Source organism: Chlamydotis macqueenii, chromosome 3 (assembly GCF_036417535.1).
Source record: "Chlamydotis macqueenii isolate bChlMac1 chromosome 3, bChlMac1.mat, whole genome shotgun sequence".
NCBI classification, from domain to species: domain Eukaryota; kingdom Metazoa; phylum Chordata; class Aves; order Otidiformes; family Otididae; genus Chlamydotis; species Chlamydotis macqueenii.
Window position 1 is genome coordinate 44,536,056 of NC_141558.1, and position 288,358 is coordinate 44,824,413.

At 42.3% G+C, this 288,358-nt stretch overlaps 7 protein-coding genes and 1 long non-coding RNA gene across 14 annotated transcripts; 2 read left to right on the forward strand and 6 right to left on the reverse strand.

The window, feature by feature from the left end:
* Nucleotides 1-33,569: 33,569 nt before the first annotated feature.
* Nucleotides 33,570-56,295, reverse strand: FAXC (failed axon connections homolog, metaxin like GST domain containing). The gene is made up of 6 exons (XM_086745639.1): nucleotides 56,021-56,295; nucleotides 55,423-55,558; nucleotides 50,219-50,415; nucleotides 43,742-43,959; nucleotides 39,084-39,200; nucleotides 33,570-37,473 (listed from the first exon to the last, which is right to left on the reverse strand). The coding sequence occupies exons 1-6, from the start codon at nucleotides 56,293-56,295 to the stop codon at nucleotides 37,190-37,192; spliced, it is 1,227 nt and encodes a 408-aa protein (XP_086601765.1). The 3' UTR covers nucleotides 33,570-37,189.
* A 5,366-nt stretch (nucleotides 56,296-61,661) lies between these two features.
* Nucleotides 61,662-65,856, reverse strand: LOC147601230 (uncharacterized). The gene is made up of 3 exons (XR_015258184.1): nucleotides 65,711-65,856; nucleotides 64,890-65,025; nucleotides 61,662-61,993 (listed from the first exon to the last, which is right to left on the reverse strand). It is a non-coding gene; the product is annotated as an uncharacterized LOC147601230 (long non-coding RNA).
* A 2,784-nt stretch (nucleotides 65,857-68,640) lies between these two features.
* Nucleotides 68,641-76,529, reverse strand: COQ3 (coenzyme Q3, methyltransferase). Its single transcript, XM_086745286.1, has 7 exons — nucleotides 76,420-76,529; nucleotides 75,065-75,188; nucleotides 74,527-74,679; nucleotides 74,268-74,367; nucleotides 72,478-72,720; nucleotides 71,132-71,291; nucleotides 68,641-69,704 (listed from the first exon to the last, which is right to left on the reverse strand). The coding sequence occupies exons 1-7, from the start codon at nucleotides 76,505-76,507 to the stop codon at nucleotides 69,508-69,510; spliced, it is 1,065 nt and encodes a 354-aa protein (XP_086601412.1). The 5' UTR covers nucleotides 76,508-76,529; the 3' UTR covers nucleotides 68,641-69,507.
* Nucleotides 76,530-79,245: 2,716 nt separating this feature from the next.
* PNISR (PNN interacting serine and arginine rich protein) lies at nucleotides 79,246-110,542 on the reverse strand. Of its 3 annotated transcripts, none has more exons than XM_086743309.1 (12): nucleotides 110,376-110,542; nucleotides 96,211-96,329; nucleotides 94,925-95,110; nucleotides 91,661-91,884; nucleotides 89,793-89,979; nucleotides 89,329-89,519; nucleotides 88,601-88,732; nucleotides 87,460-87,559; nucleotides 86,669-86,722; nucleotides 85,198-85,368; nucleotides 81,471-82,569; nucleotides 79,246-81,219 (listed from the first exon to the last, which is right to left on the reverse strand). In XM_086743309.1, the coding sequence occupies exons 2-12, from the start codon at nucleotides 96,296-96,298 to the stop codon at nucleotides 81,189-81,191; spliced, it is 2,463 nt and encodes an 820-aa protein (XP_086599435.1). In that variant the 5' UTR covers nucleotides 96,299-96,329; nucleotides 110,376-110,542; the 3' UTR covers nucleotides 79,246-81,188. The 3 variants fall into 3 exon arrangements, with proteins under 3 accessions (XP_086599435.1, XP_086599434.1, XP_086599436.1); XM_086743308.1 differs by having other exon boundaries at nucleotides 81,471-82,572; nucleotides 110,376-110,540; XM_086743310.1 differs by lacking the exon at nucleotides 96,211-96,329 and having other exon boundaries at nucleotides 81,471-82,572; nucleotides 110,376-110,539.
* Nucleotides 110,543-116,282: 5,740 nt separating this feature from the next.
* On the reverse strand, nucleotides 116,283-172,695 carry USP45 (ubiquitin specific peptidase 45). 2 transcript variants are annotated; one of them, XM_086744398.1, is made up of 18 exons: nucleotides 172,632-172,695; nucleotides 163,027-163,136; nucleotides 160,854-161,023; nucleotides 159,154-159,257; nucleotides 158,541-158,641; nucleotides 149,559-149,704; nucleotides 148,198-148,293; nucleotides 145,839-145,969; nucleotides 135,214-135,301; nucleotides 131,587-131,668; nucleotides 130,517-130,608; nucleotides 128,421-128,477; nucleotides 124,173-124,316; nucleotides 120,429-121,098; nucleotides 118,641-118,738; nucleotides 118,159-118,245; nucleotides 117,548-117,701; nucleotides 116,283-117,379 (listed from the first exon to the last, which is right to left on the reverse strand). In XM_086744398.1, exons 2-18 carry the CDS (start codon nucleotides 163,124-163,126, stop codon nucleotides 117,246-117,248), a joined length of 2,454 nt encoding a protein of 817 aa, XP_086600524.1. In that variant the 5' UTR covers nucleotides 163,127-163,136; nucleotides 172,632-172,695; the 3' UTR covers nucleotides 116,283-117,245. The 2 variants fall into 2 exon arrangements, with proteins under 2 accessions (XP_086600524.1, XP_086600525.1); XM_086744399.1 differs by lacking the exons at nucleotides 130,517-130,608; nucleotides 131,587-131,668.
* Nucleotides 172,696-175,442: 2,747 nt separating this feature from the next.
* On the forward strand, nucleotides 175,443-180,441 carry TSTD1 (thiosulfate sulfurtransferase like domain containing 1). 3 transcript variants are annotated; one of them, XM_086743880.1, is made up of 5 exons: nucleotides 175,453-175,542; nucleotides 175,677-175,847; nucleotides 176,069-176,228; nucleotides 177,509-177,618; nucleotides 178,670-180,441. In XM_086743880.1, the coding sequence occupies exons 1-4, from the start codon at nucleotides 175,455-175,457 to the stop codon at nucleotides 177,570-177,572; spliced, it is 483 nt and encodes a 160-aa protein (XP_086600006.1). In that variant the 5' UTR covers nucleotides 175,453-175,454; the 3' UTR covers nucleotides 177,573-177,618; nucleotides 178,670-180,441. The 3 variants fall into 3 exon arrangements, with proteins under 3 accessions (XP_086600008.1, XP_086600006.1, XP_086600007.1); XM_086743881.1 differs by having other exon boundaries at nucleotides 177,509-177,614; XM_086743882.1 differs by lacking the exon at nucleotides 178,670-180,441 and having other exon boundaries at nucleotides 175,443-175,542; nucleotides 177,509-177,938.
* A 448-nt stretch (nucleotides 180,442-180,889) lies between these two features.
* Nucleotides 180,890-198,881, reverse strand: CCNC (cyclin C). 2 transcript variants are annotated; one of them, XM_086743878.1, is made up of 12 exons: nucleotides 198,777-198,881; nucleotides 198,322-198,428; nucleotides 194,506-194,590; nucleotides 194,195-194,264; nucleotides 192,637-192,688; nucleotides 189,458-189,513; nucleotides 188,197-188,232; nucleotides 186,461-186,552; nucleotides 185,774-185,841; nucleotides 185,414-185,493; nucleotides 183,347-183,465; nucleotides 180,890-182,653 (listed from the first exon to the last, which is right to left on the reverse strand). In XM_086743878.1, the coding sequence occupies exons 1-12, from the start codon at nucleotides 198,806-198,808 to the stop codon at nucleotides 182,599-182,601; spliced, it is 852 nt and encodes a 283-aa protein (XP_086600004.1). In that variant the 5' UTR covers nucleotides 198,809-198,881; the 3' UTR covers nucleotides 180,890-182,598. The 2 variants fall into 2 exon arrangements, with proteins under 2 accessions (XP_086600004.1, XP_086600005.1); XM_086743879.1 differs by lacking the exon at nucleotides 194,506-194,590 and having other exon boundaries at nucleotides 198,777-198,800.
* Nucleotides 198,882-214,662: 15,781 nt separating this feature from the next.
* Nucleotides 214,663-220,891, forward strand: PRDM13 (PR/SET domain 13). The gene is made up of 4 exons (XM_086745830.1): nucleotides 214,663-214,803; nucleotides 216,257-216,388; nucleotides 216,486-216,606; nucleotides 219,414-220,891. The coding sequence occupies exons 1-4, from the start codon at nucleotides 214,663-214,665 to the stop codon at nucleotides 220,889-220,891; spliced, it is 1,872 nt and encodes a 623-aa protein (XP_086601956.1).
* Nucleotides 220,892-288,358: the final 67,467 nt, after the last annotated feature.

The window sequence follows — 288,358 nt, forward strand, 5'->3', positions numbered from 1 at the left end:
CTTGCTGATGGAGAGGTAAGAAAGTGTGGGAAACCTTTGGCTGCAACGTAAGGAGCTTGTGAGCCCCCATGGTTCAACTAACTAAGCAAGGTGGCAAGTCCATTGCAATCTTTGTGTACATACATGAGCTGATATCTATGCCTATCTACCTACATATATAGTAGGACAATAGTATATATACATATGTGTGGCACTTACACTCATAAAATCCCACTAATGGGATGCCATGATAAATATTAAACAATAAGTTTTGCAAATGGCTATCAAAAATACCCTGCACCAGCAGTGAGATCACGAGAAGAAAAAGGCAAAACAAGTCATGATCTGCTACAAAATGTCTCTCTTCCTCAGTCTGAAGTCATCTTAAAATGCATCAAGACAACTCTATGCAGAGCTACTGCTGTCTCTACATTCAGTGAGCCAACCCTCAAGTCCTCCACAAGCCACTGGCTACAACACGAAACGCTCTCCTGGGTTGTGATAGCCAGCTGGCTCCATCCCAAGGCTAAGTCCCTCTCCTGCAATGGGACTTACCTCATTCAGAAGGCCTCATGCTCAGGATCTCTGTTGCTATCCTTCCATTCCCTCCCACAGCCTCCTGCCACTGGTGCCCAAAGACAAGAAAGTCGGAAAGCTAAGCAGTGCCATCGTAGAGAGCTGAGGTGTGACCATGAGGAGACACAGGTCAGTGCAGGTGGTATTAATTTTACAACTGTGCATTGGAAAGGCAGATTTTGGAGCTGTCTGATGTGTGAAGATATTTTTCTGTCTCCTGGCACACTGCTGTATGCTAGCAGGAGATTTTCATAGGTATCTGGAGGGAAAGACTTGTGAATTTTTGCTGTCTTCCTTGGTAGGACTGGAGGCTTTATGCTCCTCGCGAGCAGGTAATACTTCCACCTCCCTCCACTGCAACTGGCACCGCAGTGCTTGATAGACTTGTAAAACTACAGGTGACTCAAGTTAATATCATCCTTAGGGTATATGAGACTTGTTTGTAACAGGTGTTATTTAGCTTCTGGTCCAGAAGTCAAGGGAAAGAGAAGAAATTTGAACAAAATATGTTCAAATACCTCTGGGATGGAGGGAAGGGAAAGATACTGAAACCAGGGTCATGGAGAAGCACTTAAATTTCAGCATTTGAAGCTTCAGTTTAGCTAGTTATGGTCAAATTTTTCAGTCTTAGAAGCTAAATAATATGCTTTAAATATGGACTTAATGCAATTAACACATTTCTTTGGAAGCCAAAAACATAGTTGTTAGACATCTCCTGAAACCAGGTGAATGTGTGCACCCAGTACTTACAGACTTTAGTAGGCTCCTGTACTTGTAAGAGAGACACAGTACCTCCTGCTTAACCATTCATTTTTTAAATCCGTTTGCAAAGATGCCTCAGAAGAAAATAAGCAGGAACCAGATCTGAATTTTAAAGGTACATACACAATCTGGTACGTACACAACCAGTAGACCACAAATCTATGGATGAATGAGGGAAGACCCATTTTGAAGAAGAAATTGTTGTAAGCACATAAGGAGAAACAGATGGGCATTATAGTTGCCTCGAGTAACTGGGAGCAAATGGAAATTGCAAAATATGCCTTCATTCTTTGATGAAGAGCCTTCTTGGCAGAGACCAGATATGTGCTGTCCCATAGCAAAGGATTGCCCAGCCCACATGTTTCCCAAAGCCCATCCATGAGGATGAACCCTCAGTCAGCTTGCTGATCCATGTCCCAGTATGCACCAGGCACTGAGAACATGCCTTGTCTGGGTGGGACAGAAAGGGCCTTGCACGATGGCACTAAACATCTCACCATGCCCCTGTGAGACAGAGCAGGATTTTGTGATGATCCCAAGAAGACAGACTCCATTTAGGCAAGGTACAAAAGACTTCAAAGACAAATCCCCCCTGGATTCCTGTCCTCCACTTAGACTTGAGTAGGCCAACCAGATAAACTCATTAAGCTTCTGGCCTATATTTATCTGCAATCAAATGGAAGGATGACAATAAAAATAACGGAAGCTTTTTAATAACCAATGCTGCCATTTAAAATTTTCTATTGAAAGTCTACACTAAGCTTCTGGATGACTCTTATTTTTCCTAATGAAACTTCTAATTCTTGTGTTCAGGACGGTGCAGGAACATAAGTGCCTGGAGCATGCTGGTACGCACAGATTCTCTCATAACTTCTCCTACAGCTCCCTTCCTTAGCAAGTGTGAAAAAAGTTTCTTCAACTTTTTCAGCATTTCTGTTACAGCACCTGGCCAAGGCAGCCCGATCACAGAGAAAGAAAGTAACGGTGTTCACTGCCTCATCTCCTTTCCTCTCTCCGCATGGTATAACCAGCCCGGATAACACTGGAAGCCACCAGTCTGGTGTGCATCAGTCTGATATGAACCTTCACAGATCGTGTTTATCCAGCACCTACTCAGTTTGATCTGCATACTGAGCCACATGAAAGCTGTGAGGCAGAAAGTGCATTTCAAAAATGTGATTTTCCTTTCAGATAAATGCGTTTTACTCAGAGCAAGCTGAATTCTAACTTCTCTCCCAGATTTTGCATTTAAAAATTGCTCTTGAAAGTTGAGCAGCTAAGCGTCCAAATCTATCGGGAAAGTTCCAGCATCAGTCTGTAAGGCAAGAACTCTCCATACTCTGTGCTTTCTGCTTCAGCTTTTGGCTAGTCTTGAATATGTTTATTTTTTATTATTTTAGTCGGGACAGTTTTGGATGCCTTCAAATGCCCAGAGGGCTGCTGATCAATTAACATAACCGTAGATCCATCCCTAAAATTACCAGAAATAAGAAAGTTCTTCATTTTCACTGAAGTTACTTGTTGTTACTTAGGTAGACCTCTTTAACAGATGTTAGTCATATCAAAATTGAAACTAGTGACTGGGAGATGCCCACCTAGCTGTCACTGCCCAAAGGTGCTGCTATGGCTTACTCACCTGAAATGACTGCTGCCTTTGGATGAATTTCCTGTATGTAGGACATCATGCTGCATGGGACTACACAGGGGCTTCCTTCAATATTGTAACTGGCGTCTACGGCAAGGTGAGACTTGTTTTTCTTGTGCTCTCTGTGATGTCCCTATGTAATTCTTCAAGGGCAAAGGAGAAAAAGCTGTGTCTATTAAAAAACACACAGCAAGTGAATGGTGTCAGGGAATCAAAGAGGGACCAAGAGGTAGGGAGGAAAATAAAGCTACAGCAAGAGCCACACCGCGGAGTGCCAAGATCAAGACACAAAAACAAGCTGAAACAAAAGCTGAGACAAACACAGTAAGGAGCTGGGGATCAGAAACAAGCAGAGTGGTGAGGAGAGATTCACAAGAAAAGGTGTGTCCAGAGTAACTGTGCATTACATTCTAAGTATATGCTTAAATATAAAAAGCTTCACCATCACCACCTTCACTGGAGAGCCATGAAAACAAAACAAGTTTTCTGAAGCACCGTGAAACACAGTGGTGGACAATATAGCAAAACCCCAAGAAAATTAACAACTTCTGCCTGCAGAGCAGAGTTTGAATAGCATGCAGAGACCACACACAGAATAAGTAAAAAACAAAGTGCTGAATAGTTGCCCCTTCCATGTACAGAATAAGGGCACAGCCCCGTGGGAAAAATATTGTGCAACGCCATGACTAAAGCTTGTTATGCAGGGGGTAAATTAAGGGCTGCATAGAAAACTTGAACACTATTGATATATCTCTTCTGAGTGCTTGTTCATGTAATAATTTCCTTTGAAAGCATCTTTTAGTGTAATAGATATAACAGAGGGAAACAAACTTATTCAGAGCCACGTGAAGGTCCAGAGAAAAATGAAATACTTGTTTTGTGCTCTTGGGTGGACTCTCACATGAGTGCCCTTTGCATGGATTTCTCTGATTTCAGACCCTTTCTGTGAACTTTCCTAAAGAAAAAAAAAATCCATACATTTCTAGAAGCTAAAACAAACAATTGGTTTGCTAAGTTCAAGTTTCTTCCATTTTCTTTTTCATGCATCCCCACAACCAACGGTAAGTAGATGTCTTTTTCTGATAGTCTATGCATAAAAGGTAAATACCACTGTGGGGGCTTTTTTTTGATTCACCAAATTCATTTCTGAAGAGTTTGCTTCAGAATTTCTATCCAAATTCAGCTTTATAATTATATGATCTCAGATCCTGAGACATCCCAGCAAAACTTCCCAGAAGAGAAAGCCCAAAATGTTTAGGAACTGTGTCTGTATCTCTGTATCCATGAATCTCTCTGTATCTCTATATAAAACATTTATGTATGTACTATATATATACTTGCATTTATATTTCTATTTAGATGTATTCATATGCATATATATATATATGAATATAGCCAGTGACACATCAAAGAGCCGGGGAACAAAATATTGGTTCCCCAGTGCAATACAGACCCAGCATTATCATCTCCGGGAAGCAGCAGTGAAGGGAAATCCCTTGTACGCTGATGTGGCCGCAGCCTCATCCCATCCCACCGCCTGTGGAGTGTGCCTTGGCCACCACTGATGATCCTGGGGGAGCCTGTGGGGCTGGTGCTGGTGGGAGCAGCAGGATGGGACTGGGACCAGGACTGGGATGGGGACAGAGCAGGCTGTGCCTCGTGCCCCGCCGGTGGGGTCCCCAGCAATGCTGCAGGTATCCCCTGCTGCAACTCAACCTTCCTGGGGAAGGAGGGGCTGGGGGAGAGGAGAGGCTTGGCTCCCCGATTAAATTTTATACATCCCTCCACTGTTTCTCAGGTTGCTTTCAGAATCAGAAAATCCAAGAAATATATTCACAGATGTTCCCTTGTTTATTTGTTGACTCTGTGTAATTTGTTTGCCCTAATTTGTTTTTGTCTATCATGGGACTTCCCTTTTTAATTTCCCTTTCTCTGTTTACCACTCTTTGTGGAGCAGCGGTCTGTTAAGCTGTGAGAGGCACATGCCAAATTAAAAAAAAAAAAAAAAAAAAGAGGAGGGAAAAAAAAAAAAGGCACTGCAGATTGTTTTAAGCATTGGCTGCCCCTTTGGGCCTGAAGGCCTTGCTCGCAGCCTGCACCTGCTCCTCCTCTTGAGACACAGGGCTCCTGATCTTTATCCCCTGCCTTTAAGCTGCCTGATTCCTATTATCCAAAGTCAAACAGCGTTCTCTACATTCACGCCTCCAGCACTTGGCATGAAATTAATAAGCCTGGCTGATATATTTCCCTGGAAGCCTGCCACTCTTTAACAGTGGTGTTAGATTAAAAATTTTGGCATGGTTAATGAACAGGGAAAAGCTGAAGCCAAAAGTTTCATGCAGCAATGCAAAGATTTGGGGGTTATGAAAAGAATACCAACTTTGTTCGCATTTTCTGAATGCTGTCCTAATTACAGGGTTAGATAACAGACACAACAAAATAGTCATGGCTAGAAGAAAGGACGTGTTCTCATCCTTCCCCCGCATTTGATTTTATCTGTAGCCTTTTCAATCGCATCCCATCCTGCTGCATTGTGTAATCTGAAACACAGCGGCGCTCAGTTAGGTTCAAAAATCTGACTGAGGTTCACAGAATTAGCAACGAAAAAGGGGGCCCAAACCCAGATACTGCCCCGTCTCCCCTTCTCCAAGGCCAGGGAGCCGTGCAGTCCCCCTTCCACCTCTTTTGGAGACAGAAAGCAAAGTCTGCTCCAGAAAGCAAAGCCCAGTGCTGACTGCAGGCAGCAGCCACGTTCCCAAGTCACTCCAGCATTTGAGCATTGTGGATCTTCATCCATCTCTGGTGTTAACAGATTTCCCTTATAGGATACTGCCAGCATGGTTAGGTTTTTTCCTTAGAAATAATAAACCTAAAAAGAAAATCCATGTGCTTAAGCATGTACACATGTGTGATTCATAAATGCATATACCTACAAAAATTTGGTCATGTGCATGTGTACATGTGCAATGTAAGAAACACTATCTGAGTATTTCAGATGCAAACCTTTTACCCAAATTTTTGTGACACACAGCATGCCTTCATTGGCTTTCTGTTCTCACACTTTAAAAATATTTCCTTAAGGAATTATCTTAAATTTTCCATGTAACGCTCACTTTCTGCTTCCTGGTTACTACGTCATGATTATGCTGTTACTACCGCACCGAAACATACAGTCTGACAAACTGAAAGAGATGGAGAAGAAGCTGGTGCTAAAGCATCCTTAGCATGTCACCCATGGGTCTGGTTTAGTGTTAGGAAGAACACGAGACCCATCTCTATCCCCAACTGCCATAGCTGCAAAGTCATGATGTCTTACTGGCAGCAGAAATATTCCCACATCCCGTCCCCTGTATCCTCTGGGCTGTGCTCCTGAAAATCCCCAAAAGTATCTTACCAAGCAGCTGAACTCTATAAAAATGGCCATCCTCTACTGCAAAGAAGCCCACTCCAGGGAGATCTCCAGCAGTCATTTTGCTCCTGAGAAGCTGTGCAACAGTGCTAATGACAACAGAAAATAACTTCTCCAGCGTAGTGCTCAGGGGAAACTCGGAGGGAAAGAGCCTTATGTTGCCTTTTCCATCTCTTTCAGTTTGGTAGATGTTTTTTTTCCTCTGTTACAAACACAGATTTGTTCCCCCACCTTGACCAAAGACATTTAGCATCTCCTGGCTCTTCTGCATCTCCGGACTTCCTTCTCTCATTACCTCCTGCCTCTTGGGATGCGTTCTCTTTGTCTGTCAAGGTACACTTGCGCACCTTCTGTACTCCAAGGTACACTTCTGTACCAGGAGTCGTGTTTTCCTGGTTAGTCCATGTAGATTCCCTCCATCAAAATTTCCATAGTCTGTAATGACTTCCAGCTGAGTCAAAGGGAGTTCTTTTCCACATTAAAATGTCTTGGTCATTCTACTACCATCAAGGCAGCCAAACTCCTTTCCCTTGGAGAAATGGCCTGTCCTCAGTACTATTTTTCTAAAGTGAAACGTGTCCCTCCCTTCAATTATCAACATGAGGCACACTTGTTGGGCTGGCTGTTAGCTCTTCACCCACCACGTTGCCTGGTTTTGCTCAAAAAGTGCCCATATCACACAGCAGCTAATGCATTAATGGCTAGCTTATACTACCGTGTCAACTGTGGCGTCAGCTGATATTGTAGAAAAGTGTGAAATGATAAGGAAATTGCTAATCTGAGTGATAGGGCATGGCTCTGCGTGCAACTCCTACCTTTCACAGCTGCTCTTTACACATGCGTGCCCTTGGACAGCTTCCCAGGCTGTCTCATTCCAAGGGTCTCCCGTAACACTCCTCCTCTCCACCTAGGGTCAAGTCATCTTCTCATATGCAAGCACCAACAGCTGGAGGCCAATGACATATGAAGTGCATGCCGAACATAATAAGAGTTTACAATGCTAATAACATAAGCAGGCAGCATTTGACCGAGGCGTAAGTGTGACATGGCAAAAAAAAAAAAGTTATGTGGAAGTTTAGATAGCACAACTTGTCAGACTTTGCATCCTACATCCAGATGAAAGAGGGCATCTGCAAAACATGACCTTTCTGAAGCTGTCCTGCTTGACCTACTGTGGAGCTGTTCCAGGAGTCAGGAGGGGCAGGCACATGGGGAGCTGCTTAGACAGTGGGAGCTTTTGCTTCAGAATTTTGAAATTTTGCTGAAAAATCTAGAAACCATTTATTTTCAACCGTCTGCCAAAAGAAAAGCAGTTCATAGTTTTTATTTTACAAGAAACAATTTCAAGAAAAATTACTTTTTTTCCATCAAATTACAAATTTCTCGTTCAAAGAAAACAGGTTGCAAGGAAAGTTTTTGACCAGTTCCTTCCACCAACTGCCAGTTTCTTCACTCTGCAACCCTAATTTGAGTCCTTCACACACCACCAAGCTCAACTCCTCCAGCCTACCCAGCAGCATCAGGCACAGTGAGTTTCTCTGTACAGTACATTTCTATGCAGAAATGGTACGCACCTCCATCAGACTGTAAGGCAAGCTAGCCCCTGCTGTACGCTCCAATTATTGGCAAAGGTGTGATGTTTTGGATGTCCAGCATGCCTCTAATTTTTAGTGACAAGTTATGAGTTTATGATCAGTTAAAGAGAATGAAAATCAATTGATTATGAGCTCACTATCTATTAATCAGCATCTGTTACTAATAGCAATAGCAATTAGTCTATATTATTACTGTGTGAAAAGCAGAGGACTTGCTTAAATATGTGTTAAGTCACCATTTGGTATTATGTAGCTCCTGCCGTTCTGGTCTCTCTATTCCATATAAGAATGGCAAGACGTAGAGCACAATGGTATTGCATCAGCTCCTGCTGGTAGAAACAGTAATAATACCAAAATTATTTGTTTATGTAACATTTTGGAAAGAATGTGACAAAAATGCTAAATATGTCTCTACATAATCTCACTACATACGCTGTTTCTAGCGTCTGAGTCAGCCACACTACGTGATACTGCAAACTCTTCAGATTACATGAAGTTTGAGAAGTGCAGATAAACACAAATGTTATAATTGCCAAAATAGAAGAGTGTTAAAGCAGGGAGAATCCAGCTTAAAGCCTGGATCCAGCTTAAGACTGGATCCACTTTCTTTCTGAAATAGCTTCAGCTGAGCACATTTAGAAATCTGGCTGTGAATCTTCATCTGCAGCCGTGTTTATTTCTTCTGTCCCCAGTAGGCAGCCTGATGCCTTCATACTTTGGAATCTCCTCTTCATATTAATCCCCCCTCCCTTTATATTTTAGCTGACTAGAAACTTTTTTTTCCTTAATTTTTATTATTGTTTATAATATAATATATATATATGTTTATATGTTTATATATAAAATATAACCATGGAAATTAATGGTCATAAGAGAAAAAGACATCTGTATTTAGACTGAGTTGCAGGAACAGTTGGCATAACGAAAAGCGGCTGGGACCTGGTTTGCAGTATTTTCCCAGTAGATGCTCTGAAGAGGGGTATGGACTAGAAATAGCTGCAGCTTAGCCGTCTGCAAAGACCTGTGATGTTAGTCCCTGCTTCATACCTGTTCTGTCACATTTGTTTGTCTGTTCTCACTGTTCACTCTGTCTTCACACCTCTTCGAATAGTCAGAGGTCAGCTGTAAAGCAGCAAAGATCACAAACCCATGACCACGCAGGGTTTTGAGAAAATGGCCTGTTCTTTCACCACCTTCCCATCTCCTTGTCTTCTGTGTTCAAAAGGGGTTCGTTTGGCTGCCACTGCTGATATTTCTCCAGAAATTCCCCAGCTCTTAATTTTGCCCCCATGTCTCCCCAGACTGTGAATTTATTGTACTAATTTCAAGATTTTCTTAGGTTATTTTTCCTAGCAGAGGGAGTACCAGATATTTCCCAGGAGACCTATTCAGCTGGTGTCCCCTTACTCCCACTTTGCTGCAGCACCTTCGAGGTGGTGGCACGGGTGCTGCACCATCACCTCTCCTGGTCTCCGGTCTGCGTGATGCCCCTCACTGCCAGTCGCGCACATGGGTGTTGGGGAGATGCAGCACCAGCGCGGGGCGTGAGAAGTGTATCACCTGCAGGGTCCTGCTCCCCTGGCCTGTGACCTGGCATATTTAGGGACACAGCTCTTGTGTGATCCAATGCACTTGACTGTGCATTGGATCTGTGGACTGTGCGTTATTCAGTATGCCAGATTTCCACCCCAACATGTGACCTAAGAAGTGCCACACTACATTCCACACTTACTTAGTTCTGAGTTACATTTTAGTAGTTTATGTTTCCTGTCTTTCTGTGGGTTTTCTTCTCTTATTTTTTTTTAAGGCAGTGGATGGTTGTCAAACATGTTCTCTGCGCAGATCAGTCCCAGTCTAAGCTGGAACACACCACTGGAGTTTTTCCCTGGGGTTGTCTGGGAACTGTGCACACTGCTCTGTGGCTAGCTCTCCCTTGCCTTACAACCAGAAAAAAAAAATTCTTAAACTATCCCACATGCCAGTTGCATCCTGCCAGATGATCAGGGATTTTTCTCTTTCGGTTTCAGACTGGCCCAGCAAAGATGTCATGCTCCCACCAACTCTACGTGACCCACCAGAAAACTATGTCCATACACTCAGGCAGCTTTGAATGGCTGTTCTCCCATAAATGTGTTACTGTCACTTTTTTGAGAGATTTGGGAAGGGAGGATCAATCTTCATTAATTTGTGGAACAGAGACATTGCCATTATTAAATTATTTTTTTTCCTCAGCATCTTGGAGCGTGCTCCTGCTTCCAGCCCTGGAAAACTCCAATTTCAGGCACCAGAGCCACCTGGTGCAAAATTCGGTGCCACGGACTCACATCTTGTCACACATTTGCTGGAAAGCCAAAGGCCAGACACACTGAAGATGCCACCCGTTATCCTGTGAGCTCTGCTGACACCCTGCCAGAGTCAGGCTGGCAGGAGCTGCCGAGGCAGATGCTTGCCCACTTCTCCCAAAAGAAGCACAGCTGAGTGGTGGCTGTCCAGGAGAGAGGAAGAGGTACGAAAAAGATCCTCAAATTAAGAGCATGGTATGCTCATGAAGTCTGATTCACTTGTAATTATTTCACTTAGCACTCTTAATGTTGCCAATTATACAAGACAGTGCAATTATTCATGCTATAGGAATTGTGACATGAGAGCAGGTCAGCGGACTTTTTACTATTAGATGAAGTTCATCTTCCCAGAAATATTCTCATGGGCCAGTCTGTGGCAGCCAAATGAACTCTCACAGGAGTGATGAACCATTGCTAATTCTCCACTGCATTCTCCATATGCAGAGCACGTTTCACCATCCTCCTCATCTTTAATACTATCAGCAAGGTACCTCTTAAAATATCCAGAAGACTCCACAACAGATGCCTCCACAGTCCTCTGCCCTGGGAAGAATACAAAATTTAATTGCAAAAGAAATTGAAATAGACACTGCTTAATGTAGCACAGGAGAAACTTAGTATAGACACACTGAAGTTAGTGTGATTGTGACGGAATAGAGTGGAGAACAGGACAGCAGAACACAGCAGAAGTTACTTCTTTGTCCAAATGAATGAACCTATATTATAGTAATTAGGAGTACTTAAAATTGATGATGCAGTCAGCTACCTCTTTGAATCCTTTTTATTTACAGCCATCTACGCTATGCCCTGTTCCCAGAGCAGGGCAGGAATCAAGAAGAAACTTTCCTCAGTCCCAGCTCTACACCATTTCCAGGCCACACTCTGCCCAGAAAGTGAATTCTCTTCCCCTTTTTTGCAGCATCATGTTTCTTGTCCTTTTCTTTCTGTCCCTTGGATTTTCTTGGCTGTGTAATTGGTCAAACTCTTCCTCTCCCTCCCCTAAATAAGTTAGTTTCTGACCAAGCTTACAAACAACCCACATTTTGTGGAACGGTTGCATTTATTTTGGTCTTGAATGATGTCCAGTTGTCGCTTTCATCAGTTTTGATCAGATTTCCCCTGATATCCATCACAGAAATAGAATAGCCAAACCAAAGTTTGGTAATGTCAAGTGACAGATATTGTGAAGAGAGATATCATACAGATAACTAAGGAGAAACCTGCTCTGGAGGAAGTGTCTGTTTAACCCCTGTCTCTTGAATGGCTTCTGTATTCACTCAGGCAAAAAGGTTTATATTCCTTTTTGAATTTTTCATCCTATCTAATGTGACTGTACACTTCTTAGTTAACTGTAATTTCCTTAATAGTAAATGTCTAATCTGCTCTTAATCCTGCTAACCCCTTGGAGCTCTCTGGTATGTAGCCACCACAAGTTTCACAAGTTTATTTTGCATTGCGCTAAAAAAGCATTTAGAATTTCTTTGGCTTTTAAGTAGTAATAGTGCTTTTTAGTTTAGATATTCATTTCATCTGGTACTACCAGAAAGAATATGCAATCTATTTATTTTCTCTGTTTTCAGTATTTTATATTCTAGCAATATACTTCCACTTCCTTATCTTCTTTCTGAACTAAGCAGCTTAGTCATTTCAACCGTAACTCATATGGAAGCACCTTCTATTTTTACAACCACCTCTGCTACTGAGATGGCAGCTTCTGCTTTACACTTCTTTTCAAGACAAAGGAAGCAGAACTTAGACTAGGATTCTGGATGATGTCATATTTTATTATTTGCATCTTCATTACATGTCAGATGTGACTGTAACATGTGTGATATTCTGCCTCGTTCTTTGCACAGCCAAGCTTCCAATCCTTTCACCTATAGCTCCATATCAATCAGCCACTTTCTCTGAGTTCTTGGGCTACCCCAATTATTTTCTTAGTTATGCTGAACTGAGATCCCAAAATATTTATGAATAGCTTAAATTATTCCTTACAATGAACTGTATTAGAAGGAATAATGTAAGCTATCTTGTATTCACTAACAATAGAAACCTTCACTTGCCACATTACAATCCATTAAGTAGTTTATTTTCTTCTTTAAATCTTTTCAAAACCTGACTGTTAACACTCTAGTTTTTGGCGTAAGTCCTTCTTTCAGGTCATTGAACTTTTTTCCCACTGGTGTGAGTTTTTCAGCAGCCCTTCTGTACTTCCTACCTGAGCTCTGCTCTGTGCCCAAGCTGACAAGCCCACCCTCCTCCATTGGTTCTTGGCATGAAATAGAGCAACTGATTTCTCTTCCTGTGTATCATGAAAATTTACATTCAAACAAGGACAAGTTTACACCCTGGGTCAGTAACTTCTGGTTACATATACTTCCTGGTACTTGGGCCTTGGGCTGTTGAGGAGCTATTTTTGCCATCCTTCTCCCAGTACGACATAATTTAAAATAGTGGTTCATTATGTCACTCATTTTGTTTTCTGTAAACGCAAGGTCCAAAAATACATTTTAAGTATAGTTTCTTTTGCTTTAAGGCTAAAGTAAAGTGATAGAGAATAAATTCTAAAATTCCCACTGAAGAAGAAAGGGAGAAGTATGACCTGCTGATGTGAGTAGGACTGAATACGGCAAATCCTTTGCAATAGGTGGAAAAATTTCTCGTTTTGGTTTTATAACCATAGACACCACAGTCAATGTATTAAGCTATTCATAATGGCAGGCCTAAAGCCTGGCTCTTCCAGAGTGTAAATTGATTAAAACTACAGACATACAAGAGAAAAACATGGAATTATGCTTGGTCCCAAAGATCTTAACTATAAAATAATATCACTGCCCCATCTCCATGACAGAAGTGCAGCCTGGACAATGTCAGAAGACAGGATACAGTTATGTAACAAGGAAAAACCAAGATTTTGAAAGAGGGAATAAAATGTGGGAACCGGGCACTCTGATTAAAAGATCCACCTGCCCTAACTTTCAGGGCTGAAAAGATGGCAAAGCCTGATCTTGTTGATTTATGGGTTTTTTAATTATCAATGGAAGGAAACAGAAGTCTCCAGAGATGATCATTGCCACCTGTTGCAGGTGTTTGTCAGAGGATGTTATGAAATGCTCTCTGGAGATACATCATGCTCTCTGTCCTCTACATCAGTCTCCAAAGGGGACCTTAATGATCTCCTTCCAGTGTAGACATCCAAGAACCACAGGGGAACTAGCTTTGATTTAGACATCTGACTTTAAGACAGTCGAATTAGGTCAGATGTACTTCATCCAGGCTTCCTTTTGTTTGATGTCTTTTCCGGAAGACAGAGAAGGAAAAGATTGTGACCTCAGCACATAGTGACCCTGGATAGACAGTGCACAATGGACCCAAAGAGATGCTGAGCACAGCAGGAGCCTGCAGCATCTGGCGTTGCAGTGGCCCAAACCTCAGCAGTAGCTTCTCCAGAGCTGAGCTTGGCTACCTGCCTTTTTAGCTAGGAAGATTCCAGCATACACATGGTTCTGCCTTCTGCTGTAAACCACTTGAAGACTCAGGCTAACAGCTTATGTACCTGCATTCACTGCAAAGAATCAAAACTGCATGCAGACAGAAAAAAAAAAAAAAATTCGCAATTTAAGATTTTCTCCATTATCCCACTGAAGAAGAGAAAGGGAAACATGAGCAGCCATGAGAGGCACACTTACATGACTGACTGCAGACGGATGTAATCTCACTCCAGTATGAAAAACAGAGCTGTATTACTGCATGGATGTGCTTGAGCTAAAAACCCACCCTTATCTCTCCTCAGATCCCAGTTTCCTTGCAGGAACACTAGTGGGAATGGCAGTTGTGAACACCTGCTTGACAGAAACGAGTGTGAAATGCAATACTGCCTGTTCAGCTCTTTGACTACGTTAAGTGCCACTAAAATACTGCAAATACTACATATATTATTCAATTTTTAAAGGTATAACGGGAACTGGCAATCATTATTGGCTTGGCCAGAGTCTCTGTCAGATTTGTTCTGGCTGCAAGTAAAAAGCATAGCTATCACAATTTGAGTAGAAAAACTTGATCATTAGCTCATATAATTGCCTCATAATATATAAGGACTGGTTTATCTCTCTGTGATTGGACTACGGAAATAAGCTCATAATTCTCATAGCCAGTGCCACCAGCTTTACTACTGGCCATACACAGGCTGAAAAATCCATCTCAAATTCTGCTCTAGTAGAAACTCTATATAGACCTAGCACAGGCAAAAGAGTTGGGTGGGACGTGAACTCTTACAGTAATAACAGAATGGAATGTGAACTCTTACAGTAATAACAGGAAATGAGAAAAAAGCAGAGAACAAAATAAAGAAAGAAATCCACTCCTACCTTCCAAATACAACAACACAACTCCATCAATTTGTTGCTGTTGGATTTCTCTTGCAGTCAGACTTCATCAGCCAGACCAAGGCTTTGTACCTGCAGCTGCCTTCCTCCTGCACCGGCCCAGTGGGTCCACTGGCACAGCTGGGTGGGCAGGAAGTATTTAGTCCAGAAGGTCCTACAGAACATCTGCTCCAGCGTCACCACACTGCCTAGCCCAGAAAACACTTTCTAAAACATGATCGTGACAGAAGCCAAAGGCCATTGCCCCAGTGCCGTAAAAAGAGAGCGGGAGACACCCGCCAGCATCTAAGCATCTAAGACCATGCCTTTTATATAATTACTGTATTAGTAAATGAGAAAGTAATAGAAGTGTTCAGAAGTTAAGAAATGACAAAATGAATGTGACCCTGAAGCTGTCTTGTGTGTAAGTTTTACAATACAGTCCTTAATTACATTACCACTGTTTTTTCTTTCTCTCAGTCCCCAAGACATTGTTTAGTGGAATTGCTGTTTTCTCCTTATAATTTAGTATTGTACACCCAAGCTTTTCTGTCAACCCCTTACATCAATGTAGCTACACACTCTCCAATGACTATCCCATACTCATATGCTGCTTCCCAGAGCATGAGGTTGACTGTAGATACACAAGGTACCCCATCAGCTGCTTTGACAGCTGAATTTAATGCACTCACACACAATCAAATAGTCCACAGAATACTTTTTCTGAGCCCACTCCATAAATGTGATACTTAGGTTATGGGAGCTGGGAGTGTCTGCGTGCGCAGTGTCATGTCTTCAGCAGGGTATTGCCCTCGGAGGAAACCTTTTCCCTCTCTGATTGTATAGCAGCAATCTCATTCCTAACTTAATTAGGAATATTAGCTGTTTATAGTTAGGTAAGGCAAATAAACACCCGTGATGCCTGTTTGTTGGATAGCCAGCATTATTGAAGTATTCATTCTGTTTGGGGTCAATCTCCATGTATCCCACTTGTTGCTGTGTGCTTTGCCGCTCTGAGAACCAGGGGCTGAGTGACTCAGGCTGGACAGCCTTAAGAAGGGCTTAGAGGAGGGCCATGAAGGTGATCAGAGGGCTGGAGCACCTCTCCTATGAGGACAGTTGAGTTGGGGCTGCTCAGCCTGGAGAAGAGAAGGCTCTGGGGAAACCTTATAGTGGCCTTCCAGTACATAAAGGGGGGCTACAGGAAAGATGGGGAGAAACTCTTTAGCAGGGCCTGTTGTGATAGGACAAGGGGTAGTGGTTTTAAAATAGAGGGAGGTAAATTCAGACTGGACATAACAAAAAAGTTTTTTACAATGAGGGTATGGGAACACTGAACAGGTTGCCCAGAGAAGTGGTGGATGCCCCATCTCTGGAAACACTCAAGGCCAGGTTGGATGAGGCTCTGAGCAACCTGATCTAGCTGGAGATGTCCCTGTCCTTGCAGAGGAGTTGGACTAGATGACCTTTAAAGGTCCCTTCCAACCCAAACTACTATGATTCTATGATTCTGTGATTCTAAGAAGGGACTACACAGGTGTACTTGTGTACTTGTGAACACAAGATCATTTAAATTACTTGTTCAGTATCATCTAAAAACTCTGGTGTGGGATCCAGTTCTCCAGGATGGTATTAGCCAGCTAAATCATGGTGCTGTCCTTTTTCTTACTGCAGTTTTCTGTTTTGTTCACTAATCATTTCCCAGTTTCTGCAAAAGACACGCTGTAGAGCCCCGGCAGGCAATAGTCTCTTCCACCACCCAGTCCTGCCATGTCTCCTGCACACCGTTCCAGATGTGCTCCGGGCTCCTGGCAGCTCTCCCGGCCCTGACAACCCCATGGTTTGAGGAAGGGCTAATTGAACCAATGCGTTTACAAACATCCTAGAGAACTTTGCTTCCCTGCACTGGAAAAAAAAGTTGAAAAAATGTTCACTGAATTCTATTAGAGTGAAAACAATGGTGAGCAGGCTCATAAAGATCGCCAGACAAAAACTTAAAGTGCTCTTAAACTACACTTAGAGAGGTCTTTGTCTCCTTTCCTAGAATTACATGTGTCACATGCCCATCTTCCTAAGGAGTAGAGAACATTCTAGGAAGGGTGCAGTTTGGTAAGAAAAGAAAAAAAATATATAAAGGTGAGGAAGCTTTTTCAGGCTGGGCAGTACAAACATGGAGCTCACCATGGTTTAAAAGAACCAAAATTACAGGATGCAGCAAAGCAGCCCCAGGACTGACTACACAGTAAGAAATGAATCTGACAGAGCAGGATCAGAGGGTCTACAGGATGAGGATGTTTTTCAATTTAGAATCAAAGGGAATGTTACAAAGGGGAGGAAAAAATCAGGTAATGAGGTGAGCTTTTAGATACTACATCAGAGCAAACAGCCCAGAGGAACTTGAGACTGTCCAAATTATTAAATGAAAATTCACGAGAGCCCTCAGCACCAGAAATGAAGAAATTTGCCTGGAGCTCTGACCTGTCTCCAGCAAACAATGATGCTTAAGTACTGGGAAGCATAAACAAAACTATTTAAAAACAAGAAGGTTACATGCAATCTTCACTTGAAATGGGCTTGGTGATGAATATCAGTTCAAGATAAGAGAAAACCTTATCCCTTCTATTCTTCCTTTGCAACTTTCACCTGTAATATTATCATCAGGCTCTTGAGAGGCATTTGTGACTGTGCAGGAAGTCACAACAGTCAGCAGAGCCTCTTTCTGCACAAGGGTAGTCCTCAGGGCCCTCTTCAAACACAAAGACAAAGAGACTGCTAAGCACAGGTGTTTCACTGGCCTTATAAATCTGATCCATTAAAATTGGGCTTATGTAGAGCAATCAAGTTTGGGAACACCTCGAAAAAACTTTTGAAGACCCACTGGAAACCAACTAGCACCACTTTTGTTGTAGGTAGAACAGACACTGGCATAAGAGGTAAAAATCATGAATAAATTTGGTCAAACATGTAAGAATTCCACTGACATGCAGCAGCAATGGACTTGATCTACTGTTTTGACACTATAATTATATGTTATCTGATTTATCCTCTAACCTTTATAAGATATGACAGTGTTCACTGATCAAACACAGCTTTTCTCAATCGAAAGAGGTCAAAATCTTTTGTTTTGTGTGCTAGTACGTGGCTAACCACATCTCTTTGCATTAGTATTCTGACAGTGGCCCAGCAGCGGAGTAGCATGGAGGGGAGCAGTTGTTTTGGTTTGAGTCCACTTTGTGTTTTTTAGCCTCAAGCACTGCCTCCAGCCACTTGCACTTCCTTAAGAGGATTATTTGCTAGTGATATTTTCTTGAAAAAACATCAACACAGTGTGATGCTGTTGCCTTTGCTTAGGAAAATAGGAGAAGGTAATGACCAGGCATATGTTCAGGAGGGATTACTGATGTCATTAATATTTCTTCTTTGCTTAGCAGCTTAAAAATAATAACACCAACAAAAACCGGATGTATTTCAAAACTTTTTTTAGTGCAGACTGTCTGATCTTGGTAACTCCACATCCCTCTCTCCACCTCCACCACCCACTTCTACTGTATATCCTGGGAGAAGCATTTAGTTTTCAGCTCTACAGGCAACAGAAACAGCTCTCAGAGCTAAAAATGTACCTTCAGGTTGACCCAGATAAACATTTTTTCAGCATTTCTGGTGAATTTAGGCTGTGCTTGGGGTCATTTTTGGTAAAGACTAGATCAGTGGGGGGAAGTAATTGTCAAAAAATATCTTCCATTATGAGAAGTCCTGACGGGAACAACTTTGTGCCCTGGTGTTGAGGGCACTGATGGGGGTAGGAAGGTGTTGATATGGGGATAGTCATACTCCTATAACACCAGAGAGCTGAACTGAAGCCCTCTACTGCTCACAGCAGTGCCCTAAATCACCAGTGGTCCTTCTTGACCCTCATTTCCTCTCAGAGAGTGACAGCAGGGGATGCTATTTTGGGAGGGCAGATGAGTCTGGAACCTGCAATCCATTTTCTTTGCCCGCCTGCTGAACCTACAGCTGTTGTGTTGGGGACTGTGGAGAGCACATCCCTGCCTCAAACATGTCTATGGACCTACAGAGGACTTATGCAAGGCAGAACATCTTCAGAAGAAGAAACTGAGAACACGCCCCTACAGATCACACAGCAGTTCAGTTGGATCAGGTTTGAATTAAAGGAGGAATTTGAAGATTTGAAGTATTGTCTCCCACAATCCAAGTGACTGTCCTAACTCAGCTGAGAAGATTTGGTCTGTAGCTGAATGATTTACAGGTAATACTCATACAGAAAAAGGCTAAAAGTCATTGTGGATTGGGACTCCAAGTCAAAATTAACATCCTACTCTGGAAAAAAACTATCGTTTCCATGTACTGCTTCCTTCTGCCTTCACTTGACACAGGCCTACCAGCCATAGGCAATAATTCACTTTTCATGCAGCAAAAACTGTTTATTATGGGAGAAACATTAGCGCTCCTTCGGTGGAAATTCTTTAGGTATGTTCCAGGTGGGATCTTTACATGCAGGTTTCCAGCCTCCTACACAGCACCATTTCTCTATGTCCTTACATGTTGCTCCCAAGACAACAGCACTCAATATGAATACTTAAAAAATATTTACCGTAGGCATTCATATGTCCCTCTTAATCTCAGGACACAGGAAACTCACAGTTTCCAGTCGGCTTTTCCTCAGAAGAGGAAATAATGAGGGAGTATTGTTCCTACTTTATAAATGGGGAAATTGGAGGCCAAGCAGGCTGCCAAGACCTCACAGCAAGGAGCTGAGTTTTCAGAACTGGTTGTTGATATGCTGGGGGAAGCTTCAGATATTAAAAGAATTTAAAAAAAAAATTAAAAGAGGAAATGCCTACTTATTGGTAGGTAGGTCACAAGGAACCACCTGACAGTATGCAATACTCAATATTTGAAACAGTTGAAATGGTCACCACCCACGTGCTGCATTCACTGCTCGGAGAAGGTAACACAAACAAGCATCTTTGCAGATAAGGTTTCTCAATTCCTTCCTATTTTGTTACGAAAGTCATTTAGAACCTACTTTATCAGGAGGTGTTTCTGTCAACAAACTTACTGTCCTGAATATTGAGGAAACCAGCAGAAACATGAATGAGAATCTATTAACAGAAATGCTCTCCCTGCCTCGCCCAAAAATCAGTTACTGGTGGGCTGTACATGGCTTTGCACACACACCCCACCATCAGGGTGTGAGCCTGGAGGCTCAGTTTGATGTAGGTCAATAGTGAAAACAAAGCAAGCATGGAGAAATCCTGCTTCCTGAAGTTTACATGCAATTTTTTGTACCAAAATCCAAGCCTTCAGCTGAAATAAATGTTTTGCAACCTAAGGCCAGTGACAGATCTGAGAGGCCATGATCCCATGCGAAGTAAGCCAGATTTGTAAATCTGTGTAAAACCACTGAGAGATAAATCACATATGTACCTACACAGCGAGTCCAATCCATTCACAGTGGGCATGTGGAGCCTGACCCAGCAAGCATCAGGCTGGCCAAGTAGAGATTTTCATCACTCACCCTGTGGTTTCTCATCTGCCCTTCACGGTTAAGGGTCAGGCTCCTTTTGCTTTTCCAGTGCCATCTGAGTGTCCTCTCCTGTCAGCATGGGCACGCTGAACCTTGCGTCGGGAGCTGGTGACCAGCCAACCTGGCAGCTGAGATGATGGGTTGATAACCTACCAGGATGCATCTGGCCAGTATACCTATACGCTGTCTGTTACATAGACTCAAATCTACTTTGGCACACGTTGCAGAGCTCCTGTCTTGTCAGCTACTAGGGGATGTTCTTCTACAATCAGCTGATGGAGCTTATACTTGAGGAAATTTGAGTTTTGCCTCTGCTGTGACCTTCTTTTTTTGCAGTGCGTCAACACAAAAAGTGGCTATTCTACTGCAAATACCAAAAAGCTCCAAAATGCTTGAGGGCTGGTACTACTCAAATACAAATAGACACCCTCTTCCTATCATCAAAAAGTTACAAAATCAGCTCCTTGACAGCCGTTCGCAGGTGCTTTTGTTGTCACTTTGCGATAGGGAAACTGAGGCATGGCAAGCATGGGTGGCTAGCACAAGGTCATACATGCCAGTGGGAGTTCTGGGAATAAAGCCCAGAAGCTTCTGGCGTATTGAGACACAGGCATATATTTCATGCCGCCTTGGCAGGCTGTGGATACTCTCCTCTCCTCCTCTCACTCAATGTGCCACAGAAAACAGCCTTTGTTCTCCCTAACTTGCTTCCAAATGTTTCAAACACCACTTCTACTGTAAACTGCAAAACTCCTATTTGGTCTCTATGGAGCGCTTGTCCAGCCGGCCTGGGGCTGTTTCTGCTTACTGGTAGGCTGGACTTCCTCTGATCCTGAGTGTTTGCCAACCTCTGTACCTCTGGTCGGGGTACGAGGTCAGTCTGGAGAGCTTGTCCTGACATTTTTAGTTGTCTTTTCTCCATCATAGAGACCCTCTGGCCACAAACACTGATCATGAGGAGACCTGTTTTCGTTTGGTGTTACCAAAAACGTACAATTCTGGTTATAATTACAACATTTACCCTTTGCTAGCTTACACAGGATTTGGATGGACATTATAGTGGCAAAAAGACACACACCAGCCCATGAGTAAATCTTTAAGCCACGGGAGGGTCTAGAGCTACAGCTTTGTTATTAAACTGCTTGTCGGCCGAAACCTGGGCTGAACACGGGTCGGTTCCTTCAATGAAGAAGGGAGAATTCAGCATGCACCTAGGACAACTTAGCACCACAGATAGCCAGCCGTTAATTTGTTTGTGGGCTCTCTCTTATTTTTTTTCTTGGAAGGAAGTCTTGACCTTGAAAGTTGTGTAAACACGGGAGTTGTACAAACATGTTCCTGCCGGCTCCCCTCGTGCCCTGTGCGCAGCACCAGGGATGGTATCACGCGTTATCCACACACCGATGATAAGCTGAACTAACAAGAATACGAAGAAAATGTGCCAAACCCTCAGAGGGAAATGAAAATCAAATCCCCTTTCTCGCATCAGCGTCAAATTTTTATTTCTTGACAAGATAGGAGCTCGGTGGAAGGGAAACGAAACGATTAAAAAACAGATAAAAACTAGAAGGAAACTGCATATCCAAGTCATCCAGTGCCCTCCCGTGGCTGTGTGGAAAGCTCCTCCAAAGCACTCAGCAGCAGAGGAGGGCCTCCTCTTCAAGTCCCTTCAAATACATTTGCCAAATTTGTAGATTGTCTTTATGTTGCCTTTCCCCAGCACTTAATGCTTGGCTGTTGGCTGAGAGATCATTTTTAACTTAAATAGTGGTAGAATATTAATTAGAAAAAAAAAACAGACGGTATGTTACGTGTACAATTTAAAAAGTATAATGTATTAATACTTCTCCATGATTTTCAGAAAAATATAATAGTGCAATCTTGTGACGAATTCAATAAAAGCTCTTGCTAGAATAGCATTATCCTCTGAGATTAACACTATACTTGTCCTTAATACAATGCAAGAGTCCCAGAAAAATTCCTGGACTGGGTACAGGTAGGATTACAAAGTCTTACTCCCCATGCCGTTGCCAAAGGGGCAGGATCGGGACTCTCGAGCGCATTGGAAACATTATTTTGCAGCTTCTGATCCAGCAGCTTTTTGGCGTGTGGGGTATTTGTTGTCAACACGTATACGATTGAGGTGTGAGAGAGATGTTCAACAATCCTAATCAAAAACTATGTTTTTCAGAATTTTTGCTGTTGGCATGAGCTGCTTCCCACTTTTGCCAATCAGTAATCTACAAATTGCTAAATTACTGCCACGCTGCCGACACAGCACAGGTGCATCTGGTTTCTATGAAAATAATGGGAAGATGTGCTGTCACCACCCACAGGAGTGCTGAAGGTCAGATGAAGGACAGGTTGCCAGCAGAGGCGGTGTCAGCACAGACATGATAATTAAAGGACAGCTTCTCTGCTGCAGGTGTCCCCATGATGGCAGCAGGGCAAGCAGCTGTCCCACACAGTGGCAGGAGAACCCAGTGAAGGAGTGTCCCATGCTACTGAAACCCACCACGGCCACCCTCCCTGCCACCCCGCACACAGCCTGGTCAAGTCAAGGAAGATTCTGCTGCGAAAGTTGTTGTGAGGAAACCCCTAAGCAAGGAGATGAAGGGGGAATTTTGAAAGATGTACAACTACAGAATCATAGAATGGTTTCAGTTGGAAGGGACCTTTAAAGGCTATCTAGTCCAACCCCCCTGCAAGAAGCAAGGACATCTCCAACCACAGCAGGTTGTTCAGAGCCCTGTCCAACCTGGCCTTGAATGTTTCCAGGGATGGGGCATCCACCACCTCTCTGGGCAACCTGTTCCAATTTTTCCTGTTTAAATATGACTCCACACTAAGTAGCCGACACAGAGGAAGAAGGCGGGGCCCTGGTTTATTCTGCACCAGAACACAGAAGAGATGGTTGTAGTGGTGACACACAGCAAAGACTCGAGGCATTTGTTTCAGCACAACATAGTACACTCAGACACCACAAAGGGAGGAGTAGGTGCTCGGGAACTGGAAACAAGAGAAACTAAGGAGGTAGATTTGTCACCACAGAGGGAACCAGGAGTCATCCAACCACGCCAGCAATACTGTACTACCACCACGTATCCATCAAGGCAAGCACAGAAGAGGTGCCTGCGAAGGAATGATTCAGGACACAACAGGGACCTTCCCTGCAGCTGACAACAATCGATCATCAATAAGGATCCTGCAGAAGGAGAAGAAAGGGGGACAAACAGCAGAATTATGTACATTTCCCTGATGTATAAATACAGCAATATTGCGTGGGACATCTCATGTCTCTCTTCTACTAACAATACGTAACTAAAATTAACAGCGCCACATGGGCAATCTCTTGAAGAAAGATGTCAGAGTCTTTTTTGTAGCTTCTTCCAGAAGATCTCTTCAGAGCCTTTTTCAATTTTCCCTAGGAAAGAAAGCAGGAATATTTATGGCCAAGATGTTCATTGGTGGATCCTTTCCTAATGAGATGGCAGACTGCACGAACAGGAGGGTGCACATCACTGCGCAGGGGAGCGGCTGGCTCTGCTGAAGACTCAGCAGAACAACCAGGAGGAGGTTGAACTGCAGAAGCAAACTGAAGGCACATGATTTAGAAGCCCAGCTTCAGTCCTCCACAAAGACGTTTTGCTGGATGCAAAGTGGATGGTCTGTTTCCACTTCCTCATATATGGCTGCTAAGAGACGAAGTACCAAGGAGTGAGCACTAGAATGTTTTAGAAACATGGTATATCTGCATTAGATGATGTCATTGTGTCACTGAAACCTCGTGCCATGATTCACTTGGTTTAAATGTTAAACTGGCTGACTACGCTCTGCTTTGGATGGGGAGGTTAAAGGAGCGGAAGGATCAGCACTTTAAATTACAAACATCGTTCTCTCATTTAGAGTTCCAGATAAACAAAACCTAATGATATTTTGAGTACATATGGAACAAAATGCTGACTAAACTGGGCCAGGAGGGGGGCATCCGAGGGGTCTGACATCTCCAGTGTCAGTCAATCACTCATATCTATTTCGTTTCATTCACATGTCAAACAGAAAAAATATTTACTTACCTAACAAAGCTTCGCTTGCTTATGTTTACAGTGGCCTGATGACATGAGCCACCCTCAACTCCGGTAGGGAGGCAAATAGGCTTAGATTACAGTTAAAAATGGCACTTCTGTTCGACAGAGATTACACACAGAGCGAGAATGAAAAACCAGCTAAACGGGGACTTTGTTGGGCCTTTCCTTATTCGGGGCATTGTTGTACCAGATCAAAATCAGGGTGATTGACGCCTAAGTTGTCATTTTAACCCCAGCACAGAAGTTTGGGGATGTGCAATTAATAACTGGCCCTGGGAATCAGATAAGGGGCACGGTGCGAGGCTGCTGCTCGGGCCAAGGCTGCCTCAAACTCATTTCCCTGAAAAATATTTTTACTTTGAAGCATCCTTTTGTCTTGAATCTGGATTGAAACAGAAAAGTTTAATAAGATCTGTAAGCAGAAATGCTGCAGGACGACACTTTCTGCTTCAACATTTTTCGCCTTGTTGAGCGGCGCAGTGCATACGGCAAGGCTGCCCGCGAGGGCAGCATCTAGCAGGCTGAGGGGAAGTACTCAAGCCAAAATAAATGACTTGTGTCTCCTCAGGGTCATTCCAGCCATGCTTTGGTATCCGTGAAATTTAATCAGCAGCGTTTGTAATGAGGGCTGTACAAATTATGATTTTATAAACACGTTTACCTGAATGTTAAGTATTTTATTTATCATTTCCTTCCTCACCTCAGTTTCTTCTCCCTCTTCCCATCTCCTCAGCCACCAAAAGACAGTGGAATACAAGATTGTCTGTGAAGCTGAGAAACTGTTTAATTTAGGTGATGAATGAACCTCTTCCTGACTTAAAATTCAATGAGACAAGCATGCACTTATATTTGTGCAAGTAAAAGTTGTTGTAGAATCTACTAGTGTTTCCTCCTGGTGCTAAAAGAAACCTCAAACAACAGTAGCAAATCCAGAACCTTCTCACCTTATTAGCATGGAAAATGAATGCTGAGTTTTAAGATAATCTGAGAAAAGCTATTCTGAAGCCTTCGAGATGCCACCAAGCCTAGGAGCCTGGTTTTAAACTGGTAAAAGTTTCTCTTTTGCCATCATCAGGTACTTTAAGAGACAGACTGAACCTTTACCACAACAAATAAAGCTGGTTCATACAGGTTTTATGAACAGTGTGAGGGACTGAAAGAGTTAATGTCTCAAACATTGTTGTGGCTGTGGTGCTGGGTGCAGTCTGCATAGGGGAGGTGGAGGCCACATGGGGGTTGTGCAGCTCCCCAGGCCCCTATTCAACACAGGAGATGGAGGTGGAGGCCACATGGGGGATGTGTAGCTCCCCAGGCCCTTGTTAATGACTTGCCAAATATGGCCAGGGGTCACACAGCGGTCATCTGAGGAGTGGGCTTCCAACCACTCCTCACATTTAGCGCCCGCTTCTCCACCTGCACAGAGGACTCAGAACTTTCTGGAACCAGACACTTCAAGGGGCAGAACTGGAGGCAGGGATTAGATAAAAGACACTGTCTGAGGGAGCCACGAGGCGAGCCCCCCCACCAGAAGACCATCACGGCCGCCTGCCACAGCAGCCCCGCCACCAGAAGCCACGCGCCCGCTACCCCAACGGAGGATCCGCGCGCCCACCCCTCATCGTCGTCGCTGGATCCAAGGGTGGTGATAGCTCTTTCCCTCTTTTCCTCTGTCTCTTTTCTGTTTTCCTTTTCCTTCTTAGAAATATTCCGCTAAGAGCCCCGGCTATCGACCCCCTTTATGCCTTCCAAGTTTCCAAAGTTAAGTCATTTCTCCAAATGTTAAATAAAATCCTAAATCGATCGTTTGGTGTCGGCTCACCTTAATTTAGTCCAAGGGAATCACAAACCTGCTACAGCTCCGGGCCGTAACAAACAGGAACCGGCCCGCTGCAGCCACTTGTTCTCTGTTGTTGAGTATCACAGCGTTAAATAGGATGGAGACATGCTCCCGTGGATCTCGCCCCTCTTCCTCCCCATGTAAGAAACATTAGGTTTGTATTTGTAAAATGATCGCTCATCTTCTGCATCCTGCTTCTATTGACGGCTTCTGGTTTACCCCATTTGTTTAAATGTCTGCTCTTTTTTTCCCCACCAGCTGCCGTTATTTGCCAGCATGTATCGGATACCTGATCTTTTCTAACATTTGCCTAATGCTGGCTGGCTCAGGCAATGTGTGTTTCCAAAGCTCTCTGAAATCCACCTCCAGATTTAAAAAAATATATATTATAATAGATAAGGCAAATCATTATTAAGTACTTGACTTTTATCCATTTTGTTAGCCAGCTTAAAAACCATGGAGAGGTTAGTTAGCAATCACACCATTTGTTCTTGTTTTTCATATTTTTGGAATTGTTGTAAAAGTACTAATATTTTCACAGCTTTCCATAAAAGCCTGAAGACTTCTTTAACAATTTATCTAAGGGATTTGACACTGTGAACCAATTCATTAAGCAGGCTTTAAAAATATTGCTATTCACTCCGATTCCCCAAGTCGGTTCCAGAATTATCCATTATATATTTTATTTACTCTATAAGTGGTGTATCAGATTTAGTCACTTTTCCTCCCTTTTCGTTACGATTTGCTTTTGGCCTCGCAGCAGAAAGCAAATAAACTCACTAACAACAGTGACAGCAGCTGGAAAGTCTTCATATCATCCTCAAACTTTTATAACCCCTTGGCACTCTGTAGGGTTTTGGTAGCCGGTTATGAGCCACAGTGAAACCCAGGGACTTCCCACCCCCGTTCATTAGGACATACACATTAAAGCAAATGTAATCTGTTGAATGATTTTAATGGGAATAGCAGGGCTGCCATTGGCTTTCAGAAGATAGGTGGGAGAATATTCACTATTCTGATGGCGCTACGCCTGAGAACGCAGAATAGCTACAGTCCCACCTTTAAAATGTGCAACAGAACTTTACAGCTGAAATATTTTAGGGAAGTTTTCTGAAGCTGCAAGAGGAAAAGCACGGGCTGGTCACCACTTGCACAACAACTGAGGAGAAAGGAGGCACAGACTTCACCCTCTGCTTTTTCAGGAGTAAAAGATGCACACATTTGGGAGCCAGCTGCTTTCACTGCTGCTTACCTCATCAGCAAACCTTCACATTTTCCCCTTCCAAATCATTGTGTAACAATGAATCACTGATCCTCTTTAGCAATGGGATCAAAAATTGGGCTGGGTGCAGAGAAAGGCTGGGGTAGGGGGAACCTTTCCTGTGCTCAGCCCCGGGGTCTCTCAAGCAACATGGAGTAAGTTGCTCCACCTCCGAGCACTTCGGATCCTCCTGGGAGCAGTCACCTCTGCCTGCTCCACTGCCTGTTTCCGTGATGCTGTATTCACAGGTTAAAATCGGTGCTGAGAAGCCACGTTGACAAGATCAGTATTAGCATGCAGTGAAGTTTGCACACTGAATAATTATGGTTTTCTTTGTCACAGTGCATCACTGCATGCGAAATTACAGCAACTCCTCTACGTGTAGACGTAGTAGAACAAATCAAAGCTTCTTATTAGATAATAACTGTGCTTCGGGTGGCTCCCAAACAGACCCTCCTTCAAAACGATGGCAAAACATGGCCCAACCTTAAAGCTTTCATGCCTGGGCAGAGAAAACTAAACTCCTTTCATTATTGTCTGTAAGGGCAGCACATCCCCAGCTGCAGCAGCTTTTGCTGTGAAGGACAGAAAAAACTCCTCTGCCTAGTGACAGCCCAGGCCTCCTCTTTCCAAATCTTATTATTTCTGTGTCACACTTCTGCTTTAAATAATTTCCTTTCTGTTTTGACAAACAAGGCTCTATTTCAGACCCTCAACTTCCATCCTAGAGCAATCACCACTCCTCTAAGACCCCCTAACCCACATAAAGTGCATCTGCTAAGAATATCTTCGATGCCTATTGCTTGTTTCTATCTCTCCTTTCTTTCAGTCCAGCCGCAGGTTCTTCCTATATCAAATTCCAGTTTCTTGCACTTAGTTTCAAGGCTTTTGACAACTCTGTCTTTCCAGTCTTGTCTATGACTGCATCCGAACAGGGATGTTGTGAAAATAAACTTGTTAGTATTTTTGAAGCACCCAGAAACCATCGTAATGACTGCCACAGAGAAGTTCATGAGGAAATCAATCATTCTGTTGCCATCGTAGGGCCTGAATCCGGTGCTGTAAACAAGGCTTGGAGGTCACATTTCAAATGAAATCACCATCAGCTCATCATTAATTCACCAGGCTCTACCTCCTGCACCAGATGAGGCAGAGGTCCTAAGGGAAAAAAAATAGACTGAAAGAACTGAAATGTGTGACTCAATACTTATGCAAAAAGAGGTGGCATTAAAACCATACAGGCAATTGAATTCTGGTATTTCCTAACCAGTTCAATGTCACAGCCTGGAGTTGCCTTGAATAACTTCTCCTGCTACGACATTTCCCAGCAAAACTATCACAACAGAGGTGATGGCTAGGCTTCCGTGTTCAGACACAGTTATTTTAGGGTAAGAATCAGCCTGGGAAGAAGAGGCATTAATTTTGATGTCTGACTGCCGAGTATACTCGTGAGCTAAATGTTCGACTTCCCCTATCACCCACAGAGACCTGGGCCAGGCAGTCAGCACAGCCGGAGCAGCTGAGCTCATCTGAGAGCAGAGACTTCTGCTCTGCTGAAAAGCCCCAAGGGTGCCCAGACTACTTGGAGCAGACCTCCATGGATTACAACAACGCAGACACCTGGAGATGCCTAGCAAGGTCTTCATATAAAATCAAAGGTACACAGTCAAATCCAGAGCCAAATATTGCAACAGCAGACTGTCTTTCTCTTCTCCCTCCTGCTGCATCACTTTTTCTCTGGGATTGTAAACCTCATAGTAGGCAGTCTGGAATAATACTAGTTGCAACACCACCACTACTTTCTTTCAATTTTCCCTTTAAAGTGGTTGTGCAGGGTGAGATTCAGTTGCCCAAACACATCATTTTAGATGACACAGCATAGCCTGCCTGGCCTCCGGCTGCCGCTCCTAGTCTCAGGTCTCCCATGGGTCCTGCCACCCAGCTCTGCACAGATGCCCCAGAGCATCTCAGGAAATACTGGGCACCTACCTTGGGCAACTGAACCCCAGGCTCACAACAGACATCAGAGAGGGGACAGCGCTGGCATAGAAACATATAATCAGCTGCTATTAACAATTTTGCTGAAAAATGAGGAATATTCCCACCCAGGATCTGGCCAATGGCAAAATGGCTGTTCAGGGAACTTGATTGTGTAGTTCCCTCAAGGGTGCCATCCTGGGGCACTCTCAGACCAGCTGCCTCCATCTCTTCACATGGAAAACACAGATGCACTCACCCTTTCAGCAGTGGTCTCAGAAGTAAGGATCAGGCTCACCACCAGTTGCTATGACAGACCAAACTCTTGCCAGCAAGACTGCAGTAAGCAGCTGCATGTGCCTGCATGGCCCAGAGCTACTGTGTAATGTCCAGAATATTTCTCACATGGCATAATTTAAAGTTTTTGGGACTGGGGGATAAACAGAGTTTTTGAGTATTTCACCAAGGCAGAAGTTCACTGGAAGGGAGAGAGAGATCTGACCATGACAGGGCTCTCAGCTTTGGCTGCCAGCTCTTCTGAGCTTGCAATATTTAAAGTTTCAAGTCCTGTATTTCAACCTATGTGTTTCTGACGTCCGTGTTTATTAAATACATTGACATTTCTAGCCTTCATGGAGAAAAAGTCTATACATATCAGCCTCACCAGCCATAAAACTGTAAGGAAATAAAAGGAGCTAAAAAATCTATTCAGAATGGTACTACAGGGTTGGGCTTGGCAGTGACATCATCACTTACGAAGCAGGATTTGATGTCAAGCCTCTGCCAGGTCTGAACACATCTGTGTATAGTCTTGCACCTTTATCACCTGCATGCTGTTGCCACATATTTCTTCCAGCAAGGCCACGTCTGCTGTCACACAGTCCCTACGCTGTGTTCAAGGCAGCATGCTCAGCCTGGCTACGGGCTTACACTTGCTGAAGAATTTCCAAAATACTATCATACAATGAAACTAGCCAGCACAGTGCTTTGGGCAAGGACCTTAAAGCTTACGCACTTCTCTGACAGAGCTCCCTTCTCAGGATTATTTATTTTCATGCTGGTAGCAGTAGCCATGAAATAAGAGAGAGAGTAGAGCAGGGACCCCTCCTTATGCCCAAGTTTAAGTGCAGCCCTTTCTCCTGTGTCGGCCTCTGAAATCCTTCCTGCAGTGTCAAGGGGAGAGACAAGCAGTGACAGAGTGACCCCATCCAAATAATGCCGGTGGCTAAAATACTTGTCTGGGGAGATCGGGGTTTAACTCACTGGCCATTAAAGTTTCACGCACTCCCCACTCTCACCGTTAGTTCGCAGCTCTACAGAAAGCACAGGCACATTCAGAATAAGGCCATGAACCAGAAACGTATTTTAGATCCATTAGTTATAATTTACACACCAATGACATACAGCATAAAGACAAAATATACAGATTTTCATATATATATACATGGATCAAGACAATGCACAATTTAAAGTTATGTTACAATTCAGTGTACACTTTTAAATATGGCTTTATAAACTAGTAACAGTGCTAAAATAATGTATGTCTCACGTAAGTTCATAGACAAACAACAAAATGCAGCTATAACATTAAAGTCCTCATTTAGCAATGTGTTGCTTCATTTTGTCAGTTGAACCTGGTACACTCCATCAAGATGGATATATCCCTCCCCCTATACCCATCCACACATATTTTATTCTTGCTGGATTGCACATCCCAATTATTAAAACTTCAGGACTTGAATTCCTCAAGTATCCTGAAAAATAAAACCCTGTACATTCAAGGACAGATCAGTTGTAAGAAAGAACTAAGAAGTGCGGGAAGAGCACACGCAAACATAGTGCCCAGTGAGAATATCAACACAACCAGTGAAGCTTAAAAACACGCTTTCTTTTTGTTTAGAGAGCTTTAAAAAAGGTCACATCTTGTTTGCCTTACTGCCCCAAATAAGGTAAATTTTTAGGTGAGAATAATTAGACAGCAGAATAAGATAAGTTGGAAATTCTGGCCCTGCTGAAGCAAATGGCGTTTTTGTCAGAAACTTCAAAGTGGGCAGGATTTTATTTGTTCTGCAAAAGTTGAACGCCTTTTGGAAGCATATGCTCCATTTCAGCTTTAGTTTGTTGAGTCGAATATGGAAATCATTAGATGAAATCCTACAATCCTTTTTATGCACAAGCCAGACTAACTGCCTGTAATGATCTCCTCTGGCCTTAAAAATCTGGAAGTGGGGCAACCAGAACGTGGTACTAACAGTTCAGCACTGCAGTGACACACTTAATGTTTTCATCAGCTGAGATTCCTGTGCTGTACACAGACATCCAATTTCTTTTCCAAACTCCTCAGGGAGGCTGCAGAAACCTTTGCTGAGAAGTACTCAATTTTAGGGTGCTTCCATAGGGAAGGAATGCAAGAGAAGCCCTCCCTGACGGCCATCAAAGGGAGGATTACCCAAAACCACTAAGACAGAGCTGATCAATGTTGCAACACTTCTCCCCACAAAGGCAAAGCTGTGAAGACTAGGGTCACTAGCCTGAAAATTAAATCCCTCTGCTGCCAGCAACCCATGTGGTATAGGGGAACGCAGTCCCTCGACAGGGTACCAGCTGGACACGACAGCCCATGCTCACCACTGAACTCAAAGCTGTGCTCGCTGCAATGCTCTGTAAAGGGATCAAATCCAAATGGATCCTTGTCCCTGCCTTTTGTCACCAGGACACAGATGACTCCGCAGCGCAGGCAGGGGATGACAGCACACTGGCAGCCTCTCTGGAACCACAAGCTACCAAAAGGAGTCCCTGTGCCGTTTACCCAGCACCAACAAATACCCAAAGCACAGCACAGCATACACGAACACCTGCAGCACCAATCAACTGCTGAAAACCACCGTGGTCACTCAAAGGTACCTCCAGTCCTCTTGGTCCACTGTGACTTGTGTGCTCCTCCAGATCACAGCCACTCACAGATATGGCACAACTCACACCTACTCTATATATACATACATATATCTCCATTTCCATATGCCAGCTACTGGGCCATCCAACATAATTCTGCATTTAGAGAGCACAACTTGTTTTATCTTGATCACATGCCTATTTCATAATTTTGCAGTATTTGGAGATGGGGGGAGGCTAGGCTAAATAGCTACTTGTCAGAAAACAGATTCAAATTCTTATTCAAACATCTAAGGACAAGACCCACTTGAATTCATCCTCTGCCACAGAAATTTCACTTGGTGTGCTGCCCTGCATAAATCTGCACATAACACACTTTTCCAGCAGGCAATATTTTGTAAGGCTTAGTATCTGACAGATACAGCCCTTTCAATGAAAACAGTACGAAACTGTCATGATTACTTGAGCAGACATCACTGACAAAAGGAAATTTGTGCCTGAACTGTTGCTGCAGAAATATTTCAGGCAATGTTTTTTCAAAGGGAATATAGATCTGGAGGGACACTGCCAAGGTTTTAAAGATCAAAACGTGTGACTTGCAGTGTTATAATTGGATAGGAACAGTCCTCCAGATCTGAAACATCGGGTTTGGTTTGGTTTTTAAATCAAGCACCACATTTGTAGGGTTTCTGTAGGACCTGTACATCCCAGCGTCTGTTTCCCCCACTTGGTAACAGTGAGCTCTGCTGACAGAGCCAACGAGTCCGACAGGGGTAAACAAATCCCTTCTGACATGACAGAGCGTTACACAGTCAAACACTGCAACTCACATGAAAAAATAACAGACTGCTTCCAACCTAACTCTATTGGAAATGCAGGGCTTGCTTTAAACTCCCATTTGCCAAATGAGGAGCAGACCAATTATCCATTCTCTTAAAGCAGCATGACTGAAACAAATGCAGTACCCAGCCTTCGGCAGTATTTAAGGTAAAATAACCAGGAGGAACCACACTGTCTCCTCGCTGGGATGAGAGGTCGTGCTCCAGCTCGTGAGCAGGGCAGTGCTCCTGTCTGGCTGCTGGAACGGCACTGGCCAGGCCGCAGGTTCACCCCATGTCCTCCTGGGGTGACCCACCACTCGACACCCTCCCCACATCCCACTCCCTCTCCTCTCCCATCTGCTGCCGCTTCCCCTGACTATCCAAGGGCCCCTGGCCCTATTTTGGGAGGTGGCAGACAATGTGGAAGAGCCCCAGACTAGATGTTTGAGATCCTGGCAGGAGGAAAGCTGACTCTTGGGACAAGCGTCCTCAAACCCTTCCTGACGCCGTCCTGCAATGACCATCTGGCCACAACAGCGGGACTCCCAGCTGGGGAAAAAACTTGTGTGGTCAATGTCACCTCAGATACGACATTGTGGCCTCCTCCACTCTCCCGTTCCAGCTTGATGCGGCCACCCCAGCTCACCTGCTGGGCGGTCTGCACCCTGCAGCTGTTTCACCGCTGCAGAGACACCTGATGTCCCCGGCCTCCGCCAGCAGCACGGTCAGGACCTCCAGCATTCCTACAACAGACTTGCTTGCAATTTTGATAAGTGAGGAAGAAAGAAACCAGAAGAAACAAAGACACTCTCTGACTGTTTCCAGTTCCACGTAGCCCCTCAGCACCAAGATAAAAAAAATTAAGATAACTGAAGGGAAAAAAAAAACCACTGCAGGAGTAAGAAAATGTTGCACTTTCAACAGAATTTTGTACAGTTAAAAAAATCTGTTGTTTTTACTGAAGAAAACTCGTCTTCTCTTTCCCCAAAATGAACCAGCACTTTTTCATAGATATTAAAAAAGCAATTTTTTTTTTAAATATCCCTTTTTTCCCCAGGAACATTTTGCTAAGGTGAGCTTCCAAAAGAAAAAAGCCTGGATTAAATCCTTTTAAACAAGGTCTAACAGGCAGTATTTTTTTCTGGATGGGAAAAATAAACCCAAGGATTTCCTACCAAACTTGGACAAAATACTACACCTATAAATTCCTAAAGAGACACTGTTTCCTAATTTCACCTCTAGTTTGAAACACGATCAAATATAAAAATGCAGGATTTTATCTAGAGTAGCTGTCATGAGGAGAACACCAATCAACTTCTCCCAACTAACTTCTCCTCTAAAGTAACCTGAGTAGTCCCTCAGAAAGGGATGGTGTTACGAGCTGCAAAAAACATTCACCTCACTGATTAAGACCCTGAAAAACCTCAGCTGACAGTAAAAAACCGCTTCCCCTTCTGCAAGCCCTTCTGATCCTCTCTCTCTTCACCCACCCCAGGGGTGAAGCCCGTTACGTGGCCAGTCAGGGTGAGGTTCAGCCTCTGCTGAGGCACGCCAATTATTCAAAACACCAGCAAAAAATGCCAGGTGCGAACATAACCACAGCCCTGTGAGGCCCCTACATCCTCGGTGCAGGTCCCCAAGTCACACTGTGGCAGCACCAGCTATGCCCGCCATGCCAGCAGCTCTGGGTGCCGGCGGGCAAACAAGGCCGCGGTGTGACACCGGCTGTGCACTGCATTGGCATCTACCGCTGCGTGTGGCCACACAAAATCCAGATCAGGTACACGCACGTGGGAGTGTAAAACGATGTCACCGACTTCTGACTAACTCGCATTTTGGGATGTTGCAAGGGCTGCTGCCACGGACAGATCTGCCAGCCCACCAAAACTGTAAAGGTGACACTGTACACTGAACTCAGGCTTGTCTTTTGACAACGGTGACTCATCTGCTGCAAGCACACCCTCCCGATGCTGAAAGATGGAGAAAGCACAGCCTTCAAACAGGCATGGGTAAAGGAATGAGAACATCTCCATCAGAATTTCCAACACATAAATGATTTTAAAGCGGAGCTTTTTGACATGGATGCCTTTTATCCAGAATACCAACATCTACATCTTTTTAGACAGCATCTGCCCTGACTTGGCTATGAAGTTTCACAGGCATTTCAGGCCATCACTTCTGTGCTTTCAAGCCCAAGACTTATCTTCCCATGCCCTATCCCTAAGATTAGTTTCCTGAGAAGAGTCCCAAATGATACTTGCCCACAACAAGAGACCACTGACTGGAACACGGCTCCATGGACGTGCCTGGGGAATTGAGGAAACAGATGCAAATGCACACCCATCTCAGACCACAGCAAACTCATCAGCTCTCACTGTGGTGGCTCCCATGCATGAACAGATCTGGGAACTCACTGCAGACCTGTGTCCTCTGCTTTCAGAGCCACAGCTAGCTTGGTGTATCCCCAGGGTAAGCACTTTCCTCTGCAGGAGACACTCCACGATCCGAGAGACAGAGATATTCTTTGAAAGCTGGAGTTATTTCAACCTCCAGACTATTAGGCCTACCAACAATTAACATCCTAAAGCAGGGGTCTGCCCTGTCTGCTCCCAGAACGTACGGCATGACCAACACATTATACATATTTTGCTGAGGGATCCTGATTCATCTACCTGTAACTCATTGAGAAAGTCATAATTAAAGTATTTTCAAATGGGTCACCACCAAAGCCTGCAGGCAAACACTCAATTTTATACGCACATTTGCAAATACCACAGCTGTCTATATGGTTTATATGCTTTATCTCTATTTAAAACCAACTAGTCACGGCCAAGCAACACTGATGTACGTGTTTACCTTCAAAGTGGTGAGTAAATCCAATGGATTCATCCTCACCTCTAATCTGCATTTAGGGAGACATGAACACAAAGCATGTCAGCACCTGTGCAATCATTCTGGATTTGGGGTTCCAAATTCAGGGATGTGCTAGCAAAAACAACTTAAAATAAATTCTGATCACTCTTTCAGCACCTGCAAATCCTCACAGACAATGGTCCTATCTCAGCTGCCTCGCAGGCATCGGCTTTACAGATTGTGCACTGTAACCTAGCACAGTGCCCAGCACCCACTGAAGCACCTTCCCAGACCGCTCTAAAGCATTTGATTGCCTGGGCCAACGTCCTACATTTACACAGCATCCCACGCCTAGAAATATCCCAGATCGCTTTGCAAGCTTCATGGATTTGACGTGTCTGTTGGTAAAGAGCACAAAGCACCCACTGCTGAGATGCACCAGACTTTTAGTAACAAATTCCAATTCTTTAGCCTTGCCTAGCAATAGCGAACAACAGCCAGCTGCAAGAAGTAAAAACACAGTAATAATAATTTGAAAACATAGAAGAAATTTGGCCAACACACATTCCAGATGAGTGTTTGTAAGTTTATACATTAAAACTGACATTTCCCTTCTGAATAAAAATATTCTGCAAACAAGAAACACTAAAAAGCTCCTTTCTGTAGGAATGTTTTCCTCCTGCTTTCTTTGTCTGTCTCCAAAAGGACTGGGAGCAGTTCTTTCCTGTAGACATTGTGATAACATAGGCACCCAGAATACAGGTAGCTACCAAATAAAATCCCCCCAAAACTCTGCCAAACCAATACAGTATCAATCATTTGCTTCCATGGGAGAAAAGTGTGCCAGTCATGCCTCTTCCATTTTTGTCCTCAACCTATTCCTGTAAAGATAAGATATCAACACAAACCAGCTCTGACAAACGCTCCACTTCCCGGAGGTCTCTGCCACCTGGTTGCGGGATTTGGTTTTGAACGCAAATAAAAATGTAGACTGAAAGGTCCTGTTGCCCTCTGGACCTTCAGTCTGCCCATGTTTTAAATAACTGTTTACCTTGGCTCCACCTGAACAGTTACACAAAATGAAATAAGGTTGAAATAGTCCAGGTAGCATGTGACAGCTGAGTCAAGCACAATGGTCTGTTCCAAAGTGGTATAAACCTCTTCGTGACCTGGAGGAGAAAATTAATCAGACTTATCCCAAGAAACAGCTTGTCTGCAAAACAGGAGATGCTTGTACGCATCACTTGCATTGTTCATTATCTCTGTACTCATCCATGTCCACATCAGAATCAAAGAGGGAGTGTCCAGTGTAATCTGTGTCAGGGGTTTGAGAAATACTGTTCCCTTCCTCATCAAATGTTTCTGTCCTTGAATAAAAACTGAAGTCCTGCAAAGGGGAGTACGTCTTGCTTGCTTCGCTGCTTTCCTCAGATTCATACAGAGTGTTATCATCATCATGGTGCCATTCTGGCCAAAATTTCCTCCTTATTCTTTCACAATACATAGCAAGGTTGATCAGTTCACCTGCAACACAGCACAACAGACTCCAGTAAATACATCCAGTCAATACTGCTCAAACTCACCTGCTGATGCAGAAACACGTTAGCACCGTTTGGACACAAATTGTGCAGGTTCCTTCCAAAGAGGTTTCAAAATGCCAAGACCTCATCAACCCTTTTAGCAGCTTTGTTTGTAATTGTCATGTAACTTAAAACACGTATTATTAACCTACATACAACAAGAAAGGTTACACTGGAACAAACATAAAAGCATGTAGCAAAATAACTATCCCAAATTCAACCTCTATAGAAATAAATCAAGACGAGATACTAATACTGTAAGTTTTCCACAGTAAAATTCTTGTTTATTTTGCGGAAACTTGGTTTCTAAAGACAGAATTTGAGCCTGTATATACACAATACACTTGTTCACTAAAACACAGTGAATTTGGGTTTTCCACCACCAGATGGCAGCGTTGTCTGCAAGATAAAGTCACATTTTAGCGTTTTTATGCGTCACTGGCTCATCCCTAATGCTCCTAGTCTTAGTAGCTTATGCCTTATGCATATATGTATGCTTGGAGTGTGCTTAGAGAAAAAATTACAAAAAACTTCAAAGAACAAAGAAATAATAGCATATTAAAGGGAATGTGTATGCGAAACCTTCACTCACAACAGCACGCGTAGGTGGATGGGTACAGAGAATCATCAGAATCATCCACACTGCTTCTGTATTTGTACCTATTACCATCTATTTATTTTCACTAGAGACAAACCAGTTCAACTAACACAGTATTCCTTCTTGAAAGCCATGGACCCTTCAAAATTTTATCTGTGATTCCCCAGACATCAAGGGGAAGAATTGTATAGACAATACTTATGTCCTCATCTCAAGTACACTTTTTCCTCAAAGTTTTAATAGTGAACAAGTCTATACTTCCTAACTATTGCCTTATTAGCCCTCTTTTCCACAAAGTGGATCTACAGGTCAGATTCATTGCTTTTACACCTTTTTCACATCCCTGTCTTCCTTAGCTCTTCCCATTTTTTATACTGCATGGTTTTACTCTGAAAAGGGATGTAAAGATACTTTCACAGGGCTACGCCACCCCACAGGAAAAGAAGACATCAAAAAAAGAAAAAGTGTGGAGGGGAGCGGTATGTTGGTTTCCAATTCACACAAAAATGCAGTGACTCCAAAGTCAGGCTGGACTTGCCCAGCATCTTCAGTAACAGTAAAGGCTGTAATTTCAGTGGGACAAGAGCACTTGCAGTTCTACCATCAGTGAAATTACTCAGTTCAGTAGAATTTGGCTCATGGCAGTGCTTCCACCTTCTCATACTTTACCCAGCATTCATTCCTTAGAGGTATTCAGTCTTTGCTATGTTAAGCAGCGAAAAGATCAAGAATAGGAATAGAAACAATTACCGTGTAGAATACTAAAAAGAAAACAAACAAGAATTTTAATAGAGAACAACATTACAGGATATAAATGCTACATCAAAGGCAAGAAGAGCCTGCAATGCAGTTGAAGTGCTGCTGCAGTCTTCAAATGTCCTTACAAGGTGCTCCAAGTTTAAACATTGCAAATGCCACCAAGAGTATTTCATCAGAAGTCACTTAAGCTTTCTTACCTTTGATTAGTCTCTCTGGTCGAGTCCCTGGTAGTGTCCACATTGCCTGTGCCAGATGCCCAAAGACGGTGGCATCAACGGTGGAAACATATGGTCCCATAATGTACTTCTTGTCACCTGTAAGTAACAACAACAAACATTTCTCGACTGGATGCTGCTTCTCCCCAGCTGACAAAAAAAAATTCCTGGTTATATCTTCAGCATATTTTTTTTACTGAAATCATTTAGCTGAAAAGGTTCACTGGTTCAAAGACAAGGATTCAATGTTGAATATGGTTCAAAAGCTGCTGCTAGGGACCAGTAAGTGAAATCCATTACTACATCTTCCTCTGTGCTCATCACTTCTATAACTATGCCAACTACAGAGCCACCACTGGCCAAGTAACGTCCCCCGCTCGCCACAGCTGGCAACACATACACACTGCACTAGTTCTGCTGGATTTAAAACCTTCTCTGCAGCCAGCAGGTGCCTGAAAGCACAATTTTCTCCTTTAGGGCAAACCCAAAATCATTCTACGATGGTTCGAAATCATGAATGCACCTGCTGAAAGAAGCTGGTCATCCTGTATCTCTTGTGCATGCAGATCCAGTTTCAGGTTACTCATCTGATCACATGAAAAAAAAGAAAGTCGTACCCAAAGCTTTCCTCTCCCACCATTTGTTCAGGTTGAAACTGATGAACCAGTCAGACTGGCAGTAACTGCTCAGAAATGACCTGCACCTCCAGGAGGAGGACACAGCCATAGGCAGGAGGGAACAGCTCCTCTCACATAGCACCAGTGCGGTGCCCCCACCCACAAATACTGGTTTCTACCTGGCAGGGACCAAAGAGAGGCAGTCAGGCACGAAGGCAGGCAAGTGAAACAGCAGCTGCTTGGGACCGGCCTGGGTCAAAGGAGGAACACGTCTGCTCCACACCACTACTCTGCTTACCTCTCTGGGCATGCCAATGCCATGATGGTCCTAAGTGGCCACCACAGCACAAACAGATGGATAACTATATCAGACAGGGAAGAAAATCATGTTTCAAAGACACCATTTGCCAAGAAACGTCCACTATAAACTTGTTTCCTTGTCACAGGCACAAGACCTAGAGCAAAGACTGCATACATGGCATGTAGGCGAAATATGTGGTACTGCAGAGGTCAGGTTAGATGGTTGCTCTGTCCCTGCCTTGGCCCAAAGTGCTATAAACTCTGTGAAATGTGGTACGTAATTGAATTCTCCAAATCCAGTTATCCCATCTCCCCAGGACATTCTTCCCCTGCCCAACATAAACTGTCTGTAATTCAGCAGGTTATTAAATGTTAGCGTTATTGAGTCAGTTTAGAAAAACTGTCCAGCAATAAAATGCATCAAATTCCAGAGTACAATACAATGAATGCTGTCATCTCCCTGCACTATAGCGTAGCAAAGCAGTGCTCAGGAATAACCAGTAACAATAACCTCCCCTAGCCTGTCAGATGTAATTTTAACACGGAGTTAACTCTCCCCAGCTCTTTCACAGATACATCAATCCACTGTTTGAAAACTATGTACAGGGTAAATGTTGTGTCTTTTCAGTATTTACGCGACACCTAGCATTCATCAATCTCAAACACAGCTCAAGAATTGGTCCCCAAACCACAGTTATATGCCAACAATAGGAATTTAGCACCATACAACTGGGTCTGAGATTCAGTTCATAAGGATGTTGTGCTGGGAAGTAACAGTGCTGTTTCCATCTTGCTGCAACTATGGCAGGCAGCGAGTGAGGGCTGAACCATCCCACTCTTTCACAGGGTGGCTCCCTAGGGACAACACCTGCACCTTCAGGTGTGTGAAAACAAAAGGGAAGAGGAGGAAATAGAGCTGTGGTTCCACAAAAAAAAAAATGTAAATCTGGTTTTAGGTCACCCTGCACTGTATAACACAGCCTCCATGCACATTTCCTTCTATTGGTTCCAATCCATTCCCAAAACCTCCAATGAAGCTTTTTTCCAGAAGGCTTCCTGACAGATCAGGTATCGTCTCTCAGTGTTTAGTTTTATGCCAGATCACACCGTGCCCGTCGCATCGAGGCTGCCATACTGCTAATAACCTCAAACACCTCGCTGCACACCCTGGCTAATCCAACAGATACGCAATCACCTGGTCACACTGGAGTTCAACCAAATCTGTACTGCCCGGAGATCTGACAGCACACAGCTCCACTATTTACCCATGCACGCACCAGAAGATTAAAAAGCAGCTACTTCAGCTCTGGGTCATGAAAACTTGGCAACATAGAGATCTATAAGACAGAGGGCTGGCAGGAAACCTGCACCCTTCCCCAGCAGCACGTACAGCCCATGCAGGCTGCTGCAGGGCATTTTCACTAGCATTAGAGGCTCGCATTCAGGTCAGTCCCACCTCTGTGTTTCAGCTCTGAGCGTCCCTACCCTCCACAAAACATCAAATGCTTTTCAAAAGCCAGTTCAGGCAGCTGCTACCCTGCAACTCCCTGCTCAAAATCCCCATTTACCCAAAAGCCTGAGGCAGGCAGACAGCCGAGAGGACAATGATGGATTTATGAGTACGGCTCACTCACTTTAAAATAATTACCAAAATGCGTATTTTTATATATTGCTAGTTCATATGCGCCCAGATCCCTCCCACTTCCTTACACTAGCACCAGGCAGTAGGAAACTACTGCAACACAAAGAAATTACATTTGTGGTTTAAAGACTGCAGGACAGACAGGAAGATGATACCAACAGGGCAGGCTGATCCATCATAGGAGGACTGGTTCCAATTTCCACATTTTTAAGAGATGTGGAGGAGCCTGTTAGGGAAACAGGTACATGAAAGAAGGAAAAAATAATTCTCAGAAATTAAGAAGAAAGGAAAAAAAGCACCCAAGATGTAACTGGGAATGTCAAAACGAGTGTCACAAGACCTGGCAGCTGCCAAGTTATCATTCTCTGGAAGCAGCTCTTGGAATTTAAAAGTTATTCTTGTTCCCATGTGAATGGTCTCTGTTAAAAAATGGGGAGCATTAAATTAGTCTGATATGCCTGATGATTGACAGCTCCAGTTTGGTATGTGCAGCTATTCTGCATGATAAGCATCCTTTTTAAGCTCTTAAGATTGCCCTCTAATTAACAGCCAAAATTGCAACTGCTTCCTCTTCTGGGAAAATACATGGGCACATATACATGGAAGGGAATCTTACAAAGATTTTCGTGCAGGCAACAGGCTGACTGACCGCCTTCCCCGTCCTCCTGGGAAACAGGATAGTGTCTAGTCATGCTGGAAGTCCTCATCCCACCGCCTGTCCCCACCCCAGGGTACTACCTGGAGGCCACAGTTACTAGACCCAACCATGGCAGGAGAAAACTTCAGCATGCTGATGTTAATGAAAAGTCAAGGCAATTATAGAAAAGCAGATAATCAATAATCAAAAGGGCAAATATAATGATTCAAATAACTGCACACTGACTAATCTGACATCTCTTTCAGAGATGCACCATGTGCCTTTTTTCCACCTTGCTCCCAATCCAGCAACTCAGTAGGTTTGTTTCAGAAAACAAAGTTACAGAAAACTCTACACAACCCCATCTAGGTCCTCTGCAAATATCTTCCTTTCCAAAACATCTTGAAAGTCCAGAAGATCTCTCTTCCTCTCCTTTCTCAGCAAGCAGTCAGTTTTTGCCTTCTGCTGAGCTCTCCTCACCTTTTTTCCCTCCATCCACTCCATGCTTAATCTATTTAGAGCATGTGAAGTATGTCCTCCCTCTGGAGCGCAGGGCAGGGAGGCATCCCTCCTGCCCTCCACTCAGTCACCTCTTCAAAGTAATCATAACAGGGAACAAAACAGCCACACAGGTACCATCTCTCTCGGTTCCTTCCACAAGAGAGAGATAAGCTCAAGGGAAGCAACAATCTGCCCCAAATCAATTCCTCAAAATACAAATTTCACATAGAAGCACAATATTGTTAGCTCTCAGCAGACTGCAAGGCAAGAAGCACAATGCAGACAGCTCAGGTGCAGATTTCAGCCTGAGCTACACAACAGAAGTGAGGCTCATGTGGTTCTTGCTAAGTGAGATCAACCTTAAGACTAACCCTATGGGATCCACCCATGACAACTAAGAAGCTGAAAACCATATATTTTGATAGCACAGACCCATCACCTACTAGCAGCTTTGAATAAAGCTGCTAACACCAACCAAATACAACAAAGTCCAGCTTACGAAAGTAACATCTGCAAAGGGTTTTCAAATGGCAGCCTCATAACAATCTACCAAACAGACATGAGTCCCATGAAGAAAAAATGAGACCACTCAAAGTACAAATAAGAAGTTTCATTTGCAGAACTAAACACTACATTTTCCTAAATTAAAATGTTCTCCCAAAATCACAGGCCACATTCTGCTCATCTAGATACTCAGTGCTCAGACAAGAAAGCTGCTCACCTCTCTAGAGACACAATTTAGTAGCAAACAGCAGGAAACAAACACTGTCCCTGCCAGAGTGATGGTGGCTCTGAATGACAGCAGCAGTGCAGACTCTACCTACTGACAAAATGAGATTATTTGTGTATGCAATCAAGCTCCCAGGAAGCACTCTCAGTCAATTTCATCCTGTGAACAGTGCGCTGTGAACAAACAGAACACGCGTAACTCGCTGTACATTACCCAGGAGGCTTGCTAGAGTCCGCATGTCTTTCTCCATCAGCGTGTACATCTCCTCTTCGGAGAAGCGGCCAATGCCATGGCCGTACATTTCCCGCTTCACGATCCCTTTGGTCAGATGACAGAGGATCCACTTCAGCAAGTCGCTGAAGGGGCCAAACAGTGAAACCATCTTTCGCGTCTCATGAAGATTTTCCACCCACTGGCAATAAGTTAAAGTCCTAGAGGGATGCAAAAAGAAGTTAGTTATAGTGGTGCAATAGCCAGGCAGCCCATCACCACCCTGCAAAGGCTTACACGAAGGTCAGGCAGAAAGCTTTCTTAACGTGGTTTCTGATAAAGAGCAGAACCTGATGCAACTCAAGAGTGACAGCAGCGAAAACTGACTTTGCAATACTTACACAAACTGCCCATTGCTTATTCTCTCAGTAACTCATGACTCACTTCAAGAGAAAACAAATTCACATTGAAATATAAAATAAAAGCTGCGGAATTCTGCTAAACATGCATAACAAAATGCAGTGGCAAAAGTGCCAAAAGGATTTGTTAGTTAAAGATTATTGACTGCACAGACCCAGGGAAAACAAAAACAACAGAGCCCATAAAGAAACCAATCTTTCCCACTAACCTGTTCTCCTTGTTTCCTATACCCTTGAAACATAGCCAAGCTAGTCACTTTGCCCCAACATAAATACTGTAGCAGTCACTTTCCAGAAGATCTCTGCTCTCCTCACAAACTAACAATGACACAATCTTTTAAAAATAAAATTTTAAAAATGAAGGAGTGGTGGTTATTTGATTAGTTTTCTCCTGTATTTTTTCCCTCTCTTCAAAATGTTGATTTTATGAGAGAGACATTTCCAAAGAACATTTCAGGCTGTATTTCAGCTTTATTGAATGGCAAATCTACTATTTTGTAAAAAGATCTTTCAAAAATTTGTCTTATCAGCTGAAATTTTTGTTCCCTACATGAACTATTTTTCTTTACTAATATTGAAGGCAAACAAAAAATTGATTTCTTGCTGTTGTTACTCATGAAACTTACGAAAAAAAAACATTAACTTTTTAAATATCTAGCATCTTCTGACATTACAAAGAAACCAAAAAGACCACATGACTTTTGTCACCAAGTTCAAGGAATGTTGGAAAAAGGGCTAAAGACATCTCAAAGTAGACATAACAGATCTATGAAACCAACAAGGTCTCAGAAGCACTGGGAGCTGATACCCATATTCTGTTATGTTTATAGCAATTTCCAAACTGAAAAATCTAAAAGTGGATTTATATATTTGAGATTGTATGGAAACAGGCTAATGGAGACATGATAAACTAGTGAAGCTAGATCGAAAAGTTGAAATACCAAAAGTTGCAAGTTCATGCACACAATTATATTAAATATTAACTTAATAATCAAATGTTTCAATTTCCAGTGTGATCAGAGCTCATTTTTTTTTAGTTTGGAATATGACTTCAGTTTTATCATTGTACATATTTCTAATTGCACATGACTTCCTTCATGTTGATAGTGATCACCTAATTCAAGACAGGAAAGAAAAAAAAAAAAAAACCACAGTATCTCCTGGAGAACTCCTGTGAATTTATTTTTTTTTAATGTACATTTTATCAAACTCCTATACGTCATGAATAGAAGTTGAATTCAGCTGTACCATCAGGGAACAACTACATTTACACCACGAAAATGTTCTGGTCTTTACGTTTCCACAGATTCTTTACTTGAATTATTAATAACATGAGGTAAAAGGAGAATACTTGGCGTAACAGTTGGAAAAAATCCACTTACAGCTCAAATTTAGAATATTCTCAACAGGGCATCTGAAAGGCATTTTAATTCTGTAAAAATTGTCCACTGCAGGACGAAACCTTCTGCTCAAATTCATTTCACTGGAGTCAGTAACAGCAAGGCTTGTGCAGGTTTTGCTGCAAATGCATGAACAGTGAAGAACAAAAATGCACCTCCTGTGTTTCTGATGGCTTTTATCCTCAACAGGTTTCTCCGCAACCTCTTGCACTGTATTAATATGACAAAAGCATCCTGCTGACGTTTCACACGCTTCAGTACCACTCATCAAAAGGGGGTGTTCTGCACAATCCTTGTTTTTCAAAATAGATGGATCAACTCAAGTCACTGGGCTGGTTTCAGCACAGCAGAGCTTGAAGCAAAGCCAGACTTAGTGAGAGCACAAAAGTGGGAACATGAAGCCAGCAAGCACAGGAGTAAACAGCTACCGAAACCCCAGAAGTACAAACTTTGGCTAGAAGATGTGGTACAAGAATGTCTTGCTCCAGGAAGAACGGTAAAACAGGATTTTTAAGAAGGATGGAAAGAAGACTGGGCTGAAAGCATAAGGGCGCTCCATAAAGTAGAACATTTCAGTAGTCACATTTCACAGGCCTGGGAAAGGACAAGGTCCCTTGGGCAGGTACAGTTCTGAATAGGTAGAAAAATTCTGGTCTTGATGCAAACACTGGGAAATAATTATAAATACTATCTATATCTGTAAGTTATTATTTATTACTTGAATAAACTAAAAAAAAAACCTGCTCTTTGAGAACACTGCTGTGTGTCTCACTGCAAAGACCCTCCTTCCCTAGGATGGACCTGATCAGCTTCACCCAGCAACTCTGCAACACAATTGAGTTGCTTTAGGACAACAGGCCTGGCCTTGGAGAGGAACAACAATAAAAAGAAGTCAAAACAAAACAGAAGAAGAAGAGATGAGACTCTGCTGCAGTATTTTTTTTAAAGTTACTCCAGTCACAGAAGACTAACTCTCCCCTATGGACTTGCCACCACTACTGTTCACTTCAATCACACCAGTGAGCTGTCATTGCACCAAGGACAATCAATCACATTCAGGACGGCTTTAATTTTGTGAGACAGGATGAACAAGGTTTCCCACAAAGCTAATTAGCCTATACTTTAAAGTAAAAATGCATTTCTCCAGCAGTCACTCACTTGCTCTGGGGGAGGTCTTTGGGTCTGGAAAAGGCAGAGATCAGATGAAGGGCCTAACGATCAGGACAGCCATGCAAGAAAAGCAGAACTGCACAGGATTTCGGTAATCCTCCTTCGGCTAAAGTGTCAAGCACAATCTTAAGACATCTGCATGTCACTTGAATGAGTAAAGTTGTCACATGTCCCAAATCTCAAATTTACACAAGCAATGAAGGCAGCTAAATAGACAACCTCAGAGTTTACTTCTAAAATTTTATGGTTCCAAGCACACAAAAGCAAAGAAAAAACTAGGCTCAGATTCAGAAAGACAGTTTAAAGCACTTTTAAAACTGGCTTTATAAGCACTTCGCTAAAAGAATTCTATTCAAATTTTTGTTAATCTGTGCTTCCTACCATAACGTGCTCCTCTGCATTTAATCCTACCCATCATCCCTGTGCTCAGACTACATTACTAGAGTAATATCAAACAAAAAAAAAAGGTTAGGAAATGCCAGAAACCGGGTAGTCTACATAACCCACTTCAGCATAACTATAAATTTCAAGCTACAGTCAGTATTTATAGGATGACATAATTATTTTAAATATTGGCCTGAACTAGGCATTTTGGGAAACACTAACATTCTTGTTTGTGCCAGCACATCTGTACAAATCTTAGAGTATAAATAAAACAATAGTGCCTTAAAGAGCAATGCTGTGGGGGTTAAGCAAATCTGAAGTCTAAATGTAACAGCAGCTTTGGCCTCAATACATAAATCAGGAGAGGAGATGGAGAAAGCGACTCATCAACAGCGGCTTGCCTGATTATCCTCAAACTGCCTGAATATCAAGGCAAGGGGGAAGTGCTCACAAGGATGTGAACTGGGGGTTATTTTTCCTATCTGAACCTGTGCAGACTGGAATTTCTTGATATACAAAAGGATTGTAATGAATTCATTCCACAGTTAGCTGTAGAAACCCCACCTGCTGTGCGCTGTCCCAGAGCAATTGGCTTTTAAGCTGTCAGTGGCATTCAGGCCTTATCATTGTTCATAGCAGGAGAAACGCTGCCCTTAAAACTGGCTTGATGTATTTAAACATATTTATACTACAAACATATTTTACATTTAATATATGGCAAGTCTGAATACCAACCAAAGTCAGATTAATTTGTATTCTCATACTATGCTTTTCCTGTACTTCAAGACTCATCACATATATGATGTTTATCTTGAAAGACAAAGCAAGAAATGAGTTAAATAGTATTCACAAATCACCAAGGTTGTGTTTGACAACACAGCTAAACCCATCTAAGGGGTTAGTTTGGTTAAGCTGCATATTCAAGGCTTTAGGTTCTCACTAAGCACATTAGTGTCACCCACTTGAGATCCCTCCCCTGAGATTAAAGTGCCAGAAAGCACCTCACAGTGACTGCTAGCCTTCCAGGCACCCGGAGTTCCCTGGTTTGCACGCCAGCAGTGCCACTGAGCCCAGCGTGCCACCACCAGAAGGACATGAGGATCTGACATTGTCCAGCATGTCTTATGCACCGGTCTGATCCCACAAACGTGCTGCAGATACCCCAAAAACACAATGCATCCTGAAGATGGCTGTGGGTGCCCCACTGACTTCTGAGGGCCTATGGGTCACTGCAGGCAGTGGAGATGGCACAGGGTAAGCCTTCAGCAGATGACAGAGGTCTGTATCGGATCCAGGACCTGGGGCAAGAGGCACAAAATCAGTCCGCTCCCATCTCTTTCCTGCTGACTCAGCCCAACACCCACTCAGGTTAGCAGGGTTTTTTTTTTTATTTCGTTGATTTAAACATAGCAAAAGCCTAACAGTTATGGCATTCTCCAGGGACAGGAGCTCCACTGCCAGCTCCAAATTGGTCTTGTGCACCCCAGAGATAGCTCTAATCCCAGCATGAAGATAAGTATGCTCACTCACTTGCTGTCTTTCTGCCTGACCCCTGCCAGCCATCACAGACTGCAGTGGAGGCAGGCTGTCTAGAAGCTGAGGGTCTCAACAGCCCGCATTGCTCTCAACTCCAGCCAAAGCAGCAATTTCCACTTGTAAGAGCCACTAATTACTGCAGAGGAGCAATAACCGTGGCAAAAGCAAAATGTTTCAGGAGTACTGAGCACCCACCAAGAGCAGCTCTACCCAGAGATAGCACACCACAGGATGTACTTTACTTCTTTGTTCGATAAATGTACTATAGTATTACTTATTCATAGTGAAGCTACTTTGCATGCTGCTGGCAGTGAAATGGCATGGATCATATTTTATATCACTGCTTTGGAGGCTTGATTTTTATAAATTCTTCACTGTGGGACCTGAGGACACTATGAACAAACCTTAAGCTTCTGGTGGGAAGTGGCCAGGTTCAAGGACTGATGTGAAGGGATCTCACAACCACAGATGCAATACTGTCAGGGAGAAACACAGTTCTACGCAGCTAACGCTTGATTTTATTTTGGTGTAACTACAGGGTAAGAAAGATGGGAAGAAACTCTTTAGCAGGGCCTGTTGTGATAGGACAAGGGGCAACGATTGTAAAATAGAAGGAAGTAGATTCAGACTGGATATAAGGAAAAGATTTTTTACAATGAGGGTGGTGAGACACTAGAACAGGTTGCTCAGAGAGGTGGCAGATGCCCCATCCTTGGAAACATTCAAGGCCAGGCTGGACCGGGCTCTGAGCAACCTGATCTGGTTGAAGATGTCCCGGCTCCTTGCAGAGGGGTTGGACTAGATGGCCTTTAAAGATCCCTTCCAACTCACACTATTCTATGATTCTATGGTCAAAGTTGTTATCCAGGAATTACAGTGGTACAACTGTGATGCCGCATAGCTCAAGCTTTGCCTAGTACAGAGAACTAGCATGGTGTAACCTCACCAACACAGTGAGGCTCTGGTACAGCCACATAGCACGGACATACAATAAGACTGCTGTATTTATGTTTCCAATTCAGCTTCTCAGGATACTGTGACTAATACTGTACCCGATCAACTGGCAGTGTTGCCAACAGCACATAGTAACAGGAGTATCCTGCATTACAGGAAAGGCAATAATCCATATGGCAATCGCACACACAGATAATTAAAGTCAGTAACTGTAAGAACACAATATTCTGGATTGACCTTGAATGCTGGATTTGTCCCCTCTGCCCCAAACCACAAATGTATTCAGCCACCTTGATTGTTTGCTAATTAATAACAAGGCTGTTTCTATACAGAGGTCAAATGAAACAGGACAGAGAAACAGCCCGCTGTTGCTCCCTTCTGCAAAGCTGCAGGCTTACCTTGCCTGCACAGCACTACAACTCTCAAAAGAGTTACTCCCAGCTCATATTAGTGTATGCAGGAAGCAATTGCAGTTTTCTAGTGTGAAGAGAGTTGTGAAATTAATAATTTGGTACTTAAGCTTTCTACAAGAGAAAATAAGCATTCACGTCCACGCAGGAGCTCAAGGACAGATCTGACAGCAGGAGAACGCAGACGGCTTTGCCATGCAAACTTACCAGTACAAGTGCTCCTCCACCAGTTTTGTCACGGCTCTGGAAACAGCTCTTTCATGTGGACCAAGATGTTTATTTAAATTCACTCCAAGTTTCTCTTCCAAAAAGTCAATAATGAATTCAGTGCCAGATACTTTCTTGTGATTGTATTCAATCCAAGGCATTTTTCCTTGAGGGGAAAGTTTTCCATCAAAATAGTTCTAAGAAAAAAAAAACAAACAAACAAGTAAACAAACAAGCATACAGATAAAAAGGCCATTCAAGTTCTGTTTCAATGAGAATAAAGCTTTTATAATATTTTTCTGTGGTTTTTAAAGGCAACATTATCCAACAAACTTTTTTTTTTTAATTATTACTCTAGACTGGTAGTAGCTGTTCAATCAGTGCAACAGCTTCACCCTATATGACAATTCAGATAAAATTATTTCCAGGTCCTGCAAAGTGTTACACACTTCTATGTCGGATGCCACACAATGTACTATTATCTAAGTATCCGGGTTATTTAAGGGTTGGAGATGTTCAGATCTCCCCAAAGACTGGGTCTGTTATTCTAAAGAAGTTTTTAATCACAGGATTCAACTAAATTTGTTTCTTGCACAGAGCAGCACTTTTCACTTTAAAAGTACTTTATAAAGATTAATTCACTACTTATCTCAGATAGCTGCATTACCTCAAAGGATAAAACACACACAATCGCAAGTATATAATGAAAGGCACATCATTCTCTCCCTGAACAGGGGGGAAATCTGCCTTTACATACACTTCTACAACTTCATAACTTATGAATCTCATACATCTACAGACGCACTTGCTACAGCTGGGTCTCCAAGAGGCCAGAACCAGTACAGCACCAGTGCACCACTGAATACCAGTATATCTGCTCAGCGCAGCACTCACGCAGAAGTAGCAATGTACTTTCCCTATTTTGCAGCTGGAGAAGGTGAAACACAGTGATTAGAGAATTTGTGTCTCATCTGACAAGCACAAGAGGAATTGCTGGCTTCCGAACCGCGATCAGACATTTGATTACAATTCTCTCTTATTCCTGAAGGCAGAGACACAAGGCAGAACTTTCTTCCTTTCTTGTGATTCCGGTTCTCGCGTCTCATCATTCAGCGAATGAAAAATCCTAGCTCAGAAAGCCCAGCCATAAAGGCTCACAATAAAGGCTCCACACTTGGTCTGTGGCAGTCACCCTAAGCATTTCAGGATCTAGCTCCTAATTGCTGGAGGTTTAAGGTTACCAGTTCTGGACAGACCTGTTTGAGTCTCAAGCATTTACCCTTCCTGAATCCACTAAAGATGGATTAAGGTCCTCTCACAGCAAACAGCGTAAACCAGAACGTGCCTCCAGCTGAGTTTAAGAGCACAGCATCCTGGCCATCACTCAAAACGCAGATGTGCCATGCACTACCAATGCATGGCCATTCCCGGAGGCTCTTCCCTTGTGAATGAAAACACAGGAAATAGGCAACACTGCTGGGAAAACAATGCCTTCTGGCTATAGCCTTTTCTGGGATTTTTGCCCAAACAAACAGCGTAGTAGGGACACCAGATTATATAATGTCTCATCTACTGCATCTACTGCATCCCTGTGAGGGTGAATAAAGCAACTGAATCCACCCTGCTTGCACGCGTGAGTGACATGGGTGTTATTTCTCTGGTCCATGGAAGAAACTCTAAGACTCCTGAACATCTGAAACTGAAAGGAAAGCACTGCGCCATCCTTCCACCTTCCAGACCTTTCCTTCATCAAAAAGGCTTTTTCAGCACTCGATCTGGTAGGTTTCCATAACTGTTCATTATTAATTTACTACAGAATCGTAAGCTTTTTCTGGAACTGCATAGTGTGTCTATATAGCACTGAGCATTCCTCGCTTAATCTCATTTCTCTTCAGTACAAGATTTCCCTTCTTGTGCACAAACACTGATGTTTTGCAGAAGCTGCTGGACTTGAAGATGTGTTTATTATATATCATAATTACAGTGTTCTACATCTTTTGCAACACAGAAAAAAAAAGCAATTTCTTATTATTCAACTGCACATTTCTTCAGGCATATATATAAAATATATAAATACATTGCATAAAAACTTGTTAGTACTGCATTAATACTACCCTCTCAAAACCACAAATGAGATATAAAGCTCTTACAGGAAAGCTGGTTTACCTAAACTTAAAAGAAGCCTTCTCAGGATTTTCATGTTTCCTTGCATATAGTTTATCAAACAAAACAGGAAACATCTTCAATGACCTCAGAAAACCTTAGTCTCTTGACAAATCTCTTCTACTGTTCTTGTATCCACTGTTCTCAAACGGGTATTTTTAGGCTTGAAGTCTCCGTATCCTTATGGCTGCTACAAATTGCCATCAAATATTTATCAATTTTCCACTTAAAAATTGTCCCAGCTGCAAAGCAGGGAAAAGCTATAGTATTATCACTAAAAAACCAAAACCAAACAAACAAAATATCCCCTCATACCTCACAGTACATTTAACTGAATTGCAGCCTGCAAAGCAACAATAACAAGAGCTCCCCAGAACCTCATTTACAGAGGAATTTATAAACAGAATGGCACAGGGCACTTCTGGGGTAATTTTATAGTATTATCCAGAAGAAATTAGGTTTCACATTTTCAATTACTGCTGCTTATTCTTTTACTTTTACTTATGTCTCTTCCCAAGGAGGCAACCATCTTCACAGACCTGGCAAGGAAACAGCACGTTTCTGCTGTGCTAATTACTTCTCAGATTACATAATGCTCAGCTCTTCATATTCGTGAAGGAATCAAGGAACTCCAAGGAACTCCACAAGCATTAGGAAGGAGCTCTTTCAAAGCAAGCTTTATCAAGAAAAGGATCAAACATTTTGAAAAAACAGACAGGTACTATGACAGCCCAGCCAGGGTGGAGCTCCCTGAATTATTTTTGATGGAGAACTTGCACTTAGAAAGGCAGTTTCAAGAAAACATAAGCACATTACAAGAGCGCTTCTGTTGGGAGAAATTCAGATGAGAGTAAGGCAGGAATGTGTCAACCAATTTCACTTCTCACAGGCCATTAAAGCACGCTGTGTAGCAAACAGCACATTATTCAATGGTCTGATGCCCTATAATAAAGCATAAACACAAGGAACTAAAAAAAAAAAAGCAGGCTGACCACCCCACTGCCTTTTCTTCACCCCATTTCACAATTCTTCCTTTGAAGCATCCCCTCCCCGGGAAGGCGATGACCACAGAAACTCTCCAAGCCCTCGGTCAGTAACCCCAGAAACACCTTAAGTCCATATAAGCCAACACAGCTAAAAGCAGCAACCTGGCGTTCCCAGCACCCATGAGACCCATTCCTGCAGCACAGCACAGGGAGCGTGTCGGGAACTGAGACTGGTCAAAAAACTAAACCTTCACGGCTCCAGCTAGGCCAGCTCTGGCCCAGCCAGATCTTGCACAGAAAATCACGTGCAGGAAGGAACAAGGCAGAGCAGCTGAAGCTTGGACTGTTGCTTTTGGTGGTCCTGCTGACTTACGACATCTTAGTGTGCTTATAGCTAGCAAGTAGGAATAGAGAGAGATGCAACACCAAAAAAGCAATGCTGACCTTCAGTACAGAAAATAAGGAGGGGAGGATAACCCTTTCAAAAAAGCTGGGTGACTCACTTCTATCCAGCATTAGCTCTCTAAATAACTCCATCCTGAATCACACAAATACACAGCGTTATCTTTCAGATGGGACCATATCCTGTCACAACCATCTTTTATAGCGCAGTGTTCTTTAACTGCTCTCCACCTGAGCAACTTTGATCATTGCAAAGCTCTGAACCGCATCAACTGCCATCAGAAAGAAAACAGATCTCACCAAAATAGTTTTCCCTTCAAATGTGCAATTTCTACCCAAATTACTCTGGATGGAGAAGCAACGTGCACCAATTCCTTCTGGTCCAATGACACGTTCAAACTTCAGTATCTTGCAGGTTCTGTAAACCTAAATGAGGAAAATACATCCCACGGGATGGAAATCTCCCTCTTTAATGCTCTGAAGTATCTGATTATAGTACCATTAAATTGTCAGATAATGAACAATAAACTCAGGCTTTTAAAGACTTAAACAAAATGTACTAATTAGGTTTTCTTTCACTTCCAACGTAAAGGAGTTTAACCACATATGAAGCTGAATGAGTATCAACCACCAATGTGTTAAAAAAAAAAAAAAATAGTTGGAACATGGTTGGTTTTCCTCTGTAAAACACTGGACATAAATAAAACATTCTTCCTAACACCTTAGTACACAGCAGTAAAAACTGACTTGAACTCACAGGGGGTGAGCATGCAACTTACTTTGAGACAAAGTAAGATGCCAAATGTACATCACTTATGGAGGGGAAAAAAAAAAAAAGGGGAGGGGGGCTGCAGAGACATTTCCTCTACCCAAGATCCTTGTTGTACTTATCACCATTGTTGTATCATGATAAATGCACTCAATGCTTTACACAAACAGAAAAGAAACGCATGCCATGTTTCAAAGAGGTGCACGCTGTACAGCTTGCTGACACCACAATGAGGTGCGCCAGAATCGCAGCATCACAACTAAACCTTGACGTTAACAGGAGAGACTGCTAGATTCAAGCTTCTGCTCTCCCAGCAGGAGGATGGCATGGGATGCACCCAGCCACAACTGAGGAGCAGTATTCACAACCTCGAAAAGCAATCCTGTCTGCCTACACTGGAGGGGAAGCACTGGTGATGGGAGGTGAAGCAAAAGACCAGTACATCTTCCCAGGAGAGCTCCAGAGAGAAAGCCTCCAGGAAAATAAGAAGCTGCAGCTGTCTAATCTTGATCTCTTTAGCATGGCGAAATTCAAAGACCAAATAATGTCAAGCTTGAGTTTTGAGGTGTAATTTAGCATTATATAAACTCCAGACTACTCTCCGACTTCAGCATTTCCAGCCAAGTTAGTTTCTAATATTCATTTAGCTTTGCCAGCTAAATCTAGAGATGTTCCAGACCAACGTTATTCAAGTCGTATCTTTAAAGGTTATACACCAAATTTAACTGGAGACATAAAAGTGTCGGTGTACCCACCTAGTCGTAGGTGCATGTTTACATATCCCTGGGTGAGACAGATTGGGGGAGGAGGAGAGACGGGATGTCTATTTGCCACTTCACGCAATTACAGCAAGCTGCAATGTAAAGGAGAATTGCACAGTGTACCTGGTAGGGTAAATCAGCCATCCTCAAGTAAGTTTCCATTTTCAGACAGAACGGAGATAAACTTGGAACACCGTTGCTTGGCCTTGAAAACTGATGCAGTATGATAGCATCTTTCGAATCAAGCTCTTCCTCCTTCCTGTCAAAAGGAAGACAGAATTTAAAAAAAAAAAAAAAAAAAACAAAAACGAACAGGCATATGATGTACGAAATACACAAGGAGAAATGCCGGCCGAGGCAAGGCACACATCCTCCCTTAGCGGCCTGCTGCAGGGTTTTGTGGGCCACCTGGGCCACCTGCAGAGGCGAGCACTGGGCACCCCTTCCCAGCCGCCTCCTGCACTGCTGCCGAGGGTAAAATGGGGGGGAAAAAAGGGGTTAAAAAAAAAAGGGGGGGGGTGAATGGCAAAAGGATGGCGAAGCAGAGAAGCCGACCCAGCAGGCCCCAACGCCCTCCCCGCTCGGGTCAGCGCCGCCTCGGCCCCGCCGTGCCCGCGCCCTCCGCCGCCCCGGCTTCTTGTCAGCGGGCAGCGCCCGGCCGGGCCGCGGCTGGGCCCCCGCCGCCCCCCTTCCTTCCCCCCCTTCCCGCCGCCCCCCTCACCGTATGGCCAGCAGCTCGTGGAGCAGGTAGGCGGCGGCGGCCAGCAGCGCGCCCCCCGTCAGGTACAGCGTCTTCTTCCACCAGGAGTCGGTGCCCAGCGCCGCCATGGTGCCGCCCGCGCCCCCGCCCGCCAGCGGGAAGGCGACGATCTCCCCCCCATAGAAGGCGGGCGGCGGCTCCTCGGGCCCCCCGCACCAGCCCAGCGACAGGCTGCGATTGCGGCTCAGGTCCGCCACGCAAGAGCGGGGCGCCGCCAGGCCCACCCCCCACAGCATGCTGCGCCCGGGACCCGCATCCCCCACCGCACCGCGCCGCGCAGCCTTCCACCTGCCCTGCCCGCCCCAGCCCAGCCGCGGCGGCAGGGACGGCCGGGCCGCGCCCGGCGGCTCCTTCAGCCGCGGCTGCGCAAGGCGGCGGGGAGGGGATGGGGTGGGGTGGGCCGGGCCGGGCCTGCCCTTGCGGGGAGGCCCCCGCGTCCCCGGCACGGGAGGGGTACAAGGGCGGGGAGCAGGGGGGTGGGTGAGCAGCCGCCCTGCAAAATTTAGGGCTGCAAGCGGTGCCGCTGGCTGCAGTTCGTGCCCGAGTTTTCGCCTGTAAAGCCGGTCCTGTTAAAATATCCACCGTCTGCTGCTCCGAGCATCGCTGTGCTGTTCCTTTACGGCGGCACAAAGGCCTCGTATTTTGTCGGGTATTTGGGACAAAAGAGGCCACGACATCACACCCCGGTGCCTGACCGCAGCCGAACGTTACCACAGGCTTCTCTAAACGCCTGACATCCAGCAGCAATTTTCTTTCTGTTATTCTGATGCTCAATGAGGCGAACACCTTTACGAGCAGAAAGGTACAAAGGGAAGCAAAGCGACCCCGAAGTAAATCATTCAAGATTTGTCCAGCACTGAGGGTCCCGGTGCCCCCTTGTCTGCAGCTTCCCTGCTGCAGCAGGGGCTTGGGTGCCCTGTGACAGGGTGAGCACAACTTGGTGTTACATGCTGCCGAATACCGACAGCTCTGTGCATCACACTGACCCTAAAACACTAACAATGCCCTTTGTTTTCTGATTAATACCACTACCCAAATGTTCTCCATTAATGTCCCGTGAGGACAGGCTGAGAGAGTTGGGGCTGTTCAGCCTGGAGAAGAGGAAGCTCCAGGGAGACCTTGTAGCAGCCTTCCAGTATTTAAAGGAGGCCTACAAGAAAGATGGGGAGAGACTTTTTAGCAGGGCCTGTTGTGATAGGATGAAGGGTAATGTCTGAATCTGCTTCCTTTCTTTAAAATAGAAGGAACCAGATTCAGACTTGATAGAAGGAAAAAAAATTTTTACAATGAGGGTGGTAGAACACTGGAACAGGTTGCCCAGAGAGGTGGTGGATGCCCCATCCCTGGAAACGTTCAAGGCCAGGTTGGATGGGGCTCTGAGCAACCTGATCTAGTCGGGCATGTCCCTGCTCCTTGCAGGGGCGTTGGACTAGATGGCCTTTAAAGGTCCCTTCCAACCCAAACCATTCTATGATGAAATGCTGTGGTGTGTACACAGCTGCTCCAAAAAGCTCCAGCAAGTTAAGTGTTTTATTACGCCATGAGGGCAACAGAAGTAACAATTCTTCACACAAATGGAGCAATTTTCAGTGTGTGGTAGGGGGTAGACAGGGTCTATGACCAGGGCTTTGTAGATGCTTTACCTCAGGGCATGGGGCAGATTAGACAAACGAGGAAGATAAAAACCCTGAGAGAAGCCATGGAGATCAGATCCGTGTGCCATCTTCTCCAAGTGCCAGCGGTGGCCAGTTTTGCGTTTAATTTTGCTGGGCAACATCAGTGCGAACAACAGTCTCTACCTCCCTCCTGCTCACCAGGAAGGATGCTGTTCTCTGACACTTTCCTGTGGTAGCTCCTTGCAGAATTTTGGTTTATCCCTCACTTTTAACTTGCTATTTACCACAAGCTATAGCACAAGAGCCCCATGTTTGATATATAAGATGTGTTTGGTACTGTGTTGACATCCTGCTCTCAGGAATTAATGGGATCAGAGAGGTCCCAGGGACATGGTAAATCTCATTCCACAAACTGGTTGCTCCCTCCAAAACCTGCTGTGTTCCTTTGTCCCTCATCCTTAGTGAGGTGCTGGCTGAGCACCTTCTTCACAGCTTTTGGGCCACTCCACACTACAGATGCACAGGTAGTGAAGTAAGAGTGCAAAGTGAGAGCAGCAGCTACTTCATGCTACAGCTGGTCATTTGTAGCATAAGTTTTTGTTAAATTCTTATGGCAGGGCAGTGAAGAGACAAAGAAGAAAAGTGCTTTTTCTCTGCTACAGCACCTGCAAGTCTCAGGCTGAAGATTTGTTTCACATGGCAGATAGCCTAATAAATCTGGACTGTCACAGCTGGTCTCAGCTTTTGCTACTGCAAGGGAATTGCTTGCTGTGTTACAGATAAGAGGGATCCAGTTACAGATGGGATCTAAGCTTCCCTGAGAGCAGAGAAAGGTCCTGGGCATCCACATCCCAGCTGCCACTGCTTGACTTTCAGAGGCAAATGGGCTATCCTAAAATCTGTATTTTGAAATCAGTGGCCAGCACAAGCGAGGAAGACCTGTGAGGGGAGGAGAGAGGGAAGGAGGGAGTAAATAATTTAAAAGGTAGAAGTCCCCATGTCACATCTTGGTAGCTAGAGTTTAACAGCAGCAAATAAGGAACACAGATAAAACAAGTTCTGTACCCTCGTACCTGTACCACTTGACTTGCTGACAGTGCTTTGCCAGCCTCTCTTCCTCGTGCTTTCAGAGTCTCCTGCCAGCAGATCCTGAATCCATTTGGCCTGGCAGCCTGGTAGCCAAGCTTATCTGCAGGCAAAACAGCAGAGAGCATGTCCTCAGCCTGCCTTTTCCTGGCTGTGGAAGAAGGCGGTGTCCCTTCCTCCAGGGAAGGTGCAGAGCCTCGCAAGGCAGCACTGTTTCCTGTGACCAGTGACTTGTATTAGAGATGCTCATTAGACGGCAGTAGTGCACCGCAGGTGCTGCAGTCTCAGACTGGTTCCCGAGATACGGTCTGGTTTTCCCACCTTAAGCCTCCAAGCAGCTCCCAGGTGATGCCCGCCGAACTGACAGCTGCCTCACTCTCTCGCTCAGGGAGGGTGGGAAGCCAGCTCTGCATCTTTGCTAAGTTACCACTTTTCTTTTTTGGAGTGGGGAAAATAAAAGGTAACAGTGCTACAGCCACATGCTTGGCCGGCTGCAAACACACCAAGCGCAGCACAGTCTGGAACCATGATCCCTCAGATACATTGTGCAGAGCAAAACAAGATCTAATACGTTGAAGCACACCTTTATCTGTGATCTGCTCTAGTGCGGCTGCCTCAAGGAAGAGAGAATAACTGAATAAAATAAGCAGATTTTTCCAGTTAACATATTCTAAGCCTACTTTGTTACATAGCAAGTCAATTTTTTCTTCTGAAGTCTGCAGTTTGATCTGGGGCCAGGGAGGGACTAACAAACTCATTAGCGGTACTAGATTCTGTATGTTGGTATAAAGACTCTGGATCTTCATTACATTAATCTATTTATTTTTTCCTGCAATGTCTTTGGGTTCATTGCACCTCTTTAAAAAAGCCTGCAATTACCACGGCGGGCTGCCTGCGGAGCTGGCGGTGGGCGTCAAGCCCACAGTCTGAGCCCGGCAGTTGCGATGGCTCTTTGCAGAGGAGTCTCACTGGCAGAAGCTGTCCCGTCTGTAGTTTGTCTGAGAACTAAGTGTTTTAAAAATCAGGGGTCACAGCAAATGCCTTGCCCCAAGTTTTGCTTTTCCGTACTGCTGCCAGCTGGGTTTGAACAGCAGAGCTTCACTCACCAGATTCCCCTCAGGGTTTCAAGAAACAGGGCCACCCATTTTCCACTTGTCTCCCACACCAGTAGCACCCAAGGCTCCTACTCGCTGCCTCGCTCTCTTCCAAGTGGCTAGAGTTTGGGCAGTGCAGAGCTTCTAACAGCCCCGTTAATCGGTATGGTTTGTTTTTACGGGTTGCTCTGCCTGAAGTGAAAGCGCCTCATCGTGCCCATACGCGGTGACCGGCTGTCCCCAGCCAAAGTGACACCCCTGCTCAGGTGGGACTCCTGCTTCGTGTGCTGGCAAGGCATCCAACCATGGTACAAAGGTGCTTTCCTTCTCTTTGGAACAGCCCTTGTCTGCAGAAGATGTAATTTAATAGGGTTTTGTGATGAGGGCTGAGTTTATGAGAGGGTGAAAAAAGGCTTTTTCATCACCGGCAGGCTCTCCAAGATCCTTCTGAAATAATCGCTGGCTGCTGCCTGGATTGGTTTTGTTGTAATATTAATGATCTCTCTGGGCAGCTTGAGTTTCATAGACATGTCTTTTTAATTATTCAGATAAAAGTAGCCAAGGTATAGCTACAAAACAGTTTTGCTGTATTTTGATTTGGATTTAGAAAAGAGGTTAATGGTAGTTTTAATGACAGACAAAGGTACAAATACATAGGAAATGCAAAACATTTTTTTCCTGTGCTAAACAGAAGTACCTATAGCTAAGTCCACATTAGGTGCAATTCCAGCAGTTCCTTAGAGTTTACCTTGCACTTTCTGGTAAACAAAGCCACTTTCTGAGGTGATGTATACCCTGAGACTGCCCCGAATTCTGTAAATAACTCAGGGTTCTTTGCTTTTCACCACAAAAAAAAAATGGCTTTGGTGAAACCTCCTGCTTTCTGCAGGTGGAAATGCTCAGGCTGGCAGCTCGCCGCGAAGTTAGACACATCCATAAGTTATTAATACAGAGCCAGATAAACAGAAAAAAGGTACTCAGCAGATCGACCTACAGTCTTGCAATCTTTTAGTTGTTTTTAATTTTCTTACACTGTTTTACAAGCTTTTTGGACAACTGGCAACCCTCACAACGTTGTGGGGGTGGTTACGCACTTTTAGAGTCAGATCTTTCGTGTAAAACTTTCTCAGCAGCAGAAGAGCGTTGGGAACCAGCTACGGATTGCTTGCCATAGCCTGGTGCAGTGGCTCCCGGTCTTTGCCCATTTGTAAGTGCTCTCCCTCTCCCATTTACAGCATCCTCGGCTCGGTAGAATTAAGATTTGCAGTACACACTGCCCTGACCTGACTGGCATCTCAGTTCATATTTGATTAATAATAGAGATATATGAAGTTTTTGCAGATTTCCTTAAGGAGGTTTCCTTTCCTTGCCATATTTGCTGATTTCAAAAGATGCATACAGTCTTCAGATATAACCCTGTTAAGTAAGAGGTGTTTTCTGTGGGAAAAGAAGTTGTTTAATGCATCTGCCTTAGATTAGCGAGCAACTAGCCTAAGGTGGTGATGACAGAGGTGAAAGCGCTAGCTGCTGCAAAACGGGGCAGCGTACCATTAGCGAGCACAAAGCCTGTCAATTCAGGGCAATAAATGTGAGAAGAAGATAATCTATCGCCAGCATGACACGTTTGTCTCCAAATCAGCTCCCAGCTGAAGACAGTGGGAGGAGAATGAGAAGGGATGGAAAAGAGGAGGAGAGCCCCTTCCAAAGGGCGTGTCCCTGAGGCCAAGGCTGAGCATCCGTCTTCCAAGAGCTCTGGAAATAAAGATGAATGGGAGTGACAGCAGCAGAGCCGATGGCCTGCTGTCGGCATCCTCCGAGAAGGCAAACAGATGAGCACCATAGGAGATAGCAGGATTTTGGTTTATAGTGAATTTGTTTCTGGAAAAAAGGTGCTTGTCAGGTAGTCCTGTAGAGAGAAGCTTTTCTCTTACCTCCAGGTAGGATTCAATAAGGGAGAGACGCTGCACAACCCACACGGAATGCTGTCCTGCCTAGACAGGCCATTTGACGTTTTTTCCATTACTCGCCATGATGTCCTTCAGCTCATGTAGCTTCCTCTCTTTCTCATCCTTTCATGGGACATCATCTCACCTGGCTACACCTTCAGAATCTAGGTTCACCTGGGATTCACACTTCCTCTGGAAAAGGAAAAAACAAGGTGTCTCAAGAGCACTTTGTCAACAGATGTTGCAGGATGAGCCAGATCTCATCCTCCCCGCGCATATTTCTCCTTACCAGACATCTCTGTGGGCAGCTTTGGCAGGACGTTTCTCACTGTGGTGTCCTGAGAAATGCTGTTCTGGTGATGCAAAATTCAAAGGGTCATGCATTTCCTGACTGCTGAGCAGAGGCCTCCAGGCAAGCCCACGATCAGGGAGCTGTCCCAGTGTTCAAAAGCTTTGCCCTCTTGAGGAGTTAGATAGTCTCACTATTAGGATTTGGGAAAGCAGGAATGAATGAACACCGGGGCACCTTTCTTTGACATTCAAAGGAAATCTGGTGCTGCTGTGTTTAGAAAGAACAACACTGGGGTTTACTGGTTTGCAACATCCCTGGGCATGACAGGGACACGATACTCAGTGTTACAGATGTGGAGGGTGCAAAACATTTTAAAACCTGTTGGCAGCCTTCCCAGGTGCCACAGCTGCGCTTGCCCATTACTTGCCCGCAGATTCTCATTTGCCTGCAGGGGCAGATCTGCTAACTTTTACAGTTATGTATGTGAGCTGAATATATTCTTCTGAGGTTTCCTTTTTATTGTTTGGGGGTTTTTTTATTACTTTCATTTTTATATGTTTTCAGGTTGTATGTGCTTATTCTAATTCAGGAAAATAAACACTAGATCTTTTTCTGTATCTTCTACTCTTGCAAGTTTTTATAATACAACTACTGTACAAGGCAACGTTAGCATTTTAATGTCTAACTTGTTTCAGGGTTTGGTTGATTTTTTTTAAGTTAACCTATCTCATGAGGACACAACAGAGGTTTCAGATTTGTTAGTGGAACACTAATGGTCTTCGTAATCCTTTTAAGCAGAAAAAAAAAATATTTTAGAAAAAGTGAATATTGATTATATTGCTGGAGTGACTCCATGGGAGAATAAAAGCACAATAAAATGCAGATCAAAGTGTATATCCCAAATTCCTAATGCACTGAGAGGTGGCTGTGCAATTAATGCATGTATAAGTCAATATGGACCAGGTGATTTTACATCCTTGGTAAAATCTCAGTCCTTCTGGCTAGAATAAAACACATTTTATATTGCTTAAAAAAATGGGATGTGTGTCAACACAAATGAAGTCTAGTTAGTACAGACTTTAAATTATTAGAATTTGTCCTAAACCCTAGAGGAACTAGAGGAAATATAGGCTTATTTTTAATCCTTAAATCATCGTCTGAAAAGAATGATATATGATTCCAATTTACAATACTATGCAGTCTAAGCAGAATCAAATAATAGAATCATAGAATAGTTTGGGGTGGAAGGGACCCTTAAAGGCCATCTAGTCCAACCTCCCTGCAAGAAGCAGGGACATCTCCAGCCAGATCAGGTTGCTCAGAGCCTCATCCAGCCTGGCCTTGAATTTTTCCAGGGATGGGGCATCTGCCACCTCTCTGGGCAACCTGTGCCAGCGTTCCACCACCCTCATTGTAAACAACTTTTTTCCTTCTATCAAGTCTGAATCTGCTTCCTTCTGTTTTAAAACCATTACCCCTTGTCCTATCACAATAGGCCCTGCTGAAGAGTTTCTCCCCATCTTTCTTACAAGCCCCATTTAGGAACTGGAAGGCCACTATAAGGTCTCCCCAGAGCCTTCTCTTCTCCAGGCTGAACAGCCCCAACTCTCTCAGTCTGTCCTCACAGGAAAGGTGCTCCAGCCCTCAGATCATCTTCGTGGCCCTCCTCTGGACTCACTCCAACAGATCCATGTCCTTCTTATGTTGGGGGCTCCAGAACTGGACACAGTACTCCAGGTGGGGTCTCACCAGGGCAGAGTAGAGGGGCAGAATCACCTCCCTCGACCTGCTGGCCACGCTTCTCTTGATGCAGCCCAGGATGCGGTTGGCCTTCTGGGCCTCAAGGGCGCATTGCCTGCTCATGTTGAGCTTCTTTTGTCCACCATCGCTCCCAAGTCCTTCTCCGCAGGGCTGCTCTCAATCCATTCTCCAGTGATTTCAAAAGGGCTATAAAAGAAGCATTCTGCTTCCCCTTGGAGAAGGGGCTAGGGAAAATATGTGGTTGCAATGGCAAGGCAGTGCATTACATAGGAAGAATTATTTTTTCGTCACATGAAGCAGGAAACAATACAACAAAATTCACCCCAAACTGTAAAAACAGAAAGTTGTTCTGAGACAGCACAGAATCAAATAAACCATAAAGTCTGCTTTAGAGGTACTGAAGGATGATTGTACGCTGTTACTGCTCCCTCGCAGGCCCAGCAAAGCCCAGCAGCGGCAGTAAGAGAGAAGCAGTGCTGTCGAGCAGTTTGAGGACTTCAAAGGGGAGATGACGAGGAAGAGAAATTATGCATTCAGGCTTATGTATTTTTTGCCTTTAACATTAGTAATTTTATTAAATAAACATCAACTACATTAAACAGTGTTGCAATTTTAGGATACAAGTTGTTTGTACCTGTGGGCATCTTGGGATAGACGGGGAAGTTTTGCCATAGCATATATTCTTGCTAAAAGGGAATTAAATGCAAAGTAGTAGAGTGGGAACACATCTGCATGTGGCAGGGTAAGAGATCCTCTACAAACACATGGGGAACACCATGAATGAGGGAGCTGGAAGCTACTCATGATTACTAAGTGACCAATATTCAGTTTTAAGAAACAGGAGCCCATCTTTCCTTTCCAGGAGCTTGGCAAGGGTGTAGGCATTTGGAATGAGGTACTGGAGGTTAACATGCAAAAACAAATGAGAAGCTGTGAATACTGGAACTGTTACGCTTCACTCTAACACCGAGGCACTCTCCCAACCATCAGTAGTTCCTCTTTGAAGGCACACTCAAACCCAACAGCCCTGTGTACCTTTGCTTCCCATTTCTTGTCTCCGTCAGAATCATATTTATCTTCCAGGCATCACTCTTCTTCCTTCTACAACTTCTGGCTTTTCAATGCTGTCCGCCATTCCGGGTACTCCTGGGTGCTTCTCAAATCCCTCCAACTACAGTATCAACACTGATGTGATGATTCACCTTCTGTCTCACTTTTTATCCTCCAGTCTGCTTCATCAGGCTGGCTAATTACAGAAGCTGAGCCTTCTGACTTCTGAACCTCTAGACTGCATGTAATTATTCCTTTCAAGCATTTCTTAGAAGTGTGTGGAAAATATCTTTTTTTTTTTTTTTTTAATTAAAGCTGAGATTTCAACATAGTGAAAGAACCTGAGACGGCATTTTCAGAAAAAAGTTTCCACAAGACAGTCTTTATACTTGTCTCTACTCACAGCCAGTACACATTTCCTTTCCCACTACTTCCTCCCTCTTTTTTTCCATTCCCTAGGAATCTGACACAGGATGTTTGTGGAAATGTATGTAAAGAAATTGTAAAATTCTGCAAAAAGTGTCCATGAAACATCACTGGACCACCAAGGAACAACAGGCAATGAGAGAGCGTAATGGGATGCCATGGAAACTTCGAGTTCTGCCTTTATTTAAGAAGGAAATTAAATGCAAATCTCCTCCAAGACTCTCATAGTACTCAAATTGGGCTTGAGTGCAATTAGTGTTTCAGTTACTATCTGAAGGTGTCGTTTCACAAGACAGGGTGAGCCAACCTAAAAGCTTACTGCCCCTCAAGGGGTTGTTCAGCCCCTACCCTCTCCCTGGCCATGTGTTCCCACTGCTTACCTCCCAGCTGGCGCTGCTCCTTGAGAGTGGCAACATTCAACTCCCTGAAGAGCACAACCACCACCAGCATCCCAAGGAAAAAAAAAAAAACAAACAAAGATAATTTAAAAAGATTTACAACTCAGACAACCATCAGTCTCAGCAAGGGGCTGGGACTGTGTGGACTGATGGGAGAGAGATGAGACAACATGGTGAGCCACGTCAGAGCTAAATAGCTGCGATGACCCAAAACAACGTAGTTCACTCTGTAGGATTTTTTTGGACAGACCTTGCTCTGGTTTTTTTTTGGCTCCTTGCTCTGGTTTGTTGTGTTGCAGAAACAAGTGGTTGGGAATAGGATAGTCAAGGGTCCACAAGCAGAAATAAAAGAGGCTGAAAAAGAGTAAGTCCCAAATATGACCTTTTCCCAGTGTGAAGGCAGGAATCACCTTTTGCCTCACCCCTAGTCCCAGGTGCGTGCCTGGTGCTATAACATTACTTTTTTTACCTCCTATCACCACACTATTCCTGTAAGCATCAAAGCTATGGTTCTATACTCAGGAACAACTTGCAACAGGAAAGCAAAAAGACTTGCAAATTTATTTGACTTAAATTCTGTCTGTTTCAATAGCACTTATTAAATTTTCACAGCAGCCGGACTAAGTGTGAAATCTCTATTGGTTTCCTATGCACAGATTTTAAGAAAAAAGTTTCTGCAGCATGAACACATAGTATGTATTCAGTGCACAGTACTGAATTTGATTACACTGTGTCAGATGCACTTTTATGAATAATGCAAGGATTTTTAAAAATGAGCTAAAAAGCAAGGTATAGGATATTCTTGCAATGTTTGATATCTCACTAACATGATCTCTACTGCAATCATTTAGCTTCTAGCTTAAAAAGGGGATGTTTTAACGAGAGGGATGAAATGCAGACAGAAAAGTTACCATACTCCACCAGAAGAGGAAAACTGAGGGCTGGAGACTGAGGATAGCACACATCGGGACATCTGGAGACATCCCGTGGGTACAAGGACCTGTTCAGGCAGCCCCCACCCCTTTGACCCCACCACTCATTAAACTCTCCCAGGTTGACAGGGCTCCTGTACAAATGTGGGAGCAGAAGGTCGTCAAAACCTTTTGACGATAAGGTTTTAATCAAAAACAAGGGTATCCATGGACAACGAGGTCTATGTGCTTGTTGCTTAAATGCCAGCCATTGTTAATTTGGTGTGTGAGCCCTCTTGTGAGCCTGTACAGAAAACCCAAGCAGCATCAAAGGCTTTTTGTGCTAGGTGCAATAGAAACAGCAGCGGAAAAAAAAAAACAAAACAGTTCCTTCCCCAGGCGCCTCACAGTTTAATGAAAAAACACAAGCAAGCGGGAAGAAAGGATGTGAAAGTCAGGGTAACAGCTGGTTACAGAAACATCTGGATTTAGGAAATGGGTGAATGGGAGACGGTTCTCCCTTGGGGGATGTTTCTAGTGGGCTACTCCAGGAATCTGTCCAGGTCTCAGTGCTTTTCAGATACTGTTTCTTTGTATAGTTGCAAATAACTTAGGCTGAGTTGATTACTCAGGTAGAGGGACTCACTTATGTGCCTAAACACACTGTTAGGAACAAAGACCGCTGGTTATCTGCTCTGGCTCCACATTTTTCCCAGTGTCGCTCCTCTCCTGGATGGTACATGCTGCTTTGCATGCATGACCGACAGAGCAGAGACTCCCATGCAGAAGAATGTCAGGCAAAAGCAGAATGTGTTCCTCCTGCTGACAGCATTTGTAAGACCATTACTGAAATACTGCATCCATTTCCACCATCATGCTTCAAAAAGGATGTTTACCACAAAATTTTATACTAAGTCAGAAACTTACACTGTAAAAGTAAACAGCTGTAGAAATAATCTCAGTCCATTTATCGAAGAGAAAATTAAGAGGTGACAACTCAAAACTACACCAACTACATTTACTAGACTGAGACAGCTGACAGCAGAGAGGTCCATCACCTAAAAAAACGAAGATGTTAAGACATCACTGGCTGGGATATGAGGTTAGACCACTTCAACTGATGAACTTTTGGAACTATTTAGTTATCGACATAGTGGCTTCTCCATCACAGAACTCTTTATGTGAAGATGAATCTTCTTCCCAAAACCAAGCTACAGCCCAAACAGGTACTATAAAGCAGAATTTACTGTCATGGAAATGATCACACTAGATAACCCTTTTCAGTCTTAATATCTATGAATTACTATTATTTCCATTATAAATTAACTATATTCTTCTGTGCATCATAGAATCATAGATTGGTTAGGGTTGGAAGGGACCTCCAAAGGTCATCTAGTCCAACCCCCTTGCAAGGAGCAGCGACATTTCCAATCTAGATCAGGTTGCTCAGAGCCTCATCCAACCTGGTCTTTTCCAGGGATGGGGCATCCACCACCTCTCTGGGCAACCTGTTCCAGTGTTCTACCACCCTCAATGTAAAAATTTTTTTCCTAATATCCAACCTAAATGTACCTCCTTCTGTTTGAAAACCATTACCCCTCATCCTGTCACAACAGGCCCTACCGAACAGCCTCTCCCCATCTTTTCTGTAGGCCCCCTTGAGGTACTGGAAGACCGCTATCAGATCCATCATGAAACTCTGATCCCAAGGCATCACGCAGGTGGAGCAAAGCAGCAAGAATGCAAATGCGTAATACAATAATTTAGCTCACCAAACCTCTAGAGCAGGAAAAATGCAGTAGTAGCAAAAAAAAAAAAACAAACAAAAAACAAAAAACCCCAAACCCTACCCCCTTCAGAACAACCACCAAAAAGAGTAAAAGTTTAATTTTAATCTTCGCAAACAAAAAGTTAGAAAAACACAGCCAGCCCCCCTCTCTACCTGTATACAACCAGAGAGAAAAAGAGGCAGAGAGAGAAGGAAAGAAATACAACCATGGATACACACAAGACATTTTATTTAGAAAGGCCTACTTCATTGCAGATCAACGCTCTTCCTAAACCTGGCACTAGCACTTTAAGACTGAGTAGGTATGGCACTTCAGTTCTAGGACAGACTGCTGATGTATCCTCTCTAGCACAAACCTCTGGTCGCTTAGTAAAATTTTACCTGCGTCTTTATTTCCCTTTATTTGGGCAGAGGGAGAAAGTTGAAATAATAGGGACAGATACAAGTACCTTTATGGGGAAGAGGCTTCTGACAGCTGAGGCACTCTGGTCTAGGAGACTTTTCGTCCACCGCTGCAGCCAGATCACATCAACTGTAGAAACAGCATGACCCAACAGAAAAAGTTTGCTGCTCACTTTTTTCCCCTCCTCTCACAGTGAAGGCATAATAATAAACAAATGTTTGCAGTTTTTAAGTGTTCTGTGTATTTTAATTGACTCGGTTCAGTAACTAAAATATCTGAGGCATTTTATTTATCATACACTATTGTGTTTTTAAACTCATTCTACATTTAAGTTATTATTCTATGGAGATCTGAGTTTTCCTAGTAGGACTGAAAATGCCATCCCATATAAGAGCTTCCTCCAAGCTGCAATTCCCTGTCCAACAATTTGAAACTGCTTTCTTATAAAAATACTTACTCTTTAAAAGCTTTGCTCATTTCAGTCTTAAATGATTCCTGAGATAATGGACACCTGTTTCTTTTTCTGAGACCGCCCTAAAATATTTGGCCAAAAATAGCATAAGCATTATTAATGCAAACAGCAAGCCTGTTGTTGAAAAAGGTTTTATTATGTCCATCTGGGTAAAACCTTCTTTTCTGTTCCTGGTGGCAGTCCATCACCACACATCTCCGACAGTCACGTGGCAGTGCCAGCTGCGGCTGGGTGCTGTTCATTTTCCAGCTCTGACAGCACGTCTGCTGGGCTTGACTGTTCCCGAGCCCCGGATTTCACAGCGTGCATTGCATAGTTAATGCTCGTGCTTTCCATCCAGCTCCATGACCCCCAGAGCGGATTATACAACATCCCATTCACAGTCTTGACTGAAAAGCCATCTAGAAAAGAAAGCAACAGATGTTCTTAAATACTGTAAGTCATTGCAACATCAAACCCTTTAGAAGAGCCAGTCTGAAACACGCTTCTTCCTCAAAGCAGGGGAGCAGTGCTTCACAAGCCGGCCTTTGTCAGATGCCATCACAAGCAGTGGCAACAGGCAGCACTGGTGACAGTGGGTCCTGCTACTGGCAGTAGCAGCAATAGCTCTATGCCAGGCCACGTGCCATTAGCACACTATACAGTGAGCGAAGTGGTATGCTAGAAACCCAAAATTCGCACCACCACATCTGGGTGGCTGGTGACGTTTTCTGTAGATGGAGCCATGCTTCACATTGACATCACGCACTTCAAAATGAAAATCTGAGCATGCCTTTGGAAGGATTCTGCAGATTCCCTCTAAGAAAGAGGCAGAAGACTGCCATCAAAGACTCAGTGCAAGTAAAGAGTGATTCAGCACTCCCAGCTGCGCAGCTCTCAGTTCACCGAGAGCCATGCAGCTCTGCTGTGTCCCAGCAGGATACATGAGGGAAGGCAGAAAACAAACACCCTACCAAAACAAAGCGCTCCACTGCACCTGCTTCTCCTTTTGAAAGGAGAATGGAAAGAAACATCAGCATGTGAGCTAGTTCTTAGTGATGTTCCTTACAGCATCACTTCAGAGCGCCAGCAGTAGACCTTGCCAAGAGAATAGCTCGACTCATACTTCAACTTATTCACAGTGAACTAAGGCAAAGTGAAACATGCGGTGAGAGGGTTTTAAAACATCTGCAGGGAAGAAGGGCAATGGGTAGAACTCTTCCCAGCTTCTTCTATTTTAAAAGATACCAAACCAGGGCAATTTAATTATTTCTTCAAATCAGTATAATGCAGTTTCTCAAGAACTGACTAATCAATTTCTATTAAATTTCATCTTCATGTTTTTTAAGAAATCTTTTAGTAACATAATATGAATAAAGAACACGGAGCAGCAACCAAAAATAAAAGCACCTTCTCTCAAGGGGAAGATGACAAACAATGCAGCGGCAGCAGTGCAGGAGCACCAATACAGTTATTTCCTCAAACCTGCCCTAGAGCATATGAACCACTTCAGAGCATACATTCTGTCACCAGAAACGACGGAAAACCTTGGAATTTTCATTTAGGCTATCAAACAGATGGCAGCTGCAACAGTGACTTTGAGTAATCTCTGCATTTTAAATAATAAATAAATTTAAATAAATAAACTTAGTTTATTTATTTTATGCAAAATCCAGTAAGCCGTAGTGTCTTTAAACCAGAAATAACACTCATATTATGTGACTGGTGACTGACAGGAAAAGCTGTATATTGTTGCTAGCACTCACACCACCTAGCTTATCCCCTCGCCATTTCTACAGGGAGCTTTTGGATCTCTCTCTGCATTCCCATCATCTGGGCTGGAACTTACTTGATTCCAGGAGGTGCTCCAGCTGTTCAGGGGGAACAAACTTCTCCCACTCATGTGTTCCTTCCGGTACAATGCCTATTATTTTTTCTGCAACCACAATTCCCAGGACATAGGATAACTGTGTTTTATTGATTGTAGTAATAAATAAGGAACCTTCAGGCTAATTAGAAGATTAAAACATTCAATTAGAAGAATATTTAAATTTTTTAAATTGTAAATTTAATCACATTAAAACACAGTTTGTCTACCTACAAGTCTACACGCTGCAAGAATAAGAACTAATTTCCTCCCAGGATAGGTATTTACAAGTATATATTTTAAATACAATAAAGAATATAAAGTTCTAACAGTATGACTCAGTAGTCCTCAAAGAGCCATAATCAAAGTCTTGGATGGTCCAATAACCATTTCCTTGCCAAAAAAAAAAAAAAATCTAACAAAGTCACTTGTAATGTAACATTGCCCAGGAAGTGGATAAATAAAAGGTATTAAGGCATATATGATATCCATTGTAAAAAGAAACATTTTTTTTTTATTAAAATAAAAGTAAAATGTGCACTACTGACTAATTTTTGAGACTGATGACTGCTGTGCTTGTTTTAATGATTATAGGGTCAGGAAAAAAAAAAAAAAAAAAAGCCAGGAATGAATTTTAAGTACTTAAGAGACTGTTTGGTAGAAATAAAGAATAATTTCTACTTCCCCAGCAGGCTGAAAATTAGTTAAGCGTTCTATTCAAATAATCTATATTCCTTCTGATGACCAGAAAGATAACTTAAGAGATTAAAGGAAAGTTGCTGCTTGTGTGCTGGGCCTACCATGCTTCTTTACAAAAGAAATAATATCAAGAGGAATAAAACACCACCTGCTTATCTCCAAGCAGACCTATCACCCTTTAAAAGCAATCCAGGAGCACATCTGATGTGATGTTAGAGCTGGAATAGAATTTTTTGAGTCAGAAACATGATTATAGTCAGTCTGAATGCAGTATGAGCCACAGCTGTCCATCAACAACAGCAGTGGCATGTTTTCTCTCACCTAGGTGAAATCAGATGCAAACAGATTTCTTAAGGTCTCGATGCAAAGCAACACTGCAGTGCTAGGTAATGCCATTAACACTTTTCTAAGGCAGCACTGGGGAAATAAATTTCCTCTAACTTTAGTTATTGAAGTTGGGCAGATGTACTTGCATGATGAAGGGGAACAGAGGCACCTCTGGAGTACAGTTCAGACTTCAAGGTGGAGAAATTAACACAGATGCAGGTGTTTTCACATTCCTTCAAATGAAAGCCTTAATAATAAAAGAGAATAAATATTCCCAGTAACAAAAGCAAAAACTCTCTTACCTTTAACACCTGAGAGCAACACTTGATAAACATTTCAAGGTCAGCCACATGCTCCACTACTTCAGAAGCTACGATTACATCAAAGGTTTCCACACACTCTTCCACAATCTCCTCCAGTGAACTGGACTTGTACTGTATTCTCTTGGCCAGGACCGGATCAAATGACTTGTGTTGATCTGCTGTTCTAATGTTGTCCTCCAGAGGATCAATTCCAGTAACTGAAGCTCCCAGTCTACCTAGAGGCTAATAATACAGAGCAGAATTTATTCTCTGCATGAAAACCATTTACTTAAAGGTGTCTGCAACTTTGCAATGTACATACAGAACGCAGAATAACATCTATTGGAGGACAAGACAAACAACTGTAAATTATGAGCTCTGATCTAGCAGTTTTATTTTAAATGTTTATTAAAGCAAAGAAAATTATATACTGGAATACACATATTTAAAGTTGTCATGTAGAATATAATGTTCTGAATCCATTGTGTTACACCAGATAAAAATTCCCTCCACTACTACTCTCTGATAGAGGAAAAACAAAGGGGAAAAATCAACACAGTACTTAAAGGGGGGAAAACAATGCTGTATTTAATTACTGTCATTACTTTCTTCAACATCCACCTGTAATGGTAAATCCTCATATCTTTTTAATGGTTACTTAATATATGATTATCTCTGGGACTTTCGCACTGCTGAGAACTAAACACTGATGTTTACTAGGATAGCATCAGGCTTGGCTGTCACTCAAGATTCTCCAGTGTCTTCTTACTCATGGGTTAACACCTCAGCCATCACCTCTTCTGAAACTGAAACAGGCTGCAGAACATGACCACACGTATGTTATTCCAACCCGAAATTCTCCGGTTGTTCAGCCTGAGAACGTGAGGCAGCACACCAGTTTTGCCAGCCTTGTTGGAGAGCAGGCTCTTCTAAAGTACAGCATTTTGCTTCAAATAAAAGAAGGGGGGGGGGGAAAATGACAAGGAGAGATTCAAGTCCTTTTGTAACATCTCGTTTCGGATGCCAATTAAGTTCCCAGGGTAACTCAGCCAGATCTGCAATCCTAAATTCGCAAAGCATCCCTAGTCTATTGACAGGATATAGCCACCATGTGTGGCTGAAGGGTTCCACCACAAATAGTTACTTCTCAGTCCCAGGTTTGTGTAGACTCCTCAGGAAGCAGCTGTAACATCAGCCCCTGTACCAGGAGAATCTCTCCTGACAAAGAGGAGGTATGTCTCAGGTGTTTGACATTATTCCATGCTTTTCCCTTGAGATTAAATCAAAGATGAGAATCCCCACCTCAATATAAAAAAAACCTGAAGATAAGCAATTCAAAGAAATGAGTGTTCAAGAACAGGTTTATAACTTAAAATACTTCTTTGGTAACAAGGATTGTAATGATTAAAAGTATTCTTGCCTAGGCTCCAAATTAAAAAAAAAAAAAAAGTTGTCATAATGTGACAGCCCAGAAGAAAGCTAGAAGACTTTTACATCATTCTTCTCCTCTCCTTTTCTTTACAGTTTTTGAGATCTTATTTTTCTCATGAACCCCAGGATTTTAGGATTTCTCATTACCAATTCCCTCCTTTTCTGTAAACCACCACCGCTATGCTAACCAAATATTCTATGGGGTTTGTAAAATGCACTGCACTCCAAAACATTCAGTAACTAATATATCATAGATGAGAAAAGCTCCTCCTTGGAAGATTAGAAATTAAAAAGGGTAAAACAATTCAAAAACTTCATATGCTTTTTAACAAGAGAAACTGAAGCATACTGTTTCTCACCTCACTCAGCAGTCCACCGCCACAGCCAACGTCGAGAATCTTTAATCCAGAAAGTGGATTTCCCAGATGATAATTACTGCTCATATTCAACAGAGTATCTCTGAAAGAAAAAGGATGTGATTAAAGGCAAACACACAAAGTGCTTTAGTAGATGCAATACTACCTTAAGTACTGGTAACTGTTTTTCTTTTACAATGTTTTCTGAGGTTATGCAGAAATAGTACACATTAAAAAAAAAAATCTGTTGTCAAAACCATACCTAATAAATGGCACTCTAATGTCATTCATAGAATGAAGGGCTGAATATTCTCCTTCTTCATCCCACCACTTCTGCGCAAGGAGCTGGAATTTTTTCATTTCCTTTGAATCCACTGATGAGTGTGAAGTGCTGAAAAGTCTCTTCATAGTGAGCCTAAATAATGAAAGCTGAATGTCATGAAACTAATACTCATGTTTCACGTCAGCTGAAATATGGGACAAACCAAATTCTGCAAGATCAGAAGATGAACAAAGAAAAAAAAAAAAGATAAACCTTGTGTTCCTTTAGAGATTCTACTTATACTTGATTAAAAACAGATTTTATGCACTGTACATATAACATATCTTCTAAAATAGATGGCTGCACACCTGTAATTTTAAAGTTATTCATTAGTAAAACAAAAATAGGCCACATCAAACATTTAAACATTTTTGAGATTTAAAAATTACTTCTTGTGACACTGTCACAAAGTAAAATTGAATTATTATAGAAAATTATGGTCCTTGTCACGTAGGATTATTTTAGATACAGTACTTACATGCTGCTTTTTATTTCGGTCAGAGAGACAGGCAGAGTACTACTGGATTTCTGCTGTATTTTCCAGTTCCAGTTCTGAAGGCTACCTCTCAGGCCTGTCTGAAAAGACAGATCAGCACGATCATCTGCATAAATAAAAGAAAGGCAATCAAATGGAAAATATCAGCTTTATGAGAGCTCACAGGAAAAAAAAAAAACAAAAACAAACAAAAAAATCTATGTTCTAGAACAATACTAACCATGCTAATCTTTACATGTCTGCTCACTATCGTACTTGGGGAGTGCCTGGGGATTAAATCAAACACCGTGCTAGCTCACCACCCCAGTACTTCTCAAATTATGTATGATGACATTTTTTTCAGAGCCTGAATGAAAAGGAACTTTTCAGGCAGCTGAAACGTTTCAGTTAGTGAGAATTTCACCAAAATGTTTACTCTGACCACAAGCTGTGCATACACACACACACACTTGTAGTTACCAACACAGGGCTCTGTTTCATTACATATTGGAATAAGAAATATATAGCTGCATGTTTGGGATTTGGGGGTTTTTTTTTGTTTTGTTTTGTTTTTTGTACAAATTGGTAAGGAAACGAGTAAGAAAACCTCACAGATGGTGCAGAGACAGGCCAAGGGCAGCCTTGAAAACTGTTCAGCATGCCTGCATTGCCAAGGCACGCTCGGCTCTGCCAGGCGTAACACACACTCGCTCAGGATCCAGCTGCTGCCTGGTCACCAGCGATCCCCAAACCACAGCAATACCTCACTGCCCCCCCTCACGGCCCCCCCTGAAGAAGATTTTAGGTCACAGTGAGCCATGGGGAGATCCACAGATACCTCTAGGCAAAGGAGGTGGCAGGAGGAAAATACCACCATGGGGAGAGCTCTGACAGACAGACAGACAGCTCTGGCGTGGAGAGCCCAGCAGGACCTGCAGCACAAGGCCTGATGGGCTGGCGCTGGCGCTGGGCTGGCTCACGGAGCAGCTTTACCAGCCCGACCGAGAGCACGGGCGCGGTGCAAGCAGGGGAGGGAGACCGCTGCGTGCAGCCGCAGGCGTTCACGGCTCCGTCGCGGGAGAAGAGCGGCCGTGCCCTCGCTCAGCTGCCTGCCGTGGCCAGGCCGCGCCCGCCGAGGCTGCCGGGCTCCCGCCGAGACTGCCGGGTGCCCGTCGGGTCGGGGACGGCCGCGGTTTGCAGGGGGGCCGGAGAAGCGACACCCCACTAGGCCGCCTCCGCCGCGGGGGGCGAGGCGCGCCGGCTAGGCCTCACCGCCCGCGGGCACCGCACCGCACCGCCCCGGGCCGGGCCGGGCCTGGCCCGGGGCCCTCCCCCTCCGCGCCCGCCCGCCCGCTCACCGCCCGCAGCCCCCGGCAGCGCAGCCGCCACCCGCCGGCCCCCGAGGGCGCGGGTGAGGGCTCGGGCCGCCCCGCCGCCGCTCCACATCGCCGCCGCCGGCTCTGCCCCGCCCCGCCCCGCTCCGCCCCGCCCCGCTCCCAGCGCCGGGCGTGCGGCAGCGACACGGTGCCGGCTGCCCCTCGGGGCGGGCGCCGGGAAGGTTGGTTCCGCCCGGTGCGGGGGCCCGGCCCGGCTCTCAGCCCCCGCCGGCGGTTTGACAGCCGGGCGGCCTCGCCTCTGGGCGCGGTGGCGGTGCGGGCCTCCTGCTGCCGCCGAGGCTGCGGCTTCAGCGGCTGGGGCCCGACGCTGCGGCCTGCAGCATAAAACAAAATTTGTTTATAGATTTTTATAATGTTATTAAAATTTTGCTGATATTTATTTTCTGAAATGTAAGGGAAGGGGAAAAAACGCTGGACAGACCGTTGCAAGCACTTCAAGCTTGGTTGTTCTTAAAATAGATTCCAGTTGCAGAAGACACGGTAGAAGCAGTGAGAAAACCCGCTTTATTCACCTTTCCCTTCACAGGAGTGACGCACCTTGCACCGTAACCCGCTGACAGAGCAGGCTTTGCGCCCCTTCTGCCTGCAAGACCCGGCCTGCGGGAACGCCAACCCCCAGTGTCCTACAGGTGCGTCCTGCCGAATGTCGCCATGGCTTCACCTGGAAGCCCTGCTGGAAGTTAACAGTGATTTTATTTAAATTTATGCCCCCTTACTCCTGTCTGTGGGCTTGATCCTTGAGCATCTTGGAACAAGAAAAAATGCCTTTAGCAGAGCAGCAGCCTGCGCTACGCAGCTGTGGTGTGGAGCAGAGCCCTTGGCCCCTAAGATGGCAGGGCTCCAGACAAACTCCTGAGCGCTTCCTATGGGGACGTAGCAAAGCTGGTTTGTTGCTGCCTGTTGCAGAGGCTGCCGCATCACGGTCGGCAGGCAAAGTCGGGGCTGCAGCCCGGGAGGGACAGGGCTGCCTTCCCCTCTCGCCCAGGGCCTCGGACCGAGGTTCAGTCGAGGGGTTTGAATCCATACGCTGCTGTGAGCAGCTCTGGCAGTTCAGAGATGAGACACAGGGAGCTCTGCTTCCCCTCCTCCTTCTCCTTGGCAGGCTTCAGCATTTTCAGATCCTCCTGGTGAGCTAGTTTAACACGCTTAAATGGTAAAGAATGTAGCCAGTTTTTAAAAAGAATCATTTTCTGACACTTTATAGAGCTGCAGGTCTCATGAGAAAGTCCCATGAAAGCCAACGCTGAAGGGAGTGGTGCTGAGCAAGGGAGGAGTAAGCTATGAAAGCAGCAACTGGCAGCACTCTCGTGCTTTCCGGGCAGATGATCGCAGCGGCCGGGTTCCCTGCCCAGCCATGCGGACACTGGCATGCACAGGCAGGAGGCACAGTCTGCACAAAGCCAAGGGCAGGAGCACCCTCCAGGCAGCAGGAGATTTCCAGTAGTATAACCAGTTGTGGTTTGACTCACTCTTCCCTCCATCTAATGCCAGTCCTTGCTCAGTGCTACAACCCTCACTACTTGAAATCTGCCCATTTACAGGTGTCCTGTAAACATACTATACTTTTTAAAGCTAAATAAGGACTACTGAAAGGTCTCCAAGAAGCTTATCTCAGCAGCAATTAAATATATGGCAAACCTACTTAGTGGGCATGTGCACCGCTTCTCTGCTCACCTACTTTCCATCCTGCAAAGCTCACAGTCCAGTGAACTTACAAGTGATTCAGAACACCTCAGAGCTACTGAGAAAACAGAGCTCAAAGAAATCCTTTACGCTAAGACACAAGGTCTTCCTAATACACAAAAATAAGCCTTCCTTCAAACTGTGTTTCTGCATATTACTGATGCAAATTAATTTATTACTTTTCATTTATTTAGTAAAGCAAATGCAAAATCTGGAGAGAGCGAGCCAATCCTTACATTACCATTGCTTTTATATTTGTGCTTTTCAAAAATTTAGTAACAGGCAATTAAAATACATGCACACTGGGAAGTATTTTACTTAACAGGATAAGCTGGTTTTGAACTAGAGGTAGCTAATCCATTTTTTCTGTGAGTAAATACAGACTTTATAATACCAGCAGTTAAAAGCAGCAACCTAGACTCTAACCTCTCCCACAAAACAGGGCCTCAAAGACACAAATAACAACACTTTTTCCAAAACAGTTATTATGCAATATTTCAAAAAGCGTGTAGTTGCTCAATCTTTAAATTTAGAATATCTTACCCAACTACTCTTCTTTGGCCTATCCGTGGCCACAGCTGGTTCCTGTTCTTAGACGGCGTAACTGGTACTTGGGGGACATGTTCACATTGGTTTTGTTGTATTCATCTTCAAAACAATTTGCATGGAAACAATTTTTCACTTGATTCCACACCATCTCTTATTTATTAAAAAAATTCTTCAAGGGAACTGCCTCCAAATGTCATGTTGCTTGCCGCATGACATTCAAAATTGTATGTCTTGCTCTCCTGCAGTGCACTGAAATATTTTTGCAGTATTTATTCTAAAATGTAAAATAATAGAGCAACAACCCAATGCAGACTATTCCAAAATGATACGTTCCCATTTTTGTATGCATTTGCACATTTTCATTTAAGATCACTTCAGATGGATGGAATTAAAAACTGGATATTATTTTAGCCTTTACCATTGAAGAACATTCATAAGGGAGATACTAAAACACAGAGAAATCTGATGTATGTGAAGCTGACGTAGTACTGATGTACTTCTCATTACTGGTGTGCTGAATATGCTGTTTAGTAAGATTTCTGAAACAGTTAGATTCAGAGATTGTATGCTCTTTTTATTGGCATACAGTCACTACCCATATAAGTGCATTTGTGTCAAAAAAAAATTGTCATATTTACAGGAAGTGACAGAATTCCAGTTGTTGGCAGAGTATATAAAGCTTTTCATACACAATCTTTTTTATTATTAGACAGAGAATATAAAATCTGAACTGAAAATCAAATTCAATGCATCATGGAAACTGTATTCCTCAATAGCTTTTCTTAAACTTAATTCTCATTTCTTTCTCTCTCAAAAGACATCTTTCGAAGACATCCGAGTTGTTAACACTACCTACTTTTAAAAAAATCCTCACTTTCACTAAGAGCCAATAGCATATTGAGATTGGATCTTATTGTTACTTATATCCATACCAATGCAAGTAGAAGCAGCGTGTCGCAAATTATGCCTTATTTTGCTAACAGGTATGATTGCTTACTCTATGTAAAATGTCTTAATTGGGGGGGGTATGTTATTTATAACTGATTAACTAATTATTTATCTGTACCAGTGTTTTGATAAACATGCATGTATTTACCAACATATAGTTAAAATGTGATTCTTTGCATTGAAGCAGTTTACTTCTGTATCTATTTTATGAAAAAAAAATACATTGCCAAAAACGCCACATAGCTGAATTCTAATTTTAGTTAAATGGATTAACCTGTTCATGAAGACATGCTTTGCAAGTTGCCTGTACTAGGTTTTTTTTTCTGTAGAAGAGACAGCCATCAAAGAGAACTTGCTTTGATGTTAAGCCTTTTATCTTTTTCACAATTGGTATCATACCAGACCTTCTAGGCAAAGATGTCGACTCTTTCCTGAACTGATGTTCTCCTGTAAAAGTCACTGGCCTAGGGTTGTGTATTGCTGGTTGGGTTTTTTTAACTAGTGTTATTTCACACTACTAATAGCAATAGTTCAGTTCCTGAAGAAGGAGGTAACCTCTTTCACTTTATAGTGGTATTAAACACAAAAATGTAGTGACATTGCTGTCTAATCAATATATTTACTTTACAGGAATCACAATTCTCGTAACGCTAACAAAAATAACCAGCTGTAACGTTTACTACATGTTTAATGCATGTGCCAAAATGTAGAGTGAATAATCTATTGCCAGATTCGTAATGTGTACTGAGTGCCATTTATAAATGTATTCGATAAAAAACATCTAAAATACTGAGTCTTGTTCCTGTACTATCCCTGGACATCCAGAAAGTTCTCTCTGAAAACTGGGTGAGGAATATAGTTCCAGAGCTTAACACTGTCACACAAGATCAGTTAGCTGCACATATATTCCTAATGGGGTTCAGTCTGTTTAAGTATCGCTTGTATTACAGTGACCCATATTTTACACACACAGCATGTATTTCTTGCTAGTCTAAATAAAAAAGGTTATTAAAAATCTATTACACATATCTAAAGAAAAAATATTATGCCTTTCCTATGTTCTTCCACACCCCCAATAGATTAATCTCATATGGAGCACATATTTTGACAAGTGTTTTATGTTAAAATCTTTTTCAAGTACTTTATAAATTTGTTATACCAAAAAAGCTGCCTTTTTCTTTTTTTTTTTTTTAAGTACTTTGTACAATTTAACACAAAATTCAGGTGCAAGAATTTTAAACAAAAAATGAACTAAAGAGCTTTATTGACATCACAGTACATTCAATAGTAATTTTAAGAACATTACAGCTGAAAGAGAGAATGGCCTGTTTTATATTCTTAATAAGCACTACCGTTCTTGAAAAAATGTAATACAAAGAAATCCTATTAGGTATTTAATTCTGAGCAGCATTTGGAAAAAATACACCTATTTACAGATAAAAAAAGGATTCTGGTTTCACCTACATAGCCACAATGTGCCTCTATAATGAGACAAGCCTTTTATAACTCATGGAATTTTTAAACGTCATAGCACTGGTGCCATAAATTCCTCAGCGTTTACGACGAAGAGGAGTTGTTGATCTGAAAAATAAAGGAAAAGGGGGAAAAAGTTAATTGGAAAAAAATAAAAGACCCCCAAACCCACACACACTTTAGGCTTAGCAATTAATAGTTTTAAAAGATTTTTCCAAAGTTACTTTTGCCTAAGACAAAAAATTTAATAAATACCATACTTTATTACAAAAAAAGTTCATATGCCGTACACATGAAGACGAATATAAAAAAAAAAAATTTAAAAAAAAGTCAGACAAAATACTTAAAAAGTATACTACCTTGATCGTGACTTAGACTTGTGTTTGCGGCTTGCCTTCTTACCAGACCTTTGAGATTTCTCCATGGAGCATGACCGAATATGCTTCGATTTCTTAGCCTTCTTTTCTTTACTGCTTCCTGGTGATTCAGAACTACTCCTCGCACTAGATTCGGAGCCTGACCGTTTTTTGCTATCTTTGGTACAAATTTTTTTGCTCTCTTGTCTGGAATCCTGTCTTATTATTTTCACACATATTGAATCACCACGAGAGAAAGTTCTTTCGCTGTCTCTTTTTCTCTTTAATCTACTGTCTTCATGATTGCCAGCCTTACTTTCTTTTTCCTCTTTTTTGGGCTTTTCTTTTCTTTTTTCCTGATCTCTCTCCCTTTCTCTGTTCTTTTTTCTGTCTTTATCTACACCTCCACCCTGCTCCTTCTTCCTTTCTTGATCTTTACCCTCACTTTTATGTTTGTGCCTGTTTCCAGTAGGGCTTCTACGCTGGTCTTCAGTTTTACGTCTATCCCTGCTTCTGCTGCGGCTCGCACGGTTAGCTCGCCTGTCTCTTGAACGGCTACTACTTCTACGTCTATCCCAGCTTCTCTCTAGCGAAGGACTCAGATTTCTTCGCCTCTCCCCTCTTTCAGCACTGCGATTCCTACTAGATCTTCTCCTTTCCCTTATTTTCTCCCTGCTCCTACTCCTCTCTCTCCTATTTCTGTGGGAGTAACTCCTGCTTCTACTGCGCCTAACTTTATGTGAAGGCGTCCTACTGCGACTTTGTCTCTTCTTCCTTTTAGGAGAGGAAGAACGTGACGAGCTGCGACTACTACCTGAGCTAGTGCTATAGGATGAACTAGATACAGTGCTGCTGCTGCTACTGCTTCTGCTATTGCTGCTAGTGCTACCACTGCTAGAGCTTCTTGACCCACTCCTTCCTGTCCTCTCTTTACCCTCCTTTTTGAGTTCTGTATCAGGTGCGATTGCATTTGGAGATCTTTTCTTTTCATGAAGCATATCTGCTTCATATTCTCTCGCCTCCTGTGATGCCGAGTTACTATTTTGTTCTTTGCTGATAAATTCATTCATCTCTTTTGAAACTTTTTCACTTTGTAGCTTTTCTTCTGGAAAAAAAAGTATACAAAATAAAAATGCAATTAATTTGGAGTAATATGTAAATAATTTCCATAGTTACTTGTGGCAAAAACTAATTTCCAAGCACCTTTGATAATACTTAATGCACTGTCTGCCATCGTACCAACTACCTACCAAACAACTTGTTATTTTCTTTTATAATTCTACAAAAAGTTGCCCTCCTGGTTTAAAAAAAACATACGACCCAGACACTTTTAGAAGTCCCTGATGTAATTATTTCAACGTTTCCGTGGTTTAAGACAAAGTTCTGAAACAAATATCGTGGAGCACCAGAACTCCCAAATTCATCTTTTCCTCCTAAAACCTTTTGACACATCTGATTTTCCCCTTCTCCCCATTACAATACTCCTCTAGCTGTACCTACGCTTCCTGCCTTCCTTCCGGCTCTGCTCATCCGGGTTTGAGTCATTAGTGGCTGGTCTGAAGAAGTATTTCCCATACAGTGCACTGGTGGCACCTCAGTGTCAGAACAACGTTGGCTGTACCTGTATGTTTTGCATGCCTCATTACCCAAAAAAGTCTCAGAGGAGTACCTTTTGCTGTAGTACCTTCCTGCATGTTTGTTTTCTGAAAGAAAATACCGAGCTTATGGCGTTTTCCAAGGATAACTTAGATTAGTCCTAAATGCTAACTAGTCCAAGCAATTTACATTTGTCCTTAACAGGTTTTATGGCCAATGAATTCTAAGGAAGGGAGGAACAGCATAAAAAGGAGACTTGTAGATAATTCTTTGCTTAAGACTCAGCTCAAAAGTTGAGACCACAGCATTTAATACAGCTGGATGGTGAAGATCTTACAAAATGAAAAGTTAATGTCAGTTGAGATTACATCTAAGCTTGGTAGTCAGCAAATACTATAAACACAGTAAGAAGAGAAAAGAAGAATTAAAAATACATTTATTGGAAGCAACATAATGACTATGAGGTCAAGATTTTCATATAGAAAAACAAAAGACATTCAGACCCTCAGAGCATTTTCCAGAGGTTTCCAACTTTAAAAAAAGTTTTACTTATTTCTGTTCAACCTAGGATCCTTTGCATCTCTGGCCAAGTTTATCTCCCCTTCCCATTTTAAATTGAACTCAGAAAAAATAACTGACATGCAACATTTTTAGCCAAGAAAATGGCCTTTTGATGTGGGCCATCAGTTCCTGGATTAATTCAGGGAATAAAGCTGCATCCAGACACCCAGAGTGATGCGAAAGGCAACTGATGGTCAAATCTAACCCAGAAAACAATTCCATCTGGTCCTCAAGTTATTAGGTAATACAGGCAGAACCCAGTGTATGTTAGACGATGCTGTATTGTATATTAGAAATCTTCTGCCTTTCCTAAATACTGCTACAATGAGACTCTGCATTTAGTATTTTTCAGTATCTTGGATGTATAGAATCGGCTTCTTTACTATAGATTTATATTTCTGTAAAGTGCCCCACGGAGATGTCCCCAAATTGACACCTGGTTTCCTCTACTAGGAAGACAAAGGTCACAGGCCACCACTCAGTCACTCTCCATACAGCTATCTTTTTATGCATAGATCTTAAAACTCTCAGAGAATACTAAGGAAACCAAAAGTTTAGCTAGTTCAGCCTTTTAATAAGGGATCCATATGTCTTATTTCTAGGCTTTTCAAAGAAAAAGTGAAAGGAGGAGATAATTAATCTTAAAATAAGAAAAAAGTATGCTGTTGTAATAGCACGTTCATTCTCCTCCAGCTTATGAGCTTAGATCATGACTTCCTACCATTGTATTCATCTGTTGATCTACACTGCTCTTCAGCAGTGCAACATAACTGTCATACCCTTTTGACCTACACTATTGGTACAAAAGGACAAACCTTACCTTTTATGGAGAAGCAAAAGTAAATCACAGATTATTTAAAAAAAAAAAAAAAAATAAAGCCTGCTACCTTCTCAATGGCTAAGTGTGAACTGATTGGGTTCAATAATCTTTCCCCGGTATTAGGTACAAAAATCCAGTTATGAAGTTGCAGCATATGGAAACAAACTTCAACTACAACTGAGAACAGTGAGTTCAAAGAACCTGCACCCTCCCACTGTACATTCTGAAAGGCGCACTGCTCAAGATTATGTAACAGGAAAGCAAGTTTTTCAGATGATGTGAAATGTGCTTCATATACTTTGAGTATAAAACTTTAGGCAATTAAGTTTATACAGACTGCAGTCTGGTGCAGAAAGCTGAAATTTATCCCCCAGTCACTGAGATAATACTGAGATAATAATACTTTTTAAGAAATGCATCATACACACACATACTTTTTTATAAAGCAATACTATTATTTATATAGTACAATATCTATAGCATATAGATACATATGCTCCACGTTTGTATCTTTTACAATTGAAGTAGAATAGTTTACGTAACACTCTACATGGATATTTTTCTTATTGAAAAGAAAAGAAGCAAACCCCATTTTGATCAAGTAGCTCAAATATCTTTTTGTTAAATTTTTTTAATTAAAAAGAACCTTATTTCTAAATTTGGCTTAAAATGTGTTTTCTCTCCCCAATTTCCATATACTAAGTAGTAAACTCCACATGCAGCAGCATAGTAAGAAGACATTATATGATTTACCTTCTAGTTGTTTTTCTAGTAGTAGTTGCTGTTCTCTCTCTTTTCTCCAAAATGCTTCCTGTTTTTGCCTGATTCTGTGTCGTAATTCCTCATCATCAGTATCAGATGATTCAGAGCCTCTGTCACTCCTCTCATCTTCACTGTCTCCTGATCCATAACCACCCAGTCCACCTGCGTGCATAAAGTCCAGTCTATCACTAGGCAAGATTAAGCTTTGTTCTTAATATTTCTGTGGGGCAGAGGACAGTAACATTGCCCCTCCTCCACTTCCGCTTCTCTGAAGAAGTCACTTTATTCTGGTAAGTGCCAATGTTGTTTGACTGGTGTGATCAACGCCCCCATTATCTGCATTGATGCTCACTGTCTGGTTCTACTCCTTCTGGAATAGCTCGTCTATTTTTGGCAAGCAACTGCTGTGATCATGGTACTTTTTCCACTGTATAGAAGGGCAAAAAAAGCTCCCTGCAGAGATCGTAACAGTGCCTGCCTCTGCATCAGCAACTGGGCAGAAAATGCCTGGGACCTTTCCCAGAAGACACCTCTGAAATTACTTCAGCCGCCTCCATAGTCCAAGGCTACAGAAATTCTGAATGCTATATCAATTTTTCTATATTGATTTAGAAAACACTGCAGTTTAACAAGTACAGAGATAGAATAGAAATGGATTTTCTTCTCCCCTAGAGATATTAACTACTACTGGACTGATTAGAAAGATAAACTCAATTTAAACATCTGACACGGAGATATTTTACTTTCTTTCAGTCTGAGGTTCTTATGATCTTTATTGAGTTAGTTTTAAAACACGTGAATACTTGTGATGATAACAGTCAATCTAATTCATCGGAATTCCACGTAACGAGCACGTAACTGATGACTGACACTGCTGTAGTATGTTTTAGATGATAAAAAGCACGTTGGGAAAGATCTTTTGCTGTTGTGTCTCAAGCTGGAATTTCAGTCTCTTTTTCCTGTGTTGTTTCTGGTAATATTTGATACGGGAGCCTCTGTGCTTATGCAGCTTTTCAATACAATAACAAATCCAAATATTACAATATTTTTATCTATACACTTTCACATTACTCTTCTATCAATTTTCCCTTCTTGTTTGGATGGATCAAAATAGGATATAACAGTATTCCTCTCTCTGAAGACTGCAGTGTGCTTCTGAAACAATTATAGTTTGAAAAGTAAATTTACCTAAAGTTTTTCATGTTTTTTCAAACTTGGGGTAAGATTCTCAATACACTAACTCACACTAACTAGTCCTTTACTCCAAAAACCATCCCACTTACATCAGTAGGATTACCTGTGGAACAAACAAAGGTGCTGATAATGAATGATAAAAAGTTATCGGAAAGTGACCCATACTCATGGGCAATTAACATCTATTTTCAAAATGCAATTTTTAGAAACACAAGGCAAGAGCGAAACTCCCCCTTTAAGCCCTCTCAAAAATAAGGAACATACTTACCGAGTCCAGTGAGGGAAGCCAGTGCACTGGACTGTGCCAGCTGTTTTGCAGGAGCTTTGTATCACATCAACAACAGGAACAACATGTTAACACAAATAGCCACGATTTCATAGTCATGAGTCTATGGTATTGTTAAATCTACTACTATTGCTGTTCTTTGGAGGGAGAGAAGAAACATTAAAAACGCATCATCCATTTAAAACCAATTCTAGATTTTCTGACCATGAAGATGTAGAATAGTGAACAGAAAAAAAACAGATATATATATACTCATACATCACTTTCCAAGTTACAGCATCTGCACATAATTTTCAAGTTTCAGTAGTTACATATTTAGATTAACTCAGTTATGTTAAAAAAAATCTGTTAAGTAAGCACAATACAAGTTAATAGTAAAAGCAAATGAATTACTAATTGAGGACTCAAAGTTGGTCTCTTTTCACTTCTGAACAGCTAAGAACTTGAGATAAAGATGATAGCATTAAGAAACAGCTACAACTCAAGAACCATTGACAAACAGGTACCATTTTAACTAAATAAATGAACTGTATGAAAGAAATGGAATAACTGAAGTAAGTCACAATACACTGCACAGGACAAGAGTACATGATTACTGGATTTTAACTGTATCAAGTTGGATGCACTATACTGGAATTGTTCTTGGGGAATAACTATGGAGGTTAAATGTTCTAGAGACATGCAAATATAGAATATTCACAGAAGAAACTAAAAAAAAAAAAAACAAAAAACAAACCAAACAAACAAAAAAAACCACCCCAGAACCGGCATACCTTTAGTTGCTTTACGGTGAACATCTTTGGCCACGTAATAAATTTCTTCATTTGTGACATCTAAGAGAATCTCTGTCAGCAGCATTTTTGTCAGCATCATCTGAAGAAAATTGTATATACAATTAAAGGCCAAATCTTCTTGAATAAATGCTGCATTCAACCAATATCCATAGAGCTTAATTTCTTTTGATAGTTATGAAAATACTCTCCTGCACATTTCATTTAATGATTTCTTTCAACAGACATGACTTTAAAACCTAAGTCTGAAATTGTTTAAATTTGACTCGATTTCAAAACTTTCAGAACAGTTTGTATTTTGACTGTGAACTGTATCCACATCTATTACACACAGGTGTCCAGGGCACTGATTCCTAATGTCACAGATGATACAACAAATGAATATGTAAATCAGAAATATACTTAGACTGATCTCATTTATTCTGCAAAAAACAAAGAGCACACTTCTGTCTGCTATGCTGTCTCTCTGACCCCAATCCTGCAAAAATCATCAGAGGTTACTTATACAGGATTTTGTTACTACATATTTACTGCAATAATTGAAATGTCGGTAGCTAGTTCTCCAAGCTGCTCAGTCTGGCCCTATGCTTTACAAAAATATATTCATCAATTGTTTTTTAGAATTCAGGGCCTTCATTAAGAAGGTTTCAGTCGTACAATTAGCATACAACTATGAGGATTTCAAAGTATGACATTTCTGCAGACGCAGTGAAACTGTTGCTGGTCTAGGACTCGGGTTTCTATCACTTTCTTGCAAGATACATTTCTTAAATTCCCTTTCACAGGAACAGAGGTTGAAGCACAGATTTCAGATGGGTGCATTTAATCATTAAAAGTTTTCACTACTTTGATAAGTAAACAAAACCATAGAATTAATAATGGTCAACATAAAGATTGCAGTCATTACATTCTTTCAGTAATTTGCTGAGTACGAGTTATATAACCCATACCCTTGTATAAATGACAAAGACAGCATTATAAAGAGCCATGCAGATACAACCCTGCTTTACTGTATGATCTGTACTCTACCTCTATTGACAGGCAGAGAAGTGTTTCACTTTGCTATACCCCAAAAATATGCAAAATAGGCAGAAATATTTAGTGTGAACTATATTATTAATACCATTTGATATTCCTTTTCTTCTTCTGTCATTTCTGGTTCACTTTGCTCCTCTTGAGGAGCTGGGGATGGACTCCTGCTGATTTTCCCAACGCTTACAGCTTCTGTGTTTTCTTCATCTTCCTCATCACTGTCCTACAAGAACAGCATCATGCAGTTCAGGAAAAACTAGATGTCAAGCTCACTAGTTTCTGTTTATGATAGCTTACATTATTTACTTTGTACTGAAATCTATGTTGCAGTTATCATAAAACTATTGGGTTCTCCCCCCCCTCCTAATAAACATGCAGGCACCTCTCTATCCACACAAGAAAAGTAAATACATAGTTGTCAGTTCATTGTCAGACAGGCACTCAGAACTGCAAACAAATAAGTTAACTGCTGAAGTGAAAGCAACACACAGCTTCCTAAATGGGCTCAGGTTCGCAGATACAGGTATCTGAATTTGTTCTGCTACTGATTTAGAATTCAAACCTTCAAAGACCATGTACGTTCCCAAAATACAGAAAGTTGTTGCTTATTTGCTTATTACATATAAAATAATATATTTTCAGACATTAACAACTTTGAAACACAAAGTAAATGTCAACAAAGCAGCAGCTTAAACTTTACTTTAAGCAACAGAAACAAAGAGGTAACCAGGAACACAGAGTCCCTGTTTGGAAGAAACCAAAAAGTTGACACCTTTCAGGAAATACAAACCTGGACAAAAAGCAAACCCCTCTACTTACAAATTTACTTTTCTGAGGTAACCGTGGGCCATCCCCTTCTTCAGCCTCCTCACTTTCCTTTTTTTCTTTTTTAGACATCTGTGAACGTTGCTGCTCCATTCTCTCTTTTTCCAATTTTTTCTGTTTTTCTCGTTCCATCTTTTCCAGGCCCTCACGAATCCAGGCAGGCAGGGTTCTACGCTTCACAGCATCTACATAAGCAAGGTTTACAGTTTTGTAAGATGAAAAAAATCTTCCCCCCAAAAATTAAGAAAAAAAAAAAAAAAAAAAAAAAAGGCAGAAAACCCTCCACCCCAATCCAAACAAGCCACACATCTGATTCTGGGGGAAAAACCCCACATGTAAGCTTTTCTTCCCCTTCTTTTTTACTTTATGGAAAAAAAAAAAAAAAAAGGCTTCAAATTTTGCAATTCTTTTTAAAACACAGCTTTTATGTTTTTTCATTAAGGAGTGGTTAACTGTACCAATCTGTGGAGGCTCCTGCTTCACAGGCATCGCAATAGGTGAACGCTGTCGGTCTCTGAATGAGGGTCTTTCCCTTCGATTTTGAGGAGGTGCAGGAGGTGCTGGTGGACCTGGCGGCCCTGGTGGTCCTGGCTGCCAATAAGGTGGATGAAATCCACCTTGAGGTGGACCAAAAGCAGCCCCATGCTGAAAGAGTAATGCAGTTTATTTTTCTTCACATGGTAACAGTAAATACAGCATGTGCGCAAGTTGGTCTACAGAAATCCATGCAAGTAGGAATCCACGACTTCTAGGCTACAGAGACTTCTCAATCTCTTTTTCTGTGGTCCCCAAGAAACAAGCGTTCCTTAAATATTTAACGAGTAAACTTCAGATTTAAGCAGGGATACTAACAAAGCTGAAAGGGCTTCAAGCTATCTCCTTTCATATTGTACTAAACATTAAGCCCTAGAATCACCATCTATCTCCAGCAGTTTCTTGCCAGCTTATCATCAGAGCATGCAGTTAAATGAAGAGTACACAAAATTAAGCTTTAAAAGTCTAGCTATGTTAGCAGTCTTTCCTTTTAACTACAACATGAGGACAAAAATGAGAAGTTCAAGATTTTGTTACAAAAGAATTTTGCACTGTGCACTTTCCAGTAATCTTTCACAAATGTTATTAGTATGGCTGACTAAAATACTAAATGCATAAATATGCAAGTTTAGTAAGGACCCTGAGTTCTGAGCAAGCTGCATACAATCCAAAAGTCACCAGTCTTGAGGCATACAGGAGGGGTTTTTTGTTTTAATATTTGCTGCCCAGAAATATCTAACGAAATTTAAGAGGGGAGTGTTTAGGAATAAAGTTATGGAATCAAATATTTTTTATTACATTCTATTGACTATTTAAGTCACTAGTGGTAGAAGCATTCTTCCACTAAATTTCAGGTCAAGCATCCCTCTGTTACTCACTGCAAAAGAAGTTTCCTGTAGTATTTAGAGAAATTAATTTTAATAATTGGTCCCACAATAGTAAACAAAGGAAATTATTTACAATAAACTAGGGTATTTGAAAATTATTGGTTCACTTCCTAACAATATTGCTGAACAAGAAAATTTATAATAGATAAAAGCAGGCCAGAAGATAGAAACACATTTCTGCTCATCTTCCCTTGGGTTTGTTTATGAAGAGGAGGTACATGTTTTAACAGGTACAGTTTGTCATTTATATCAGGAGTTTTGAAAGAAAAATACTGAAAATAGGGGAAAGATCCAAAACTTATTTGTGTTTAAAGATTTGTGCAATGCCCCTTGCTATTATTAAACACCTACAGATTTGTTATGCTATGCAACTTATATGCCAGAATGAAGAAAAAAATTGGATGTGGGTTTTTTAGAAATACCATTGTTTATTCAAAGAGTCACAGTAGATAGATATGGAAATGATCAATGGATCATCCAGTCTATCTCCCTGCAAACACAGGACTGTTCCCTATGGTACATTTATCTAGTGTATTTAAGTATATATTTCTGAATTTTATAACTTTATTTTTTTCCTCCTTTTTTTTTTTAAACACAAAACTACATAAAGTTAATTTATATACTAGAACACAGGGATTCATTTTAATATTGCAGACAACAGCTGTTTTTCATTGCTAGTATAGAAAAAAAAAAAAAAAAAAAAAACCTTTAGCCTCAGAACAGAACTGAAAACTCTAAAGTCTCTTCTGTAAAGTATTTGATAAAAATGCATCTTAGCAGATAACAGATTCTGTAGATCTTTGTAGAACTGAAGAATGAAAGTCGCCGCTAGATGACATTAGAGGAACACATCCACGGAAGGGACTCTGCGCGTCTACAATATTAAAGCAACAAATATGTTTCACCTGATAGTCAAACTGGTTCACTGGCCCCATTGCAAAGTTATCGGGAGGTCCCCCAAAGTTGTGATTGTTCTGGTTAAATATATGCCTGTTGTCAGGAGCAAATTCCCCACTGTCCTGACTGTTGCTGTCTTCAGATGGAGGAACAGCTTCCATTTGACCTTGGGTTGGAGCCATCCATTGCTGATCTGGAGGTGGGTGAGGGGGTTGGTGAGGCATTCCCCATTCTGTTTAGGATTCAGAATACATTTCAATATGAAGTTAGTACGATTTATATGAGTCATCAATCACTCAGTCTTCTTGTATTTATTACAAGGTTCCTCAAAGAAACACAGATGATGAAGTAATGAAGAATCATCAATCTACAGACTGGATTATACTGTCTCAATAACTTCTTCAACTACATGAAGGAAATACAAATAGCTGCAGCTGAACTAAATCATGGTGGGGGCAGAACTGGACAAACACAGACACGCTCTAAATTTGTTTTTATAAATTTCCAGTGATACTGAGTCCACCATAGCACTTACAAATGGTATAAACTGTTAAAGAACTGCTCCAAATTCTCTATTTCTATGCTGCTTCAAGTTTCAAAGTAATGAGCTATTTTATTGCTTTATCTAATAGACTTAGAAGACCTACTGTGGAAAGCAAATGGTTTTGTGAGCAGCAGAACCACTGAAACTTGCTTTCCAAAGTCTTGATAATGGACGATTTCCTGGATTCTCCAGTATCTAGCAAAGGTCCCAACATAAGCTACAGTCGTAAGCCCTCAAACATAAGTTACAATTAGCTAAGAGAATGAAAAGAGTTTAAGGAATGAAGTAACAGCTCACGTGGCCACAAGCTTTGTCTTCCTAAGAAATCAGTCTAAAAATTATGTCTGCTATGTAGATATTTAAAGACTGTGACAGAAGGACCTTGTAACTTTCAGCAGTAACAGAATTAATACGTATGTAGCCTCTCAAGTTAACTCCTACCTTCCATTCAGTTCTCTAATAATATTTCAATTTTTCTAATTTTTACTGTCCTTCCCAACTGCATCATAATTGGATTCATTACTATGGCAACTAAAAAGGGTTAACATTAGCTTTTCTACTTGGTTGTTCTTTTTTTTTGTTCAAAGATTGTATCACTCCTTTCACTCTCAGTGTCATCCTGGTAAGTCATGTTTAGCCAATTAATCAAATCTTTTTCCAGAGTCAATACTCCTAAAGTATTCTAAGGGACAGAATCCTTTAGCCTTTAACTCCAGCTTACAAGAGTAATTGCTCATAAATGTATGTGTTAACATTTGACAGCATTTAAAAACCCAGTTTACTCCAAGTCAACTGACTTGAAAAGTTGCAAGTCGCATACAACAGATGCTATTTTCACTTGTGGAACATTAAAGCCTTCAAAATGAATTGTTTGCTAGTTACACAGTTGGTTTTTGGATTGCCATTTTGCTTTTTCATTAGTAGCACATAAAGGACTTTTGGATCCAAAAAGAAACTTGGAATGATATGGAGAAAGATGAAGCTTTGTAGAAACAGAGTAAATACACGAAGAGAACTTTGGCTAACCATGCATGCTATGATTTAGTTTGCCTGCCTGCGACTACCTTTACACATTAAGAATGACACTGGATAAATTAAGGGAAGGTGTGTCATATCTGCATAAGCATGGTCTTTATCAGTGCCCAAAAAAAACCCAAGAAAATAACAAATTATTTGAATGATACACCCAATGATAACAACATACACTGACACACTGTTTCCCATTAACAAAAGGTGTTAGATTATTCTCACCCCCAGATATAAGAAGTTTTCCTGTGCTGCATTTTCTGGGTTAGCTTGAGCTCCTAACATTTACAATTATCAGTTAAATGTTTTCATTTTTACCATTCTGTGACTATTTGCAAAAGCCACCCCTTAAGATATTACTCTCTTTCACCTCACAGACGAAGAAGCATAGGAGGAAGAACTCGCCTCCACAGGATCACATGAAGAACAAAGCTGTCCAATAATCACACAGCATTTCTGTGAAAACCCCTACTTACTATAAAGAAATACATCTAGGATACATGCTATGTACTGCCACACAGTAAAGTTAAAATTCTTACATGTGGCTGCAATAACTTATAGTCTAGGGCAGGCACGTGAAACTTAAGTGAAACCTGATGTCTACCTCCCCTTTGTTACGCACATGTAAGAACTGACAATGACATTTTAAGCCTACCTTTATTAAACATTGGACTTAAACAAATTTGAATAGTCACAGTGAAAACTGGAGGTGTTATTCTTTCAGCCATTACCAGACTCAAACATGAAGTGCAGTTTTCACCAAAACAGAAAGCATGCATGCAGGCTTACTGCCTCCCTTGCTCATATACTTCGAATTGCATTATAGTGTGGTAACGTAACAAACCTTTCAGAAGACTTTCAGAACACAATTTCAGAAAAACTCTTAGCAGAAAATACCCAGTCTCTACCCCATGTTTATTGGCAGTATTATTTTCTGAAGTTTTAAAAAGAAAAGAAATTTTTTGGCCAAAATTGAAGTTTTGAGGAAGTTATAAAGAACTGAAAAAAAAAAATAATACCAACAGAAGCATTCCACCAACTTTAACTTATGACAAGTGAAAAATTACACAGATGACGATCTGATACCCAAGTCAAAATGGGCAAATACTAAGTATATGAATCATGTAATAAAAACATATTTTTACCCACAGAATTTTGTTCATCTCCTTTTTCAAGATTTTAAGACACCTGAAGCCAGCATCTGCTTGTTGTATTGTGAACTCATTGTACATGTTAGGATTATGCCAGAAGCAGGTATTAAACTACAGGAGAAGGCAACAGATGCTCTTTAATTTTGAGGCATCCTGTTGCCTTCAGCACTGCTGGTCCTAGTGCAGCAGGATAAGCAACAAAACATGCAAGATATAAGAATAAGATCCAGGCAAATAAATATATGACTGCAATTCATACTGTCTTTCTACAACATTCAGGGACAGAACAAATCTTTTGCATGTATATAATGTAAAATCAGTTAATTTACTTTATAGAGAGATTACTGACTAGTGTTATCAGACCTTTGTGTCTGTACCGTTACCCATTTGACAGGAAAGTAGCAGCCGTGACACTCGGTTAATGAGTTGATGCTACTGGTAGTTCTGCATCTTGAAACCTGAGGGGCAGGGCATATTCACACCCAAAAATGTCTGACAAAAACAATGTTTTGTTACAAGAAAAAAAGGAATGAATAAGAAGGAAAACAAACCTGGCTGCCACATCCTGTTGAAGTTAGGATCCCCCTGAAAATTATTATGGTTGTTTGAACCAGACTCTATTCCTGAAATATCCTGCCCGTTTGGCATCATTCCTTGTTGTTCCACTACACTCTGCTGCCCTGAGGCTTCTCGCTGAGCAATCCATGCCTGAGCTAATGCAGCCCAGTCAATCTGGCCTAAAAGAAACAGAGGAAATTTAAAAGGTTAGTATTCACATGTCTGAAGCTTAACACTGTTTTTCAATTACATGTCTCACTGCTCAAGAGAAATGGGCAACGTTAACCTTCAGCAAGTACCATGAGCACCAATAAAACTTATTCGCAGTGTACAGTAAAACAAACCAAAAGCAAGTGTCAAAGTGTACATACTTGCTGAAGTAGTTTCTATGCCTATGTTCAAAATGCCATAAGGCAGATTATTTTAGGTTCACATTCGCACTGAATGGGTGGTAGTAATACACTTTTTTCATAAGTGAACTAATTTTGATATCAGAAAGAAATATATATAGCCTTAAATCCTAAATTCATGAAGATTCAAGTGTAAGAAAGATATATAGTAAGAAAATGCCTAATTTCTGGAAAGCTATTTTATATTACAGTTCCCCCTTTTTCTTCTTACTACCATTCCTAGCAGTCAATAAACTGCACTCTCAGATGAGGACACTAGTATGTCTTCTGCTCATTATCAAGTCAGGAAATTTCTGTAGTGAAGTTACAGAAACTGAAGTGACAGAAAGTAGTGTAAAATCAGCACGCCTGATCACTCTGCCCAGGTATTAAGTACAGTCCTCCACTTTGTCTACTTCTGTATTTCCCTTGATACTTTGAATTTTTGTCATCTCACTCTCACTTTAAGGTAAACTGTGTTCTGTTATTTAAAATGTTTTGTTTGATTGTTTTTTTTGGTGGGGAAGAACATCTGCATTAGTGCCACACATTCAAAAACCAGATTTTCTCACAGAAATGATTCAGCTTGGCTAAAGAACTGACAGGGATACAGATTCTGTAAGAAGTACATGAGATCTAAATATTGACCTGGATGACTGATAGAATGTTGATTGCCTGTATTTTGCATATTAAATATTAAATATGTCAAAACATTTGGAATCAATGTATGTTTTCTATTTTTTCTAGTTGTTCAGAAAAGCATCATAAATGTATTATCTTGAGAGCAGCTCCAAAAAAGCAACTATCAGTCATGCTCTGCAACAAAGATTCAAAAATTCAAATGACAACAGATTAAAAAAAATAATCCACAAAGCTTTCTATATACTTACTTGGATCTTGCTGGTGCTGAAATGACTGCATCCACTGCTGTTGGTTCAAAGGCCATTGCTGCCAAGGTTGTCCACCTTGATCCCACATCTTTTAAGTCTTTATATAGTCTATATTTCAACTAAAAATAATAGTTGTATGTTTAAATAGATGCCCATGAAATACCACATAACTGAAACTTACATAACTGCAGATATAGTTAAGCCTTGCAAAGCAAGCTGAAGCAATGCTGGCTTAATATTTTAAGCTGGAGGAAATGGTTCGTCCTTTAGAATAATATCTGAAAATATTACTGCAAGATTTCAGAAGACTAGTATGCTTTCTCTGTATTTTCTCAAAGAAATTAACTATACAATTATGTTCAAGGAAAGATATGACAAGTTTGTAAGACAAAAACTGACAATAAATGCAATTTAGTAAGTCAAAATATAAAATACATTACTTAAATGATATCCTTGCCTGTTTCTTAGGGAAAATATGTGTACTTTTCTATACAAGTGTCATGCAAGGCTGTTAAGCAAGACAAAGGAAAGTCACTGAATGATAAAATACATCGTTAACAATTGCACTGGGAAACTGCACAGGTACAAGACGGTGTCCACATGCATTTTATGCATAGTACAGGCTTACTGTAATTTCTAAATAATATATGCCTTCAAGTCTGAGAAAGAAAAAACAGTATCACTGCATAACTGCACATGTACCATACGGTCCCTTAAAATAACAAGAAACATTTCTTAGTGCAGAGTTGTATATCCTCACTGAGCAGGCAGCAGCAGCAGCCCTAGGACCTGATGGCATGGAAGCTCCACAGCCTGCTTTAGGTGAAGCTCTAGGATCAGCTTTGCAAGAACTTGATGAGGCACAGCAGTCTACCAGCTAGGAATGTCTGTAATGGCACATCAGTTCCTTCTGGTCTTTTGTGGTACAAAAAAAACTTTTCCTGTGTACACCTAACCTGCTACACATGGAGGACCAGAGAGCAGCCAGCTACTCTGCTCCAAACAGCTTTTCTGAAGACAAAGCTTTGGAACAGTTTTGGGAACACTTCACCCCAGTATGGCTAAAACTGCACCAAACGCGACTCCTTCTGCCCTTCCCAGTCTGTTAAAAACTCATCAGGCTTTCTGCTTTCCATGCATATATCCTCACGCCATTCAACACACAATCCTTGATTTCACGCTATAAAAACACCACCCATGTAGGCTTTTTCAAGCACTCCATACTTGCAACAAACGGAGAAAAATTCATTCCCTGAGGTCACAGGAGCAGCACCCAAGACCTCGTTGTGGCTCACAGCCAAGGGCGATACAGAACAGATGAACACAGCCTGTCCCCTTCAGAGGAAACTAGCTCAAAGCAGCCGGTGCCACTTGGGTGGTCAGCCAGGAACGTGGCCCCAACCTTTCTTACCGAGCAGGTCACACACAGCCCCACAGACAGAGCCAGCTTTCGACAGACACAAGAAGAGCAATTAGACTGGATCCTGCTTGCAAAGGGATCCCGAGTTTAGTGCTTATTCATAAAAGTAATTGCACGATTGCAAGGAAGAGAGCATCACACTACAAAAATGCACAACAAAAAACCCCTGTTCATAACACTGGGGGAGGGTGTTGGGTGATGCAGAGATTAATGCAAGCTCGTATTTTACATGCTTCTGTCAAATTTTACTTTTAATCTGAAACTGTACATCACCTTTTTTTTGAGACTACTTACATTCATGCCAGTACAAAAACTACACGTCTATGGCTCAGAAAAATTAAGTTGCAAACACATTTAGAGGGGCTTTAAACAAGACCAGAGCAATTTTGGGGACGAGGGGAGTATTGGGCAAAACCTACTTCTCTACTTTCATAAACTTTTCTTGCCAAATGAAGTATTTGGTGGTTTGGTTTATTTTTCAGTTTTCCACGATATCTTTATGATATTCAAACTTCTAGTAGGTGAAGACAGTGTCCTTGTGTTGTTTTTGTTTGGTTGTTTTTTTAAAACATTTTGATCTGTACACCTAGGATGTCAACTTTCTTACATCAGTTGAGAGTAAAAAGGTGGCTAATACATACTTCAACCGACATTTAAGCTGGCTCTGCCACTTTCCAAGTACTCATATATACATATTTCATACACAAAGTATGAAAAAGTAATTTCTCACAGTATTTTCAAGTAAGAAAAAGAAGTAAGTAACTGTTTCTTCCTCCTCTCAATTAATCTTTCCATCCAGAATCCAAATCCTTTCAATTTTCAAAATAGACTTGTTTACATCTTAAAACAAAGTTTTAACAATCATGGTTCAAGATAACCGCTAGCCTTCAAAGCACTACATAGCCTCACGGTGCTACTCCCTTTGTTTCCAGCTGTTAAATCACATTAGTGAGTAATAAAACTGTATTTCAGTAATTCTGGTATCACTTTTTTACCTAAATATGTAATACTTTGGAAAAAGTTTGTGAAATTTAGCTGAAGTAAACTCAGCAAAAGACCTAGAAGATTAAACCTTTCCACCAATAAAGTAAGAGACAGGTCTGTATATAAATAAATGCAAAAAAAAAAAAAAGATCAATTTTTCAAACAGCTAATGAAATTGTCAACTTCCCTTATGGACGTGTAGCAATATTAAGAGCACCGCTAAAAATTCAACTGAATTGGAACCTCCTACACACCATTTTTATTTGATTGGATCAGATGAGATTTATTTTTATTGAACTGGCTCTATCTCTGTCCTAAAATATTGGACATTCAGGATTTTTTTTTTACATGCTCCAGCTAACACAATTAGCTTGTAATAAACTTTTGTACCTGTTAAAACACTTATCAGTTACCTGTTTCTCACGGATTCTGCACTGAAAAGGATGTTTAATATTCTAGCCTTTTTTTCTTTTAATTCTCACTGTGGACAAACTGATGCACTACTTTGGAGCGTAATAAAGTCTAAGCAAACAAATTTCTCAAAATCTCCTCGTATAAACTATCTTACTACTTTACACAGCGTTCAAAGAAATTAATTCAGCATTTTTATGAGAGAGATAAGTTATTCTGCAGCTATACCAACTAGCATCTAAAAAGGTGACCAGGAGATACAGAAGGCAGACCCTGACTTTAGGCAGCAGCAGCATTTGTTCTGCTCCTGGCTTCTCTCTCTGCAAGTTATCATGCCCTAGGACAGCGAGGCCAAGTCCACACTCCTAAAGGACGTGGTGCCAAAGGACTCCACCATCTCCCCATCAGAGATCAGCACTGACCTAGGCCACTTAGCACCCCTCTGGGCTGCTCACAGGCACGTTTCAGGTGTCAGCACGGACCTGGGACCCAACGGGCAGTTAGGATGTGTCTGTTCTGGTTTGGAAGGTCAGAGACTTTCATTCAGTGCCAGCTGGCTTCAGGGCCAAATTTAAAAACCAAGTCAAGTTTTAGTTGTTAGCATACGTAGCAGCTTTTCCATCACTCTGCAATATAATATGGCCTAAAGTCTTCAACTTTCCCCAGAGAGATTATTCCACCTTATTGCTATTTTGGGGAGAGAAGTCAGGTGGGGAATTGCAAAGCAAAAGATCAAGACATGGAGTTGATTTCTATTTTGATGCACAGCAGTACGACAGGACAGCAACAACTGCGTAAAACCTTGAAGAACTTCAACATTTGGTTAATTTATGCCATCCAGGGCAGACTGGCTTAAAATCACTGCCATTTGAAACTGCTAATTGTAGTTTGTGAATTGTATTTGAAAGCTTTTAATTCTGTATTGCATTTGTACTTTCAGTATTTTCCTGAAGAAATGTTGATTTTCACAGGTTGGCCGCTATAAAACATGCTGGCTTTCCAGTACACAGACTTATTACCAAATTTAGCGTAAAATATTCCTTTACTAATCAGAAATATGTACTACACAAATACTTAAGCAATTATATCACATTATGCATCTGTATATGTACAGACAAAAGCTATTTTTCAAATATAATGTGTAAACTGGCCAAAACTATTTCAGAGTTTCTATTTATTTCAACTCATCTTCATTGTTGTGCTGTTTTTTGGACAGAAACAGGAATTGGATAAGTAAGGAACAAAATTAGCACCTTAAAATGTTTATAAAACTAATCTTAGGATATAATGGCCAAAAGAGAAGACCACACAATTCAAATTCTTTTAGTACTGAAAACTAAATTATGACTTTTAATACGCACAATTTAGAGCCAGGGAAGAGGTTTGTTCTAAGGCCTCCACCTAGATGGTGACCTGAAACAGCAGGACTTCATCACTTCCTGAGAAACAGACTTTCCTGCTTTTTTGCTCGCTGCTTGGTTTCCTGCACTTCTTCCAAGTTTTCACTAACTAGTATAAGGTAAACATGAAAAAGGTACTTTATGTAAAACTTTCTCACGTACTACAGGGAGGCTACAGGCATTTAAAGGTGGTTTATTGTCTTCACAAATTGTTTTGCTAAGCACTGCAGCAGATAATGGTTTAATCTGCTTTTAAGTTTCAGAGGCAAACAAACTGGCTAACTGGCTTTAGTTCTTCATTTTAAGTTATCATATTCTAAAAGACAGCTAAATAAATCTTATATACAGACACAGCTATTAAATTACATGTATGTAGGGTATTTCATGTTACTCTTTTTTTTTACATAAAAGTAATGTAACTTTGTATACTGCTTGTGAAAATTTACTGAGAAGAGTATATAAGAACTATTCAACAGAATCTCAATATTTTCCCATCAGATATCACTGACATTTTCCTTGCTAGTGATGCTATTTCAAAGATGTCAAAAATAAAAAAAAAACAGATGTAAGAGTTACTGAAACAACACTTTTGAATCTCAGTGCCAAAAACTGGAAAGGGCATAAACTACTTCTAAAAGAACTCACAGAACAGCAGAAAAAAAATGTAACCCCTTCTCAGTAATTTTAAATTTACCACAAGGGATTTGCCCTCACTACTGGGAGGAGGGAACCAAACCCCCAATCAACAAACAATGCCTCTCCCCCATCAAATCAGTAACCTAAAGGCTGGAAACAGCTGAAACCTCTTGTACTCATGTATGTGACAAGAAGCAAACATTCTTTTCCTGAGATACATCAAGTAGTAATAATGGAGAAAAGAGAATCAAAGTCCTCTCCCACCTAATTAAAATCTGCATTGCCAAAACTAACTCAGGATGCTGCCACATGTATTATAAACAAGTTTTAAATTCTTACAATGTTCCCAAATCAGCATTATCTGAAAAAAGAGGCTTCACCTCACACAACAGACAGCTCTAAGGCCACTTCCCACTAGGCCAGATACACAGCAGAGCATCTAAATCACAGTGAAGCAAGCTTTATTTTCCACTGAAAGGGAGGGGAAGATGAATACTGGCTAAAATCTACTAAATTCAAACATTAGCAAGACTCTTACTTACTAACAGAGGGGTACATCAATTGAGAAGTCATTAAGATGCTCTGGGTCCGATGTCACCAGTGCATACAACAGGTTTTGAAAAGCAAACAGGTTGAAAGAACGGATCCATTTTGCAGGTACCTACTTGCAAAGGGAAATGCAAATACTACCCTCCCTTATGATGATGGGTTAAGGTTCTTTTACTTAGCTGTTCTACCCTCCAATTCAATTTGATAGAGCATTTCTGCTTTCTCTCTCTAGCAAATACGAATAAACAAAAGAACATTTATAGGTGCTTCAAGAGCTGTTCCCTGATGTCAGATCACAGAACAGGGACCTGCATCTATTAAAAATCTGTTTACCAATGAAGAAACAGAAGCTAATTCAGGATTCTTTTTGTTTTACACAGAAACACAATCACACGGGAAAAACATCCTGTCAATTCACATTTAATTTCAGCTACACGTACTTAACAGATTACAAAGAGTTAATGTGGTTAATTTAGCTAGTTTTTAAGAGCAGACATGTTCTGAAATATGCTCTGTTGTATGTTTGGAAAAAAAAAAAAGATTCTATTGAAAGGCTGGACCTACTGGAACTTTATTCAAAGGCAGGATCTGCCAAAGTTTTATTATAGCAAATTACTGGTACTAAAACGTGCCATCTTTGAGAGCATTGCTGGTGAAAGCTCCCCTGCTGGTGATAAAAGCTGACAGAAAGGCATAGATAGAACTTACCTTCATCCCCAGCAGACAGCAACCTCTGGGAGTCAAGAGCATCCCAGAAAAACTTAGTTGGTGTCAAACTCTCCACTATACTTTAGTCTTTTACCCAACAAAAAGCTAGCTTAAGACAGAGAAAGAACACATATTTTAAAAGGCACCTTTCCACTCCTCTCCTCAGTTGTGATGTGCATCTCAGCTCTAGATTACAGCTCAGTGTTAACCTGTTCTTTTCGGAAAAAAAGGCATCTTCTTCAACCTGCCTTTTTGTTCAAAAAGCATTTTCTGATATGGTTGCATGATGGGTCCAGACACACCACGCATAGTGAAAAGTACGCAATTAGAAGCTACTTACCAGTAACCAGACTTTTCAGCAGTAATTCATATGCTCACCTTTAACTCTGGGAGACTCCCCCCAGCACTCCCTAGAAAACACAGTTATCTTGAAGCAAATTCCAGACTTTCACACCAACGGGAATGCCACCCTGTCAAGCGCAGCATGGTTTCCTAACAATTTCCCAATGTCACAGTGCTTGGTTGCCTACTGATGGCAAAAGATGGGCCCGTTTTTTAGACAGGGCCACCAACAGACCTCGAGCTCTAATGGAGTTGCTAAGATTCCTCGGACAACTCTAACCCAGCGGTTTCATAGAGTAAGGTTGTAAAATCTTTTACCCAGTTCAACAGCATTTGTGTAGAGGTAATTATGCTCAGGCCTCTCAACAATGGAGAGGAGCAGTCTTATGGAGTGCAGCTCAGTCCTGCAAATGTTAAAAGACAAAAAAGCTCACTTGTCATCCTGGAGATGTTATCTTCCTTACATGCTTTATGACACTGGTGCAGCAGAACTGAAAAACATAAAGAAATTTCCCCTGGAAAGATAAATAAGACTTGTCCCTAAATAAAACTTAGTAGAGCTAACAGACAATCTGAATTGCTCCAGTTCATGGAGATAGTCCAAGACAAGCACAGACACTTATGAAGTCAGCTCAGCTCAAGAAGCACATCAGGAAGAAAACTAACCATACCTAGTTGGCCAGACGAGTACATCTAGCAGACTCCTTGCTCTTTGTAAGAACCTCCCATGACTGTGACAATGTGCTTCTCCCCAATATGAATGTTACACAGCACCTGAACTACACAAAACACCTTACACATCAACAGCTTCTGTAGAAAAAAAGATCTGAACTGCTTATCCCAGGAAATTTGTGGAACTGAAATATCCCGGCAATGAAAAGCAAGTATTCTTCAGAAAATTAAATTAAATAGGATATTTGTTAGAAGTAAGATTACCTCAACTCTGAGAAATCAGGAGACAACCTAGGACTCAGGCTGTCCCTAGAAGGAAAGTAGCAGGCACCTTCTGCTGTGTCATAAGCTGAAGAGATCAAGGTTAGGAACTCCTACATCAGACATCAATATCAAGATCTCCACAACACAACCTGGCAGTCTGGTTTATTCAACCCTGTAGACAGGTAGACTAATGACAGATGATCCTGGAACCTAGAGAACCAGAACCAATAATCGAGTGCTTTCTGATTATGTTACTCATCACCCCTGCACAGCAGATCCATATGTGACATGTGATGGCCTGACAAGTTTCACTTGCAGTCTGAGCTCTAATACATAGCTGCAGAATTCTTACGGTGACTAAAAATCTTGTCTTGCAGGCCTTCCAAACAGGCATTGCATTTTAGCAAAGAAGTATCCATTATCTAAATAAACAAAGAAGCTGAAACTGCAGGCCATCGTGTATACTTTGATAACCCCTCTACAGTTAGTCTTCACACTCTTTTTGATACTACCTTCATAGGTCAGATATCTAGGCAAAAAAACCAGATGTTCCATCTCCTCTAAAATAACCTCCCATTGCAGCCATGACTTTTTGACTATCTTTAAGTCTTAGTCTAGCTGAAGGGAAAGATCTCAAGAGGCAGGAGTCTTGGTTTGTAATGAACTTCAAGTATTGTTTTTGAAACAAATGAATATTAAATAATTAGTGTCATTAGCCAGGTAATATTCTGGAGTGAGCTCAAGACAACAGAAGCAGCAATGGTACATCAGTCTCTGTTTGATGCTCTTTGTGGAATTCCTTGGCTGCAGGGAGTCATCCTAGAGAACAAGTCTTATGAGGAGTGGCTGAGGGAACTGGGATTGTTTAGTCTGGAGAAGAGGAGGCTGAGGGGAGACCTCATTGCTCTCTACAGCTACCTAAAAGAAAGTCATAGGGAGGCAGGTGTTGGTCTCTTCTCCCAGATAACTTGTGATAGGACAAGGGGAAATGGCCTCAAGCTGGGGCAGTTTAGGTTGGATATTAGGAAACATTACTGAAAGAGTGATCAGGCACTGGAACAGGCCGCCCAAGGAAGCGGTGGATTCGCCATCCCTGGAGGTGTTCAAAGAATGTGCAGACGTGGCAGTTCAGGACATGGCTTAGTAGGCATGGTGGTGTTAGGTTCGCGGCTGGACTTGATGATCTTGGAGGTCTTTTCCATCCCTAAAGATTCTATTATTCTATCCACAACACACCTTGAGAAGGCTCTCAAAAACATCCAATGCTCTGCGGGCAGAGCTTCTCTGTCCTATGTAGGCTTAGGTTCTGGAGATGGACCTAAAGGAAAACCTGAAGGTCTCAGAAGCAGATGTCCTTGAAATCAACAGCCTGATCTCTTGATGTTTTATGTGAGCACGCTGTTCTAATGTAAGGTCTCTTCCTTTCATTCAAGCTAGTTGACGTTGATTCTGTGAAGTTTTAGCACAGTGACTGAAGGGTTATGGTGAATTCACATTTTGTGGAACCATTCAGATGCAAACAGGATAAATCTAACCATAAGTTCACCTGGAGTAAAGCAGTTAGTAGACAGACAGGAATCAGACAAATGCCACCAAGAGTTTAAGCTGAACAGTGCTGCTTGAGAGCTGTTTTCCATGCCTTCATCCCACCATGCCATTGCTTCATCAGGGTCATGATAGCATAGACATCAACAATGAGGCTGGAAGGACTAGTGGATAAATACTGTAGGGATACAACCCCAACAGTTCTCACATGTTTCTCCCGAGGAATTACAAAGAGCAGCTCATCCATGGTATTACTGACGTCCAACCAAGCTGGAGTCCAAAGTCAATAAAGGGTACAGACTGTACAAACTCCAAGAATATCTACCTCAATGTACTCCAAACTGAAAGGAAATGCAAACTGAGCACTTCTTCCATGACTGCGTCACTGGAATAAAGAATACTTTTATGTAAGAATTTGTACACAACAAGCACGCCTGAAAAGAGGAGGGCAAAGGAAAAACGTCCTTGCGCACTCAGAGGAGCCCCTCTACCAAGAAGAAAAATTCAATGCAGAAAGGGTACAACAAGAATCATCAGCTGGTGGTCTTAATGTGGGAGACACAGGAAGGTCAGAATACCTCAGCAGCTGAAAAGATCTGGGAGTATGGAAAAGTGCTACACCCTATGCACTCACGTAGGAAGGAACTCTAGGAGTTACTACAGAAGTGCTGCAGGCACACATTCACTAAGAGTCAGAACAAATGCATACCATCACTCAGACAGAAACACACCAGTTTCCATTTTATTCGGGAAAACAAGTATTTACCACTGTATTATACTCTGCTGCTGATCAGAACATGAAACATTTATGGGGTGAGTTAAGTTTGCAATAAATCAGAAAAAAAAAAAAGTTAAAGTAACTGTCCTGACTGCTACTCTGTTTCACCCATCCCACTTTTAGTTGGCCAAAGACTTCTCTACATCACATAGGGCATCACCCTAACTTGTTCCAGGTATTTAATGCCCAGATACTCTGCAATACTCTGCATCCTTTATCTTCCTGAGAACCAGAAGCTAAACCAGTGTGCCTGCTGGGATCTGTTAGCAAGATGTCCAGTCAAAAAATGTGTAAAATTCTTCCAGCCCATTTACAGTTGTGTATCACTAGCAATTGGAAGTTAGCTTCAGTTACTCAAGTGCATTTTTTTAACATCAGAACTATTCTTTCTCAGACTGAAGCATAGAGGCTTTCCAAATGCGTAAACAAGATCCAAAATACAGAAGCAGAAAAAGAACTGAAGAAAACAGTTTGTTTGGCATCTATAAAGTTTTCCAGAACCTGGTTCACACGTCAGCATGGCTGACTAATATTTACAGTGCTACCAAGACGAAGCAGGCTGAACAAAGGCCAAATTAAAAAAAAATTAAAAAAAAAAAAAAGTACTATGAAAACTTCTTCAGTGAGTCACTGAAGCAGTGTAGCTTCCAAAGTCTGTTATTTTAAACTTAAATCCACATATCCACTGAGCCAAACCCAACCCTTTTAAAAGAAAAAAAGGAATAGATATTGGCAACTCAGGTATTATTTACTAATTTTTTGTATTTGAAGACATAAGGACAAATACATGCTTTGATTACCATAAAGCGCCAAAACCACTGCTAAAACATTCAGCATCACAGAAACATTACAGTAACTTAAGTAGTTTGAGTCAAAACTCTATGGGGCTTGGGGGACAAAAAATGTCCGATTCGATTATTTTTTGCAGGTATCATTCCACTGGAAGACTTCATGCTAGATTTTCAATTAGCCATGTAACACAGCAATATTTTTTTTTCTGAAGGGAACTGTCCATCTGCAACATCCTCCTTGATGAACATGCTCTGTATAAAAAATGAATAGTACCAATAACTAATCAAACAACTATTCCTCACTGCCCATGAGCAGATACTACTCTCAATGATAAATACAGTTATCACTTAAGGAAGAGAGATCAGCTAGTGATGAAAGTAAGAATGTCAAATAAAACCTACCCACAGTATTATTTGTTGCCAAAGGCAGACTTATGATCATCATGTACCTCAGTCATGAAAAGAAGGGAGACTGGACATTCCTGTCTCTGTAATATCTTTGCATAATCCTGGACCTAACTGAAAATCAAATACGATTAAGACTCCTTTTCTACCACTCCTTTCACCTGATGGAGAGCCATCCACTAAAAATTTGTGCAACTGTGCTAGATTTGTGGACTCTTAAGCCCTGCAATACCTCTGAGCCCAAAAGTGGAGAAACCACTCTTTCAGAGCAGGAGTTTGCATGTCACATGTGACAAAGACAATACAGGAAGTCTCATAATGGCGTAACAGTGGAGATGACACAAGGTTTGCTGCTACCCCAGACAAACTAGAAATCAGTAGCTTGTCTTCTGATTTGTCACTGAATTGTCAGTAATGCCAGCAACTTGTCCCTGGCCAAAGCCGAGGCTCCCAGTTCCCGCTGTGTTCTACAATCGGGGGAGCAGCAGCATCTGTCACCTCCGCGAGAGGCACTATCTCTCAGTGCGTCCCGACTTCAGAATTTGAAAAGGGTTTCTTACTCCTATTCAGCTGGACTGGACTGTCATTCGTAACCCTACATTTGCGAAATGATGCTTGAATATTGTCTGCTGGTAGACATGCCTTATGCTTTGAAGACTACCATTCCTCATCCTTAAAAGGTGGCTGACCCTTTGCCTTAAAACAAATCCTTTAGAGCATCCCTTGCTCCCTGTATCCCACACCTTTCAATAAAGACTCTCTGCATACAAACATGTACAGGTATGACTGAAGAGAAGACACCAACAACCACCAAGGTGGCTGAATACTCTGTATAGCAATTTGTTTCAGAAACTTGGAAAATTTCAGCTGGGGTAGCATATCATAGAATCATCTAATGGTTTTGGTCAGAAGGGACCTTAAAGATCATCTAGTTCCAACCTCCCTGCTGTGGGCAGGGACATCTTCCACTAGACCACGTTGCTCAAAGCCCTGTCCAGCCTGATCTTCATAGAATCATAGAATGGTTAGGGTTGGAAGGGACCTTCAAAGGTCATCTAGTCCAACCCCCCTGCAAGGAGCAGGGACATCCCCAACTAGATCAGGTTGCTCAGAGCCTCATCCAGCCTGGCCTTGAACATTTCCAGGGATGGGGCATCCACCACCTCTCTGGGCAACCTGTTCCAGTGTTCTACAACTCGCATTGTAAAAAATTCTTTCCTAATTTCCAATCTAAATCTCTATTTTAAAACCATTACCCCTCATCCTACCACAACAGGCCCTACTAAACAGCCTTTCCCCATCTTTCTTGTAGGCCCCCTTGAGGTACTGGAAGACCGCTATCAGGTCTCCCCGGAGCCTCCTCTTCTCCAGACTGAACAGCCCCAACTCTCTCAGCCTGTCCTCATAGGAAAGGTGCTCCAGCCCTCTGATCATCTTCGTGGCCATCCTCTGGACCTTCTCCAGCTGGTCCATGTCCTTCTTATGTTGGGGGCTCCAGAACTGGACACAGTACTCCAGGTGGGGTCTCACCACGGCAGAGTAGAGGGGCAGAATCACCTCCCTCGACCTGCTGGCCACGCTCCTCTTGATGCAGCCCAGGATGCGGTTGGCCTTCTGGGCCGCAAGGGCGCATTGCCGGCTCATGTTGAGCTTCTCGTCCACCAGCACTCCCAAGTCCTTCTCCTCAGGGCTGCTCTCAATCCATTCTCTGCCCAGCCTGTATTTGTGCCTGGGATTGCCATGACCCAGGTGCAGGACCTTGCACTTGGCCTGACTGAACTTCATGAGGTTGGCACGAGCCCACCTCTCCAGCCTGTCAAGGTCCCTCTGGATGGTATCCCTCCCTTCCAGTGTGTTGACGGCACCACACAGCTTGGTGTCATCGGCGAACTTGCTGACGGTGCACAAATATCTTGAATACTTCTAATAATGGGGCACTCACATCATCTCTGGGAAACCTGTTCCAGTGTCTCACCACCCTTATCATAAAAAGATTTCTTCCTTATGTCCAGTCTAAAGCTACTTACTCCCTTTCAGTTTAAAACCGTTGCCTCTTGTCCTGTCACTACATGCCCTGTTAAGAAGTGTCTCTCCATCTTTCCTGTAGGCCCCCTTTAGGTACTGGAAGGCTGCTCTAAGGTCTCCCTGGAGCCGTCTCTTCTCCAGGTTGAACAGCTCCAACTCCCTCAACCTTTCATCAGAGGAGAGGTGTTCCAGCACTCTGGCCACTTTCGTGGCCCCATCCTTAAGTGTAAAGCCCAGCATATCTCATCCAAGTTTAGTTTAACACTGAGCTTTGTGGGACTATCTGAAAAGGTACTGATAATCTGCCTGGATAAGTGCTTAATGTAAAAAGCCTTGCAAACCTGTGGTCTGTTTAAAGATCAATTTAGAAACATCCAGCCTTTGTCAAGCTACTGAAACAGGTTCAGATACCTTACAAACGTTGCTGCACCTGAAGATATTGTTAATTTTAGTTCTCTGGAGCCCTCCAGTGGAACAAGCCCGTGAGAATAGCCACGGAACAGCACAAATATCCCACAAAGACATTCCATCTGCAGGAGCCAGGCTGTCCACACCGTCAACCACCAAATCCTGGCGCACGTGTTGCTTCCTAACTAGGTTACTGGCTGAGTAAGTAGATATTCCCCGGCTGCGCGTCGAGGGGCGTTACTGTTCCGGCCCGGAGCAGCCTTCCGCCGGCGGGTCCGGGGCCAGCGGCGCGCTCCCCCAGCCGGCCTGCGTACGTGCGCTGCTCACGGGGCCTCTCCCGCTCACCCCGCAGGGCCAGCGGCGCCCATGGCGGCTTCACCCCCGGTAGAGGAGGCCTCAAGCCCCCCGCGCGGCCCTGGAGCATGCGCACTGGCCGGTAACGGGACTCGTCCCCGGCGGCCACCGAGGACCCCCCACAGCGGAGCGGCAGCGCATGCGCGCTGGGCCAGACGGGGTCCCGATGGCTCCCCAGCGCCGGCCGCCCCTCGTCCCCCCGCCGCGCATGCGCAGCGGGCCAGCCGGGCGGCGGGGGAGGGCGAGGAGCTAGAGTCTTCCCTTCTCGTCCAGGCCGGCGGTTTCCGCTCGGGGCAGCGCGGCGCCGCCGGCTCCTCACGCCCGGCGAGGCGCTGCCGCCGCGACACCCTTCAACGCCTCCCGGCTCGCCTCGGCTGGGGGAGGAGGAGGAGGAGCGAAGGGGAAGATCGGGTCAGCTCGACACCCGCCGGCCCCCGAGAGCGCTGGCGAGCGCAGCCTGCCCCGCTACTTACACTCTCCCCCGCCTCCCGCCGCAGGCGTTGCCGCTGCTACCGCTCCGCGGCCGCTTTCTCCCTTCTTTCGCTCCTCGTCTTCACGAACAAGACAATATGGCGCCTACTGGCGCTCACCCGGAAGTAAAACTCGTCACGGTGGTGACCCTTGCCTGGAGCATGCGAACGCTTCTCGCCACCATCTTTACTAAGGGCTCGCGGGCGGGCGGCACCTCCCTTCCCCCTCCCTCGGGCGGGAAGCGGCCGACCGCGGGCAACGCCCCGCCGCCGCCATCTTTCCTGAGGGCAGCCACACAAGTTCCTGTCGCTCCCCGCTCTCCATGGCAGCCACGGCGGGGGAGGAAGGCGGGGCCGCGCTGCCGCCCGCCTCCCCCTGCGCGGGGAGAGAGACTCCGCCCGGCGGCACCGCCCCGCCGACGGCCGCCACTGAGGGGCGCCGGGGCCCTGCCGCCCCGCCCGGCAGCCTTGTGCCGTCGGCGAGGCCCCGCAGGGGGGCCCGTTCTCCCTCGGCCCGCATCGCCCTGCCAAGCGCAGGGCACCCCAGAGGCCTCTCTGAGGCCTGGCCGCAGCGGGGAGCGGTGGGAAGCAACCGGGGTTCCCCTTCCCGCCTGCGTGCGTTGGTGTGAGGGAACCCACGGGAGGCTTATCGGCTGCGTGGCCTCCGCAGGTAACTGCTAGGCAGACAGTATGATCACAGCCGCCAGCGCGGAGGTGGAACCTATATGCAGGAGCATGTAAAGCTGCTTCGTTAAGTGGATGTAACGCTGGGTAATGATACTGCACTGGAATACAGAAGTAACTTAGACGTTGTATAGCTGCAAGGTGTAAGTCAAGGTCAGCGTATGCATATCTGGAGCATTGGTGGAGCAGGACAATTCTTTAAGCAGTTTATTGAGAATATCCCAATTTTAAGTTATCATGAGAATTGTTTTGAAATTATCACTGTATTTTAATGTATGAAGAGAAAACAAAATCACCCTTGTAAAACAGCTCTTCTTGTATTGACATTAGGGTTGATTCACTAGGCAAGGACTTAGTGATTGCACTGCCTTTTGTGGAACAGAGGTTTTAGTTAGCTAGCACATTATTTACCACTATGATCACTTCCTTTCCTTTCTTTAGCGTCATCTGATGTAATGCCTAAAACATCCATAATCTCTCGATCATTGGATAAAGTAACATTAATACCCACATGGACTAACGTATCAAATTAACTTTTATAAATCTGCAGAAAGCTTCAAGAAACTTGTGCTTCATGTAATTATTTCATTGTAAGATTTGTTGATGCCACTTATGCTACAGATTTCTGTTAACTGAAGTGTTCTAGACTTTGGCCTCTTTGTGTCGCAAGGAATAGCTGTACCAAGAATGCTTTCCATGGACAGAAGTGTTCTGGAAGTTTTAAGCCTGTCCAGCTTCAATGGACGCACAGCTGGAACCCTGGAGTGGTACTTGATGGATGCACAAGCTTTAAGCTACTACTGAAATTCTGTTCTTGTAAAGGGAACCAACTCTGTCTCTTAATCTATGACCTATGCCACAGATGGTAAGGCAGGGGGACACAAGCGGTGTAACTTAAATGCTCAAGAATGTGGACTTATCTCTGGGTAGCTCTTCTAAGTGCAGTGAAGTTGTGACCCAAGATAAAAGGAAAAAATATTCTCTCTTCAGGTGGGAAAAAAAAATGGAAGCTTTGTGAACTCAGTTGTACAACATACAGCTTGTATTTAAACAATATAGTTTTCCGAATGGTTGGATGTTTTATTTATACATTTGTCAAATAATATATACCACAGATGCAAAGACAAAATTAACAGAAGACAGATACCAGCTTTAGTCTGAGAAACTTGTGAAAGCACTTAGGATAGATTGGAAAACTGATCAAACTTTTGTTTTGTTTTTAAATACAGTCTGCATTTAAGACCCTGTTTATTTGGTAAGGTTGGGAATTAGAAAGCTACAAATAAAGTGTACAACATCTCAGTACTGTAAGTAAAATTCTAAAAATACTATTTGTTATTTGAATACCTGCAGAGTAAAAAGTTAGACTATTAATACAAACAGATAAAAAATAAGAAAATTAATGAAATGAAAACAAGATGAAACTTTTAATATCCTTGATTTATTGCTCACAAGTATTTCAGACTGAAAAACAAGTTTTTTGATTACTTGGATTGTCTTTTCTGTAAGTGCAAGCACATGTCAACATATCGGGGATTATCCCCATGCATAAATGACAGTAGAATCAGAACTCTGTAAAATGGCTGAATAGGGAATTGCTGCCATTGACATGGTGGCTTCATTACAGAGTTCCCTGTAACGATCCCCAGGTTACACAGCTCAAAACCAAAAAAACTAACCTAGCAAAGCAGTGAGGTGAGTGTTAAGAAGTCATAAGCCTACTCAAAAGAAATGCTTTTCTGTTTTCTTTTAAAAGCAGTACTGCACCTTTATATTTTGTACTAGAAAAATATTGGAGGCTGCAATAGATGTAAGAAATGTTCTTGACACTTAAAAAGTAGTTTTTCTACTATTATCAATGAAGACAGAAGTATTTATAACTTTTTATATATGGAATGTATACCAAGTAGTCTTAAAGAACTTACAGTGCATTGCAATTGTTTTATTACAACAAAGAAATTGACTTAGACTTTTTATATAAATGTTGTGCAAAGGAAGTGTTTTGACTTGCACTAACAGACTTCTGTCTGAAAACCTATTTTATAATCTGTTTTCTAAAAATAGATTTTGAATAATCACCTTCCCACTGTTTCTGCAGTTTATTTCTGCACCAACGGGAGAGGTACAAACAGCTAAAACAGCTGGCAAAAAGACATCCTAAGACACAGTAAATAAGTAGATACAGAAATAATCCATTTAAAAATAATTAGACCGAAATGGTTCTACTGAAAATTAGTGGCATCTCTTTCACATAGATACATAAACTTTGTACAAACACATAAATGTGTACAGGGCACAGCAAAAACATTTCCAGCTGATGAAAACTGAAGAATATCAAAGTTTTGTTTTATCAGGGCTGCTGTGAAGCTGTTCTGTGATGTATGCTGACACTTTTAAATTAAAATTGGATTTGCTAATTTTTGCTAACATAAAAGTTGTTTTCAAATGCTTTCTTTGTCCCCATTTTAATACATCTTAAAAGTTTCTCAATAAATTATTCCTTTCAAAGCTTAGTTTGTTACTAACATGTTCAAATAAGAGTTGTATAATGGGTTGAGAATGTAGATATGTAATTTCATGTCCCTTTATGATTTTGTGTTAGTATAAAAAAAGAAGTCCAAAGAGAAGCAAATGGTGAAGTTAAGAATGTCAACATTTTAATGAATTTATAAACCACTGTCACCTGCTACCACTTGAAATCTGTGAGCAAGAGCACTTCATTGATACACACAGAGGGCGCAGATGGGAATAGGGGAGGGAGGTTTGGCAGACTGCACGGATTGAATTTTCTAAACAAAGACACTGCATATATTTTGGGCAGAGGAGTTTTGGGTTTGTTTGATTTTTTCCTTCACCACCAAGTATTTAAAGCCCACTCTTGAGAGAACAGGCTTATACAAACATGGTGTCTGCACTGTATTGGTAGATAGGTTAGTGTAATAATTCTTCTCCTCATCGCTTTTTGCCGTGTTTAGTATAAATAGTATATAAACCCAAAGATAACAAAGTTCTTTCTGAGGAGAAAGACTGCATAGTCTGGACTAACTCTTTAGCTGATAGAGCCCTCTTTGTTGATGTCTCTCCTCTGAGGAAATTTTTGTAGGGGGTTCCAGTTGTCCATATGCAACTCAAGCACTTATCATACATTAATTACTGATACTTGCTCATTATTTTAAAGGCACTGTCTTGTGACTGGTCAGGATAGAGCTGCTCAGGAGTCACAGCTTTTCTCAGGTACCTGTGTTGCCATCCGTAGGTAGAGCCAGTGTGGTGGTAGGGAGAGGCAAGGCCATACTGACAGTAGCTCTTCTGGTAAGAGTTTTACTAGTTCACAGAATAAATACAAGTGATGGGACTGGGAAAAAGTATGTTGTGGTTAAGGATCAATGAAAGAAAAGGCATGAAAATTGTCACAGAGGCACACGGAGACCTCAAAACATAAAGAACAGATGCGGCTGATGAAGAAAACAGTGGTGACTTCATGAGAAGGGAAGGGTGGGACAAAGACAAAGATGTTTCTGAAGATTTCAAATGAAAAAGCAGGCTACTCCATTTTCTCTGAAAAAAAAACCAAAACCAAACCAAAACAAAAAAAATCCCACAAAACCACCTTCCCTGAAAAAAAACAAAACAAAACAAAACAAAAAACCAAAACCAACAGCAACAAGGTGTGGTTTAGCTCTATGAAGAGTAGATGCTGTAGGCCTGAAAAGATTTTTTTTTTTTTGTCTGGTAACAGATCTTTTAGGGAGAGTCTTAAACTTTGGAGTCTTTCAGTTAAATTCTGAAAACCCACAGCTTTTCAGTAGAGTGTGCGCATCAGGAAACTAAGCATTCCTAGACTCTGCAAATAGCCTCTAAAATCACGTTTAACATTTTAGCAAATATAGGATGCAAACCCCTGTTTTTCAGGAACACTCTGACTTTCTCTTGCAATTCCTGATAGGGAACTATAACAGGTCTTCAGTATGCATATTTATTTACAATCACTTGCTTTGGAGTCAAATTTTGCCTCAGAAAAACCCCTGTATCTTGAAGGACACACTGAGTGTGACTTGCTTCTAAAATTGTGTATGACATCTCACATTAGTCATCAATTCTTCATTCTAAAGCTGTAACTTCACCTATTGCCCTCATTTTTAGAGAATGTTTCCTTCTCTAATATTTTCATACCTGTCCTGACTCTGAACTTACTGGAGTTGCTGCTAACATTGCTTTTTATTTCAGCTCAGGAAGACTCATTCAGGTGTAACAGTGATGGCTATCTCACATAAAGGTGTTAACCTTTTTTTTCATTACATGTAGGTGGATGACAGGTATGGGAAGATAAGGCGGCAAAAGAATATATTTTAACCAACTCTAGTCTAAACATGATTTTTTTTTTTCTTTATTAGTGTAGACTCAGGTTAAGATGTGTTTGGTACGAATACAGATAGCTAAAGCTGACTGCTGCTGGGTTTCGCCAAGTTTTACTACTTGGGGTAAACAGACAATTTTAATCTCTAGAGGGAAAAAAATGATTGTGTTGGCGAAAATGCTTAGCCTAATTGTGACTTTAACAGAGGATTCTCCTTCAGAAAATAAAATCCTGTGTGACCAGGGGCTCACTCTGTTATCAGAATCAGCTGCATGGCCTAACGATCCTTAGTGTGTGCACAAGTATGTGCAAGTAACGTGGCTATAAAATATACCTCAGTGGTTTCAGCAAATGCAACTATGGCAGGTGTTGCTGTTTTCTTACGCAAAAGAGTGAATGCAGGTGGGATGAAGCTCTGAAACAGAACTAGAGAATAGGAAAGATGTGCAAGTAGGTATGACACGTGGTAAAGATAGAAATAGGAACATCGGGTTTTTTCACCAAAAAACATTTCCATAAATGAAAATACTAAGCAGAAATAAACATAGCCTTTTCTCTGACAAAGAGCAAATTGGACAGGATGGAACTCTTACAGAAGTAATTTGTATTTAAGTAACTGCTTATTAAAGAAATTAATCATCACATAGCTTCAAAGCAGTCATCAGATTTTGACCTCAAAATGTGTCTATTACTCTCTGAGGTGGACATGACAAATTACCAAAAGAAGTAACAACTCAAAGCAGGGCAGTCAAACAGGATACAGAAACAAGTTCTGCCACTAGGACACGTGCTGTCCTCCACTGATGACAAAGGGAAGTCCAGACACGTATCAGAGGGCAAAAGTCATCATTTACTGTCCAACTCACACATACAGTGCAAAAATAATTTATAGTTTATTACTCCTGTGAGAAAAATATTCAGGAACAGATAAACAAATTCATGTTTAGAACCAAAAGTAACAGAATTACCCAGTTACACTTAAACCCCATACGTATTCATACATAAGATTATACGCTGTACATTGTCATAATTATGAAGTTGAAAATTTACTAAATACAGAAGTATTTGCAATTCTCTTTCCTAATAGGAGAAATGACAATATATATTGATGGATTTATGGCGTGCACATATATATACACACATGTGTATATATCAGAGGATATACGTATGCACACCAAGTATATATTTCTATTAAAACAGGAGTACATTTCTATACCAGTGCCAGCTGGAGACAGCTGAAGGGGTACTGGGTATTGGAGGGCTTGCTGTCACTTTGTAGACACTATTTTCCCAGTCTATTCCCAGCTCTGTCAGGAAAGTGCACTGCAGCATTACCCAGAGATAGCCGCTGTTGTGCCATTCTGGAAGCACTGTGCTTTCCAATTACTACACGTCACATCCAGCCCAGTGACGGGAAGGATCTGGACTAGATCGCAAAAAACTGAAATACTTTATACTATTATTGTACACCAGCAAATCCAGGCACTTAATGCTATCAGTATTTTTATTCTCAACTGCTCTAGGAACTATAGGTGAAAGCTTATCTTTGTTAACATGAAGAACTTTCCATAGACCTCAGTAGGATAGGACATCATCTTACATTCTAACAGTACTGTATTTTAATGAATCCAGGAACTTTAAATGTTTGGCAAAGTGCGTACTTTAAGAGAACCATTCAGATATTTATAACAGCTTGACTGAACTTCAGAGTCAACGTATGATAAATTCTCTACAAGATAAAGGCACAATATTTACAGGTACTCTTACCACTGCAGCTTTAAATAAGATAAACTAAATAATGACTACCATCTTTTAAATTAAACTGTTGAGAATTATAGTAATAATCTTTCATAAAAAAGTAGATATGCTTGTGCATTTAGTACTCTTGATTCTGGAACCATCTGAACATGGGCATCACTAACATACACCCACTGTCCTCCTGATGCTCCCATGGCTTCTTTTAAACCTGAAATACAGAAGCAAAAGAAGCTGTGTTTCTGGACACAAAAAAAAAGAATAGAATATTCTGAGATAAAGCAATTATTTGCTATAAATCCCCTTAAGGATAAGGAGCTGTAGCCAGTGGTTGCTTTTGGTTTCACTCACAAAGAAAGGAGGCTCTGCTTGTACATACCCAGAACATTTTTAGTGGTAGAAATATGCTCTAGTAATTTCTTGGAAGGTGTCCTGACTTTCACGTATGCTGCATAATGACCACCTCTCATTGACCCACTGTGCTCCACTATTCCGTAAAGACTGTATAGCACTCTTGCACCATCCGTAACATTCTGCATTCCCAGAAACACAGAAAACAAAAAAATTATTTCATGATTAATTTTACAGATATCTTAATTAGCTATCAGCAGTATTACTTTAAAAGAAGCAAACAGACATCTAAAGCATTTCCAATGGTGGAATACATATATTAAAAATACTCAGTAGTCTATTAATTGAATTTAGTTACCATGGAAGCAGCAATACTTGTCCTTAAAGCTGTTAGATGCACTAACACCATCGGGGCACCACAGCTTAACTCATACGAGTTAACATCCGTGATATTCTTAATATGAATGGAATTTCAATTAGTTACAGTTCTGATCTCGGGATACTATTTGAAAACATTCACTCTATAATTTCTCTAGGAAAGGAAAAAATAGTAAACATCATAATCGTCAATGCAATTTACCTTGTGCTCAGGACAACAACTGCTGAAGTACAATAAAAATAAAGATTTGAAATGGGTACCTTGCAAGATATAGCACAAAATGGTGCTAAGTCTAAGATCAGGGGGAAATCCACATGCCTATTTACTTTCCGTAGACTCAAACCAGCCTTCAAAGGAACAGGAAAAAAAAAAAAAAGACTGTAAAATAAGTATTTTTACTAGGAAGCTTTTTAAAACCAAGGTGTATTACTATACTATTAAAATAAAACAAAACCAAGAATAAGATGGTAACTGATTTAAACATTCTTTGTTATGTTTTCAATACAGTGCCTGCTACACGTAAGCATGATGGACACGTAACAGGTTTCCCTGGATACATCTGAATGGCTAAATACATTTTGAACATATCAGACAGTCAAAAAAAAACTATAAGCATGTTTCAAATAGTGATTCTGCCAGTTCTCCATATACAAAGCAGATATCAATATGCACAACGACACTTAAAGAACTGAGTGTCCACCAGGGGGGCAAAGGAATATACAAGAAGGTTTTGGCCTTTTACCTGGTGGAATCTTTTCAGATGGAGAATAAGAATAGCAGGAACTGAAGAAATCAGCAGCTGTTTCCGAGCATTTGTGTAGACACCTTCCATTTTCTTTTCTGTATTTATGAATATCAAAATAATTTCTAAAGTGAAGGCAGTCGCACAGAACTTAAGTATTTTTTAAACATCTGACAGAAGAGATCTATGTGGCAATGATTTTGTACATGTTAAGTAAAATGCAAGGGAAATTTTGTGGAGTAACATAGAAATGTTTTCTCATTTTTCTAGTTTTTAACAAACATTATCTGCCAAATCTGAGTATTACTTTAGCCTGTCCTGTGCAAATCAGACCAAAAGTTGGAAGCATGTACAGTATCACACTGAGATACCTACCTTGTCTGTTACTACAGACCCCAACTGTCCTGTTAAAACCATTTCTCCTGAAATAAATGGAACAAGAAGTGGAAGGCACAGGTCTCTTTATCTAAGCTAATGGCCTAACCACTAAGATAGAGATTAATTTTCCATTCTTCAGTTCTTTCTGAATGACTATATACCTCGTGCTTATTTAAGGCAAAGGTCTGAGGAGGGGTGTCTACTTCAGGGTGTCTCATAATCTGCTGGCTCGAGCACACAAGATTGGGATATGTGGACTCCAGTCCCCCTGTGGCACAAAGGGAACTGAACCCAGGGCTCTTACCAAAAGTAGCTCAGCGGTTAGCTGTACACTAAAAGGGAACATGCCACCTGCATTTTTTTTTCCTAATAAAAAAATTAATTAATTTACTGGTTTTACACCTGTCCAAATGCAAATATTTCATTTGAGGGAGAATGGAGCATTTCATGTAAAAGTAGGTGACTTCTTAAATCTTTTGTTTTAGAAGGAAAAACATTAATAACGAATAGTTGTGAACTGATTTTCCTTTTCCATTTTTGACTGTGCCCAGGTACCAAAAATATTTATATAGCACTTACTCCCAGTTCAATAATGATAAATGAATGATTATAAAATACTATTTTTTGATTAATTTTTCTGAATTTACTCATGCTTAACTTATATCTCTCCAGATATCTATAAATGCACAGGAAACAGGCAATTTTTTGTTACTGCAAAACCTCCCTTTGTATTTTATTTACAAACGATCAGAAGAGCTTAATTTTTAAAGTCCTGAATTACTATACATAAAAAAAAAAAAATCCTCCAGTCCTTTCTAAAAGTTTAATTTTCACTGTATTTAAATTGTTTTTCTTACTCAGTGAACCCTAACAGTCTGCTTGGGCTATACAAACATCGAGGAAAACACTGTCACAAGAAGGTAGTTCTCTCTCATCTCCAGTCTTACAAATCTTTGTAAGTTTTTTTCCCCCTCTTCATTACAAGTATCTTTTTTTGCCCGTCTTACATACGTAATTACATTACTTCCTGGACTATGTAAATTGCTAGAGCTGAATCCTACAGCATTTATTTCAAAGCTTCTAGGATTGTAAAGAACAGAGACAGCAGCGAAGATTAGTATTGAACAATGTGCCTATTCAGTTTATGGTCATCTTTAAATTAATTACCTTGCATAAAATAAAGATGCAAAATAAATTCTAAGTGACATCTACGATTATGTTCTGATATAAAATTTAGTGTAGTTGCCTTCGTAGGATAAAGTTTTAAGTTGTTACAAGCAAGTTCTGCTTGGGGAGACATTTCCTGTTTAGCCACACGGGGGAGGCTAATGCTGGAGCAATGAAACAGCAGCAAGCACACGGGTTTTGAGAGACAATTTTGTAGTGTCCGGACAGACACAAGCACTTTACCTGTGGAGCTGGCTTTTTTCTGATATTTCTGTTTCCTTTCTGTGCAGCTCTCACATAAAAGCTTGTTGTTCCCCATGAGAAGCTCTACAGAGGTGAACTGGTAAAGGCAGGATTGAACCGAACATTCCTTTGAGCTAGTTATATAGCTTTGGGAAAGCGTCTGAAAAGCATTTTGAGGGGTTTGGGATAGGGGGGATTTGTCTACTGAGAACATGGAATTATTCGATAAACCTGATGCTGGATCCCCACGGCTCGATTTTTTATCTTCCTTAATAGTATCACAGAGGCTGAGTTTGGACATGGCACTGGAAATCATCTCATCATTATTGTCACTTGGTTTGTTGTGCAGCATTTTAACATTTATGTGGTTGATATGCAAACCAGACGTGTTGCTGGACGAGCTGAAAGCTGTTTGCTTAGAAGCACTTTCGCTTTCTGAGGCTTCACTGTCTGCATCAAAGCTGCTTTCAGAGCGGCTGGCTTCCTTCTCACTGCCGTCCGTCTGACTTCCATTTACAGCGGAGTCAGCAGTCGTGTCTTTGGAGTACAGGACGCCAGAGCTACCTTCCAGCTCGAGCTTTTTGGTTTTTTCCTGCATGATAACAGGACTTCTTTCTTCTTCATTCGAGGAAGCTCTTCTGGCAAGCCGTCTCTCCTGGTTCAACTGATTCTGTAAATTATGGCATTATTATTTCAGTAATATAGGGGAAAAACTGGAAACAGATCTGCGATCTAACATAGCTTTTGAAACACGACAAATTCAAAGCAAATTAAACCTATGATTTTATATTTTCCATCTCTCACATGTTTAAGCTACTTGATCTCCCTTAAGATCCTTTTAAACCAATTTAGGATTAGAAACCTACACCCCAGTCAGCTAAGAGCATTATACTTACTGTGGGATCGATACTGCCCACAACTAATGACATTCACTTTGTAACAGCTGCGGATGGCACATTCAAAGGGGTATTCACTTAATCTAACTTAAGCTTCTAAAAGGTTCTCAAGTTTAAGCTAGTCCCCCAGCCTCCCATCAGAGGCAATAGCTGATGAGCAGCTCTAGAAGAAAATTCAACTCACCTTGTTGGCATTTGTCTTAGAATTAAATAATTAAGTGCATCACTAGTCATATGTTTGCTAATTTGTGTATTATCTGAAGTTGGGTTTTTTTTTATTTTATCAAGATTGCTGCCACAGAAAACTACTACTACTACTACTACTACTACTACTAAAATCCCAACAACTTAAAGCTGCCGTGATTTTAAGTGATTTGCAAGTATTCATTATTCTTTTCTTCTTTTCTATTGTTTGGCTTCTTTCCAAAAGAAGCGAGCAACTTTCCTTCCCCTTTGCTTTTTCCTTTATCTAAGCTGGATCGAAATTCCAGTGATGCTAGTAGGAATCCCTCCGTTCACGTCAACAGTTTGGGTTTTAGGCCTTTACTCCTGTAACAACTAGCGTCTGCATCTTCTGCTTTCCATTCTTTCCTTTGTTTCTACCATGTCTTTTTTTCCACTTAAGTCTCATTCTCTTCTCCTATCAGGTTTTTATATGGTTATTTTGCTATATTTTTTCTTCACATGTATTCAGTGCGTTAGGACCAAATTCAGGAGAGGATTTATGGTCCCCACCAGGGCACAGACCCTGCCAGTAGGGCTCACTCAGATATGAGGTGTAAGAATCTAAATTGTCATGACTTCATAGCCTATAGCCTAGACACATTCCTAAAATAAGGCTTGAAATTCCCTTTGAGCGTCAGGAGCCCTGCACTTGTATCTTTCACTTCCTGGCATTAACAAGAAAATACCTTTTAAACACACATACAAAGTGACACACAGCATCAGTTAAGCTGACATCAGTGCTTTCACAGAATAAACTACAGAAACTAACTTTCACACATGGCTTCCATAACAGGGAACCTAAGTGGAGGGAAATACACTTCTGCACACCTAATCATGTGCCTAAGCTGCACTGAAGGTGTAATTTTAGACATGGCTTTCTGTTTAGTATTTCCTACTAATTACCTTTAGGTAGCTTCTTATTTGGTAGAGAGGGTTTCTGGGATGTTTTTGTTTTGGATCCTACTCCAGGTCATGAGTACCAAAATGGTAGGCACTACAGTTAACTGCTTAACTTCTAGGCACTGAACTTTGTTCAGTTTATCCCTTAAATATATACCTAAACTCAATTCGTGAAGAATCCTCAAGCACATAGTCAGTTTTAAACTTTAAGGAAGAACTCAAATCCAAACAAAGTGCACGTGAAAGAAAAAATATTCCTCAATATTTTCTTAAACAGAGTTTAAACCTACACTAAATGTATGACTTCATAATTCAAGTCCTTAAACTTACAAGCAAATGAACAGTTTAGCAAAAAAAAGAATAAAATTCCAAGAAAAATCGTTAGAAACCCCCAAAACTGTTTTGCATTAGGAGTCTTTCTTGTCTGAGTTAAGGTTGCTTGCTCTACAGAGAAGAGGGAGAGGAACTTGTCTGAAACTACTGCTAGTGTTTAGGGGTATTAGGTAAGCAGCAGTTAAAAATGTAATAAATTGTGAAGCTCCCCATTTTCACAAGCAAACTTACAAACTGATTAACTGAACTCACAGAACATCAACAAACACTGATTGAATTCAACAACTGTTTGTTTTGAAGTTTTACTGCAGAAGAGATACATTACACTAAAAATAATAATAAAGACTAAAATAATGATAAATACATGTCTGAAAAGATGGAGGGGTAGCAGAGAATCACAAAGCCTCACCATTTAGACAGATATACTTCACAGGTCACTTTATCCATTCTCATTGAAAGCAGAGTTGCTGCTTCCTTTATATTAGTCTGTCTAATCTAGTTTATTGAATCCATACTATATTTTATTTTTTTAATTTTGAAAACATTTCAGTAATCATGTTTTATGTATCAATATTAACACTATTATTAAGACCCTAGTTGGCGACATAACCCTCTATGGATAATCAGGCTTATTAAAAAAAAAGAATGTTAATAATGACGGTATATGACAAATAATGACATTTTATGACAATAATGACAATGAGAGCCTTTGTCACATTTCATTAACAATAATATATATGCACATTAATTACTACAGAGTTCTTTTAATCTCTAAACACTGATGCATACAAATAAACAATTCTGTTAGGCTGGCATCTCTGCAGAACCCTTTTGCTACCATCAGAAAGAACTGTATCAGGCAGCTGCACTGAAGATGGGCTGAGCCGAGCTCCCCAGCCCTTGGGCTGCTGAAGGCCAAGTGGATCATGGAAACTGTGCTCTCGGTGTCCAGAAGTCTCTGCTGGCTGTACTATTTTAGTTACACCCACTACCAACTAATCCCTCAGATGGCACTATCATGGATTTGCCTGCTCTCTGAGCCAGCATTACAGTTCCTGTGACTGCAACCAGAAACAAACTAGGAGGACATCAAAAGAAAAGCAGTCAACAAAACCAAAAGCAACATGAATTGACACTACCTTGCAGACCTTTTTTTTCCCTTACAAATAAAACTCTGTAACTGAAAACTAAATGGTTCCCAATGACTGTCCTTTCTCACCCTTCTAATAATGACCTAAACATTTTAAAACAAGTCTATGTCAGCTATATATATATATATATATATAAAAAAAAACCCTATTGATAGATGTCAAAATTCCCACTCTTGTAACCCTAAAAACTTCAGAGTAACTTCAAGATAAATGGTTAGTGCAAGTATTTAAGTTCTTACCTTATCTTTTGTTAAAGCATGTTTCTTGATAATTTTGGGTTGATTATTCAGTGTACTGATAGAAGAACAGTTATACTGACCAAGATCTGCCTCTTGTACACTTTTACCTTTACCTGTTCTTCCCAAAGGCACAGGTTTTGCAACCTAAGAAATTAGACAGGAAATTAGGAATGGAAATAAGACAATTTTGTATTCCTTTGCAACCTACAGAAAAGATGAATGAGGGTGTTTTTTTCCCTTTACTTTAGAAAACAATAGCCTACATAAATCCAATTAACTGTCCCCTGAATTTTGGTATAAGAGTGCTTTCTGTCTTCATTTATTATAAACACACTGTCAACATCTGTGAAGGACCAACTGAGAGCCACAAGAAATAAAATCATAGAATCATAGAATGGTTAGGGTTGGAAGGGACCTTCAAAGGTCATCTAGTCCAACCCCCCTGCAAGGAGCAGGGACATCCCTGACTAGGTCAGGTTGCTCAGAGCCTCATCCAGCCTGGCCTTGAACGTTTCCAGAGATGGGGCCTCCACCACCTTTCTGGGCAACCTGTTCCAGTGTTCTATAACTCGCATCGTAAAAAATTCTTTCCTAATTTCCAATCTAAATCTACCTCCCTCTATTTTAAAACCATTACCCCTCGTCCTATTGCAACAGGCCCTACTAAACAGCCTTTCCCCATCTTTCTTGCAGGCCCCCTTGAGGTACTGGAAGACCGCTATCAGGTCTCCCTGGAGCCTCCTCTTCTCCAGGCTGAACAGCCCCAACTCTCTCAGCCTGTCCTCATAAGAGAGGTGCTCCAGCCCTTTTATCATCTTCGTGGCCCTCCTCTGGACCTTCTCCAACTGGTCCATGTCCTTCTTGTGTTGGGGGCTCCAGAACTGGACACAGTACTCCAGGTGGGGTCTCACCAGGGCAGAGTAGAGGGGGAGAATCACCTCCCTCGACCTGCTGGCCACGCTCCTCTTGATGCAGCCCAGGATACGGTTGGCCTTCTGGGCCACAAGGGCGCATTGCCTGCTCATGTTAAGCTTCTCATCCACCAGCATTCCCAAGTCCTTCTCCTCAGGGCTGCTCTCAATCCATTCTCTGCCCAGCCTGTATTTGTGCCTGGGATTGCCATGACCCAGGTGCAGGACCTTGCACTTGGCCTGGTTGAACTTCATGAGGTTGGCACAGGCCCACCTCTCCAGCCTGTCAAGGTCCCTCTGGATGGCATCCCTCCCTTCCAGCGTGTTGACAGCACCACACAACTTGGTGTCGTCGGCAAACTTGCTGAGGGTGCACTCTATCCCACTGTCCATGTCGCCGACAAAGATGTTGAACAGGGCCGGGCCCAGCACGGACCCCTGAAGGACGCCACTCGTGACCGGTCTCCACATGGACATTGAGCCTTTGACCACCACTCTCTGAGTGCGGCCATCCAGCCAACTCCTTATCCACCGAGTGGTCCGTCCATCAAACCCATGTTTCTCTAGTTTAGAGAGAAGGATGTCGTGCGGGACAGTGTCAAAAGCTTTGCACAAGTCCAGGTAGATGATGTCAGTTGCTCGTCCCTTGTCCACCGATGCCGTCACCCTGTCATAGAAGGCCACCAAATTGGTCAGGCACGATCTGCCCTTGGTGAAGCCATGTTGGCTGTCACCAACCACCTCCTTGCTCTCCATGTGCCTTAGCATGGTTTCCAGAAGAATCTGCTCCATGACCTTGCCAGGCACAGAGGTGAGGCTGACCGGCCCGTAGTTGCCCGGGTCTTCCTTATTGCCCTTTTTAAAAATTGGGGTTATGTTCCCTCTCTTCCAGTCATCGGGGACCTCACCAGACCGCCACGACTTCTCAAATACGATAGCCAGTGGCTTGGCAACTTCATCCGCCAGTTCCCTCAGGACCCACGGATGGATCTCATCAGGACCCATGGACTTGTGCACCTTCAGGTTCCTCAGATGATCCCGAACCTGCTCTTCGAGTACAATGGGCAGTATAGGAATGATACTAAATTCCTGTACAGAATACATACCAAATAATCTATTCTGGTATTGTATAATCACATGCACAGCTGCACTACGTGTGAGTTTATCAGAGGGGACATAGCTCCCCATAAGTCAGTCTCTCATGCAGCCTACCACCTTATGATGTGATGAAGGAGCTGCTGCACATCCCCCATCACGTTAATGGCAGCAGCGTATCTAGACTATAAAGGAAAGAGACAACCATAAAGTAGTGCACATCCTCATGTAAGTGCAGTGATTGCTAAAAGCCAGCAGATCTCGCTCTCAAACAGAACCCATGAAGTTCCCACGTTACACATGTGTTCTGGTTTTATTTAGTGGGGGGGCTAAGGTGGTAGCTTCTGTAGGAAACTGCTAGAAGTTGCTCCCCTTTGTTCATTGGACTCGGCCGGGCCCAGGGTGGACCTGCTGCTGGCCAAGGCTGAGCCAATTGGTAGCAGAATGTCCCGTGATAACACCTCTGTGATAATGTATTTAAGAAAGGGAAAACGGGGAAAAAAAAAAGAGAAGATGTGAAGCAGCTGAGCGGGAGCAGAGAGGGGGAGGCGCGAGCTTTGTGGGCCTTGCAGGCCTCACCCTCTGGCCTCCCACCTGGCAGCCGACTGGGCCCAACTCGGCCCAGCCTGGCTGCAAGAAGTGGAGAGGAGATGAGATGTGAATGAGATGTAAAAAGGATCCTGAGAGGCATCTGCCTGCCTGTTGCGAAGAACTTTTCTTGTAAGAGGAACAGCTGCAGATGCCAAGGTCAGTGAAGAAAGAAGGGGAGGAGTAATGCTGCTCCTGGCCAAGATTCCCCTGCAACCCGTGGTGACAACCATGGTGGAGCAGGTTGTCCCCCTGCAGCCCATGGAGGTCCACGGAGGGGCAGAGATCCACCTGCAGCCCAAGGAGGACCCCATGCCGGGGCAGGTGGAGGCCTGAAGGAGGCTGTGGCCCGTGGAGGGCCTGCTGGGGCAGCTGTTCTAGAGGGACTGCACTCCGTGGAAGAGATGACCCACGCCAGAGCAGTTTCACAAAGGACTGTGGCCCGTGGGAGGGACCCCACAACGGAGCAGGGGAGGAATGTGAGGAGTTCTTCCCCTGACAATGAAGCAGCGGCGTAAAACAACGTGTGATGAACTGACCACGACCCCGTTCCCTCTTGCCTCTTGGGGCGGGGGGGGGGGAGGCAGTAGAGATAATGTTAAGCTTGGGAAGAGGGAGGGGTGGAGGGAGGTTATTTTGTTCCCTGTCTCATTCTCCTGCTAGTTTTAGAAATAAATTAATAGCTTTCCCCAAGTCGAGTCTGTTTTGCCCGTAACGGTAACTTTAAGGATTTCTCCCTGTCCTTATCTCAAACCTCGAGCCTTTTTTCCTTATATCATCTCCCCCTGTTCTCTCAGAGGGTAGGGGGAGTAAAAGAGAGACTGCGTAGTCTGGTCCTGATCGGGGCTGAACTATGACCACGGGTGAGCCAGGAAGCACAGTGGCCCAGATACTCAAAATGTTCTTAAAGCTTTAACTCCCACAGACATCTGCACTCAGTGCAGCAACAAAGATGAAGAATTTGTTATGAGCAAAACTGGTGTTTGGAGACAAGTACACTTTCTATAGGATTAAATATTACTTTCCCTTAAACATACATGAATGTATGCAGGCTAGGCGAAGAACCGCTCTCAACCCAACCCCCACTACTCTCAAATGAACCCCCAAGTGCTACAAAACCAGAGTATGTGCCTTCAAAGCAACACAGTTCCTCTGCAGCTAATGGAGAAATCCTGTGAAATGCCAAAAACACTAGAATAAATACAATCACTCTATCAGTTTTTCCACTGTCTCATCCTGTAGGTACACTTCAGCCCAAGGGACTCAGGTTCTCTAGATGCAAAGCAATAGGCTAGAATCTAACTTTCTGGATCTTTAAAAAAAAAAGTTTATAATCATTCTATTTATGTAAGTATACTATAAAAATACTATTAAATTAAGCTAATCTCAGACCTACATATACTGTCAAGTACAATCATAATTTGTTCCAAGTTCGGATTAATTTAAAAATATATGTGCTTTTGACATTGTATGTCTATATATATGAATGAAATCATATAATGAACAGAAGTATGACAATTCATGTGTTTATGGACGAGCATACATTTTTAGGCTTGAAATCAAAACTGTGTGTATATCCATAAACATCTTCATAAAGGAATATAAAACAATCCACTGGAAGGAACAGTTATTCATTACATATTCCATTTCTTACCCTCTCCTCTATTATAGGAAGTGAAACATCAATGAAAGGTTCTTTTACTGTTGAAATCTTGAAAAAAAAAAAAAAGAGAAAATGCATATTAAATGCAAAGAACAATATATGGGTTTAGCGTATAGGTTCCTTTTAAAAATCAAATTATTATCAGAAACTACACAAAAAGCTAATTAGTTACAAGATGTATCAAACTACAATGAAGAACTTCCCAGAAACTTTTTTTTTTTTAATTTAAGATAACTCTGATTTTCTTTCTAACACTGCACAAAATTTCAGCATATAGACATAAAGGGCAAGACTATTCATCTGGACATGAACCGGACCTAGAAGCAGTGTCACAGCAGTTTCTGTGAGCTCCAGACAGATTTTTCAAGTCATGTGGGCCATCTAGATGGTACAATTCTGCAGAAAGCTAACTGGACACTTCTCTGCAGGCGTTTGACCTCGTACACTGTTAAGCAGCAAGGACTGGTTAATGACAGTTAAATGACAGGTCCTAACCTGATGCTCTCAGAAAAGATTAAGTCAGGCTTACTGGTTACAGCCAAAAGCTTTATTAGAAATTTTCACACCATAACATAAACTAGTAACTGTTAAAATAAATCCAATTACTGGGGAAAAGGGGACTGAAAAAAACCTAACCTTATTTTCAGTACTAAAGTTTTATTTTGCCATCTAGAAGTCATATAAAGTCTAAGTTGAAACTGGAAATATCTGGCAAATCATACCTAAAGACATTATCTCTCAGCACTTTCCATGTGCCTTTACGACTAGAACATCCCGTCCAAGCCTGTTCCTTAAGCTCTCTTCCTTGCCATTATCAAATTCCTTCCAAAACTGATTTACCTTACCTCTGGAAAGACTGTGAAAAACAAGGCCTTAAAAAAAAAAAAAAAAAAAAAAAAAGTTGTACATGGAAGTTACTGAACACAGTCATGGCCTCAATTACTGCCATCATTGCCCTTCTCTTACATTTGTGACCCTGTCTTCCACCGGAGACATTTGATATGGATGGCAGGCTTATTTTTACCTGTTGTGAGAGGGACTCAGCATGGTTTAGGTTCCAGTAAAGCAATAAACGAGATCAAAAGTATCACAACTATGATGACTGCCTGCCTGATGAGTGATGTTCAAACATGGGTTCCTCTAACGGGTGAGTTTGCATGAACACACATTAGTCAAAAATATCTTTGCCAATGCAGAGAAGGAAAGCAAATGCTAAACTCTTCCTCAAAGGGCTAAAACTGGCAAATTCCTGAGGCCTCTGCAGGCAGAATGTAAGAATCTAGCAAAAATAAATGAGACAGGCAAAATACATACAACCTCTATTTTGTATATAGTAAAAGTTCTTCATTGATACCAGCAGCACACTGAAGTGTAATCCGCACATCACACACAGGGAAGTTTACCTGGCGCTGCAGGACTGTGCTTAATTATTCAGACTGATTGATTTACTTAAGCTCTATAATATGAAATATAATGTTTTAAACCAAACACAAATGTAACATTCAATTAGAAAAGTCATGCAAATAAGATTTTTCTCTTCCAAAGTTAATGAAAATTATAAGGATCATGGAAAGAATTTATGATGAAATGTCAGTAATATTAATTATGAAAGAAATATGCTAGGGTTATTACATTAATTATCAAAAATATTTCAAGGGAAAAAAAAAAGTAATTTTAGCATTTCCCCACTCATACTAATTCAAAAGTAAGTAATTCCCAATTTTCAGGTATATCCCAGAAAAGCAGGCAGGAGGATTTATATTTTAAGTTAGGTTGGAGTTTTAAAAACACCAAATAAAACGGGGGCACAACATGGAGAATTATAGAATTTGGAACCTCCAGCCTTAAGTTAGATGTAAAATCAAGCCCAGTACTTGGATTCTTTTTTAATTCAAAGGACCCCTCTTCTTAGGTTTGGGAGGGTAATGCTTTAAAGAAGGAATAAATCATCTTAAATGAGAAACTTTCAATAAAGTCTTGTTTTCACAAACAAACAAACAAGTATAAAATTGGCAATACAATTTTATACTTTCAAGACAACCAGTATGTGATCTATTCCACATCAAACCAAATTCCAGAATACCTACATTTTCACATTCCTCACACATGACAGTGCTAGTCAATTCACCAACAAAGATCCTATCTATGAAGTTCATCTTCACACCCTCTCTTCCATACGCTGAAAAAACATTGCCTTTTTTAAATGTGAAAAATAACAGATCCAATGCCACACTATAAGTACAACAAAATTCTAAGATATATTATGAAAGCACAGTTTTTAAACATATTCAAAACGTTTTGAACACAATACATCATATACTGTATTATCTCAACATTTAAAAATATTTCATTGAGATCATTCCCTTTTATCCTTCCCTTCCCCACCTACTGTAACAGAATAATAATACTGTATCTCTCAAAAAGCAGCCTTTTAAATAAAATCTCAGTTTTGTTTTGAATACATAATATTTTATTGCCTTGATATAGACACTAGGGTAGTAGACAGGTTGTCACCCTTTCTAAATGGTTTTTGAAATTATGAAAATAATATGTATCTACGCGTTAACTGTTGCAGATTTGGAAAGGTGACTTTCAAAACAGCGTAATCATTATTAAAACTTTAATTAAAGCAAAATCACCCAAATTAGAACTTTTGCATAAACACAAAATTAATTAGAAAATTCTTGTTTTGAAAAAAAAAAATGCCTTCTTTCTAAACAGCTTCCTATACTGGCTTTGTAACCATATTTAGAGTGCTCGCAGTATCAGTCAACTGACAGAAATCAGTTTTATTTACGGAAAGTGGCCTCTCTGAGTGATACAATAATTGTGGCTACATAAAAAAAAACATTCTGAAGATGCAGCAGAAATCAAAATTAAAGAAAAACAATTACAGAAAACAAAATTAAATTTTATCTATCATTAAAAGTGGCATTATTAATACAGTGGGAGCCTTTATCCTGGATACAAGGATGCACATCAGCACATCCTAAGTTCTCTGTCCTTTAGATACGCACTAGGTGGCACTAGAATAATACATAATAAAAGTCTTGCAACTGCAGTACTTCGGAACTGCTGTTTGCAAGAGTCAGTTTTGAAGAAAATTGTATTTAAAAACTTGGGCATTTTAAAAGGTTTTCAATAAAGAGTTGCATACCTTTGACTTTCCTTCTAGTTTCTTCATCTGCTGTCTTAGTAGTTGGATTATTAAATGCTTTTAAGATACCAGTTTGTATCCGCTATAATTTAAAAAAAAAAAAAGTATTTTAAGTGTAAACATTCTAAAAACCATTAATATATGATTAATCTAGTCTTACTGCCATAAAATAAGCATATTTGAATATTTTAAAACTACTGTTTTATTCACTAAGTGTCAAAGCTACATGAGCTTAACTTTAGTAGATAACAAAAATTTCCTCCCCTTAAAAAGGGAGCCGTTGTACAGCACTCCATAGGCTATCAAGAAATGATGAGATTTTCAGTGAGCAAATACTATCCATTTCTTCCACTGCTGCGGAATTACTGAAGAATAGACTATTGCTGATTGACTAGGATACAAAATACTTGAAGGCAGCTAAGTATCTTTTAACAGCCAGACTGCAATGACTGTGTTTGTGTAGTATTTTTATTACTTCTGTTTATTTTCTAACACTGCGTATTTCAGAGTTATGTTAGAAAACCTTAGGAGAGACACAAAACTTTTCATCAATCCATATAAATGTCATCAACATTTGCTCAAAAAAATCCTAGCACCTATATTTTTGAAAGAAGAATCAGAAAGAAGCAATTGATAGGGGTGAGCTGTAGCTGCACCTCAAGACAGAGGCTGCTTCCCCCCTGCTACTTCTCAGCTGCCCTGGGATCAGGAGATGCTGTGTTCCCAAGAGGTGCAGCCTGGCAGCAGAACTGCACAGCATGGTACCACAGACGGCTCAGCCCAGCCTCCGACGCGCTGCAGAGAGGGAAGCCAAAGGACGAATCAGGTCCCCTGACCGCAAACACTGCAGCATGCATGACCCGTGCTTCCCTTTTTCCTGCCAAATGTACTGGCCCTCTAATCCACAAACTCTACTAATGTACGAGTCTCCCGTGCTGGTGTGCAAATGACATATATCATTAAATGTGTCGGTGAAGTCATACCTAGAGCAAAGTAGCATTCTAGAGACAAATGGCAATACCAAACCTTCTGCAAATAACTCAAACCCTATGTCCTAACATGAAAAGCATGTTTGTAGGCAGCAAAGTACCCTTTCAAGCCAATATTACAAAAGTGTTAGGATGACAGACAGCGTCAGAGGTTCAGTTTCCAGTTCAGGCACCCATCAGACCAAGTCATACTCCTACCTTATGAGTATGTGACCTGGCTTGTGAATTAACTCCCGCTGCCCCGAGCTCAGCTCTGTTCATCTTAAAGCCAACAATATACTAAAAGGACTAATCAATAGGTAATTCATGAAGTTGAGCGCCATAAATGGGTTTAGGGCCATAAGCAACCCTTTTGTTGGGATTAGCGCGTTGAACCATTTATTTAGGTCAAAGAAAGACATAGTCTTTGAATGGGCAGGGCGCTGCGGACAATGGCAGCAGACATTAATCAATTAGCAGCAGGGTTCAGCCACTTCAGGCCCCGGTGTGAAACCATCTCCGGCCCACATTGCTGGAAACGGCAGACGCTATGTCATCTTTATTGTGGTATCGACAAGCTTTTATCTTAAAAATCCACTTGTGTACATACTCACTTTCAAACTTTTTTGAACAGGGATAGGAAAAAGTTCAACGCTGGTGTCGGATACAAGATACAAAACCACAGAGAAGAGGCAAAAGTGTAATGTGATTTTTTGTTCGTTCCTGTAACTAGCGTCATGTTATGTATCACATGCATTTCTCATCAAAACTTTGATGGTTTAAAAAAAAAAAAAAAAATGAATCCTGCTAGGGATGAGGATGCGGGAGCAGCCATGTTTAGCTGCCCAGCAGCTCTCACAGGTGGATGGCAAAGCAGTCGGCTGCCCTTTCAGCTGGGCTGTTCCCTCTTCCGAAAGTAAAGTTTAAAAGTGGCGTGAAAGAGAAAGGTTAGTGGCTGTAACCCCTGCTACAGGACTCTGGTGGCAGACAGGTTGCTGCAGGCAGACTGTCCCCAGCCGGAGCCCGCGTGGTGGGGAAGCCACAGGGGCAGCTGCCGGGCTCCTGCGCCAGGCAGGGCTGCTCCTGCCTGTGTCCAGCCGGTGCTCACTGCGGCCCTGATGTTCGCCATTTGTTGTGCCATCTACAGATCCAAAACACGGGATAATCTTTTATTTTTTTTTTTAAAGAGCACTTTTACTAGCACTGTCCGTGGCAGAGCAGCCTGAGGTGCTAAAGAGACGTTTGCAGTAATACATCATTAGGGCAGCAAAGGGCTGTAATTGCAGAGCAGGGAGGGACCAACCTCACCCTGCCTGGTGATGGGCTGGCAGAAATGCTCTGCTGTCTGAAAGGCCACTTAAGATTCTCGCCATCTTCCCTTCCCTTACTGTATTGTAGCCACTGTAGCTGTCACCGCTCTCTAATAATAAATGATTCAAAAGGCAAATACAAACACAGATTATCATAATGATGGCACATTCACTGGTGAAACAGGAGACTGTTTGGGGAAAACGCAGTCACCTATTGGAGAAGCAGCTTAGTCGTAATAATCCTGCTTTCGGTGAATCCTCATTTGTGAAGTCAATACAGTTTCCACCTTTTATTACTATTATTAGGTTTAGTTTCTCCCTGTAGTTCAGTTCTCTTTATGATCAAGTATACTGCTGACAAGATCAATACATATTAATATTCTGGTAAGGTGGAGATTTGTTCAACTCTACACTAGTGCCACGAATTGGGCTCAGCCACAGCTTTGTATCTTATCTGCAAGATAATTCAGCTCAGGATTGTGACATGCATTGCATTACTAAATGAGAGGGAAGAGGAAGTATACTGGTCAGTATAAGATCTAAGGACCTCCTTTTGAGAAGACTTAGAAAAGGCTGTTTACCAAAATATTATCTGAAAAGAAGGGTCCAAGACCAAGTCAGACAGATGAAACCAGGTATGGTCAAAATAGTTCAAGCAAGCAAACACACACCTTCTTGTATTCAACAATGCAGGAGGCAGAAATAACAAGGGAAAAGAAACATGAGAGAAGCCACACAGGGACATTTTTACTATAACTGGTTGTATACTTAGCATACTTGGATGTAGATTTTGAATAATGAAAGCAACACCTTATTTGTAAAACAAGTAGTTCTTCACACTTTCAAAAGATACAAGAAACTTTGCAAGATTTTATTTTTGTCCTATTTTTTTTTTACATTGAACTAGATTTCACTGAAAATTATGGGCAGGCCCACAGCTAGGAGCTGCTGATTTCTGTCCCAAAGCTTTAAAATACACTTTGCCAGCTAGATCAGAAATTCTACTTCTACTTTTCTTAACTCCTCAGAAGTCCTTTTTTGTCCTTTTATTTTTTTTTAATAAAAGCAAACAATTCAGATTCCTAAAGTTATCATGATCTACTTACCATACACTCTCTGCTGCTGATGGAAACTTTTTGTTCCAATCAGCAATTTTAACATAACAATATGAATATAATTAAGTCCTCTTTCAAAAAAGTCATTATTTTTCTCAAGATAACAAAAATAGCCACTCCTACTCCATTAAGTACATCTTTAAAACATTGGAAATGTGAAAAACATTGAAGCAATGACTAGTAGTTTACCATACAGTCAAATAAGTTCTTTAAAAACACACACAAAGATGTTACCTTTGTTTCTTCAATCCTCATTGCATCCAACAGATAGTGCAGAAGCTCCTGGCTGTCTTGCTGCTGGAACCCCTTAAATCGAGGAGCCCTATGAAAGAAGCAGTAAAGAATTTACTGATTTAAATTTACAATTTACCTTGTGAGGTTCTAAATGAGACAACATCTACATCAGACACTTGTTTGGATGCCAGGGGTACAAATAGGTACAATCCCTGCAGGACCTCACGGGACTTTAGGAAGCTCCTGGTGTGCTTGCAATTACACCAAGAAGGTTGAGCACATGAAGTGGCCTTGCAGGAGAAAGACACGAGGCTGCAGTTCTCCAGTTGTGGTTTTGTTTGTGAGGTAAGTGATAAGCACTTGTACAACAGTGTGCCACAGCTCTCCTTTTTACAATAAAGTTGAATGAAGGAGGGGGGTTTGGGTTTTAAGATCCATATGACATAAAAAGCATTACAGCTGCAACTGAAAGATACTGCTTCTGCATAAATAATGTCATTACCTTCTGTATGTATGATACCAAATGACTGTCTGAAACTCCCAGACCACAAGCCCACCTTCTAGAATAATATATACTGGCTACTCAGGTTAAAGAGAGATCTAAATTGCCAAAGACTGCAAGAGCTTCTTTAAAAAAAATTTTAGTGTACTCCCAAACTTTTAATCTCTAGAGATTACAAGTCTTGAAGGAAAGGGTCTACACGCCTTAGAAGACACACATCTGTCAAGGGTGTCACCCTTGTCCTCTCAGACTACACCGTCCTTCGAGCTGTCTTCCTCTGTGGTGCCTGCCCACAGCACCAGCAGAGACGAGCCAGCTTGCGAGTCAGCCCAAGGACACAGAAGGGACATTGGCACTGGCTTAAGTTTGAACCGCTAACGCTTTACTACACAGGACAAACAAAAACCAAAGGCTCTACAGGAAAGGCAATTCTCGTACAAAGGCCACCAGCAGCATCTGCATGACCATCATAAACCAAAAGAGGAAAAACCTCTGTTTCAGGTATGCTATCATTTACACCAGTGATGTTTTAGCCAACTGCACAGGGGTAACATTGCATCTGTTCATAAGACAGCCATTCAGTAGGCTCAACCACTGCTATTAAAAAACTCTAGATTGTTTTTTACTACCCACAGCATCTAAACACTCTAAATATCATCTTTTGCAGGCATAGATTAGATAGAAATTACAAAATACACATGAATATGTGGATAGATCCTTAAGGCATTATCTTTACTAAGATAATCATAGCTAGAAGGCTTCTCATAAACAATTTGGATCTCCAGCTTCTTGCAATCCCAAATGAGACCGTGTAAATATTCACTATTAACATATCTCTATTCACATTAACTATAACTTACTGATCAAACCATACCTGTCTTTCCAGGCAAGTTACCCTTTAGATCTTTAATTACAGTTTTGGACCAACTCATCTAAAATGGGATTTGAAAGGGTGGGTTTTTTGCATTTCCAGCAATGCCATCAAATGGCAGCTGTGACTCTCACTGCACACTGGGAAAAGCACATGCAAGCATAACCCTGTGCACCCTTTCCAAAAATCTAGCACAGGAGACAACTGACTGAGCAGAGCTCAAACAGACTGTCAGAGCGGTCAGAAAACCCAACCACTTACTCGGTTACTCAATTTTATTAAATGCAGGTTGAGCCAGTTTTCATTTTCAGCCTCAGATTGCGTGCTCTGGCTACCCGGTGCACTGAGCTGGAAAAACATATCAGTATTTTCTCAAGGCACAATAATTTTACTTGCCCAGCCATGCTCTTCAGCTGTTCTAAGGTTCCTGAAGGTGAGGTTTCTTTCCCACTCCTACACTCACAGTTGCTTCAGAAATTTGTGCTCATGGACAGGAGAAATTGAAGGCGATCAGAAGATGCACCACACGTGCAACATGCCTACAACTGTACAACTGAAAGCTGGGCAAGATGTCAAGATGGCAAGTTAGGGCACAGCAGCCCTGGGCTACAGGCAGGACAGTGATACAAGGGTCTCAGTTTTGAACTGCTCACTGGAGGCACTGTGGGATGTAACTGGAGAAGGATCTAAGGTGACGAGGCATCTAAGGTCAGTGCCTAAAATTAAGCGGAATAAATCTGGACCTGCATATGCAAAACAACAAGCTCACATTTACATACATGACACTTTCACATTTGTACTTTGCATCTACTTTTTGACACAAAGTTTACAATATTCCTAGTTAAAAATGATTTAATGATGCTGCTCTACTACAAAGCTTACTATAAAATCCGGAATCAGCAGAGTGGGTGATTTTTTTTAAGCATTCTTTTTAAAGTCAAAATTTTATTTGCATTTGCAGGTCAATCTAAAAAATTAATTTCAAATTAAAAAGAAATCAATTAATTCAAATTTGAAATACTCCTCTTAAAATTAAATATTTTGGCTGAATATTATTAAAATGCCTTTTTGTTGCTTCTATTAAAATCAAATGTTTTATTTCCAATTAATTTGATTACAAAAACCAAATAAATTCTGAAAAGCATCAAACCTTTATTTTGGATCTAATAAAACAATCAATATACATTAAAAAATAAATATGTACCTGCATGCATATGTTTACAAGCATGCACACTTTTCAATTTGCTAAAACAGGTTTTTAATTGTTTCTTACACTGAATGGCCAGGAATCTGACAGAATCCTGGGGTTTTTTTTAACCCAGATGCTGAAATCAGTTCAATTCTAGAGAAACCCAGTTAGTTAGCCATAGTATTACCATTAGCTTTACTTATGAGACATTTCTTGTATTCCCAAGACAGTGAGAATCAATGGGTATGTTCAGCCTATCTCCTCCAATACATGCACATTAATAGCTCCAGTGTATGGTGAGAAAACAAAGTCTTGCATTTACACAACCTGGATCCTGCAAGACTTTTTTTTTTTTTTTTGGCCACAGAAGCAGGGCCACTGCAAGAGACATTGTAGTAAAAAGGAAGAAAAACTAATAGTTACTTGGCAAAAAAGGAAGCAAAAGCTCCATCATATAGGAGGGTTTTTTCATTGTAGGCACACCTCACAGAGCCAGATCTTCAATGCAAATCAGAAAAAAGCCCCACAAACACCTTTCATTACTGTTTATGGTTTGTAGCATAACCTCCCACTGATGACCATAAAATAATAATTTCAGACAAAAATTAATTTCCTAAATGATATTTCAAGGGAAAATAGTTTATCGGTATGTTCCACACCTTTATTAGCTTAAATGAAAGGGGGTGGGGGATGGAATTAACTGAGCTATGGCAGTTTTTTTCTCTCAGTTTTTCATTTTACTAGCACACAGTGCATCTATGAGGACAAGATTATTCAGGCTGCTCTGTGCTGGTACTAAACTCTCTTCCAAACTCACAGAAATCTACATGCTTGAATTTCAGTGGAAACAAGGATGATAAGAATGTAACAGCTACCACTTTAAAACTGAAGTGGCAGGAAAAGTGACTTGTAAAGATGCTATGTGAGGTTTGAGTCATTTATTTTGACTGGCAAATGATGTCATTTTTAAGACTTCTTAACTTACAGTTAATCTGTCATACATGTACATAGCATGCTGTGTAATGTTGTGTATCATTCTAAATATCCGGTGTTCTGTGGAAAAACATTTCAGATTAGTGCATTTGTTTTGTGGGGGAAGCAACAAAAGAAAATAAAAAAAAAATAACAATGAAAAAAAAAGGGAAAGGAGAGAAGGAGGGAGAAAATTTCACACCACACAATGCATTTACTGGAAACTTCCTACACTTAAAAACCGGTATTAGGGAGGAAAAAAAAAGGAATTAATCCATGCTGATACACAGAAATCTGACAACTAAAAGATGTGCGCTCTCATCTCCTTGAAAATATGCTTCAAGCAAGATCCTTGGCAAAAGTGGGGGACATGAAGATGGTTGGTTGAGTTGACCGCTCACAGATGTGCTGACATATGGAAGCCAGTGCCAATGCGATACAACCTGTTGTACAGTGTCAGCAGGGTAATGACAGAACAGGTTGAACTCCTGCTAATGGCCATAAGTGGTGAAGGACAACTGTGACATCTACATGCATACTTATCTAGCCTCTCGTTACTCATCTAAAGACCAGATATAATTGCTTGACTGTCAGTTAAATAAATACTCTCCATGATGATCTGCTTCTTAGAATGTTTTAATAACAAAAACTAAGTAATAACATCATTTTTAAAAGAGGAAAAAAACCCCGTCCTCTAAGCATTAATACTTTCAATTCCTATCTTATATTCGTTTGAGGGAAATTAAGCTATGCTTCAAAAGCAAAACCGGGAGGCAATTGCAGTCATTCAATCATACTGCACAGAACTGCCATACCTTTACTGTCTCTAATAAAAATCCTCTCCAAAATCATTCTTTGAGCAGAAGGTGGCCTAATACTTCGGAAAACTTTAGAAACAATCAGAAGTGCTTGGAAACGGAAAAAGGAAACATAAACATACTATTTGATTTTTCCAGTAGTTCAAAATACAGAGGAACCCCTTTAATACTGCAGTACACTATAGAGAAGCAAAGTAAAATGTTTACTTAATGTTAGCCTAAGAGAAGAAATTTTGGTTTTGTGCAGATGAAGATGATGTTCTCTCAAGACTGATCAGTTACCAATAAAAGTTACAAAAAACAAGGAGGCAAGGGCCAGTTTGTAAAAGTTACCACAACTCGCAGGACTTACCTTTCCCAGTGTCACCTATTCACTGTCATTACAAAATAGCTAGAATTAAGTTTTCTTCTTCCTAAAGCAATCTTTCTCATCAGTGATCCCAAGTTATATACAGCACTATGACAGAAAAGAGAGCAAAATCCTAGAGTGTGATTAATCCCCATGATTAATCTTATCTCAAACCTGCCCCACTGACATAAGAGTTCTGCTACCATAAGGTGCTTGGTAGGAAAAAAACCAACCAAACATGGGCTTGCCTCCACATGTAACTAACAAATAACACCAGACACGCCTGTCCTATCTCAATGGCATGGATAGACAGCACTTAGCTCTCCTTTAGATGTGCTGGCCGATTTCTTTGCACCTTTTCCTGTCTCGCCTTCCCCCAAAAGAGAAAATGAGTCACCATCACTTTCTTGTGATGCACCAGATCTCTGGTACCTGAGCAAAAACCACTTGTTAGCAGTAGCTCTGACATGCTACCACAGGGGCATTTCCCACTTGACCATCAGAGGGAAAACACAGCTCTTTTTACTGAGTAATAGAAATACCTGTCGGGGGAATTTTCTTCCTACCAGCCTTTATGCATGAGGCCTTTCATCCCTATTAAAAAAGTTTTCTCTTTTTATGGATGTCTAATTATTCTTTCTTCCTTTAACCCTTGCTAAGATTTTCAGCAGTGCTCTGTGATAGCAAGTTCCACAGGTTAGTTCTATAAAATGTTACCAAAACTCTTTTTTTTTCCCCTGGCTCTAAATCTGTTGCCTTTCAGTTCCACAAACAGCTCTTTGAACTCTTATGAGGGCAGTTAAATAAGCACAGCTAATTTATCTTCTGTCATTCATTGTCTTCTCTTGCTCTTGTGCCTCCTCTTCACGTCCTCTCCTGCCTAAACTTGTAATATTCAAGTCTCTCTTGAGGTGAAGGCTTCCTAATTTTGTCAGCTCTCCCTTAAAGCACTAAACTGGCTTTGTCTTGTAACACTCTATTCCAATTAACACAAACACTGCTTCTGAGCATACACCTCCAATGTACCTAATGAAATTATTGGTTTTCTGCTTCATTGTATCTACAAGCATTGCTTTCGTGGCTCACCAATACCACACACATTGCAAATACTTGTGTTGTCCAAAATGTGTCACGGGTCTTCCTCCAGAGTGGAAGTGCACACAGAACTCGGGAACAGGTGCAGATGATTCCTGCTAATGCACACTACTTATACACACAATTAATCTACTTTGCACTCATAAACCTCATCCATCCAGCTTTGTTAATTTGTTCCTAAAATTAAGGAAACCTTGACAAGGTTAACTGAAACAAAGAAGTGCAATCTTGCCATCTCTCAGCTGCTGCTGCATGGAGAAGAAGATTCAATCTCTCTGTCAGAGCGCTCCTGAATGTGATGCAGCACCATCAGCGAGGCACGTGGAAGCACAACAGGGACTCAGAATAATCCTTCATAACTGATCAACGAAACATCAATCATGTGTCATGCTGCTATTATCTTTAAATGGTAAAAGTCAAATGGGAAAAATAAGCAAGTTGGAAATCTTTTTCTAAAAGATATTTTTCTCTACAGTAATATTATTTTAAAATAAAAAGCTCAAAAAGATTCCTAATTAATGAGAAAAATCCTGTTTCCTTCACTTCTTAAATCTTGTTTATTACTCTGCCTCAGTTACCCTTAACATTTCCTCTCAGAAGTGATAAATGTGGAATGCTCCAAGCATTGTTTAGGTTTCCCTCCAAAACTAACCAGTAGTCCTAACCGCACACGACCTCCGTTCTGCCAGTCCCACATAAACCTCTGTCTTGAGTTCCACTTTCTGTACCTGAGAAGGAAGGATGAATACTTCTTGGGGAGGGAAGACCTGTGTGCATTTTGTGACCACCATTAAAATCGTCATTAGGCAAGTATTTTTTCCTGCATGTTAATGTAGCAATATAATACCTCTATAAATAATTATCTCGTGGAGGTCTGAAGCAGTTAAATTCTGTAACTACTTTCTGGACTCATCACTTATATGCTGCAACATTTACTTGCTACCTAAATCTAAGCTTTCTTCCACCAATAAAATTATTCAGTCATAACAAATAAAGGAAATAAAATGTATGTCCTCTTCATACATCAGTGTTGCACTAGTCACTAAGTCTCCAGATAAGTCAGAAGTCTGCAGTCCTGATATTCAGCATAGTGGAAAACCAACAGAAGGGCCCCGTAGCTATGCTCACAATCTGTCCTCGCAAAACATCTGACAGCTGCAACACTAACAAAATTAACAGTGGATGAATTAGTACCAGACGCTAAACATTTGCTATAGAAAGACTCATCCATTTCTTTTCTTCTTCTCCCCTTCTTCAACCTGGCTACCCCACCACTTGATAAAATTAACACTCAGTATCTTTTTTTTTTCTTTTGTTATTTAATTTTAAAAAGCGCCACAAATGCCCTTTCACACACAAGACGATGAACTGCACACTGTGATCTCCCTAGACTCTTAAAGAAGCAGTTCTCTGTTGAAAGGACTGTGTCCCAGTTCTCTAACTGCTCTTGAGCAGCAAACATGCATCCACTTGCAGAGTTTCTCACTTGCAGATTTTGGGATCCCACTCGGTGCCATGACAGAGCTGCAGCTGAACAAGGCAGTGCCTGCTCCCCTTCCTTACAGGCTCTCTGTCCACACCTAAGGACATTCCTACGTGCCTTCGCCCGCTCCGTTCTAGCTCTTCCTTCATTCCTTGCCTTCTTAGGTCTTTTTTCACGGAGCACTTTTCAATTTTTGAGTAAGGATGCTCAGTTCAAGTGCGGGCATTGCAACATCTGAAGCAGGTGGAGTCCTGAAGTCCTATGAGGATATCAAAAAAAAGCAACTCTCGACATCAAATTCAGAAGTGTTACTCCAGCATTGAACTGGAAATGAGGGCAAGTGTCAGGTGATAAATTATACAGCTACCTTTACTATATCTTGCATCAACTGATACAACAAGAAACTACATCACCATTCAGCTAGCAGATTAAAAAACAAAAATCACCTAAACTCATCAATACCAATTTAATCAAAATTTGGATTTATATATATATATATATAAAATTCAATTTTGTCATCCAGGAAAAGTAACCATTTTTAAAGGATCAGCCTTCTGCTACACATGAGAAAAATGTTATCAGGAAATTGCTGTGTTACTTTTTGGCTAGATAGCACACTATAACAGTCCTGACAAGCAGACAGATCCAAATATATAAAGAACAGCAGCATATCATCACCTGCTGATGGCTTCAGCATTTCAACCATTCACATTTCTAAGAAGCATAGTAGGATTTGGAAGTGACTGTACAAGCCACAAGCAACTATTCAAAATAATGTTATAGTAAAGACTGGGAAGACAATTTCTGGGTCGCTGAGTACAACTCTTGATATCACAGACAAGTACATCTTATACTATCTGTACAATCTGCTTCATAAATTCTTTACTGAAGAAAGCTATGGTTGTATACTGTAGACTGAGACAGCAAGATCTGTGATGGGGAAAGAATAAATGTAAAAAAAATACAAAACTGAGGTTGCAACTGGAGTCAGAGAACTTTTATGTAAAACATATAAATCCAGAACATTATTATTACAAGTCCTTCCCCACGCCGTTCTCCCCAGTAGTTAACTGATTTGTCTTTCTCTGACAAATCTCTCTGAAATATGAACGTTTTTTTCAGTGCAGTTCTTCCTTTTACACATTCATCCCATCATCTCTTTAGGAAAGATGCCGTTTGAACTTTACTTATTAAGTAAAAAGAGTTTGTGCTGATGCATGTGAAGACCATAAGTAGTGCATGCCTTTAAGATTGCTTTTTTAACATAACTTCTTGGCAAGATTCAAAAAGCAGTTTATGGAGAATACTGCAGCAACACGGACTTCTTCCTAGCTGGGACTCCTGCAATCTTGCCATGCTCTCTCTTTCATTTCAGCTTTGCTAAAGAGTAGAAAGCCAACTTTAAAAGATTAAATAAGGCTTGTAAAAATGGCATGACAGAACACTGCATTTAAACAGTTTAAGTTAATATACAGTAAATGTATTCAGTTTGCATATATAAAGATTTCCTGTTCTCCTACTTCCACCACTGCAGACTGCTGAATTTGCTGAAACTCTCCCTTTCTTCTCTCCTGCTTATGTCACCATCAATAGCAATATAATCAAAAGACCAAAATGTTCTGTCATATCTGTGCTGCCCCTGAACACCTAATTTCTTGCTAATAGAATGTAGCTGACACTTTTTTACCTGATATTAGAGCTAGTAAAGGATTTATATCTAAGTTGTGTTCTGCAAGGCTAACAAAAGTAAGAAGCAGGGATGAAGGCAAGAGATGGCAGAAGCTGATAGATACATGTCCAAACAGCAAAAGTCTGCTGCCCACATTAAAATATGTTTCAATTTTAGCTGGTAGTTAAAGTATATACTCATCTTAAAGATCAAAAAACAACAAGAAAAAAAGAAGAACTAGATATCTGAGATTTAATACTGATATATTGCATAGCCCTCACTCTATGACTACACAAATACAAACACACACACACAGAGCAGATACAAAATAGCTATCACTTCAAAAATACAATGCCATCTGAAGTGCATAGCATTGTGATTATTTTATGAGTTTGCGAAGGTGGGCTTCAAAACATGTTTTACATCATCTTTTCTTTTCTGTCCTTAATACTTTCAGAGAAAAAATTACTATTCTTACTTGATCATTTCCCCTCCACTTCTCGACCAAATTTTGCTCTTATAATCACGTTTTTGAGTCAGCTCGAAACAGGAGGACTGAAGAAACAACATATTTTTCCTCCAGGTAGATCATGCTAAACAGAGAACACTGCTGTTTGACTCAAAATCACTAAGGGCACTTCATACACATTTCCTTTTACAGGTCAAAAGAATCAAAAGGAAGTCAAGTACAATAGACAAATTAGAGTATTAAGTTTCCAAAGTTGAATTTTGAGGATAAAGAAAAAGTAATAATTGATTTCTTTATCAGAATTAAATTGTCCACACTCTAGTCTAAAAGCTTTTGTTTCTTTATACTATATTTTAAACCTATACTTGCACAGTGAGGTTGCCCTGGAACGCCATGGTAGGAGGCTGCGACTTTCCTCCTAACTCTTGTGCTGCAGAACACTTGAAATTCCATACAATAATACTCCAGCAATTAAATTAACATGCATTATTAATCTTTTTAACTGTGACATTCAGCTATATGGTCCTCCAGTTACTCTGCTTCTACAGCTTCTTTATATTTATTTAATATTTAAATATTTGTATCAACTTTTAAATAGGTCTTCTACAGATGTTTTAAAAAGCAAGATTGTTTGCATCATAATCGAAGGCACCTACAAAGCACCACTGTAAACATTTTCCATGCCAAGAAACAGGAGTTTCTTTAGGGCTTGTAAGCTCTTTGCAATCTGGAGCCATATGCCATTTCAGTACTGCTTCAAGTCCTTACTTGTTAGACCCTTTTTTAATTTTGAATTGATGCCAAGGTCAGACATCATAGCAGAGGTTTCCTGTTTAAAAGCTTACCCTTCTTTTCAAAATACCTACATACACTTTGCAGCATTAGCACAGCTTTATGCTAATATACAACAAAACCTGAAAGGTAATTCCATTTTCTTCAGTTTTACCATGCCCTGGTCTGCCCCCTCACACTCAGTTCAAAGCCCATTGAAAGTTAGCGGTTATGGACTGGGCCATACATTTAATGAACAGCAGCTACAACCCTGGAGTGCAACAAGGAGCCCTGCAACTTTAAAACATGAAGAAGACATTTTCTGGATTCCCCAGTAAAAGTTTAACGGCACCTTAAAAAGGACAACAGACATGGCACGCTTAGAAACATCACTAGAAATTAAAAATAAGCAAGTAAAAGATACTGACATTACGTACTTTTGACAAAGCTGGCTGAACAGCACTTTGGGAGAAAGAGGACCTTTTCCAGCCTCCCTCATGCTGTGAAGGAACAAGAACATGGCTGAAGTCAAAGGTCCAGGACTGGAGAGGTTTACCACCAAAGGATCCTTCAAAGTAAAGGTAAATGGCACATCAGATTTCAAAGTTAATGGCACACAAGACATTTCAAATTTGTACATTTATGACAAAGAACAAGGTAACTTTCAGTCTTGGAGTGGGTTTTTTGTTTGCTTGGTTTTTTAAATACTGATGTCACCTACATGATTGAAACAGTTGAAGAGAAAGCTTACTATTTAACACTTGCAAAACAAAGAAATTCATGTCAAGCAAATTGGTTGATTAGCAATAGTTTTGGAAACAGGCATGTCAATAAGCCAGTCTGATTCTCACAAAAACAGACTACCACCTGTGTTACCTGCTTTACTCTCACTCCCATAGGCACTGAAATTCAGTCGGAGAAACAACATGGGCGACCTCCTCTGTGGGCCAGCACAAGACAGAGTTCAGTGGCACTCCGTCTACTGAACCTTAGGAAAGGGGTGTCCAGCTTCTTTGACCTGTGAGCCACACACCAACACTCCCACACATCCAACATACCCTGTTCCTCCAGGAACCAGGCACTGGGAAGGCACTCGCAGTGGTTCACAGCAGGAGCCGACAGCAGACCCCACAGGTTCACTGTGGCAGCAGGGTACAGGCAAAGGGTGCATCCTGCACAGCCCTTCCTGGTATGAGATTCGTCCCAGCCAGCAGGTCCTGGCATGGGACGGAGGTGGCCAGCCGCTACCTGAGCCGGTCTTAGGGCAGGAGACACTCCTGCACTGCTTACATGCCATGTGTGTCTCAACAGCCACAGATCAAGAGCTCTACCCAAGAAGTTCCCAGGTTCATACATGACCACAGTGCTTCCTACTAGCTGGCCTGACTCTCCCAAAACCAGTTTACAACTGCCAGGCAAACAATTATGAGAAGCTACCTCGTCCACAAAGCAGATCCACACAAAACATAAGCACTATGCATACACACAAATGTAAAGTATTTGGATATATATACTACCAAAAGAGGAAAAATGCCCTTTACCAAGCACAAACCTAGGAGTTTCTGTATTATTATTAGTTAGACTACGGCAGCCCTTTAATTCTGTGCTGACATGCAAAGACCAGAAAACACAGCCTTTGCTCCAAAGATCCTATTTCCATTGTAAGCACTGTCATTAAACAAAAATTAAATCTTTCAACCTTATGGCTGTTGCAAGTTTTGCATCAAGCATAAGCCAATGTACCACTGGCTTTCTAAGCCTCCAGGCACAAACAAGCTCCAGACCTCTGTGGCTCTGAATAACTCAGTGAAACATGTTGCTGCTCAAAACTGCCACTGGAGGAAATATAGACAGCAATGCCGTGAACTTCACACTGTTCTTGCCTGGTGAACATCACCAACAGCAACACACAGAAATCTTCATCATTTCAGAGGTATCTGAAACAGAATGCCACCTCTCAGCCCTCACTGCCACCAGAGAGCTCCCAGCAAACAGCAGAAAAAGAAAAAATAAATGTAAAAAAAAAAAAAATCCTCTGAAAATTGCTTTCTTTAGCTAGCAGAGGAAAAGGGGGTATTGTCTTTATTGCCAACAACATATTATGAAAATTCAAGTCTCTAAGACATGACAGGGAACAGCGGCATATTATTTTGATAATAACCACTGGAGTCTCTCTCCCATATGCCTGCAATGAGCTTGAGGATAAGAAATTTGGTCCTCACTGAAATTTTGCTTCTCTCAGTTTAATCCTCTGGCTCATGAAGCACATGATATATTTTATAAGCCTTATCAATGAAGGGTTGGGACAGACTGGAAAAAAAATATTTCCTGAACACTTTCCAGAGCCAAATGTACTATTTCCTGTATCATACATTCATACTGAAGAAACAAAATGGGAAACAAAAATAAGCCAGCCACTATTTCTTAAGGTCAAGCATTATTTGCTACTTCAATGTCACCAAACGTGAAAGGAAGTGATTATTCCCCCTCCTCCAGGGCTGAATAATTATTTTTGTAAAAGGAGTGAGTTCACAGATATCATAAACCAGCTAACAATTAAAAGGCAAAAGAAACAGCAGAATAAGAATCACAGAACAGTTAGGTTTGGAAGGGACCTTTAAAGGTCACCTAGTCCAACCCCCCTGCAAGGAACAGGGACATATTCAACTTGATCAGGTTGCTCAGAGCCTCATCCAACCTGGCCTTGAAGAGCATGTCCTTAACAGAAATGTGATTTCACATCCTCCAGCTTCTTCCCACGTTTTGCCAAATTTGTATTTCTCTCTGCATACTTACCAATTGGGAGTCTGAAGTATGACAGATTTTTAACTTTGTTCCTTTCTCCTTCATCTCGTACATCAGTTCATTTAGTATATGAGTCTGTGCCAAGTTCTTAAAGAAAAAAAAAGAATAAACCCAAGAAACACATACTGATGTTTAAAATATACATTTTTCTTTAGTTATAAATTCTAGCTTCAGGGATAGACAAAATCAGATATATTTCATAATGTACAACTGAGGTTTAAATCAGACCACTAGAAAAAGCAGATATCATCCTTGTAAGACCCAAGATCAGTGATCTCAGACTGTTTCTGATATTGTGCCTACTTCTGTTTCTGTAATTCCAAAATAGTTTCCTAGTAATAACTTTGTTTGTTGAAAACAAGATTTGTTTGTTTGGGTTTTTTTAATGGTGAGGACATTAGTATCAGAAATAATTTGTTTCTTTTAAACTCTGCAGTCCCCCTTATTGTGCCTCAAGAAGCACAAAGGCTTTGGCACACAGAGAAGCGTTACCTCTCTGAATTTAAGAGAGAAATCAACTCAACATATCTCAGCTTTGTTTCTTTATGTTTGGTTAACTTTAACTGCAGATCACTTAGGTTTCTACAATCCCCTAACTACAGACAGACAACAATTTGCAGTAGTTCTACTGCTTACAAATTTACTATTTGCTGAGTTTACGTTGTGTTCATGATGGTGGTCACAAAAGAGTGCCAGTTCAGAACACTTTTGTAGCAGTTTTCTCTCATTTGTTCACTCCTGGCTGCAACTGACAAGCAACGGGATGGTCCAATATAAAACCCACTAACTGCTGATATTTTTGAGGATGTTTGGTAAGTTGTACACTCAGCATCAATACAAGTGTATTAGTATAGCTCATTCCTCTTATTCTGGTCAGAAAAAAAAAAAAAAAACCAACCAAACATGATCAATAAAAGTACTTCTATAACTGCATCTATTGTAGGGGCTTACAATCATCAAAATGCGTTGCGTAGACATTTACATTACGCAGGAAGTACCACTTTTCACACCCCCAGTAGGGCAAATACTGTGCATTACTCATGACTGCCTAATGTGCTGAACTAGAAACAAAACCATATGCTAGAGTACAACCCACACACATATGCAGTGTGTAAAACTTGACATTTTCATTTCTCTCATTACTGTGAAAAATGCTACTGATCCAGCAATTCTTTTTTGTTATAACAGGAAATACTGCTTGATCACAAGGAGTAAAAAGAATTTGAAAAGGACCTTCAGAAAGCAGATTGAAAACTGGTAACAGTCAGAACCTTTTCTGAAGCCCACAGTTTATACAGATTAACTATTTCTGAAATTTATTAAGAGAAAGCTGTATAATCTTTCCATCTTACCTGCATGACAGCATTAAAAAAGCACGTATTTCCTAAATTATTTATTCCTTTAACTGGAACTGATGTGCCATTACCAGAACTTTTTCCTTTCAGTATTTCACTTGATTCACTGTTTTCTTCACGGAGTCGTATGATTTTTGATGAACCTATAATTAAACTATAGATTAATATTACTATTTAATTGCATCATTTAATCAATTCAGTCCTTCCATGGATTACGTTTATCATTTTTAACATATGCAAAAAGACACCTTGATGGTACGCTAAGCTGCTTTACCTAATCTTCAAAAAAAAGATATTAGCAGTTAAACCTCTTGAAAAAAAAAAATCTCCCCAACAACTACATACAACCAACAAAGCCCTCCACAATAACCATACTGTCCCATAAGATTGTAACTTTTTCAATTACACAAGCAATAAATAAAATAAACCACACTCTGTTAACAGTTTTTTAACAAGAGGCAGTTAAGCTGTACGTTCATTAGATGCACTAGAAACACCACACAAAGGTTGCTTTTTGGTGCATTCGAAGAAAGGTAAACCAAAAGTTACCACCTGAATGCTGCAAGTCTTTGTCAATTATCGCAGTCTGTTTGAATTGCCTCGTACAACTTGATCAATGGTCGAATCAGAGTTGTTATCAGTTTCCCCAAACACTGTATTTGCTCCTAAATGCACCTCCCTTTCTCACAGTCTGAGGAATTGCTAACACAACCCAAGTACATAGAAAGCTAGTGTTTTAATCTCAAACAACAAAAAATTGATAAAACTGCAATGGAATATGCTACCAGTATAATGTCCACATATTTCCCTTATTATTTAAATAGATGAGGAGCAGTAAAGTTAGATAGTCATTAACTTGTAGCCTAGAGGTAATGGAAAGACTTGAGATAACAATATTTAGCCTCGAATTCTACTAGCAACTTTCATATTGTCATGGTTGCAGGACTAAATATGAACATTACTGACATCTGCGGTGTCTTAAATATTGATTAACAATGCACATCAATGTAAACGAGTTATGGACTTAATAGATGCCAAGAACTGTGATGCTGCAATCCCTGTCTTGACATATGAATTCACGTATTTGTTCTAATGAGTTTCACATTGAAGTCTCATTAAAGTGTTCTTGAGAAATAACTAACAGACCTATTTACGTTAATGAAATGCTCAGGCCAAAAGGTTCACTTATGTACATTCCTAGGTAGCTTCTTGCTTAGAAGAAGAAAAAATAAAATTAAATAAAAAATAAGTCATTAAAATATCTATTGTATCTGGTAACAAGCTTCTGATGCAGTCTGTCTGCATCCTGTAGTGCCATCAAGGCATAATTATTTTTCTGAATTGTATCGGAGTATGCCAAAACACAGTAAGAGATGCTTTGCTGTTTAAAAACATTTTTAAACGTTCTCGGTAATTCTGCTTACACAGCTTTAAAATACTCTCCTTTCCACTCGTGTGGAAAATGAAGACAGTACAAGGGCAAAGTAAAACACCAAGCTCTCCTTGAAAAAGCAGACAAAGTGCTTTTGAACGCAACGCATGACAAACAGCTTGGGAGCTGCTCACACCCTGAAACAGTCACTGTTTTATGGGCTACATGCAGCAACACCTTTTAATGGGCACACTCACAAGGGGCACACTACAGTGTCTGAGACTCATCCACCCACGCAGAGCTCCGGAGGAATCGCCGCAAGAGAACAGGAGCTCCAAGTGACTGCAACTCGAAAGCACTGCTCACTTTCACAAATCTAACATAATGTAAGTGGAGACTTCTTCCCCTCACAAAACAGTGCCATAGAGAGCAGTGCTGGGGAGAAGAGATGGTTAAAAAAAAAAAAAAAAAAAAAGAGAGGAAAAAAAAAGCCAAAATTGTGTAAATAATTTGTGTATTAGTATACCACAGTTGTTGCATTTATCCATCGGCATTCCAAAACATCTGGGACAGCATCTTAAAGTAAACAATGTTCACAAGGCCATCTGGACAAAACTGCAGGCAAAAATTAAAGCATAAGCATATGGAAAAGCAGATTTTTCTCTTCCCTTTAGCAGTACAGGATGACAAATGTCAAACCTAGATCTGTCCACGCTTCACTGTGCTATGCTTTGCAGCACCACCTGGCTCTCCTTGCACAGCCACCAAATATGGACAGCACTGCCACAGCGGACCATATCTGCAGGGCAAACTCAATAAAAGCATTTCACTTCATGGTTAAATGGCAGCTTCACACAAGTAGCAAGGTTCCATTTGCTGAACCTTACATATGAATTATTTAAGGGAGGGAAAACAAAGCCGAAGCATCCAGCTTTGCGATAAGAGCCGGATGAATACGCAATTATAAAACACAATAAATGAGAACCAGATATCCGACTGCCACAAAGCTGGATAATTATGATAGGGAGAAGTAACAGTAAATTAAGAAAAGACCTGCATGTTTTTACTGAAGTCTAGGAACCTCCTTTCATTCAGAAGGTTTTAATTACTGCCTCCTGATTTTTTAATATTTTTACAAACACATCCACGTGACATTTTTCTAGGTTTTTTATGTCTGTGAAAAAGTATTGATGGGAAAGCATTGCTTTACCACTACAAACATTATCTGCTGCCTCTCTTATTCCACACAGATATTTTTAAGGACACATAGAGCCAGAGGAGGGACGGCAGTTTTAATTTAACTCTGCTCAGTGTCCCCAGTTCAGTGACAAATGACAGACAGGCCTGAAGCTGAATGTTTAGTTGACATGTGAAGAGTTGGTCAGTCTTAATGGAACATGCTGGTAATGACTGTGATAGCTAATACTTCTACAGATTGGGGCTGGAGGGTCCTTCTGCAAGATTAACCCAAGGCTACAAGCATGTTATTAATCAAAAGGCTAATACATAATTTTTTAAAGTGAATTTGCACTGAACTGTTTCATGGACTCTTGCCGATTCAATCTTGCAACCCTGTAATGCTTTAACAGGCGTGCTTTTCGATATGAAAAGTGACTTTTAAGCCTGTATAGACACAACAAGGACCCCAGCAGAAGGATTCCATCAAAATGGCTGTCATCTGCTGCTGCCCACAAGGGCCTTCAGCTCCTGGCCAAATAGGAGAAAAGCAGTAGCACAAGCCATCCGTCCACGTGCAGTAATACCTGTTATAAAGGACCTTGTTAACATTAATGAGAGCAAGGTAGGTGAAAAGCACAAAAGTAATTAACCCCATAGACTGATTTCTATTCGTAGTCCACCATTACGTCTTTTAGAGAGTCGACATGGTGACCCTCAACCTTTCTGCCCTTCTCGGGCACCGTGGACATCAGCCCTGGGCCGGGCTGTCCCTCCACAGCAGGGACAGCACATCCAGCTGTGGCTGTTTTGGGGCTCACACATTCAAACAAACCCCATTCCCACCAGACCCACAGGAAAGAGAACAGTAGTTAGAGACTGCTACAGATCTTGCCTGCAATGTGCCCTTCTCCTGACTCTTTTCTTCAGCTTTTTTTTTTACCCACTTCTGCTCACCTGTAGTCTTGTCTCGTAAGCTCTCTGGAGGCAGGGAACATCATTTTGTCCCACAGCTGCACAGCACCGGCCTCATGGGTATGTGACTGAGATTCCTAAGCCCAGCGTTAACACAGACAATGATTCAGTCCATGAATCAGAACAAGTCGCTGGACCAGGTGCACCAACACACACAGTGCTGACACATCCACTTACAAAACACGTTCAGAAAACTTACCACAGGTTCCTTATCAATTTGTATTGCCAGTATTTCAAACATTTGCAGCGCACATGGACTTCTGCACCACCCTTGCTGAAACTGAACTGTGCCTGGGGGTGCAGATGGTATGCAAGCAAAAAGACAAATGACATCCAATTTTTCTTTCAGCCAGGGGAGTAAGCATTTTTTATCACCTTTTCAATGCTACTTTTTTTTTTTTTTAATTAAAAATGAGGGTTCCAGGAATATGCACTTTTATTCCAAGGTCAAGCCTTTTCTATTGAATACAACTCTGGTGCTTCAGCTGAAGGTCTTCACAGTAAAAACAAGGTTAATAGATTGCCTTTCTTTTACCAAGTTCTCATCATGCTGTATTATGAAATGCTACTAAATTGTCTGGCACTCCATTTTTGTTTAAAAAATTTAAATTTTTTTTCAACAGTGTACAACAATGAGAATCTAACCCTTACAAAAACAGCACACTTCTCTTCTGAAATGGTCACTAGCTTAACGTTTTAAAAGCCCAATTTCTCTTGCAGTGTTACAATCATACCAAATTAAGGATTACAGACTGCAATTTTATTTCTCTGATTCTGCCAGAATGTTATAAACTAAAGAAATGTCTGCATAGTGTAAAATAGCAAGCTATTCAAGCACCAGTTTTGATCCTCTATGCTCAGACGACTTGTGCTACACCTTACAAGTATGTGGACAGGAAAGGGAAGAAGCTGTGGATAAAAATGACAGAATGTCCAAAACTTTTTTGCCAATTACTCAGTTTTAATTTTTTTGTGAAGTTTATAATTAACATTCGGTCCTAATAAGTAACTAAACTTGAAAGAAAATTTATGGCCAACAACAGAAATGTTTTCTCGCTGAAGTGTATCTCAGATTTGGAGGACCAATATATTCTGCTAGTTAATTTGCTGTTTAAATAGACAGAATGGACTTACATGACTTCAGTCTCCAAACTACACGTAGTGAAAATCAGTTATGAAAGAATACAACTATTTTTTTCAGTGTGATCTTTTGTCAATTGCTAATATCCACAGACGAATGCAAATCTGAAAAGTTATTCATCATACTATTTGTTTTTCCATACAAGTTAACACCTATTACTTGTACTGTAAAATTATATATTTTAAAATCTTTGGTCTGCATCAGTTACATCCATTAAAATAGAAATCAAGTTTCTAACTCTTATCTATTGGAAAAGCTGGGCAGCTGAATTTACTAGCAAAACCTCATAACTCCTCTTGACCTTCCCAACAATAAATTTAACTACAAAATTTGAGAATAAATATTCTTGCTTCCCATTCTATGGCCACACAAACCAATTTAATTAACTGTCCTATAAAAAAAAATTGAGTATGCAATCTTATGTCTCCACTGATGTCTAATTTGGCTTTTGTAAAGGAAAATAGGCGTAATATTCACTTTTAAAACTGCAAAACAATTTATTTTCTCCAGTAAATGAGCAGACCCGCAGATCGCAATGTCTCAGCATGGTTTCTGTGTACTACATGTGCATTATGTCCATGTGAAGCTCACAAGTGTGCCACACGGACAATACTGCACCTGCCTGTCTGTGAAAATCATCATGGCCTGCTAACCTTTTCCACAAAACAAATTTCTGGGTGGTACACCCTAGAAAGCAATCTTGCTTTATTCTTCCATCTTGTGCCCAACATGACCTTTTAACCAAACAGACTCCTCTCAAAAAAAAAAAAAAGGGGGGGGGAGGAAAAAAAAAAATAAAGCAGTCATTGCTGGGTAAAACAAACCATAGGATCAGATGCGAAAATCACACAGCTGCAAGCATTCTTTTGGGAACCCAGCACTGGGATTTATCTCAATCGCTTAATGTAATTACAGAAGTCAGTCATGTAGTAGTAATGTAATTTGCACATTTTTACAGCTGAAGTGAAGTTGAATCTTTATGAGAGGCCGAGTGAAAAGCAGGGATCCTGCTGCCACACTATTCCACCACATTAGTACCAAATGACAAGCATTTTGCTTTTGTTTATTTTCCAAGATGCATTAATTAGGAAATCTATATAACCCTCCCTTATATGTTTAAGCTGATTATTTTATCTTTAAATGACTCCTGCACTTTCGAACACAAAAAAAAACCTAGCAGCCCTCATCTGTTACTTATATTCATGTTCATACTGCATTTCTGCAGAAATTTCTACACAATGCTATTTGAATTTTAATGACGCACCATGCTAAGCAGTTGTTATAACAGAGAGAAATCCAGACATAAGACGAATTGTTGTTACAGTGCCACATTCTGATATGAAAATTAACTGTCTTCACTTTGGCTGCTTTTTCAGGAAGAAACAGAAAAGCAATGGGAAAAAAAGAACAAGATTGATTTTTATGTGAGAAATATGAATTATTGTCAGTTCTACACTACTTGCTTCTCACAAGTTATTTTTAATTTATTTAAAATTAATTTTTAATGGCTGAATATACAAAATAAATTTTAAACATCTAAGCCAACTAATAATTTAAAGGATGCTAGTTACACTGAAAATATCACTGTAACATGAAATAAAATGCTACACTTAAAAAACCCCAAAAGATAAGTTATCAATAGCAGAGTTAATTTTCAGTGTTACACTTCATGTCCTTTGTGTTCTGGACTACAGCATGAATTACATTCTGATTCCAGATTTTATTTTTCAAAAAATCCTTAAAGGCAGTCTAATTTAAGGAAAATTAAAAAATCTTACTTAAGTCACATTTCTTTAGGGAAAGTACCAAGTCTGTCAGCCCAAGTATTTGACATAAAATAGAAAAGGCATCGCTGTTACATTTATCAAAATGAAACAAGAACGCCAATCCTGCTTGGGAACTCCCTGTCATGCATGCCACTTATTTACCAATACACGGCTGTTTCCCAGCCTCTTCCAGCAGGAGGCCTGGCCCAAAGCAACAGATCATGCCAAGCAAACAGCTTTTTCTTCTTTTCCTTGCCACTTAAGAAAACCCAATAAATCACCTTTGGGCCCACATTCCCAGAGCTCTCAAGAACAGGATCCAAACTGCTCAGCACAGCCATACTCTGCCATCCACAGAGGGTCGCGGACTTACACCTTTAAAACACTACAGGAAGTACACACGCACACGCTTTTTGCACGAATAAAAGCTTGCATTTGAGCCTCAGCCCCTTCCCAACATGCAGCAGGAGACACAACTGCTCTGCAGGAGCAACCTCCGCACGCTGAGACCTCTTGCTGCTGAGGCAGCCACCCTACGAGGCTTGCGCATGACTTCCTTAGCTTTGAAGGATGCCAGGGTGACTGTTCAGACGCTCAAAATCAGGCACATGCATGAATTTGAAGGATGAAGCGTAACCGTGCGGAACGGTAGCACAAGGTCCGAGATGCCAGGAAAGCAGACTCCTCATTCCATCATCAATTGAAACCTGCCCTGCATCTCCCACCACCTTGCAGGAGGACCCTCACGCTGCCCACAGCACCACTCGCCTGACGTCACCGTTGGCACCCAACTCTACCTTTTACATCACTGTTGTGAACCTCCTTTTCCAAGGCATCAAAGCAAGCAGGGCCAAATCAATGCACTGCTACCACAAAACGCACAACCGCAAACTGAAGCTGGATGACAGCTAGTTTTTCATTTCAATGCCTGGTTTCAGAAACTGCAGGGAAAACTAGTTTAAATAGGAAAAAAAAAAGAAAAAAGAAAAAAAGGGAAAAAATGTTTACACCCTAAACAAAAACAACACAATTTTGTTTCCAGTTACAGAAAAGTTTCCAGTTGTATCAGGCAAATACTTAAGCAAAATATATGTGTTTTCAAAACAAAGTATCAAAATGAAAAACAAATACATATACAGCAGAAATATATTCTGCCCTGCTCTGCTATAAACACCTGATTTTTAAGAAACCCTGAGCCTAATTTAAGCTTATTTTTCCTGAGTTAGTTTGGAATTTCAGTTGCTTGATTTAAGATATTTCACAGAAAACTTCTAAGCACCAATACTCTGAAAACTTTAGATATTTTGAAGTTTCACAAATTAAGAATCTAAACCATGAAGCACAGAGTTGTATCACTCAGAAAGTCTTATCCAGTAGTAGAAAAATGGAATTGTTTCCATTAAATTAATTGAAACAAATACTACAGCAATTTCATCTGCAAGCAAGCTGCAACACCCATTTATTACACGTAAACTTGAAACTGAAGCTGTGAACACAAGTGAAATCACATGCTATATTTTCATTGCTCCAAGTGAAGATGAAAGAAGTAGTAATTTATCAATTTATTACAATCGAGTAATTTAACATACAACTTGAGACTAAATCAAACTGAAAAATATGTAATTCTGAGTGTCCTTTCATTTTTTTTTCCCCTCAAAAAACATGTAACACCTCTTAAAACCAGTAGGATTTATGCACATGCAGCTACAGAAATATCTAGTCTAATTCTCCAAGGAGGAGGCAATCCTTCTTCTTTCTTACTTCTAACCAGTTGATTATCTCTGCTAAAAATTGCAATCAATTGTTTTAAAAGTTTACTTAAGCTGGGTTTTGTGAAGAAAATCTGGAATCCAACGTGCTCTCTAGGTCACAAGCCAGAAACACTCCCGAGTGTGTTATAGTAGGAATAAATAACATCAACGTTATCAAGAGTAAACAGCTGAGGGCCACACATACAAAGTTCTATCTACTGTTACATATATTGAGAAGAACAGTAGGCTCCTAACATAAGAAAATAACTTAATACTATTTTCTATTAATAGAAATTAGTATTCTACCAATTAAAACCCAATAACATAAATGAACAGAAAGTATTACATCCAACAACAGAGTCAGAGAAAATCCACTTAAACAAATGTAACTAACTATGGAAAACAAATTCATATCACAAAAATGTTAAGATGTAACACATCTACGCTAGGAAAATTCAATTCATTTATACTTCTGTATAGTTTTTGTGCATTAATTTATATGGCATCTTATTTAAGGTAACATCTTCTTTACAATAAACTTTATTCATTAAAGACAAAATTTGCAAAAATTGTCCTACAGTGCCTAAAATATTTTTAAAATATAATCATACTGTAGAAAAAAAAAAAAGAACATTGTGTTTTGACAGGCAAGTAATTGTGCAATTACAAATTGCATTATACTTGCATCATACATAATTTTTCAATTGTATGTTTAACATGACTCAAAATCTGAAATGCTCATTTTTAGAGACAATACATTACGGACATTTCCAGATAAAATTATTTGTGTAAACTTACTAGGTTCAGCCCTGGAACCATGTTTTTGAAGAAAGTCAACTATCTGAGCCAAAACCTTTTTGTTGCAATGTGTTGACAGCTCTTCATCACATTCATAACACCTAAACAAAAGAGGAAACAAACTGGAATTCAGGATATCTGAATGCACCTCCCAGCTCTAACAAACTTCTCAAAAAACCTTACACAAGTTCCTTAAGCTCTAGGTTTCAATTTGTCATACCAAAAAGAGGAATAAAATTGAAATCTCTCATCTCATATATGCTCTATGCTCTTCTACGGATCAGTCCCAATTCACTGCAATACTTACAGATTTAAATAATCTCACTTTATAGTCCTGCAAATAATCATATAGAAACAAGCAGAAGGACAAACTCCTACAAGCAGTCAACTCTCCACAGAACACACCAGACTCAAATTTTTATCTTCGTATAGATTTGTCACTCCTCTGAGAGTCCAAAGGACTGATTTTTCTCTCCAGAAAGCCTGCCTTTCTTCTATATGAAGTATCCACTTTATCTGTCAGAATTATTCTTTACCATGAGAAGCCATTGCTTTAAGTTATCAGCAGTCCTTATATACAAGCATACACAAACACCTGCATACTCATTCTTACCATATGATCCATGTGCTGAGGTTGATAACAATGCAATGAGGTTCTGTGCGTGCTGTTTGAAAGTGTTTCAGAGAATGCTGGCCTTCCGAGTTCTTACTACATCCCTAAAAATGGGAACATCAACACAGTAAGCGGAAAAAAAGGGAAGCAGGAAAAGACTATACTATTAGCAAATAAACTACAAAAACTTCACTTTCCAAAATTAGACAGAAAGCTATAGTCCTTAAATACTCATTTAGCATTCTCAAGGATTGAGAGGGTTTAACATCCTTTATAATCCAATACTATAAAGACATCAATTAACTTTTTTTTTTAAATGAACACATTTTCTTTTTACTAATAAAGGAAAATCAATGACAACACAAACTCAAAATATCATATTTTCTACATGGAACAATCAGTTAGAAGTACAGAAAATTATTACATTTGTTTTAACTTAATAGAAATAATTCCTAGCTTTTGAATAAGTATTGATAGAAAGAAAATTATGGCATTCACAAAAGTAAGAATTCTCTAAAAAATGTGAATGAAATTACTACATAGCATATTTGGTCCAAGAGTATCAAGGAAAGGACAGCATAGGCAAGCCTCATTGTTCAAGAATGCTAAATACATTCCAGACAGCAAATGGAAAAGATACATAAGTTGTTTTGTACTAAAAAGCTACTCAGAACACAACATTTATGTACAGCAATTTCAAGAGAAAGCATTTGCAATTTTTCAAGTATGTACAGAGTGGGACTTAGAAGATTCAGGACTGGTCTCTGAATCAGGCATGAGTTCTGGAGTCTATTAACAGCATAAACAAGAAAAAGCATACAGAGTTAACTCCTTTTAAAAGAAGTCCTCCGTAACTACAAATTTTCAGGCAAGATATACGAGTCTTCCTCAGATCTTGTTAACTATCCTCTGAAGCCTGTGAATAGCATGTTTCTTTGCAAAATTAAATCTGTTCAGATAATACTAGTAGGAGCTGGCTTCTGCCCTTATTATAGTAAGACCTACTGAAAGTCTAAGAAAATTGTGAAATGCTTTGTTCAGGCAACTATTAGCTGAACTAAGCGTGACATTGTCTGCAAACAGAATTTTTCTGTATCAGGCTTTACTTCACTCACAGGACAGAAACCTGTGCAAGCCCCTGGGGTCAGGACCTGCCATTTTAAACTCTGAGGCCACGATTTGACATTATAACTGATCCAATCTAATGGCTAGCTGCCACAAAAAGGAGTATTCTCACTCCCTGGTTTCAATCAACTCTAGCAATTGAATGTCCACAATATAAGCTGATTCAATAACAGACATATTTGTTTTTTCATTCATTTGTATTTATGGGATCTTCTGCCAGATAAGCCAGCCGAACTGATGCATTTTGCAGCCACAGGGTTCCTGGAGACAACTCTCTGTAAGTGGCAAGAGCATGCAGATGAAGAACAAAGAAAATGCAGGATTGTCACTTACTACTTGTGAAGCCAAACCGCATCGTAACACATAACGCAAACCCAAAACACTGCCAAAAACGAGATAAGAAGAACATCCTACTGCACCGAAGAAGCTGAAGAGCTCTCACAACTAAGCACTGCCACAGGTCACACTGTTTCACTGAAGCTAATGAGATGCCAAACAGACAAGGACGCACACCAGTCGTATCCTTCAGAAAATCAGGGCCGATCCATCTCCATAAATTTACAGCATATGCTTACCTGAAAGCCACATTTGAGACACAACCATATGTCTGAAGGTGCCACAGGCTCACCATCACTCATCCGCCTCTCCTTCAGACATTCTGCACATATCGACCAGACACTCTGAGCTACTGCCCTCTTCACATGATGCACATCCACTGCTTGGCTCACGTGCTGGCAGGTTAAGCCTAGAGAAAACAACACCTATTCAGTTTCAACTATTAAAAATACAAAATATATATAAATAGCTATGAAAGGGAGCACATGTACCCTAAAAGAGTAGAGTCTTAAACGAATTCAGCATTAGGGAAAAAAATAGCAAAGAACTAAACCAGAAAAAATCAGCCAGCTGTTCCCCATATACTGAAGTTTATTAAGGATGTACTTCAGTTTCTCTACAATGAAAATCCTTTTCAAGCCAATAAACGCCACCTCTTAAAAACAGATAAACCTACTTTGTAACAAAGTATAAGGATTATTTCTGCACAAAATTCATTTCCTTGCTTTTTTGTTTTTTGTCAACAGTAGAATACTAAATAAATCTATTTTTGCATATGACAAAATAGGCAGTTGACCTGCTTTTTGATCCATAAAGCAAGATTTTCAAATACCTGTGCATGTCTACTACAACTGTCCATTCTGAACATCAGTACCAACCACCATTCCTCTCTGACATATTTTTTGCACAAATTCCACTACAAAATCACAGAATAACCTAGGTTTGCAGGATCCGCTGAAGGTCATTTTATCCGAAACCTTATTCCTTGCCCTAACTTTTGTCTGTTGCCTTTATCCTTTCACTGTGGGCCTCCTAGAAGAGTGTGGCTCTCCCTTCTCTATAGCTACCTATCAGGCAGTCAAAGAAAGAAACTATACTTTCACTCCTTTGGCTAAACAAACCCATTCCCTTCAGCCACTCTTCACACATCATGTTCTAATCTCCTGAACAACGTGGAGGGGGTGACCCACTGCTGGACTCCCTCTGACAAGTCAAGGTCTTTCTTGTAACAGGGAGCTCACAGCTGGACACAGTACTCCAGACGAAGTTTCAGAAGTGCTGAAAAGATGGGAAGAACCATGTACCTTGCCCTGTGCTCTAGTTAATACAGTCCAGCATAGAGTAGGCACAAGCCACACTGCTTGCTTTTATTCAGTATGTGCATTAGGACCCCCAGGATCTTTTCCGCAAAGCTGGTTTCAAGCCATTGATTCCCACGCTGTAATTCTATGTGGTTATTTTGGCCCAGGTGCCAAACCCTCCACTTGCCATTGTTGAACTACAAGAAGTTTCTACCAGCCCATCTCTTCAGCCAGTCTAGGTCACTCTGAATGGCAGACCTACCCTGCAGTGTATTAGCTGCTCTGCTCAATTTGTTGTCATGAAGATGAAAGAGTGTAGCCTCACAATGACATTACTCAGCTCTCTCAGCACCTTCAGATGTATCACATCTCATCTTATGGACTTCTGCATGTCCAGTTTGCTTAACAGCTCTCAGTCATCTTCTACTCTGGACAATGCTTAAATCCCAGAGTTTGCCACTAGGCTCAGGTATCAGGTAGGACCGAGTACAGAGCTTACACATGAAGACAGAGGCAAAGGATGGATTGAGTTCCTCAGCCTTTTCCCATGTCCAATGTCCCTGGGTCCCCTGCCCCCTCAAGCAGCAGGTGAGCACTTGCCTTAGCCTTCATTTCAACATCACAGTATCCATACAAGCCCATCCTACTCTTCACAAGCCCATCTTACTCTTCACACCTCGCATCAGATCCAACTCTGAGGCTGGCTTACCAAATCCCATCCCTGCACGCTCAGGGCCCCTGCAAGGGCAGCCCAAACCTGCCTCCACCCTCTCTGCCCTTCCTTTTTGCCTCTGAGTTCAGCTGGAAGCTTCCCGTTCAGTCAAGCAGCCGCCTGCCACATGTGCTTGACCTTCCACACACAGCAAAGGACCATTCTCCTGCTCTGAAGAGGTTGTCACTGAAGATCAACCAACTCTCCAGCCCTTCAGGGCAGTCACGTAGTGTAACAACTGATCATGTCATAAACACTTGACTGAAGATATTTCTGTTGTAAATTCAAACAAGAAAAATATTTCATGGTACTGATGATTTTTGGTTCTCATCAGTCAACACAGAAGTTATTAGCCCTCAACCTCAGAGCCAAACATGGATTTACCTGAAATGGATTTACCTGAAATATCATCCGAAGAGTCCTCATCCTGCTGCCTGTTAGGCCTTTTGCTTCTCTTTGGTTTCTCAGGGTTGGCTCTTGATGGATCTTTCACCCGCATCTGTTACTTACTGGGAAAGAGAAACAGGGGTTGCTGCATTGTCCAAATGTTTAATCAAATGTAGTGAGTTAGAACTCTAAAAGCACGAGATCAAATCACACATTCAAACCTCAAAAACACAGTTTTAGGCTTTGACTAATGTCAGCTATAGTGTAACAAGGAGTATGAATGTGTCAGGAATTAATTCTTAGGAATGCCGCAAGATCAGTTAGTTACATTACATGACATTATGAATTGTACCGGTAGCTACAGGGGACACACACTTCCAGGCAGCGGTGTCAAATACCTGAGATACTGAGATTTTAATTCATTTTGTTACTGTAAAGTAAACTACTACAGAGCTTCAGCCATACCTTACCAGAAAAACTTCACTAAAATAAAAGCTTCTCTTCCATAACACGTCTTCCTTAGGGAAGGATTCAGTCACCATTTACCCTTGCACATTCCCTAAAAGCTTCTGAGCAATTTCAAACACTTTAATAAAATACAAGAGTCTTCCAAATCTTATGAAAGTGTCCTGTCCTACGAGTGAGGACAGACTGGAGTACGAGCTGACCCCTCTATCAAACATCAAAGAATCCATATGGATGAAGTCTCTCATAGGAAATTCCAGTCATTAATCAAAAGTCCTATGAGGAACAGAATTAAAGAAAAAATATTGGCCACTAATTTTTTTTTTTAATCCTCAGAGATTTCACCACACCGGTCATTTAATCAAAACCCAAACATGAATTCACTGAAGGAGTGCAGCTGTGCATCACACGAACAGCTTTTGAGGCTTAGTTTACAAGTTGTCTTTTAATTACGTGCTTCATAAAAACAAATGTGTGTTTTCATATACAAAGCATATAAATATAAGACAGTGTCATAATTTAGCCCCGCTTGGGACCAGACTATGCAGTCTCTCTTTCACTCCCCGCACTCTCCGAGGGAACAGGAGAGATAATATAACAAAAAGGCTTGAGGCTTGAGATAAGAACAGGGAGAAATCCTTAAAGTTACCGTTACAGGCAAAACAGAGTTGACTTGGGGAAAACTATTTGTTTATTATTAAAACCAAAGCAGGATAATGAGAAAGAGAACAAGATAACTTCCCTCCACCCTTCCTTCTTCCCAGGCTTAACTTTATATTCAGTTATCTCTACCTCCTTCCTCCGCCCCGAGCGGCACAGGGGGGAAGAGGGAATGAGGGTTACGGTCAGTTCATCACACCTCGCTTTACATGGCTTTTTCCTTCTCAGGGGAAGAACTCCTTACACTTCTCCCCTGCTCCATTGTGGGGTCCCTCCCATGGGCCACAGTCCTTCGTGAACTGCTCCAGCGTGGGTCATCTCTTCCACGGAGTGCAGTCTCTCCAGAACAGCTGCCCCAGAGGGCCCTCCACGTGCCACAGGCCTCCACTTGCCCTGGCGTGGGGACCTCCACAGGCCGCATGTGGATCTCTGCTCCTCCATGGACCTCTATGGGCTGCAGGGGTACAACCTGTTCCACCATGGTCTTCACCACAGGCTGCAGGGGAATCTTGGCCAGGAGCAGCATTACTCCTCCCCCTCCTTCTTCACTGACCTTGGCATCTGCAGCCATTCCTCTCACAAGAAAAATTCTTCAGAACAGGCAGGCAGACGCCTCTCACGTTCTCTTCACATCTCCTCTCTGTTTCTTGTAGCCGAGCTGGCCCAAGTTGGGCTCGCGCCTCCCCCTCTCTGCCCCGACTCCCAGCTTCTTCATATCATCATCATCATCTTTTTTTTATTTTTTTTTTAATTTTTCCCCTTCTTAAATATGTTATCGCAGAGGTGTTATCAGGGAACATTCTGCTACCAATTGGCTCAGCCCTGGCCAGCAGCGGGTCCATCCTAGGCCTGGCTAAGTCCACTGGACAAAGAGGAAATTTCTAGTAGCTTCTAAACAAAACCAACACAGATAGTCAAATATTCATATATTGCAAACCTGTGAGCCATTCTGTCCAGAAAACAAATGACATCTTGTTGCGTACCACAAACAGGTTAATAATGTCACCTGAGCCACCAGTATCAAACATTTTCAACTGTGCTATCTCATTTATGTATAGGAAACCTCTAATATTTGGGAATAGCAAAAGATATATTCTTGTTACAGATCAAGCAGGTAAGTTTGACGAAGTTTAAAAAAACTGTCTACCTAAGTTTTTAAATCTCCTCTGTAGATGCATTTAGACCTTTGTACTACTGAAGCTCTGATAGACATGGGAATTGACCTATATACTGAACTTGAATATTCCCTCTCCTTTCTTATCCATTAAGCCAATCAGCAGAACAGTCATCAATATCGATCCTAGAGCACTGCCATCACCAGTATCTGAACAGCCTTCGCTGGAGTGAAATAGGCAATCTGTACCTCAGAGCTCCTGTTCCAGGTTCCTACAAATCTGGACGGACACCTCTGCATCGGCCACACATACTGTTAGTGCTGGAGGTTTTCTGTGTGAACATATCAATTAGAAATTTACTTTGGACAAGTGAAATGTCTGTAGAGTATGAAATAAAGCTTTACTCTCTGCTTCCTTGCATCAATGGCTTCATGTCTCCTCAACCTTTCAAAATGCATTTCCTTTCTTGCATAATGCTACATTTACACAGCAATCAGCTTATACTATACTAAATACCACAATGTTCTTAAATTATAGATTTCAAAATTTCCTGTACTTAAGAGTATAAAGCTTCAACTGCTTAGACACGCAAGTGAACGATGCCACCAAATTCAGCTTTGCTGATTTTGTAAGTTTGCAACTCATCTTGATACAGTACAAAAGATGTGAATATTCCAGCTCTTGGCTATTTATATTCAAAAAACGTTAGCACACGTAATGTACATCAACAGCCATGCATCGCAGCATCCTTAGAACATGAAAAGGTGATTCAGACCCAAACAATTTCAACTTGGCACCCTATCACATATATCCAAGCTTCATGTGAAACTACCCATCACCACTTGTCGCACTGCTGCTTGACTGAGCACAAGATTCATCGAGACATTCATCAAACTGTAAGGCCGATACAGCTGCTGTTAGAAAACCCATGATTTTACACTAAATTATGTAAAAAGTCTATAGCAAAGACAGCAGAAATGTCCTCCCTAAAGGAACATAGTTGTGCTTAGGTTATTCAACATTGACATAAATGATCTGCGAGTTCATTTCAGCATAACCATTTTTATCTCTTTGGACAGATTATATAAGACTGTCCAAACCACAGATTTCACCCAAATGAAAGTCATGTTCATACCAGCACATTTTGAGAGCTCAGATAACTTCATGAAAGAACAATTATGGGTCTGACCAGCTGAAATACAAGCAAGTCTTTACCACCTGTGAAATCCTGTGGCCCATAGGCCAGGTGATACGATCTGGATCAGAGCACACACAGCCCACCACGGAACCCACTCTCTAGGTCCTTCAAGACATGTGGAAAAGTCTGGTGTCAGCTGGTACCCACAACAACCTAAAATGTGGCATATCTAGCCCAACATAATCAACACGGCATTGGAAATTAACACTGCTATAAGAAGCCAGCGTTCACACCGCAGGTTTGGAAACCTACCGAGCAACTGGGAGAATTTCAGTCTTCTTTCAGTAAGAGGAGGCAGAACAAAAGATAACTGATTAATCTAATGGTCCGTGTTTTCACGAACACACACACAGACAGGCATCCATCAGACAATGTTTACTGACCTGTGAGCTCTTGGAAAAGCCACAGCATATCAAGGACCTAGTCAGTCGGGGTTTGTGCCTGACTTTGAAAAGCACGTAAGAGGGATGAACGGATAAGAGCAATGAGCTACCCAGCACACATCTACAATGCAAGTAGCACAGTATATATGCAGTACCATTTGCCCTTTTCCAGTATATTCGGGGACAGAAAACATTACAACTAAAAGATCTCATTTAACAATTAAAAACATGATCAACATTTCAAAATCAAAACGTTTAAACCAGCAATTTTATTATTATATTTAATTGAGATAAACAAGGAAGAAACCTAAGGTGCTTCAGAAATTACTTCTCAGAAATATTTCAGTTTATAGGAAATAAAAGATTGAGATTTTATTGGAAAGAAAACCCTGAACAAACATAGACCCAAGAAAGCATAAAATATAGCTAAGAAAAAAGCAAGAGAGAAATTCTGTAGCTGTCGACAACAGGCGGAAACCATTCAGGACAAGTAGGCTGAGGAGAAATAAATAGTTTACACAAAATTAATTTCACACACTAAAGATTAGAAACCATGGCAATATTCCTATTATTTGCCTCTTTCCAATACTATTTCCTATTTTTTGAACATGTTCAATGAGTAATTTGTGGCTGCAGTCATCAACTGTAGAGTATCCTAAAGGAGACAGACTCTCCCTCTTTCCCTATGCAGAAAGAAGCCTCCAGGAATCCTTGCTTGGAAGTTTCTTTTTGTGATGGAAAAACAAATAGGGTAAGTTTTTCATTTTGTATACACAAAGTCAAGTCACAGTGCAAACACTACCTGACTAATCAATCTGACAAATAAAAAACCCCTGATTTTTGTGGTAGAAAAAGCTGAGTTCAGAGGGTATGTTAGCTGCATAGACTACTGTGTGTCTACTTGGCACACAGTAAAAATCTTAAGTAGAAATTATGCAGTTTCACAGGGAAAAAAAAAACCTAAAAATAGAAAGAGCTAAATCTCTTCCTTTTAAACAATCATTGCAGACAAAACTAAGAGCTAACTAAGTCCTTGCCAAATGCATTTAGATTCTTTGAGCTCAGCATACAAGACTTTGAAGTGTAATCATCATCACTTGCTATTCTCCGTTTACTTTTTACTTCTTAAAAGACTCCTAATGCCAGTCTGCCTACAAAAAGCTGATCAAGATCAAAAGCTCCTCACTACAACTGCTCATTTCCACCTTTCTAGAAAGAACAAACCACTTCAAAAGCAGCAGAATGATCCGCCCACCTAATTTTAAAAGCTTCAAATTTGACAAAGTGCCAAAAATCAATGCGCTAGACTCGTTAATTTAAATGTAAGGTATGCCTAGACTACTTTAAATCTAAGGTATGCCTGAAATAGTCTATATTTAACAGCATTAATATTTTTACATTTAGAAACGCACCCTCTTCATAAAGTACATACTTAGAAATTAAAAAGAGCTGGATGTAGTTCCTAAAATAAGTAATTGTTATTTTTCAAAATTTTGTATTTTAATGGAAGTTAGTACAGTTAGGACCAATAAAAGATACAAACCCAGTGTGAACTATGATTCACTAAAACCAAACAGGTCATTCCTCTTCACAACATCTTTATGCAAGAGAGGTAGAGAAGCAAACTATGTCTTCACTGGCTATACTTTCCAAAACCTACTCCCATCTTATCGTCTTGCGCTCCTTACTTAGAAGTTGAGTCCCTCCTCCTATAACATTTACAGTTCACTTGCTAAATTTTGAAATGTGCCATCTTAGTGAGTTTCCCCATGCTATACCTTCACTATGATGCCTATAAGAAACCCAAACCAGATCATCAGTATGTTAGAGAAATAACTTGCTGTGCTGACTGCTACCTTATCACTGCTTCCATCTGCTAAGATCCACTTTTTCCCTCCTCTTATAATTAGGGCGCCAGTTCTTCCAGCGAGTACCACATTTTTGTTCTTGTCTGTGTAATACCTATCACAACAGCTTTTCTGATTCTTGATTAACTAAGAGGATTACACTTGCATTACTTGAATGCAAACAACAAGATAAAATGGTGAAATAGCCACCAGCTCATCTAAGCATACTTACTCTATGAAACATAGCTGAGTAAGTCTCCAGGTACTATTTTGGATACGGGTAAGACTCTCCCAGTAGGACTTCCCACTAACTGTGAAACTAGTGTTGTTAATTATTTCATCAGTGAGCACCTGAATTCAAAGAAGCTGGGGCAAATACATTTACCTCAGTCCCTCAATTTATCTCAGGTATCCTGAATTCCAGCTGACTCACCACTTGTGGTGAAACTTTCAAATTAAAATGACACCATTTTCTGTTGCTAATGCCAAAAACCCCTGCATCGCACTGAAAAGGCACAGCATGCGCTGAATACAGCTGTGAAAAATTAGCACTTTCACGTAACTTAACAGAGCTGTCCAGCTGTCAACAGCAGCCTAGCACCAAAGCAAGCAGCTGCGGAACAGCACAGATGTGCAGATTAAGTCCAAAGACCAAGATGCTCCGTAGCACATCTGCGAAGGGTCTCTAAGAGCTTCCATGTAACTGTCAGAGTATAGAAAGAAGAGCCTTGTAGGGGTCAGCAATGACAGATCCTCTGCAGAATTGCTACATGTTTTGATGTAAGCTGCAACTTGATATATTTTGGACGTCTGTTCCGAGCATTACCTGTGGCATTTTGGCTTGCTCGCCGCTAGATCATATGTCACCCAACCAGAGCAAGAACCGCATCCATCACGGTTAGCAACCGGGCAGTGTCACCCATCAGCGGGCTAGGAGACTCAATGCTCTGACAGCCACCGAAACCTTTGCGGCAAACAAGCCCCTGTTGCCTGCTAGAGCAGTAAAAGGACCAGAACTGCTGACTGGTAGTGGCAGCAACACTTCTTCCCCTGGAAAATGTCATCTGAAATCCTGAAAGTGTCATCTCCAAGATTTCCTAGCCCAAAGGCACATCACACATTCTACACCGTCACTGGAGCTCAAACGCCAATCCTGACATTATATTACAGTCCTAAAAGGGCGAGACACTGATGTACTTCTTGTGCAAGGAGCGAGACGGAGCACTTCAGACCACTAAATACAACTTTACTCACATGACAGTAAAAATCCCATAGCATTTCTCACTTTTATAAATCCTTTTTATCCAGCCACCCTGCTAAACACGGTCTGTTTACGATCATGTTTGCTTCCCGCACAATCCGCCTCAGACTTCCTACTGAAACCCACTTGCCACTGAAAAATTACTTCCAAGGATGAACAGCAACCAGATATGTCCAAAAACAGGAAGTAAAATATGCTGTAACTGGGTTTATGACTAAAGTAAATTAAAGGAATAAGCAGGTAAAAGGAGTAGAACTTTGAAGACATACTTCTGGTAGCATCTTATCACAAAGGTCTCATGGAAAATTTCAGGGATACCTGCCAATATCCAACCTCATAAAGCAAACTGCAGCTTTTGCTTATGTTATCCATCCCACCTGAAATGTATTTTTTAAAATTATGAATGCACCAAGAGGGAAAAACATCTGGGCAGATGGGTTCATGGTCTAACATGGATTTTCCTACAAATCCTCACTTCAGAAAGCAAAACACATTAAGTATTGTAAAAAGAGCCATGGCTTATAACTAATGAGGTTGGGCCCCAATTTTTGTATGTGAAAAGGCAGTCAGATTACAGAGCTGGCAGACTATGCACTCCCATGATACAAACACTGATGTAACAGTGCCATCAGCACAGAAAATCTGAGGGCGTAACAACCGAAACAGCTGGAGAATAAGTAGTGAACTCACAATATCTTGGCAGGATAACCATGTGGGCAAAAACGGGGGAAAAAAAAGCGGTCTGAGACGTCACAAGAGAATATGAAGGGCAGTATGAGTGAAGGATGAACTTCAGAGAAATGCTAATTCTGTGAAATCTCAAAAGAAAAAGGAACTGTGGTTGCAGTACAGTGTGTGGGACAGCAGGCTGAAGCCCACACAAGACAACATGTTAAGCTGAGACTCACTCTGTACCTCTGTTTAAAGGGCTGAGTTGGAGAAGATGAAGGATGACAATGGCTGCGCACATCTTCCTATCTACTCTAGAAGGGTGTTGTGGGAGTTAGCTAATTAATGGGGTAAACAGATAAAAGCATAAAGGATTACGGAAAACTAGTTTGAGCTCTTTGAAAGTCAAAGTCTTGCCACTGAGAACAAAATATTTCATTCAATTTTCTTCCTCCACACAAATTGCCCCAGTTTGTTTTGATGACATGTCTAAAGTGGAACAACTTGTCCTTGATCTACAAATGATGCTCACAGCAGAACCCGTGAGACGCTAGCTGCATTTCTGTGAATCTTGCAGAAACAAAACTACAGAGCAGCAGTTCTTCAATATTTCATGAAGAAATCTGACAAAATATTTACAAATGTAGTAAACTGCAGAGCAGTTTCACAAAGGCATATTCCGCTGGCACATGCTCATGCCACTACTATGCTTCCATTTAAAAAGCTAGAAAATGAGAGTGGAAAGAAACCTTTAAACACAAGTCTGCTTTATATGCTTCTATAAGAGGATTATTTAATGGAATTGGAAAATACTTGTAGCTAAAGATGTCACGTAACAAGAATACAGTGCTACACTTGGAGTTATTGCCTTCTGCTTTTATGTTCTTGACGTCTTACTTTATTCTTCTGCATTCGTGTTTAATATGTCGTCGCACCTATCCTGTTTAATTGCACAAGCAGCAATGTATCTATAGCAAGAGCAGGATGAAGGCTGAAAGTGAAGGACATCAACAGCAAAAGACCAAATGAAATTCTAAAAATAACCCAGGCATCAGAGAATCAAAACATTAACTCAAATAAAACGTGCAGAGTTGCAGTTACGGGTCTAAAACACCACGTCCTCAATTAATCGAGAGGACGGTCGCCAGGCTGTCATCTCATCACCAGGCACGTACCGGTTCCGCATCCGCTGAGAACCGAACTTCAGGTGGCGGAGGGTCAGGGCTGTGGGCACACGCACCGCCTGCTACAACACTTGGCGTGGGGCCCCTGCAGCGGCAGCAGGCCGGCGGTGGCATCACCAGGCCGGCATATGCCACGCTGTCAGAGCCGGGCAGAAACAATCACGCCAGCCCCACGACACGGAACCGCAAAGACATATTCCATAACCGCCGTGGCTTGCTAACCCGTCTAATGCGAAGTGAACAGAGCGTATGTTTAAACCCGACTCGAAGGCGATGCTACCGACTCTCTCTCATTTAACAGACCGAGGAACTCGCTGCAGGTCACGCAGACGGCCCGGTGCCGCTGTTTTCACGTCACAGTAGGGTTAACCTGTTTTAGGCCGACAGCGGGCGGTCGGCACCAGCACCTCGTCGCCGGCGACCCAAAACGAGCCCACGCGAGCCGTCCTTGGCCACCCGTTCGGAACACGCGGGAGAAGGGCCGGGCAGGGCCGCCCCGGGCGGTCCCAGCAGAGGGGAGGGCGGCCCGCCCGGCCCGGGGCAGTTCCCCCCTTCCCGGCCGTCCCCGGCCCGGCACAAGCGTCGCGCCCCCTCCCCGCGCCCCGCCCGGCTGCACCTGCGCGGCTCCCCCCGGGACGCGGCTCCGCAGGCCGCGGGCCCGGCCGCCGCCATGGCCGGGCGGATCGGCGCGGCTCGGCTCGGCCCGGCCCGGCAGCACCGGTGGGCACCGAGGCTCCGCGGTCCCCCGGCTCCGCAGGAGGAGCTCGCCGTGGCCACGGCGCCCCCCGAGCTGGGCCAGCGGCCTCCCCCCCTTCCCGACCCGAGCGCCCCGCACTCACGGAGCGGCGGGCAGCAGGCAGGCGGGCGGGCGCGGCGGCAGGAAGCGGCGGAGGAAGCTGGGCCACAGCCAGGGCCGCTCCGCTCCGCTCCGCCCGGCGCGGCCCGCCCCCGGCCTCGCCGCCCGGCTCCCCGCCCCGACCGCAGCCCGGACGGCTCCCCGCGGGCCCCGGGGCAGCCGGGGGCAGGGGGCGTGGAGTGTGCGGGGCAAGGGGGATCCGCCGGTCCGAGGGCAAAATGCGTCTCCCGGGCAGAAAGGGCGGCGGGGACGCGGGGCTGCCCGTGGCTGCCAGCCGGGCGGGAGCGTACCCGGGCCCGCAGAGAGGCAACAGGTAGCGGCAGGTCTGGCTGCGGGGCAGCTGAGAAACTCACGGCAAAGAAGGGAGGGGGGTGCAGAGGAAGGGAGACATGGTGGGGTACCTTTGCTTCTGAATTTGGCGGGGGTCTTGCTGAGAGAGCTGGAGGTCCTGCACTGGATTTGGTGCATGCGGGGAGCACGGTAACAGGTTTGCCTGTGTGCAAGGGTGCGGGTGGTCGTACCCAGAGGTCATGCAGAAGGGTCTGGGCCCTGCGTAGATTTTGAAGGTAGCCACCGTCGGAGGGACTGGAGGGAGATGAGAATCAAAGGTGTGTATCCCCGCTGAGGGACAGGCAGAGCAAGGGGTGTCCAGCACAGGAAGGAAGAGCTTGTAGAAACAGAGGCTGAGATTAAACTCAGCCTGTGGCTAGACAGCAAGGGGAGGGGGGCTTTATTTGGACAGAAGGCAAACCTGAAGTAAGGACTGAAAGACAGTAGTTTTACTGGAGTAAGACTATCCACTGATAAGGCATAAAGAAAGGGGGAAAGGGTGAAGTTGCTGGAGCACCCTTCAAAAACCAAGGATGGGAGAACCTGTAGTGGAACCGCTGATGAACAGCCTGAAAGACTGGTTAGAGAGGAATGCAGAAGTCATTGGACCAAGCAAAGACAAAATGTCAAGAAGAGAGTTGTTGAAAGAAGTTGACAGATTAAACAGGATTTGAGATAGGTAGGAGGAATTCTTTAGGCACTTCCATGACAGTAGTGACGACTGAGCACAAAGATCTGCAAGCAGACCGCAAACCCTGTAACAATTGCCCAGACATGGGTTGTGAACACCATGTTCACGGAGTCTATATATGAAAGGGAGAAAAGAATATGGGACAATAATCTGAAACAAATTGAGAACGAGTCCTTCCTCCTCCGCACAGGAGAGATTAGAGAATTATTGCACAGCAAGAGCAATAACTAGAGTAAAAGTTTAAAGGAAGGGAAAGTGAATATGTGTGAAAGGAGGATAGTGTGGTGTGAAGGGGAATGTGTTAATTTAGCACAGGAGAGGAGAATAGAAATACCTGGAAGAGGTAGAATGTCAGGGCACTGGCAGAAGGGGAAGGCAAGCAAAGGAAGGGGAAAAGATGAAATGAGAAAACGTTTCCCAAAGGAAATTGTTTTAATTCTGTGCAGAGAGTGAGGACAGCAGGCTTTATGCATAGGTTCCTGTTGTATTGGGATATAAAGTAGAGTTGCATGTTAAGAAAACAGATTTGTCACAGAAATCAGCCGGGTACCCAGCTTTCCTCCAGAAGCACTGAACAGCACAAAAACAGAGCCAAAGAAAGCCAATGTTGAGATTGAATCGTGTCTGGGGTTTGGTAATGAGAGAAAATGAAGAGTCAAGGGCAAAGAAGAAAGAAACAAAAAGAGTAATCAGCAATCAGAGGCATGAAAGAAAGGAGAAAGCAGAGAGGGAAGGCCAAAAGCAAAGAGTAAAGCATGGTGAAGAATACTATGGGAAGGCTGAAAAGTTTGTGGGGGGAAAAAAAAACATGATAGAAAAAGAAGGTGCAGTAACAAAAAAAAAAAAACAACCTGTGGTTGTTATTTTACTACAGATAAAATATAAAGTAAATTATACTTCAAAAGATAATTTATAGAAGTAGTGTGTTCTACCCATACCTTCTTGAAAGTGGAAATGCATAAAACTTCTACTCATATGTAGATATACTGCTTCAAAGAGACAATTTGCAAATGCTTGACAAGGAGGCCATATGGAGAGGCTGGCAGAAGGGCAGCTAGTGAACCAGTTATACGTGCCAGGTTCAATTTGTCACACATTACAGTACTGAGAAATATTTTGTTCTCATTTTGAAAAGGAAGACTCCCATTAGCAAAGATTCAACAACATACTCCTCAAAATGCATCTTTTACGAAGATAAAAGATCCAGCACACCCGACTTGAAAGACTGGAACCGCTGGTACGTAATGTGTCTACAAGGGTATGCAGTAAGTACGGAGTACTGATTTACAACGTGTTGAACAGAACATTTATCCGCTTAAAGCCTGTCTTGGCCATCAGTCCTTGGGGCTGGAAGACTGACTGCTTCCAAAAACAAAGCATATTGAAACTCAGGATGTGGTTATGACCCTTGGACCACAGCTCCTGTGGCCGTTAAGGCAACGGTGGCAACAACGAAAGCAGTGCAGGCCAGTGCTAAAATCACCTTTTCTAATCAGGTGTAACACTGAGGGGCTTTTTAGGAATTGCTTGGAGTGGATTTGGCATCAAAATTCCTCATCCCTGTTCAGTCTCCCAGCCTTTGGTACTCTAAGGCTAACCAGTTTTTAACCCAGCCTGGCCACCCTGGTGGTTCTGTGCGGGCCGAGGCCGCGTCAAAGCCTCCCGGCCCCCGCTGCTGCGGAGAAGGCGGTGCCGCCCGGGGCGGTGTCTCCTCCGCCGGCGGGGCCGGGCGGCAAGCGGCGGGGAGGGCCCGGGCCGGCGCCATCTTGGGAGGCGGGCGGATGGGGTCCGGGGGCCGGGGCTGGCGGCGGGCTGCGCAGGCCCTGCGGGCGGCGAGTGGCGGCGGCTGGTGGCGGGCGGGAGCGCCCGGTGAGGCGAGCGGCGGATTGGCGGGCGGGGGGAGCCCCGTGTGAATGTGTTAAACGAGATTAGGGGCGATGGGCTTTCCCTCGGAGAGCCGGGGCCTGCCCTGGGCTCACGGGCTGCGCCTCTCTGACTCTCAGGGCCCGGGGCGGCGGCTGCCGCCAGCCGCAGGCTCTGCGCCGGCGAGCCGCCCAGCCTTTCCTACCGAGAGCTCAAAGACTTGAAGACGACCAACGTCCTCCACATAGACGTGCGGGAGAGGTGGGAGATCGACAGATTTGGGAAAATCCCAGCGTCCATCAACATACCGTGTAAGTTATTAACACTGCTGTGTGGAGACGTTGGGTGTTGCCCTTTGCTTGATGGTCAAGTCTGTGGACGAGTGGCAACGACTGAGCTGTGCTAGACAGCTGCTAGTATGGTGTGAGGCTGAACTTTTCCTGCAGAAGAATGGGAAGCCTTACGGTGTAAGCCAGTCTGTGGATGGAGAATAAACAAGACTTTTTTTTTTTTTTTCCTCTGTATTTCCCAGTGGGTGAATTAGTGGAAGCTCTACAAATGGACCCAGCAGAGTTCAAGGAGCAGTACAATCAAAAGATGCCATCCAAGTCAGACCCTGTGGTTTTCTCCTGTTTGGCAGGAACAAGAAGTAAACAAGCACTCGGTTTTGCCATGTCCTTGGGCTTCAGCAGGTATGTCTTGTATACATAAGGATAGGATTAATGTGGCCTCCCCCCGTGAAGCAGAACTTGTACTAGGCTTCTTGTGGGCAAGGGTAAAAATTTAGACGTGGAATATGAACAAATTGACTGGTATCTGAGTTAGACACATCTTCTTGTCTTCACTGAGTCTTGAAAGATGCTGTTGGGTGTTCCAGTAAAGTGAGGTATATCGCTCTGTGAAACAGCCCCTCAGCAGCTCTGCGCATGTGCCACGGGTGACGCAATCTGCTGCAAGACTGTGCTGCCACTGAAGGGTCCTTCTGGCCCTTAGGGCTCCCTTGCTGAGATGTTGCTTCCTTATACAGCTGAGACACAGGATGATTGGAAAGGCAGAGAACTGCTTGCTTTGGTAGAAGCACAATCTTAAATAGCTTATGGAACCACACCCTTTGTTAAATCACAGTTCTACCTGTACAGTTCACTGTTGACAAAGTACACCGTCAGTTTCCATAAAGTACTGGTGAAGGCAATGGCTAAAAAGACAAGAAGATTGTAGAGTGAAAGCAAAAGCAGTGTTTGGCAGAACTGTTACACCAGAAGGTTCTTCACTGGCTTGAAGACTGCAGATAGAATTTTTAAAATTGGTTGTTTGCTCATGTTTTCACTGAACGGCAATTCATGAACTGGAATATCTCTGCTAATTCTAGTCAAAAGTATGGAACCGCATTCTTGTTTTTGTAAAAGTATTGTTTTAGTAAGTGCAAAATATCCCCCATTATCTGTTTTTCATGCTGCCTGATTGAAGGAGTCAGTATTGTTTTGCATGGTGGGTTTTTCTTTTCCAGAGTTTAGTTTTGTGCAGGCTTATGTCAGATCTATAGAGCATGTAGGTTTGCAAGGAAGTAAAGATCAGCGTGCTGCACTTATTTTATGATATCTGAAGTATTAGATATAATAACATGTAAGTCTCCCATCACAGTGAGTCTGTTCTCTTTTAAAAAAATAAGTGACAAACTGTTTCATTGATCGGGCTGCTACTACTTGCTTGATGTTTGATCTCCAGCATTGTGTCATTTGGAAGAAAAGAGTTACAGAACACACTGCATGGAAGCAGGCAGTATTAGAGTACAAGGAATGTCTGTCTGACTCATTGAGGTTAGGTACGAGTGTATTTGATTTCAGATAATTTCTGTATGGTTTTTTCTCTGATTTTTGTTGGTTGGTTGGTTTGGATTTTTTTTGCCATATCCTCTTAGATATCTTTTTCAAGAAGAGTCCTTCTTAACGTTATGCCTTCTGCCTATTTTCAGAGTTCAGCAGTATGCTGGTGGCTTTGAGGACTGGGTAAAACACGAACCTCCAGAGAAAAAATGAAGATGACTACCCCAACCCTGGCCCCGTCAAGGCTTCAGGATGGTTTGTAGGTTTTAGCATTCAAACTATGTGCATTCCACTTCCAGAATACAGCCCACTCCTGTTTTTTTTTTTTTGTGTAAATGGACATTCACCTTCAAATAGCAATGCGTATCAGCTGCATGGTTTAAATTGTATCTAAAGACCATGACATGAACAGAAGATGTTAAATTTGTTCAGTCTTTACTTTGAGTTGTGTTTTTTGGTGAAAGTATGTGAAGAGAACCTTAACAGCTTATTATGTTTACTAAGATTTTTGTATTATGCCATTTATGACTGTTTAAACCAATGATGATAGGACAAATAAAATTATCCTTTCCGAAGTAACTGTGTTGGGTAGCTTGTTTAGAATAGTTAAATTGCAGATATTCTAATGGAATTGGAGTAACTGCCCTAAAGCACAGATTTATTATACTTATGTGTACCTGGAGTTTTAAAATAGTTGCTGTAGTATCAAAGAGTACAAGTAAAGTATAAATTTTTAGGTTTGTACTATGTGATTGCAAGGCCAAAACTTCACTACTGGTCAGAAAATACAAAGGAAAACTAACTTGATGCTCAAAACACTCGCTGTTCAAAATGTTATGAATCCTTATTTTAAAACTATATCAATGTTTTTATGCAGATTTGCTTGTGAGCACAAATTGCTATAGCATTCAGACAACAACTTCTGTTCCCTCAGCAGCTCGGGATCAAGTGAGAACTTGACTATATTTGAAGTTATTATTACAGAGATGTAATCATTTTAAGCTGGAAAATTTGAGGTGTCCAAGGAAGTTACTAAACTCCCTTCTTTTATGTGCATTAATTTGCATATCTTAAACTTAAAAAAACCCCAAACAGATCCATCCCATCCCCACCTATAAATTTGCATAGTCATAATTTTAAGGATTTTTTTGTTGTTGTTTTTTAAAGCTGTTAGTAGTTCAGGGGAACTAGCAAAAGTAAATCGTTTTGGCCTCTAGAAGATGTCAGTCCTAGCACAGAAATTCCGGACTCTGCAGGATGTCAGGAAAAAGGAATTAAAATTTCTGTTTCTGCTTTAATCACTGTTGCAGGCAATGTACTCTTCCATTCTGACAGTGCAGTCTGCATGGTGAGAAGAGGACCTGAAAAATACACCCTTTCAAGTTTGGAGAACAGAGGAGAAAGAGTAACTAATCTTACTAGAATTTTATTTCTAGTAAGCTCTGCAGTCATTTGTTTCTAGAGAACTGCTGTAGTTGGCACAGTCAGCTGGGTTAGCTGTGCTGTCCTGACGGTGTATCTTAGAGAGGTTTCTTTTCTCTCATCTTAGCTAATAATTAGAGACACTGTAGTGTAGCTGTCATAACAGTGAGTAATTAGTGCAATTTTTCTTCAAAGTATCATTGACTTTCTAGCGGTCTTATTGCTATACTTTATTTCCAACCCATAAAAAAAACCCAGACAACTTAAGAACCAGAATTTAGAATCACTTCCAAAATACCGGTTTTGTTTGCCTGATGAATTAATGGGAGCAAGATGAAATTAAAATGCCAGGATAAGTATGAGTGTACCTTGTTGTGGTCAATTACTCTGCAGTTCTCACTATCTTACTCTTGAAAGCTCTTTTTCAGACTGGATCAGGAGCAGTAACAGATGCCAGCAGTTTTGTTGGATGTCACCAAATCCTATGATCTATTAATTTTGCCTGTTTAACATGATGTAGACTGACAGTTTCACAGTGCTGTGGGCATACAGTCAGAGGGGCAACTGAAGCCCGCTCTTGGCTGCACTGTGCCAGGCCTCACCAGGACTAATGATGCCTTTTGATCTAGATCATTAGGTCAGATTGTATAGAAAACTTGAGACACACTGAAAATATTTAGCTAAATGTGTAATTACTCATACCTAGCTGTATTGACCAGGCCACCAAACGTCAGTATACAGATGAACAAAGCAAGGAGATCTAATCAAATAAACTTAGTCATGATTTAGTTCTAAGTGGCCAATGCTTTCTTTTGTAGCTACATTTGTTTGTTCGGGAACATCTAAAACTCTATAGCCACGCAAAATTAACAACAAACAGTTATTTGGGTCACACCAAGATCTGTCTAGCCCCTTATTTTCTGTTTGGCAGCAACTGGAAATAAACATCTGATGGAGAGCATAAAACAGGGTAAGTATGTAGCAATACAATCCCCAGACTATTCTCAATTACAACTCTCAGTGCTTTGGCGCTTCCTCCAGGCTTTGCATATCTTGGTGTATTTGACTATTTGTAAATTTTCAACACAAACTCACAGCAGGCTGCATTGGATTTAACAACACATTGTGAGAAGAAGTCTTTCCCTTTGTTGCTTTTCAAGTTGCTGTGTATTTTTTTCATCGGATGCTCCTGCTGCTTCTGTCAGAAGTGATGAACAGTTGTCACCTCATCGGTCTTCACACCACTCATGATTTTTCTAGACCTCTGTTATTTTTTCCCAAGCTGAAGAGTTGTGGATTACTTCTTTTAATAGGAAAGCCACTGTATAACTCTTTAAAAATTTCCATTAGTTTTTATTAGTCTTGGTAGTTTTTTGCAAGGTGTTTTACTCTGTATCTTCCTTATGTGGATATAATTTGCTTTTCAAATGATGCTTTTTGACTTAAATTAACTTGTCTGATCCAGTTCATTTTGCCTCCTAGATTTTTCCTTACATCTTTTTGGCATAGATGGCCTGTGTTTGCTTTGACACTCTGCTGTCAGCTGTAGCTATATAATCTGTGAAGACTTTCAACTACCTTTCTTTTAATGAGACACCGCATTTTTATGCCTTTCTCCCTTTTGAAATGAAGCACAATAAAGGTGATTTTTTTTTTTTTTTTTTCCTGTCTGGTTGATAGCAAAGCTGTTGAATTCACATTATGTTCCATTTCCCTTTGTTACAATTTACATCTTTCTTTTTGTAACTATCATCATCAAATCCAGTTCCTTTGACTGCACTTTATTGCCTTTCACTGTCTATACTGGAATCAGAGCTGGTAAAACTATCCTCATCTCTCCAGTAGAGAAATTACTTAAGATACTGCTGTTTACCATCAAGAAGTGCCTGGTATTTTAGCTGCAAAGTTTAGGTCACTTAAATGATTTAGGTGTGAAGTAAAGTTTGCAAAGGCAAGAAAACTTTTAATCACTCCAGCCAGAATTCTTCATTAATAACGTGAAATCCCTAAATTCAAAACATTAGCTTTCTCAGCAGATTATCTGGTATATGTGAGAAGACTGATGTTTACATGAAGAACAGTTCCTGTTTAAGAACTCCACACAGTGGTCAAGTTGCATTGATTTATTTCTAGTCCCCAAGTCCACATTACAAATAGCACATTTTAGACTTAAAGAAACAAAGGCAAATAGCCAAATTCCACTTCATCAATCAAGTGTCTATAAAAGGTATGGATCAAATGGCCACAAAAGTAGCAAAGACCAAAACATATATATGTTCTATCTTACCAAAGTGGTTTGGGCTTGTTTACCTCATGTTTTACGAAAATAACCTGAACAGAAACAAATGTTAGTAGCCTCATAGGCTACATACAAACACACTTGAGTTATATTTCACGAATGACCAGCCAGTTACAAAGACAGGTATTTGCAAAAATAAGAGGTTTTTTTAAGGGGCCAGTTTTTTGAACCAAAATGTATTATAGAGCAAAGGTTTTCAAGAATTTCCCTCCAACATTTCAGACAAGTGAAATGTGATGCTTTATGAAAAAAAGAAAAAACAGAACAATATTATTGCATTTTATTTTATCATTCAGTTTTTATACTAGGGCAAGTCGGCATTATCTTCAAAATGAAGTTGTACAGAACTTAATTAGAAACAAAGTCAACTAAAAATCAAGAAGTTTGGTTTAGGCCAATTCCTGACTTCAGTGGGGTATCTGCCTGAGTAAGGAACACAGGATATGGCCTTCTGTTTGAAGGAATCTCATTTTCTCCAGCACACAGTTAACCAAGGAATCCCATTTCAGTTATTCTAAAGAGTTGCTCCTAACATCACAATTAAAATTAGCCAGTATGAAACTCACCAAAAGCTTGATCCTCTTAAATAAACTCTCTAATGAACCACATAGATTCACACTAACAGTGAAGGCAGACTAACAGTGTCTATCTTTTGTTAAAAAAAAAAAAAAAAATCATAAAAATAGCAATCATATCCAGATTTGTACTTGATTGTGAAATAGTCCAATTGTATATACAGTATGTTTACTTGCAAAAAAAAAAATCATAGTATGTTGGGTTTTTTTAATTCCTAACACTTGAAATGTTTAAGAAAACTGCAGAATCACTATACATATTGCACTTCTCTGGTAAGCTGGGCTACTACACTTCATGGTAAAAACATCCAAGTACATCTACTGAGTAAAACAGCATTTTTCTAATCCAAAAAAAGGAACTGAATTTCTTTCCTGCAGCTTTCATTAAAACTGTAACAATATTCTTTGCAGGCTTTTCTAGGCTTTGTTTCTGAAGGATTGCTGTGTTACTTGTTAGAGAATCTGTTATTTTTTTAAATCAATAAAATGCAAGGTAATGAATAGATTTAACATACAGTGCACTATCTTCCTTCAGTCACAAACAAAATGAAGATGACACAAGTCATTAATACAGTTACACTTAGGCTTCAGGTTACTGTTGCTTTAAAAATAGTTCACTTCAATGGCAAGTTACAATTTTCTCAAAGCAAAGAAACCCAATAATGAACTATTCGTTTTGAGTGGATAGTGTTAATCTTTTGCAGCTTGGTTAAACGTTTGACTCCTTACACTGAAAAATCTTAATACATTTGCTCCAGCGTCAGAGAAAATGATGCAGTTTTAGAGAAAAAGCTTTCAAAATGCTTGACACAAACAAGCTATTTATTCTTCAAGTTCTTTGTCAAAGATGTTACTAAAACCTTCCGTCCATTTCATGAACATAGGAAAGATCCTAGGATGTCTTGGGTCAAAGTGGTCCATAAAGAAATTCTTTGGAATGTCTTCAAGATTGGTTATAACTAGAGTTCTGGCTACCGTTTGGACCCTGTTCTCCTTCACTGTTTGGAAGAAAAAAAACAAAACAAAACAAAACAAAACAAAACACGTGTCTTCAAAAAGAAGCATCATATTACATTTTTGTCTTTCTTGTTTTTGTTAAATTAAAAAATATAGTATTCTCAAGGTAGTAAAAACCTTTTGAAGGGAAATACTTCAACATATACACAAATAGGTTAAGATATTCTGTTCAGTTTCATAAAAAAATGCAAAAGTTATTCTCAGCATGCATAAATAACTTCAGTGTATTTATTTGAGTAATAATTTCAATATAGCCCCGTGCGGCTGCCTGCTGAATCTACTTCTGAAGTCAACATTTGAAAGTTCACATTACATAAGCATGTGCACAGGAATTTGCATGTGCAGATTCCCAACAGCGATATTTAATCACAGTAATTAAATACGACATCAAGCAGGCCCAGCTCCAGCGAACCTGTCCCAGCCATAAAGCCTCACACCATGGTTCCTTACGTTTTCTAAGCTGTATTGATCACACCCTAATCACATTAACGCTCTCCATAAAACAATTAATGTTCTGCTTCTCACTAGCTCTTGAACAATTGGACTGGCTGTTTGTAACAGAAAGGTCTGCACTGTAAAAACACACGCTGTACCTCAAAGTAAACATCTACTCATTCTTAAGATAGCAATCCATTTTTTTGCCATATGAAAGGTGTATTAAGAAAGTACAGTACCTGTTTGGAGGTGGTTTTGGTTTAGGCATTTTACTAAGAATAGTAGCCATCTCCTTCCTCTCATCAAAGTTCTTCCACTGCTCATACAGCTTCAGAATAACCCTGATTATTTCTAAAATCTGATTAGAAAAAAAAATAGATCATGAAGTCAGACACAATAACAATTTTATCTTTGTTACAGTCAGTTTAAGTGTGTAATTAATTAAACATGCCCTGAACTGAAATTAAGCTGTGTAATTTTCATAATATAAACACAGCCGTCTCATATTTAATCTGATCTGGCAATCAACCATTTCTATAATTAGTTTTATTTATTTAACTGTGAATGGAAGCCTGAACAGAATACTTCCCCTCTCATTCAACTGTATATATACACCACTTCTCTGCCCCTGCAAGCTTTTTATTTACTTATTTGCAACTACTGTCACAGCTTATAACTGTGCTACCGGGAAAATACAGACACCTGGCAGCATGACTGAAGCTGGATGACCATGGATTACCAATACAATAACTGATGATTATCAATGTTCTATACACATCAGAGGCACAGTGTAGGAAAAACCACAAAACATTACTCTGAATTCCTTCCTTCCAAGAAATAGAGCCAAAGAGTGCCTAAATATCTTATATTCTTCTCATTATTATTATTATATTCTTATATACACATAGTAAGAGTTGTTGAACTTTTATATTCTGTTTCTGGAAGCACTAAGCATTCTCTACCAGTTTGGACATTTTCTATCTACTGCACCTCAACTACCTTAACTTCCTATTAAATTTCTAGTGCAATATTCCATATAAAAGGTGGATAATGTTTGGTTCATAATTTGTTTCATCATTCTCTAACTTAATAAAGAAGACTTTTGTTTTTAATACATGGACTTTGCTTAAGTGCTAGAACAATATTTATCCTTCAAACAAGTCATAGTTGGCTAAGAGGTCCATGGCGTTAATGTAAAAAAAAAAAAAAATAAAATAAAATAAATCTTAGATTGTATCACTGACATGAGAACCAGGACATTTAAACATTCAAACACGTTCAGTAGCAAGCTTATGGTAACCTTATCTGTCAGATATAGGTTGATTCTCCTCTGCAGCCAATTTGTTATCACCCTGCTTTTGCATGCGTGACAGCATAATTCACAGAGCTCTTCATGCAGCATAGCTTAAATTTGAAGACAAATCCTGTAGTACAATTACAATGCCAGGATATAATCAGTGGGATAAAGGGCAATACCGGGGGCACGGAGGGCAATGGTACGTCTCATCCGTAATAGCTGTTCAATTCTGGACACTCCATTTCAAAACAGTTAGACTGAAACATGTAAGTAGAGTGAAACAGTGTGGTAAGGGCTGTGAGTGCTAGTTTGGCTTGCTTACTGGAGCTAAACAAAGGTTAAAGACGTCAGCCTAAAAAGTAAAAGGAACTAGTTAAGCTGGAGAACATTAATGGTGTGAGAACAACTACACCTTAGAACCTGATAAATTTACAAAGGGGATTATTTGACATGGCATTTGCAATAGTAGGGAACTCATCTGAATTATCTTGGTGTCCCCCTGTTCAACACTGACTGAAGTCACAGTCCTGGTCATCCTGAAAGTGTCAAGAATGTTTTACACTCTGCTACACTACATATATTTATAGGGAGAAAATGAGAACATTATGTAGGCACAAAGCTGGAAGGCAAATCAGAAAAATCACATGCACTAGAATTTAAAAGTCAAACGCATGCTGGCAATCTTGAATTACGAAAAAGACTGGGAATTCTTTTTCTGGCAAAAAAAAAAAAAAAAAGCATATTTCTATCCGATAAACAGCAACACCAGCAACCAACACTTTGCCGTTATGCAATGGTTCTGTCTTGACTTTCAGAGCAGGGTGATAATCAAATGACCTGACATTGTCTCCCTCCCTGAGAGATCTACCTAATTTCAGCAGTGCCTATCATATGATCACTGAATTAAGTTCAAATCAGTACCGCAGTCATGTAAGACAGTAGTTTTATAACCATGACTACCATTTCTGGTCAGTCTGTAACCAGGTGGCAAGAATTAAAACCAGAGTACCTTTTCCATATCAACAGATAGCTCAGCAAACCATTGCCTTGCATCCTTCTGCTGGACAACACAGGCCACGTGTAGGCAAGCTGCAAAGATCAGGTGACATGGATACTGATCAAAGATCCACTCTTAATACAGTTAGAAACATTCTTTTTTTTTTTAATAAACACTATACAGTTCAACAGAAAAAAAATCAGGATTAATTATCTGATTTTTCTTCAAGATTTTTTAAGTTGCAAGGCTACACTGTCAGTACTGTATGAAACAAACTGAAGCACTTTATGAGTGCACTCTAAGGAATGTTTGTTGATGGGCAGAGAATACATCAATTTAAACGTGACAAGAGAGATTACTTGTGTTACTTACCTAGAGCTATCATGAAAGGAGGGTACAGCAGACAAAGATCGGTTCTATACGTGTCATTCACTATCCTCCTGTGCAAAAAAGAACTTGTAACTATCATCCCATTCACCTTTAGACTACATGATTTCAAAACTTGCTGTCAGTTTATAAATATTTTGTCAATTTCCCAGATGGCAGAAGCTGCGAGGCTGCAGGGCAAAACAGCAAGGGAAGAGAGCTCTTCCCTTGTCAAAATCAACTAAAGCCTTTTGTTTTTTTCCCTTGTAGTAAAAGCAGAAGTTTATTTGGAAGCACTGTATTATAGCATCATAAATGTCATTCTGCAGAGAGCATTAACACACACCATAAAATAATTATCCCTGTTTCACAAGTAAGTAAGGGCAAGCATAAAGGTAGTACTTTTACTGTTTTTCTGTATTTGAGAAACAGTTCAAGAATGAGAGTTCTGCTAACACTCATAACACAAAACATTCGTAACCTAAAAATCAGATCACTGCAAAGTAAAATCCTTACAGAGTTAAAGACAGAAAAAGCTAAGTCAGGGACATATACCTGCACAGGTTACTAGGGCACCCTTTGTGTTCAAATATGGCTAAGCCTGCTTTTGCTTAACCACCTTTGAAGCGTAACTGTTAAACACTTGCTTTCTTGCTGAAAGGAGGCACTATTGTTAATCATCGTCTTCATTACCATGCGAGAGGTAGCAGCATGTCTTCTTGGCCCATATCTTGCACATATTGGAGCAGAGGTCTATAAGGATGATAAACTATCAAACAGCAGTCCTAGGAAAAATGTAAACGGGATAAAAGTCAAGATTACAATGCAGAATGTGTTGTCAATTCAGACTAAAAACATTTGGTTTACAAGTCAATTACCGATTATTTTTTTAAAGTAGCATTCTGACACCTAACCCTGCTCTAATGAGGGCAGTGCTCTCTCTAGAATACCATTACATAGCATGGTTGCCAGCCTGTCAATGTCCTTCCCCTAAGAGACAGAGAAAGCCACATCTGCAGCACACTGAAACCTCATTTGCTTACAAACCCGTAATTCCCACTTGGAAACACAAAACACTGCCAGAAAACAGTCTGTCACTAAATACCATACATGGAAAACATGCCAAAATAATTGACACTGGTTTGGAAAGAAAGAAATTTAAAAAAAAAAAGAAAAAAAAAGAAAAAAAATCCACTGGTCTCTCTTTTTCAGGCCCAAGTTGGTGTAAACAAGAAGGAATAACCCTCTCACTGAAAGCAGCCAAATGTATGGATAGTATAGGGAAAAGCCCCATTAAGTTATATATGCTGAACACTGAAGTGACACACAATTATTACACATATTATATATTGCATGCGTACTGGAAGTTAATCCCCAAAATGTAGCTTCTTGTAGATGCAGTTACCGGTGATAAAACTCCTGTGTACAAAACAAGAGTTTCTGCCACGTATAGCAGAGGTATCAAGGACTAAATCTAAACAGAATATCTAAAAAAAGGGGGGTTATAACAACTGTAGGCACAAACAAAAACTTTGATCCGACCTCCTGTGTCCTGTTCCCAAAACATACCCTTTCTCAGTTGCTGCCTAACTCACTAGGCTTCTCCCTGGTTTCTCTGTCCTTTTCTTTGCACTTGAGCAGAACTGCCCTCGTACAGAAAGCTCAGTGCTTAACCTATCCAAGTCCAACCAATATGCAGAAATTAGGCATCACTTTACCAAAGCCCCCTAAGAACCTTGGGCTGCATCCTTTCAGTTGCCCTAGAAAACATAGCAAGGGGATAGCAACCCTTACAAAAAGTAGGTACAGCACCTTTCTTTGAAAGCGCCTGGAAGAAAATGTCACGCTGCGCTCCTTTCATCCAACAGCCTAATAGCTACAGCACCTTCTCAGAAAATGAGAGGCCCTAAATTCAGCTTCTTCCTCACAGGATTCAAACTCACATCTCACTTCCTAAAAGATTACTCCAATTATCAGGTTATAGACTAGGCTGAGTGAGATACTACCCACACCTTCTGCTGAAGCTGGATCATTGTATAGCTCTAGATTCTTCAGGCAAGAAGGTGGCAGCATAGAAAGAATACATTTCTATGCCCTTGACCAGCCAAGGTCTGGGGAAATAAGGACGCTGACATCCTGGTCTCTGCATCAGGACTTAAGAGGAACCTCTCTTTTAAACACAGAAGCAGTTCTGGAAACAGAACTTGAGCTTTACCCTTGCCAACAGTGCTCTAACCACTAGGATGCAGAGCTATACGCACTCCTACTGTCCTCACCGCTCCCGCAGTCTGCCCTCTTTCTGTTGAGCAGTGCAGCTTCAATGCAAGCAAAAAATTCAACATTTGAAATATTTTTAATCAGTAAAAAGTAAACTCAAGCAACAGTAAAAAAAAAAAGAAAAAAGAAAACCGCCAAAAAGTCCCACCTACCATTAATTCTAAGAGATAGAATTCACATTCTAGTATCTGCAAAGAATGAAAATCACAGTTAAACAGCAGCATGTTTCAGACAGCAGAAAGCATTAGCTGGGATCCAGTTTAACATTATGAATGCACAGGAATTCTCAACACATATTTCCAACAGTCCTAAATGTATTCCATATGAAACTACAAAACAAAACAAAAATCAAACTATTATTAGTCATTGCGGTACCATCATTATAACTTAACTCCAGTCTTAATAACAATTCATTTAAACATTTTGGATCAAGTTTACTATTAAAGACTACTTCATTGGCAGTACACATTTGATTTGTTTCAACACCTGGCAGCAGAAAATTGTTCCTACTCTATAAATACTTAACAGCAATACAGAAGTCCTTTTGCAGAATTAGAGCCTCTTCAGCAGGCCACTAACATGGCCAATAGCCTCTTAATGTATTTTCAGATTTAATTTCATATGAAATAGTCCAATTGTAGCAATTAAATGAGCTCTCATTTTCCATACAGTGATGTATTACTGATATCAAGGAAAAGCCTGGACTGCTTTTGCTGTAGGAAAGCAGTTCTCCAAAATATATTTCCATCTGTCTTTATCCGTAAAATAACAGTGCAGTTTTATTGCAAGGTCTTAGATATTTTATATTCTGACACATCATTTGGCTTTCTAGATTGGGTGGAAAGCAAAACAACAAAAACGTAGTATTTGTCACTCAGTCTGAAAATATTTAGATGAATTTTAACTTTCAAAATCCCACAGCACAGGTCAAAACTAGTTCCAAGAAAAACTGTACAAAATTTCTCAGCATTGTGACTGAGAACACCTTGAAAACCACTGGTAAATCAAAATTTTAAATAATAAATAAAAATTATTTTTCAAAAGCCTTTACATTTTACAGGCAAAAATAAAACTGCTTCCCTGGGGCAATGTATTTGTAAAGAAGAATAGTAAAAAAAAAAAAAAAAAAAAGCTAAATCTCTTTTATTATCATACTATATTAAAATTACTATTTCAGTCACATCACTTCTCTTTATAGCATTCCTGTCAACAATTTAAGGAAAGGAGGTTATGTAAGATTTATTACTTTTAAAAGTAACTTTCCCAATAATCTATCCAAAAGTAATTATGAGCAACCTCTCATGGGAGTATGAGAATATTTCTTTCCTAAAATTTAAAAGACAGAATTTCCTGCTAAAAATTATTAGTCTTTTAATTTATTTGATCATGTTATAATTCGAGCAGCATACTTACATGGTTCATCCTATAAGGAAATTCCTTCGGAAAGGCATACGAAAACCTAGTTTTCACTACAGTAAAGAGAAATCAGTATGTTAAAAATGATGTAATTAATACTTCTACTTCTTTCCCTTTCTATTAATTAATCTGTATATAGCCCTTCAAATCCATTTGGCAGCACAACTGCTTGCAGTACAAAAGGTTTGTATTTGAAAGAAAAAAGTTAAGTTATAAGATCTTGAAAAGGAAAGAGAAATACATCTGAAACCCAGATTTGCACAGGTAATCAGCCGGACACTTGTCTGTTGCTTTGGACACTATTAAATCTTCTGGTTAACTACCAACTAGCTTACGAGCACCTAACTTTCCACAAGTTATCATTCACAGAGTTATCTATCTACTGATGTCACTCCAAATCTGGTGATCTCATAGAACAGTCTGGGCCGGAAGGGACCTTTAAAGGTCATCTAGTCCAACCCCCCTGCAAGGAGCAGGGACATCTTCAATCAGACCAGGTTGCTCAGAGCCCCATCCAACCTGGCCTTGAATGTTTCCTGGGATGAAGCATCTACCACTTCTTGGAAACCTGTTCCACCAGCCTCACTGTAAAAAAATTTTTATTTATGTCCAGTCTGTATCTACCTCCCTCTATTTTAAAACCATTACTTCTTCTTCTACCACAACAGGCCCTGCTTGAAACGGCATCAGGATCTCAGTTCCAACACTAGATCCAAATGGCATTTTCACATAGGATTTTTCACATAGGCTTGATCATTCAACATGCAAGATTTTAAACCATGTAATGAAGTCTTAGAAAAGCAAGATCGAGGGCAGAGTGAGGGAGCTTAGCTAATGGATCTTACACATCTATGATGTAAAGATTTTGCATATGTAAAAAACAGGCTCAAATTCAAAGCAAGAAGTCAATTCACCACACTGCAGATAAATGTCCCACACACTGGATTATCAGACATTTCAAGGAGGCGTCTCTCTCAAGGAGAGAAACACAAGTACTTCCTTAGGCATATGATACGATTCAAGACAGTTCCCTCCAAGAGAATGTTTAAATATATCCTCAGTTTTCTAATTTATAATGATCCGTGATTTAGATAGCTAATTATCCTCACGCACTTTACCAAGGAAAAAAGGTACAAATAGTGCACCATTAAGAATTATGTTAAGTTGCAGAAACAGAGTGATCTCCTATTAGAATGCTGAGCAAAGGAAAACTTAGAGTACACTCAGGGATGTAGATTTGAGATTTGTAGAAGTGAAATATTTTTTAAAAATCTATTTTCAGTCCCTGTCCTCCAAGGAAAACAGGTAACATTTAACATCCCAGAACTGGACAATATTCCTTATATTAATGACAGACAGTATATGACAAATTGATACTACTTCCAGAAAGTCAGTATGCCATTCACTTAGATGAAAAGATAGTGTTCTCTGGACTAAAGACTTCAACATTTAGACCTATGGTGGACTTTGCCAGAGAATTTGCTGTAGAACAATGAGACTAGGCTAGTGGCTGGAATTTTTAATTATTTCAAGAAAGAGAAGAATAAACAAATCGGGTTTCTCAAGAAGCATGCAAACTGAAGAGATACATAGTAAAAAAAAAATAAACCACTTGGAGGAGGAAGATAGGGAAACAAAACATTTTTCCCCACAAAGCAAGCTGCAGACACAACCATATGGAGCTGTCCTTTTAGTGAGCTGTGGAAGCAGACCAAAAAGCTTTTGAAGAGTTTGCCAGAAACCAGTCTGAGATTGTCTTCCGTACAAAGGAAGCATGTGTCACTAACTTTGTGTTTCTACCTAACTAAAAGCAAACAAACCTTTTCAACCAACCACTATTACGCTAGTCACACCTTTTGTTAGCTTTCTTTTACTTGTCTTGCCTCATCTTTTTTCACCTTTTGTATGAAGGCCTCCAAAAAAATTACTGTGTGCTACTGAAGCAACTCTGGTAAAGGTAGACCAGGTAGACTAAAATATACCAATGCTAAGAGAAAGCCTGTTGCTTTTTGTCCCTGCCTCCATGAAATGCAGAGTACTTATCAGGGCAGGTAGGGCTTCTAGGTCTGAAAGAAGAACTGTGGGAGAAATCTTCTGTGGGATTCTGAGACCTGGGATTTTCAGGAACAGCATAGCCGAGGACTAGAAGTCTAAATAAAATCAGCTCCTCCATATTTACCAATATCCATCTAACTTTCTCACTCATGGATCAAAACTGACACAGAGGTCTGTGCTTTGAGATGCCGCTGCTGTGAAAATAGCAACTCTTACTGCTAAATTCAGTACTGGTCTTGGTCACGCTGGCACTAAAGATGCATTTCAGTTCCTGGTGGTGGAACTGTCATAAGGCCAGCCTCATGGATTGATATACTTACTGCATGCGGAGGCTACAGATGCAGCCAGTCACCTGTCCCCTCAACAGCTAAGAGCTATTTTAAAAGCAATGACCTACATTTTGAAAAGCACAGCCAGGAATTGCCTATTGAGAGCAGCTGGACCTTCTGGGTCAAATTATAGCATTCAGTTAAGGAAGCCATCACTAAGACCTTGAAGGATGAGAGGCATGTTACAGGAACTGGGAAATACAAGGCAAGTGGGAAAGTGAGAGAATTAGGCTACTAGAGTGTGATTTTATTGCATTTATTTGTGAACAATATATAGATTATAAAACGTGTTTTTAGAAATAAACATCATGTGGAAAGACTAATTTTGGGGAAAAAAATGGATTAAAAAAATTAGAAGGTATACAGCCTAACAAAAATTTGAAAACAGGTACTTCCAGGGAGCCATACCTTTTATAAAACAAAGTCCAAAGTTACAAATAAAGCCCTAAGTTTCCAATTCAATCACTGAGTAGTTCAGAAGTCAATTAACTACTTGAGACCATTTATAAACCTCAATAGTTTCATTTTATTACTTTGTTTTTATTTATGCTTGGCATAAGTTCAACTAGAATCAACCAAAACTAATACAGAAAGGACTCTTCTGTTTCCATATTTAGAAATGGAAGTTATTTATCCTAAATGACTTTAACTGGCTCCTAGCAGTCAACATGGAAGCCCCACCATGACTTGATGAAAGGTACCTTTGAAAAACAAGCAAACAAAAAACTGGAAATGCCTGATCTCCCTATAGAGATATCTAACTACAGTATAATTAAAATTACCAATACTTACATACAGAAGTAGCAGCAGAAATCAACCTTGTATTTGAAACAACACCAAATTCCTGAAGAAAAAGAATGGTAAACGAGGTGAACCACCTGAAATACCATACACTCACACTGTTATAAAATTAAAATAATGGCTTCTTACTAAACTAGGCTTCTCTATGCAGTATTTGGGTTTTTCCCCCCACCCCTTTTTCTTTCCTTTTTTTCCCCTCCGGTTAAGCTGAACAGGGTAAACCCTTAGGTGAAGAGTTTTTTTCATTGATTAGTTACTTTGTTGTCTGAGTTGTGAGGAATAGTAAACATTCATGAAAGGTACTAAAGCCACAAAATCTCAGTTGGCTAACACTCTACGTATACAATAGACAAGAGGTATGTTGTTTTTCCTTAACCTACTTGGAGAGAAAACTGCCTTTAGAAACCTGTCATTAACTACTCTTTTTATTAAGTTTCCATGAAGCCTTAGCTCCTTTGCTAAGCCAGTCAGCAAGCTGAAAATTTTCTGTATACAGTGTTCTTTCAAAGAAGTACATAGCTGAATCATTACTGCTATAGCTGCCCTCTAAGTTGCAGAAGCTTTCGCCTAAGGAAGACTGCACAAACTTCTTGTATTTGTTCTAAAATATAAGGTACATGTGTATATATACACTCTATATCTGCACTTTCTTAAAGGCTCATTTAACAGCCTGATAAAAAAATATTCTCTCCAACACTTTGTGTCTTTCTCCTTTCCTTCATCTCTTCCTAACACTGGAAGGTATCACAGTATTTGTACAGACAACAGTATCACATGTAGACATTGGTTTAGTAGGACTGCTTCTGCCATCTACTAGGTATTTGAGTTCCTCCTGTAAAATTCATTAGTGCTAACATATCACAGATTGGCCAATTTCACTTTTTTTCCATTATGCAGACACTTCTCAAACAGCTGAAAAACTTCTTGCATTACAGAGGACTAAAAGCAGCGCCCAGCTGATGCTAACTCTTGGCCACATTCAAATGGACTCCTAATGGTGGAGCCATGGAGCCTTCTCTCCGCTACCATTCAGAAACTTACAGCTGCTTACGGTAATTTCTCAACGACAGCATATGAGCTACAGCATATTTTTAATTCAAGTAATGAAAGTGTGGTAAACTCTGAGGATCCCTCACTATATGAAAGGGAAAAGGATAATTAGGAAAAAATTCAAATTATGTTTTAAAGTTTGAGTAAACATAAATAAGGAAAAAGACACCAGAAAGGAGACATTGCACAATTTAAGATATATTGTATGTAGATATGTAAACACTGTATCACAGTGAAAGTCATTTAACATACTCTTTCCAGTTTTCAGAGGCCCTTCAGGGTTAGTAATTCAGACAGAACTGTGACAGATCAAATAGTAAATAACAAGTTTGAAGGCCTTATCTGTCTCCTTTTCTTAAATTGTTACAGAAATCCACACAAAAATAGAAAGTTTCAACCCCCAAAGCATGAAGAACGACAAAAAATTTAAAAGTCCTAAACTTTTTCTCTCTCTCATACATCACATAATTTTACATTAAAAAATTGTAATACTTCATACCTCTACTTTGGATGCCAAAAACACACACGTAGGAGCCATTAATACTGGATCTATACTTTTTAGGGAATATCTGAAATGTTATAACAAAATTATAATATGTTGTTTCATACACGTAGAATGATTAATCTATTAAGAGCACCACACTTCCTTTTGAAAAAGCAAAGCTTAAGTTAACTTTATTAGCATAAAAGCTTTACACCATCCAGAAAACAAAAGTGGCACTTTTTAATACAGAACTGCATTTTAAAAGGGCTACCAAAATGTGCCTAGCAAATGTTTTATTCTTGTACCATCATAGTAAACAGTCCTACCTGGCATAGAATCTCTTGAAGTAGACTGTAGCAGTGGCAATAACTTGTTGTCTTAATTTAAGATGTTCACCTAAAGCCTGGATAACTTAAAAAAAAATGAACAAAAGCTTGAGTTGAGTTTTTACAACAATTTGACACCAAATAGCAAAGGATCTCAAAACATGACTAGTGCTGGGGATCATAAGGAGCAGCAGCACAGTCTTCTCCATCAGCTCAGATATGTCGCTCTGGTGAGACAACATGTTGCTGTAAACCTACAGACCTGGAGGTGAAAAAGAAGCACTGCATCCTGAACCTTGTGGACACCCTTAAAAAGGGAAAGGTAACTTGACTTTGCTGTGTACAAAGAGAGTATGGCCTTTAAGAAGATGACAACACAAATCTCAGAAGGGTAAAGGTTGGGTATTCCATTTTAGAGTAAAACAAATCCAAATATTTAAGTCTATGGCTTTTCAGAGCCATGCAAAATGGATGTTTTTTTTTAAAACAACTAAAGCTGCCAACACAAACATGGTCATTAAATTTGGCAGAGGCAGCAGGTGTTTAAAAAATGACATATTTAGTCTAGGGAGAGGGGGTGGGAGACCAGAGGATACAGTCAGCTGCTCCATCATGGTGGTCCTCTGCCAGTTGGACAAGAAACAACCCTGGTGTCATCTGTGCAGGTAGCTCTTGTTTGGCCTCCCAGGCAAAGGAAAGGTGCCAAGCTAATCAGATGCATCAAGCTGGGATTAAGAGCAGGGGTCAGATATAGAGAATGGCAGAGGGAAACATAAGGTTGTTACTTGTTATTTTTCCCATACTTCTTCACGGCCATTATTCTGAGCAAGCCTCGGCTGTGTTCAGACTCCCTCTTCTTTTTTTCCTCCCTCACCAGAAACGTCCAAAACAGCAATTTAAAATAGACTTACATATGTATTTTAAATATGTACAGCAAGATCAAGACAGCGACCACTGATGGGAAAAGCAAACAATTCCGTTATCAGCCATCGCTAAATTCTTAGTCTCTACTTAAGCACTCAAGTCCAGATATTTTCCCCCATGCACTTATCCCGTATCCCTTGGGAACAGTCAGGGTATACCCTACTCTCACTTTTAATGAACACCACAGCAATTTAAAACATGCAAATATCAAAGACATTGTTGGCTAAAAAAAAGGGCTGAAGGTAGCAGAAAAGGAGAAAACCACCCTGAACAGCACTGATGATTAGCAACCTATTATTTTTTTTCCACAGGAAAAGGTCGCTAATTTATCACCGACTATGATCACCCAAAGCAACATTAAGTCCCTGTCCGTGTCATATCACTCTTTTCTTAAAAGCAAGAATGCCAAATTGAGACTAGCTTGCCAGTGACAGTAGGACAAGCAATACTGCCAGAAAGCAAGTTAAGTCTAGTATGCAATGCCTGTAGAAATATTAAAATATTTATCAGCATATCTTGGGAGGCTTGAAAGGAATGTTCCCTTTGATTTGACCATGGGGCTATAAAGCTGTCTTACTATTAGGGCATCAGAAAAATCTAAATATTAAGCTAAACAGAATTCTCCAAATATGTTTCTCACTCCCGTGGGATTTTCAGGAACAGCTAGGCCATCTGCTGTCACAGAACTATCAAGTGTGGTTTAGGGAAAAAAAAATGGACAGGAGCCTAGAGAGATTTAATGAAATGGAAGCTTGTATATGCTGGGAAAAAGTCCAATACTTGTAATGAATTTTTTAAATATTTTTTTAAACCTATGGGATTATTTATTCCCTTATGTCTACAAAATAAGTGGTTTCAGTGTTGTTGGCTTTTTAAATAAAAAATGTTTTAAATCTCAATGTCTTGAGTAGCCTGTAACACAAACAGTACAGCTTCTGCTCTAAAACAGAAAGGGAAATCAATTAATGAGCTTTTCGACCAAAAAGTCTTAATAAGACTTGGTGATCCAAAGAGAGAAATCAACATCAATTTCCTCTATCAAACTGTTTTAGAAGATTACAGTTTTCCTTCTCTACAATGTTAACATTCTGAGTAGTTGTGCACACAATCAGTTGGTGATCTACTGAACTTGTTTGCCAATGAGGACGTAGCAGGAAACTGCCTCTCTCCAGGTAATTTTCTGGTTGCTTTAGGGAACAACCACCTCCTGCACAGACAATGCTGAATGTGAGAAGCCGTGGCTGAGACTCACACCCCTACCCAAGTAACGCAGGAGGTGGGAGAGAAGAGAGGGAGGCTCTATAAACCCAAAGCAGGGTCCCTATTCCGAGGCAGGTGACAATACAACACATACCAAGAGCTTGAACACGGCAAGCCCTGCCAGAGCTCTCACCAGTACAGAGCAGCCCTTGACTGTCCTCCCCACAAAGGTGCCTCTCTTTGCTACAGAAGGGATGAAAGCCCAGCACCACTCTCTCCTCCAGGGTAAGCTGTGCTCGTATGCGCACAAGGGAGATCCTGGCAGAGCCGTTCTCCAGCTGCCGCAGGTCACACACTGTACCTTCAGGGGAGGCAAGGAGTGCCAAGGAAAAGGAGCCCGAGAACCACAAACTGAAACCACCTTATCTACTTTGTAAATCTTTGTTTAGTCAAGAAAATACTGAAGTTAAACATTTAAAAAAGCATATTTCATAATTCAAACTAACACTAGTGAAAATTAGCATAGAAATACAGTTTTAGAAATATTAGTACCCTATTTTTTCTTTTTGCATTATGAAGCTACAACACTTTGTTTCAACCTCAAGGAATTTCAGGAACTGATAAAACAGGTAAATCATTGCTAGCTTGATTTCCTGGTGCTGTATAAGCAGTAACACAGATGGATCTACAGCAATCAGATTTGCAGCATGCACAATTATTATAAAAATAGCTAAGCTAAGAGAGAAGCTGGGATAAGTATCCTTCACAGCTATAATTCCAACACTGACATAAGATCTTCCAGTGGCCTTGGGAAAGTCACTTAACTTCTGTCTCAAGTATGTCTGGGGAGATAGCTGAAAAAAATAAGCACTCTGTACTTTAAAGGACTGCTGTGAAAAAATATTTAAAGAGCTGTCTGCAAACAAATTACTACTTAGCAATATCCTTTGCTTAGGGAGATTTTTTTTTTAAATGCTGAACAATTGCACAGAAAAGAGTGTAAGTGCCTGCGTAATCTGATACATTCCAATGCGGCCATTCATACAGTTAAATGCTTTGCAGGATCAAGTAAGTCTTAGATAACTTCATGACAAGCCCCAAACTCTTTGGGAGAACACGCTGCCTGCCAACAGCTCTCAGAAACTTGCAGGCACTTTGAGAGCCACTCAGTACTGGGGAATCAGTCACAAGGCATAACAACACAGGCTGTGGTGAGAGTTTCAAATGACTTAACATAAATAACAAGTTTCTAAGCTTTGCTGTTTAATAGGATGGCACACACCAGCTAAAATACTTACCACAGCCTAAGAGCACACCAAAAGCCCAGTTTGCATATTAATGCTTGACACTGAGCCTTTCATATGCTAGCTTAACAGCTTCTGCTTTCTTCTCCCCCTTTTACATTTTTGGAAGAAACTCTTGAAAATAAGAAAATGTACTACGTTTTGTCCCATCATAAGTTAAAACATCACATACGGAGCTAATTTGCTTAAAAGTTCTTCTAAAATTGTGTTAATACAACTAACGAATGACAATGTTATTGACATTCCAGTTCTTTGCTAAAATAAGTTTCGAAAGTGTATGTAACATCACAATGAAAACATCACGTTCTCTAAGCAATTAAAACTTGCATTTGGACACGGCAGATACTGTATAGATTTCATGGTAGAAATACAAATAAAACAGTTTTACCATTAGTAAAAAATATCTGTAGTTTCCAATATTCCTCTTCAGTGAGAAATTTCAAGTCTTTCTGGCGTTCCTTCAACAGGTCTTGTTTATCCAAAATCCATTGTAAACTAAAGGAAGGGAAAATAATTTCAGCAACTCCTTGTCAACATTACCGCACAGACTAAGGCTCGGGGCCTAAGGGCCAGTGACCTTTCACCACACCACACATAATCTCCTCAAGCAAGCGTTCTCCAGCCCGGCTCCCGCCACGGCTCCGCGGTGAGCAGGCCCCGCCGCCCCCGGGAGACGCAGCCCAAAGCCGCGGTGCTCCCCTCTCCCCCGCCGGGCCTCCCGACAGAGTCGCGTCCCGCACCCCCGGCCCGGCCCTGGCCCCGGCCCCGGCCCCGGCCCGGCAATGAATGGACAAAGCGCGACGGCGGCCCGCAGCCCCCTCGCCCCGCGGCGGCGGCACCCACTAGTGCGAGCTCTGCCAAAAGTTCCCGGCCATGGAGAGGAGGAGAGGACAGGGGAGGACGCGCCCGGGCCCGCGATACCCCGGCCCCGCCGCGCCGGCCCCGCCACCCCCGCGCCGGCAGCAGGAAGGAGGAGGCGGCCGCCACCGCCCCCCCCCCGCCTCAGCGCCCGCCGCCGCCGCCGCCGGCCGGCAACACATGGCACTGGAAACCGTTCCCCCGCGCGCGGGTTCCGCCCGCCTCCGGCACGCCGAGCCCCGGCTGGCCCGGAGGCCACCAGCGGTGCGGTGGCAATGGCGCTGGTGCTGGGTGCTGACAGCCCTCACACGGCCTGCCGGGCCCCCGGAGGGCAGCGGTGGGGGCGAGGTGCGAAGGCACCGGTGCACATGGCAAGCGCTGTGTGGCAGGAGCCATTTGAGATCCACCTTTGCAAGGCTTTCCTGCGCGGTGCTCGCTTCGTAGGGGCACGGAGTGGTTTGGGCTGGAGTCATAGAATAGTTTGGGTCGGAAGGGATCTTTGAAGGCCATCTAGTCCAACACCCCTGCAAGGAGCAGGGACATTCCAATTCAATGAGGTTGCTCAGAGCCCCGTCCAATCTGGCCTTGAATGTTTCCAGGGATGGAGCACCAACTACCTCTCTGGGCAACAGGGGACCTTAAATATCATCTAGTTCCAACCCCTCTGCCCTTGGCACAGACACCTTCCACCAGACCAGGTCACTGAAAGTCCTGTCCAACCTGGCCTTGAACACTTCCAGGGATGGGGCATCCACAACTTCTGTGGGCAACCTGTTCCAGTGCCTCACCACCCTCATAGTGAAGAATTTCTTCCTAATGTACAGTCTAAACCTTCAGTTTAAAACCACTGCTGTCTAAATTTGGTACCAGTCTGCTCCCAATCTCTCCTTTGTGTCTGGAGATGGAGATGATTGAGGTTTGTCCAGACAGGTCCTGGAGTGTACCACTGGGCCTTTTTTGTGTTCCCACAAGCTCCCAGGCTGCCCTGAGAGGGGGAATGTATGCTAGAATAGCGCTGAACCTTCTTTATTTTGATTATAAGTAAACAATTAAGACCACTTATTTGTCTTGCACTGTCTCCACCTTGCCTAAACTTCCCTTTACCTCACCCCTTCCCATGGTTTCTGGGCTCTGCATGCTCACTGTGGGAGTTGTCCTCATAGGCAGAAAGGCTCTGGAAGGGTTTGTTTGGTTTTTTTTAAGTTGAACAGGAAGAACCTGGGCCTAAATTTTTGCAGCTTTCTTTTTGTGCTCTTACAAAACCCGTTTGTTCTTAAATTTAAGTATACCTTCTCTATCTGACACAGCATACTGTGCAAGGAGCAGCCTGCTTCCTCCTTAGCGGTTCTCCTCACAGTGGTCAAACTCTCTCCATCTGTCTCCACTACTTCAAACATCTCCCTCGGCTTCATCAGCCTGAACTGAGAGGCTGTCTGCAAGCCAGAAGGGAATATCCTGCCAGGCAGCCAACACCCTTGTCACCGATAAGCAAGGAAATGGCTCCATTCAGTAAAACTTAATGTAGGAACTTTCTACACGTTCAATGAGATAATAATTCAGAATACAATTAATGTAGTTCTGGGTATCTTTTGGGATATTCATATATTCATATATATGTGAATATATTTGGCATTCTGTTAGGCAAAGGTGAGCCTTGAGGTATGCAGGTGTGTATACGTGTATGTGTTTGTGTAGAGGAACCTGAATGCTACCTTGATTTTATCATGACAGAGATGCTCTGTGTATGTCCCTCGCTGTCCCTGCAGCATACAAGGGGTGCTTTGTTTGGTCTTTGCCTTGAAACTGCCAGGGGCCAGGGACCGGAACCAGTGAACCAAGAATTTCTGGATGGCAGAAGCAGTGAGAAGGACCTAGTGCTTGTCTGTAGACTGACCAAGTACCCCTGAAAGGCATTTCAGACTCAGTCCCACAGAACTCTGCAGTGTTGCTGATGGTGTAGCTAACATGCTGGAGGTGCAGGAGGAACTATGAAATGGAGAGGAAAAATGCATGGGATAAGATGGAGACAGTGGTGTTCCTAAATGGCTTTGCTGGCAGAATGAAACACATTTTTTTGACATGTCAGAGAGAGTTTAGGTTTGCAACTCTGTTTTTAAGTAGGAATGTGAGGGATGAGGTAGAGAAGGAAGAATTGGCATACCCTGGCTGTGTTCCCTTTACTTGTCCCTTCTCCGTGCAAGGAGATGTGGTGGAGACCACAGGTTTTGTTCTGTGGGATTTCTGAGGGATTTCCCTCTGAGCTGACACCTTTCTCTTAAAAGCCATCCAGACCTTGCAGAAGTTACTGAGCCTGTGAAAATGCAAAGGAGAAAGTCCTTATTCCACTATTTCAATGTCACAGCTACAAAGAGAGGAACCAGATCGCCAGCACATGCCTTTGGATCACAGCCACCCACAACGGCATCGCACCCAGCTTAGCACAGCACCCAGGAGCCAGCAGAGAGAGGAGCTGCTGTTCAAGAGAAGACTGTCGTTGCCTCACTGAATGTCCTAGAGCAACCAAAATAGCAACAGACCTCATGCTGCTGCTTATCACATAAAGCAGACATCTTTTTGTGTCACCATCCTTTTCTACCTGCCCCCTTGCCTTTTTCTTGCTCTGCCTTGGTACCTGCGTTCTGTTACCTCACGTTGACGATTTGGGCTTCTGCATGCTGCAGTGTGGCAGGAAATAATTAATAGGGACTGGGCAGGAGACTAATCATAGCCATGATAAATGGCATTGCTCCACTGCACGCTGGGCACAGGAAACAGCTCTGCTTGCCCTGCACCTGGCACCATAAGGGCTGTCTAATGCTGCTGGAACGGGAGCGCTTGGCACCACAGGGTCTGGCCAGCCCTGCTCCCAGACTGTCCTTTTCTCAGCAGGACAGGCCTCGTTATACGACCCCATTTCACAGCACTGCAGCAGACCACACCAGTACCAGAGCTATGGAGGAGCAAACCCTCCCTGCCTTGCAGACCCAGAGACAGAGAGAAACAAAGACGCGCTGGGACGCACGTTGCCCTGCTCAGCCACCCTCCCAGTGCCACAAATGGACATCCCGCCATGCTGGAGAGCCTCCCCGTGGCATGGCACCCAGGGGGGCCTTCGCAGCCCTGTAGCATCCCCCGCGCAAAGGGGCAAGGGCTTCTCTCGACCGAAGCGTGCTGGGGATGCCCATTCCTATGGCTGGTGTGGAGCTGTGGGGCCACATTGCACAGTGCAGGGGGTTTGATGGCTGTGTGCAGTTTCCCGTGATTCTTGGAGGATGTGGATGTTGCTGCGGCTCCATCTCCCTGGAGGCCCAGCTGGGAGGTGCTTTTCCCAGGCAGGGGCATGGCGGGGGACAGACAGGGCAAAGCTTTTCCCCCTTGATGTTGCTTTGCAGCCTTTCTTTTCCAGGAGCTGTGCAGAGGATCGCATTATTTACCATGTCTTCTCTGTGTGTGTTTCTGTCAAAACAGGCAAATGAAGATTTCATGAAACAGATGTGCAGTGCTACTGTGTCTGCTGATGTCTCCTGCTCAGCCTCAGACCTGGCTGCTGCTCTGAGGGACATCCAGATATAGGATGAAAAAATTGCAGCCAAGAACCTGCAGGTAAAATTATACTTTGTCCTGTTTGTGAGATGAAATTATCTGTCAGCTCTTGCTGATCTCTTCCCCTTCTGCCCCCCTAATAAAACCCATCACAAACATATTGAATATACTTGGTAGTCCATCTCTATATATAAATATACACAGGATAGTTACATAGATTTTTTTTCACAAAATAAATGCTTCTCCCAATCCACATGTGATAAACAGCATTTAAAATTATTGAAAGATGACACACATTCAGTTTTTTGTTCATGGGTCCTCCTCCGCAATTCCAAAACAATATTTCCTTTAGCCCTTTGCTTTAGTTGCACACACACAAAAAAAAAAAAAAACAAAACAAAACAGTCTCTACTAACACTCTCATTATTTTATATGTGCTTATGTATTCAAGTAGTGACTGAAAACAGTATATATCTTCTCACAGATCTGACAATAAGCATTCCTGTTTGCCGTCTTCTGTTTAATATCCCCTCAGGAAATGAGTACAAAACCAGATTTTCTGACTTTAATCAAGCTTCCACAAAACATGCTGAGAATGTGAGACATTTCAAGGAAGGAATGGGGAAAAGAAGTGTAAGTGGAATTGAAAACCCCTTCCAGCTTATGTTATGTCACTTCTAATGGAAGCCTTTGTTATGATTTCACTAAGTTAGGTAATGTGACAGTTGTCTGATATTTTTCCCAATAATGGTGGTCTTTTAGGCAACATTCTGCAATGAGGGAGGTGGATTGGAGGAATAGTGACTCTGGATGTGACCCCATGTCAAACCAGTAGGAAGTATCCACAAATAATGTTTATACACATGAAATAAACATTCAGCTTCTCAGTAGCACGTATCTGAACGTAAGGATCCCGTGTTCTCGACTGACAGTTTCAGAGGCAAAGGATTTATATTGGAGAACTTTTTGTTTGAAGCATCCTCAACCCCCCCCCCAATGCACACAGGAAGAAAAGACTCTTGCAAAGGCAAACATTTAGTATTTTGTGTAGAAAACATTCAGGATAGTTTTATTAGATGAAGGGAAGACTTTAGAATAATGACAGTTCAATTTACAACATGAGGATCAACAAGAGATGGAGGTGCTATTAAAACCATCATCTCTGTTGTGAGAACTCCTTGGCAAGGGTAGCTGGTTCAGACAGATGCCCTCAGCCACGTCCTACCAACCTGCGCTTAAAATCATTTTTTAAAATTGCCAGCGTTCCCACACAGTAACCTGTTATTTCAAAGGATTTTCCTTTCTGGGTCACAGACACTCTGGTGTTTAACCTCACCTCCTTTCAATAAAACATACACAGCAGGAACATACGCGGGATGGAGTATCAAATCAGTGTTACATTGGTTTGATTTTTTTTTTTCCTCTGGTCAGCTGGAAGTGCATCCTCCGCCCCAACGGCTCAGGGCTGCCATGCAGGGAGTGGCCCTGGTCCCAGCCTGTGGGGCCGGATCCTGAGCAGCACAGCAGGTCCAGGCTGAGACGGGGATTAAACTGTCCTTCAAGCCCTGGGAGCCGTGTAGGACAACCTGCAACACCGGGTGGGTGGCCCTTCACTCACATGGGGCATGTGTCTCATCTGGGAGGGCTTTCCCTCCTGGAAAGACCAAGTTCCCGGCATTAAATGCAGCCCCCTGAAAGAGTATTTTGCGAATTGTGCCCCTGCTCTTCCCAAAATCCCTTGTCTGAGCAGAGTCACGGCTTCTCCTTTCCCTGTGTTGGTGCTGCAAAGGGAGGGTGGCTCGGCTGGGGACCTTGGTGGGGACACAAGGAGGGGACTGAAGGTCTCTGAGGTCACCTGCACCTCGCAGGGAGAGTTTGCCTCTCTCTTACCTCTTCACAAACGTTCAGTAAAACAGGCGTTAAGCCCTTGTGGGTGATTAAAGGTGTTCTGAGAAATCAGAAAGCTGACTGGTCCCAGGGCAGGACCCCTCTCTACCTGCCCCCGCACCCCTGGGTGCCTCGGGGGACCCCTCCGCACCCTGAACACCTTCTGGAGAACGCGAGCCTGGCCTGCAGCTGTAGGTTTTGGTGCTGAGATCTCGGCCTCTCGGGAGGAAAGGATGCTGCCCTAAAAAAAAAGGGGGGGGGGGGGGGGCCTCCCCGAGGAGACCGGGGATGGTCCAGTGCCACTCCAGGCTTGCACAGGGTCTGTCCCCACCTCCCCAGGACCTCTCCTTCCTTTGTCGCTATCCCTCCAGGTTTTCACCCAAACCCCTGCGTTTTCCCCGACTCCGAGAGCAGCCCCTCCGCCGCCAGCCCGAGCCGCCCGCGTTTCCAAACCTGTCCTGTCGCTTTTATTAACTCGGATAAAATTAGGAACGCGTATTTTCTTGCTCAGCTCAGTCCCCTGAGACCTCGAGAGCTGGGTTTTCTGCACGACTTCGCAAAGGTATCGGCTAAACATCCCGGCAGGCGGGAGGGGGACTGCGGCTCCTCGGTGGGCACGGCGGAGCCTGGCTGGAGGAGAAATCCACCTCCCCCCGCCCCAAACCCTTGACATTACCGGGGAGAAATGAGCGGAACACAGAGAAGCGAGTTAATTAATTTCATCTTCGCCGGATCACGCTTGAGAGACGCTTTTCCGAGGGGAGGCTTTCCGCTGCCTTGCTCTGTCGGGTAGCAAAACGGTTTCTCTCCAGCCCAGAAGCTCAGAGGGGGGGGGTCTGAAACTATATAAGCGTGGAAAAAACAAAACAAAACAACTGTATAACCGAGGAGAGAAAATATATAACTGCCACCTCCCATATTTCAGTGTCTATATTCCCCCGGACAGGTTTCCTATAGGTGCACACACGTGCACATCTGTATGCACATCTTTCCCCCCTCTGCCAGTTTTACGGGCTCCCAAAGGGGATTTGGGAAACTGCCGCCTTCTCCCCCTAGATTTGAAGCATCTCCAGCACAACCCGCCTCCGGGGCCGGCTCGGTGGGGCAGGGACACAGGGATGTCGCAGCCCCCCCCCGCCACCCCCTCCACCCACCCCAAGGACACCCCCTCAACCGCTCTGCGCAAAGCTGCGCGGCCGTGCTGCCGGCCCCGCGGGGTCTTGGCCAGCTTCTCCCGCAGAGCAGGGAGTGCGGGGGGAGTTGACGTTTGTCGGAATTGAGGGGCACGGGGAGGGGGGCTTGCGCTGGGACAGCGGGGCGGGGTGACAGCTTCAGGGGTGCCGGGGTGAAAATGCAGGTATTTCCCCTTCTGATAACTCATCCTAGGGGACAGGTGTATCTTGTGCTCCCTCTAAATTAAAAAAATAAATAAATAAATAAATAAATAATTTAAAAAAAAAAAAGAAAGGCAATATTGAAAACTCTCAGCACGCCGGGTCCGGGACGCCCGGGCTGTGGAACAGGGCCGTCCTTTTCCAAATAAAGGGCTGCGGGGGTTGCCCGTGGAGCGGGCAGAGCAGCGCTGCTCAGCCCGCAAGCCCCGGGGACGGTACGGAGAGCTTGGTGCGGGGTTGGGAGTCCGGTGCCGGGGAGTGCGAGTACCTCGGGGACTGGCCGGGGTCTCACATTCCCGAGGAAAAGCTGCCTGGAAGGCTCCTCAGGGATTTCTGAAAGTCAAGCCTTCCCTCCGCCTGGGGTTGTGTTTGTAGAGAGTCCAGTCCCGCACCCATCCCAGAGCAGTTTCGGTAGCTGGGAGTGAGCCCAGAAATACGAGTAGGGCGGCCAGCGTTGGGTAACTTTTAAAACCAGTGACTCCACAGCAGGAGTCAGTTTGATCCTGATATTTTGAACGCAGCTTAATTCAAACCCGATTTTAAGAAGGGTTTATTCCTCAAAGAGTTTAAGGAGTTCAGCTTATTAAAAAGACACCCCTTCCAAATACCAAGCCGTGATGGAAATATTCAAAGATAAGCAGGATTTTTTTCCCCCTAATTTTGGAAGAGCTAACCCGTCTGTGCGTGTGCCCGAATCCTGTCCTTATTTTTCCGTGTGAAAGACATGGAGTGAGGCTGAAACTTTGAGATTAATCCGTCTTCTTCTAACAGCATATTTGAATATTTAGACTGAAAGATGATGACAGTGGGGAAGCTGAGGGCAGCGGTCCACAGGCGATCGGGCAAAAAATACGGAATAATTTTATTTAGATTTTATTTTAATAGCACAAACAATGACTAGAAAGAACAACATGAAATCTACAGGCTGTAAGGAAAAATTATTTCCGACAGATGACACCTACAAGTTTCTTTGGTTTCATAACTCTGAAGCTGTCAAAAATGATGCATATTTCAGCATCAAAGTGTGCAATGCCGAAATAAGGAGATGGTCTGTACTTCGTGGTGCACTTTAAGATAAGTCCTAGATAACGTGGGCTTAACCTCCGTTATTCTGCATATCTAAACCGAATACTTTATTGTTTCGAATATATTTACTGGGTTTAAAAAAAAAAAGGGAAAGAAAAAAAAGAAAAGAAACAAAAAAAAAGAAGTCGAGTCACAGCAACCAGAGGAAGAGCTTTCAGCTTGTTAAATTCATTAATTAGAGAGCTGCACACACTGGAAGAAGCTGCGTTTTCTTGCCCTGCTTTCCGCCCCCACCAACGATTTCACCATGAGGGGATGTTTACCAGAGTGTAACGAACAGTTTCCGATGGCTGCATTTATGCTAACGTTATCTATTTTATTTTTTGCTGATAGCCGTATCTTGAAAAGCACCCAGTGCTGAAACCCTTTACAGCATTACAGGCGCTCATTAGGAAGCCAGCTCCCTCACAGCCCTTTCTCCTCGCTGGCAAACCCCATCTCTTTCTCCGCTTACATCACGACCAGCCAGCAATCTCTGCCCTGCTCTCTGGTGCCGCTGCAGAGAGGGATCTTCCTTCCAGCAGCGACCGTGTTTCCCATCCCTTTCTCTCTTCCCTGCCGGTGATTTATCTCCCTGCTCCTCCTCAGATACAAGCGCTGGAGCCGGTGGGAGCCTAACAGGCGAAATCACCACCGTTTTCGGCTCCCGAACTGGGGGCATTTGCCGGGGGGGTAAACTCCACCTATGTCGTTGCTGTTACTCTGCTATAACGCTGAGATTTACAGAAATAAAGCGCCTCAGTTTAGGGCTGTGACTCTCCCGCAAACACAGGGCTGCTTTTAAAATAGAGGAGCGCCCCTGTAAGCTCTTGGGGAAAACACACGGTGTATAATGAATTTTTTTTCGCCTTGAGCCGAGCTAGGGACGGTAGAGGGGTCCGAGGAGGAGGAAGAGGAGGAGGGGACCTCTGCGGGATGCGCTCTCTGCCTGCTTCCTCTCTTGCTGCGCAATTTCGTCCCTGGACATTCAGGGTCGGGCTCAGGTCTGTCAAGCTGTCAGGACGGAGAGAGACAGTCCGTGGAAATTCTCAGAGAAGGGGACTCCCACTATATGTTAAAAAAAAAAGGCAAATAAATTAAAGCCTATGCTGAAATAAGAAGTCAGCGATAGCCTGCCTGCCCAGACGTGGACGGACCATCTGATTTAAGTGGTACCACCACTGTCTTTACAAAGCCCGACTCAGAGGGAGCATGGGTTAGAACATAGCTCTATGAATTGCATTCCCGGGGATATTTTTTTATGCTGGAGGGTGGCGAGGGAGGGAAGTTCCCTCTGTTTCTTCACACTGCTGCTCTCTGGGGCACAGGAACAGCTCGACTCCTCGGTACAGGCACATTGGTCCAGTAAATACTTGGTAACCTCTGGCTCTGCATGTACAGCGTGCTTTTCCGTAAGTCACAGCCCCCTCTCTCAGGGACAGCCAGGAGGGAGAGGAAGGGCCTTTCCCCCTGCACTCTTGTCATGAAAACCACAGGAGGAAGAAAAACAAGAAGAAAAAAAAAAAGTATGGCAGTGACTTCAGCATACAGATTTATGAATAAATCTGTATTATATGTGTGTATAGACATAAACATACCCGGGTGCGTATGTATGGACGCACAGGCAAACCCACATCCCTCATGCCTGTGGGTAGGGAGGATGCTGCAGCATCCATACACGTGGTAACGCAGAGTTGCTGTGGCCGCAGCCTGCGCAGCTCTGCTTCCGAACCCAGGAGCAGCCTCTGGGTAGCCAGGCCCTCCGAGCATCCCTTCCGTGGACACCCCGGGACTGTGGGCCTGCCACCACGCACCGCCTCGATGTGTCCCGTGGCCGCGCTTCTCTCCTCGGGCTGGGACCAGGGCAGAGGTTTGGCTCCCGCTTACCGGGGCCGGGTTGCAGGAGCAAACCCACCCCAGAGAGCGGACCCCAGTCTCAACTTCAGCAACATCCGCTGCTAAAGGCAGAGCCGTACTGCTTCTTCCCAGGCCAGCAGGACTTTGCCCCCCGGGGTTGCCGAGCCCTCCCGTGGGCCCCGTCGGGGCTGTAGGTGCTGGAGCCCGTGGGGGTGGAGGGGTAGCGGGGCTCAGCCCGGGACCAGGGGAGGGGCTGTGCCTGCAGCCGCACACGGTCTTGCAGGGGAGATCGGCACAGAACCGCCCCGTCGGGGCCACGGGTGCTTTGCGGAGGAGAGCGGAGGGGACGAAAGCAGCAGGCGACCACCAGCTTTCGGTCAACTCGCGGGTACAACATAGCCTCTGCGAACAAAGGCCCCGAGGGCGGTACAGGCTCCTCTCCGTCTGATTATGACGGGGTTAAACATCGTCTTTCTGATAACCGACGACAGAGTTTGAAAGTCACTAACCCAAGTAATGTTTTCCTCACCGTGTTTTGGGTTGCCGCATCCAGGCGACCCCCCACCCGCGTTAGTCACGGTGTGAAGGCCAGGCCTGAGCTTTGGACGTTGCTTCTGGCTGCGGCTCCGCCAGCGCGGAGCCTTCCGCGGCAGGAGGCGGCTTCCCCCTGCCGGGGCCGCTTGTGCGCAGCCGGCACGCAGACGGACAGGGCCGCGGGTGGATACGGACGCGGAGCAGCTTTGAGTTAAAAACAGAGACTCAGAGCTCCTCCCCTGGAAGGCTAAAAACACCAAGGGAATCTTCCCCGTGCATTTTTTCCTTGCCATCCCATATAACCCCCTGCCCCGGGATTGTGGTTTTGCAGGACGTTTCCACGGCCGAACACAAGCCGGGCGTGAGGAGAGCCAAGCCTTGCTTCCCCTCCTTCGGACGGGGAACTCGGTTCCCGGCCCCGCCGCCTCCCCGGGTCCCCTCGCCGCCCCTCGTTGTCCCCGGCAGTTGCCACGCAAAGGGACATTAGCCCCGTCATTTTCTGCTTCTCCTTTATTTCCTCAGTTTCTCTCTGAAATCTTTATAAATCCCTCTTTGCCAGGGGGAGTGTCCGGACGGGTGGAAGTCTGAGCACAATGAAACCTGAGAATTTCTGTCACTTTCTGCATATGGTCCGAAGTGCTTTAATCCCAATTAGGGGCGGCTGACACACGGTCCTATTCATCCCAATCAGCTCTTGAATACATTTGCCTAGAAATGAACTTCACAAATAGACTCTCTCCTAAATGTGCCCAACAGCAAGGAAAATCGAATTGAGGCAGGGGCTCATTCTGAGGCGATCGAGGGAGAAAAGGTATGAATTTATAAGGTACACCGAAACATTGCAATTCAGCAACAAGTTTACTGACTTTTATTTGCACCATGTCAACCGAAAGAACCAAGAGATACGGTGGGGGCTGCGGGAGGGGGAGAATCCGGTTAAAAGGCAACTTTGGACAGACTTTGAATACTTTATGCTGCAAGTTTCGCCTCCAATTGAAGCTGGGCTAAAAGAAAAAAAAAAAAAAAAAAGAAAAATCTCAGCCCCTACACCGGAATTTTTAAGAGCACAAAACGTGTTTGAATCCGATCTGGGCTGACGCTCGCGATTAACAATACGAATACCAAATCGGGCTCCTGTCATCTGCCTGGGTTCCCATAGAACCTGAATTACTATTCAAAAGCTGCTTTAATATCCCACCCGCATCTCGTCTGCACCGCACAGCTGGTTGGGGGCCGCCACCGCCTGGCCCCGCCCGCCCCGCAGCACCGGGCACCGCGACGGCACTGGGGGGGGGGGGGAGGTGTTTGTGAGTGCATGTGATGGGAAGGAATGGGAAGGAGGAAAGGGTGGTGAGGGGAAGGGGGCTTGAGAGAAAGAAGGAGGGGAGAGGAGGGGAGAGGATAGGAGAGGAGAGGAGAATAAAAGGAAAAATAAATAAAAAGAAAAGAAAAAGAAAAAAGAAAGGAAAAAGGAAAAGGAAAATTAAAAAAAGAAAGGAAAAGGGAAAATAAAAAAAAGAAAGGAAAAAGGAAAATTAAAAAAGAAGGGAAAAGGAAAATTAAAAAAAAAGAAAGGAAAAGGGAAAAATAAAAAAAAAAAGAAAGGAAAAAGGGAAAGGAAAAAAAAAAGAAAGGGAAACGGAAAAGATATAAAAGACTTTCAGACCGTACTGGTCTCTTCTGCGGATTTAAAGGGGATTTCCACGTCTCAGGGTTCCAGCAAGACGCCCCGCCCGCCCAAGCACTCGCATCCCCGTTCCTTTGTGGTGGGGCGGCGGCGGGGCCCCGGACCGGATCCCCAGGGCCGGCTCGGGCCGGGCGGGAAAAGCCCCGCGGCCGTCGGTCCCGCAACTCGGGGCCGAGCCATCTCAGGGGAGCGGTTCCATTTGGGAAAGAGGTCAGGCCGGGAGCCGCCGGCCGGGCCGCCCCGTCGGAGCGCGGCCCCGCTGGATGAACTTGCGGCGTTTTGTTGGGGGCTGCAGTGTGGCGTAATGAGGCGGGCCCCGCACGCCGGCCTTCCCGCTGCTCTGCATGTGGTGTTGAACCTTCCCTGTGCCCGAGCGGTTTGACGGCCTGAATGGAGCTCCCTGGTGGGACATTGCTCTCTGCAACTGTGCCTCTTTGGACGGCTGTTGTTCCTTAACATTCATGCCTCATTACGGGGCAACCTGTTAAATCGGGGGGAACAGTGGTGCCAAAGCGCTGCTCAGGGGCACCGGCAGTTCAGCGGTGGGCATAAATAAGGGCCGCCAAGGAACAGAACTTTCACCGCATCCCTGGGCAGAAGTGGTCTCGCTTTAACGGTGCCTCTGGTAGCCCGGCTTAAGTATATAAAGACCGATAGTGGAATGTTTTGATTGAGTCTAAACATTGTCTCTGAATAAAGCTGAAACCATGTAATTAATGTGTCTTTTTAATAAGGGACAATACGGTCGTTCAAGCTATTTAATTTCATTTAATTTTCCATCCCATTTGCTCCAAAGGCTGCTTTTACTTTTAACACCCGGCCTTTCATGCTGCATCTTGCTCCAGTGGGCACATTAGATCGGTTTCACCCTTCCTTTTTAGGGAAGGAAAAATAAAAGAAAATGTGGTTCCTTTCCTCTTTTGTGGACAATTTATTTCACTTGGGGAACTTCAACTTTGAGCCACAGGACAGAATAAAAATTGGAGAACTGGTGTGAATGCTTCCAGAGCAAGGGCTTTTCTTTTCTGAGTGGATGGGAACCAGCCACAATCGGCTATATTAATAAATAACTTTCCTCACAGTCGGCCTTTACATGGTCCTATTGATAAAATTGTTCGCGTGTCGTTCACGCTTTTTTGACTCATTAAGGCCCGGGAGGGAGCGGCCTCCGAGGCGGAGCAGGAGGGTACCTTGGCCGCCTTAAAAGCCCCTTTCCTACCTCTGCGGCTCCCGGGATTCCGACCCGGTCCCATCCTCCTGCGGCCAGGCCAGAGGTTACCAAGACATGTTCACGGCTTAAATTTATTGCCCTCCGCTTCTTGTTTATCTTTCTTTTTCTTTTTTTTTTTTTTTTCCCATTCAGGCCGCAGATCAAAGGGGTCATCTTCGGTTCCCCGCATCCTCTCCCCCCTCTTTCCAGTTCCTGAAGTAAAAAACAAAACAAAACAAAACAAAACAACAAACCAGAGACGGTCACTGTCGTGGCACCCCGGAGAGATGCGATCGATGCTCGTTGATGCTGCTGGGGGCAAGCGCGACATTTATCTATCGTGTGCGGGCCGATACGTGTCGTTACTCAAAATACACCCAGGGCCCACGCGAACTCAGTGCCGGCCAGCAGCCCTCGGAGTAGTCATGCCTGTCCCCATCCTCATCCCCATCCCTGTCCTCAGCCCCATCCCCATGGTCATCTTCATCCCTGTCCTCATCTTCATCCCTATCCTCAACCCCATCCCTCTACCCGTTCCCGTCTCCGTTTCCATCCTTGTCCTCGTCCCCCTTCCCGTTCCCGTCCCCATCCCCATCCTCATCCCCGTTGCCCTCCCCGACCCCAACCTCATCCTCATCCCCATGCTCATCCCCATCCCTATCCCCATCCCCGTCCCCTCATAGTCCCATCAGCTGCCACCGGTGCCTGGCGGAGGGCGGTGGGGGGAGGCTGACGCGAATGGGCACTGGAGTGGGCGAACAGCGGCCGCGGTGACTCGCCAGGCTGGGCTTCCACGGCCGGACAGGGAGAGGGGAAAGGGCAGCTAGGCGACAGCCAAACCGTGAGACGTCCCGGTTCAGAACTGCCCTCATCCCCTGTCCTCATCCCTGTGGCCTCTGCTGCTCCCACGGTGCCACTCGTGACGGCGGCAAGCAAATCTCCACCAATGCCCACGCCAACCACCGCATCGACAGCGGCGTGCCAAGGCTTCTCTCGCAGAATGCGGGGTTACTTGAGAAGAGCCCGCTCGGTTTCCTGGCACCTACACTACATCTCAGAGGGCGGATTTTTGCTTTTCTTTTAAAATTTATTAGGTCTGACCATTAGAAAAAAATGGCAGGGAAAAGAAAAAAAGAAAGTTAAAAAAAAAAGCCACGTAACCTGCCATTGCTTCTAAAAGCAATGGATAAAATCTGCAGGTGCCACTTCTCCACAGGAGAAAGGTGTAGAATTCTTAGTTTTTGGAGAGTTATGAAGGATGGAGCAGAGAAAACCTGCTAGCGGGAATTAGACAGGACTGTGAAAAGCGAAAGTGGAAAAGCGGATTTGTTACTGCACTCTTTGGTCCAACAGGCACATCTGGGCTGCTGCGTGTGTGTCAGAAAGCAGTCACACACCTTTCCTTTTCAGCTCCGAAAAATTCTTGGGACATTTACCCAGCAGGAATTATAAACTGGCTTAATCCTAGCGCCTGGTTGTGTCTTAATTAAAATATTTATGCGAAGAGGAGGACCGTAGAGGCACCCTGTTCCAGCGGCTTCGTCCTGGCTTTATTCGCTGTCGCTTTTTGCGGGTGCCGCCTCCGAAAGCAGCCTCGGTGCAAGCGATTTTGCGCGGGGGAGAGGAAACCCGTGGGTGCGTTAAACGCGGGATCCAGCCGCACGCTGTTCGCTAGGCAGCCGTGTTATCTGCTGTTTCCTGGTGGCTGTACGTCTCTGTTTCCTCCTGTCCCTGCTTCCCAACCGCAGGAATGACAGACACTGCTTCCTCAGCGCTCGCAGATGCAGCGGTTTGCTTTTTAGAGGGGCTATGGGGGGCTGATATTTTGTGCCATTCATCCTCCTCAAGGATCAAAAGCTGTTCTGAACGGATTACTGGCCTGAAACCAACCCACTGAAATGGTAATATGGCCGTTCTTAAAAAAAAAAAGAAAGTGTAGGTATTTTCTGGTGTTTTCCCATCAAGTACCTGCCCAATTTCTGTATGGCACACGCCGGGAATCAATAGAAGTTAACAAGTCCTCAAAACATTCCCCATCTCTTTGTTTAATCTCCTTTACAATAAAGCCAAGGGAAGAGAATTAAAAATCTTTGAAGTATATTAAACCTCAAAAGGCTCAGCCAAGTAGACTTAAAATAGTCACTTATTTTCCAAAACTGGTTTGTCGAGGAACAATAAAAGGAAGTTAAATTTATGGAGAAATTATACAGTGGATTTGTCACTTAAAATATCGTAACTGTCTGGGGGACAATACCCCATGCTGAGGATTAATGGTCCCTCCAGACCTTTGATTCACCAGCGCCTTTTCTTTGCCCTTGACAAATTGGATTTTTAGGAATGGGAAGGTCGCCTGGCCCATTGTCTGCCAGCCATTCACTCCGCTTGATTATGCAGGAGGGTTAGGGAAAGGCTCCATGTGACCCTCTTGGACGGGACTCCGCAGCTGCTCGAGGAGCCAAACTCTCTCACCGAACTCCGCGCCCCGGAGCATTCCCCCCTTGCCAAGGGGGTACCCCTCCTGCTCTCGTTGAAAAGCCGGCGTCCGCGCACCGCCGCGTCACTCCGCGGGCGGAGATTGCGCCTCCGCTCGTCCTCCTCGACGCTGTCACTCCAGCGCCCCCCCCCCGCCTCCCGCTCCCCCCCCCCCCTTAAGTAGGAGTTGGGGTTCCCGAGCCCTCGCACCCAGAGGCAGCGATGCAAACCGGGAGGGCTCCGGCCATCAGCGTCAGCGCGGAGAGCTGCATCCCGGCCGGGCTGCGCCTGGGTCCTGTGCCGGGCATCTTCAAACTGGGCAAGTACCTGTCAGACCGCAGGGAGCCAGGACCCAAAAAAAAGGTATTTTCCGACGGCCTCTCCTGCACCGCTGGACCTCGCTTTTTCGTTGGCTTGGGGGAAGCCGGCTTGGGAGAAGAGGCTGCTGTTCCCCCCTCCCTGCCTCTCTCTTCGATCCTTCGCTCCTTAGAGAGACCCAGGAAAAGAAAGGGAAGCGTTTCCAGACGGTCCCGAGACGTGTCCTCCTGCCGCAGCCCGCTGCCCGCTGCCCGCTGCCCGGTACCGGAGGGCGCTGGTCCGGCCACCCGGTACCAGCCCGACGGGGCCCTTGCTCGCTCGGGGCATCGCCCCTTCCCCCGGCCGGGCCAGGAGGGGCCACGGCTGGCTCTTGGGAGCCCCGGGGAGACGGGGGTATGCGGCTGCCACAGCCCTCGGGTTTTTGCCCCCTCTTGTCCCCCGCCATCCCTCTCCTCGTCCGCGATTCCTTTGGCTGGGGTCGGAGGGGAACGCGGGGCGAAGGGGCAGCCCCCTTGAGCTCGGCTTTTGCCAGCAAAGCCTCGGGGCCATCTCCTGTCCCCACTCCCCCGCAAACAACCTGCACAGCCGGAGCGGGAGGGGGTGACAGGGACCCGGCCACCGGCCGCGGGATCAGCCGCTGCTCGAGCGGGATGGTGCGGGGAGAGGGGTGGTGAAGGGCGCTCGCCCCGTCCGACAGCCCCGTCAGGAGGCTGGGGAGCAGAGCCCTCCCCCAGGGCAGCCGCGGCTCACGCGTTCCGCTCGGATTTTTTTTAATGCTCTTTAATTGTTTTTAAACGCTCTGCCAGCCCACTCAAATTTATTTCTCATCTGGCTCCCTTGGTTTCTCCCTTTAGACCGCTTTGTTCCGATGACTTTTATTGCACGGTCATTCAGGGAACGGGCACTTCATTTTCTCTTTGTATGGGCAAGCAGATTATGAAGTATGGGGCTACAGGGACCTGGTAGCCGAGGAGAATTCTCTCCCCTGCCCCTCTTCCCGTTTCCTGACAAACCGTGTGTGTCGCGATGGTTTTGCATGGACTCAGAGACAGCACAAACCCTTTAAAATATATATATATTTATATATTACCGGGCATTTGATACAGCGTTAAGCTGAATGGAGCAGCTGCGACCGAGCAAAGGCGCGTTTGGGCCAGTGAAACCCAAGGGGGAAAATTCCCACTTACCCCTCGCAACGCTGCGGGTCCCCGCCGGGGCCCGGGCTCTTCCATCTTTCACCCCGCATCTCGCAGAGCAGCAACCGGCCGCAGCTCTCCCAAGGCACCTGCGGGTGGGGGAAGGTCGTGCCCCAAAGGTGGGTGAGGATGGGAGAGTCTAACTGGCGGACAAAACGGGACGCTCCCGTCGCGGCTTGTTTGCGGTGCCCGGTGCGGGAAAGGCGAGGTAGAGCGGGCGGGCAGGGGAACGGGTAAGCGCTTTTTGCTTTCTTTCTGTTCCGTCTCTCGTGGAAGTGACAGCGGTGCCGCCTGTCTTCCAGGTGCGGATGGTGAGAGGGGAATTAGTGGATGAAGCCGGCAGCTCAGCTCTGGAGTGGATAGGGTTAATTCGGGCCGCCCGAAACTCCCAAGAGCAGACCCTGGAGGCCGTTGCGGATCTGCCGGGAGGCCAGGTACCCCACTCGCGGCTCCGGGCCGGCCTGGCGCCTCTCTCCGCCACCTGCCTCCCCTCTCAAGCCTCCTGAAGAAGTTTCCTTTCTCCCCTCCCAGATTTTCTACCGGGCGCTGCGAGATGTCCAGCCGGGAGAGGAGCTCACCGTCTGGTACTCCAACCCGTTGGCCCAGTGGTTCGACATCCCCGTCACGGCCACCCCCACGCACGACGAGAAAGGTACGGGTGCGGGCATTCGTTGCAGAGCAACCGAATGAAACGAAACAAAGCACCCCCCCCCCCCCCCTTAACTGACACCTTTGGCGGGAGCTCAAACCGCGGTAGGCAAACGTGGGCCCCTCAAATCCCCCGCCCCACTTCCTCAAAAAAAAAAAAAAAATTAATCAGCACAGCCGCAGTGACTTTTAACCTGCCACCCTTTAAATTAAGACTCCATCTGCTTATATTTAGAGGGTGATCTATTAACTCGGTGGCGTATGGAAAGGCCTCCCGTGCCTAGAGCCGTTCCGTCATTGGCACCATTTAATGATCTTTCGATGGGCAAACGGGATTTCTGTGAAACGACCGCCGTGTCGTTACACGAGGCAGAAGTTTGGCTTCGTGGGTTTTCCAAATCTCGCTTTCTCCCTCGGTGCTCCTCGGTCAGAGCTTCAGAGCCGCTTTTCAGATTGTCTGGTGGGCAGATTCACAAAGTCAAGTCAAAACGGGTACTGGGCAGTCCCTGTAAATTAGGTAAAAAATTAAGTGAGGCGTCAAATCGCACTCAGATGAGGATATCGGAGGATTTTGGGAAGGGGAAGACACCCGTCTGGGACCGCTCGTTTCAGTCTGCAAGCTGACTCTTTGCTGGAACTACACTGACGTTAACGAAACCGATCCAGTGGCTGCACCTTAAACGGGGAAGAAGACGACGGAACCCCTGGGAAATAAGGGCGAGACAGCGTGGGTCTGCGAGAGGCAGCCAGCGTGGGGCACCTTCCGCATCTCGTCGGAGAGAGGCTTGGTTGCAGCCTGACCCTGCGGATCTTCTGTGTCTCTGGCCCCACACTTACCGAACTAATTGATACGGGCTCAGAATAAGTGTGTCAACGTGCCGAAGCGCTCTTCTTTTAAGGACAGTACGTTGGAAAACAAACAATCAAAAAACCCCAAACAACAACAACAACAACAACAACAACAACAACAAACCCCAAACCAAACTGCGGAAGAAATGCAGAATTTTTTTTTTTTAACAAAACAAAACTTTGGAAATCTTTTCTGTTTGACCCCATTTATTTGGAATGAGAAAGGGGTGGTTTTCTTTTCTTTTCTTTTTTTTTTTAATTTTTTTTTTTTTTTTTTTTTTTCCCGAGCGATGGTTTCTGGACTGGAGCTGAGCTGGGGAAGGTGGCGGGCCGGGCTCGACGGCGCTCGGTCGGCAGCCGGTCCAGCCATGCTTTTGCCGAGGATAACCGGGGCCAAACCGCACCCCTGGGAAGATCCGCAAAGGTGAAGGCGGGTAGCGGGAGGGAGCCGACGGCGATCTGCGCCCGCAAGCCCTGCGGTCCGTACCGCTCCTTCTCCCCTTTTCCAATGCAGGGCGGGGAGATTTTGCGGCAGTGGTTCCGCCTTCCGCTGCTGCTGCACCACTCGGGACCTGGCAGAGGAGCTCCCACCTCCCTCCCTCCTCGACGGGGCAAAAAAAACCCGCGTCCAAAGCCTTCATAATGCGGCACAGCCAGCCACGACGGCAAGGACACAGGCAATGAGATACAGGCGAGAGCGCTGGATCCTTCCACGCGAGTTCGAGTCCGAGTTTCCCGCGGAGAGCAAAGACTTCGTGTTTCACCCGCAGCGGCCACTGGCTGATCCGTGGCCAAAACGTTGCATCAAAAGCCCTCTCGGGATGCTGGTAGCCGTGCCCCACCTCACCCTCCTCGCCCCCCAAGGGACCCCCCAGAAAAGCGAGGAGCTGGCCCCGGGCCTGGAGCGGGCCCCGTTTCCGTGTGGCCTCTGGCCTCAGCGCCGGGATTTAGTTGCTTTTACGCAAGGGTGAGGGGCAGCGGCGCTGGGGAGCTCCGGGGGCTTCTGAGCCATCTGGTCGATGTGTATGGGGACTGTGAGGGATGAGAGAGAGAGATGGGTACATACAGACAGCAAAAGAAACGGAGGAGAGGAGTGGAGAGGAGGGAGACGGAGAGGGAAAGGAGAAGAGGAAGGGCCAGGGAAAAGGACAAAGAAAAGGAAAAGGAAAAGGAAAAGGAAAAGGAAAATGAGGGAGATAGTTAGAAAGATAGAAAAGGAAAGAGAAGGAAGGAAGGACGAAAGAGAAAGAGAAGAAAGAAGAAAGAGAGAAAGAGAGCAGGAAAGAGAAATAAAGAAAAACGAAGAAAGAAAAAGAGAAATAAAGAGAGAAAAAGAAAAAGACTAAAAGGAAAATAAAATTAAAAGGAAAAGGAAAATGAAAATAAAAGGAAAACAAAACAAAAAAAAGCAACAAAAAGCAAAGAATGCTCCGACAGACAGGTTGTCCGCAAGGGCAGCGTTTCGCCGTCGGGGCTGGGCGGACGTTGCTAGCGGGCAGGGCCGGGAGGGGGAAGCGGAGCCTCTGCCTCGGCGGTGCCTGGCAGTCACAGAGCCGCGGCCGCCGAGGTCTGTTCCGCTTGAGAGAAGCCGAAACGTTTAGGGGACGGGGCACAAAGGGCATTGTCCTCTGAAAGGGAACGATTACATATGGCCCATACATATCGGATATTGTCTGGCCGCCTAATGAGGGGCTCACGATCATTAGATTGGCCTTTGTTCGGTGCAGCCGACTCCCTGACATACGCTCCCTCCTCCGCAAACGCCAACAGATGGGCCCCCCGACAGACAACCCGTGGCAGCAGCTGCTCCCCCCCCGGCGCCCCGGCCGCGGGAGCACAGCCCCGCACCGCGGGACGGCACGGCACGGCGGGGGCACGGGGAGACGAGGTGTTGGCGGGACTGGGGGGTGTGCGTGGGGGTGCGCGGCCGCGGCTGACGGTACCCTCCGCTTGGCTCCGCAGGGGAGGAGCGGTACATCTGCTGGTACTGCTGGAGGACCTTCAAGTACCCCAACAGCCTCAAGGCCCACGTCCACTTCCACTGCGCGCTGAGCCACGGCCGGCCCTTCCTCCACCACGACCATGGCCGCCCCGCCGCCGCCGCCTTCGGCCTCCCTGCCAAGGAGCCGCCGGCCGCCCCGCTGCGCGGCCACCCACCGCCCGGCTGCGGCCCGCGGGAGGCCGTCAAGCGGGAGGCCGCCGCTGCCGCCTCTCCGCCGCTGGCCAAACCGGGGCCGCCCAAGCGGGCGGCGGGCAAGGAGGAGCAGGAGCGGGCCCTGGACATGAGCGTGGGGGGGGCCGCCCGCGGGCCGGGGCCGCTGCTGGGGCCGGCGGGCGGCAACGGGCTGGCGCTGTGCCCCGGGGCCCGCTCGGCTTTCCGCCCCGCCGGGCCGCTGCGGGAGGAGGCGCGGGGCGCCGCAGCCCTCGGCTTCTCCAAGCTGCTAGGGGGGCTGAAGGCGGGACGCGCCGCCGTCGAGGCGCCGCCCAAGTGCGGGGCGCTGCCGGGTGAAGCCGCTCCCCCCACCACAGCGGCGGGGCTGGCGTGCGGCGGCGGTGGGGGCGGGGGACTGCGCGCCTTTCCGCTGCTCTCCCCGCTGGAGGAGGCCTCGGCCTTTCGGCAGGTGGAGCGAGCCCTGCCCGCTGCCGCGCTGCCGCCCGCCCGCTACCCGCCGCTGCCCGGTGGCGCACTGGAGCGCTTCGCCCTGCCACCCTTCGAGGGGCTGAAGGCCTACGCGGGGGAGTGCGGGCTGCCGGTGATGCCGCTCACCCTCTACAACGGGGAGCTGCTCTACGGCGCCGCGCCCTACTACCCGCTGAAGCTGCACCTCGGCGGTCTCCTCAAGTACCCCGAGTCGGTGCCCTATTTCGGTGGGCCGGCGTCGGGGCTGCACGCCGCCGAGCTGGGCTCGCTGGCCGGCATCGACCGGGAGATCGCCATGCACACGCAGCAGCTCACCGAGCTGGCGGCCGAGAAGGGGCGGGGGCGGCTGGAGGCGCTGCCGACGGGGGCGGCGGGCGGCGGGAAGCCCAAAACAGGCCACCTGTGCCTCTACTGCGGGAAGCTATACTCCCGCAAGTACGGGCTGAAGATCCACATGCGGACTCACACTGGCTACAAACCCCTCAAGTGCAAGGTCTGCCTGCGACCCTTCGGGGACCCCAGCAATCTCAACAAGCACATCCGCCTGCACGCCGAGGGCAACACGCCCTACCGCTGCGAGTACTGCGGGAAGGTGCTGGTGCGGCGCCGGGACCTGGAGCGGCACGTCAAGTCCCGCCACCCCGGGCAGACCCTCGGCAAGGCGGCCGAGGACAAGAGTGACTCTGGCTACGGGCACCCCGAGCAGGAGCCAAAGACTGACAACGACAGCGACGTCGACGTCTGCTTCACCGACGACCAGAGCGACCCGGAGAGCGGCAGCAGGAACCGCCAGCAGTGATGCGGGGAGCCGGCCGGGGAGGGGCGGGGGGCGCGCTGCGGGCTTCCCCTCCTCACCTCTCGCGTTTATCCTGAGCTCCCGGGGCGGTCCCACGGGAGGCCGTGTCGCGGCAGGACCCCGCGGGCGGCGGGGAGTGAGCGATCGTCGCGGGGGTCCCCCCGCAGCTTCGCCCCGGCGCCCTGCAACCCCGCTGCCGGGGTGAGGGGCGGGTGTCGGGGCGGGGGAAACCCTGGCGGGCCCGGGATCCCAGCGGAGAGGCACCGCTTCCCCGTAGGCGCCCGCGTTTTAGTGGCCATATATTTTTATTGTACCTTTGTGTCGAGGAAATTGTGCCTTTTGGAAATGAATTTTTTTTTTTTTTTTTCCACGTGCTCTCCCGTCACTGGTTCCAGCGGTCCGGGCCGCCGGGCTCCCCAGCAGTCCCGGGGCTTCAAGCGCCTCTGGCACCTGCACACTTTATTCGACACCTCAGATGTGCTTTCTCGGGTCCCGACAAAGCCATGCCAACAGCTTTTGGGAAAATAATAATAATCTAAAAAAACCCCAAACCAACCCACAACAGAGCGACAAAAAGCCACACTGGCAGCACTGAAGAGGTTCACGTTTGATAACAGGTGCATCATTTGATCAAGTTGCAATTATTTATAACAGATAATATTTGAGTAACAAATGTAAAATAAATATCGAAAAGCATGAGTCTAAAAGCACGCACTATATAATTTTAAAGGAAATACACTCTCTGTTTGGTAGAATACAAATGTGGTGTATGTTTGTTTTCTAATGAACGATGTACAGTGGATACAGTATTTCGGTCTTGGTTCCAGTTTGTCATGCGATTTTCTTTTTTTTTTTTAAATAAAGTTACTGACAAACTACCGTTTGTCTAGCTGTTCACTGAAGCGCTGTCAGCAGGGTCTCGTTTTTCTCCCTACCGCTTCTGACCATCGGGAGTTCGGCCCAGATCCCGCTGTATTCGGCGCCTTTGGACCAAGCTCTGAAGAATTTGCCCCTGAATATTTCGTCTGAGTGTTTTCCTTCTTTCACTCGGGAACGCAAACCAGCAACCCTCCTCTCCAATTCCAATCCGTTCTTCCCTGTGCCTACGACTTTTTGATAACATGGGTTTTTTTTTGTTGTTGTTGTTGATTTTTTTTTTTTCCCTGCAGGGCCAGAACAAAGATATTAAAGGCAGCACATCATTACTTTTCTTTATCTGTTTGTGTTCTGACAAACGTGCCCCTTCTGCAAACACTCCTCTTTAGAATCGTTGTTGCTTTTATCTGAGGGAAAAAAAAAAATTATCATTTTCTACTGTTGGTAGAACGCCTGAAATGCGTTCAACTTAAAAAAGACCGTTAGAAAAATACCTGGTTCCCCTGGAAAAATCCTCCAAGGTTGCAGACAGCGACCCGCTAGCCATGCGGGTCTCCCCGCTCAGGTCCGGGCTGGGACTTTCGCGGGGAGCTTGTGCTCGGGCAGGCAGAGGAGAAACAGGAGGGAGCCCCGCTTTTTGGTTTTGCGTGACTCCCAACTTTCTGAAGCATGTAGTAAATGTCTTCGTCTGATGCGGCTGATCAGAAGGTTGGGAGGCTCCAGGATCGAGCTCTATTTCAGTCCGGGGTGTAGATGACGCAATATGAAATACGAACAGATTACTTCCAGCATCGGAAAGAATCTGGGATACAAAACTGAAAGAATCTCAGATACCGAAGTGATCCTCCTTTTGCTCACTTAAGGCTAAACGTGCTTGACAGTAATAGGAAATGAGAATTCAAATTCTGGGCTTGAGTTTTCTTTAAAGGCTTGGTTTAGATTCAAAAGCTGTAAGATTTAGGATATTCCTTCCCCCCCCCCCCCCCCGGTAGTGCACTAAATACCCACCTACCAGATTCACTTTTATCCCAGGACGCGAGTTGTGTTTCTGTCACGAAAATAAATGGGAAAGGTCTCTCCTGTGGAGAGCGGTACCCTCTCCGTCTGTCGGGGGAGCCGAAAATCCGGTTGTCATTTACAGCATCGGCAGCGGGACCCGGAGTTTAGCCGGTCACTTCTTTCTTCCAACATTTAGCCGTTGATGGCAGGGATTATTGACCAGCGAGCTGCTGCGGGGGAGGGACGGCTCAGATACGCTGTGAGGTCGGGGCGAAGGGCAGAGTCATAAAACCGTGATTTGGGAACTGTTTACGTCTCAAGGGAGTCAGTGTGTTTTAATAGAAGCGTCCCACCGCACCGCGATGCTTGGGCCACCTTTACAAAAAAAAAAAAAAAAACCAAACCAAAAAGGTACTCTGGGCAGGTGGTTTGTGTCAATTAACGGTTTGTATCGGTTTAAGTTAAGAAACAAAAAGCAAACCGAACTAGATGTAACCAATCAGAAACAAAGTGGAGAATAAAAAGAGAACAATTTTTTTTTTCTTTTTCCCTTTCGCTGCTATGCAGCGGCTACATCGAAATGCGAAACGCAGGGAGAACAGCCACGTGTCATTTTTAGGGCCCCATCCCTGCGACGCCCCCGGGGTAGAAGCGCACCCCAGCACCGACTCCGCCCGTCCCAGTCCGGGCTCCATGCGCGGGGGCAGCGGGCGAGCTCCGGTGACCCGCCTGGGATGCGCAAACCCGGCGGAGCCCTCCCGCCGCCGCTCACGGGCTCGAGCTACCGGCTGCTCCACCCGCCCTCCCGGGCGGCTCTGCCGGCACCAGCACGGCGCGGACCCTGCGCGGGGCCACCGCGGCTGCAGCGGTGCGGTGCGCTGCCACAGCCCTCTGTGAGAAGAGCTGATTGTTTAGTTTTAATTTTCTTGTGGTTTTTTTTTTAATTTGTTTTATCTTATTTTATTTTGTTTTATTTTAAAAAGATATTTAATTATTTTAATTTATTTTGTTTTATTTTATTTTAAAATTTTATTTAGTTTATTTTATTTTAAATTTTTATTTATTTTATTTTATTTTAAAATTTTAATTTCAGTTTATTTTAGTTTATTTTAGTTTATCCAATTTTTGTTTATTTTGTTGTACTGTCCCGCTCGGGCCAGGGATAAGGCGACAATGTTCTCCCGAAACCTCTGCGATTTGGGCAGGGTCGGATGCCTGGGCTGCAGCCAGACCCGGGGCAAGAAGCAGCGCGGGGGAAGAGGCAGGCGCGCATCTGAACTCGCCTTGTGCGCGGCCGCGGGTCCCGGGCGGTGCTGGACGCTCCCGCGCCCTCCCGCAGCACCGGCCCGGGCGCTGATTGGCTGAGCTCTCCTGCGGCCCGCGCCCCTATTGGCCAGGCCAAAATCCGCGGCACCGCCCGGAGGTGGTGGCGGGGCCGGGGCCGGGGCGGTGCGGGGCGACGTGGGCACCCCGACGGGCCTCCCGTGGGCTCGGCGGGTTTGCCGGCGGCCTAGTGGGTTGGAGTTCGTGGGGTCATTCAGTCACATGTGGGTCGTGGCGGTTCCTGCGCCCTTCGGTTTCCCCGGAGGCAAATTTTGGTCTCAAAGGAGGTGAAAAATCTACAGGCAGTAGGTTACCCGCGGACCCAGCCTGGGCACAATGTGCTCCGAATTGTGTGTTCCTGGCACCTCAGGTCTGCCACTGCGGCTGGCTGGCTGCCACAGCGACCACCATTTGCAATTAGGGGAAAAAAAAATAATAATAAAAAATAACTGGTTTCAGATTCTCCATTTGTAATGATTAATAGCCGCAGTAAAGCAACTATGTCCTCTGCATTTTATAAAATGGAGAAAATAAACAACCATGTTTGCAGGAAAAAAAAGAGCCTTCCAGATGAGAAAAATAAACTGTTTTGACCCATGCAAAGCGGAAAGCATAGGCAGAAAGGATGGTGGTGAGGCTAACGAAAAATAATCTCCTTTAAATATTACTCAGAGAGGTTTGTTTGCTCAAGGACCATAGAGAATAAATGACAAGATTTCCCTATTTTGTTCTCCATGGGAGAACTCAGGTTTTCTGAGCAAAGTTGAACAGAGAATAATGAAAAGCTGCATTTTGCGAGTGAAGAATAGAACATTGCTTGCTTGCTGGAAGTCAAGAGCAAAGAAGAATACAGACACTGGGATGGCTTTTGGACATAATTGGAAACTAGTCTAAACATTTTTGAAAACAGTTTTTCAGTTTCCAAAAATTTGTCCTCAGCCCCAGATATTCTTGTAAAAACAATTGATTTGATTAACCCTCAATTTTTTAAATTTGAGAAACAGTTTTGGTAATTTTTTTACTTGCCCTATATTAGCCTGTTCATAGAAAAATCATAAAGGAGTTTGGGTGCATCTGGCAGGAGGAGCTTAAGCATTGCCAAGAAGCAGATTGTAAGGGTCTTGGAGGTGATCTTAGGTTCCAACCAATCTTGGCTTTGGTATGAAACTCTGCTATCTATCTTACTAGTTAATGCTGTGGTTACGATTGAGTCTATTGTCTGAGGATGCACATGAGAGGTGTACAGCACTGCGAACAACCAAGCTGCAGTTCAGGGGTCTCGATCTTTCTCCTCTAAACCTGCTGAATGGGTTTGAACACAAGATTTGAGTTTACAGCTTTAAACAACCTGCCAAGTTACCCGATTTTGCAAAGGTGTTGAATACCTGCTCTTCCCAGTGAAGCCAGTGGGAATGATTTTAAATTTGCTGAGTTCTTTGACATCTGGGTGAAATAGATGTAGTCTACTGTAACCCAGATGAGCTTAGGTTTTAGACTGGTTGCTGGTGCGATAGTCAGGGAGGCCTTGGTCATTTCTGAGGAAGGCAATGTCTCTACCAACTTAAAGGGATACAGTTTCAAAGCTTTTTGCATTAAGCTCGTATTTTTGATTCACACATGCACAGATGTGATCAGATCAGAAAGCTCTGAGTCTTAGGCTGCTACAGGTAGGAAAATGTGCGTGTTCTTAAGGGTCCCTTTCTCAGGCCACAACTCTGATGTGGCAAAAACGTGATTTATTGATTCAGAAAAGTCTACAAATTCATTTGGGTGCATTCAGGCCGAAAATATTTCTACGGAACAGTTCTTCTATTTTCACTAGGAGTTATGTGCTTGGAACTACATTTTGAAATAGTTACTGTATTTGTAAGCCATATTTTCAGTAGAAAAAAGAATCCCCAGACCTGCACCCAATGAAGAGAGCAGCAAGCCTTGGATGCAAGCTCCCTGCATGACAGGGAGACATGAAGATGGGAGAAAATCTAACTGCACTTGGCTTCAGGTCAGGAAATAGTGAAGGTCAAGGATTGTCTTTGATTTTTTTTTTTTTTTCCTCAAAACTGTCTGAAAAGAATGATTTTAAACTTGACTGTGAGCAGTTACTTTCTGCATTATCACCTGAAGGTAAAGAGCAACATGTCAAGGTTGGGTTCAAGCTTACTGGAGTTCATTGGACCATAGCAGATATAAATCTAGGAGCAACAAAATGCTTTCAGGTATATTCAAAGTCAATCCAATGAGGAATGATTCCCTACAGCATGTCGGATGTTATAAACTTGTATTTTTTCAAGAAACAGGAGAGGGAAGTTCCTTAGCAACTGAAAAAAATGTAGCTGAAGAAATGGATCACTAGATCTGAGGTGTGTGTTCTGCTATGTTTAGAGCTGATATTCTGAAATATTACGAAAAACTATGAGCAAAGTTCACAAGGTTTTTCTGTAGACTTGCACCTGGGTGTGGTTTTGATGTTTAATGTTTCATAATTTTTTATCTGTTCTGCTTTGGAATGTATTATCCTGTTTCCAGGGTAATGGAAGGGCTTGCATTTACATTCTTTTTTTAGAAATTGTAGAATGCTTGCTCCTGAATAGAGTGATTTGGTGCCAGATAATTTGAAGTCTTGATCTGAAATGCAGAAAATGTGATTTAGAAAGACATCAGTAAATGAAGGTTCAGAGTGCTAAGGAATAATTTGTAAACTTTTTTTTTTTGCTGCTTGCATCACTTTAGCCTCATTGCAGTTGAGTAAACAGTTGAATGGGGAAAACATTAGGAAGAATGGGCAGAGGTAAAGCTTTGTACTCCTTTGTAGCTTGTAAAACCTGCTGGTGAGTCAGAGCAGCTGGAGCCTGTCTTTAACTTTGGAGCATATGCCTGGTTCTTACAGCATGAGTGATTTTTTTAGCTCTATTCAGAAAATTGGAGTACTGAAAATACATTTCGACTCTGAGTCCTATTTATCTCTATAGAACTTCCACTCTTCCATTTTCCAGTACTCTAAACTATACAGTAGCTCACCAAAAGAAATGATCACGAAAACAGACAGTGTATTTTTTTTCAGTGTGTTTATTGAAAAATCAAAGAGCTTGGATACTCTGGGGTTTTCAGAAGTACTTCACCAAGGACCCTGCTAGCCACAGCACGGAGCTAAAGATTCCTGTTGAGAGTGCATATTTGCAGCTAAGCAGCAACTTAAAATCATGTCCAAATAGCTATGCGACTGATGGTTGGCCTACAGTTTATGCCTTCTATCTGTCGAGAGAGCCTCTCCTTGTAGAAATAAGCAAAATGGACATTTTTTTGATTGAAACAAAGGGCTGTGGGGACCATCTCCAGCCTCTGATTTGAGTTCAGGCAGGATTCTTGTTGGGGCTTGTAGCACCCTGTGGCCCACAGTGGTGGTTGTCTTTGGGTCAGCGCCCATAAGGAAAACTACTTTAGCTTGGCATAGATCGGAATTCACTGCATCACTATGCTGAAATTTTGCAGGCTATTTTTCTTTCTTTCCTTTCTGTTTTTAAAGCAGAAACTTAATTTAACATCCCTTTGTTTTGTGTTACTGATAGCCAGCTTGCTAAGAATACTACCTTTTGGACAAAGCAGAGGGAGGAAGCGAAATAATTTTAAAATGCTTTAGTGTGAGAGACTTAAGAAACTGTAAACAAGTTTGTTTTATTAAATGATTTCAGTGTTACCGTAACAGATCGTATGTTAAAGTCAAATGAGGCAGCTTAGCTATTGAACAAATGAAGGAGCGTTAAGTTCCCGAATTAGTTAATTTTAGTGTAATGGGGCGACAAAGTTGCTCGAGCTTAATTTTTTGAAACAGTCAGTATTCATTTTAGAATATGCCTCCATGCTGTGTCATGATCTTCCAAAAACTTTAAAAAGAGATAGAGACACTTAGAATTTCAGGAATATATGTGTGTGTATATATATTTATAGATATAGTATTAAATAGCAAAGAAATATCTATTTTTTTTGTTCCTGAATTAAATTTGTTGGGAATAATATCTCATGCTTTTGCCGTATCTGATGAAAAAAAATGACCTGTTATAAGAGTATATATAAAGCAAGTGCAAAATATAATTAGCAAATTAAAACACTATGCTATGATTCAGATAATTATTTGTCTCAATTATTAAGTCCAATGTTTATCTTAATTTAGAAGAATATATACATGTGACATAACCCTTCTCTCTGATAATATGCATCTCTTCCATAAAGGTCTGATTCAGCACACTTCAAACGAGACGTTCCTGCTTCTTGCTCTCAGCGTAGTATTTTGGAAGGAAATGAATTTTAACACAGTGTAGAAACTAATAGTAAACGAGAATCCATAGTTAGAAGGGTTTCCTCAAATGGTTCTTTTCAAATGCTCGTTACATTTGAAGTCAAGCTACATATTTGTAAAAACAGGAATACATTTCACTGATTAAGACGCACTGTGTAAGAAAAGGAACGGATCCTTTTTTTTTTTCTTTTAAAATGCCTTCCTTTTTTATGCAGCAGATGGTGCTAGATTGTGAATATATGTCAATTTGATTTATTTATAGTCTGAGGAATATATGGTGAAAGACATGACATGTCCAATGTTCAAATAGACTACACAGCAAAGTGATCTTTGTAAACTCACTTGTTTTGGCACAGTCTTCTGTGGTGTGCATGCTTTTCCTGATGTCTCCTCTGCACCCTTCCAAGACTTTCAGAATTGCTTCTATCTATCGTGCTTATGAAAGATGCCAAGACTAGCAGGGAATTTTAAAATAGAGGGGGGTAGATTTAGATTAGAAATTAGGAAAAAATTTTTTACGATGCGAGTTATAGAACACTGCAACAGGTTGCCCAGAAAGGTGGTGGAGGCCCCATTTCTGGAAACGTTCAAGGCCAGGCTGGATGAGGCTCTGAGCAACCTGATCTAGTCAGGGATGTCCCTGCTCCTTGCAGGGGGGTTGGACTAGATGACCTTTGAAGGTCCCTTCCAACCCAAACCATTCTATGATTCTATGATTCTATGAACTACAGTCAGTTCTAAAAGCTACTATTTATCTAAAGAACATGTGTAGCAGAGGTAATAGGTTTTTACACAAATTTCATTTATCCTTTGTACTGGAGCCTCTCTCAACAGCACCCCAAAAGCACGGTGATTTTCCTGATCCAAGTCTGTGTCAACACTGCTGGATCTAGCTTTGGCAGGTACAACCATGCTACTTAAAAGGCAAGCCAGGCTCTAGCTCCCTGTAATTCCCATCTACCCTTTTGGCACATGACAGAGCCCTTTCTAGAGTGGACTCTGGAGTTGAATTTGTCTGCCATATGCGGGCTATATGATGCATTTCCAGGAAAAGGGGGTATTTGGATATCCAGACGGGTGCGTGTTTAGACCTGCACTCAGACCACTTCTCAATAGGTCTTTGGGCCCGCCTAGAGTGCCTATTTGCAGCCTGGCACCAAAAGTTGCTAGAGGTAAAAGGGCTGCAGAAGCGACCATATGCAACTATCCAAGCTTAGGATGCCACACGGCTTCTAACGTGATCCTGCCCTTGTGCTCTCCTGCCCACATCCAGCATGAGACATTGCTAGAGAACAGTCAGCTCTAGTCACATCACCTGTACCTCAGCATTATAGAATTTGTTGGCTGAAGCATTACTGAGGGAGCTCGGTGTCTGACTCTTGAGGAATTACAATGGACATTTGGTGCCTAACATTTTGGGGCTCCTTTGAAAATTCCGGATGCAAAATAGGCTGATCTGTCCCTTGACGGTAGGAACCTTTGTTAGAGTCTGTTAGCTTAGATCCTGGAAAGACACTTCTGCTTTTAAGAGGGCATAGATCAAGAGACATGCAGACTTATAGCTCATTCACCTTATCTGAGACCTAGAGGATGAAAGAGGCAGTGTCACCGCAGCCTTTCCAGGGGCCTTCTCTGGGATCCAGAAATACTCTTCTGTGATCCTTCATCAGATGCTGACTAGACATTCAACAGAGAAAAAAGCCTGCTCAAACACTGAGGAAAACTATGATATATTTGCAAAGATGTTCACAAATCTCTCCCCAGAAGGCATGTCCTGCAATCAGTGCTGTTTTCTGGTGGTCAGTGTGTTGGTAAATATGAAGAACTAAATTAGCGTATGAGTAAAGCAGACACCAGTGGGGTTTCCAAGAGAGAGACAGTATAGTTTCATCCTATCAAATAAGTGGTTACTAAAGCAGCAGCAGGAAGTTTAATCACTGAACCACAGTTAATGTCAATATATCCAAGTGTTGCTGAAATTCCTCAGAAGTGAGGCCTCCATCACAATAATGGCATAATTATTTAGTGACTCCGCAGATGGGGAAAACAATGTGAAGAACAGTCCTGAGTCTTGGATCACCTGAGTCATTCTCAGAGAAAGACAATTAAAGTGTTACCCAAATTCATATCCTGTTAAAGCTTTTAAATATCATTCCCTCAGTGTGAATGTTTATGGGAAAATCGCTTGTATTTTAGCTTTCCATGTACAGTTCACACTCCTTGTTCTTTCCTTCAAGGTCTCATGCAAATTATCTCCCATCTATCTTTCTTTTTCCATCTTCTAGCCCATTTCTTGCCTGTCTTGCCTAGCTCAAGCTGCCTTCTTTTTTCTATTCCCCGCCTTCAATTTCTTTTCTGGTAATATATATATATTTTTAATTTTGCAAGTTGCTAGTTAAAAACCTTATGGGACCACAAGTGTCTCATTTTCCCTAGCAGAGAAGACTAAAGTATAAAAAGAAAGAAACAATACAAGAATAATGTGCTTGTCCTGTGTGTTCTGGATGGACCTTGCCTGAATATGGAGAATAAACTGTATGTAAGTCACAACTTGGTAAAATAGAAAATGCTCACCTGTGCAACGTACTCATGTTGGAGCATACAATATTGTTAATAATGGAAATGTATCTTACCCCCTGCTAGACCAAGTCCTTGTTAGGTGCTTGGCCTTTGGGGACAGGGAAGATGGCACAGAAACTGAATCAAGCAGAAGAACACCCAAGCTGTGGAAGGCACAAGCAGGGACTGCGAGGATGAAGAAACGCCCGCTGTACTCGATGAGCAGGTTTGGGAACATCTAAGGAACTTGAAGGTGCACAAGTCCATGGGATCTGATGAGATCCATCCGTGGGTCTCGAGGGAACTGGCGGATGAAGTTGCCAAGCCACTGGCCATTGTATTTGAGAAGTTGTGGCGGTCTGGTGAGGTCCCCGATGACTGGAAGAGAGGGAACATAACCCCCATTCTTAATAAGGGGAAAAAGGAGGACCCGGGCAACTACAGGCTGGTCAGCCTCACCTCTGTGCCTGGCAAGGTCATGGAGCAGATTCTCCTGGAAACCATGCTAAGGCACATGGAGAGCAAGGAGGTGGTTGGTGACAGCCAACATGGCTTCACCAAGGGCAGATCATGCCTGACCAATTTGATGGCCTTCTATGATGGGGTGACAGCATCGGTGGACAAGGGATGAGCAACGGATATCATCTACCTGGACCTGTGCAAAGCTTTTGACACTGTCCCGCACGACATCCTTCTCTCTAAACTAGAGAAACATGGGTTTGATGGACAGACCACTCGGTGGATAAGGAGTTGGCTGGATGGCTGCACTCAGAGAGTGGTGGTCAATGGCTCGATGTCCAAGTGGAGACCGGTCACGAGTGGCGTCCCTCAGGGGTCCGTGTTGGGCCTGGCCCTGTTCAACATCTTTGTCGGCGACATGGACAGTGGGATAGAATGCACCCTCAGCAAGTTTGCCGATGACACCAAGCTGTGTGGTGCCGTCGACACGCTGGAGGGGAGGGATGCCATCCAGAGGGATCTTGACAGGCTGGAGAGGTGGGCCTGTGCCAACCTCATGAAGTTCAACCAGGCCAAGTGTAAGGTCCTGCACCTGGGTCGTGGCAATCCCAGGCACAAATACAGGCTGGGCAGAGAATGGATCGAGAGCAGCCCTGAGGAGAAGGACTTGGGAGTGCTGGTGGACGAGAAGCTCAACATGAGCCGGCAATGTGCTCTTGTGGCCCAGAAGGCGAACCACATCCTGGGCTGCATCAAGAGGAGCGTGGCCAGCAGGTTGAGGGAGATGATTCTCCCCCTCTACTCTGCCCTGGTGAGACCCCACCTGGAGGACTGTGTCCAGTTCTGGAGCCCCCAACATAAGAAGGACATGGACCTGTTGGAGTGAGTCCAGAGGAGGGCCACGAAGATGATCAGAAGGCTGGAGCACCTTTCCTATGAGGACAGGCTGAGAGAGTTGGGGCTGTTCAGCCTGGAGAAGAGGAGGCTCTGGAGAGAACTTATAGCGGTCTTCCAGTACCTCAAGGGGGCCTACAAGAAAGATGGGGAGAGGCTGTTCAGTAGGGCCTGTTGTGATAGGATGAGGGGTAATGGTTTTAAAATAGAGGGAGGTAGATTTAGATTGGATATTAGGAAAAAATTTTTTACAATGTGAGTTGTAGAACACTGGAACAGGTTGCCCAGAGAGGTGGTGGATGCCCCATCCCTGGAAACGTTCAAGGCTGGGTTGGATGAGGCTCTGAGCAACCTGATCTAGTTGGGGATGTCCCTGCTCCTTGCAGGGGGGTTGGACTAGATGACCTTTGAAGGTCCCTTCCAACTCTAACCATTCTATGATTCTATGATTCTAAGAAAACAAAAGTTATGAGAAAAACAGTAAGCAGTAGTGATTTTGAGGTGAAGCTAGTTGGTGAAGATGTTGTAGAGAAGTTGCAGCACCATTTGATTAGACCCTGGGTGTCATATGTGGAAGATTTCTTAAATCTTAAATAGAAATCACTGATAGCTTACTTCAGTGCTCTTTAGCAGAATTAGCTCTTTTGAGCTCTCATCTTGAGTTAGTTATTTAATAAGAGTTTAACTTGAGTTTTAGCTCTTTAGTAGAGTTTAACTTGAATTAGCTCTTCAGTAGAGTTAGGTCTTTCCAAGAAGCCAAGCCAGTTTGTAGTCCTCACTTGTGTTATTTGTTCAAATTTTAAGTCCTGAGGAGCAGGATATATTCATTTGGGTCCTTTGTATTGCTAATACACAGACCTTCTTAACCAAAGTCAGCCTGCACTTGCCCCCTTTCATCTATTTCCAAAGCATTTTTTTTTAACCATCTTTTTCATGCCAGGTGATCTCTTTCACATTTGGTATTGAAAAACATTCCAGAATGCCTGATGACATCAGCAGCAAGCATTTTGCTCTGGCCTTGGGTAATGTTGAGTAGGGACCCATACTGGACTCTCCAGCTGTTCTAAACATTGTTTAAACAATTTTAACACTGCTTCTGCAAAACTGTGGTATACCCACAAGAATTTAACTGCAAACGTGACTGCAACAACCACTTTTTTTTGGTCACAATCCTGTTTTTCTCAGATGCTTTTAAAATTAGCCCACTCAAGAAGATGTCTTAAGGTGTCAGACACTAAATGTGCACAATAATGAAGTCTTTTATGCTTGAATGATTGATTTTCAGTTCTGCCCCTCTGCATCTCCAAGCTTTGCTTTATGCTCGTTCCTGCTCCTCCCCGTAAGAGATGCCCGTTCTCCTTTGTAGGTTCAATTAGACAAAACAGCCCAAACATCGTAGGAAAAGTTTGATGAAAATTATTTGTTCAGGGGTTTTGTGTAAAAGGGCAGTTTGACTGAGGTTGTTCTAACTGCCTGCCTTTCTTTTTTTTTTTTTTTTTTTTTTTTTCCTGGCTGCCTAGGCAATTGGTCCTTAGTTTTAATGTCTCAGAAGAAGGGAGCTGGGTTTTGTGGGGTCTTTTTGCTTTGAGAGATATCTCTGGACATTGCTGTCTTTCCCCGAGTCTCCTGCCCTCAGCTCAATGAATTAAGCCCGACTCTGCCTGTAAGTGGCCAACTTCAGGGTGTTTGAAACCGCAAAGCAGATCACCCTGTATGGAAAGGGTACATAATCATGGGTTATTAAGGGGATGGCAAGAGGGCCTGCTCTTTGCCCGTGATCTCTTTGCGTAGGAATTATGGTATCAGACTGCAGCAGAGGTTTCTGGCAAGAATAAAATACATCTTATTTGTTGACATGTGTCTTGTTTCTTGAATCAGTGCCCTGAGGAAGGACCTTAGCTTCAGGATTCAACCGAACATGCGCTAATCAGAGAAGGCCCCTGATTCCCCACCAGCCTTGGCCATGTCCCTGGGTAACAGTGAGCACCACTGATGCTGAGCCAGGCTCACGGGCTCCCTCCGAGGACAGAGAGCCCAGGCTTGAGGACACATGCTGCGGAGATGACAAATGAACATCATGAGATGTGACAGTGTGCTGCATCCCTGCAGGAGCCTTCTGCACTGGGTTGAGCCGGTCCTACAGAGACGACGTTCACTGTTCTCTGTATCTTGTCAATGATTCAAAGCATGGGAAGAGCACAGAAATGGCTGATAACCAGCTAAACTGTTCTGAGGCTGATTCCAGTCCTCCTTTTTCCTAGCCCCTGGTTTATAACAAGAAGTAATGACATGTCTGTTATAAAGGCTATGAAGGACACACAGGGTACAGCAATGAGTATGGAAAGCCCAGGAGAAGGCGGCTGGCCAAGTGTGCGCTGAGAGCTCACAGGAGAGGTCAGACATGTCTGAGGCAGTACAGATGTGACTGGGAGCCTCCAAAAGTGCCATGCATGGAGAAGGATGGAGAAGGATGATTTGGTCCTGAATGCACTCACACGGACAACTCAAATTAACGACCTCATAACAATATTAAAGTGACCAACAAGATTCAACATACTTTCAGCCTGCAAGAAAGCACTCCGTTTTACAAAACTCTTACAGGTTATATTTTGAGATTTTATTTTACCTTATGGCAGTAAGGAGTGATTTCTTGACTTCTCCACTGTCTCAGTTTGATCTGTCTGTGTTCAACACAACTTAGCCATGTTTACACAGACTTTTACCTTGATGGCAGATACTGTCTTAATCTGTTCACCAGATACCTCGTTTTGCAATTTACGGACTCCTCAGGGTAACTTTTTGTCTGCCTTTGCCTTTCAATTCCCTGTGCCTTTATTTATATTCCGTTTAAAACTTACAGTCTGGTTCTCCAACCTTTAGAAATCTAGATAAGAATCACCTAACAGTTACTTTTTCAATTTTGTGTTTCTGATCCTTATTATAAGCAGGTTTTGATTTAATGTTGCGACAGGCATTACAATACTGCATGTCTGACTTAACAATCTCAGACGTGTTAAATGATGAAAGGAAATCACCAGTTTGAGATTTTTTAAAAAATAAAATACCATCTTATAGAAGTATCTTTTTTTCTAGGATCTCATATTCTCTGAGTTTCTTTAGCACAATCTAATAACTACATTTTTTCCCCACTGCACTGTAGGCTATTGAAAGTCTAGCATCTCTGAGCAAACAATAGAAAAATATTGGAATAAAATCCCTCTTTGGCACATTGCTGAGTCTGCATCATTGGCTGTTCTTTTCTTGTTATTCACCTCTTTCTGTCGTTTTTCTCCTAGATTTAACCTCTGGCTTTACCTTCACTCCTGCAACCAGGAAATGTTCTTTGGTAGTTGTAAGCCAGAGCTCATGATGATCAGGTGGGCTCACCCAGAGCAGCAGACTGCTGAGGCTGACATGAGTGGCTCCCATACTAGGGGTGCTGGGCTCTGGGAAGCTGGGCTGGTGCTGTCCAACAGGAGAAGCAAGCTTGATCCTTCATGGCGATTCACTGGCTCTCCCATCCCAGCTCCTTCCAGTAGCAGGAAGAGTCTAGCCCTGGGACCCGTTCTTCATGGGGTGCAATTAATCTGTCTTTGGTGTAACGAATCACAGGATCATTCAGGAGGTCATCAAGCCCAGCCTCCTGCTCACAGTAGGATCAGTGCAGGGTCATTCAGGTCAGGTTGCTATGAGCTTGATGCAGTGGAGTTGTGGCTGATCATAGTTAAAAGAATAAGAACAGAATGTCTTGCACAGTTGTTTATCTTTACATTAGCAAGGCATCTGACACCATCTACAACACTCTCCTTGACAAACATGAAGTCTGAACTAGATAAATGAGTAATGAAGTGGACAGAAAACCATCTGAACTGATCTCAAAAGGTTGTGATCTGCATCTTGAAGTCCAGCTGGAGGTCAGTCACCAGTGGCAAATACTGTGACCAATAACATACAACATCTTCATTAATGACCTGGATGATTGGGTGGAGTGCACACTCATCAAGTTTGCAGATGATACAAATCTGGGAGAAGTGATTTATAGACCAGATGATTGTGCTCCAATTCAGAAGGACCTTGGCAGGCTGAAGAAATAATCTGAGAGGAGTCTTATGAAGTTCAACAAAATGAAATGCCAAGTCCCGCTGCTGGGAAAGAGTAACTCCATACATCACTACATGCTGAGGACTAACTGTTGGGAAAGCAGTTTTACAGAAAATGACTTGAGAGTCCTGAGGGACAAGTTGAACATGATCCAGCAATGTGCCCTCACAGCAAAGATAGCCAACAGTCTTCTGGGCTGGATTAGACAGAGCTTCACTAGCAGGGAGGTGATCCTTCCTCTCTATGCAGCTCTAGTGAGACACATCTGGTGTGCTGAGTCCAGGTCAGAGCTTCCCAGTACAAGAGAGAGAGAAACTTACTGGAGAGAGTCCAGTGAAAAGCTATGAAGATGATTAAGGAACTGGAGCACATAACACATGAGCAGAGGCTAAAAGATCTGGAGTAGTTCCAACTGGAGAAGAAAAGGCTCCGGAGGATCTGATCAATGTGTGCATATGCCTGATGGGAGTAAAGAAGGCAGAGCCAGGCTCTTTGCGGTGGTGCCCAGTGACAAGGCAAGAGGCAGTGGGCACAAACAGGAACAGAAAATGGAGCGACCATACAAAGGTGCACTCTGAACACTCATTGGAAAACTGTGGTCTGGCAGTTAGGCTCAAGAGCAAGAACTATCATTTCCCAGAGACAGCTATAATCCCATGCTTCATATTCACATATGCATTATTTTGTTTATGATTTGCCACCTTTCCTGTTTCATTTTTTCTATGCCTTATTTATTGTATCCAGGCTTCACTTCTATGAACTTCCCTCTCTCCCTTTCTCTCTCTCTCTTTGAGTTTGATTCAAGGCTGTACTCACTGAAAAGTGTCCTATGTCAAACAGCAAGTACCAGGTATTGCTTGTATCAGCTAAAGACGACTGGTAAATACTTCAGGGCAAAACCAGGCATGTAAATAAGGTACATTTTGTAATCAAACAAAGAAAAAGATATTAATTTGTAATTTAGTGTTGTATTTGATGTGAACCAGGTGAAGAGGTCTTACCAAAGAACCTATGACCTCCGTAAAAACCCATGAATCCTTTTCCAAGTACTCATGTATTTGTACTATTTAGGATATGTATCACATAATTTGATCAATAAGTTGTGATTCATCTCCTACTAACAGACTGAAAATCTGTAAGACTGACTTCTGTTCACTACAGCAAATACTGGGGATGTAGCCACAGGCAAATTTAAGCTGTTACTATGAGTTTTAAAATACGAGATTAAAACTATTCTGCTAAACCACTAAGATGTACACAATTTTAATCTAAGCTTTTCGGTGACATTACAAATCAGCAACAGTATCACAGAAGGTATTCAAACACTACATATAATCACAAAAGAAAGAGCGAGGTAACAAAATTATCATAGAATCCTAGAATGGTTTGGGTGGGAAGGGACCTTAAAGGTCATCTAGTTCCAATCCCTATGGTTCCCTCAGGACCCATGGATGTGTCTCATCAGGTACTGTGGACTTGTGCACCTTTGGGTTCCTTAGGTGGTCTGGAACTTACTCTTCCGCTACAGTGGGTGGTTCTTAATTCTCCCAGTCCCTGCCTTTGCTTTCTGTGACTTGTGTGGTGTGGCTAGAGCCCTTGCTGGTGAAGACTGAGGCAAAAAAGTCATTCAGTACCTCAGCCTTCTCCATATCCCGGGTAACCAGGTCTCCTGTTTCCTCCTGGAGAGGACCCGCATTTTCCCTAGTCTTCCTTTTATCCCTGATGTACCTACAGAAGGTTTTCTTGTTGCCCTTGACGTCCCTGGTCAGATTTAGTTCTATCAGGGCTTCAGCTTTGCTAATCTGATCTCTGGCTGCTCAGACAATTTCTCTGTGTTCCTCCCGGGCTACCAGTCATTGCTTCCACTCTCTGTAAGCATACTTTTTCTGTTTGAGTTTGTTCAGGTGCTCCTTGTTCATCCATGCAAGCCTCCTGGCATTTTTGCCTGACTTCCTCTTCATTGGGATGCATCACTTCTGAGCTTGGAGAAGGTGATCCTTGAATATTAACCAGCTTTCTCGGGCCCCTCTTCCTTCCAGGGCTTTATCCCATGGTACGCTACTAAGCAAATCCCTGAAGAGGCAAAAATCTTCTCTCCTGAATTCCAGCATAGAGAGCTTCACTGCCCTAAGGATCTTGAACTCCACCATTTCATGGTCCCTGCAGCCAAGACTATCTTTGAGCTCCACATTCCCCATCAGCCCCTCCTTGTTGGTGAGAACAAGGTCCAGTATAGCACCTCTCCTTGTTGGCTCCTCTATCACTTGGAGAAGGAAGTTGTCATCAACGCATTCCAGGAACCTCCTGGATTGCTTGTTCTCTGCTGTGTCATCCCTCCAACAGATACTGGGGCGGTTGAAAGTCCCTCATGAGGACTATGACAAAATACGATGTTTAACAACTAGCCAGGAAGAAGCCACTTCAATAGTCTGAGTCAGCTAAGGACAGAGCTGCTTCTTGTAATCAATAGAGTAAGTGGGAGATGTGAAATTTTCAAGGAGTCAGATGAATTATAATGTGTTGCAAAAGTTTCTTTGCTATAATTAAAAAAACCCTCTGTTCTTTTAGAAAACTAAACAAGATCTTGTCTTGAAAATCTTGCTCATCCCCTCACCTCAGTAGTGAAGCCTTCATTTCTTATCATCAGCTCAGATCTGCTCTGTAGCTTTCTTCTGGAAAAGAAATGGCTTCTCCCTCCCTGGGAGGGAGCCCTCACCAGGCAGAAGTATCTGGTGGACCAGAGCATGGGCTGGGGGAAAAGAGACATGAGTTTGATGGACTGTCACTGTGCCTGTGCAATGGGTTTCTCTCTGCTCTCTCACATTTTGAGTTATGTTATGTTTTTTGTTTGGAGCCTTCTTCTGCTGCCGTTGTGGCACAGGGTATCTCGGGACAGCAGGAATCCACTGGAAATGCCGACACCAGAGCCCCAGGGCTATTGCAGAGACATGAGTGGTTTCACCTTCTGCCAACAAAAAACTGAGTAAATACCCTGGAGAACTGGATACTTACTTCTGCATTTCTTGTGCTTTCTGGCTATTTTTATCCATTTAGAGAAATACTACCAGTAATAAAAATATTTTGCCTTAAGATTAATGAAGTTTTTGGCAGACTGGGTGATGACATGATGATATTAATGCATCAAATTCCTATCCTCCTTCTCTGTCTAAATACAGACAAGTCTTTCTCTCCTCTTTGTTCTCTTTATCACTCCTTTTATTCCTCTATATTCATAATATTTAGTATGGATTTTCAGCCTCCAAGACATATGAAGTTGCTCACTGTGGTGTGGTACATCATCTATCTTAGCTATTTAAAAGCTATCTAGGCTGCAGTTCATAGAAATATGAATATCTCCTAAGAGATACTTATTCTTTATTTTTATATTCTTTTACTAAGACATTGCTTACTGCTGCTTACGCTCAAACATTTCAGAATTGCACATGTGAATGAGTGCTTGACTAAATGTCATGAATAACACTTATTTCATGGTGGACTGACATTTTCTGGAAAACAAGGATGGTGACAGCAGGGAGCAGTTCCTGTTCCTTTAGAAATTTTTGTGATATGTCCACCTCTTATTTTAGGTTTGCTGCTGAAGTTCAGTAGTCGGTAGACATTTTCCAACAAATGAGAAAAATTGAGAGCTTGAAATAACGTGTCAGAGATAATAGGGATAATTTATTTCTTAGTAATAGAAAGATAGAAACCGATCCTTTTTCAACACTGAAAAAAGTTCAGTTTGCAGTTTTCAAGAAAAGATATTTTTCCTGCCACTTGCTTTGAGCTGAACAACCAGTTCTAATAAGGAACTTTCAGTATTTGCATCTTTATGATTATTTCAGAAACACTAGCTCATTTGTTCTTAGTAATGTTACTGAAAAATACCAGTAATTATATAATGGCTGTAGAAATCACATTTTAGGTAAATGAAGAGAGAAATTATTATTTTTTTTTATTATAACTCTCCAATTTATATGTAATTACTAGCTACAAAAGAACCTTCCTGGTATGCATAATGACCACCTTTTGTCCTTGCATGAAAAGTCGAGGTGTTTTCATTCAAGGTTTTGTTCTCTTCAGCTTATTCCTGGCTGGTTGGGGAGACAGAGGCAGCTGTTTTTGTGACAAGTGATATAGCCCTTCCCCAGACTATTGAAAGTGTTGGTTTGAAAACCAGCTGGGTATATTCTTAGACTGTCAAGCCCAGGCCATAGAAACAAGAATCCTGGGCAAGCTAGTTGAAATGTGCCATTGTTGAAAAGGAGCTGTTCTTGATGTTTTTTTAAATGTTAACAGAAACTAGCAATCATTAATTACCTGTAACTGCTATGATTTAAGAGTAATACAATAGAAAACATAGAAAGACAACATAAAGTAACCCATGTTGTTTTTCCACTTCCTTTGAGCTCCACTGGAGATTTGATGCTCTACTCTCTTTTGTGTAAGTACACATAAAATTCTAAAAGAAAAAGATACAGGATGACTCTTGCTGTCTCAGTTCTTATGATTATTAACTCTAAGCCTCAGTAGAATTTTTAATCAGAATGAAACATACTTTTGTTTTTTGGACAGAAGGAAAAAAATTACTGTCTGTGAAACACCATAGCAACCTTTCTGATAGAAGTGTGTCAATACATCATCGGGGAGGATGATACTTTTCGCCTTTTTATTTTATTTGGACTAGAGGAGTATTGCTAGAGATTGAAAATGTAGAAAAGAGGTGGTTGCTGTAGATGATGCAGTCATGGACTGCACCAAGGCTGTAATTAAGTCTCAAGGTAGAAGATCCTTAGGGTGGCAGGTAGGAGAGTTGCTGAATGGCAATCTTCGTAGGCTACAACATTTTTATATACTTGACCCAAATAATGAGAGAACGCTCAGAAACAGCAGTCTTTTAATAATATTTTTTTTGTGATGGCACAATATTACAGGTATAGCGAATGACTGGTACAAAAAAGACACCTGCATCTGTTGGCCTGTCATGAATCTAATAGCAACTGAGATGGAGTGGCTGCAGAATTTAGTATATGCAGAGCTGGAAGAAACATTGCTGTCAAGAATGTCCCATGTTTTCCTTCAAAAACAAGGAACTGGACAGACATTTTCCATGCTTCAGTGTCTATCACAGGTTTGATTCTATTTTGGCAGAAATATTCCTAAGAAGGTGGCCAAGAGCAAAAAAAGGTCTTGCTGCAGTGTTATTTTTTCAAAATTTCAAATAACTCATGTTTTTCTTTAGGAACATGGGTAAGCAAATAATTCTGAAGCTTAACTTGGCTCTTCTGCTGTTCTCATGAAGATTTCCCCAGAGTTGGGCTGTGAAAATTGCCCTTTGAATTGCATAATCTTTGTTTTGTACAGTCTGCTTTTTCAACCAGTAAGTGGTCTGGATAGTGATAGATCTGTGCTTTGTCAGCAGAGGCTTCTTGTGTTACGGCTGGCCAGACAAATGAAACGAGTAGGTGCAAGAAAGTGGAATTTCAGTTGCGTAAGCAGCAATAAATTCTGAATGTTGTAATATTGAACATCTGATTTTGGGCCCTGAACTGTTTTCATACGGATACGAATTTATGGGTTTTGAACTTCTGTTTCAAGGCATTTTTCCAAAAGATTAAAGCTACGGCCAGATCTGAAACACTGTGGTCTGAAAGGTGGAAATAAAATCACTTTTGTTCAGGTTAGAACTAAAAACCTATTCACCAAGATGTATGGGCAAATGATCCTGTCATATCAGTTATTATATTAAGAATCACTAAATCTTTAACAATCCTACCTCATATTTAATTTAAAATCTCTCTTGTTTTTCAGCAATCTGCATGTTTTATTCAAATATTGCTTAAGAAAGCAGACTATGTAATGATCAGGGGATTTACCAGACATAATTTAGTCCTAGTGATAATGTATATTTATCTAGTAAGTAGTAGAATTTTCTCTTTCCAAATGAACTACTTTTATTATCCTGATCAATGTGTAAAGATAATTATTTGAGGCAACAATGCTTTGATATGACTGTACTTGTGACAGCAAAAATACCACTCAATTTCAACTGGAAAAAAAACAACCCTTAACATTTCCGTTTACTTGATTCCAAAATTCAATGCAAGCTCAATTTTCTCTAGACCATTCCTGAAAAGATCTGTCACTGTTTTAGATGCTTTTGAAGAAATCACATTGTAATGGTTCAAACTTAAAGGGTATTTATATACCAAGATGAGTTCCATTTTTTACTTTCTTTTGAGAAAAGCTGACAACCATCTTCACTGGATACTGCCAGATATGTTGTGCTATGATGATCTTCTAACTCTGTGGACAAAGGTTCTTATGTGCTCAAGGGAAATCATACTACCTTTCATCTCGGTCTTTTCCACCCACTTTAGGTAAGACTTATTCCAGCTTATTGCACAGAAACATGTATCCATTTCTATAAGGCTTTTTGTTGTTTTTTTTTTCAATCTCTTGGAAGACTTATAACATATTGCAATATCAGTCTGGATAAATCTGACATTTCTATATATATTACCAAGCACATTATTTATTCAGTGACTCCTTAAGTTCTACTCCTTAAAAACAGAAAGACACCATTGTTGCTTTCTTTTAGTCTGTCTCCAGTCTCTTTGCAGAATTTTTTTTTTTACCTTAAAGGACTCGTGGCCATTTTTGTTAATAAGCATATATGTGTATTTTTGTGAAGAACCTTAACGAGAGAAAACTAATGAAGAAAGCTGAAGAAACAAGTATTATTATTGTCTTTTCAGTCCTGAGTTCTAGGAGTTCTTTCTCTTGCACTACAAACTTCATGCCCATAGTTGAAAGTTTCAGTATTTAGAAGATATACAGATTTTTTTTTTTTTTAATGTGTGTTTGTGAAGAAAGAAGCTATGTGTGTGAGGCTAGGTTTGGCCTTGTGGTGGGTCTCAGATAGCATGAGGAAGATTTTATTTCTTCAAAGTGTGCAATGGTCAGTCTGGGAGGCAATGATTGAGTGGATCACAATTTGGCTTTTCACAGCCTTGAGGAGTCCAAAAAAAAAAGCCAGATTCCCAGAGGATACATCACACTGCTGTGATGGATGGTCCAGGCAAGACAGGCTCTCCACAGTGCTTTTCTGTTCTTTGCACTGTCAGATCAATCTTGCTTATGTTTATATCCTGGAAGGTATTGAGAAAGCTGCAGAATGGTGTGATTAAAACACACGCAAAAAGTGATCATGTGTAAATGTATGTGTTGGCTGTTTACTTTTACAGACTGTTGTCTCACCACCTCTGTCAAAGTCTTCATATGGATGCTGCTGCATAAGGAAGAGAAAGCCCTGTCCTGAAGGAACCTGCAGGTGTTGCCACCACAGCCTGTAAGACCGTCTGTGCTTGATGTGAGCAGGACGCATGATGACTTCCTTATTCACCTTGAAGTCTTTGGACATGGGACAGAACTATTTGGCTATCAGCAAACACTGAAAACATCAGAACATAATACATCTAAATAGGGTTCAAGTAACGTTTTCTTTTTATCCCACAGAGACACTTGTATTATTGATCATCAACAGCGAGTGAATGGTGAATTTCATACACAGTAACTCATGCTAAAACCTACAGGTAAATGACTGTCTTATTTGTAATAAATGTCTTTCTATTCAATATACTGGAGTTGTTCCAAGGACATCTTTTCACAGAAGAAACAGATGTAGATGAAGTTTTGCACAATTTAGGCTGTATTATTTATATAAATCATTTAATTAGCAGGCATGAACAGAACCAGACACTTGAAATGGCATTAAAACAATTGTTTGATATTAAACAGCACACACATTCAACTTGTGAATACAGTTATACTGAAAAGCTTGAAAATATCAACAAATTGTGATGTGTTTAAAAAAGACATTTTAATTTTCTTCCAAGGTTTTTTCTTACAGAAGTTGAAAGCTGGAGGGGAAAAAAGTTCAAATGAACACAAAAAAAAAAAAGGAAAGAAAAAGAAAAGATTGTTTCTCTAAATGCCAAAAGCTTAATAATGATTCTTTCACAGATCAGAAAAAGAATTGTGACCCGTATTCTAAATGCTGTGTTGAACTGCTATGCTCTTACCTGGAAAAGTTTGCTCACATCATTGTGGGACAGTAAGACTCTGTATAATTGTGTTAAAAATGTGCATACAGCAAGAACCTAAACAGTATTTTAAAACGAGAGGTTGGTAAAAAGAACAAAGAAACAGCTTAATAATAATTTTTGCAAATGGTTGGGTGCTTAGGGCCAGTTCCAACAGAGGATTGCAAAAGTTACTGCTAGCTTTCTTGAACTGTAGTATTGATTGCATTGAAAGCACTTGAATGAGCAAGACATGAGCAAGACTCCCAAAGAGTCTTGATGCTTTGGGATAAAGCTCAAAGTGTCCTTTGAAGATACTTGTTAGTAGCGTCCTGAGGTATATAGCATTCTGGATGAATTAGGGCATACATGATTCAGAATAAAATCTTGATTTTATCACGTAAAAAATGTTGACTTCACAGCTTTCTACTGTCAATTAGCAATCATTTAATCAGTCTTTGGAGTACTCTTATATCCACATACCCTTTCTAGACATCATTCATTATCAAGAAAATGGCAATGTACAGATGACTACATACAAAATATCACAAACCTTCTTTCACAGAATCAAAATTTTTCCAAAACACACTGAAAAATTTGTAGTATGCATCTGAGATGTCAGCCAACACTGTGATAGTCTTAGATTTGATTTGAAAAAGCTTTTAATTTTACCAACTAAAAAGCACCAGTCAACCTCTGGATGAATAAGTTGGGTCTCTAACCGTGCCTTCTGTTTACAACATAAAAAGCACCCTTCCCTTAAGTCATATATTCCTAGTATACATGTACCATCATACATGTAATTTCTACAGAAAGTCTTTTACACAATTACAGCCTATACTATAAGAAGACTATGCCCTGAAATATATTTTCCCAGCATCTCCTCTGTCATCTTTGGCAGGTCTCCTAATCTCACCAAACTCATAATCAAGAACAAACTTTTTGCAAACCAGCAAGTACAGAATGACTCCGCCCCTGGCAGAACCATGTGATACAAAACAAGAAAAATGTGTGTACAAGACTTCCATAACTACCATGGTAAACATGTCTCACAGGGGAATCATGAGAATCCAGGAGCCCTATACTTATGTATCGCTCATGTAACATTCCTATCCAATATGTCAAAACCTTTTACAGAAAATTCTTTGAATGAAATCAAGCAATCACAAAAACCAGGAATTAAATAATACAGAAAGCTGAGAAACATTTAGTTACTGAGGAGAGAACACTTTTATGAAACAACAATTGCATCTCTAATGTTTTAGTCCTGATTTTCAGCCTGGAGAAGAGAAGGCTCTGGAGACAACTTATAGAGGCTTTCCAGTACCTAAAAGGGCTTATAAGAAAGATCATAGAATCATAGAACGGTTAGAGTTAGAAGGAACCTTCAAAGGTCATCTAGTCCAACCCCCCTGCAAGGAGCAGGGACATCCCCAACTAGATCAGGTTGCTCAGAGCCTCATCCAACCCAGCCTTGAACGTTTCCAGAGATGGGGCATCAACCACCTCTCTGGGCAACCTGTTCCAGTGTTCTACAACCGTCATCATAAATTTTTTTTTTTCTAATATCTAATCTAAATCTACCTCCCTCCATTACCCCTTGTCCTATCACAACAGCCCCTACTGAACAGCCTCTCCCCATCTTTCCTGTAGGCCCCCTTGAGGTATTGGAAGACTACTATAAGGTCTCCCCGGAGCCTCCTCTTCTCCAGGCTGAACAGCCCCAACTCTCTCAGCCTGTCCTTACAGGAGAGGTGCTCCAGCCCTTGACAGACTGGAGAGGTGGGCCCATGTGAACCTCATAAAGTTCAACAAGGCCAAGTGCAAGGTCCTGCATGTGGGTTGGGGCAATCCCAGGCACAAATACAGGCTGACCAGAGAATGGATTGAGAGCAGCCCTGAGGAGAAGGACTTGGGGGTACTGGTGCACAAGAAGCTCAACATGAGCTGGCAATGTGTGCTTGCAGCCCAGAAAGGCATCTGCATCCTGGGCTGCATCAAAAGAAGCGTGGCCAGCAGGTTGAGGGAGATGATTCTACCCCTCTGTTCTGCTCTCGTGAGACATCACCTGTAGTACTATGTCCAGTTCTGGAGCCCCCAACATGAGAAGGGCATGGACCTGTTGGAGCGAGTCTAGAGGAGGGCCACAAAGATGATCAGAGGGCTGGAGCACCTTTCCTATGAGGACAGGCTGAGAGAGTTGGGGCTGTTCAGCCTGGAGAAGAGAAGGCTCCACGGAGATCTTATAGCAGTCTTCCAGTACCTAAAGTGGGCCTACAAGAAAGCTGAGGGGGGACTTTTGTCAAGGATATATAGTGACAGGATAAGGGTAATGGCTTTAAATTGGAAGAGAGTAGGTTTCGATTAGATATAAGGAAGAAATTCTTTACTATGAGAGTGGTGAGTTACTGGAACAGGTTGCCCAGCGAAGTTGTGGATGCCTCATCCCTGGAAGTGTTCAAAGTCAGGTTGGATGGGGCTTTGAGTAACCTGGTCTAGTGGAAGGTGTCCATGCCCATGACAGTGGCTTGGAACTAGATGATCTTTAAAGTCCCTTCCAACTCAAACCATTCTATGTGTCTATGATCTTGTGAATCCCATATGCCCCACCTAATAGCTGAACTATATTTTAGATCAAATGAATAATGTAATTAGTATCTTAGCTAGCAGAGATGAAAAGTTGAGATAAAAACAAATAAGGAAAGCAGAAACTTCAATTTCAACTACGTATTTTTAAGAACTGCTAGTGAACTGTGCTTTTCAGGTTCAGATTTTATAATATGCAGATATACAACCATAGACTGGTCATGGCCACGCATGGAAGGGACCGTGGGAGGCACCAGCCCTGAATCACAGTATGACCGAGAGCGCAGAAGAGCCTGTGTTGAAACCACACAGTGTGGGATTTTCAAAAAAAGCACTCATGTGGCAAAATAAAAGATTCAGAAGAGAATAGTTCCTGCACATATTATAGTGAGAAATTAGCATATGTAGTACCATTTTCACACTCAACCCATGGGTTTTAGAAAGGGCTAATTATTGCCAGCACCTGCTTTGGATAGCAGTTTTGTTTCAGCTGGCCAAGAGGTCATGCAAATGAGTCAGAAAACTTATGATTCCCTTTATGCAGCCTGTCCCAATGAGATGATGGTTGCTCACTGGCTAAGGTGAGTGACAAAGCAGAAGACTTTTGGAGAGGCCATTGGGGATGCTTGGGAGTGCATTGCATAGGGGAATGAGGAAGTGTCAGTTCAGTTTGCTGAGCCTGGAGAAGGAACTCCAGCCACAATCAGGGTCTTCTGTTCACTTGCAGGTGGAGGGAGCAATACCCTACTCAGTCTCCAGATGAGAATCCTTCTACCACACCTCTTATTTGCTAATTTGGAATACAGCTGTACCGGCGGCATTTGTGCAGCTTAGCTCCAGACACTGTCAGAGCACTGCTTTTACCTGCCTTCATCCCACTTAAGCTGGCTCACATTTGTCAAGCTGCTTATTTCTTACAATGCAGTAGGTCGGTATTGTGTAGAAGCTGTCCCTGAAACGGTGCCTCCTGCTGACTCCACCAAGAGTGGGGCTGCTTATCAAAAGTGACCTTCGCATGTGGCCTTATTTTTACATCCACAGCATCTGAACTCTGAATAAACCTTCGTCATAGTCTCTTGAGTAAGAATGTTTCAACACAGAAAATTCAGATCATGTGACTCAAGACATCTCTCTTGTTCTCAGTCACATTTTTCCCGTTGCAGAATTCGAGATTGCAAAGATTTCCAGCAGGAAAAAAAAAGGTAATTGGTGTAGACCTCCTGCCCCTCAAAAGAAAGACTGCAAATGGGCAACGAGGGGATAATGACATCTTGATTATAGAAGAAATGTCTTTTGAAATGATAAAGTGGAAAAGATTGAGTATGTCTGCACCAGTAAACCAAACAGGACCAGCTGCTGTGTTGAAACCATCTGTACTGTATTTTTAGTGTGGCATGGCTGCTCTCTTGTTCCAGACACCCGGAGAGAGGTAAAGGAGTTTCATGCTGGGCAGCTTGCTGTGAATTGCCCTGGCAGCCTCGCTTGGTCTGAGCAGACCCTGATAGCCATTGCCACACCAGGCTACCATGGAGACACAGGGAAGACCAGGAACCATCAAACACAGGAGAGTTTTTCTACCTGCAAAGGAGAAGGAGGCAATACTTACAAGGTGGTGTCTGAAGGCTGGCATGCCCTATAATATCACAACATGTATTTGTTGATTTTCAAATACATACCACCTCACTAGTTGCCTTGAATATTTCCTGCATATTGTAGCCAAGTTTTGGACAAATATTACGATTTTAAAATTGCCATGCTGCTTAGCCCCCTTTATTACCCAACCTTGCTCTGTTCTACCTGAGGTCAATAACTCCGTATTGCATAGGAAAGTTGATTTGTCAAATAATTTAATCACCTCTTTTTATAATGATAGAGTAAAATTGGCAGAGGAAGCTTGTTATCAATCTGGAGTACTGGTAAGCAGTAATTATGTATAATGAGGCTTTTGTCTTGCAGCATTCTGAAGATCATCTTGAACTCCTCCTTGTGCTTCAGCAAAGGGACTGTCATGTTGAATTTTCCTTTATTTTCCCCACTCCCTGAAAAGAAATTATACCTTGTTAGATGGAAGCTTATTTGAAGCCTCAATTTTCTTGAGTATGCTGCTCTTGTGGGGAGTACCAGGTGTGCTCAGAGACTGTGGCCTTCAGGTTCAAACTCAACTGGCATTCTACAAGTCTTTGATTTTTTTTCCCTTCTGCTGAAGAGGCAGTTGTTGTCTTGACAGCCGGAACAAAGCTTCATCCTTGTACTTTGATATGTAGCAAGGTTAAAATAAAACCAAAACAGGCTTTTGAGAAACTGAGTATTTTTTAAGACAAAGGTTGTACTAAAGGCTCTTATTCTTAATAAGATATTTTTTAAAATGTTGATTGTATTCAGGGAATTTTATTGCACTGCTCACTGTAGCATATGAAGATGCCACCCATAAAAATGTATGCTCTGCAAGGTGATCTGTGAGGTGTCACACACCCTGAACTCCAAATGATGTTATGTTCTCAGAATCACATGCCAAAGGAAGACAGAAAAGCACTCAACAAATTAGTTTTGCTGAAGAGGTACAAATATTGAAAAATAACATGATTGTATTAAAACCACTAAAAGGAGTCCTGAAGAGACAAAACAAGCTATTGTAAGAGAAAATAAGCACTTTGCCTTTCATTGTTTCTTGGAAATTCCTACATCAGTGATTTCTATAATGTTGGTCAGATTCGCAGGGACTTATGTTCAGCTATTCCGTATTGGTAAGAAGCTCAACATGACACTGTAGTAAGCATTAAAAAAACTGTTTATGACACTGTAGTTTTGAGCTTTTTAACAAAATTGTGACATGACCTACACTTTTCTCCAATTAAAACATATTTAACTCTACAGTGAAGCTATGTTAGTATATAAAAACTTTTCTTGAAGGCAGAAGTTAGATATTCATCAAGTTTGTTCAGGACTATGAATTCTTGTTGCCATGCTGTATATAAATTATGATTTTCTACTTAGTGTAGTTGTATGCATACCAGAGTAATTACTGTGAGGGTGGTGAGGTGCTGGAACATGTTGCCCAGAGAAGCTGTGGATGCCCCATCGCCGGAAGCGTTCAAGGCCAGGTTGGATGAGGCTTTGAGCTACTTGGTCTAGGGGAAGGTGTCCCTGCCCACGGCAGGCAGATTGGAACTAAATAATATTTAAGGTCCCTTCCAACCCAAACCATTCTATGATTCTATGAGTTTATGTATTCTTTTGGTAACTGTACTTTTTTTTCCTCTTTTTTTTTCACCCCATACTATTGTAGACACTTTAGGAAAATAAAAATACAGTAAGTGAAGTAATAGTGAAGAGAAGTAGCAAGAGCAGCCAATGATGATGAAATGAAGGAGGAATGACTAATGCTACCCTGAATGTTGTCCAGATGCATATGTCAAAACATAACGCAACAGAGAGCTCAGAAGCCCCAGATTAGCATTTCCACCACCTTACTTTCTAATGAAATAGAAAGATACATTCTAACCTTTCTGATCACCACAGGGAAAAAGGAAAGCCCCATTGATTTCTGCTAGAAACACTGAACACAATGTCAGCATCTTGCCATACCTGTATCTTTGGATCACTCTTCTGTTAATAGGGGAAATCATCGTTGATGGGCAAAAATGAGTGTGTTCCAAGGCTGTGCCAGGGAACCCCAAGTTTAAAAACATGAATCCAACCAAATTGCCTGCTTTGTAATGACCAGTTGTCAAGGTGTAAGCCGAAGATGCTACCTCTAAATGGAACAAACCAAAAAACTACTGTAAAAGATTACTTTTTGACCTCCTCACTGGAATTTTATCCTAGCAGATTAATTATGAAAAAACACGAGAAAACACTTCTGCAAAATGTGAGTTTAATAATCGAAATGGAAGCTGAAGTTGAAAGTCAGAAGGCACAACGCAACCAAAAGGAAGAATAATTTTTAATGACTGTTGTAGAATAAGTAAAGAGGATATGAACTGCAAAGGAGCATCTGACATTTCTGATGATGCTAGAAAAGTTTTGGGTAGGGAGGCAAAAAGGGAATTTAAATTCACAGTTGATATTTCTGGTTCATCTATTTAAAAATAAGATTTATCTAATTCTTATTGTGATTTAGTGGTCACAGGATATCATTGAAAATTAATCGAATCTGATGCCCATATAAAACATTAGCATCTCTACAGCCATATGGATAAAACTTGTAAGGGTGTAGCTGATAGCACAGAGTTCTTGATTCTTGGAAATTCAGTGATCAGATACTGCGAATTTACATTCTTGCTGAGTAAGAAGAGATTTGCAACACGTCATACTGCAAAATATAGCTCTACACAGACCTATATGCAACTCTGTGTTTGTATAGGAATGTTTGCCATCTGCAAACATCTGCTCATTTGCAAATTGCTCAAAGAAGCTGGTGCTTAACTTTATGAACCTGCAGTTGGGAGGAATGGGGAGATGAGTCCACCAAGCAACATTACTCATTGTTTCAGACATACTGTCTTTTTTTTATACTTACTGAAAGACTTGTCTCATGCTTACAAATGAATTTTAATAGCACATTTAAATGGAAAATGAAAATGAAACACTTACTGGTATTATCTTGAACTTCTATAGAGCAGATTTTTTCCCACGCATACCTCTGTTTCAATGGGTCTCTCTTCTACCTTGCACATTAGAAATCTTGTCAGCCAAATTCAGGGCCTTTCTTCATTTATTTGCCACGCAGACCAAATGAAAATGACAAATAGGAAGACTGAATCTTTAGATCGCTTCCTGAAATTCTATTAAGACAAGATGAGCATGCAGGCAAATAAAAACTTTAATCTGTATTTAGAAATTAGCACACTGGATGTGCAATACCTTAGAAAGAAGACCTTAGAAAGAATCCCATCCATTTACCACCTACTGAAATAAATATAACTGTTTAGTAGAAGCTACATTATTTTCTATTAAATGGAATTTCAGCTAATAACTGCAGCTTAATCAATGCAGTATATAATTTATTTTCATTAGGCTCTATCAGTCTCCTGGGAAACAAGGGCTTAAGGAAATTCAGCAGTTGTAGGATCAGCCATCAATTTTTTTTTTTCCTGACCTGGTATTTTTAGACTTGTAATTTATATTATTTCAATAGTTTCTCTTAATGTGCCCTGTTTGTAACTGCATATAATTATCTTAAAGAACATTAAGAGGAAATATCAGAAATCAGAACATATTATGAGTCTCTTGCACAGTCCAGAGAGAACTGGGTCACAATACTATAGCATCGCTTTTTCTTGTTGATGGCCTTGTATATCTTTCATGTAATTATATGAAAACTCTCAATGTTAATTTAACGTGTTAGTAATCAAAAGCTAATCTGTTTTACACTAATATATAATTAACATATAAAGATCAAGACCAGATAAACTACTTAGAGATGTACTATTACACCAAAAAATTAATATGCATAAGAAAATGTCTGTGGACACTCTTCATTCAGTAGCAAAATGCACTAAGGCTCTGGATTCAGGTGTAATGCCAGTAGCAGCCAGAATCTGGAATTATTGTCATATGTTTCATCAAAGTAGTAAAATGGTGCTGATATTAATACAAAATTTATAGTTAGGATTTTTGTTTCCTCTGAAGAAGCACTCATTATAGCAGAAAGCATACTGCCTGTTTCTCTAAAAGATGTTATTTTCTTTCTTTTTTTTTATCTTTGAAAGATCCTAACCATGGCATGCTGTCCTTTGGCAGGACTGACCAGTTCTTATGCTTACACAAATGGTTATCTTGGTGGGAGGGCAGTGGGTGCAGCTTGCAGAGCTTAGAGCATGAGCCTCCCACTTGGCTAGATGGTGACAGTCACCAGCCAGCTGTGCTGTGTGAGGCTGGGCTGGGAGGCCAGCTGTGCCCATGCTGCCAGCTGTGCCTGTGCTGCCAGCTGTTCCTGTGCTCTAGGGCAGTGCGTGGCTGAAACCACAACTCTTTCCCTCCGTTAGCCTCACGGGCTGCCTGTCCCTGGGATGTTGGGATGAGGGATGGTTTTAACTCTAATTTCTATGGAGTTCCTCTCAATTCCCCTCCAGGGTCAAATCATTGAAGTCACTATTTTAATTTCTTCCACCTGGCCTTTTTACTTGGGAATTGCCTGCTGTTAAATACCCGATGTTACCTTACTGTCCTCCTTCTTTAACATTCTGGAGCCACAGGAACTTAACTCATGTGGTGGTAACTTGTTCAGTATTGGCTGAGTTGTAGGGCGAATTCTGAAGCCTTTGCCAGCAGCTAGACACCATGCTGAATGCGGCTGCCGCCATCGTGTTGGCTAACAGTGCATCAGAGCCTTACCCCATCTCCCCATCTGCTTGTCGGACCTTTCCTCAGGCAAAAACGTGCCAAACGCAACTCCTTCTGTAGCTCAGCAGTGGATGGCTCAGCCATTGCCTTTACTTCCACCACTTGGCGCTGACTTACGCCACAACTGCAGCACTCCCATGGCAGATTTGCTTTAATTGCTTCCAGTGCAGTATAATAAGAACTTAGATGAATAAATGAACAGTTGCTATTTGGCATCAATCTTTATTTTAACTTTTTTTTTTTTTTGTCTGCATTCTCTTGCTAGACACCAGGACAGGCAGGCAGACAACTTCTCTGCTCCTCTGTGACTGCCGCTGAGGCTAGCTCACCTGTGAAAGATCGTTGTTTTCACTAAAGCTCTGAGAAGGTGAAAATGGGCCAAATTCTCTCCTCTTTCCCACTCGTACAAAGTGATAAAAACTCCACTGGAAACAAAATTGTTGTGGTTGCAGGTGGATGTAAGAGGAGGGACGCAGAGGCTCTTCATCTGTCCGTATGGGAGCACTGATTTGTGCTTGAGTTCTCCAAACAAACAAAGAAAGACAAAATGAGGGGAAATGCTTTAACTTGATGGCTGTTTTGGATGTATATTAGTGATACAGCATGCAACACAGGTTTTTCTTAGGAGTGAATGTGCCTCCATTCACACCTAGGGGGCAAGTGGAGCACACCTGGGGGAATCAGGGATGAAGCTATGTGTAGGATGCTATCCCAAGTACTCTACTGCAGACTCAATGCAGGGTACCTTTAGAAGAGAGCAAATAAGATCATCTAAGTGTGTGCTTTTAACATGTGTGCAAAGGTGTTGCACAAGACAGTCCACGACGGCTTGGCAGGCTCAGTTTTGAGCAATTGAAGAAGAGGTCCTTCTCAGATGGTGCCATGGAGAACTCCTGCTTGCCACCAGCAGACAGACAGGGTGTACCAGGCCTTCCTGCTAGCAAGGAAGGGGAACGTACTTTTACGCACAACAAACAGGCTGGTTAACCTTTTGCCAGGAATGGGGGGAAAGCTTTGCCAGAGGTCATCTGACCTTGTGGCAGCATATGGAGTTCACCTGCCAGCTGAGATGCACAGGGCTGCCCAGACAGTAGGGATATAACAGAGCCTGGGGGTATCCTGAAAGCAGCACCTATCTAGGTACCTGTGTTTAAGGTAGCTGCAATAGGCTCCCTTTGTATTTGACGGAGAGAGAAATAGGCATATTCTCTGTATAAACAGACCTATTGTCTACTTTAAGGTGAGACATAACTCAGAAGTGCCCATTCATTGCCGTGGGTTATACAGTCTGAATGACTAACTGGGATGTGAATGTTTAGAGATTTAGAGGTTAGAGGACATGAAACCATGCTAAGGTGCTTAATTACATTCCTCAATTTTAAGTCCTTCTATAATTTTAATTCATTTTTAGCCCCCCTGTATATTTTAGCTCCTATATCTGGAGGAGAGCCTCTCTGACCAGCTACAAATACAGACATAGTCTCTTCCTGCTACTCGTTTCTCTTTCCATCACCCTATAAAGTCACACGGAGGAAAAAGGCAGGAGGGAGCGGGTGTCTTTTCTGCAGAAAGACCTGCCCCTCGTTCTGCATACGAGGTCTCGGGATGTCAATGTGACCAGCCTAATTTTCCTTTGTGCTGTTAAAGATTACCGTGTTGCTTGAAAATTGTGGCGTGTAAAAATGTATGTGTTCATTGTCAACTACGCTGGATACTTATTCCTTTAATCATTACCTCTCCCATATCTGTATGAAAATTGTTAATAGAAAAGGGCTTTGCAATTACATAGCTACTTTCTCTGTGAGTGTTCTTGTGTTCCTGAAAAACTTTGCTAATTTCTCAGTGGTATATTCATAGGGAAGAGAATAGAAAAGAAGACTTTTAGCTGCAGCCCATTATGTGTTTTTCCATCTGTTTGTGGTGAACCAGAAAGAGCTATGTGTTAGATCTTGCCTTATGGCAACGCCTGATCTGCAGTTGCTGCTTTCCCACACTTACTTAAGCTTCCCTGCACATCCCCGCGCACAAAGCAGATGCCGGTGCCACAACAGGCCCGAGAGCCCTCCTTCCCAGCGTGAGGGACTGTTACACAGCCAGGTCCTTAGGACTAGCCTCCAGCAAAGCCAACCGACCAAACAAACAAAAAAGCTGCCTACCATTGACATCTGATGATCTGAAACCAGTTTATTGATTGAAAAGGCAAAAAAAGCATATGAGATCATCAGTTGTCTGCTGCAGCCCTTCTGAGCTCAGTAAACCTCTTTGGTGAAAAGTTTTGGGAAAGAAAAATAACTGCAGAAAGCACCTAATATTTTTCCTGTTTTCAAGAATGTAGCAAAAAGCAGCGGTGCTGAGGAGACCTCACAGGGAATAAATAGTATTTTCTCTTTTAAAAAGGATGAGGGGATAAAACAAGCAGTAAAGTGTATTTTTCCCTGCATTGATGGTGATTGTTCCTTCTCCCCAGGGTTGAAATCTTGCCATATTAAAATAATTGGGAGTACGCCATTAATGTCAATAGGGCCAGGATTTCACCCCTTTTATTCAGACCTGGACTCTCATGTGGGCAATTGGCCCCATCTCAAACTTTCCTCCAGGGAGCCATTCTCCTTGCATTATATCCCTATCTCCATCCAGTGCTACAAACTCTCTCTTAGAACTAGACAGACTACTGACAAGGAACAATGAAGTTGATAAATGTGTTATTAAAAGACTAAAATAATCTTGGACTTCTCCTTTTTTTTTTTTTTTTGTTGCCCTTCCGGTATTTGAAGATTTTCTGTGGCCATTTGGTAGCTTTTGAGTGTGAGGTGGTTGAAATTATTTTCACATGCAACATCTTGAAAATAAAGCTCACGGTTCATTTATGGAGTTACTCTTACCTATAGAACAATTACACTGCAGTTATTAATAAACAGTGCCTTTCAATAACGATAAAATAATCTACTCTGCCAGATTAATTACTGTATTTTAAAAACAGGTGTGATACTTGTTTTCTTACATGCTCTAATTATGAAGTAAATTGCAGAACTTTATATTCATACTGACACAACATTTGAAAATACACATGAATTTAAAAAGTAACTCATTTTGCTTCTCATCTTTCCCACATAGATTTTTGGGTCAAATTCTGCTTCCATTGTCTCAGCAATTAAACTAAAACTAACTTCTGCTTTTTTATCTATCTTTTGTAAAAAAAAAAAGTAATATCTACATTACTATACTTTTTTTTTGCATTTTATATCTCAGATAATCAAATCAATGGTTACTAATAAGTATTTTACGAAAACAAAATTAAGCTATTTTATCTCTATCAACTAATCTACATAATGCACTCTTTAAAGACTTAATTTTGGCCCCAATGTAATCTGCAGAAAAATCTGTATGTATTTATTTCATGGTGCAGGATCATGTATAGATATTTACATGCACCCTTGCAAGAGTCTACTGAAAGGGCTTTGTGCGTCAGCTTTTCATTTCAAATTGGGCTACCCATATTTGTGAATGGATGTTTAATGTAATCTGGCAATTTAATCTTCTCTTTCTCTTTCCCTTTTTAGAGGCCTACTCTTAGGTTTACAAATCCACTGAGTCAAAAATACACAGTCCAAATGATCATTTTTTTATATCTATAGATTCTTGAATATTTGTTTTTCAAATTTATCAATTTCTTGGCACTGTTGTTGTTAAAGGTAGTATAAAATCTTTACAGTCTCTGCTTTAAAATATAGATATAAGGAGGAAACCGTGACAAACATCTTGCCTTTGTGACAACATTATTAAAAGTCTAGCAGGGGTCTGGATCTACAGCCCTGAGAATTTATTTTGTATCAAAAGCTCTTTGAACACATAATGAATACTCACAAATGAGAACCTATTCAGATGGTGTGCTATTGAGTCAAGTTCATCAAAGTTAAAGTAGCATATATTTTCTGAAAGCTGTAGATGATTACACACTGGTCTAACTTCAATGAGTTCTGATAATCATAATTTCCTGCAATAGAGTTAATTAAATTATGTTCTGCCTTGGGGATCCTTTTCTTATACCAGTATGATTGTAAAATACTCTATTATATTGCATTTCTGCCCAGCAGATTCTACTTAAAAGAAACCAACCCAACGACCATATTTGTTAGACGGAAATAAGCTACTTCTGTTTTGTGTCTACCGATTCCTTTAATGTCTTCATCCTAAATCGCACCTGCCAAAAATGGCTGAGAGCAGGTATCTCCTGACCTAAAGGGAGCAGGGCCAGACAGTGACTGACAGATGTCTGCCTTATCTCTTGGGGGATCTTTTGGGGAACCCCTCAACCAGCATGTGAGCCAGGGTGCAGCGAATGCCACCCAGGAGGCCATACCGAGGGAAGAACACAGCCCTGGCCTCTGCTGAGGCTGGTGGGAGCCCATCCCTGCTGCAAACAAAGGGCACAGGGCAACGCTGGGGAGGGCGGAGAGGCTTAGCACCTTGCTGAGACACTGCTGCTCTCCGGCATCATGAATGTCCAGGGCTTAAACCGCCAGCTCCAGTTTAGTGCAGGGAGTGGGGTTATTCACTAGGGGAACTCTACTTTTGAGGATTCAAATATCTGGTTTATGAACAGTGCTGCACCTCACATTTTCATCATTTGAGAGAAGGTGGTATAGAAAAATAATCTATTTATCATTATCCCCAGGTTAATAAAAAGAATTATTAATCTAAGTCACGTGGCCAGGAAAAGTCAGTACAGTGATTTAATGGAGAAAGTGATTCACAAGTTTGCTGTAATTGTATCTGATTACTTGACAATTATTTAATCTCATTCTCTAAGCCCAATGAAATATGGTGCTTTTTAGATTTTAATTAATTGGAATAATGCAAGAGAATCTCTGAGTCTATGTTTGAAGTTATTTTCAATCTCACAGCCCAGGAAAAAAAAATGAGCTCAAATTTTAGGTAAAAGCTTGCCATATTTTTTGTTCCAGATTAATGTTATTGATCCTTACTAATTTTAAAAAGTCTTGAAGACATTTTTTATACCTTTGTGGTTTTAACACAAAACCTCAACCAGATGGAGAGACCAGATTTCTTCAAGTGCACTTCTCTGTAGGATTTCTGGTATTACCAGAGCTTCACTGGAAATTATAAGGTTACTTGCCTGTAATTATTCTTTTGTTACAATTATAAGCATGATAAGCAACATGTACTGTTAGGTTTTTTTAATCAAAAGCTGATTCTATCTCCTCTTTACATAGTTTTCAGGAAAAAAAGAACAAACTACATCAGTTATCAGTATTTGCTGTGATAACAGAAAGTAATCCTGATGTTCCAATGGGGGCTGTGACCCGTGGAGTTTTGTGGTAGCAATAGTGACTGATCTTTTGTCAGCCATGTACTACTTTTGAAATATGCTTATAACATGTAATTAAACAAAATTATGTACCAGTGGAATTATACAAATACTATGCAGAAAACAATGGATAAGGCCAGATGCATAACAAAATCTGAGTAAATCTCAGCTTCTGATCTTGTTCAAACACTTGATCTTTGAACTTATGGTTTATGATATCCTTTGTCAAAGCCCTTTGATCAATATAGTTCATCTTTCCTGATCCGTTACACTTCAGAAGCCATTACATTTCTCAGATTTAAGTGATACAGTAAAATATTTTTTTTGACTTCTCAACTCTGTGTGTGGCTCACCTGAAATTATTTTATGCTGAAATCACATGTAAATACATTAGATGCATGTGTGTAGTCCAGTTGCTGCAGTACAGAGAGCTCATGTAATTTCAGGGGGGACTCAATTTAGCAATAGGTCGGTGTATGACTGATTTCGGAACTGTCCAGCCCTCAGCAACTCCACCACTTCCCGCTGCAAGGAAAATGTATATATTGTAATATTTGTTTTGAAAATTTATATATTGGCTGAACATATGAACATGTTCTCATTGCCTACTCAGGCCTTTGAGCAATTTGCAGCCTTTTGTTAGCAAATAAAGGCTCTCTGAGCCTCCTACTTGAGCACTGAGTTTACCAGCTGCTATCCACTCCTAGACCTCATTAGGGGCCTGCTGTTCTGCTGAGAACCGCACCACATGCTACGCCCCGCGTTGGCGGTGGATTAGCCTGTTGCTGCTCCTTAAATTACCAGGTACAAAAGGTTGCTCTGTTTCTCCATAGAGAACTACCACTCTTATCCTCTTTGAAGAGGCTCTGTATCATGATCTCTCTAACTAATTAAGGTCTGCAGACAAGCCACAGGTTGTTATAGAGGATTCATCCCCATGGTTGGTATCAGGAGGGTTTTTTTCAGGTTTTGTTTGCGAAGGATTAAAGCTGCTGTTTCTCAGAATCAAGTCCTAGAAAAACCAACAAAACCCATATATACTCATGTACATATTTTTAAAAATGCTTCTTAACATCAACTCCCATCAGACGGGTTTAATGATATTTTACTTCTACTTTGAAACACTATTTGGGATAAATATATCATAAATTTAAAAAATTATTTTAAATATGAAGAATAAATTGAATTAATTTCTGTGTCTAGAAATAACTCCATTCTAGTTACAGTCACAGGTAGTTTCATATAACTCTATTTGGAGATGGGGCATTGAAAAAAGAAAAAGTCAACCAGGATAGGTGAATCAGGAAATACTCTTTTTTTGTTTATCCAGGCTACAGTTCTGATGGATTTATGTGAACACATGGATAATTTAGAGTGCCACGTGGGAGAGAGGCTGTAATTTAGTGACCTGCTTCCAGATCCGTGCAGAGCAGGACTCTGCCCCTGTGGCCCCTGTTTGGGTTTCGCAGAAAGTCCTCATGTACTGGACTGTGTTTATGGCATCCAGTGGGATTTTTCTAGTTTATTTTTGTTTATTGTGTGATGGATTATGTCCTATCTGTTACATAGTGGCATTAGATATTTTTTTTTTTCATTCCTAAACCTATGATGCCCACGAATGAATAAGAATTAGTTGCATCTCTAATAAGGTAGCATGTGTTCCATGGATATCACATATTGATCTGAGACCTTGTCCAGCAACTGAAGCACTCAACGTTGAGTCTGGTCTTTTGTGTAAACATCGTTATATGCTGGTGTCGGTAAAGAGTTACTACTTGCCTGTGATCACGGAATTATTTACATATAGAAAACAATCTGTGCGTTCTTCAGAGATGTTCAAATGATGAATATGGAAAGAAGAAATGAATATATCAGTTAAAGAAATAAGTTGTCGTAGTTCAGCCCGGATCGGGACCAGACTACGCAGTCTCTCTCTCGCTCCCTCCACCCTCCGAGAGAACAGGGGGAGATGATATAAGGAAAAAAGGCGCAAGGTATGAGATAAGGACAGGGAGAAATCCTTAAAGTTACCATCATGGGCAAAACAGACTCGACTTGGGGAAAACTATTCATTTATTTCTAAAACTAGCAGGATAATGAGACAGGGAACAAGACAACCTCTCCCCACCCCTCCCTCTTCCCGGGCTTAACATTATCTCTACTACTTTTCCCCCCCAAGTGGCACAGGGGGGAAGAGGGAATGGAGGTCGCGGTCAGTTCATCATACGTTGTTTTACGCCGCTACTTCGTCATCAGGGGAAGGACTCCTCGCATTCCTCCTCTGCTCCATCATGGGGTCCCTCCCACGGGCCACAGTCCTTTGTGAAACTGCTCCGGCGTGGGTCATCTCTTCCACGGGGTGCAGTCCCTCCAGAACAGCTGCCCCAGCAGGCCCTCCATGGGCCACAGCCTCCTTCAGGCATACACCTGCCCCAGTGTGGGGTCCTCCTTGGGCTGCAGGTGGATCTCTGCCCCTCTGTGGACCTCCGTGGGCTGCAGGGGGACAACCTGCTCCACCATGGTCATCACCACAGGCTGCAGGGGAATCTTGGCCAGAAGCCTCATTACTCCTCCCCTTCCTTCTTCACTGACTTTGGCGTCTGCAGCTGTTCCTCACAACAGGCTGGCAGACGCCTCTCAGGATCCTTTTTACATCTTTTTCCCTTCTCATCTCCTCTCCACTTCTTGCAGCCAGGCTGGGCCGAGTTGGGCCCAGCTGGCTGCCCAGCAGGAGGCCAGAGGGTGAAGCCTGCAAGGCCCACAAGACTTGTGCCTCCCCCTCTCTGCCCCCGCTCAGCTGCTTCACATCTTCTCTCCCTTTTTTTTTTAATGTTTTCCCCTTCTTAAATACATTATCACAGAGGCATTATCACAGAACATTCTGCTACCAATTGGCTTGGCCTTGGCCATCAGCGGGTCTGCCCTAGGCCCAGTCGAGTCCACTGAACAAAGGGGAGCGACTTCTAGCAGTTTCCTACAGAAGCTACCACCTTAGACCCCCCCTCACTAAACAAAACCAGAACATGAGTTAAGGATCCTTTTTATAAGAGAATACTCATTAACAGCTTGTGGTTTTGCCTATTATTCATTATGCAGAGGCATACCAATACTGTATGGACCTGATCTACAAATGCATTTTGGCATGTAGTAGAATAGTCTTCTTTTAATTTAGAATGGGAGAAAAACAGTGTTGGAATCTTTTGGGGAAGTCCATTTATATGATTCAGTGGCAGTCAGGTTCTGTTACACGTTCTGCCAACTGTTAAAAAAATAAACAGATCCAGCTATCCTTTCCTCCAGGATCTCACAGCAGTATCATAAGGTGTTCCAGCAACTCTCTAGTATATGCCAGCATAAATATACAGCATGTAAATGGTTGAGAAATTTCAACTACAAGGAAATGTCTTCATTCTATGTGTTTAGTTGTGTAGATCATTAGCATCAGAGTTCCTGGTGGTCCTAAATACCTACTAATCATAGTAGATAGTCTAATCATAGTGTAGTCTGGCATCTTGTGTACCACATGCAAAGACCCTCATCCTGTAATCTGTAATCAAGCCTATAAGACTTGTTTGAACAATGCAGTATTTCTGAGAAAGAAATACTGTTGTAATTTGAGGAGTTCAAATGGTGAAATGCCACCATGTCCATAGCTGTTTCAGAGCTTGGCATCTTTCACTGTTGAAAATTTGCCCCCCTATTTGTCATTGGAGTTGCATTATTTCACTTTCTAATCACTGCACCTTGATCTGCTCCATGAAGGAGCTACTTACTTCCAGAAATTTCTTCCCTGACAGTGTACTTTACTTACTAGCAAAGCTAATGATTTTTTTTTTCCTTTCTAAGGCTGAATAAGCCTTCAAAATCCACAGATTACCTAATACAGGAATAACAAAAATAATTTATTCACAATAACAGATGTTTTAGGGATTTTAAAGATATTGTTTGTACTTCCTATATTTAAAGAATTGCCCTTAGCTCTTTGGCCACTCACAGATGTACCCATTTTACTGTTAGCTTTCCTTATAAAATATAGGCAGTTACAGAAAGTTATGGGAGGCTCAGTGACCTGAAGATGTGACTGCTGCTCTGTGTATATGCAGCCTCGCCTGTAGACTGGACCGCCTTAACCTTCCTTGCCTGTCAGATGTCCACTTCTGAACTTTTCACTAGCTACAAATAATTCTGAAGGATAACATTGCTATTGCCTTAGCATGTCTTCTTAATCAGGCCTGTTTTTTAACACTGCCCCCTCCCTGCCCCTGGACTGGACCTCTCCTAAAGCAAAAACAAGTACAGCTTCAGAGATGATGAAGAGGAGAGTGACTGGATCTTCTCTAAGACCCTGTAGCTACCAGAGCCTGAACGTCATCTGTACCAAAGGAGGTGCAGAGGGGGGTCTGTGCTTGCAGAACTGGGAAAACAGAGACTCCCAGGAAGGGGAAGGCTGGGAGCTGGTAAGTTCTGGCACCAGAGGACAGCTCCTGTCCCACCTGCAGATCTGCTGCTCCAGAACAGGTTCAGTGCCCTGGCAGTAGATGACATGAGATGACAGGAGAAGAGATCTGTCTAGGGGAGGATGATGAACCAGGCTAGAGCTTACGGGTCAGTATTAGCAGGAATACCAATACGGATGATATTGCGGTGTGAGTCTGCTGCGGACCACTTGATTGGGAAGAGGTAGATGAGGCCTCCTTCAGACAACTGGAAAGCGCTTTGTATTTACAAGCCATGCTGTTCTCATGGGGACCTTGAATCACCCTGAGATCTGCAGGACAGACACAGAGTAGGACACAAGCAATACAGTAGGTTTCTGGGGTGCATTGATGATGGCTTCCTGACACAGACAATCAAGAAGCCATTGAGGGCAGATGCTCTGCTGTGCTTGATCTTTGCAAAGAAGGAAGAGGCCTGCATGGATAAACAAGGAATTCCTGGCTAAGCTCATACGTAAGGAGAAGGTATAAAAGAAATGGAAGAAGGGCCAGGTGACTTGTCAGAAATATAGAGACACTGTCTGAACATATAGGAATGACGAAAACTAAGTCCACATGGAATTGAATCTGACAAGGGACAAGAATGGTTTCTGTATGTACGTTGCAGCAAAAAGAAGGCTGGGCAAAATTTGGGACAGCTGCTGAATGGGGCAGAGGACCTGGTGACAAAGGACATCGAGAAGGCCAGGTTACTCAGTGCTTGCTTTGCCTTTGCCTTTACTGGTAAGATTTGCCTTCAACTGAGATATACACAGCCATGTGGAAACAATACCAACGCATGCACAAATGATTGCGTTATTGAGCATTAGTTTTAAACTAATACAGCAATCAATCCCATCAAGGGACTGATGTTTCAGGGAAGCAGGGGCAAGGCTTACTTGCAAGCACAGTTCCTAAGATAATATGGGCAAAGTGGGCCATTGTATGCATGAATGTTTGTAAACAACCATTTATGTGCACATTTTTGTTGTTTCCACACAGCACTGTATACCTACTTTGTGTAAATGTCATGACTTGGAACTAACAGTGCTGGTGATGCAGCTTTTTGAATAACAGCGCTGTGAAAAATAGCTCCTTGATATGCGTACTTCGTTAAAAGTCGCAACAACAGAAGCAACTCGGCTATGATTGCTGTGGGCACGGCTACAGCAGAAATCTGCCAGCCAAAGTTGCTCTGTAGATTCAGTTCTGTTACACGCTAACTCGTTGTTACGGATCCAACCCAACATAATCAAGTAATTATATGGTTGCAGCTGGTAAAGCAGACTGACATTTATTTGACCGCAGAACAAAATGTGTGAAGCTGGTCTAACTACTCAGGACAATGTGGATGGCTTTAAACAAAAATCACAAGGGCAAATACTGAGAAGCAAAATTTGAAGGAATGTGTAAAGTTCAGCTGACAGACTGTGGCCAGTGGGCTTTAATGGGATCTTATGAAAATCTAAATGGGTGGAAATTGCATGCCCATGCATCAGAAGTTTTTTTCTGACTGAAATATATGCTTAGGCTTGAGTACTTTTTCTTGCTAGCGCCTTTGCTTTCAGTCCTGCAAGCTGGGAATCACATCACCAAAACATGCTGCAGATGGAAAAATGCTCATGTTAGATTGGAATATTTTCACCTTTAAGATCTCCTTTTGGAGCCTCATACATGTGCAACTAGGGATGTTCAGATTTATTTCTTACAGATTTGTTTCAGAATTCTGAAATTATTCTGGCGAGATTGCTTTGCAGGAGACACAGACAGAGCAACTGAGAAGGGAGGCATCTGTGACTGCAAGTTATAGTGGCTGGGACTTCATGCTAGTGAAGTGAAAGTTTAGGGTTGGTTATTGTTTTTCTGAGACTTGAAAAAAGGGTATGTGTAAAAGAAATTTGTAAATGCATTTGGAAAACATCACCAAAGAAGAAAATCTAGTGATGTATATTTAGTCAAGGAATTGTCATTTCAGATGCTCTGTGCCCTTCCACCCAACTCAGAGTTGCTGGGTTTACCTGGTATGCTGATTTTCCAAAGTATTCTCTCTGTACAATGTAGGCTTTGGAATCCTGAAAATAATTGTTTGTTAGTGGGAGCAGGAGCTCAGATGTCCCCAGTACCCAGCTGAAAGCCATTTTATCACAAAAATAGCTAATCCTGACTGTTTAAACCTGTAGTTTTCCATTTGAAAAAAAAAAAAGAAAAAAGAAAAAAATTACTGGGAGGAGTAAATATAGAAATATGAGAAATACATTTACCATGGTGGATGCAGAAGATAAAGCAAAAGCAAAGATAAGGGGTTGAGTTTAAAAAGGAAACATCATATTTTAATATTCTGGTTTAAATTTTCAATCCTGATAAAGTAAATTTTTTTCAGGAATGCTCTCATTCATTAGTTACTTGCATACAGGTTGTAAAGTGTGATTCACTTAAAGATCTGACTCCCGGCTCAGATATAACAAAGAATTCAGGAGGAGTTAATCAGAAAATCTGATCCAGGAAGAAAGTAGCATGGATTAGTATTTATGATTACCTTTGGATATACAAAATGTTAACTCATTTCATGGTATATTTACTCTTTTTTAATGTATAATGCTGTGACACAGATTTTTACACTGTCAGCTTAGGAGCCCTTCTTTCTCAAAACCAAATAAACCTAATTTGTGATTCAATATTGCAGGGATGAGAAGAGATATGAAGATGACAGCAAAGATAAGAAAAAGAATAAAAATGATGAAGAGCTACTGATCATTTCAGATCTGTGAAATAAAAGAAAATGGGAATATTAGTTCTGATCAGGAAGATGCTCTCAGACTGTGATCCTCTTAATTAGTTCAACTGGGTTCAGTGGAAGATACAAGCAATTGTCCAGTAAATCAAATTTGCCAGTGGTACTTGGTTTCTAAATTGGCAAATGCTTTAGCCCATTCTGTAATGTGCAGGCTGTTAAAGAGACTGGTTACCCCAATTTCCTATTACAAAGAATTTTTTGATTTGGCTAGCATTGCACCATTACTCATCACTCATGCAGCTCCCTACACCCTCCAGCTCCTGACTTAACTGCTAGAAGAAAGAAAGTCTTTTGAATGAAAACCCAGCAAACTGTGCTGCCTTATGTTAGCATCTCATTGCTGACGATGGAGAGCCTCTTCCTGAGCTGCATCACCAGCTCTCCTCAGGAGAAGCCTTTATCCTGACTTGTTTCCAGGAGCTGCCACATGGCAATAAGTGGGCACAATTCAGACCCCAGAGGTGGAAAGACAGCCCAGGGCTCCTGGGTGCTCCTGCTCACGTAGCCCACAGCATCCACCGCCGTGGAGGGACGACAGTGGTGAGCTACTGTGTTTGTACAGAGACTGGCCACTTCAGGGTATATCTTTTCTGAATAAATACTACAGGAAAGTTGTTGGCTGCATAGTTACCTGTGGGTAGAGCATAGGCTCTCTTCTTAAGGGTGCACAGTCTGAAAAAATATATAGGAATTGAGAGAAGGGAATGCATCAGGCATTGATAGGCTCATTGATAGGCTCATTTGTGGTGCCCCCCCTTCCCCACCCCCTGATTAAACAATATTAACTTCTCAACCACCATTCACTGCTCAGCATTGCACGTTGGTCCTGCAATCATGTTTCCATTGTACTAGAGTCCCTCACAGCTCTCCTCTCCTTTCAGTACTTCTCTCCTAACATGAACAAAATAAACAGTTTAAAGTGAGTATCACGAAAGAAATTAAGTTTGAGTGGGGACTACAATGGGCAAATATCACTGACCGGGCCATTCTGCCACCGATGGGCAGGATGGGACAAAGGGTGGGAAGACAGCCACTGCACTCAGACTGTCTTCACCGGTGTCACTAAGGAAACAGGTGTCAAGAGGCAAAGTTGGGAGAAGCAGAATTATCTTGGTCCTTGAAATCAAGAATGAAAGGTTAAGTATGAAGTTTCATGTGGCAGAAGGAACAGCAGCAGCAAGTAAACACATGGGAAAGACAGTCAAGATGATAATCTCAGGAGTATTCTCAGTCACATTGTCTTTCACAAAATGAGGGCATTTAGTGTAGGCATTAGAAAACTGCAAGGATCATGCCTGTGAAATCATTAGAGCCTGAATGAGACTTAAAACCTGAGTACCATTTATCTATGCACTGTCACATTGCGGCCGAGAACTCAAGTTCGAGAATTCAGTTCTGGTTGTGTTAAATTTAGGACAGAGGTTAAAAATTTTGGACGGAATGCCATAGCGGCAGGCTTGGACATTGTATTGGCTGGAAGAAGACAGATGCAGAGATTGAAGCTGTACTTTCAATTAGGATTAACATAAGAAAGACCATACTGAGTCGGACCTAGCCAACTATACTGGTTGCAACAATGGCAAAAAGAAGATGTCACTTGGGGAAAGAGAATTGCAATAGTACAAGCATATGGTGGCAATTTCCTGAAGAAAAGTGGAAAACAATAGCAAAAAAAATCAATAAAACCTGTGGGGGAACCTCATGGATGGAGGAAGAAATAAGAGGATACAGTAGATGAGATGCTCCAATAACAGATACTCTGTAATGTGGTGAAGTAAGAGAGGAGGTATTTGAAAGTTCGAGGGAAATCTGATGTTGAGAATGTGAAAGTGCTGGTAAGTGCAGAAGAAAGTATAGATGTCCAGAGAAAAGAACACTAGATGATAATAAGATGCTGCTTTTCTTCCACAAATAATTATTCACTGAAAAATGAAGTAATGGGATGGCTAATGTGTTCATTAATTGCTAGTAATTTTGACAAAAAAACCATGAGAAAGTATTTAGAATGTATTAAAAACTGCGTTGAAATTTCTTGAAAGCTTATGCTCTGAAGTCAGGAAGGAAATAAGAAGCTAGTCTCAGGAAGCTGAAGGGGGAGGTTGATCTTATGCTTTTTTTTCCTAGTTCAGAAGCCAAAATAATCCATCTAATTAGACAGCATGATTTTGTATTAGAGGGAGCTAAAATTAGAGAAGGAAGAAAGACAGTGGCTGTATGTGTGCAGCTATATGTGCAGTGTCTCTATCTAGGAGGAATACAGGTGAAGTGTTGGTGTCGTAGAGGTATATTGATATGATACTTTGGGAAATTGGAGAATAATTGAGGAACAGTATCAAGAGAGGAGAAGGGTATAAAAACAGGATTGAGAACTGATATCCGTAGGGCAACTGGAGGGGTTGGAAGTTGGAAAATCTTGGAAACAGAAGGAGAGAGCAAGATAGTTACAGAAAGGGTGTTACAAGAATAGTAAGTGTTCTCTCACGGGTGGTGGGATAAGTTCTCCGAGACATAAAAAGGTATGAACGGATGGAGAAAGGACCTCTTTGTGTACAGTATCATGAATTTCCAGAGCGTTGAAAATTAAAAGAACATTGCAGTGGGATACACAGGTGTGCTTTTTTTTTCGAAAAGAAACTCAAAACAATGCTGTTGCTAAGCAAGTGCAAGCTGTGTGGTTTGTCACGCTGTTTCCACTGGTCTTTTCTTCTTGGTAAGTCACATGGCAAACTGAAGGCTGGATAAAGAAGTTACCACCTATCATGATTGTTCTGACAAACAGCATCTTCTCACTGTGTGAGGCTGATTAATAAATGCATAACTCATAAAAGTGAACAGCACAGATTCACCCAGAGGTGAATTTGGCCCCTGAGGCCATGCCGTGCTCTGACTTACAACTCTGATGTTCTGGGGTCAGCTGGGAGTAAGGATACAATTTGGTCCAGCGCCGTTTATGACATCTATTTTGAGACTTTCCCTGGCACAGCTGCCTGGCAAATACAATTAGCGTTCAACAAAGAAATGCTAATTATTTACAGATGCACCAGTAACAAAAGCTCCTGACATTCAAATTCAGTTTCTGGAACAAGTGAAGGTGGTAGTGACACCAGTTAACGCCATGTGTCAGCATTCAAACTAGTAACTTGGATTTTATATTAATGCCTGAAGAGCTGCTTCCTTAGTTATTGAATCCCAGGACAAGGTACCATTTTGGAGTGTCAGCGATCCTGATGCTCTTTTCAGGCAGCAAAAAGACGAGAGTGGAGAATCTACTCCAGACAAATAAATTGTCTTTCTTTTGTCTGCTCTGTCCTGACCTGGAAGAAAAAAGTGAAACTTTTGAAATTCATTGCAAAGAAAGATACTCAATGCAAGTCCTTTCAGACTGATTGGAGAAATGGATCATTTAGAAGCCTGACATCTTAAAGTTTAAGTTTTTACTTTGGTGGCTTAAATCTATGTGTTGACACTTGGGATATCTTGATTCTGTCCCTGGACTAATTATACCTGAGGTAGGTAGTTGACTTCTGCCCAATGCATAAGCTCTCCCTGGATGACTTTTCTTGAATGCAGAATGGGTATGAAAGAGTGGACTTAATCCCCTAGAATAGTGCAAATCATTACTCTATAGCATAATGAAAACCTCAAGCAGAGAGTGAAAAGCAGACTTTTAAAAGCTCAAGATCTTTATTTCTTACTCATGCTTTTCATGAAGATAATGGAAATAAATAAGCTGTGGAGATTCAAGCCCATTATTGCTGAATTCAGGATGGGGTTTGTAGACAGATAAAAGCAAGGTTCCTACTAAACAGAGCAGTGACATCCTAAATTTTCTTTCTAAAAATCTGACAGCATGTAGTGATTTTTATTTTATTAACCAACCTAGTTCGTGCTCTTTCTGTTGCTTTCAGTGGAACGGACTATTTGCAGGCTAGACTGAGGTGACTGGAAATTCACGCTTTCCTTTTAGCCCCTGGGTAGGGGCTGACTGCCATTCCAGTCATTCCCAGCCTGTCCTCCCTGCCTGGGGGGACCAGCCCTGGGAGCACGGGGAAAAAAGCTTTTGCAAGGTCAGCCCTGGCCTGCCTGCTGAGGCTGCTTGCCAGCCCGTCACTAATGCACATGGTGCTGAGGTTTTCTGCGAAGCAGACACCTGCCCAGGAGGAACTGGACCGAGACCACCAAATCGTTTTAGGTAGGTCAGCAAACAGCTGTCAGATTGTGTAATTTCATTCTCCTAACTTGGAAAGGGACCTTATTCAGAGAGGGAGCTGTTCGCCTGCTGACAAGCTCACATGTATTATGTTGTGCATAATGTGCATGATTAACGCGTGTTTATTGGAGCAATTGTGCTCCGTGGCGGAGCTGTAGCTGCTGTTTTGTGTGCCAGGGGCGAGCAGCAGCAAGCTCTTCTCCCGTTGGTAGAGGCAGTACAGCGTGCAAGGCAAAGCCTTTCGCAGCTTGATCAACAAAGCTACCCCAGCCTCATGGCAAGGTAAGTATTTTGTTGGAAGCAACTCTTTTGGCTACCTACAGGTGTGGATGTTTCAGGTTTGCTGGCCAGTCTGCAGGTAGTAGACAGCTGTGATTTTTATCGCCTGTTTTTTCAGTCTTCTTCCTCATAGACAGTACCAACTAACTGGCCACGTGAAAAACTTTTCCAGCTAAACCTTCTGTAGCTACTTTCACAATTGCTTTTGAACATCAGGGGCCTCTGCAATCTTACACTACATAGTATTTTCAATATTTTAATGAGTATTCTTCTTTGCCTTACACTGATTTTGCCTCTGAGTAACTGTGAGTACTAAGAATGTAATACTAGCACAGTTCTCCCACCCTTAAATAACAGAATTTTTGATACAAGAGAACTTTTATTACACTCATGAAACTCACTGTAAGTTTCAGTCAAGTGTATCACATTTTCATGTGTTGCATTTGCTTAAAATCTGGTTAGTTTGATTTTATTTCAGGTTGATTTCTTTTCTGTTAATACAGTGCTCATTTTACATAAAAAGAGTAGTGCAGACCAAAATACTGAGAATTTGCAAAGCAATTAAAACCTGCTAATTAAGAAAGAAAAAATAAGATTATGATAAAAAATTACATTTTTTTCTTATTTTATACAGTTTAGAATTCTTTGTTTCCTGTGCAAGAAGTGCTTAGATGAAGCTAGTAATTGTCAATATCTACTTTTACATGGGCACATGTGTTTTCCTCTTTGTCCTTTTGCTAGTTTTATAGAAATTAAAAAAGGATGGAGAGAATACTGTAAGAAGTTGGAAAAAAGAACAAAAAAGAAAGAGAAGAATATTTCCTATTTCACCTATATCAGGCAGCCAGCTGCTCAAAACCAGAAAGCATATGAAATAAAACTCCCACTCCTGTATTCCTGCCAGGAAATAATGTGGCATATGAACAGTTTCTCCAAGAAAACACTTGCTCCCTATTCACTTGTTGTTCCATTGTTTTCTTCAGCACTCCACTCTTCATTTAAATTGACCTACTCACTAATAGAATTTAACTTATTTCACTCAGCCTGCAAGATACACCTGCAGTTCTCCCTTCCGTTTCCTTGGCAGGGTTGAAGAGCTTTCCACCTTTTTTTCCGCCTCCCCCAGCTGTGCGTTCCCACCCTCCTCCATGGGAGGCTGCTGCCCCTCTTCAGCAGCCCTGCTCTTTCCATTGTTTCTGCAGCCTGGCCTCTCAGCTGGATCTGCCAAATGAGCTATTCAGAAACCTCCCAGCGCTTGTGAGGAGGAAGATTTTGTTTTGTTTTTGGTCTAGATCGTTTACCAGATCCAGTTTAGAAGCGCAGTCAAACAGTTCAGTCCACATAGTGGAGAAGGTGATAGCTGGGGAGGTGGTGACAGCGGGGGAACCAGGGAGGGGCAGGTACAGGGAGAAGGGATCCAGGGCACCTTGAGGTCTGCCGGTGAAGGAAGTAGAGCCAGAAGAGAGCCTGGCTCTTGAGATTACCTCCCACTGGCACAAGTAAACGGAGAACACTGTTACAAAAGGCATTTTTTTGAGATCTGGGAAGTGTTACTGTGTAGAAAGGACGTGTTGAGCTTGGGTGGAAGAGTGGACATGGGAAGAGTGGGTTTGAATCCCAGAGAAAAAAATAAAAAAATTAAAGGCTGTTAACATGGACATTAGCAGGGACAGGATGATAATGGGGCAGCAGTTTAGGAAAACTGTTCAGAAACTTGATTCAAAGCAAAAATATTTGCTTTGCGTTTTCCTGTTTGCTCATTCAAAAGAAATTGTTTGAGTGGATTTTTTAGGTAGGAAAAGGGATCTGAAGAAAAAAACATCTTGCATATCTCTCTTCAAGTCTGGAAAAGTGAAACTTAAACCAAGCATCCCCAAATGTGCTTCCGAGTTACACTCTCCCATGGGGTCTTCTGTGGGATTAAAACAGCAAACAGGCCTCATGTCAGACCTCGTTACAGACGCACATTTTATTTTTGTTGTGGAGGAGGAGATTCAGTAAACATGCCCAGCTGAGGACAGCACACTAACAGTTCTGCGACAGTACCTTCTGCAAAAGGCAACTCTCTCAATCTTTCCCAGTAGAGCTGCTTCCTTTTGCAACTAATTATCTATTGGATGAGACTGGTAATCTAGGGTGATCAATTCTTAATACCAGCAGTTAGCAGAGCTGGTCTGACTTCTGGGAAGCTGACGTTCATATTCCTCCCCTGGTGTATATTCAGTTGGTTATGTGAGTTGGGAAAGAGTTGTTTCATCCAAGTGCTGATCTGGACTCAGGCAGGTGTTAGACACAAACATGGCATTTCCTCATCTCCTGAGTGGTCCAGCAGGCAGGACATGCTCCTCTGACAACCCTTCTGCATCCTGCCTTTGTCTCCCTTTACAGGGAGAGGTGTGCGATCCAGCTCTGCGTCTCACTGCATGCCCTGGTACTAGGTGATCCCCACCTTGTGGCTCATCGTCTTATGGGGCTTGGTTGGCCGCAGCTGTGGGGCAGTGACACAAGGGGACAGTTGCAGTGTGTGCTGGAAATCACATAGGAGCTTGTTGCTCCTGGAGGACAGGCGCATCACCTAGTTTGTCTGAAAGTTGCATATTTTGTACGTGTTTCTTGAAGGAGGAACAAAGTGATTAAACTCAATGAACTTTAATGAATTCAGGATGCTGGTGGTCTATCACAGCACCCATATCACTCTGTATTCTTCCAGATGCAACTCAGTGGTTTGGCTTTTGTGAGGATTGGGAATTAACCACTGCCACTCCTCAGCTGTACATTTCATTGACCACAGCAGTCGGGAAGGGCACACAGGTCACACTTTCCAACACACCACAACCTGTCTTTGCTTACCGTGAGCTCCCTGAGCCAGCTGCGTTCAGCGAGCTCTGCAAGGGATTTCAGCAGCTGCCTAGGGTCCAATCACACCTGCATCAACTGGGCCTGGTGGGTGAAGCCACCCTTTTAAAAAGATGCAAGCACAGATCTCAAGCTCTAAAAGCAGCTTAGCCCTTACCAAACCATGGGAAATATTCTCTGGGTGAACTGAGGACAATTTTCTCATGCCTGTTTTCCAAGGTACAGCCTGCTGCACTCTCAGGCTTTCAAATGTGCAGCTTGCACGTGTGCATGCAGCTGCTACAGCACTGCTTGGTGAAGGTTTAAACCTTCAACTTTGCCTCTGTGCTGATGAGCTGACAGCCCAACTGCTTTCATGTCATCTGCATCTTTTATGACCGCAGATATTTGTTATTTTTTGTTTGCCAGCTGCCATGAGTCCTCTCTATATTAGGTAATACTGCCTTAATTATGTCTATTTGTCACCTGTTACAAAGAAAACTCACTGTTGCTGTTCTTTCATCCTCCCAGTCATTTTTAATTCTAGTCTCCAAACTATTAATCTTAAAATTATAGTCAGTTCCTTAATAGCTCCCTGTTGCTGAATTTTACTGCAGGCTTTTGAAACAGAATCCCCCCCCCCTTCAATTTTCTTTTCCTCTATGATATTTTCTTGATTCCTTGGAGGAATTCTTTTACTCTGACGAACAAGATCTTTCTTTACATATCCTATCCTACCTTGTTCTTTTGGTAGCATGCTTTTCTTATGATTCAGTAGTTCTTTGTTTTTTCATTTAATTTACCTCCAGTAAAATACCCTGTTCTGACCCCAGAGATCTCCATGCTGTTTTTTTTTTTTTTTCCCCAGAGCTTACTGTAGCTTTGTCCCAACCTCCAGTTTTAAGAAACAATCCTTAATGTTTACTTTGTAAGAAAGGAGAAATGGAGACATGGGAGAGCTCTTTTCAACATATATCACCAACCTGTCTCTATGTTTTCATATCTCTGGTCATCAAGTAGTGTTTGGTAGAGCAAGGGTGTGAAAACATAAGGGCAACCATCTAAGTCCAGTCAAAGGTTGAGTAAATCCCATACCTTCTTCCAAGCCGGTAGCAGATATTTAGGGGAAAGTGTACCTGAAACACTAAAGTTTTTATAGCAGACTGATTCTACCTCTTGTACATCCTCCAAGCTTCCAGCAGACACTGGGTTAGGGAGTACCTCCGCTAGAATTTGGATCATTATGTCCAAGAGTCCCTGGTGGGCTCGTGTCTCTGAATTTGTGCGAAAGAAATCAGGAGTAGAGAGGACTTCTGGAGCACTGTATCCAATCCTCTGTCACAGCAAACAACATATTATCTTGAAAGTGTATAGTCTTTTTATTGAACCTCTGCGATGTTTTAAACTCTCCATTCCCTTCATTTAGAGATAGAAGCCTGGACCTTTATCCATTCAGCACTGAAATGATGATTATGGTGGTAGGAGAGACAGTTTGAGGCCTATAGTATCAACTTCTCTGAATTAAACATTTGCCCAAAATTTACAACTCACGGTTGACTTCAGGTTGCCAGTTTGCCACATTGTCAATTAGTGTATGTGGGGCTTTGTGGTTAGATCTAGGAAGGACAGAAGGTGTCAGATCATACTGAAATTAGTGTTTGGTGAAAAGGTGATTTAGATTATGCAAAAAATTACTGGACAGCTGAAAACTAACCTTCTGTATGTGTGTGCGGAAACAGTTTTCAGCCAGATCAGCTATCTTCTCTGGCTCAAGGTGAGTAGACTGGAATATGTAGCCAGAGCTCGGAGAGGGCTGAGAGGGGGAAAGAAGGGCAATACAGCAGCCTTCCGTTGGATTAATTGCATGTTACTGTGGAACTGCAACCCCACATAGTCTTCCCATCTGAATTTTATTCTCCAAATGTGGACACTTGGGTCCACTTCTTGCTCTAAAAGATATGTGCTTCCAACAAGCAATGTCTGGCTTGTTTCCCTTTTGCACTCATGCTTCAGGGCTAGTTCAGATAAAGAGGTTTGGTTTTGGTGTTTCTGGCTGCAATAATATTTTCCCCAGCGTCTGGCCACTGCAGATGGCATTTTAGGTAGCTCTTCTAACACAAGGATCTTGTGGCTTCACTGGTTCTTTGTATAGGACACTAGACATATAATTGCATGAATTCCTTTGTGTATTATTCATTATTTTCAGTCACATAAACACATAATTTCATCTGTAGGCTACCATGTGACTCAAAATGAGAGTCAATTAATTGCTATTTTTACCATGGCCGAAGTTCAGTCTTTATTACTGAATGATCTGTAAACAAAATAATTTAGCAGTCGAAATGATTATAGCATGTTTAAAATTGTTCTTTTATGAAATATTGGTTATACATGTAAAAAATAAAGTAGAAAAGGAGCTTAATATTTCTAGTTCAAAGTTAATAAAATAATCCAGAAAATAACAGCCGCTATTGCATCACTATATGCTCTTTGTAGTTAGAAAGGTGAAGTTTCACCGAATTTTACATCAATACTTTCTAATTTGGATAAAACTGCAATGGGCTAGATGCTGTCTGATGCTAAGAGAGTCCAAGACATCTGAAAACTGGCCCATAGAGCCAAGTAGGGATTGGGAGGTCAGTTTTTAGTTGTTATCAAGCTGAAACAGCTATCCATCTGCCTTTATTGCCCAAGCGGCAGACAGCAAATGTTCCTTGGAGACATCAGTCTGGTGGTATTTAGTCAGCAGAGCACATATTGGGGAATTACAGCAGCTTTCACTCACTTGTAAATTGTGATGGGACCAAATATCTCCCTTGCTGCTACGTTGCTTTATTTTATCCTCGCAGTAGGAACAAGAAAGATAGAAAGATAGCTGCTGCCGTTTTGCTGCTTTTTTTTTCCCTTCCTCCTTCTTAGACTCACCAAGAGCATCTCAGGTTTGCTCAACAAGCTGTAGATAAGATTCATGCATGCAGAATGTCAAGTAGTCTTTCTAAAGTAATTGCAAAACACAATTAAGGCAGAAATAAACAGGGTATAGATGCTAAAATTATATCCTGAACATACAAATAATTTAACTTATGGTACACCTGAGTGCTTTAATTTTAAAAAGCAATGAACACCTAAATCAGCTCCTGAAAGTTCTTTAGCGATACTGCAGTTTGTGCTCTTGAATATACTTGTCTAATACTAGTAGCAGTGAAAGTCTCTTGGAGCTTTTTTGATTATATAGATTTTTTTTTTCTGTATTGAGCTTCAGTCTGTATAGGATTACATCTTAGATCTCACTTTATTCCTAAGCCCTCTTGGGACCTGCAAACCTATGGCCCAGTACCTCCACAGCCCGAGCAGCTAGAGCTCATGGGTTTTTGCCAGGACACAGCCAACAATGTCTACATACCAAGCTCCACACGAAACCGGCAGTGTCTGGATTTAATGCGTAGGAAAAGAGAAGTCATGGTTCTTCCTCTGGCAGAGATGTGTCTGCGAAGTGCTCTGGCTGACCAGAGGGGACCTGGGTTCAACATCTTCTTTTTTTTTTTCTGCTGACCATTCAGTAGTCTAGAGGTTAGTCTGGGGAGTGCAGGACTACCCACCATGGCAAGGAAGATGTGCTATAAGGTCTTATCTTTCTGATCAGTCTTGTCTGTTCCTGCTCTGCCTAATACTGCTAAGCCACGCTTCTCCTGAAAAGTATATGGAGATTGCTGACCTACAGGTCTCCCACTCATCCCCACTCGCAGCACTTGCTTTTCATCGCAGAGTGCTCTTACAGTGCTCGATCTGATTCCTTCTGCAAGAAATGAAATTGGAAGCTGTGTTCCAGAAGGACACCTGGCATGTGCCTGTGCTGGAGTATTTGGTCTATGGGACCAGACTAAGATGGTGTGATGTAAATCCACAAAATGCATACTCTGCAGTGACTGGGTTCCTGACACCAACTGTTCTATACTACAGATTGGCTCCTGTTGGGCTGCGGTACTTGCTGATATAGACACAACCTAACTAGGCCTCGGTATCATGTAGAGGACTATAGACCTAGCACAGGGATCGGAAATCGCTTCCATGGTCAGGTGCTTTGAAGATGGACATTGCAGGATTTGGAGTCAAAAAACCTCAATCCTTTTTAGCTGCAGACCTAAATACATGTCCATTGGCATCTACCCATATTATTCTGCTGTTAGGTTTACCAAATGGAGACATTTGTGATAAGCATCTGAAAGAGAGAAAGGGATTTACAGTCTACATTAAAATCTTTCATCAGGAAGAACATGCTCATTAGTGCAATATTCACTTTAATCTCATCTTTTTCTTCTGCCACTGCACATTGCTCTTCTATCAACACTGATTAGCAGCTAGAAACCTGGCCTTTTTTTTTTTTTTTTTTCACTTGAGCATCCCGCATATGGGGGATGAACCTTAGCTCTTGGTAGATGGGCAGTGAGGTTCTCTCTGTATTATGTTAATGTTGTCACTCACAATGTTTTCATTATAAGCTTCATTGTTTAGCATTAATTTCCTGGCTCTTACAAATTATATCAGGATGAATTGTAGCACAAAGGCTTGTAGACTTGATTTGATTTCCTTTCCCAGAGAGGGTGCAAAATTGTTCTCAGTTCTGTTTTTTTTTTAATGTGAATTTTCAGATACTACTTCCTTAATCATTTGTATCTAAACAGAATTCTAATTAAAGGAGAATTTTTTTTTTTTTGTTGGCTGTTTGTCCTTAATCTTCCCAGTGCTTTGCTCCTAGAGCTCTGGGTGAAAATACACAGGAGATCTTGAGAAGTCACTTGCCAACCCATTCTTAGCAGAGCTACTGATTTTCTCTGTGTGGGTGCCAATAAGGAGATAAAATGTGGCTTTTTTTTTTTTTTAAGCAGAAAGAATTTTCTAAGTTCTTATAGGTGGCTAAACTCCAAAAGTTGCCAGCTCTCAAGAACACTACTATCCTTAGTGTCAAAATAAATGATTTAGAGTTGTAAATCTGAAGATCCAAGTTTAAGTCTGCAGCTAGACAATGCAGGCTCTCATCTTTTAGAACTGTTGTTTGATGGCATTTGGGAAAACTAACTGTTAAACGGTTATTTAGTCACAGTTTCAGAGTGCTTACTCGTCCATGAATACGAACATAGTAACAGACAATAAAATAGAGTCTGAGAATGACTGCTGCATGTTTTTACAAAATAATAGGGAATGTGGAGTCAAAAGCTCCCAGTTTCCAAGCTGTCACGAAAGGGTACGACTCTTTTATGACTCCTTTTCAGTATAATCTGAGATTTGTCCACTAACTAAATTCTGGTCCACTGATTTAGCAACTTAGAAACTATTTTTTAAAAAACTATCAGGATTTTTCAGCTGTTTCACTTGTTAGATAGATCCTTTTTTTCTTCCCTGGTCCCTTTATTTTTTTAAGGAGATATTTATATTCATACATTTGAACACCTTTAGAGCAAAATACAGCAATAAAGAGATGTGATTAAATTTACTGGTTGCTACAGAAATAAGTAAGTAGTTGAATACCATCTTTCCCAGCTGGTATGTTAATTTGGGACACAATAATACATTAAACAAATTCCATCTGCACTGGGCCAAGCTATAGCACTTATCTAGTTGGAGATACCTCAGTTTGAAGAGAAGCGCTCCGTTGTATGCCAAGCAATATCCCAATGTACCGCTCTGGCTCTGGCCTCCAAAGCTTTCAGTAAGTAAGTCACTAATCTGCAGCACATTTCTTTGCATGCGAAACCTTTTTCTTTCAAAAACTTAATGTAAGAATATATATAGAATCAGCTGGCAGCTGACTGGCTACTGCATATGCCACATCTGTGATTGCAGTCGAATGCAGCGCTCCAGGAAAGAAAGACGACTCAGAATTTTGGCTACTGCCGGGCATGGCTCAGGCCATCACTCTGACTTTGCAGTGCAGCTCTGTCAGGCACATCAGTCCTGGTTTGCAGCACCTCTGGTCTCCCATCCTCGAGGCAGCACGGAGCTGACACTACAGTTTGCAAATAGGTTGAGGTAGGTATATAGAAAGGAGGGGAAAATCCCCAACTTTCTGCTACCACTTTGCTACCTGAAAGCCTGTTTATTACATTTTTTTTTTTGTTTTGTTTTGGTTGGTTGTTTGGTTTTTGTTTGTTTGCTTTTGCTTGGTTGGTTTTTGTGTTTGGGGTTTTTTTTTTTTTGTTTGTTTTTTTCTCCCCCCACAGTAGAGAGGAGGACCCCTTTATATTAACAATAGCATTTTAATAAATTGCAATCTAGCCTGTGTAGTAAATTTGGTTTGCAGAGTGTTCTGTCTTTAAACAATGATTCCAATCTTCTAGAGCCACTGGATTAAATCCTTCCTATAAAAATAAACTCTATACTGCTCACAATATTTCTACAACTAATAACACCAAAGTCACCAATGGGGAATCTCATCTGAAAAAGTATCAAATTGTTTGGCATGTAATATTGAAATTAAGAGCAATAATTTTTCAGAGAGATTATTATGTAATGGTTAGAGATCAGAGGTGTTGTGTCACAAACCAAAAACCAGATGTTACAAATAGGTTTTCTGCATTTAAGTAATTGAAGGCTAGAACCTAGATGTCCAGCACAAGTGTAGAGCTGGGCTTTACTTGATCGTTAAAGTCTTCAGCGTGTTGCTCATCTGGGTATTATCATCATTGTTCTGTATCTCTCTGTATGTCTGCAGTGACTAAAACTGGTTGAATTAAAATTTCAGTACACCACTTCAAAAATTATGCACCTATATTAAGACACATGTGCAATGAGAGAATAATGGGGAGTAATGTGTTTTGGCATAAGCACAGTAGATTGCCACGGATCAGTGTCACATTGATATTTGAAAGTGTGAACACTTTGATGGGATAACTACATAACTTAATTATAGAAAAATATATCAGAATATAGGTAATTATGCTTGCTGCTTTCCCCCTCTAATTTAACAGAAAATCTTACTAAGGTTTAGTGTCATAGAAAGCATGAATTGTCAACAAATCAGGCAGATAGTCATCCTGCACCCAAATATCAATAATTTTTTCTCAGAGTGATAATTATAAGATTATCTCTGATACAAAATTCTCTCCTTTTCCCATCTATAAATATTTATTATTTCCACTAGAAAACCTCTCTGTTGCATTTCCAAGGAGAATTTTGTGAGCAGATGAGGGTCTTGTTCTAGGATTCTTTATATACCCAATGTTTTTGATACTCGAATTGTTAATTTTGTAATTCATCATTGCCCAAGTTTGCAAGTGACCAGCCAAATCAGTGTGACACAGCCTAATCTGAGTGTGTTCCCCTACTATAGTTGTACTTGTGCTATTGGTGCTTTTCCTTCAGTATTTTTCCCTGTGCACACTTTCTTTACTTCCAAGTTCTTGGTGGATTTCCTTTTATTTATGCATGGTAGAGGGTGTCATGGGAAGGCAGTGGGCAAGTGACACAAGCAATGATCCTGTTATCTTGCTTGAGTTTTTGTTTCAGTTTGGGTAAGCCTGTGCCCAAGGGTTAAAGGCATGAGTTGAAGTGACATGTTTGAAAGCTTTGGGTGCAGAAAGGAAGGATTGGTTACGATCTGCTGCAGGATTATGATGTAGAGCTACAGTAGAGACAGACAGACAGTGTTAGAGACTCGGACTGCAAAGCCCCATGTCATGCAGCTTTTTCTAAACCTGGAATTGGTCTGCATATCCCCTTGTAACCCCATATAGAGCTCAAGTCATGCCAAAAGGCCATGAAAAACCGCTAATGCCTCTCACAGGCAAACGTTTTCAATCTGCATCCTTTAATACACAGACCAATGGCTAGACCTTAGTTTGTGATATTCTGGCTTAAAAAGATGTGGCCTTGTGAGTTAGAAGTTAATCTAGTCTCAGTCTGTGGTAGCTGATAGAATGGGGTATCAGGTTTGGTGAAAATCTTTTACTGCACAGCAGTCTTTTTTTTTTTTTTAATTACAATTTTATATAACTTGATGGTGCAAAACTTTATTTTGCAATTTATTACCCAAATTTCTCCTTATTGTACTTAAGAAAGTGAAGCTCAAATATGCATATTTAGGCAAGAACTTAAGATTTACTGTCTTCTTCTAACATACCCTACTTGAAGGCTCTGTGGAAACACTAGAACCACCAAGGAGAAAAGAGAAGAGGTACTGCACACCTTATGGATGGAAACAGGCACATGTGAAAGCACCTCAGTTAGTATTTAGGTGATGAAGAGTCCTCCCCTTCTTCAGTGATTTCCCTAAAAACATAGGTGCAGCAGGAGATGACAGTCCAAAACCAGTTGTGTCATACCATGCCACAAATTACTCTTTCCATTTAAAGAAGGCACGGCATGTTGCAATACTGTGCGTGCTGTCCATCCAAGTACACCCTTGCTGGCACGTGTGTCCTAGTGAAGCAGGCTGGCTGACTTGTGAGCAGGCACACAGCCAGTCTAACAGATGGAAGTGAGTGAAGTCAGCCAAGGGACGGTACACTAGCTGCGCATCAAGTGTGCTGGTGAACGGCAGGATTCCCAGAAAGAAACACCCAAATGTCTCCTGGCAATCTCATATTCACATACTGGTGCAAGGCAAGAGAAGAAAAGTAGGAATAGAAAGATGTGAGAAGTTGTTTCTATGTGGTTTGCATTAGCAATGTACCTGTGGTGTGTGAATCAACATTTTTAAAAGTTACTTGTCACTCCATCTTCTAACACCACTGGCAAGGTTAGGCAGGCAAGGGAAGGGCTAGCTCTCTTCACAGGAGATGCATTCAAGGTTGTAGGGTATGCTTGTAACGTATTAAATAAAAAAGTCTGATCTCCTGACTCTGTCTTTTGCCTTGGATACAAGACCAGTAAAACAAGAGCAATCTCTTGGCACTCTCACTCTTAATAAGATGATCTTTATCTAATGCTGTTGGCAATCAGGCCAGAGTTGTGTTTGTAACAATGATTTTAAACCCATGTGATAACCAAGCAGCAGTATAAACCAGTTGAACTATCATGCAAGAGGCTGGAAATGAGGGTCTGGATAAACTGCCACCATAAAGGGAGAATAAAAACGCGATCTGTATAAAGGTTTGCTAGTAACTTGTCAGACTCACTTGGTGCATCCTATGATAACAGCATCTTGTCATTTGCAGAGCAATGTAATAAAGCTGTGCCAGGCATGAAGAGGAGTGTTATTTGGCATTCGGGGTGCTACACAAATACGACAAAAGCTAGTCAGCATTTCTTCCCTGGCTCGCTTTTGAAGGGCTTAGAATTGAGCTGTACACAGGCTCTCCAATGCAAAAAGGATTCAGTGGAGCAAGGTCTTGCCATTGTGTTTTTGGAAATTGCTGTATGGTCGTGAATTGCAAGAGTCGGAAGAAAAGGGCAGATTGAGTTGTGTTTGACGGACAGCACAGTCAGGACTGCGAAGCTTCAGAGTCACCGTAGCTCCTGCTGCATCAGGCACTGGAGAGTGGGCGGAAAACCGACTAAATAGTACCAGCACTTCACCAGACAGATGGTCAGGCAAAGGCCAGAGCCCTCTGTCCCTCACTCCCCCGCCACTTCCAGTTCCCAGACGCAAGTTGAACTGGCACAGGGGTTGCTATAATTTGCTGCTGGTATAGACCAGCAACAAATTACTGCCCTGAGGAGCAAGTAGGAATAGGGAAGAGCATCTCTAAGGCATAAGGCCTCCAGGATGATTCTTCATGCACCACCCATCTCTCAGGACTATGCCCAGAGGCCTGAGCTACCCTGTGGAGGATACATCTGAAGCCACCAGAGAGCAGAGAACCTCTCTCCCACCTCCCAAATTTCCCTCTCCCCTTCTGAAGGGTAATCAGTCTAGATAGATGTCAACTTGATTACACTTGAAAAAACAAACCATATTGGTACGTGTCTTGGATCTCAGTGTAGTAGAGACACACTTGCCTACTGACAGGCTTGGAACAATACCTTTAGCTAAGGAGACTTGCTTCTATTTGCTTATCTCTTTTTGCATTTCTACATTTTCAAGAACTTTGGACGCAAAGGGCCACCTTCCAACAATGCCTTCCAAGCAGTAACTGGTAATGCAAGATGTTACTTGGTGTGAGTACTGGGGTCACGATTGAATCCCAGAGGGGACATATTCAAACAGGCAGCCAAAAATTAAAACCCTGATGGGTGAGCCTTTTACTCCCACTGCAAACTTCTATTTGCATCACAATTTTTACAGCTTTAACCAGCTGGATGGAACTTTCATTTGTATTTGAACATAGCTGTACTTAAGAATAGACAAGCACATTTTTCCACATGTTGAAAGAGATTTATATGACACATCACCAAGGTCAGGGATCCCAGTATCTCAGAATCATTGATGAATTTATGATCACCACTTCCTCGTAAGGATGCAGAATTTCAGTAATTTCCCACTGAAATTGAAAATTGAAAATTGAAAAAAAAGGCAACTGGCTATAGGATTCATCTGAACAAATGTAGATGCTTGCAATGTAGGTCTCCAAATCTCAGCTAAGCATCCTATGCTATTCAGGGTCAGTGGAGAGAGAGAAGCAATTCTAGACATGATTTATTTTGTCTTGTTTTATGCATCTCTATGAGATCAGACAAATGTCTTTCTTAAAGTGCTATTGATTGCACAAAGAGTTCAGGATGAGCACCTCAGATGTTTGCCTTGTAATTAAACAGCAATCCAATTCAGGGAGATTAAAGACTGCAGAAGAATTTAGGTGCTTATATCTGAAATGTGGATGCTCAGAATGCTTTTTTAGTTGCCACTTCTCTTTGGAGATACTAAAAGTTCCTGAGGATCAAATCTGTAAACTTGCTGAAGGCAAGCATGCCTGTCTGTGAGGCACCTTGACTCCCAGTGACATTCGCTGCCCTAGGCTTCCCCTGTTCAAAGGAGGAAAAAAAGCAAAAAACATCAGTCAGGACAGAGTGCAGCTCTGAAATATTGCACAGTATCAGCAAAGACACACACAGAAAATGCCTGAAAATACAAATATATAGGGTTTTTTTAGATTTTAAAATAATTTAAGTTTCTGAATTGACTGGAAATTCCTCAAAAGTAGCATTTTGGGGTGATAATTTGGTTATGGCTCCTTTTGTCAAAATACATACTTTCCCCATGTAAGGGAAAAAGAATAAGGCTGTAATTTATATATGATATTGGATATACTGTATCATAACTACAATGGCATTTGATACATGCCCACACATATCTGTGTATGTATATAAATGTATAAAATTTGCAAATACTTCCAATTGCTAAACGCATTATAAGTGATAAGAAGATAAAGACAGTAATGCATTAATTAAGATAAACAATTGCAGTTAAGCACTGGTAAATACAGAAACCTGGGAAGGCAGGTTTATCAGGTCTTGCCTTTCCTGTTGGTAACTTATAGAATGGAGAAAGAAGACAAAATATGTCCCAATATCTCAACCATGTGGCTCTTCTTGTTTCCAGCCTCAGTGCCAATTTTTAAAGATCTATAGCTTCGTAAAGCCTTTGCTGGCTTGTTGTTAAAAATGGTGTCAGGTATGTGGCAGGACTCAGATTCTCAGAAGTAATTTGATGCATAATTCCTGCTAGAATCTGTTCTCTCTCTTTGGCGCTCAGCAGGGGTTGTCTAAGCTCTAAGATTCCTTATTTATGCTCCAGCAGCAATACAGTTTCTCCCTTCCATTAGTCTGCTTGAGAGAAGTAGAGACTTCTTGCTGATGGCTGTATTCTTACTTCTTTGGCCCAGGGTGGTTAAATAGGAAAGTGACTATAAATCTCATTCTTTTACCCAGTGGCTCACTCTTCCTTTGGGGTATCCAAAATATCCTGGATATACATGCAATTGATCAGAACATTTATTTTTCCAATAAATCAAACTACCTGATCAAGACACAGAGCTACTGTGGGTGGCAGCCGGTCTCCACTGACCAGGGAAAACACCACAGTGAAATGAGCACTTGGTGCATTGCAATGTTTGCAGAGAAAAGACACTATCAAAGTTGCTTTTTGTCCACTATAATATTTGATACTCTCCTAATTTTCCATGATAAATATATTCCTCAAAAGGGAAAAAAAGCCAAAACTGTCACTAACAACATTATCATGGAATCAAGGAATTCTTTGATTTGTTTTCATAGATAACATTTTTGAGAACTGTAAAGTGTAAAAATATAGCAGAATTTGTTCTGAGAATAAGATTCTTTTCTGGGATTTCTAGGGCTCTAAATGGTTTACAGTTAGAAGAAGTGGAAATAACTAGGAAGAAGAAGGTACTTAGAAAACAGCTAACTTCTGAGCTTCACTAAAAGAGATTTGTGCTGGAATAAGATCTGTCTTCTGCTCAGTAACACCTTCTAGAATAAATCAGATGGATTACGAGTGGTCCACCCACAGTTCCCTAATCCAGAAAATTTTGTTTTGAGAAATCGGAGGCCTGTGAGATGGAGGGGAACCCCTGCGTGGCTCTGAAAATTCAAGTCCTATCTGAGACTTTGACTGTTTTCTCATCTTTTTTTTCCCAGATACCAATGTTGCAGATTTTGTAAGAGCATGTGTCAGTAACTCCTTGGGGCACCAAGTCCAATTTCCCACAGGATTGGCAGGTGGGTGGTTGGTCCAGACGGGCCCACAAGAGCTTTATGCCCCAACTTCCCAATCCTAACATTTTCTAGTGCCCCATGGTAGACATAGCCGATTAGCGCAGAAAAGCAAAGGCCTCAATGTGTGGTTAAGAATACGTGACAGAAGATACCAGTGCTGTTGGTAGCCTAGAACCAGCAATAGCAGAATATTTTTATAACTGAGTATTTTATTATTGTGATATTACAATATGGACAAGGTTTGATAGTTTATTTTTCAAAACAAGTAGAAAGCAGTGCTTCTGGCTTTTGATGAGAGAGCATAAACTAAAGGGTCTGAATTCTGCCACTCTCAGTTATTACAAACATGACCCCAGTCTGCAAATAATTCTATGTAGTTATGTAAATACTTTTTTGATTAGGATGTAAATGTACTTTTTGATTAGAGTGAACTGCAAATTGAAAAATATAGAGTAAATATAACCTTCATTGAAGTTAAGTACAATAAAAATTATCTTCCTGCCACTTTTACTCCATCTCCAGTTTTATTTTCCATTTCACCTAATTTCTCGTTGTGAAGTAAAGCCATCCTCTCCAGGTGAATGAGCAGATTGTGTATAGGGATGGGAGAAGTTGTTCCTCAGACACATCAAAGTGGAATAGCAATATGGTTTCCTGACATGGGGAACAGTCTGAAAAACAGCATGGAGACAGCTGAGGGGGTGGTGAATGAGGGGAATGTCAAGCCAGGCAAGGTCTTCAAGGCTAATAAGAGAGGACTGAATGTGGGAGCTTTGCTGATGAATGGCGATAGATGGATGTAATCGTGCTCTGGCTGAACAGGCTTTTCCTTTTGTCATGGGAAGTGTGTCTTGTCCACACGGGTTGGCACAACCACCTTTCCAAACCTTTCCTCTGGACTGCAATCCAAGCCTCCAGCCTGGGAGGCAGACTTGGTCCTCAAATGTCGTCGTCTTAATGAGAGGCGAGTTGGGGTGGTCTCCTGACTGAAACAGTTGTCTCTTACATGGAGACCAAGATGAAGCTGAGGAGTCCTTCCTTTTAGTTCTCCAAGTTACAGAAGAAAACATGAATCAGAAACAGAATCAAACCCACTGAGTACCAAAACTGGTCATTTCCCTGTGTGGTAGTCCTCCTTCTCTTTCTCCCAGTGAATCTACTTTGTCACATCAAGTATATCTTTACTTGAGACAGTTCATACACAATACTTGTGGGGGTTGATGCTTCCCGATCTATGAGTCAGGGAAGGAGATCTTCCTGCCTCTTCCAGGGAAACAGGTGTATTGTGGAAGCCAGAGAGGAGATGAGAACCAGAATGAGAATTTATTGAAAAAGAGAAATAATGGTATCTTAAAGTGAATTGTAAGAAGAAGGAGGCAAGAGTTGGAGTACTTTACCTTTATGGCTGAAGGGCTATAGCAGTCAGAGAGTGAGGGAAGTCGGACACATTGGCTGCCTGGACACAGACCCAGAGTGGGAAGAGCGGCACGGCAGAGTTCAAGTGTTTGCTGCCAGGTGTGTTTAATCTCAGCTGGTGGCACTCGGCAGACATCAGGTAGCCAAGCAGCTCTCAAAAAAAAGTCCTCTTAGTTTTCCTTATGAAATATTTTCACTTTTAAGGAGATGTATGTGATAAAGTGTGGGAGATTATGTGTGAAATTAGCAACAAAATTTTTACTTTTTCTTTTTTTTGTTTCTTTTGCTCTTTAAGAATTACATTTGTTAAAGTGCTTCTTGAACATGGAGCTGCGCTGGAAGCAAAGATTTATTTATTTATTTATTTACAATTCCAATGTAAAGATGAAATTCTCATGAGAAGACTGAAAAAAAGTTTTTCATTATTTCCATTTTAAAAAATTTGGTGGAAATCTCATTATCTAAAGGTTTTGTACGTAAAATCTTTAAAGCAGCTCCAGAAAAAAAAGTAAATAAAAGTAATTTCAGTAGTTCCAAATTTAGATGTTTATTGTGGTTTAGCCCTCGTCACCAGACAGTTTTTCGCTCTCCCTCCCCCTCCCCAGCAGGATGGGGGAGACAATTGGGAAGAAAGGATAATTCATAGGTTGAGATGAAGACAGTTTACTAGAATAGCAAGGGAAAACTACAATAATAACAGAATATAAGGATACTAAAATATACAAAATGAACAATGCATGATTTCTCACCACCCAATGTCCCAGTGACTGATACAGCCTGTCCCAAGCAGCAAGAATGGAAACGAAACCAAGCAGCAAGCAAAGGAGCAAAAGTGAGGAGATGCCTTCCCAGCCAAATCCTGCTTCTATACTGACCATGAAATTTATGGCATGGAATACTCTCTTTGGCCAGTTTCAGTCAACTGTTCTGGCTATATCCCTCCCAGCTTCCCGTACCTGCACATTAGTGAGACCTGGAAAGCTGGACAGTGTCCTTGGTC

Coding starts and splice junctions, on each gene's coding strand:
- FAXC (XM_086745639.1), bottom strand. CDS start 56,295: ATGCTGTGGGGGGTGGGCCTGGCGGCGCCCCGCTCTTGCGTGGCGGAC. Junction 55,559..56,020: donor CACGAGCTGCTGGCCATACG/GTGAGGGGGGCG, acceptor TCCTTTTGACAG/GAAGGAGGAAGAGCTTGATT. Junction 50,416..55,422: donor TGGCTGATTTACCCTACCAG/GTACACTGTGCA, acceptor TTTTTTTCTTAG/AACTATTTTGATGGAAAACT.
- COQ3 (XM_086745286.1), bottom strand. CDS start 76,507: ATGTGGAGCGGCGGCGGGGCGGCCCGAGCCCTCACCCGCGCCCTCGGG. Junction 72,721..74,267: donor GCGGTGGACTGCTGAGTGAG/GTGAGAAACAGT, acceptor CTGTATTATTAG/CCTCTAGGTAGACTGGGAGC. Junction 69,705..71,131: donor GGAGCACCTCCTGGAATCAA/GTAAGTTCCAGC, acceptor TTTCTTTTCTAG/ATGGCTTTTCAGTCAAGACT.
- PNISR (XM_086743308.1), bottom strand. CDS start 96,298: ATGTGGGATCAAGGTGGACAACCTTGGCAGCAATGGCCTTTGAACCAA. Junction 86,723..87,459: donor TCACCGTAAAGCAACTAAAG/GTATGCCGGTTC, acceptor TGTGATACAAAG/CTCCTGCAAAACAGCTGGCA. Junction 82,573..85,197: donor ACTAGAAAAACAACTAGAAG/GTAAATCATATA, acceptor TTTTTTTTCCAG/AAGAAAAGCTACAAAGTGAA.
- USP45 (XM_086744398.1), bottom strand. CDS start 163,126: ATGCGGGTGAAAGATCCATCAAGAGCCAACCCTGAGAAACCAAAGAGA. Junction 130,609..131,586: donor AACTAGAAGGAAAGTCAAAG/GTATGCAACTCT, acceptor ATGTTTTTTCAG/CGTATGGAAGAGAGGGTGTG. Junction 124,317..128,420: donor TTCCTATAATAGAGGAGAGG/GTAAGAAATGGA, acceptor CTAATTTCTTAG/GTTGCAAAACCTGTGCCTTT.
- TSTD1 (XM_086743882.1), top strand. CDS start 175,455: ATGGGGTCCGGGGGCCGGGGCTGGCGGCGGGCTGCGCAGGCCCTGCGG. Junction 175,543..175,676: donor GTGGCGGGCGGGAGCGCCCG/GTGAGGCGAGCG, acceptor TCTGACTCTCAG/GGCCCGGGGCGGCGGCTGCC. Junction 176,229..177,508: donor ATGTCCTTGGGCTTCAGCAG/GTATGTCTTGTA, acceptor GCCTATTTTCAG/AGTTCAGCAGTATGCTGGTG.
- CCNC (XM_086743878.1), bottom strand. CDS start 198,808: ATGGCCGGGAACTTTTGGCAGAGCTCGCACTA. Junction 189,514..192,636: donor TTCTGCTGCTACTTCTGTAT/GTAAGTATTGGT, acceptor TCTTTACTGTAG/TGAAAACTAGGTTTTCGTAT. Junction 185,494..185,773: donor TCCTTTCATGATAGCTCTAG/GTAAGTAACACA, acceptor TGATCTTTGCAG/CTTGCCTACACGTGGCCTGT.
- PRDM13 (XM_086745830.1), top strand. CDS start 214,663: ATGCAAACCGGGAGGGCTCCGGCCATCAGCGTCAGCGCGGAGAGCTGC. Junction 214,804..216,256: donor AGCCAGGACCCAAAAAAAAG/GTATTTTCCGAC, acceptor CCTGTCTTCCAG/GTGCGGATGGTGAGAGGGGA. Junction 216,389..216,485: donor CGGATCTGCCGGGAGGCCAG/GTACCCCACTCG, acceptor CTCCCCTCCCAG/ATTTTCTACCGGGCGCTGCG.